The following is a 281916-nucleotide window of genomic DNA, read 5'->3' as shown; positions in this document are numbered from 1 at the left end:
CCCCGTCTTTTTGTTTTCGTGTATAATCTGTCCCATGCTTGATGAATTACGCGCTATGGGTGGAGCCGATCGTGGCGTACGTTTAATAAAGGGTACGCTTCGTCTTTAATTCCCCGAGGTCCCCGCGGAGGTATCGCATCACGGCCGTGCACCGCGGTACAGTCACTCCGGGAAGTTCCAAGACAGCGTGCGTCATAAGTGAGGTTAGAAAACGGGCTGGAGTACTTGAAACGATTTCGGATATCGGGTCGTGATTTGGAGAGCGGCCCGTTCTTGCGGTCTTTCGCACCTCATCGGCGAGCGTCTCTGTGTGTGTGTGTGTGTGTGTGTGTGTGTGTGTGTGTGTGTGTGTGTGTGTGTGTGTGAGCGTGCGTGTCTGGTGGAGGAGGCGCTCCCCTCGCCGGGCCGGCCGTGCACGGGCCTCTGCACCCTATCATCAACACGGGGACGGGGAAGCCGGGGGTGCCCGCGCGTTCGTGCCCGTACATGTAATGTCTACCTATATCGGCGCGCGGGCCGCGCGGGCATGCCGAAGATGCCTTGCGTCTGGGACTGTACGGGAAAGGCGGCCTTGTGACGCATGGCGCCGGTTTGAATGGGGCACCCCTTCGCCAGGTGACGGCAGGGGCCGGACTCGCTGGCAAGCTTGCAAGCTCCGCTTTTCTGCAAGCGCGCTGGAATGCCATGGCTGCTGTCCACCCGGTCACTCTGTCTCTGTCGCACTCACGGGGCGTGGCGTCTGAGTGGGAGGGAGACGGGAAACGGCGAGACGCTCGACTGCCGCTCAAACAGAACCGCCGAGATGAACCACTACACGTGTGCGTCGCCGTCCGGGCCGTCCGGGCCGTCCGGGCGTCCCGCAGGAGGCACTACTTTACGTGGGAACGGGCGCTGCTGGCCTGCTGGCCGACCAGACGCGCGGCCCGGCAAGAGCGCCGTAACTGCAGGCCGTGCCGCCGCAAGTTGCGTGGCCGCCGAAGGCCGGCGCCGGTAGCGAGCGGAGCAAGCGGCGACGACCGAAACATGTCTTGGAAACACGATATCAGCTGGCGGGCCGAGGGCGGGGCGAGGGGCCAATCTAGGGGCCGCTAGAAGAGGGTCTTTGGCGGCGTGGCGCGGCATGGCGGCGCCGGGGCGACCTGCGGGGTGGCTGCCGGCCGACCGCCGCCGGGGTGTGCTTCTGGACGCCATCATTTGTCGCCACCAATTTCTATACGGCCTCCCAGCACGACACGCCGAAGATGACGGCCCGCCCTTCACCCCGACTCGGGACGGGCAAGGACAGCCCGCGTGGGTCCTTTCACTTTCGGCTTGATTACACTCATCACCGCCAGTCACACGCTTCCCCGCTCTGCGGTTCCTGCTGCTTTTCGAGAAAACGGCCATTTGTTTTCACTTTCGTGCCGGGATTTGTGTGACCGCGTTTGCTCCGTCGAGTGTGGCAGTCGCGGTGACGCCAGACCGCGGCGACGCGTAGGCCCGCTGGCTCTCCGACCTCTCCGACGAGCGCGTCGCCCGCCAAATGAAAAGAAAAACAATAAAAATCGATACGGAAAATGATCATGGCGGAGTGATGAATAATCACAATGCACACGCACGCACACACAGACGAGCGCACGCCGCGCCGTGTTTTGTTTTTGTTTTGTTTTTGTTTTTGACCCGAGGCGCCACCCGGCGTAATGACGCTGTTGTGTCGCGCGACGCGACAAGTGCGCAAAAGAGACGAACACGGAATTTGAAGGGAGACCAACTCGGCGAGCCTGGTGTTCAGCCAGCCAGCCAGCCTGCCATTGTCACGTGACTCAGCCATTATACGTGTCAGTCAGTCCGTACGTGTAGCCTTTTTTTTTGCGTTTCGTCGTCTAGTTCTTTTTCCGCGTGCGATGCAGATATGGCCGACTGATCGATGCGCACGTGTCGACACGACACCGGAAGGTCGTTGCGGCGGCGTGCTCTCAAACAAAAACAAAAACTTTTTCGAAATGCGGCGGCGCGGCCTTGGCGGCGGACGGTTCCCTCGCGGATGCCATGCCTTGACGCGGCGTGTGACAGTGTCAATTTAATTAGTCCTTACTGCTTCCTGCTGCCGCTTCCTGGACTATTACCCCGCCATTGCGCTTGACGAGGCTGACCGGGTCCATCACGACGGACTCCAGGACGTCTGCCGGGGCAGCACATGCTTTTCGGCGGCCGGGAGCGCGGGTTAGGTTAGGTTAGGTTAGGTTAGGTTAGGTTAGGTTACACTTGGCGGGCCATGGCCGCCCCGTCGTCGTCGGCCGCCTCGCCACCTCGGCAGGTGCGCAGTGTAACAAGGCCTGCAAAAGCAGAGCAGTCGGGTAATTACAACATGTCTCGCACTCTAATCGGTCAGGCGGCCCGCCGTGCCACGCCGTGCCACGCCCCGCTGTGCGCGCTGTGCGAGCCTGTCTGGCCGCGCGTCTCGAATGGCAAACACGCAGTGTACGTACGTACGTGCCTTCCAGTGCCTCCCAGGGCCTTCCAGGGCCTTACCAGCGGCACGGTAGCGACGGCCATAGCGTCACGGCACAGCGAAAGGGCGTGGTGCGGCGCGCGGGGTATGACAAATCCACCTGCTGCTGCTTTTATTTTTGAATCGGACCAATCGGCGGCGTCCTTGTCGTCGGCGACGTCGGCCGCGGCTATGTTGTTGTTGTTGTTGCTGGTTCTGCTTCTTCTGGGTTCAAACCCGCCGCCGCCACTGCCGTGCGCGCTCGGTCTGTCAGTGAGCGCCGCGCGAGTGTGTTTGTGTGTGAATGTGTGTGTGTGTGCGTGTGTGTGTGTGTGTGTGTGTGTGTGTTTACGGCCGTAAAGAACGATTAGCGCACGCCTCGATCGAGATCCAACCGATAGAGGTTTGCTTGCTTAGACCCCTAGAAAGTGCGGCAGGATGTGTTTAACAACAACAACAACAACAACAACAGCAACTGGGCCGCCCCATTTTGTCGATCCGCGGTGCATTCCTCATGACGGCCCGGCCGGCCGGCCGCAGCGAGGGCCGCCATTGCATTTCGACCGTCTGCGGGTGGTCACGCAAACTGCATCATATCCTGTGGAGATGGACACAGTTTAGCCCACTTAACCCTTTCGCTGCGCACACACGCACATACACGCACACACACACGGTGCCCGAACCGCCCTCATCGTAATAAACATCCCAATGAGCAGAGGCAACCGCCTCCTCCATTCGGCAGTGGTTGTGTCGCGCGCAAGATTTAGAGGAGAAAGAGGGGCATTCCTGCGCCAATATCAATCTATCGCGAAACATTGTTGAACCACACACACGCCGCGCGCGCCGCGCCGTGATGCGGGGGCCATCTGTCTCTCTTGCACGCCCCATGACAAGCAGCTCGCGCTTCGCGAGTCCCCCCTCCCCGTCTCTCTCTCTTCTCCGCGCACTTAATTAGTCCCTCTTGCGACACATAAATTCATCACCTCCTCCTTCATTTTCTATTTCAGGGCCGTAAATAAGGCTAAAGCTCCGGGAGCTGGAGTGGGGGGAGGGGGCGCCACCGGCGTCGCGGCCACTCGGCAGGTCTGGCGGCTGTTTCTGTCGAAAACGCGTGTATCGGCGTGGAGAGCGCGGCGAAGATGGACGGGTTTTTGGCGCCAGTTTTCGCAGTCCAATTTTCCGCCGTGGAATTAGGTGTGTAAATTGGCGGCTTCCGATGCAAGCGGACGATCCAGCCGGCCTACTCCAACCCGCCGCCGCCGCGCCGCCGCGCAACGGACCTGCGCGGCTCAAAAAAGTTTCAGACGCGTCCCTTCTTGCACAGACAAAATAGTCCCGAGTAGGTAATTTTAATCAACACGTCGTTGATTTAAATTTAGATGATTCCGGCCGCCTTGCTTCCTTTCTCAGGGAGGGACAGGGAAGGGGGGCGTCCGAAAAGGGCGTGTGTGCACACCGTGGCCGCGTCCGTCCGCACGCAGTCCGCGGGGGGCAGCCACGCAATTAAGCCTTAAATTACAAGATGACTGATTACCCCCTGCACGGCCACACTGCCGTGCCACACGGCCCGGGTCACGAGGCGTCGCGAGGCGTGGTGGCGTGGCGTCCACACGGCGACGCCATTCCGAGCACTGCAATCGGCGAGCGAGTCCAAACACTCGGTCCGCACCGCAGACAGCGGACGCGTGCAAAGCAAGCCACCCGGCCAGCAGCGCCCCAGACACTTTTTACCCGGACTGTACCGCAGGCAATCCATCATGGCCGCCATTACTCGGCTGTCGGTCTGTAAGCCTGCGCCTCTGCCGCCCGCCCGCCCGTCCGTGTGAGCCTGTGCGTGTGTGTGTGTGAGTGCGTAGGGCCAGGCCGCCGCCTCACCCGGACCGGTCGCTGCGCCTCGGGCAAACTCCAGTTCCTATTGGCCCCGACCGCGTCTCGCGCGCAGCAGCGCTCCCAGCATGCATTGCGCGGGACACGTCTCGGCCCGAAAAATATTCCAGGCCAGGCTGAGGAAAAAATGACGTAACGGGCAAATTTTACGCTGGAAAAAAAATAATTAAAACGCAGCTGTCCTTGTGTCGAGTGTCCTTGTGAGTGCAGCGGCCAAGGTGTCAGAATCACTGCACTGCATTTCGGTTCAATGGCAGCGCGATGGGCCCAGAATGCGAGTGAACCCCGTCCCACATTATGTCTGTCTGTCTCCCTCCCTCTCCCGTCCCACATTATGTCTGTCTCCCTCCCTCCCTGATATGGTCTCCGACAAAGCGGGCGGTGTAATTCCAGGTGAGAATGGGCTGACGACAAGGTGCAGCAGCGCTTCAGGAAATTCTTACGGTGCGACAGAGAGAGCGCGAGAGAGGTGCACACATGGGAAAGGGGGAGGGAGAAAGAGATCTATGGCTGTTCCTCAAAGCTACCTGCTCGGACACCGTCGGCCAGCCTGTCTGGGCCGATCAGTCGAACGCAAGGCGACTGGGCATGGCGTAATCGGCTGAAAATCAGGTCGTTTCGGCCACCTCGATCGACGGTCTGACAACACGGTCACCGGGGGCGGCGGCGGCGCGCTCCGGATCCAGTTTCTGTTTCGGAAACGGCCAAGCGAATTCCACAACCTAGGTCAAGGTCTCTGGAAAGTGGTCGGCAGGGCTTGGAGCCGCGCTGGCGTCGCTTCGGAGGCGCGTTTTCGCCCTAGCGTCGAAAATGGGTGTGCGTACAGGTAGTTTCGTTGGCCTAGACGCGCGAGGCCGGGAGGCCAGGACAGGTCAGCCCGGCCGGCTGGTCAGACAGGGGCAGGGGGGATCCCTGGTGGTCAGGCACGTTAGAGGCTCTACACCTTCAAAACAACACGCGCGCCGTTGCTCGGATATTTGATTCTTATTTTTCCAGTTGTGGAATTTCGGGATGAAGCCATTGCGGCCGGCCGCGGCGTCCGGTAGCGGGTGGGCCGACACTGCAAAGATATCGGCCGGCCGGGCGGCGGTTCTAGCGTCGCGGCGGGGACCCACATCGTTTAGACGAGCGTCACGTGGTCGCCGCCAAGAACGGCGTACGTCGCATCGCGGCCCCAACAAGATACGCGCCCTGGAGGGAACATGGCCGCGGCAGCATTTCACGCACGTGACAAAATTACGCTTTTAATGGCTTCATTATGCCTCCCCGGGGACCCACATGCCGTACCGGCCAGGCCGGCCTGGTCAGCCTGGCAGCCCGCACGCGAAAGGACCTTTCCGTTTGACTTTTGGAGGCCGGGGATTGAGCTGCAGTCTGCGCCCCGGCGGGTGCCGCCCCCAAGGGGGCTGCGTAGGCCCCGCCCCGCCCCGCCTCGCCCCGCATTAGGTCTTCATCAACTACTATAACGCATTCCGTTTAGATTAACCTGGACCTTTCTATTTCGTTTTTTATTTCGGCCCCCAAACGTGAGGGGCACTTTTTTAACGTTCGCGTTGGGATGAGTTATGGCGGCCGAGCGGTCCGAATAGAGATGTATGGCAGCGGAAGGAGTGGCGGTGCCGGACAGGATGACCGTAATGCGCAGACGGGCGGCCGGACAGACGGACGGACAGGCGGACAGACCGACGGACGCGGCCGGCGGTTCGAGAAAACACACACAACCCTTGTGTCGGTTTCTTGGCGGGGTCGTCTCCGCTGCTCCGGGGTGGCGACTGGCCCCGCATTACATGCGTCCGAGGCGCGTTCTGATTTATGTCTCGATGAGTCGCGACGCCGATTCGGCACAGTCCTCGTGCACCTTCGGCTCCGGTCTCGGCTTGCCTCCCCGGAGGAGCCTCTCCTCCGGCTGGAGCCGGGAAAGGTGACCACCGGATTGTTTGCCTTGGCTGCGGTTTGCTGCCCTCCGCGGCCGCGAGGAGCAAGCAGCGAGCAGCCATGGCGTGGAATCGGTCACAGACCTTTATTTAGCGATCCCCGCTTTACTTCACCGGCTGGCTGGGAGGCTGGCTGCTTCTCTTGACCTTGTGCACCGCGCACAAAAAATCAATAAATAAATACGAGTCTTCAATCTGAACTTAAAATTACCGTTTGTTGTTTTTGTTTGCAGGTAAGCGGCAGTTGGTTGTCTCCCGGATGCATATCATCGATTGGTTCGTATTGAAAACGGTGCCGCCGCTCGGACGTCGGCGTCGTCGGCGACGTCGGTGACCCCGCCGGGCCGGGCGAGCTGGCCGCCGCGGCTGGGCCACCCAGCTGACCACTCCACGCCACCATTCCTCCTCCCTGCAGACTCACTCAACCCGTCTCTGTCGCACTCATGGGCCGCCTTATGGACGTGCAAGAGAGACAGAGCGACGAAAGCGCCTTTCGAAAACGGCCCCTCGACGCCGTCCATAAATAAGCCGCGTGTGGCTCCGGAAGCCGGGCCAGCGTCGCTGCACTCCTCGCCGGAATGCCGGCACCGTTTTCTGCAGTGTGCTGGCTGGCTGGGCCAGTGGCTCTGCCGGTGGAGGCGGTGGCCGGCGCGGTCGACGGCCACCCGACGCAATAGCGCACACAACGGCCGCGGCCTTGGCCTTGCCTCCGGGAGGACCGGGACGGACCGAAAGTCCCCAAGGACGCCGCCGTTGTGCTCCAGCTGTTTTCGGGTCATTCACAGAAAGCAGCGAGGGGTGGCCGACTCCAGAAATTTCCGTACGAGGAACATGTTCCGGACGGAACATGTTGGAACATGTTCCAATTTTGGGAACATTTCAGAACATCTTGGAATAGAGGGAACATCGGAAACATCAGGAACATCGGAAACATTTGGAATTATCTGGAAATATGTTGGAACATTTGGGAACATTCGGGAACATTAAGGAACATCTTGGAACATCTGGCAACATCTGAGAATATTTAGGGAACATCTCCAGATTACCTCCATTGCTGTCGAATGCAAGCGTGAACTAGTCGTCTCACACTTGCAAGCTGGTATGGTTGTCCCTGGTACAAATGCTACGGGTCATACGCTTGGCTTGCAAGTGTGAGGAGGAGACATCGGTGTCTCGCACTTGCAAGCGTGACACAAACGTGAGTCACTTTTGGAGCTGCTTAAAAAATTTTGGTTGCATTTGACTCTACTGGGGAACCCAAAACTCGGTCTGAGGTCAAAAATGATGTCATTTTCGTTGTCAGCGGACCCGAAAACATGTGAAACACTATGAAATTCAAATTAAGATCACATTTTCATCGATTTTGACCCCGCCGACTCGAACCTAGGTCTGCGGTAAAAAGAGATGTGATTTTCATCATCAGACCACCTCTCAAAGTACTTGTTCAATAAATTTAATGCTTTTGTCGTATTTGGCCCCACACTGTTAAAAATGTTATGAATTTTCATTACAAATATGCATTGAAAATTCATGAACGCAATTAAATTTCATAGCGGCCATAAAATTTCATAAATATAATGAAATGTCAGAACACATTCCATGAAACGTTATAATATCTCCTTGAAAAATCAAGTCTGCAATGAAACGTCAAGAGATTTGATGAAAAGTCAAAACGTGAAACTACAAATTTAGTGTGGTTCTGAAAATTTATAACCAAGATATAAAATTTCATGTCGGTCTTTGACTTGTGATGGGCAGGTTTTAATGGCTCTTACACTGATAAAAATTTTGTCATAACTTAGCGACACATTTATTGCTAACTTTTTTAGCGACAAGATTTGTTGTGGAACAAATAGCTTGTTAAACCGTAGTCGTATTGGAACTAAGGGATAATTTCACAACGACTAAATTGTAATAACGCACCAACAATAACACATCAACGACAAGTATTGAAAGTCCAAAAGGTATTTTGTAATGTCTGCGACAACATTCATAGAGTACTTTTGTCGCTAAATTTATTTAGCATGGTTTTTTTAAACATTAGTAATTTCCCTATGACTTAGAAGAACAAAATAGATGATTATTCATAATTTGCTTTAATTGAGCAGATAATTGCAAAAGATGTTGTTTCCACACAAATTGTATCGTAAAGAGTGATAACAAGAATTTTGTCCTTCAACGACAAAATGTCGCTTACCAGACTCAACGACATTTGTTTCGCTTTGGTTTATGATGAAATTCTATGTTTTGGAACGACTAAATTTTCACTCATCTGATTATTTCTGTACAACCAATTTTTAACAGTGCACATTGCCCGGGTGGAAGGAACTTCAGGTTTGACTGAGTTTGAAGCTAATCGTGATTCGGAATATTCCTATGCTCTTCCCTGAGTAAATGTAGCGTGATAATATGAGTATAGTAAATCAAACGTCGCACCAAAAAAGAATTTTAGTATCATTTAACGCAAAGTGTGGTCAATCCACTGCTCACATGGTGCGGCCTGTCAGCCACCTGGGCTCAAAGTCAGGTTTCAAGAAGCTGCCGCTAGGTGGCGCTCGGAGTGCCGTGTTCGTTCACTTGTAAGTTTTGCCTATTCATTTAAGTAGAATCAATATTTTTTTCAAAAGTTTATCCTTGGTTACCTAAGTGAATATCTACTCTAGACGTATGCTTAAAGTGTTAAACAAAATATTACTCTGAAGTCGAGAAAAACGCAGAACCATGTTGCGACTCGCTGGCGCCTACAGTCGGCCATTGGGTTAGGTCCAGCGAGAGCCTCCTCGTGATTGTGGTACATCTTGCCACCAACTCATGTCACTGAGTTACGCTCCGGTTTAAGATCTATGTCTAAGGTGGATGTAGCCCGCTTGCAAGTTTTAGAACTGGTGTTGAACTAAGGGTCAAGATACCGGTCGAGATTACATCACCCATTTATGAAATACAATACCACAATTGGAAATAAAATGTCAAAACTTGCATATGAATTTTCATTAACAATTTAATGAAGTTTCACAACACTTTGCTATGAAATTTCATGGTGATTTTCTGCAATGAAATTTATTTCATTGCAGAAAATCGCCATGAAATTTCATAACAGAAAAGTGATAATAATTACATTAACATGTTATGAAATTTCAATCCGAATTTTTTAACAGTGCACCTAAAGTCGAACCTGGGCCCAAACTTCTTCGATTGACTCAAAATGGACCGGTTGACCTTGCCCCGTCGCCCCGTTTCCAAAAACACGCCTCTTTTCTATTCTAGTTCTGTAACTGGATCCTACTTTGCCCCGTGGCACCTGCACTGTGGCAAAAAGGTACGGAAAATTCTGTTAATTTTTTTGCCAGGATTCTCCGTAGCCCTCTTATCAATATTCTCCGTAGGCTCTTACAGTATTCTCCGTAGGGCCGTACAGTATTCCCTGTAAGTCCGCACAGTCTTCTCCGTAGGACCTGGAAGACTGTATAGTCCTACGGAGATCACTGTAAGGTCCTACGGAGAATACTGTGCTGTCCTACGGAAAATACTGTAAGAGCCTACGGAGAATATTGATAAGGGGGCTACGGAGAATTACCACAAGCTGTTTACAGAATTTTCCGTAGCTTTTTGCCGCAGTGTGCAGCAGTGCCCCTGGGCCTCGCATCGAAAAGCCGTCTCAGGATATAGTTCATTTGGTCCTCCACACACACCAAATTTGGAGTAGATCGGACCGCGGCAATTCCCCTCGTCCCCCTTATACGTTTACACACGCACACGCGCGCGCGCGCACACACACACACACACAAACACATTCATTCATTCATTCATTCATTCCAAGTACGTGACATCACGTTGAAACGAAAGTGACAAAATGTGGCATTGTCACATTCGTTTGAATGTGAACGTGCTAAATTTTGGCCGATTCACATCTAAACGAATGTGACTCAATGCTCAAACGAACGTGACATCGTTTCAACCTGATGTCTCGTACTACGAATGAGAGTGTGCATCCGACCATCCTGACACGGGACAGGCTAAAAAAGATATAATAAACCGGAGGAACACAAGGAACATTTTGGAACATTAAGGAACATTTGGGAACATCTGGGAACATTGAGGAATACTGGGAACATTTACACATGGGAACATTGGGAACATCTGGGAACATTTTTCGGAACATTTGACCGATGTACGAGGAACATCGAAGTCGGCCACCCCTCGGAAAGCAGCATCGGCCTGGTCGCATCCCGGACTCGGTTCCTTGAGAGAGAGTTTTTGCAGTGCAGCCACGGTGACGTTTCGTTGGCCGCGCTACACGGGCTGCTTCTGGGGCTGCATCGGCATGGCGCGGAGCGCGGAGCGGAGCAACCCCTTCGCTAAGCTGTTGTCGCAAGCCGCGCAAGCTGCGGCCCCCGGCCCTCTCTCTCGCACTCGCTCTCGCCGCGAGGACCCGAGCGCCGCCTCGCCGCTTCGGCAGTCCGGCCGAACGTTGCCGAGCGGCGAGCCGAGCGAGCGCCGCTCCGCCGCTCCCGAGTTGCGTTTTATGGTTTGTTTATATTGCCGGCGGCCCGGGCCGGCCCGCGCGCCGTAGCGTGGTTGTGCCCTTGAAGAGGGAGGGCAGGGCCCCGGCGAGCGGGAGAGGGGCACGCCGAGTGCAAGGGCACGTCCGCGGGGAGCGCGACGCCATCGGCGACCTGGCGCCGCGACGGTGACGCCACGCGACTTTCCCCGGTGGTCCCGATGAGTTTCTCGAGTCGATCCTGGAGGAGGCGAAGGTGTCTGCGCGGCAGTAGCAGTGATGGCCTGGCAAATCGAGTGGCGCACGCGACCGCGGCCCCGACCGAGCCACGCCGATGCCGCCTCGTCGCTGTGTCTCTCTCGCACCCCTCCGAGACGCCCCTCGGAACCAGTGTGGGCCCCCGCGCCCCGCGCCACATCGACCCGAACCTTGTTATCCGAGGAGATGAGTAAAGTTGCCTTCCTTGTTCCACGGCCAGGAAGAAGGGACGCAAATCGGATGCACCGCCACCTGGCCGGGAGAGGGGGGGGGAGGGGCGCGGTTCCGCCAGGACCTTTCGTTTTTGCAACTTTTCATAATCGATGGCTTCACATTGTTTTCCGGGACCGGCTCGTGGGGTGGGAGGGGAAGCCTTGGCCGACACTTGGCTCGGGGGAGGCGGCCCCACCCCTTGCCCACCCCTTCCCCCCACCCCCGCGCCATACTTTCCTCCATTGTTGGAACAGTGCGGTACGCCTTGTTTGCGAGCAAGTTTACCTATTCATCATTACTGCGGTATAGTTCGTTCCCGCTTTATGTAACCGAGCCTCGAACGGAGCGCACCTCGCGGCCTCGGTCGTCCCCCCGGCCACGGCGAGCCAGCTGATCCGGCCAACTTGGAAGGGTTTCCTCGTCGAAGGTCCAATTTCCGGTGGAGGAGCGCTCTCATTCAAACAAAGTTGCCGTCGGCGCCACTAGAATTTGGACCAATTAGAAGCCGCGTTGCTGTTGTTCGAACGGCTAGACGTTTCTTTCTCGTGTCTTCTCCTCTCGAACCAAAGTCTCGATGTTTATCGCCGGCTCATTACACCGCACTGTACTGTATTGTTGCTGGCGCGCGTAGGAGGGAAGACCAGGGAAGGCCGTGGAGGGAATCCGAGGAGATGGGGCCGATGGTCGCGTCCGAGGCGGTTCGATTCGCGTCCCGTTTCGGACGCCGCGTGCTCCACGAGGTGATAGCGAGTATCTCAGGGCCAAGGACCGAGCGGACTGAGCCGTGTTGACGTCCGACTTGTTGTTCGACAAGTGGAGCACTTTTCATTTATTTTGCGTGACGGGATTGTGGGTGCACTGGAAGGAGGGGGCACTGTAAGCCGTCCTGGCGGCCGAGGCTTGCGCAGGTGGCAGCATCTCTCCGCAGACAGTGTCTTGCGTCCACCTGCCGCTTCGTACCATGCCAGCAGCCATGTCGTTGGTGGCGGTAAAGAAGGATTGAAACGAACAGCAAAAAAGATTTTTTTCCCCTCCCAGGCCGGATTTACACAAAGTAAACGCTTTTGCGCGGGAATTTAAGTGAGTGATGGATGTTATAGCGGGGCCGCTTCGCCTGGTATCGATCGCCATCAATTCCGGGCTAAGTTATGTTCATGTCTCAGTCGCACCCCTTGCCCATAGCGGTGCGCTGCCACGGCGAAAATACCGGCAGAGTTCGCGATTGAAAACCATACCTGCCCGATGCTAATGAGTGCGACAGAGAGGCTCCCCGGTTCCCCCGCGAGTGCGACAGAGACGGAGACGGGGCACGCTCCCAATAAAGTCACACAGCTAATGCCCCATCCGACTAATTTGGCGTTAAAACGCGTCAGGCTCGAGCAGGTGACAAATTCTAATCCCGGAGCCTTACCACCACTATGCTGGGCTGCGTGCGGACGACTGTCTCTCTCTCTCTAACCTGAGCGTTGCTACGCGGTCTCTCTCTCTCTCGCTCGAGCGTTATCAAGCGGCGGACACTGATGAGAAATTCGTAGGCAGCTGCACTACTCCGGCCGGGAGCCAGCGCCTGTCCCGAGTCGGGCCGGCACGTCGTCAGAGAGAGTATTTAACGACCCGACTGTCTCGGCGGAACAAGAAACAAAAGAGGCAAAACGAAATCAATAATCGGACTGATAGTCCAGTGTGCGCGGCACTCCGCGCGGCACAGAAACAGGAATTAAAATGTCGAAGAGATAATGGTGACCGCGAAAAAATCCGCCCGCAGTCGTTTGTCGAATGTGAAGGAGACACCACAACGACCACGACTCTTGGGAATCAGGCTTCTAGCCTCCCATTCATCGATAATCCAGCGTGCACAAGCCCAGCAAGCCCAGCAAGCCGCGGAGATCCACTTTTGGCCTTTCCCGCGAGGCAACGGGAGGCAATACGCGAGGCAACCATGGGGCGGCGACAGCAATATAGTAGCCATCTTATTGACTGCCAACTTTTTTATTCTCTTTAATCGTTTTCTGTCCTGACCTTGTGACCTGGCTAGCGACCCACCGTCTCTCTCTCTCTCTCTCTCTCTCTCTCTCTCTCTCTCTCTCTCTCTCTCTCTCTAGCCGCCTCATAGAGTAGCCGCACCCGTTGGGCCAGTCGTCGTCTTGCCGGCCGGCCGTTTGGAGCCACGCGGCCATGGGAAGGCAGCCATGGACTGGGCAGCGACGGGAGGAGATTCCATTGTGGGTCAAAGTGCAAACGGCCCTTTGAGGAGCGAGCCCTGTGTCCCCATCCACGTCTGGTGCTACTAGCCCGCGTCTAGTGCTCCTTACCCGCTTCTAGTGCCCCTAACCACCGCCTTGCCCCGCCGGCTGCAACGGGTGCCCGCCTGTTTGGTGGCGCAGACGCCATGACACTCCACGCCGCGCGACGCCGCGCGTCACAGATCCGGCGGAGATAGCCTCGCGCCGGTGCGCCGCGGTGACAAATTAAAACTGGCCCTCTCGCGCGCCATTTTGGCGGCGCTTCCGGTGGGGGCGGCTCGAACGCGACAAAATGGACTCGGCACGGCCGGAAGCGGCGGACGTGGGATCTGAAACGAAAAGGAAGGCAGTGTCCGCTGTCGGGGCGCTGCAGCTGACCCGACCCGAGTGTGACCCGATCGGTCCCGATCGCTTTCGGCGGCGCGTTCTCAGCTATCGCGCCCGGCTTGACCCCACACTGATAGCGAGTGTGCAATTATTAACCAATTCCCTTGCTCGCGTTCCGCCACCTTCCGGAGGAGTGGCAGCGGACGCGTTCGTGGAATGGCATTCCGATCTCGTCAGCCATCTTAGCACTTAATTAACGCGTCTTAGACCACACTTTACAATGGCGGCCCCCATTTTCATAATGTTTGTTTCATTTTCTCGGACGCGCCGCGCGTTCCCACGAATATTCATCCTGCACTCTCCCCCCGCCGCCGTGCCCGCGACCTAGGCCAACGCCAGTGGAGCGCGGCGCCGAAATGCAGAAAGACAAAGGCACGTGTGTGGCCACGGAGAGAGTGAGACGGACAGAGAGAGGCGTACAGAGAGTCGTATCCTCATCTTGGATTCGTCATTTGCATAGAGCGTCGCATAATGACAGAGCCATAAACAAGGCGGGCGTGTGCCTTCGTTCATTCCACATCCAGTCGTCCCGCTCGTCCCGCGGCACAGCCGTGGCACAGCGCTGACCAGCCCGTCTACTCGCCACAAAATCGGCGAGAAGGTGCCGCGAAGGTCCCCCGGCAGTCCCTGGCGCCCGCTGCGACGGCCACGTCGCGTGCCAGGACCCACCGGGACAGCCGGGACAGCCAAGACAGCCAGGACATCGCGCGTGGCTTTATTGGAAGTGCACCTGACACACTGGGCCCCGGCCACCGGGAAACGTCCTGACCACGATTTTATGGCGCGGTCAGCAGGCGATGCGATAGTGGCCGAGGTGGGAATGAGGAGGACAGGAATACGACACGGGAGGTTCGTCGGGCTGCTGGTGCTGCTGCTGGTGGTGCTGGCGGGCATGGTGGGAGGTAATAACCTCATTGAGCGCACCGTCGGCGCACCGTCCCGACCGACATTGGGTTGGCGGTCTCGGCGTTGCCGCGCTTCTCCGCCCGAGTATGACGTTACTCCGGCACGGCCAAGGTAAAGACGGACGGACGGACAGACAGACGGACAGACCGACAGGCGGGCATCATTTTTCCCGTTGAATGAGGGCAGTGATCTGATGCCACGATCGAGGAAGAGACTCATTACAGTATAAGTCTGGTTTACAAGAACCACAATAATTTTTCTCCCAAAGAATAATGCAGTGAGTTTTGGACTGTTGTTTGCGCAGAAGGAGTGGCTGTCTTCACACGCTCGCGGCGGGCGACCTTTGGACCTAGTTCCGACCTTTGCCACTGACGATTACCGAAATTTCGGTCCAAACGAGAGCCTTAATTGTAATGAATGAGTTGATACGCTAATGGCACGACGAGCCGAGATGAAAAATAAGAGGGAGAACGGAGCCGCGGTCCCCTTATCAGTCTCGGGTGTCGTGTCGAAATTTTGTCGTGTAATCTGCCAGTGATTACCACCGGAGCTGTAGTCACAGGTAATGGCGCGGCGAGTATTTTTCCTCTGAGAAATTGAATAATATATCACACCTGGCTGCGCCCTGGCCGGTCCCGGTAGGCAGTCGCAGGGGACTACGCCAGGCCAGCAGGCCGACAAACGTATCCGAGATGTCTCTGTTGGGATGATTCATGTAAGGCAGGCCCATCATCCCGATGATTTAGCAGCAAACGGCCTTAAAAAGTCATCCCAACAGGTGACCCGCAGGCCAGCCACAGGCACAGGCCAGCCGGCCGGCCGTTTAGCCGGGGCCCGCTAATACTTTCGGCCAGGCCACTACAAGACGCCCGTTTCATTTGCATAATATGGATTCCGACGGCCGTGCGGATATCGGTGTGGGGTTTGTCCATTATTTCGGCGACACGCGCGTTCAGTGTCCGGTCCTTACTGCTGTCCTCGCCACCGACAAGGCGGCCGAGGCGGTGGTCGCCACATGATAAATTCCTGCCGGCGTTCTTTAAATGTTTAAATGTTTGATTGCCCCTCGTAATAAAGACGCGAGGCTGACCGCCCGTAAATCACAGAGTCACTGCCTTCTCGCATTCCAGTATGAAAAATCCGGAGAGGCGCCGCCCTTGCGCGCCACTGGCCTCGCCTTGCTGTTGTTGCTTTCTCGCTAACACCTTGTTGTTGTTGTTGCAGGTACGTTGCAGTGAACTCGAACCTGAACCCGGCGGCTTGCACAACCTGCGTAAGTGTTGTCGATACATGACGCTGATGACCTTTCCCTGGCCGACTCAATGAGTGGAGGCGCCGGCCAAACCCCGTGACCCACTTGCGGAGCCTGGCGCTCAACACTTCTCGCGCGGGATTTGGGGATTTGACGGCTGAGGAGCGGGTGGCGAACCTGGCAGCAAGTAATGCTTATGTTTTCATTGGACCGAGCCATTCTTCAACCCCGGCAGCGCCAGGCCGGCCGGGGCCCCGTGTCCAGCTAGGGCCTGCCGTGGGGCTGCGGGCCTCCCCCATAACTCAGCCGTGGCAGAGCGGGGCGGGGCGGGGTGGGGCGGGGCGGGGCGGCCTGACTTGGCGGGGCGCGCGGGGCGGTGGCGGCGCGCTACCCTCCAGCATGCCCAGCATGGCCAACACACACAACCTCCCCTTCGGCGGCCGGCCAAACAAAAGACGGATGTGGTAGCCGGAGTGGAGCGCGGCGCGGCCGGTAGATAGGCCCCTGCCACGCTTAGCACTTGCGGGCCGAGGGGGGCGGGGTAGAATTCCGCAGGGATTTTCCGGCAGCCTCCGAACTTAGTGGCGGTCCCCGACAGCGGCGCCAGATGAAGTTGTTGCAGCCGAGTGTTGCGCCGCGCTTGTTCGGAATGCACCGAGAGAGACGGAGAGCCACGGGGCAGGCGGAGCGAGAGAGAAAGCCTCTTTTTTTTGGCAAGGTGAAGGAACGCACCCGCGCGCGCGCGGGTGCGAAGGTGGGGGAACGAGGAACCTTTTTTTTCGCAAGGTCACAGTCACACAGTATTGTCTGTTGCGCGAGAGATGCCTGCTGCTTTGGGTATTGTATGGCCGCGACCTTGGCCGACGTCACGTCGCCGTCTACAGTCGGATCGCGCCACGCTCAGCGAAGTGGAGTCGAGTCGAGGCAAGCTGAGCCAAGCCGCGCGGTGCGTGACTGCCGAAGTGGATTACGACTCTCATGCCGGCCGCCCGTTGGATGGTTGCGGCTCCCGGAGACCGGGAGGCCCGGAGGCCCGGATTCCCACATCCATCAGCTCCGGGGCCCGGCCGGGCCCGGCGCCCCGAACCCGGAAATGATTGGTCCGGGCGCCGCGGCCTGTAGGTGGCGAAGCCCTTGTCCGCGCGCACGCGAACTATCGCCGCCATGCCGTGGCGTGCCATGGCGGCCCGGTCGGAGGGTGCGCCGTCGAGGAGCTGCAGGCCCAAGCCCGGCGCAGCAAGCTGCAGCGGGGCAGCGGCTGCCGGCGCGGCGGGCCGCCCTGGCCGTGGCGAGCAGCGTCCTCGCCGCGACCAACGTCACGTGAACAAGTTCCCACACTTTGTTTGGCCGCTTCTGCGCCCACCCCACCGTAAAGTATCGGCCCCACGGATTTAAGTTCTAGTTTATTTTCATTTTGAAAATTTTTACCAGTGTCTCGTTCTCGGTTCGTTGCGTCGATCGGTGGTGGTGGCGGCAGGGCAGAAGGCGGCCGCAATGAAGACAAGCCAAGCATTGCGACGAGTGAGACGCTACCTGCTCGACCAATCTTGATAATAAAGACTCAAGGAGGGTGCTTTTTCGCTCGGCTGGCTCCGGATGACCAGGGTGTGCTATCGCAAGCCTCCAAACAGGGGGGGCCAATATGGTGGTTTTGAAAACGGAAAACAAAGAGGATCTAGCGATTTGAGAGTCACAAAGTTTTGTAGTGTAATGTAAGAAAAAAGGAAGGTCTGCAGCACGGGCCGTCGCTGTAGCGGAAAAGGGGGAGAGGGGAGAGGGGGGCTATGATTATGATGACGGAGTACTCCGGTACTGCCAACCGCACCGTGTGTGAGTGCGCGGTGTTGCCAACCTCGCGGCACGCGCTGCGCACCCGATTCGTCAAACGACGTCCGACCACAGGGAAGGGGGTACCGGAGCCACTTTGCCAAGGCAGGGAGTCGCCACGTTGTCGATATAAAATAATTTGCCTTGAATTCGCTGCGAGGGCCCCACCGTGTGCAACACGAGTGGCGACGGGGGCGGCGCGGGGGGCGGCCCGGGGGCGGCGCGGGGTTGCGCCGGAGGGGGCGGGGGCCAGGGGGAGGGGTCTTCGGGGAGGTCGCCCTGGCCGCGCGGCGCGGGGTGCGGTTCCGCCGCGGCCGTATATCACGGGCAGAGGCTTTTGGGAGCCGCGGGTGACAACGCCCCGCCGCGGTTATTTATTTACTTATTTGTTTATTCTCCTTTTCATTTTCGCGTGTGTGGCAAGGCCAGCCGCGCGCGGAACGGTTAGGTGCGTCCGACTATATACCCAGCGGCGCGGCCACCGGGTACAGTCGGACGCACCTAACCCGGCGGCCGAGCGCGGCGCGTGAGGGTCCGGCTGGTGCACGCCGCGTCTGGCCGCGCTCAAACATGAGGCACGGCCTGCAGTTAGGACTGCCGCCGTCCTTCTCTGACACACATAGCGGAGGGTGGCGAGGGCGGAAAAAAAAGAGAGAGAAAAGATTCGCCGGAAACAAGCAGGGCCCCTCCCACCGCCATTAAAACGCAAGCATCGACCAACCCTTTGCTGTCCACCCCTTTCGCCTGAAATGAGCCCGCTGTCCCCGGGCGCGGAATCTGGCTACAAGTGGACCGTGTTTTCCCTTTTTCTGGCTCAGAAAGAGAACCGAAAATTGGGGCATTTTCCCACCGCCCGATTTGCCCCCTCCAGCGCCAATTTCGTTCGGCCCAGGCCGCCCATCCCGACGCCCCGGTGACGTGGTCGCTACGACGCCGAGTCACGGAATGTAAACAGAGCGACATAATATGAGGCATTAACCCCCACGAGGCGCGATATGTTGTTGCGATAGGGCCTAAGTGCGCCGCCCGCGCTGGCGATGGCCCTGCAGGTTGGACGCCATGTGCGGACAAATAATTGATTTCGCCGGGCGATGGTTTGACGCCGCCATTTTGAAACGCATTATCACCGTGAGGAAACATTACTTTATCTGAAATCAGTGTCCACTTTGCCGCCTCTCGCGTGCCCAGCGCGTGTTTGGTTTCGTCTGCCGCACTGGTATTGTTTCGCCCACACCTGCCGGGGACATTAGAAAAGCGCCGCCTGTTGCAGTTAAATTTTATTTCACTCATTTTCACGGCTGTTTTTATCTTGTTTTCACTTTTCGTTTTCGGAATGAATCAACCTTCCGGCTGCGCGGTGCATCGCCGTGGTTTGTCTGCCTGTCTGTCTGCCTGTCTGTCTGCCCGCCTGCCTGCCGTCTGTCCGTCTGCCTGCCCCTGCCTACCTGTCCGGCCGTCCCGCCTACTTCCTCTCCCGGCGGGCCGCCTCCGGAGTGCGCCGCGCTGCCCCGTCGCTGCCCCGTCGCTGCCGCGGACGCGGCCGCGTGGAAGAAGTCTGTAATTGGCCCCGTGGGGACCACTCGATAGGAGAGCCGGCGGCCGGGAGCCCCGCGTCACTGCGACACCCACGCACGCCGCGCCGCCGCGCCGTCCGGACTGGACGGACCGCATTCATCATTTTTCGGACCAAAATTGGCCTAATTAATATTCCGAATCGGAACATTAACCGTTTAATTACAATCTGTGGCGGTTATCAGGCAGCCTGCATCGCGATAGCCGGGTCGGTGTGCGCTACACAGCCCCCCCGCAGGGTACCCCCTCCCCCGCCTTGTGTGTGTGTGTGTGTGCGTCGCGCTGCGTCGCCATGGTGACGGGGCGACGCCTTGCTCACGCACGTTGGCACGCACAGTACGAAGGTGCTACCCTCGGACAAGGCGGTGATGTGGCGCGGCCAGTGATTTACGCCCTACAAGGCTCCGTGTGTGTGTGTGCGTCTGTGTGTGGCGCGTGGCGCGCGGCCGCGCCAATTCGACTCCATCCATCAATTCGCGCACACACATACACACACACACTCTGGTGTTTTCAGGGGTTCATTGCCGCTCCTGGCGGACGCGCTTTGAGCCCCCAGTGCGCAAGAAGGCCACATGGCGGTACCAATGGGTTTCTCACACAAGGAGCAACCCATTGGTACCACTTATTGCTTGATTCTAGGTAGAGTAAGAAACATTTTGAAATTTATTTTTTTTGTCAAGATTGGGTAAAGAAGCAGTATACAGCCGCGTTTGGCCGGGGCCGCTGGCAGTCCCACCTGTACACCGTCCTCCCCCTCCCCCACCCCCTTTGCGCAATAAATTCGCTTTGTCCGGCGGAGTCGGCATGAAACAAAAGGGATGTACAGAATTCAATGAAAGGGCCGCGCTAGCCGCGCTACCCCACTGTCCTTTACCCCCACCCCCGCACGCCCTTTCCCTCAAGGGGGTGGCCACATGGTAATGAGTGTGGCTGTGAAAAGCAAAGGAAAAGTATCGTTCATAAATACCTGCACCATATTTTCTCCATTAAAAATAGTTTTTGTAGTGTACAGGTTATTTTATTTTCATAGAGAGAGAGAGAGGGAGAGAGACAGGGCGATAAGACTGGTGGAAAACGGAACCTCAGTCTAGCGTGAGCGGGGCCGGCCAGCAGTCCACGAATAATGAATGTGGAAAAAAGAAGGATTACTCTCCAGTGAGTAATTACTCCGCATATAGCTATAGGTTAATGCGCCCTGTGTCACAACGCCGTCCCTCAAACCGCCATCCCGCCCACCGCCAATTTAATTTGAACGGCCAAAAAAAGTTATTGGACCGACGCTGTTCACTTTGTTGTTTTCCGGATTGTTGGCAGTGTGTGTCGAACTCGTTTCAGTCCTGTCCATAAGCGGGGCCTCTTTCTAATTAATCCGAGTCCTGCTAATCTGAAGGTGGGCCGTGCTTCGGAAAGCCTAGTCCCCGTTTGTGTTTTGGCGGTTCGAAGTCTGGCCCGGGCCGGGCGCAGGCTTAGGCAGGCGGAGCTACCCGGGCCGGCCAATCAGAACGCACGCATGGGGGCACCGCGCCTGCCTGCCGCCGTACACCCTCGTTTATCTTCGTCAAGTGCGCCGCCTGGCGCACCGCCCGGCTCGGCTCGGCTCGGCACGGCACGGCTGGCTCGGCACGGCACGGCCCGACTGGCTCCGCTCGCACCGCCGCCGCCACCGCCTTCCAGATCGCGCGTTATCACTCGCATTGTGGGAATAACTAGATGCGGCCCAAAGCATAGCGCCGGTTAGACTAAATCGAGTGAGCACCGCAGTTTACACGAGCGAGCGAGATAAAAAAAGAAGAGAGAGAAAGAGGGAGGGAGAGAGAGAAAGAAATTAGCTCCACCTTCGCTTTTCTTGGCGGTCGTTATTCATGGCGCGAGGTATCAACTCGTTGCCCCGTATCTGCCCCCCCCCCCCCTCCCCCGGCCCAGTCCCGGCGCCTCTCTTCGATACCTCACCGCGGGTCCCTCTCGGAAAACCTGTCGGCTGTCAATACAGGCTGCATAAATCGAAGCCTTGGCGGAGTTTCAAGTATGCATCGGGCCGAGGAAACGAAATGATCAATTACCCGCTATTACGTGGCGGAGCGACGGAGAGCGAGTTGGCAGAGTGGCACTGCGCGCCGAGGTGTCGCGGCCCGCGGACGCGCACACTGCCAACGACGATCTGGAAAGGTTTTCCGAAGCGTCTGTCACCCTGCGCTGCAACAGGTTGGTTGGTACGCGGCAACTTGGCCGGCTATCACAGTCACACACTCGCACAGTCACACACTCACACACACAGAGCGCGTTGTCGAGTACCGCCGAAAGTGAAAAGCACACACACATGCTAGAAATTGGATACGGCTGTGCGGTAATAGACTCGTCGACGTTCGCGTCCAGGGATGCTGCCGCTACTGGCGACGACGCCGTCCTCCAGGTGCGGCAAAAAAAGCAGAGGGTCGCCGCCGCCGACGGGGTGGGGGTCGGGCCACGTCCCTCTGCAACCCTGGCTGCCTGCCTGCCTGGCCGCCTGGCTGCCGGCTGGCCGGCCGGGCGGACGGACGGGCGGGCGGGCAGCGCCTCGGACCGACAACTCGTCCCCCAGTACGGCCACCGGGGCGCTCTATCTCATCTACATGCCCTGACGCTTCCCTGCCGGTTCAAATAATCTTTGTATAATTAACAATGTAATATTCCGCGGACTAGCGCACAGCTCCCTCCCTTCAAAAATAAAATGAAAAGAAACGTCTTTCATAGAAACCAACAGCCGGTGCCGTTTTCACGGCAACAAAACGATCATCATCGACGAGCGGGTGGCAGGCCAGTTTATGGCCGGCGGCTCATTTGCATATCGGCTGTCCTTTTCGCACCTGCGTGCGGTGCCGCTGGGCCGGGCCGTGGGACAAGGAGCGCAAGCTGAGCGCAAGCCTCACTCGCCGATTTACGGCCGCTCTGCTCAGCGATCAATGTTGCCGCGTTCGTTCCCTGATTCCGGCGGCTCTCGGTTCACACGTCGATCGAAACACCAACCCTTCCCCGCGCTCGCACTCACACACAGCGAGGCGTTTATAATTAGGGCACACCGAAACTGAATATAAATCCAATTACTAGAGTACTGTCGTCGCGGTGGGGGTGGCGGTCGAGGTCGGGGAGCGGCGGCCGCCCAGCGGGGGGGGGTGGGGGTGAGTTTTTACACCTGGTCGCCAAGCGCTTCCGGTGGCACGCATGCGAGGCTGTCCGTGGTTGGTCGACGCGCTGGTCGCAGTGCGGCTATGGTCACCACTGCTCGAAAGTCTGACTTTGCTCGTTTTTGACTCGGGAAGCGTCTGACTCGTCTCCCTGCGGCCGGCTGACGGCGTGGCTGGCTGTTCTTGCCACGGTGCCGGCGGGTCGGCGTCCCGCGCTATTTTGCGTGCGCGTGGTGAGTGGGCGGCGGGGCGGTGGGGCGGCATCCAACGCCGGCGGCGGCCGAGACGCCAGGAGGGGGGAGCCAGGTCAGGTTGATCTGATGACGCGTTATCGGACTCGACGATCTGTGCCGTCATAGCTTGCCCAGTGCTTGCCCACCCCCGGTGTACTCCCCCCTCCCCCCTCCCTTTCTCTTCCGTCCGCGGCGGCCACAGTGTCCCAGGAGTCTACTCATTACTAACGTGTCAAACAGTTGCTTCACGGTGACACACACACACGCACACACACTCACACACACAGACATTCGCAGCGCTTGGAATCAATTAATGGCCATTTCAATCATTTCGCCAACACGCCCAGTGCGTCGACTGAGTTGAATGAGAAAGGTGTGGGAAGGAGCAGTCACTTCTACTTGGTTAAACTGAGTTTATTCGATAACTTGTGTTTATTAGTAGTAATTTATCGATGCGAGGGAAGAGGTGATGCGCTTCTTGCGATGATCTTGTCGGTCGATCTGGTTTCTGCGTCCTCCTGCAACAGACAAGTACCACAGTTATTAAGAAAGGGCGTTTGGATCCAGGCTTCGGGGCCACCTCGGCCGTGTGGTGGGACACGCCGTCGGGGTCGAGAAGTGGGGTTAAGTGCAGTAATAGGCAAGCTGCCCGCATGGCAGGCCACCAAGCAAAGCTGGGTATTCAAAGCACACTGTGAAAAATGCCCAGTGGAATTGAGGCAGGCGAGCTGCAGGAGACAAGGCCGGTCGGAAATTATTCAAAGCGTGCGCGCTTTGGAGTGGCCCGGGCCTACGCCTGGGCCTGGGAGGGGCGGAAGGGTGGCTAACCGCGATCTTAGCATCTTACGCCTAGGCCGGGCCGGCGCCCCGCTCTCAGCGCCTGCCACCCCCCGGCCCACCCCCTACACCTCCCAACTTGGGCGCGGGGACCGTTGTTGCTGCTGAGGCAGAGCCAATCCATGTATAAATAATCCGTGAATTATGGGGCACTGCTTCCGTGATGAATTATAGCCCTGCTTTTCTTCGGTGAAAAAAAAAATCGATACGCCCCCTTGTCCCCACGAACGCCCTCATTTCGCCCTCATTTCGACCTTTGGTCCCTCGGTCCGGCATTCCCAACGTCCAGTGCGAGACGAGTCCGTGGACCCGCGGCAGCGCAGCCGGGCGGGCCCAGCCGATCTGTTTATGTTTCGCTTCCTCGCCCGCCAATGCCAAGACCAACAGTCGGGAGCGCGTTGCAAGGCGTCATGATTCGGCTGGCCGCGACGCGGTGGCGGCAATAGGAACCGTCTGGTCTGAATCGACCACGTGCCGCGCACGTGTGGCACGGCACGCCACGGCACGGCCAGACCGGAATCAGCTGATCGAGCGGGCCGTGGCGCTGCCTGCCGAGGCGCCGTCCCCACCCTCCACCGCCGAGCCGAGCAGACGCAAAACATAACCTCAAACAACACGCGTGCGGCCGCCGAGCCGCTCCAGCGACGGAGCAGCGCGCTCTGCCAGGCCGCCGGCCGGACGCTTTCCCGCGCCGCCGCCAGGGTGTTTGACAGCGCCACCGTCGCCGGGCGGCTGGAGCGCGACGGTGGCACCATCTAGCGGCGGCCGGGCGAACCCTCTGGCGGCGGCCGAAAGTAGTTCCAGCCGCGCGCTAGCGCAGCGGGCCCAGCGCCGGCGGAGGGGAAGTGCGGCGCGCTGCCCCCTCCTCCGCCACCGCCGCCGCCGCGCACCATGGCTGCGGCGCAGGCACGTCCCGCACGCCTGCCTCGCCCTGCCTCGCCCTGCCTCGCCCTGCCCCCTCCAGACACTTGCCGGGATGGCGCTCGAATTTTAAAGCAGTTTGTGTCCCGCACTTACATATGTGCCACATTTTGAGGATTTATTGCCTGTATTTACACTTCGAGATTTGTTCCTGGCCAGCCTCAGAGCAAACACCCCGTCGGCGTCAACCACGCCGTACTCACAGCGACGGTAAAAATGAAACGTTTCGAGGCAGGTGCTTTAATGTGATTAAAACAATGAAGAGCCGTGCGGAAATTCGAAGGGGCGTAATTTTTCTCGAACTACCAATTAGTCCCCTCCCCTCCTTTTTTCAGGGGTCGAACGAAGAGAGCAGCAAATCGTTAATTGAAAATGGGAGTTGATGGTGTCTGATTAGCCACCTACTTATCACAACAAGGAAAACCACACTCCTCAAATTGAAAATAAAACAGTCCCTTTCTTCGAGGAGCCGTAAATCTCGGGACCGCCTTCCAAAGTCGCCTTATGGCTCATTATAAAAGAATTGACGTATTGTTGTTCTGCGGGCAGCGCCGGCCAGGGCACCTTCGAGCTCGTAGTTCATTATGTTTTGACCCCGGCCAATTATTTACCGCTCACAATGCCGAAGGGTGGTCCAGGGACCCTGGACACCCTGGTCCGGTGCGGGGGTTGCTCGAGTACCGGGAGCCGCCAGCGAGCCAGCCAAGCCCTGCAGGGTCCCAACCTGGACGGCATTCGCCATAAATCACACATTTCGGTTCTGCTCCAGCACCTTACCTGGCCAGACCGAGGAGGAAAAAAGAAAGGCAAGACAACCATGTTCTTTTCCCCCAAACTTCCCTTCTCTCTGTGAGGCAGGGCGACGCAGGGCGAGGCGGGGTGTGGGGATGATTTATACGTATTTCGTTCTTACATTATTTTTTTCTTCTCCCCGCGCGGAGTGCGAGAAGGAGACCTGACACAGGAATATAATGGCTGCTTGACGCCGAGGCCCCGGGCGGCCCGGGGGCGGCGCGAGGGCGGTGCGGAGGCGGTGCGGGGGCGGCGCAGGGGCGGCGAAGGGCGTGAGGGCGGCTCTGGCGCGAGGGGCGGCAGGGGCGGCGCTCCCGACTTGGACTCAGTGACGGCATCCACGTCCAGAGCCAGCAGGCCTACAGGTGCAAACCTCGACGTCCTCGGTCGCCGTTCACAAAACAAAACCAGCTCGCTAATGATGGAAAACTCAAAAGCAGCGGCATGGATTCGCGATCGAGGAGTAATGAGAAACGGTCGCAGCATTTAAAGCGAGCAGGAGAGGCAACCTTTTTTTTTCTTTCGTCCAGCCTTGTTCTTTTTTCAACTTTTGCGGAAAGACGCGTGTGTTTCGATGCGGAATGTTGATTAACGAAGCGTCTGCTGGCTTGCTGGCCGTGCTGGCCGTGCTGGCCGTGCCCGCCGTGCCCGGCTGGCCTGCCCATACCTAGCCAGCTGTGCCGAGGGGCCGCCGTGCCGCCGCCTTCCTCCGCGCCGCGCGGCGCTGCGGCATTCTAGCAGGCGTCTAATGGCCGCTTCGTTTTAAATGGAAGCGCCATGCACAATCGTGTGTATTCCAGGGAAATTCCTTCCCGCCCCGCCCGCCCCGCGCACCCCGCCTTTGCGTATTGTTTATCGTGGGTATTATGGCGTCAGTCGCCTTGACCATTTCCTTTCAATTTGCTTTATTTTTTCCAAACAGAAATTTTCATGAAGAAACAAAAAGTTCATCACGCATTGAGACTTTGTCTCTGATACATTACGGGCGTAGCTTTGTCCCCCACTTTAAAACCCCATACGGCCCCGCTGGACAGGGTAAGCGTGCCTCGTGAAACAACGTCGGCAAGAGAGAAAACAAGCGGGATGCTTTCAATATCATAAGCGCGCCCCCGAGCCAGCAAATTTTTACGATTTCCATTCCGTGTCGTCCGAATTATTGTGCGTATTGAGGCACGCCCCCGGCCCGGAATGAATAGACGCCAAGCATGACGTATGTGCAAGGAGAAGGAGGAGGATTGGATTGGGGAGGGGGCAAGCCGGGCAAGGCGGGCAGGCCGGGCAAGCCCAAACGAGATCCAATCAAGACGCGCTGCCCGTTTTACCACCAGAGAGTTCACTGACGCGAACACCACATTTTCCTCCGACTTCCAGACACTTTTTTTTCCCTCTTCTCGTTTTTGCCGCTTGTTTTATTATCCTTTTCCATCTTTCGCGGGGCAATTTCCAATTTGGCATGCAGCGCCCTCGTCTTTGGGCTGCCGCCCTCTGTAATGAATCGCTCAATCTATCTGGCGGGACGCACCGCCTGGCTGCATGGTGGAAGCCACCGGGAAGGCCCCCCGGGAAAACAAGTCCGTGCATTTGGCGGGGCTCCCTCGGCCCCTCGGCCGGCGTGCCGTGTCCCCCCGGCTGGCGACGTCCGGCGCGCGGTTCGAACGCCACCCTCGAGGACGCGGACGGCCAGGACGGCCAGATTAGCAAGTCATTAACGCGCCTAATGTATGCAGTCGTGCAAGCCCCTCTGTATTGTTTTTCGCCGGCCCTGCTGAAATAAACAAAAACTTTAGTTTATTTGTTTCCAGTAGGGAGGCGGAAGCGTTTTCTTTCGTACAGTTGTGCACGTTTCTTGCATTGCTTCCGTGCACGGCCGGTTCCCGTTGCTTCGGTCCCCACGGCGTGGCGGGGCGGAGCGTGTGGGCCGCGACCACGCCACCGCGCCGAGGTAGGCGAGGACATGAACCTCACGGGTACACTCCCGGGCAAAAGGGGCTACCGGCGCGCCGTGCAAGGCGAGGACGTGCACCTCGCGGGTACACTCCGGGGCAAAAGACGCGGCCGTGCCCCGCCACCCCGCGAGCCACGCTGCGACCCCACATGACGCGTGTGCCAGAGGGGAGCGCGCGGTCCAGCCGGGAGGCGCGCGCGGTAACAGGCGGGCACGGCTTTTGGCGCGCAGTGTACCTCGGGGGTCCAGGAGCCGGCGCGCCTCCGCAGCAGCGAGGCTCACTCCCCGGCATGGCCAGGCCAGGCAGCCTCCTCGGCCACTAAAGCGATCATCATGCGGCGTTATAGCGTGCGAAAACCATTTGCCAGCGCGTAGATCACGCCAATAGAGTCGCTGGCCGCGAGAGCAGCGATAGCGCATCGCCCGGCTACCTGCTGCCGCCTTGCAGAACGATACCATCGAAAAATATCGATATCATCTCGGAATGAAATTCGTTTTTATTTTCGACTTGAATGTTGTGTTTCTCTGCGCGTTTTGTCGCAGCCTCTCTTTATCGCAAGAGATTTGGGGTGGCGGCCACGTTTGCACGTCGTTGTTGGCAGTGTACCGTGCTCCCGTGGATTCCCTCGCCACTTCGTGGCCCGAGGCGTCCGATCGAGGCGAGGCGGAGGCCGGGGCGGGAGGAGGAGACGAGGGGGCAAAGGAGCGAAAGAAAAAAATCGTTTAAAAAGGCGTTTTGCTGGATTCCCTAAAATTAGAGACCTATTTATCGGTCGAAAGGCAAAAAAGAAGTCTTTTGGTCGATATTTTAACGCTAGTCAAGCTGAAAATTCAGCCAGTTTTCCTTTCTCCCTTCACGCGGCAGCCTCCCTTTCTCCCTTCCCAATCCCCTTCCTTTCCCCCTTATCTCCAAATTTTTCACCGCTACAAACTTTAACCTGTCTCTATCTACCGCCCAATCTCCCTCATCATTCTCCTCTCCCCATTCCACTATCCGCCTTTCCAATTTTCTTGATTCGTGATTGCGATTTCCCAAACGGCACTTTCTTATCCGGAAGCCTGCCTCAAGGGAAAACAGGGGCAAAAAGATGCCTGGCAAAGAAGGTCCATGCCCTGATTTTCCTCCCCCTTTCTTTGTCTGTTTGGTGTTTTACACGTCGTAATTTTACTGCCGCTTCATTTTTTTCTGTGTGAAACCTCCTTGGCGCGCCGGGTCTACGCAGGTGGCAGTGACCAAATGTCGCTCGATTCTTGCTTTCCTCGCCCACAATTTTATTTATGGATTAAGTTAAAGTAGCCTGGAAAATACGGAAATTTTATGTATGAAAATAGAATATGGGAGGGGAAATATGGCGCAGCCTTTTCTCTCTCTCTCTCTCACTCCCTGCAGCTGCTGCAGGGCTTACTTTGGGGGAAAGGAAGATAGATCGCCAAAGTTGGCCGCTCCGTTATTTGTTTGTAGCTCTAATGTATGCCGCTGCCGTCCGCCTGTTTTATGCAACGAGCCGGACTGCTAAGGGTTTGGAGAGAGGGCCGTCCCGACAGTTTCTGGTCTTAACCGGACTCGATTATCTAGATTCGGCTTGGGATTAATGTAGGAAAAGCTCAAAGAGGACAATTTTCTCTGGTCAAAGACCTGGGGTGAAAGGTCGTTTTTCACTCAAATAGGGAGTAAACAATCAAATTTGGATTGACTTATGAGTTTATTTGGTTTCCCTTGTAACTTAACATTTATATACGTTAGCGTGAGTTGCTTTGACCAGTTTTTCGAACGCAGAGCCAATATTTTTTATGTGCGTTTGACGACAGAAATGGTCATGTGAAGCATTTCTGGCGGGGACGATTGGGTTTGGTCAAAAGATCAGCAAGGGATTAACCAAGAGACATCTGTCAAGTGCTCTGTTTATTTTTTCTTAATACAAGGAATTCAAACCCCATCAAAATCCAGAATTAAGTGGTCTGTTTCTGAGGCATTACAACCCGTCCAATGAGAGTGCAGCATTGCTATGTCCCGCCCCCCACCCACCAGGTGCCTGATTGGACCGCAGACAGATTCTGTCTTAGTCTTAAAGGAACGCTTGATTACTTTTCCTTTTGCCTTGAAAACAAACGAGAACGTCCGTCTGCTGCACCCCGGGTACTGTTCATTTCCAAAATGCGTTCAAAACTCGAACCGTAGCGCGCGCGGTTCAGGCAGCATGGCTGCCATCGAGCGTGGCGCGCTCTGTAGGCGGAGCGGTGAACTGCGTGGAGGGGGAAGCGGGCCGCGCCGCGCCTGCGCGCCGGCCATGTTTCCCGCGCGCTCGGCCGGGAGTGGGGAGCACCCAGCTGGCCCAGCGCGACTAGACTTTGGCTTTATTTAACGCGTTAAAGGTACTCATATCCATGGTTTTCAACTAGCGGTTAGCTCTGTATCAATACTAAGCTTAATTTTTTTTAATAAATTGTTTTTTAAGAATTAGAGCAATGAATATTTTCAAATTTAATGTTTTCAACGTGCGTATCTGAGCCAATTATTTCCTACAATTACGGATGATTTTCCAGGATCGCGTGAAATTTCAAAATTGTCGAAACTTAAAAACCAACTAACCTAACTTGTCAAATAGATTATTATTGCCAAACTTTTCATGCTGCTTCTAGTCAGATGTGTTTCTCGTGCATTCTTATATAACAGTTTCAAACACAGTGCATCTCCAGTGCAGGCGATACGAGCCGTTTGGCTTTATATCTCTTTCTTTCGTGATTTCTCTCAACGCTTTCTCAATTCGTGAAATGTATGACTCTCGTGGCAGCGAGCAATCGCGTTGGGGCGGGACGATCTCATGACACGGAGCCTTCTCGGGCTGGGAAAAAGAAACAGCGCGCTCTTGATTGCCTTTTTCATGTGTGAGGATGTTGTTTGAATTCAAATCGACAATGAACTGTTCACTCTAGTTATTGTGTTGTTATTTTCCCCCGACTTTTTTTCTACCCTCGTTCCATTTTCTTCGAATTCAATCATACACTGATTTTAATTATTTTTCTTTGGATAAAGTGAAGTGTCTTGTGATGCTTGTCGCGTGTCTGTGTGTGCGTGTGTGAGTGCGAGAGGGGGGGGGGGACGCACACTCATCCGCGTGCTTGTGTGTGCGCGCGAGAGGTTTGTCGCAACGTAAAATGCGGTTTGAAATGCAGCTCCGAGCGACGGTCGAGCAATGCGGCTGCAGCACTTAAAGTGCTCATTTCAGAGAGTCTAGAAAAAAACCTTCTGTTGCGAAAAAATTCCATCGCCGACTCTTCTAAAAATACACACACACACACACACACCACACATATCCTCTCTGCCCCCCACTGAAAATTCTGAGTGCAATTTCTGACAGCAATTAAAAATCTAACCTCTCGTTTTCTTTCTGTTTGCCTTCAGGTAAGGAACCGAGTCTGCGATCATCGCTGCAGAATGCGAGTGGTGGGGGGAAAGGTGGGCGGCACCTGAGCGTGAGTACCAAGCCGACACGACCGCTCTGCAAATAGGCATGGAACCTGTCTGCCAATAGTGATGCATGCAGAGTCCTTGCCTCCCTGACACCGTGCTGCACCCCGACACGCTCATTGCCTATGCCACGCCGCGGGCCTGCCGGGCCTGCCGGGCCTGCCGGGCCTGCCGGGTCGAGCCACGAGTCAGCAACGGTCGGGTGCACAAGGATGCAATCGTTTTGTCGCAAAACGGAACCATGCACAGCAAAAATTTTGAGCTATTTGCTTTTTTAACAAACCTAGAGACTTACAGTTTGACTCGCGCTTTACCAAACCGGTTAAGAGTGACCAAGTTGATCGACCTTTTTTTTGTCTTTTCACGCCGTGAGAAATACTAGGTGTGTTGCGAAAGAGTAGGGCCGATAGGGCGTGCACGGTCCGCGCTGCATGGCGGCTTGAGTTACCGGCCCGCAGTGACTTCATTAGCTCTCTCGGTTCGCGAGATCACGACGTGGTTGGTCCGTGTGTCCGTCCGGCCCGCCCGTCCGCCCGTCCGTCTGTCCGGCCAGGCCCGAGGAGGGTCGCGGCGCACGCGGTGTTGGTGCACGGCGTGATAGCTGGAGGGGGAGGGGGAGGGGAGGCCGAGATAAGACGCACACACCTGCTACCGAAGCGCCACCCGGAGAGTTACTGCCGCTATGTACGAGCCTTTACTGCAAATCTGGGGCGGGAAGGCGGTGCGGCGCGCGTCTTTCACTAATTCGCCCACCTTTTCTCATCGTCGCGCACAAGTCTGCCTTAATGATTGCATTACACTTAGCTGTTGAATAATAAAGGGTTGGCCCAGTCCATTTGAGGGAAGAAAACTTGAGGGGAGGGGTGGCCAGCAGCGCCGGGGGCTGCCAGGGGCCCCGCCGCGTCGCAGCGCGCTCGGAGCGGGAGGAAAAAAAGCAGACTTATGGACTTTAGGGAAGACGAATGCGGGGAGGAAGGAGGAGAATACGGAGGGACTCGGAAAGGGCGGGAAAAGCGGGGAAAAACAGGAGGAAGAAGAGAGCAGAAGCTAAATGCAATTTACGTGGTTCTTAATTAGGCAAAATGGATGAACCGTATGTCTTGGCGATGCCGCTGTGCAGCCTCCACTTCGGTTGCGCTACTGTGAAGACATAATTTCCACAGTCGGTAAAGGCTGGGCTCATTTTTCATGTTTTAAAGATGAAATACTAGTTGCAGTTCTTTTATTTTATCTGCTAAATAAGCCAACCTGGTGAGAAAGTGGGCCAAGGATCCGAGCTCTTCGTCTTCTTCGCCACTCCGTTCGATCCAGGACTACGGGCTCGGCCTGAAAAACGCAAAGAAAACTCATTAAATTCCGATCTGCGCGGCCCGATGGTGGGGCGCGGGGCGCGGCGCGGCGTGGGGTGGCTGCGCGAGGGTAGCCGCCTCCAACTGGCCCGCAGGCCTACACGGCAATGTTTTATCTCGGAGAGGAATTTTGTGGCACAAGAAAAGGCCGGGGCCCGGCCCGGGGTGGAGGCAGTGTTCCTTACCCCTTTCCAGATGGGACTCTAATGCGAAACCGGATGGCCAAGAATTGCGCCGCGTAATGGCGCCCAGTGCCGGCCATGGTCGCGGCCCTGCCTCGCCAACACACGACGCCCCGCCTCACTGGAGGCAAAGTCACTCCGTTTTTAGGGCCGACGGCGCGACGCAAGGTGCGTGCATGTCCTCGCAGGGTAGCCACCGGTAATGTTAATTTGCGACGCCTTTGGTGTGGCCTCGGACTCCGGGTGGAGGGTGGCGGTGGGGCCCGAGGGTGGGGCAAGACAGGGTAAGGCTGGGCCTTCCAGTAATAAACCAGGACACAGGGCGGAGGGAGAGAGAGGGAGATGCAGAGGGAGCCTCGGTATTAATTAAAACAGAATCAGACTCCTAAGACACACGACTTGGGCTCAACCCTTTCCTAGACCAAGACTGTAAATTCACGACATGAGTTTCATAGTGGATATAGTGTGCGTACAGTGGGGTCGCCTCGCGCCTCCTCGAGATATACGGCGCGAGACAAATCGGACCCCCTAAAGTGCTCCACTGTTGCACTCCTTTGGAGAGCTAAATTGGAATTTGCGATTTCGCGCGCGAGGCGCCCCGCTCGTGCGGTTGTCTAATTCCCGCCCACGCAGGCATGGCGAACACGGCGCGGTTTCCCGCTTTCCGCGGAGGAAAACGCACCGCGAACACAGGAAAAATATACGTTAAATCGACTATACTTTGTTTTCTTTCCTTATCAATGGGTCTTAGAGACTGCCCTTTGAATTCTGCTCTAATATTGACTCCGATGAAGTAAAACTACAGTGAGCGGAACTGTAAAAGAGCGCGGAAAGGAGCGAAAAAGAGAGAAAGATTCCTTTTGTCGTCGGTTTGATACGGTAATTGGGGCTCGGGCCGGTAATCTCTCTCTCTCTCTCCGAAATATTCCGCCTCTTATTTCCATGCTTTGCGGCCTGATTGCGCTTATCTGCGCCCGTTGATCGCTTTTGCCGCGGCTGCCCTCGAAAATCGACTCGGAAAAGGTGGAAAGACCTGGCGGGGTCCTGGCGGTATCGGCCGGGGTCACGGCGGAGGCAAGGCCTGTAGGCTGGCCGGGGTCGAGTCCTTTCGAGGCATTTCCTGCCCTTCTCGCCAAAGATGCCCAGAGATTGCAAGTGTCAGAATGGCATTCGGCGCGATCATGTTTTGTTTTGACTCCCAATAATGCAGATCACGGCGGTGACCCTCGTCGTCCTCGTCCCCGGGGGCCGCCTCCGCGAGCACCGCGCCGAGCAGCACGCCGAGCCCCTCCAGAGCGAGAGGGCCGGGCGCTGCCGCCGCCAGAGCGAGACAGAAGCAGTCCCTCCTGGGACGCGATCCGACCGTAAATCACACCGAGCAGCACCATCGGACTGGAACGGAAACTTTGATAAACTGGCCGGGCGAGTCTGGGGCCCGGCCGGCCAGCTGACTCTCAAGAGCTGACTCAAGGAGTGGCCAATCCACTCTGCTGCCCTCTTGTTCCACGAAATCCCGAAAAAATGCGGGCCCGATGCATCCTGGTGGTCCCTGCACCTGTGTCACCTAGGCCGCCTAGTCCGGCTGGGCCCGCCTGCCCGGCCGGTAGTGGCGGTGCAATCTGTCCACCGTCGGCGACGTCGAGACAGTGCCTTGCCGTTCCTCCCACTCAGCAGGACGGCCGCCAACGGGCGCGAAGTGCGCGAGTGGCCTGGACCGCGCTAGTCCGTGATATGAGCCTCCGAGGCGGGCCCCGGGCCGGCCGGCCCCACCCCGCGCCGGCTTTTAGGCTGAGTAGGGTAGGGCCGACACCCTAAGACACTGGCACCACACTGGCACCTTCCCGGAGACCGCCTCGAGATTTATCACCTTTTCGTGGTGATATTATGGACTGGACCGGCCGCCATCTTGGAGCTACATCGCGCGTACGTACGGAGTGGATGTAGGGACGCATAACTCATGGGCTCAGACGTTCCCGAAGTCGAGGCACGGCCGGGGAGCGGCTCGCCACGGCCCGGCACGCCACGCCACGGCCGCCGCCGGGGTCAGGCTCCGGTTTAGAAAAGGGTTGCGTGTCGTTTGGACAGAACCACACAAAACCATCGTGTCGTCTTCGTCATCCGTGACGCAACGCACCGATTTGGAGGACCCTACGCGGCGTGTGGTGTGTAGGTCCCCGCCGGTCCCCGCGGGACACTGTCGCCCACCTCGGAAGACGAACTGGGGCCACAGTAAGTGCACACTGGAAAAAGTTTCGAATCAAATCGACACGTGAAAAAAGTTTCCATCGCGCAGGGTAAAATTGCAGATTCTGTCTCCCAACGAACGGAGAAGAAAACCAAGTGAATTTGGGTCGATTGTACAACGTCGAGCTCCGAAAATTACAAATGTCCGCTTCAACACCCACAAAAAAAAAAGTTTCGAAGTTTATGTGCCTTGATTCTACAATATTGTCCTTAATCAAGCAGGCAGTTTTGGATTATTTTTCTTTCCAAAAAGCAAGCAAATGAAGAAATGAGTTAATTTTTCTGGCCAGGGGCATTTAATTGTTTAATTTCGTTTGAAACAGAGTGCTGCCAGGCGGCCTGCGTGTCGCGAGGTGCTTTATCGATTGGATAGGTGTGTTTCCGGCGGGCCACAGGCAAGCCACAGGCTCGCCGCAGGCCGGCCGGCCAGGCCCAATGTCGTGTCACCAAAATGTTGAATTTCCCCCGAGAGTCTCCGCGCCGGGCGCGCCGGCCGCGCCGCGGGGGCGGGGTCATGTGCACGCGCGGCAGTAAAGCGATGCGGACAGGCTGCCATTGAGTACATAAATTAGCCACTATCTCTCGGCCACAGCTGTGTCCTGGCCCTTCATTCGTCACTCGGGCCGAGCCGAGCCGAGCCGGTCCGCGCGTGCCAAGCCGAGTCGGCGGACAGGGCCGAGGCCGGGTGCGAAGCGGCAGGCAGCGCGCGGCCGCGGGGACCGACGTGTGCTCCTGCACTGCACCGGGATTGAACGCGGCGCAATTAGTTTTCCCGGCCCCCTTCCGGCTTTGAGGTTAGTTCGGCCGAAAGCCGCCGGGAACGGCGGCCCGGCGCGTGTGGCGATCTGATGTCTGGTGGAGCAGGGAAGCGGGGGAGGGGACGGCTCGTCCGTCTTATAGGTCCGTGGCAATCACTTAGCACCGCATGTGTGTGTGCGTCTGTGTGCGTGCGCGCAACCACACCAGGCAGCCGTCAGCGCAGTGTGGATATGCTAACGATATTAGAGTAACGAGCCGGAACAGAGCCGCCGGGGGTTCGAATCCGAAGGAGCAGCCCCATCCAAAGGGCTGCACCGCGGGCCGCGCTGCGCCCTCTCGCGCTTATCGGCTGCCGGCCACTGCCTCTCCGAATGGATTAGAAGGAGCTCGCCCGGCTCGGCCGAGTAGCGACGACTTTCGGCGCCCTCTGGCCAGCGCTGCGGGGCCGTGTGAACAGAGGTACGGGCTTGAGGGCGGACTGCTAGCCCACCGCGGGCTGCCAGCACATGTATGGCAGGCGGCCAATTTGTCAGAGACATTAGTCAGCCCTTCACCGACGATGGCTTTCAGGTCCGCCGGCCGGACGTCCTGCCCTGTGCTGCGCTGTGCTGTGCTGTGCTGCCTGCGCTATCGGACGAATGGCCCACCCGGCCCACGAATAAACAACTAGCATCGATCACAACTACGAAGCGACGCGAGAAAAAAAAAGGGAGGGAAAAGAGTTTGGCGCCCTGTGTGGGCGGCCGCCATCTTGGTCAAGGGGCTGCCAACGTAACGCGTTCAAAAAATTAATTGAAAAATTAGTTTTAGGTGCTTGTGAAGGGTGAGCGTCACGTTGCGACTTGCTTCGGATGAAAAACTTGAGAAATCAGATTTCAAAAAAAAAAATGATTTGGAATTTCTTTAAGTTGGCACTCATGCCTAAAGAGACGTAGTCGGTTGGCGGAAGGGCACACGGACCTTTTCCGGGCCGACGAGTCGGATGGGGTAGGGGTCCGCGCAGGACCTAAGGTCGCGGACGGTACTCGGGCGTATTGGCCTTGGCGAGGGCCCGGGGCCCGGGGGTTTTCCCTCCCCGGCGCAGGGCCCTTTGGCGTGGCGTGCCCGGCACTGCTAGCGCCTGCCGACGGCGGGGTAGCCTGCCCGGCCGGCGCGCCTCCGCGGCGGGGTGCCTGCCCTGCCGGCTCTCCTCCGCGGCGGGTGGGCCTACCCGCTTGACGGCGCGGCGGGCGGGGCGGCGCGGGGCGGCGCGGGGCGGCGCAGCGACAGAGTATAATGTGATAAGCACGCCCGGGAGAGTCGTGGCGGTGAGCGGGCCGCGGCCGCCTTCCAGTGTAGGGGGCGAGCGGAGTGGGGGTGCACAAATATACGCGTGTTAGGGGGGATATAAAAGTGCATTAACATAGCGCTGCTGCACAGTCGCTGCACGCAGCGGGGCGGCCAGAAGAGCACCCCGCGAGTGTGTGAGCCGCGTCTTGCAGCGCGCATGCTGCGCGGTGGAATGCAGCAGCGACAAAAAAAAAAAAAAACAACTCACGCAGTGTGTGACCCACATGCGAGGCCTCCGAAAATAAACGAAAATGAGAATCAAAGATACACTTCTTTCGGGGAGTGTGTATGGCAGCACTTTAGACGACGCTTGCCACAGCCAGTGCGGAGGCTCTACTACACTGCATTCCGATCGCGCTCCCCAATTTTCCGGTCGGGGAAAGGATATTGTGCGAATCACTGGCCGAACCGTCTCCCCTCTCTCCTTCCTGGCGAGCGTGCGTGCCCGTCTGCCTGTCTGTCTGTCTGTCTGTCTGCTGGAGTTGCGTCTGCGGTCCGGGGGATCAGGACATGCCGGTGTGTAGGGTGGACAATGGGCTGCGTTCAGAGGTAATCAACGGAGAGGCTGAAGGAGGAGAAAGAGGAAGAAGAAGAAGGGGTTGGCAGGGAGGAAGAGGGAGATTAATCAAAGAAGCGAGGACCCTCGAGGAGGCACACACGTGCCGTGGACTGGCCGGCCGGCAGGTAGTTTCAGCCACCTCTCGTTACCTTTACTCGGTGCCGGGCGCGTGTGTGTGAGTGAGAGAGCGTCAGTGTGTGTGAGCGCCCCAGCCGGCGCGTCTCTGCCTCCCCCATCGCCTCCCCGCCTTTACACGCGGCTTATCAACCGGGGGTTGCATGTACTTCGGAATTGCGTCTCACCGCCTTCCCAATCTTTAAAAGACGCTGAATCAGTCCCCCCGCTCCTCTTTCTCCCCCAGGCTGCGCTCTTCCCCCCCCCCCCTCTCCCATTCATTCCCTCTCTCTCCCGCCTTTTTCTTGTCTTTCCCTACTACTGGCGCGCGGCGCCGTGCCGCCGCTGTGGTTTACGAGTGCCTCCCTCTATTTTTCGGCAGGTACATTTCCGACAGATATTAAATTAAACGCGTCCCGATTTACGACCCGCATCGTAATTCGAGGAATAAAATACGGCCGGGCAGTGCGCCTCGCGTGGTCAGTCGCCATGTTGGATTGCCACGACACGACCGCAAAAACAAAAGAATAACAGTGAGGGCGCGGAGAATTTTTCTTTAATTTGAATCGCGTCAAATAATAAAAGGGAGGCCGTGGTGGCGGCGTCGTGTATCGCAGATCGGCGGCGAGGTCCGAAATAAAGTCATAAAGAATAACGTGGCGATGGTGGCGGCGATAGCGTTTTCGCAAGACGCATGGCGGCTTCTCGGTGGCCTGCAGTGCTCGGCCTGGCCCGGCGACACCCCGGGGTGGTCTGGCGACGCGGCGACGTGGCGACGCCATGTCGAGTTTTGCCGCCAATAATTAGAGGGCTTTTTTCCAGTCCGCCAGAGCGCGACGGCGGCGGGGCGTGGCGAGTGTCGCAACGGCCTACCGCCACCGTGGTGGCCCTGCTTGCCCTGGGTGCCGTGGGTGCCCTGGGTGCCGCACCGCCCGCATGCTGGACAACGACACCGCCTTCGCTGTCGCGTCGTCCCGTCCGCGTGTCCCCCTGGGGGGATCCCACCGTACCGTGCGAAGCGCCGCGCACAAGACAGCCATCAAAAACAGGCTCTCCAGACGACGGACGTTACAAAAAGCAAATGCTCTCTGAAACGGTGTATGGGTTTCTCCCCACGTGCAGCCATAATTGCCAAGTCTCCTGGCAGCAATTATGACGAGTCTATGACACGCTGCCGCTGCAGCGCGGAACATGGACGAAGCGCCGCGTGACGTGCTCGGTTCCAAAGTGCGACTTCACTAATGACGGGGTGCTTGGCTGCCACCGCCGCGCACATACGCCCACTAAATGTCTTCATCCACACAACACACAGACACACACACACACACTGGCAGTGTGGCGGTCACTTTTGCGGCCGGAATCCCTCTTTTAGGCACTGTCGCAATAATTATTGCTGTTATCTGTGTCTTGGCGGCCCGGCAGCGCCATGGCGGCGGCAGGGCCATGGGCAGGGCCTGTGCCAGAGTCCCGGGGGGCTGGCCGCTCCGCCCCGCCCCGCCACGCTGCACTGGCTGGCGGATTTTGGCCGCTGCAGCATTGTACCCGCACTAAATCACAAACTACAATGCAGTGATATAGCGGCCAACTACTACTGCATTAAGTCTGGCTGGGGCGGCCCACCCCCACCACCTACCGCCTCGCGGTCAACCCCTTCAAATCTGCCTCGCTACTCTTCGAACCAACTTCCGAACTCAGGTGTGTTGTTTTTAGGCCGAAGACCGTGGTTTTTAATTGTGTGCGCATCCACTACCCTGTTCGCTACTGACCCGACGGGTGCCCTTTGGAGACCCCTTCCCACGCATGGGGTAGCGCCGCTCTGATTGTTTAGGTAGAAGTACCCACATTGCACGGCAGCAGCGGGGTGTGGAGGATGGGAAGAAGAAGAAGAAGAAGAAGAAGAAGAAGAAGAAGAAGAAGAAGAAGAAGGAAAGAAGAAGAAGAAGAAGAAGAAGAAGAAGAAAAGGAAGAAGACGAGGCAGAAGTTGTTGGAAAAGGAGTTACGGGAAACGGAACGCCTATTTTCGGTTTCTTTCAGCAGTGAGTAATAAATGGTTCGCGAACGGACGACGGATTTGGTATAGCCCGTACTACGTCCCCCAATTCATGGGCCTAACTTACAAGGACGGCGGCGCCGTTTCTCATGGGGCGATAGCGGCGCGATCCCCGCCGGCCCCCTCCCCCTTTCCACCCCCCCTCCCCCCGCATCGCCAGACGAAGCCCCACCCCTTTCGGGAGCGAACATCGCCCTCCTATAGCGCCTTTCATCCAGCCATGAAATGGTCTCAAGCAACATACAGCTGTCTTCAGTGCCAAAGCGTTGTGATTTTCACCCCCCTCCCCCCTCTCTCTCTCCAGAGATTTGCAAACGAAATCGAGTCGAGTTGACATAATGGCTGCCCCGGCATTGACTCCGTTCTATTTTCCAACCCGACCTCCGTATTTTTTTGATTTCATCGTCACCAGTGCTTGTTGTTAGCTTTTTTTGTAATTTTTTTTCCGTCTCAGACCGGAGCGAGAAACGGAACGTTCGCGCGCGACAATATCAACAACAACAACAACACCAACGAAAAGCAAGAGCAACAAAAACAATAACAGCGCGGCAGCAGCGGCGGAGCGTTGTTATTCAGGCCGGGACACTTGTTTACTCGCGTGAACGTATTCAGGTGCACACACACACACAGACTCGCACACACACGCACGCACACAAACACACACACGGAGGGGGTTGTGTCCACGGGCAGCCCCGGCAGCCCCGCCCCGCCGCCGGCCTCGCGGCACAGACTTACTTCTGCGGCGCCGTGGTGCCGTTTCCGAACCATCGGCTCCCAATTTATGTCTGTAAGTTTGCGCGGCGCGCGTGAGAAGGAAAGGAAAAGAGGGGCGGGAGGGGGAAAGGGGGGGGGCGTTTTCAACTGTCCTCTTCTGCCGTTTCTCTCCCCATTTTCGGGAGCCGCCGCTTTGTCATATGTGTGTCCGCCGTACGAGCGAGTGAGTGTGTGTTTGTGCGTGTGTGTGTTTTCCAGCAGTGAGCAGTGCGATGGTGTTCGTGTCACATTTCACGTCATCTCGGGCTCTTGCACCCACACAGCTCAACGAATCGTTCGAATTTGTCGCACTCAGAGTCCAGATAAAGTTCAAACATTGGTTATAACCACACGAACGTTGGCGGACCTCGCATGTGCAGGATGTTTGAATCTCTTCACCGCTTTTCGACGGTGTAGGACTCCTTCCAGTAGTTTTCATGAGCTGGCCGGCCCGGCCGCACCGCTTGCCAGCACTGCGGCTGCCTACCGCCAAGGGGTCGCTGGATGTATGGCCGGGCGGCCCAGCCCAGCCCGGGGAACAGGGAACAGCGGAAGGGATGGTGTTAGTTATAAAACATGGCCGGAATTTACTGCGGGCGGCGTGTGGAAGGCCGGCAAGGCGGGCCGCAGCCTTGCCGCTCGCTGCGGAGAGCAGCAGAGCAACGCAGAGCAACGCAGAGCTGCAGAATGCGCCAAGAGCAATAATTAAGGCCAGCAGCGCGTTTTCTGGAATATCATTCTGCATGTGATGCACGGTGGCCGGCCGGCCCTCCCCCACTCGATGCCGCTGCTGCCGCTGCTCCCCCGAGGCGCGATTGGACATAGGTTCATTATTACGGTGAGGCGACTAATCATACGTTATGTTCCCCTCGCCCCGCGCGCCGCCGCGGCGGTATACATACATGTACACGATTTTCGCCACCCTCTTGCGCCTTTTTATTCATCCTTGTTTTATTTTTTAAAGTGCCGCGCGCGCGATGCGTACGCGGCAGGCAGTGCCACTGTAATTCCGAATTCACGCGGAAGGGAGTAAAGGAACGGGCGGTAACTCGCTCACTTTGGTGCGCCATTCGAGACGCGATGCGCGGTGCACTTTTGAACCGCGCGGGTGGGGAGGACTTTGCGCGGACCGTGGGACAGGAGGGGGACGCGACAACTGGGGCGTCGCAAGGAGGGGGGGGGGGGGATCGCCTAGGGAAGGCGGAGGCACAGGTGACATTTTTTCCTCGTTTTTTTCCCACTCGCGCGCTCCGTAAACACAGTAATTGCTCAGCCAATGGTGGATAAATGCAGCCACGTCTGCTGCGAAACCTCCCCCCTCCCACTCCTCCCTGGCTGCGACCTGCGACCGCGCGGATAAGCGGCGTGACGTAGCTACTCCGCAAAAAAAGGGAAATAAAAACAAAAACCGGGCTCGTTTTTTCTCTAATTTTTCACGATAACGCGGGCGACGCGGTGCGCCGCTTGCTGGATGAGCACGGGCCACCTTCCGCCGGTGCTTTTACTTTTTTATTTTTTTCCCGCTTCCTCTTTCTTCCCAACAAAGCGCTGCCGCGCTGTAAACAAGGGCGGCCCGTGATTTACCTTGATGTGTAATTACCGAGCTTTGTGCTGCAAATAAAGTGCATATTCTTCCCGCTCATCGCGCGCCACTTTTGAACTCACTTTTGTTTCTGCACGTGACAGAGAGCATTATTTTTTTGTCTCCGTTTGTTGCAGGTGAGTGAACGAGTCGGTGTGCGAGTGAGACAGTCCGGTTACGAGCTCCCGTTGAAACTGGGGGAGGTGAGTTGCCGCGTTTGCCACACAGGGGACTCGAAAACGTGGAGTACTCTCGGTGCAATGGGTGAATTTCCGGGCCGGCTATAGAGAGAGTTATTTAGCGTTCGGTTACATCTTGTTTCGCGAGGAAAGCGGTGGTCGTCAGTTATTGCTGGGCAGCAGGTTGTGGCTCGGCGGGGCGGGGCGGGGCGCGGTGGGGCGGGGCGGCCCGCGGCGCGCCTTCCTTTGAAGCGACCCGCCGACGGCTCGCCACGGCTTGCCACGGCCTGCCGACGCGCCGCGGCAGGATTCGAACACGCAAGGCCTTCGTGGGGCCTTCGTCAAGCCCTTGCAGTCCTGCGAGGCATGCAGACCGCGCGCGGCAAGGAATCGCTGTGAATCATCTCGAGCGGGCGAGCGAGAGAGAGGGGAAGAGGAAGACAGAGAGACAGAGAAAAACGTGCTTCGTTTCCACAGTTTGCCTCGAAATACGTAAACGCGCGCTTTGGAGCAGCAACCGTCGATCACCGATTTGGCTCTTGGTCGCTCATCGCAAGCGGGCCGGCTGAACCGTGAACAACGAATGGACTCGATGCAAAACGCCGCTGAAATTATTCCACGCGACACACAATGGCTTTATTGTTTCTGCCCGAGCCGTGATTGGACCTGGGCCCGTAGGTGCGTCAGCCAGAGGCAGCCACTACACCGGCAGCGGAACGGGAAGGCAGCGCGCGAAACGCGACGCCGGGGTGCGCCGAGGTGGGCCGCCAAGTGTTTACGCGGGAAACCGGAGCCCGGCCGCGTAGAGCCTCACCTCGTGCATCTTACAGTGTGGCTAACGACCCTCCAAATTAATGTCACAAAATTAGCAACGCGCATTGCCGATTTATCGCACTGCGGAGAGAGAGCCCCGCGGCGGCGAGGCGGTGGAGAGGCGGCGGGGATGTAGGTGGCGCGAGATTTAGAGGGTCAGGCCGGAAAGCAGGCGGAGGGGCGGGGTGGGGTGGGGGAAAAGGAGGGGGGAGGGGGCAGCGGCACCGCAGCACGCACTCAAATGTCGCCACCTGACATTTTGCGGCATGTATACACGGCATGAATAGTGCAAATTTTATTTTCGGAATTAGTCATCCACGACCGGAGCCACGCGCCGCGGGTATTTTTACGAGGCGGCAGCGCGCCCCGCCTCCGGGCCCAGGCCAGAGCCCAGGCCAGCCACTCTTTTGTTTTGCAGTGTCAAGTCGGCCGTTGTTCACATATCGTACGTATCGTGCCGCGGAGGAAAGGGAGGGGGAGGGGGCGGAGGGGTGGAAGCGGCTCACAGAGGCCCTTCCCCCACTCCCTCGGACCTGTGTGCATGCAATGTCTTAGTTTATACAGTACACGGGCATTGCGAGTCACAATGAAGTTGTACCGAGTTCTGCCCCCACCCCCTCCCCCTGTGCCGCCGCTTCGTGTACTACACCGGCCGCGGCTCTTCGTGCCAACCATGAATCTTTCGCTATTTCTCCTGAAAGTCGCCCCGTTGTGCAGACCGCGCCGCCGCCGCCGGCCCCGCGCCAGCGGCTCAGAAGGCTGCTTGTTCATTTAGCTTCGTTTCCGAAAAGTAAGCCGGATTTACTTTTTTTCCGGCCCAGCCAGATCCAGGATGGGCGTCCGGTGGCTTTGACGCGGTGGCGTCGGCAGCTGGAGACGGCAAGGCCTCCTGGGCCGCGCCCCTGCCCGCGTCAGCGTGCGACACTTTTTCCCCCACCCTTCTCCCGAAAAAGACGGAAAACAGGAAACTTTTTTTGGCAGTGGGATTACCGCACTGAAGAATCCAGCCAATAATAGACGGGGCGGGGCGAGCCCAGGGCCTGTTTACAGTGGGGACTCGGAGGCGCTAACCCGTTGCCCCGCCAGGCCCAGGCCCCGCCCGGGCCCCTCCACTTTTGGTAGTGATTTGGATACCAATAAGGGGGAGCTGGCCCAGATCCGGCTGCCCCGGGAATATTTTCTGTTTCACTGAGTGGAGAGGAGGCAGGGACTCGCCAAAACAACACGTGGCCTTGGCGGGGCCCGAAGGGCTCGCAGCGCCAATCCGGGCGAAGGGCGGCCGAATCGCGACAACCTCGCTGCCCTTTTTTCCCTCAGCGTGTTTGGTTGCGGCTCTACTGCTCTTCTTCTGTTTACTCCGAGTTCTCATCTCTCCGGCCCGCCAAATTGGATGAAGCCGTTTGTCAAAGCCCCGCCTGGCCCCGCCCCGCCCCGGGAGGAACTTCCCTTGTGGGCACAACCGCTGTGCAAACGAAAGTAGAACGGCCCGCCCCGCCCCGCCCCGCCCTATCTGGCCGAATAGGAAGACGGAACCAAAACCAGATAAAATTGGCGGCGCTATCGGCGTCCATATTTCCCCCGCAGACGAGGCGGCCGCCTTCCTCCTTGTTTTCGCGGACTTTTCGCTGCGTTTCGCTGCCTCGCCGGCGATATTAATCAGCCGCATTCAGAGTGACGCGGAAAAACGGCCCTCGGAAATTCCGGGAATCGAAGCAGGGGTTCCTGGTCGCCGAAAACGGCGGCAGGGGCCGGCACGGGTAGCGCGACGTGGATCGCGAGACACGGGGACGGTCCGCACCGGTACAGCCCGCTCACGCACCGGCAGCCCGGCGTGCTCGCGTGTTCCGCACGGCTATCGCCGACACGCGGACTGTACACGCTGACACGCGGACTGTACACGCGGCCGAGGGCGGCGCACGCAGTGTCTCAGATAAAGGACCCCGGATTCCTCCGGACTCCTCCTTTTATCGACACTCCTACACGGAACTCTTCTTCTTTCCCTTTCTGTCGGAGATGTGTTTTTAATCCCGACGGGCCGAGTGGGGGATCGGGATGCCTTGTATGACACATGCGGTCGTGCCAGCCACTCTGTTAAAAACACGCCGTCACCGAAGGAAAAATCGTGGTCGGAAACAAACAACATTTTTTCCATTCCGGCGTACTGCGTGTTTGTGGAGGTGTACCAATTCGAACGGCGGGAAGGGGGAGGGGGCACGGCCTGGTTCCCCTGTCACCTGTAATCTCTCATCTGCATGCGAATCCGGGCTGGGTGGAGCGGAGCTGCGGACGGGTCGGCAGTCTTAGCTTCCCCTTCCACTTCCACACGCTGCCTCGAATTCCGTACCCAGTTTGTCACGCGAAGCCGAGTCAAAATACTCATAAGTATTTTTTTTTGTACCGCGAGTCAAAACCGTCGGCAATGCACGCGGCTGACTCCACTGAAAAAAAACTTACAGCATGAGAAATCCAGATTGCCTCAGGTTTGCGATCACATTGCTTATTCGGATTGCGTCGTTAGACTTGCGTCGGCTTGCCTTTATTTTCCCCCTTTTTTTCCGCCGTTCTCGTCTTCCCCTCGAACAATCGACTATCGGCAGCCTTATTTGCAAATGGACCAGCAATCAGCTGAGTGGCTGCACCGGCCGAAACCCAACCACTCGTCCGTCACGACGGCCAGCCGTCCGGTCTCTCAGGGAATGGCGGCGGAGAGGGTTGCAGGTGGGCGTTCAAAAAAGCGCGCATCGCGAAGCATCGCGAAGCACCGCGAGGGGCGGCTTTTTTGGGGGCCGTTGGCGCCGCGCGGGCCGTCCACCGCCACCCCGCCGCCCCGCAGCCCCTTGGAGACGAATGGGCCTACAACACAATCGTGCGCACGGCACGCCGTAGCACGCCGTAGGCACACTGCCGCACACTGCGAGCAATGGGCCCGTATTTGCATGCGTAGCCGTACAGCCCCTTTTACCCCATTTCGGGGCCTTCTCCTCTTTTTTTTTTCGGGCCGTCTGTTGTGGCGGAGATCTCTCCCCCGCCCCTCCCCGGCCGATAGACTCCCAGCAAGGACTAGTCTTCGTGATGAAAAGTGCTTTTAGCAGCGGGTAAAGGCAGCTGCAGTGTCTCGCGAGCGGTTTCTCATTTCGAAGCGATTTTTATTTCCCCCTCTTTTGTCTTTTATTCGCCAGGTGAGGACGGGAAATATCTCGGCGGAAATCGCGCGTCGCGGAGCAATCTCTGCCCGGATATCTTTGTTTTGGCGCGCTTTTCCCGCAAGCGGCGCGTTAGTTAGCCACCGCCATCGAGATGCACGCACAGTACGCAGCGGGCAAATTAGACCTAGAAGTCAATGCGAAACGCACACCCACAGATAAGCGGCTCGGTCAAGCGGCCACCGTCAATATAATTTGCCTCTTTTCCTGCTTCCTCGAAGCGCGCAGGGCGGAGCAGGGAGAGCCTGCTTGAATCGTAATTAAGGGCGTACCTACAGTGGCGGGGTAATTACACCACCTGTTTTCAATTTTGCCGCCAACGCCGATTCGGTGGCGCCAGCTAGGTGGGCGTCGTCGACCTCTGAGTGCGTGTGTGTATGTGTGTGAGTGTGTATGTGTGTGAGTGAGGAGGCAGAAGGGTCGGACGGATGATTTTGATGGATGAGAGATTGAAATTAGTCCCTATATTCGGCGGGACCCGTTATAAACCGAACGGGGCGCCACAAGCCGGCCTGGCTCTCGGAGCTATGCCGTTCGGCAACCTGTCCCTTCACACACACACACACACACACTAGCGGAGGCACGCACTCACACGCACGCACGAGCGCACTCACGGACTTCCCGAAAGCGTCACCTGACTGCACGAGGGGAGGGCGGGCACGGAAAACATGTCTAGAAAGGGAACGGAAGGGACGTTCAATCGAAAAAGGGAAGGAGAAAGAGGAGGGAGAAAAAAGAAGAAGGTGCGCGGAGGTGGGGAAGCAGGAAGGAGGAGGGGACAGCGAGAAGATGGATTGCCGGTGTAAAGAAGGCTCCCCTTTCTCTCTTCCCCTCTCTCCCTCTCTCTCTCTCTCTCCCTCTCTCTCCTTACAATCCTGGCCCAGCCGTCCTCCGGGATGTAAACACCAAGTTATTCCGGGAGGTACTACTCGCCTGGAGTCGAAACCACCACCGGAGTTTCCGGCCGCGTTTTGGCGCGAACCTCGCGACACAGTCCCACACAATCCCGGTAAGCGACGCGCGGCGCCGCGGCAGCGAAGGAGAGAAAGAGAGAGACAGAAAAAAAGAGAGTACGTGATAGATTTAAAGCATGTGGCTGAGTTATGGCGTGTGCGTGGCACTAAACAAGCCCAAGAATGTGGAGGGGGTCGCGGTTCCTCCGGGGAAGTGGTTTTATAATAGAAAGAGGGGGTGGCAGGGGGTGGGGGGTCAGCGCGGGCCTCCGTGCCCATGGAACAAAGATAAGCCCTTAATTGAACATAAGATGCAATTCCAGCAGAGGGCCAGAGGGCTGCGGACCGGAGGCCGGGGGTGGTTCTCGAGTAGGGTGCTAAGGGCGGCCGGAGGCAAGCCGGAGGCGAAGCCCCGCGCACGCAATGAACTCGTGTACGGAGTACGGACTGGCGGGGAAAACGGCGTGATTCTAGCGCGTACTTACACTCGACAGAGTAGCCGCCTGGCGCCGCCCCGCCGATGCTGATGACCGCCTCCAGCACACTGCCAAGAGAAACAGACGGTCAGAGGAAAGGAAACAAAGAGACACGCGCTGGAAAAAAAGACGACCAATCATTCATTTGTTAGGATTGTGTTTTCCTTTATTTATATTTCAATTTTGGCGTGGGAAGCTGGTTTATTCGGTGCGGACGCACTGCCCCGTTGAGGTACTGAGAGGTCGCGAGGGTCCAAACAAATCCGGGGGGGTTGATCGAGTGTTTTTCGGTCGGGTTGCCGCCGGGTGTCACCGCGACTATAAAGTGTCCGAGCTTTATGCATGCATGCATGCTCGGGGTGCACATACAGCCCCCGCCACATAGCGGCAGCGGCAGTGGCAGCAGCGCAGCCCGGCGCAGCGCCCGGCCAAACCTGCTGGCGCTGCAATTATGCAAAGCCATTTTCATTGGAACGGGCCACGCCTTATACCACACGCATCGGTCCCACCAAGAAAAATTTGCAACTTACTTTGACTCGCTCGGCGCGAGCGCACTCTGGCAGCCCTGCCCGCCTGCCCTGCCTGCCTGCCAGCCCCGGCGGTCCGGTAAATTAATACATGACACAGATTACTCACGCGCGCCCACACGCAGTGGCCGACACCCATGCACTCATAGCGGGCTGGAATGTGATTGGCCGAAAGCGAATTACGAGTTCACCGTTTGTGTGAGTGTGCGTGTGTGTGTGTGTCGCGGTGAAAATTACATTGCGAGGCGCTCTCTGATTAAATAGTCGCTCTGTGTTTACCTTGGCGGCGCGCTGCAGCGAGGCAAGATGGCGGTGGATGAAGTGGTTATGGAGTGACTGGGATGACGGCGCTCTTCGCCTCGCAGTGTGCTTGACGACGACCTCTCGAAATAATTTGACCGTAAATCCAGAGGGGAGACGAAAGAGGTAGCCGCCCGGTATACATGTCTTCATTTTCTCTCTTTTCTTTGGAAAATGAATAATTTGAGTGTATTTTAATTGATGTAAATGACACGTTGGTTTTGCCGGGATCAGGCACCCACAACGCAGAGGGGGGGAATTAGAAAGAGAGAGAGGGAGAGAGGCTCCTGGCAACACGTACGCGGGACTGTGTACCTAGCGCGCAGGTAATCATCTCGTGCTCTAGTGCGGCTCCAAGGTAAACAACAAAAACTTTTTTTAAACACTTTATAACTCTTTCAAAATCGTGATCGGAGCTTGGGTTGCGCATGCATGGACTGAAAGAAGCCGAGACAGCAATTTTTCCTTCCTGCCTTCCCGCTTGCTTCGCATTTCTTTTGTTTCATTTTCATATTTTCTTACTTTTTTTTGCGAATCAGAACGCAAAATCACTGCGATGAGCAGGACGCATGCCACGAAAGGCCTGATCAGATGGTGGCAACCAATCATTTCGGAGCGGGGCGGAGGGGGACCTGCAAGGTCACTCCGGCGGACGGGCGGACAGACAGACAGACGGACGGACGGTCAACAGACGGACAGACGGACAGACGCCGGATGCAGGAAAGGGTGGACAGGGAAGCGCCTCCTAGACGCACGAATTAGTAGTGACGCTAATAGCACCCCAGTCATTTTCCCTGCTGGCCGCCCGGCCGGTGCACCACTTACTTTCTCCTACTTACATGCCCATAGGGGTCAGAGATTTTTATGATTATTTTTACACTCCACGGTAACAGCCTTGAAGTCTATGACCGAACCGGTCGAAGCCGAGGGGTGGGGGGCCGGCCGGGATCAACTGGTTGGCTGCAGGCGCCTGGGCGGCATGGCGGCGGGCGGCGCGGCGCGCGGAGGGGAGGGGAGGGGGATACCGGACCGACCCGAACCGAACCCGCGCGCGCCCCGCCATCACCAGGCCACGGAAAAAGAATATACACAGTAGTAATGAGAATTTTCCAGTGGCAAATCGAGTTGAGTTTTTGGTGCGTTGCCGCCGCCTCGTTTCGCGCGCGGTGCTGCGGGCGGCGGGCCGCCTCCGGAGGGCGTCCCTCTGCCCCGCACGGCCCCCGCTCGGCCCCCGGCCCTTCATGGCCCTAAAGGAGCGCCGCGACGCTCGAGGCCGCCGCTTGACGGCTGTAAAAGGGACGCGGGGAAGCCCCACCAGCGCCGTCGCCCTGATTCGGTGCGATCGACTCCAACGCTTGGCTCGCCGTTGACCCCACCGACTCTCTCGCACCCTTCCGGGACGGCCGCCGAGTGCGAGAGAGGCGCAGCGACGAACTTGGCCCACGCGTTCTAACGAGCCGCATGTGTGAACAGCCGCGATTGAGACGGGCGGCACGGCACCGCGGCTCCGCGGCCTCGAATTCATTAACCTGCGTAATTCCTCATTTGCATTGGCTGTTACTCGGGCGTGTAACCGGCGCGTCGGCGTTGATGTTTTAATTTAGAGCGACGAAGAGACGCGCGGCGGTGCGTTGTGCGCGCGCAACTCTGGAAATTATACACTTTGCAGTCGGTCATAAAGTCGTTAAGGTTGGCAATTAAAAATAAAAATGGAGAAAAAAAAATGAGAAAAGAACCCAGCTGCAGCCAGGAAAGCTCGGGAAATGGCGGCCAGCATTTTCGATTCCACGCGATTTAATTACGGCTGTAATTTCAACTCTTTGCTGTCGTTTTCTTTTTAATATTAATAATTTTAAACGCTCAGGAATAATACAACGCACGCATGACAACAATGTCGGCGGTGTGGGAGGCTGTTGCAACTTTTTATTGTTGCTGTTGTTGTTGTTTTTTTTTGTCGGTTTCGCAAATGAAAATTACCGACTGCAACAACGCGCTGGGTGCGGGTGCTCCGCAGCGGGTAGCTCGCGGTGGAGGGCAACGCGAGCACCAGCCCGGCCGGGGAAAGAACCCTCACTCTCGGAGTAACCCTAGGGTGTTACGGTCTTTTTCTCGAGTTGGTCCTCACACACACTCACACGCGCGCTGCGGTTCGAGGCGGCAAAAAAGCTAGGCGGCCTACGCCGATCACGACGTGCACGCCGCCACGCTTTACTGCACATTCTGCTGTCGCCGCGCTGCACCGCGCCACTGATAACACTCACCTGGGTCCGCGAGGGTCCGCGGGGTGGTGCCGCCAGGATCCCGTCAAGATGCCGTATCGGGCTGCAGCCGCCGGGCCGCGCCGCTGCCGCCGCCACCGCGCGTCGTCTGCTTCTTCTCACGCGTCAACAACCACCCCTGCTTCTTGTTGGCGGGCTGCAACAGGCGCGTTCCAGATCACCGCGCCACTGCTGTGGCGGCAACTATCGCACACGCACCGTGACGTCACACAAGCACTCGCGCGGACCACGCCGTCGAGACGCGCACCTCGGCGACGCACTCCCCCGCGAGGCCCCGGAGCGCGCAGCACGCGCTCGCCGTCGAGAGGCCCGTCCGCTCCGAGGCGGGCGACAGACTGAGGCCTCGGGGTTGGCAGGTCCGTCGCCGTGAGCTACGGCAGACGACTCGCAGAGGAAGTCAGCCGAAAATCTTTGTGTGCCACAATACGGTAATGACCGAGTGTCCGCCTCCAACAACAAAAAGCGAAACAATACGGCCGGCATAATAGCAGCTTCCCGAAGTCAAGCCGGAGGAGCACATGGGCCGCCCGCCTGCCTGCCTGCCGGGAAGGCGGCAAAAAAAAGTGCCGTTGCCTTCCATTGAAATCTTGTCCAGCATGACTTTCACCCGCGCTGTGACGCGCACCCTTGGTGCGTTTTAGCGTTTGCCTTAAAAAAAAGCTGCAATCGCGACTTTCACTTTATTGTCCGCCTAGGTGTTTTGGCAGGCAGGTACGACTCCCCCAGGACCCGAGGCGGCTGACTCCAAAACGGTGCCCTGTCGCGGCGTCTCTCTCGCACTCCTGCAGCGACCCGCAGGGGTCCGAGAGAGACAAAGCGAAGACGCGCCGCTCCGGAATCGGCCTGCGGGGTGTCCCGTTAGCGGTCCGGCTTGCGCAACACAAAGAATTAGGGCAACGGGACCGTGTCGCCGACGCACCGACGACGGCCCGGACGCAGCGGGGGTCAAGGTGAAGCACCGCGAGGGTCGTCAGCTGCATCGGGAAATGTGAGGGAAAGCCCCGCCAAATCGGTACCACGTGTATGGTTACTCACCGCCGTGCTAATACAGTCGTGGAGGCCCCCCCCCCCCCCCCTTCCCCCAGGCCTGCCCGCGGCCGCCGCCCCACGGCATCCCGCAGCCCATGCCGGGGCCGAGCCGGGGCCTAGCAGCCCTCCATTTTCACGTAATACCATAAAATATTGAATGCGGTTCGGAGCGCCACGCCGCCAGGCCAGCAGGCCGGCCGAGAAGAAATTCATTCCGGATCCTATAATAGCATTGTCAAGTGCGCGGCGGGGCCGGCGGGGCCGGCGGGGCAGGTGAGATACGCGGGCCACCGCGCCACGCCGCGCCACGCCGCGCCACACCGCCCCCGGCACTAAATCACGCGTGAAATAAAAAGACGGCCGAGTGTGAATTTATACGGCGCCATTTTCCCTTCTGCTCCTTCTTCGCATGTATAATAAAGCCCTTTCTGCATATTCAGTGTTTGGTGTTTAGGGGGATTTGCTCCTCGCGCTACATTCCGGCGCTGTCCCGCCACCGCCGGTAGCGCCGCGCCGAGTGTCCGCGGCCGCGGGAAGCACCTCGCCGACGACAACAAGGCCCTTCCACCACCGCGCGGGCTGGTGGCGCTGCCGCCGTGCATCCGCGGCCGCGGGGAGCACCTCCCCGACGACAAGAAGGCCCTCCCGACACGGCCGCGTTCAATTCGTGCCATGACGCCAAGCAAAGGCGGAAGAAGACCCGGCGCTTTCGCACCGTCGCGAGTGAGCGCGCGCGCCGCGCTGCCACTCGGGCGGAACGGATTACCCGGATGGCAAAATAAAGGCTTTTCTCGCGGCCATCAGCAGCCAGCTCGCCAGCGGAGGGCTCACGCCACCATTTATCCGAGCCGCGAAAAGCGCGCGCGAATTCGCGAATGTTTATCCGGCGGGGCTTAAGCCCGGCCCCAAATCACCCCCCTCCCTCTTGCTTCCCTTTGGAAAGGAAAATTGCTATTTAGACTGGACCCGATTCCGCAGGCACCGGACTGGCGGGCGGGAGGGGCTTTTAGCGGGAACGGCCGCGGCGATGAGCGCTGCCAGCGCTGCCGGTGAAAAACGCGGCCGAATTTACGCGGAACGCGTCGGCGGGCGTTTTCAAACGCCTCGCGTAGCCTCGCCCGCCTTCCAGACGGCTTTTTCTCGCGGCGTTGCTGCGCGGCGTTCAGGCAATTTCACACCTAATTACGCCCGGCGCGTCAAAGAGAAGCCGTTACCTGTCTCCTCGTTATTTCCCCTTTTTCACAAACCGCGGGCGCGTTCCGCCGCGCCTTATCCGCCGGTGCGCCGTCTCGCTCGCACTCGCCGCGCGGCCCGCTGGCGGTCCGGCGCGGCCCGGCCGAGCGACCAGGACGGCCTCACTTTTTGCGCGGCGTGAGCGAGGACGCCATTAGCGCGAGTTATCGCCGCGCATGCGCCGCGGATGCGCCAAATGCGCAAAACGGCAAATGTGATTTTAGTGGCGCCATTACTTAGAAATTAGCAGCATTACCAGGTAATGATGTTAGTTTTCCAATTAGTGCCCTGGTTATGGCGGCCGCGCTCGCCCCATCCCAGCACTCCGCACCTCCGTCTGGCGGTTCTTGCGAAAAAAAAAAGCGTCTGGGTACCCGCACTCAACCCATTCCAAGTCTCGCACTCGGGTCAGTCAATGGTCTGATAACTGGGACAAGGATGAAAACTCCCCAAGCAAAAGTTTTGGTTATGAATTTCACTGGATTGTCCAGTACGATCAACAACCACGTCCATGCAATGGAACAAACTCCTCGCAAAGCGACAATGGACCACGCATGCCTTTCATTCAATGTTTGTACCGCCAGTGACGCGTCTTTGACGGAAAAGAAACGTCAGCTTAAAAATAACATCTGACACCAACATGGCGGCGGCGCGTCGGCCGGGGCCGCCAAGCCGCGCCGAGCCACAACAAAAACAAACCTCCGTGTCGCTCGGCCACCGCGCCGCGGTTCAATGTTGAACGCTCCGCGGGTCGCGGCCATGTTCCGCCGCCGCCCGCTTACCTCCACGGCCGCCGCCTGCACCTGCGCGACGCGGAAACGGCTGAAAAACAGGTCAAAAGTGAAGAGGTTATGACGTCCTGGACGCGTCGACGCTCGACTTGGCGTCGGCGGTGCGTGGCGGCAGTGGAGGCATCAGTGGCGGCGCTGTGGCCAGCCTGGAGCTCCACCAAGATGGCGGCGGAAAAGGGGTCCACCGCGCCTGCCGCACGGACTGGGTGGGTGTCTGGCTGGGCCGGGCCGTGCCGAGCCGAGCCGCCCGACCCGTCGGCCGCCGCCGCGTCGTGCGGAGCCGAGCCGAGCGCGTCGCTTCGGGGCCAAGCCGAGCCGAGCCGAACACCCAACCACGCGGCCGGCGCGCCGGTCGATGGCAGTGGAGCAGGACCGGCGCGGCGGACGGAGTCCGGGAGGGAGGGAGGGCGGTGGTGGGGGGCGGGCGGGGTCCCTGCTGGTCAGCGGCATTTGACTGGAAGGGAATTTGAACGGCGCGCGGTCCGGGCCGCGGCTTGAGGCGCTGCACTTGTGACCCTCACGTCCTGACCTTGGCTGCCGGCGGCCTGCCGCTTCGAAGCGCAGCCGGCGCGGAGCTCTTAGCAGGAAGCCTCTCGCGTCCACGGCAAAAAAAAAACGTTATGAAAGGCATAACTGAAATGTGGCAAAAAAGGGCGCGTCGATACGTCTCGCTTTCCTGGAAATGGCGGCAAGGTTGCTTCCCGGACAAATTAATTAAGCGCCGTCACAAAATAATTGACGTGAAAGCCTGGGGCATGAATGTGAGCAATGCGAGCGTGGCCGGCAGCCTGCCTCGCAGCCTGCCCGTCCTGCCCGGCCGACCGGCACCAGGAATTTCACGTCGACCGAGTCAAGGCGGCGGCGCGGCGGCCGATGTCGTGTTTCCAGGCGTTGTTCACCAGAGGGCAGCACGGCGTGTTGGTATTACGACCGACTGGCCGCGGGGCCGGCGGCGGCCCTCGGCGGCCCTCGGCTCTGGCTGGCTGGGGCCGCTGAAGCGCATTCATTATAACTGCCATCAAAAAGAAACGAAACATGTGCGCGCCGAATCGCGCCATGCATAACTAACAAACGCCCCGCAAATGAAGAGGATAACTCTTTCTGCCGCCACGCCTCCGCGTCATGGCGGCGCGGTACAGCGCACTCCGCGATCAGCACTGTAAACAAGGTGCGAAGGTCAACGGCAGCCCGCCGCCCCTCCGGCCGGGGAGGGTGTCTGGACAACAGCTGGAGGAGGCCTTATTGTGACGCGGTGCTCCTCTGCCCCACGAGCCCCCTCCGCGAGGACGGGGCGAGGACGACGCCCCCGAAGTCCCCTCCTCGCAATCACACCCTGCAGCGTTGTCAGCGCGACATCCCGCACTGCGCCAGCCTGTACATTTTGGGGCCGTCCTTTTTACTCAATGCCATGTGTTAGGTTGGGAAGAAATGAATGCAATGAAATTAACTGGCAAGATAATGCCGTTTTGTGTATTTTGTTTCAAAATTTTTGTAAGCCCTGTAAAAGCCTCTTTCAAGGCATTTATTTTTGCAGAGCATTGCGTAAAGAATTCACGACCCTTTTTTAACATTTCCAGTTTCAGTCTCTGTGATGTATACACATTTTTGAAAGGGTGGTATTCAAAAGGTGAACTCTTCGCAGCACGTCCTCTTTTTCGAAATTTTTGCGGGCGGTGTGTTGTGGGGCGGCCCATGTGCCAACCCCCTGCTTTATCAGCGCGGCCGGGCCCTGCGGGGTGGCGTGGCGTGGCGGGGCGGGGTGGGGCGGGGGATGAGGGAGTGCCCGGGCGTGCTTTATCGCCACACCCGCATTTGTCTCAGGTGCCGCTCCTAATATTGCGCGTCCCCGCACAGATTGCCTTATTAGAAGAGCCGATCGCAGGGGATATCGGCACCGTAAGTGCAGGCTTGCGGTAAACACGCCAAAAACAATCTTGGTTTCGTGGCTGAAAAGAAAAGATTGTTGTTTCCGCTGGATTTTTCGGTGTCGCGGACGCTGCAGCCCTAGCGCCCCTCCTGCTGATGACTGCCGGATCGTCTTCCTTCTATGACGCGGGAATTGGGTCATCGGCGACGTTGCCGAATGGTGCATAGGTGAGGCCTGCTTCTTTGTGCTCGTCCAGCCACTGGGGTGCGGGCTCCTCGCAAGGGGGAGGGCCGGTCGGCCGCCACCAGGTAGACGGCGGGCAGGTGAGGACGGCACTCCGTCGCCATTCCTCCTCCCCTCGGAGCTCCCCTTGGAGCAGGCCGACGACGCCTTGCCTTCAGTTTCCCGCCGGTCGCCGACAGACACCGTCAGACGACGCGCCAGTCCGCCGCGTAGCTTCACTTTTTCAGTGCGCCAAGCGGGAAATCGCGGTGCTGTTGTCTTTCTGGGTGAGTCACGTACGCGGGTGGCACTTATAAGCCACACTTTGTTGTGCTTGAGGCGCGCCCGGGGCCCCACTGCACGCGTGAGTGTGAGTGTGTGTGTGTGTGCGTGTGTTGTCGAAGCGTGCGTCGTCGCGTCGTCGCCGGGCCGTACGGCCAAATTATGTGTGGAGGGCGGCATTGGTCGCTGCTCGGCCTGCTCAGCTGTTCCGCGGCGTCACCCACAGTCCGCCCGAAAGCCTCCGTCGACACCTCGCGGCTGATTGGCAGTGGCCTGGGAGGCTCTCTGAGGCGAACCGGGGCCGCGCGGGGACCGACGGAACCGTGCAGCGGAGCAGAGCAGCGCGCAGCGATATAAATTGTCAACGGGAGAGAGAGCTGAAGAAGTATTTATTTTAAAACGTCGCGGGCGCGGTGCGGTGCGGCGCGCGCGAGGTGGAGGCGGCGATGAGTGATGTCGATAGGGCGTGCGGCACGGCTTGGCGCGGCACGGCGTGGCACGGCACGGCACGCCATTCCGCGCCCCCCGCCTCCTCCTTGGCGTGCTCGCGATCATGATCGGCCCGTGATGGCTTCATAGTCTCACCGGCTTGAGGGGGGAGGGGGAGGGGGCACGGTCCGGCCGCGGTCACGCCAAGACGCGACGCGGCTCGTTCACTTTTGCCTCGGCGAATTATTTGCTGCCTGTGCTGTGGTATTAATTTTCGTTCGCGTTTTTAACACGATTGTTTGTTTCTGTTGTTTCCAGGTAAGCTCACACACTGTCGGACACACATGAGACGTTGGCTGTGCCTTGGAGTAGTGTACGTATAAACGCCATTGCTTCTGCCTTTCACGCCGGGTGGGGTAGCGGGTACCATCGGCGCCCTACTCGGTATCCGTTTTGGGCGGCGGCCATATCGCGTCATCCTCGCGATATCGTCCGCGGCTCATCGGCCGGTGCATCCCGGCCACTGGCGCGGCCCCGCGAGATCCTATTATCGGAAGTCGATACTATCGACGTCTTTGCGCGGCCCGTGTTACGTCGGCCGGGGCGTGCGACTTGCTGCCCGATTTATGCCCCTCGGCGGCGACATCAACTCCATCCGGCGCACACGAGAAAACCGTTGAAAAAAAAAAGCAAAAATTCAATTTATTTCTTACCAATTACATTTTACTCGTTTTTCAAAAACATAATTTTTTGAAATTTTTTCTTGCGGTGCAGACCATTGATAATTAAAATAAATTTTGTCGAGAGAGTGCAACTTGTCGGCAATCCGTCTGGCAAGTGGTGACGGGGACGATCCACCGCTACACAAACTGTTGTCGCCTGTTTGATACACGCACTTCGCGCCCGAAGCGATTCATCAGGAACGCTTAATTTGAGCGCCATCCTCCCAACGGCCCCCTCGCCCCTCTCCCCTTCCCCTCTCCTCCCCTCCCCGTCCCTCGCGGCCGCCACCGGTAGCAGCAGACGACATTTCGGACGGCCGGGTCGGGCCGGGACGGGACGGGCTGCCCATTCGTTATTCACTTGTTTCATTTCGCGCCCGAGCGAATCGTATCCGTCTCGCAAAGCAGCATGGCGCCCACCGCATCTGGATGTGTGAGTGTGTGTGTGAGAGAGAGAGACAGAGCGAGCGAGTGTCAGTGTGTGTGTGTTTGCTCACTGTATCATTCAAGGAGATTCCACAGCCCCCATCTGCGACACCGTCCTCGCGTTCAGTTTCAACTTCTTCGTTCTGGCGAATTGACAAACCTGCGACCGCACACAACAGTGTTCCGATCCGGCCCGCTCTGCGAAAGCGCTTCTCTTCCGCGCCGTCCCGCGCTCTGGGCTTTCAGTGAGCGCGTCGCTCAGCCTTTTTATACGCCGACAGCGCGCCCTGTCGGCGGAGGTTGTCCCGACGAAAATACGGCGCGGGCCGGCAGCCATCTGAGCCTCGTCGAGTCGACTTGTCGACGACGGGGACCTCGCGGGCTTGGCCCGGCTTGGCCCGGCCGGGCCGCCCCCGGTGACCGATGGCGGGTACCCTCCGTGGTAGTACCACCACTCGGACGAGGCTGTTCGGGGGCGTGGCGCGGCGTGGCGCGGCGGCCAGCAGAATCCCATGCCAGGGAGGGGGTGGTGGCGCTGCACTGGCCGCGAGGGCTCTAATCCCCCGGGCTTAGGAAGATAGCGTGTGTTCATGCCAGAACATCGTGACTGCCGCCATCCTACGCCACCCCCTCCGCAGCCCGCCGGCCCGCCAGCGCGCCGGGGAGGAGGGGGTGCGAGGTCGCGGCCGATTTTCATGATGAGGACACGAGCCGCCGAATCCACCACAGCGTCAAAATACGCGGTCTTCGCTCAAGTCTTGCGTAACGTTCACGACGGTCCGCGCGCATTGCCGCCAGGACGGCCCCCGAGCCCCGGAGCCCCCGAGCCCCTCCAATGGACCCGCCGCCATTCTATGTACGCGGACCCCTCCGCCGCAGCGCCTCGCCCGCTTCGCCGCGAAGCTTTACCCACAATGCAACATCCGACCCCTGCGAGAGCCGCAGCCCGCACAGTCCTAAATCAGACCAGGAACCGCTAAATACAACAAAGGGGTGTGTGTGAGAGTGAATGTGTGTCTGTGTGTGTGTAGCCCGCAGGACTAAAATGTGAGAGGTAGTGGCGCTTCTCTTGGCAGGCCAAAGAGCTGCCTGTTTCTGTGTGAGTGCGGAGGAGGCGGGGCGCGGGGAGGGGGTTTCGGCTACAACAAGCGTGTATATTGTGCTGCATTAGCTAAGCGAGAATGCAGCGAGACGCGGCAGGAAACGACATGTTTTGGAAGTGTGTAGGTAAACTTTTACCCGAGTTTCATGAGGGGGCAGGCCGAGGCGGAGGCAGCGTGTGCCTCTCCCGGCCTTCCTCGGGGCTCTCCGCGCTGCTTTTCGACTGTTCCTTACCTGTTCGTCGTACCTGTACCTCCACACGCGATGAGAGATGGGAGCGGGGCACTCGATTGAGGTGCGGTGTTGCCAGGTCGCCACCCTTTTTATCCGGCCTCATGCCTGCAGCGGGGAAACTCGGAGAGGAAACCCGGAGGAAAATCGGAGGAAAGCGAGAAACCGCTCAGTTCGACGTTTCTTATTCTTGCTCTGATCAAAATGAGGGGACCAATGAATTTCTCGTTCAAAGGGCAGTCCATTGGTTCACTTATTTGTTTGATTTGAGTCGTATTCGGCGACGTTTCCAGCCGAAAACGTGTCCGGAGTTTTACGGTCCCGAACTGTTTTTCCAGCCAGACTCCGTGCCGTTTTATCCGCCAGTGCACGAGAGAGTAGCACACGAGCGAGTGCCACACACCTCATTAAGGGGACAATGCAAGGCTGCAGCAGCTGCATGCCCGTCTTGTCCAGGATGCAGCTGCAGCAGCTGTGGCCGGCCGCGCGGCCCGGCCTCCCGATTGGCCCTCGATACCCTGCCGCCGCCACCGCCACTGCCGCGATACAGAAGCCACATGCTGCTTGTTGCTAAGCCCTTTTACTCCTTTTCTCCTCGGCTTGCTCGCGTCGTCGTCGTCGTCGTCTGGCCGGGAATATGAAAGAGAGAGAGAAGAGGGGGGATTTCGGGAAAGAGAAAGAGAGTGAGAGAGTGGTGGAATCCTGTCGAGTTCTTCTATCCCCTATAATCATTATAATGCCCTCACCGCGTTTACTTCTATCCACACTGGTGTAAACTCGGGGTGTAATTACCGGGGGGCCCCACAGCAGCATTCCCGACCAGCGTTCAATATTCGCGGCGGCGGTCCGCGCCACGTCGGCAGCAGCGCAGCAGCGCGCTCTGGCGGCCCGGAAGTGGACCAAGACAAAAGTTGCGCCGCGGAAAATCTTGATGCCGGCCACTGGCCTCTCCCCAGAGGACAGCAATCGTAGAGAATGAAGGGAGGGCCGCCAGGGAATCGTCATTTCGGTGGAGAGAGAGAGAGAGGGAGAGGAGAGGAGAGATCAAGCTAGGGTAAACAAAGCCGATTGCTTGGAAAAGAGTGATGACCCGCGGGGCAGTTCTCTCGCTCTCTGCTGTGTGTGTGTGTGTGTGTGTGTGTGTTTATTTGCGCCGAATCCGACTGCCCAATTCGCCATGGATAAAACCAGGCGACCTCATGGTTTATTGTAGCCGTTGTTTATGTGCCGATGGCCGCATTTGCGTCGGTACAATGTGCAAAGTGTCTCACCTCGGCCGGCCCAGGCCCCGCGCGCATCATCTCTGATTGCCCACCCGAACTGGAATTGTTCTCAATTCCTCTGGGGCCTCGGCGGTCTGCGGAGAGCCAGAGGGGCGGTGGCGGTAGGGTCCGGGGGGGGGGGGGAGGGGGACTCGCCGCGGGGCGCGTCCGACAGCGCTCGAGGCCGCCGGGCTGGGTCCCCGCCGTCCCCGCGCCGTCCCCGCGAGTTCGAAGCCCTAAGGGGTAGCGGCAGAGGCGCGGCGGCGCGGCAGTCCCCGCGAGAACGCTTTCGGAACGCTTGCCCAGGCTTGCCACACTCGCGCCATAAATCTTGCTTTTGCCGGACAGTCGGGCACCCAGTGCTGCCATGGCCGGGCATGCCAGCACGGGCTGGGCCGGCACCATGGCCACGGCCCGGCCAGCGACGGCCAGAGCACTGTCATGGCCGCCGTTCGCATTTATTGCGATAAACCCGTGCGTCTCGCGCGCCTTTGCCCTTTACAGTGTCGGCTCATTGTTTTCGCGTCGATAACGCGGCGGTGCGGCTTTAGTTACTGCGAAAACTTTTGAGCGGACGGTCGAATTTAGCGGTCCAAAAATTTATCCCCCACCTTTTGTCTAATGAGTGCGACAAGGAGGACGAGTCACCTTGGCGCATTCCAATTAAGGGCCGCCATCCCTCATCCGTATGGAGGCCGTCCCTTCGCAGCCACCCTCTCCCTCTCGCGACCGCCGCGCCACCCCTACACCGCCCCAACTGACCGGAACCAAATGAAGATCCATACGTTTCCGCCCAAGCCCCCCTACAGACTCGTGGCGACTCGTTATTGGCGGAACTCAAATCCGTTTAAATATCGACGGGCCGTTTGAAAAGTCCCGCCAGTCGGTGGGAGCCGAGCAGGGCGAGTCGGCACGACAACAATCGACTATCGGCGGCGCGTCGCGGCGGCGGGCCGCTTTGACGCCGCGAACCGCTTTTCTCACGACAAAGTCTTTATTGCTTCCGCGGTCCGCTGCGTCTGTGTGAGTGCGAGTGTGTGTGTGTGAGTGTGAGTGCAAAGCGCACGCAAGCAGAGTACACCTCAAGTGGTGTCGCAGTCATCATCAGCGTGTTGTTGCATGAATCAAGGGGGAAGAGGGGTTTCTGGGGGAAAGACTTCTTGCGTCTCCATTCTCTCCCTAGACGCGACGGTTTCCTGGCGTTCTTCTTTTACACCACACACACACACACACACACACACACACACACGCACACAGCTAGGAGGGACGTGCGCCGCCGTTTTTTCCCTGCACTCCTTTCCAAAGCTATCCTCTACGTGTTCCATCTTGGCCAGGAAGGGGTGGCGGCAGGGCAGGGCAAGGGCGGGGCACGGCGCGGCGGCGGGGGCGGCTCGCGATACGCGGCGAGGCTGGGACTTGTGAAGCTCCGGTGTCTTATTGGATTTTAGGAAGAAGAATGTGGCGGACGTGACCCGCCTGATAGATGGACAAAGTACACAAAAGGGGCTGCCGGGCTGCCTCCATGGAGGCCTCCAGCGCGCCGCTGTGGACACCGATTCCGTCTCTCTGTCTCGCTCGCGGCCCCGGACGACCCGCGAGTGCGGGAGGGACAGAGCCGGAGCGACACTGTTGAGAACGTGTAGCAGCCCCGATGAGTCAGTGCCGCCAACCGCGGCATAAAACACCGGGTTATCATCACCGCGAGGTCGACAGTTCCGATTGCTTCCGCCGGGCCGGGGGCGCCGTGCGCTGGGGCGGCCCCGGGCCCCAGCGGGGGCAGCGGGGGACCCAAAACACCCTTGATCCCCAGAAGGGGCTGCTGCGGCCATGCGGGCACAAGGGTTAAGTGCGTCATCGGCGACCCGCATCGCCCCGCCCGCCGGCCGGCCAGTGTGCCAGAGGCTCGGCCAAAGGGCGGGCTTGACAAAGTCCGCGCACGCGTGACGCGCGCGTCGACGCCGTGATGAATATTAACGCGGCGCCGCCCACGCCGATTACCCGCAGTGCCGGGCCGGACTGCAAATCAAACAGTGTGCACGCACGCGCCCACGTGCGGCGGCGCGGGCAGCGCGCGAAAACGGGGAAGAAAGTTGACGTGCTATGGCAGTGTAGACGCGCGCGGCGAGGTAACACCGCGAGCCCCCCGACCCACGGCCGCGTCCGAGGCGACGGCGTGATGCAGCCAGCCAGGCTTGTTGTTTCTCTGACGCACTCCGCAGACGGCGACGACCAGCGCAGCGTCAGTGTAATTGGCTGTGTGTGACCAAAACGGGAGCAGGACTGTGAGAGTGTGTGTGTGTGTGTCCGGCCACCATTGAGAATCGCGACACGCCGCTCATCATACAGTAGGCCCCTTTTTCAGGCAGCACCGCCCTTGCGCTCCTTATAAGGGCTTTAGCGAGAGGCGGCCGCGCTGCCCACACAGCGACACACCCGGGACACACCGTCGCCGCGGGCAGGGCAGCACGGCGGCCACAGGAAGAGAGCATTATTTTGGGGAGTTTTATTGACTTTGCATAAATCGTCGGGGCCTTTTGTGTCCCGGGGCCCTGGACGCGAAATGGCACAGCCTGACATTCGCGCTGATGGTCAAGCCAGCCCGCGTCCCGGGCCCCGCGGCCTGGGCCCCTCCCCCTGACCCGGCCAGTCAAACAGTCTCCTGCGGCTCGCTACCCGAAGTGAAGCCTGTAATCCCCATCCAGATTGCAGGTTGTCACTCGCCTCGGGGCAACAGCGGGGAGAATATTATAAAGCCATCAAGGATATGTCATTCCATCGGGGGGCCTCGCTACACTGTGGACGCGTGTCGCGTGTGTGGCCCCGCCAGTGTAGCCCGGCCTTGCAGTGGTGGCCGGCTGGCGATTTCACTTCGGGGGTCTCTAACGACGACATCAACTTGGCGTGTCTGGCAGATGAGAGCCGGTCAGACTGGAAAGCGTTGACCCCTGATCGGGACCACCCCCACCACACCACCCCGCCCCACCCCGCCCGACCAGCACGGCATGGCCTACTGCAGGGGCCGCAACGGGGTTGGGGTTGGCGTCGCCCGCCCAATATAAATCGCACGTGGCTGCCGTGCCGGGGGTGGGGGCGGCAGGGGGTGGCAGGGAGGGGGCTGCGGTCGCCCCTCCCGTGCTTTAAGCCCCAGGGTGACGAACACGGCGTCCTAACTCAGGCGCCCCCCGACGGCCACCCCGACGGCCACCCCGATGTACCGGCACCGCGGCACAGCCAGCACAGCCAGCGGCGCGGAGTTAGTTATGGCGCTAGTTCCAGTTGAACAGTGGCGGAGGCCAGCCGGCCAGCAGCGAGCAGGCCCACCAACGGATGCTTTGTTTTATCCGCGACGAAAAATTGGAGCTGGGCGTTCTCGAGGGGGCTGGGAGGGGGAGGGGGTGGGTACGCCCCTTTTGGCACGCCCCCCCGACACCTCGGAACACACGCGAGCCCACCGCGGCGGCGGGCCAGCCAGCCCCCATTCAACATGGCGGGCCCGGATTAAAGTATGGCCGGCCGGCAGATTTATCTGCAGCCACCTTGTGTCTCGTTGTCATTGTTGACAACAATGGTCCGCGGGGCGCAAGCTGGGCAAGCAGAACAATACGGCCGGATTAATCGGCAGAGATGGCCGCGGGAAAAGGCATCAGGGTGCATGAACTCATCACCGCGAGGACCGCCGCCATCACCACCACCAGCGCGACGATCGGAGCGCCCTCTGTGGCGGCTTGTCTCGGTGGCGGTAATCCACACAAACGCGTTTTGAGGTGGAGCAGAAAGGGGGTCTGATTATAAGCGCGCGGATCATCGCGGCCCAGCGCAACAATGGGCGTGATCTATTATGGCCCTCGTTACTCACGCCGTTCCAAACACCGCAGCTCTGCCTCTCCTTCCTCTTCTTCCTCTTCTTCTTCTTCTTCCTACTTGCGCGGCAATGAATGGCGGCCCATCGGAAGCTCATTACCCGACATTCTTCCGATGGTGGCGAGGTGGCGGCGGCACTGCAACTCGTGCTCCGAATTAATTCCCCCCGCCGCGCGCACCCCTTCGTCATCTGCTTCTGGCCGGAAATTTATCGCTTATCCGCTTACGAATTTCGGGGGTCGCGCGCTGCGCCACCGGAAGCAATCGCGCGACATTGTGCGTCGCTTCCGGTGGCCGGCGGGCGGGGGGATGGACCGGCTGACCTAGATGGCGCTTGGTCGTCGTCCTCGCGGGCATCAGGTGCACTTCGCCGTCGCTGGCGGACTGCCCCGCCGAGTCGCAGTGGAAAGGCTAGACAAAAAGTGGCGCTGGCAGTGCGTCTCTGTCTGAAAGCCCCCCGGCACTGCCGTGCCCCCGCCCCCCGCGGCCACCCCAGTCTGGCAGGGTGTCTACCCGCAGTGCCCCTTCTGCTGCAGGGCTGCCGCGCAGTCTGGCGGCCGTCCAGGGGCCCGCATGGCAGGGCGGGGCGGGGCGGGGCGGGGGGGGGGCGGGGCGGGGGGGGGGGGCGGGGCGGGGCGGGGCGGGGCCTGGTTCGCTGCGGGGCCGGGGTGGCCGGTCACCCGGACCGACTGCGACGCACCGCGGGGCCGTAACTCTGAAGCCTCGGCCCCGATAATGTGGACCGGGAGACGACGGGCACCCCGACGGGGCGCTGCAGTCGTCGGCAATTAGGTGATCCGCGTCTTGGCAGAACTGCATGCCAACCTGAACCCACTCGGAGCGCTGGAGGGCGGACACTGCAAAGCACGGCACAGAAATCGGCACTGATGATTTCCGGCCAACCTTGAGCCGCGTGAACCTTCCGCTATCATGAAGCAAGAGCTTTCTCAGTGGGTGCCCCTGGTTACGTAACTCCTGCACGAGACCCTTGAGCCTCCCTCGCCCCCTTCCGAACGCTTTTCCGCTCGGTAGGCCCTTCCCTCTCCACCCCTGCCGCTTTTTGCCGGCCGCAGTGAAGCGCTCCGCTGCTTTATCTCGTACCATTCGCAGGTGCCATTGTATTGCCGCGCCCTGGCGCGCCCTGCCGCGCCACCACGATACCCGGGTCCTATCCCTGCCCGTGAATCACCGCCCGGCCGGAGGGGAGGAGGAGGGGGAGGGAGGGGTGATCGAATCATGACGATACATATCACTCCTTCATTATAAATCCGCCATTATTCTTCTGCCGCGCGCGCCCTAGGTGACAGCTTTGCGTATTGGGAGACACTCCTCCCCCATCCTTAATGTCATTCTTTTCTATCTTTCTTCCTTCTCTCTCTTTCTGTCTTTTTCTATATATATCTCTCTCGCGGTTTTTTTTTTCGCGATTTATTTTTCAACCCCCGCGAGCGCGGCGGGCGGATCCACCCCGGTAAAAGTCGTGTCCTTGTCCCCCGCAAATTGACCATTGTATTGGGAGCGAGCGAGAGCGAGAGAGAGAGAGAGGGAGACTGCGACTTACTTTACGGTTTTGAACGCGCCATGCGACCCTCCCCCGCAGCGCGGTCTGTTATCTGTAGCATCTAGCAGGCGCCGAGGCTGAAAACCGCGCGCCTGCCGGGCCTGGCGGCCTGGCGGCCTGGCGCGAGGCTAGCGGCCATTTTGAATCCCCATCGTAATCAACTCCCTCTGCATGATGGATAGTCCTCCACCCCACCGCGCCGCACTGCGCGGGCCGCGGCGGGCAGCGCGCCGGGCCCAGCCCGGGCCACGCACCCTGTCGCACCTCGTTCGCTCCCCCTCCGCGGCCTCGCCGGGGCTCGCGGTTCGCAGCCCTACAACACGTGTCCGTCGACACTGCACTACAAGCGCGTACGTGTTCGGGCTGTGCGGCCCCATAGGGCTGTCCGTGGCGCCGCCTCCCCGCGAGCACTGCCCTACGCGCCACTCCAGTCTAGTTTCGGCGGCCGCTCTCTTTGTTTCTCTCGCGATGGAGTTGTGTCGCCAGGAAATGGCAAGGAAGGGGCGCAGAAGGGCGTGATGCTGAACATGTCGCGTCTCTCTCTCGCGCTCCGCGAGGCAATAATGTAAAGCCACCCACCGACACAGCCTTCCGGGATGAGTTCCAGCGAGACATAAAATGAAAAAAAATGACTCCATCATACACACCACACACATACACACACGCGATAGAGAGAGGGGGATGAGGGCGATTTTAATGGCAATCGACAGGGTGGTTGAGGCTTCCCCCACTTGGCAATGCGAAGGCCCGGCGGGGCAAAAATTATTCAAACGGGTAGTTGAACCCCAGCCCTCATCGCCGAGCAGGTGGCTGGAGAGGCACAACACGCAGGGCTCGTTCCTCACTCCCTCTTGTAGCAGTGCCCCGAACAACAATGCGTCTACTCCGAGTTGGGCCCCGAGTGTGCGTCCTGCCTTGCCTCCCCCGCCGCGCCACTGCTAATGAAGAGAACCGCAGCGTGTTCGTCTGTTGGTGTTCGTCTGCTGGGCGTGCAGTGTAGGTACACGTTCGCGCTCAAAGTCGCCGCCAGAGGGGTCGCCCAGCCCGCCGCACTATTAATTTGCACCACAGAAAAACTGCAGGCGCGCCTCTCTCGCTCGCACTGCTACGGGCCGCACCGTGAGTGCGACGGAGACGGATCGACGGGTGGTGGAGGCCTCACTCCCACGACTATGGTGATGATATTCTAATCCGCGTGTAATCGACGTGGCGATGAAAGCCCTTGGACGGCGCGACGACGCCCGGGACGCGGTAAGACGGACGGCAGCTTCGGATACCACTCGGGGCTGCGTCCGCGAGGTGGCGGCCGGGGCGGCGGCGGGGCAGCGCTCCCCCCGGGGACGACGCGCCGAGGCGAGCTCGCCAATTCCGGACGCCGCCCTCCGCGAGACTCCCTCGAGTGAGTCGTAACACGCCTCTTGTGCATACATACTTTCCTTCTTATTGTGCGCATGCATATGCATCGTACAAGCCGTGCCGGCCGGGCCGTGCCGGCCGGGCCGCGCCGTCGCCGTCCTCTGGCGGCGCGGGGCGGCCCCGGTGGTTGCGGCGGTCGAGTGGGCGCGTCCGTCCGTAGATTATTTCAAACACGCACACATGCACGCGCAGCGAGGCGCAGGGCGGAGGAACTGCGGGCGGGGCGTTGTGGCTGTTGTGTGTGACTGACCGAAAAGTCCCGCGGCTGCTAAGTCCGCGGATGCGAAAAAACGGTGCGAAATGACGGAGTTGCTGAAGCGGAGTGTGAACCAGCGCGCCGCCCTGGCCACGCCATCTCGCCACTGTTTCTGCCGCACGTAGCCCAGCAGCCCAGGCAGCCCGAGCGGTGCGCAAGCCCCCATGATTCATAGGCCCTGCTTTTTGCAAGTTAGTTTAGGCCTGCTTGCCCCTAGCACCCTCTCCCCCTCTCCCCTCCCCGGTCCGTCTCGCCGACTTCGCAAAGCCCCGGCCTGCCCTCCCCGCCTCCCGGCCCGCCACCCTGAGCCCCATTCTGCAACCCCCACCCCTCCTACTTTTTAGACACGCACTCTAACCGCGCCCTTTCTTTTGTTCGCAGGTAACTACCAAGGCACGATCGAACGTTCCACTGTTGTTCACTAGTTGTGTGAGTAGCAAACCGCCGCTCGGTGGACCAGAAGGCATTTTTGGAAGACTCTAGACACTTTCGGAGCCCCACACAAGCCATCAAGCTGACTCGATTCGCTCTCATGAGAGTGCCAATGGATTCCTCGTTGAAAGGGCAGTCCGCTAGCTTGATTCGAGTTCTATTTGACGACAGTGCGGCTCAACACGTGTCCAGAGTTGTGCCCCAACTTGCGTTCTGGCCGCTGCTCGCCACGGCCTCCGAATTTGAACCAAGTCGCCCAGCCCCTCGGCCTCGGCACCCAGGGCCCCGGTTCAAGGCCTGGGTCGCATTAGGAAGGAAAGGCTCTCCTTGAGCCGGCGGGAGGCGGAAGGGGCTGCCCACCCTCAAGCAGGCCGACGAGCAGTCAAGGCGTCTCTCTCGCACCCCTGCTGGACTCACAGTGGGTGCGACAGAGACGGGGTGACGAAACGGCTCCTCGGCCTGCAGGCCAAGCAGGGCGCGAGCCACGTCGTTAGGGTCCTAACTGATAGCTCTGCCGGCCCACTAACCTCAAATTACCCCCAGTAATGCGTGTTTCATCCCGCCAATAGAGGCCGCAAATGCAGTCGTTTTGATCAGGAAGGAAGCTGCCCTTCATGCGGGAGGCGAGGCGACCCGGACGGGCCGAAGACTTCCCGAAGGCTCCCCGAAGGCGTCCCGAAGCGTTCCGAGGCCGTCGGCCGAGCGCCAAGGGTTGAGGAGGAATTAGAAAATCCCCGGGCAATAAACAACCCGCGTATGCCTTTAGGTGGCTCGCGTGTCGCTCTGTCTCTCTCCGGCGGCCACACCGGCCGTCCAGGTTCTGGGTTTGTTCTCTTCTCACGCACAAAAGCACGTAGTGCGTACGATACGAGCACAGATTGGGAGATATGAGACGAGCAACAAGAAGAGATATTGTAACAGGAGCGAGGGATAAGTTATGGCCCGGGCCAAGTTGAGCAGTTCCAAACCGACCGGCCGGCCACGGCCATGGCCACGCCAACCCGGTTGGTTCCCCCAATCGCCACGCCGCGGCGGCCTCGACATGCAAGTCTTGGATTCCGGCTGCCGCTTTTGGCCGCGCCTGTACTTTTGTCAGCGTAATCTATCCCCGGGCGATGAATCAACTTCCCGCGCCGCAGCGCGCCGCAGCCCGCGCATCCGACGGGGCCGACATACCAAAACCGTGTACAGCCGGGATAAAAAAGAAGACAGGACGAACACGCCGATGTCCTTGAACGGTTCGAAGCAATCTGAAATTTGAGCCGTTTGCCGCCTTTTTCTTTCCTCCTGCTTGCCGCCCCGCCAGGGCCGCCAGCGCCGCCACGCATTCTCGCCTTCCCTCCGAACGCGGCGCGGCCTGGCCAAGGCCTGGCGCAGCGCAGCCCAGCGCGGCCAATGAGCTTCGCGCCGTAAATCAAATCGGGAACACACCTCCGCCGGGAGAGGAGGCGCTGCCCCCTCTCCTTCTCCAGCCTCTTTTCTTTTCTTTGCGTAAAATATTATTTCTGAAATCCGGAATAAAGCTCCGCTGCTGACCCTCGTTTATCTCTGTCGGCGGCTCGGCTCGGCTCGACTCGGCGGCTCGGCTCGGCTCGGCTCGGCTCGGCTCGGCTCGGCTCGGCTCGGCTCGGCTGGTGGTGGGTGCCTGGCGTGGATTGGGATTGGGATAAAGAGGCAGCCAGCGGAGCGGGGAGAGAGAGGGGGGGAGGGGGGAGCGCCATGGCGAGAATACTTGATCAGGTGGTGTGCATGAACAGGTGGCTTTCATGACACACGCTCATGAGGAAGGCTCGCAGATGATAGATCGCGGTAAAGAAAGGACGCGCGGACCAGCTGCGCCAAATGCCCGCAACCGCAACGTCCTCGGAAATTTCTCATAATGATTCCACGTACTGCCAGGGGCGGAACCGGGCACGGGGGGTGCGGTGAGCCGGGTAGGGCCGGGTGGAGCAGCCACACCCTCGTGGTGTCCAACAAATCTCTTACTCCCGTGTCGCGGCCGCCCCGCCCGCCCCGCCCGCCCCGCCCCGCCCCGCCCCGCCCCCCCCCGCCACGCCGGCAGCGCTCGCGCGCGCAGCTCGCACCACCGCGTTAGAGGTTTATATACCCTGTCGCTTTGTCGCGTCGGTTCTTTTGAGGGCGGAGGGCCTACCCCGTGATGGAGCGTTCTAAAAGGTTTCGGTGTGCCGCGGGGGCGGGGCGAGGAGGGGGGAGGGGGAAAGGGGGGGGGGGCACAGGATGCGCGGGCAAGTGCTCCTTTCCGATTTGCATGTGCCATTAAAACGCGACTGGGTCGACGCATGCCGAGCATTGTGACAGGGCCTGTCGAAACACTCTCCGGGGTGGATGACCGACGGCCTGCCGCGCCGTGCCGTGCCGTGCCGTGCCACGCCGTCCGGAGGGCCGTGAAAAATTGGAGCGGCGCGCGCCCTTATTATTATGCAAAGCGACAAAAAGAGGCGAAAACAGGGAAAAGGTGCGCACTGCGGTCGGCAGCCGGGCCAAAACACTGAAACAAGAGCGAGACCGATATCAAGGGCCGCGCAGGCGGGGCTGGCAGGCAGGGCTGGCGGGGCTGGCGGGGCTGGCAGCCAGACGCCGGTATCGGCCGAGGTGGCGCGAAAGCGGGTATCTGGCCTCAGTGGCTGCAGTTACGATCCAACCGATTTTGCAGCCACGGCGCCGTGCAAAGGGGGAGGGGGGACCCAAACATCGCTCGTTCTGCCAAGGTTCACTGACCCCCCTCAGTGCTGGGCGCCCCCATTGCTCATGTTATAACCTCCTGCATTTGATGAATTAAAATTTTAGCATCACAGTAAATCATACTTTGTCAATGTGTCTCATGTTTTCCTAGAAATCATATGCAGCACGGCAAATTTTAAAATCAACAGGAAGAGAAGCGTTCACCCCCCTCCAATTTCTGTATTTAGTTCTTAGTTGCCCTCGTTCAGTCGACGGTGTCCAGGTGAGGTGCAGCCGTGTCCCGCGGAGCGAACGCAGCTAAAAAGCGTGGCAAAAGCCCCGTTGCTCCGCGTGACATTCGCCAAGGCTTCCTGCCTCTTTTGTCCGTGCAACGGTGCCCTGTTTGACCAAAACACTGACCGTGTGGGCTTTGTTACGCAAAACGACTGGCGGAAACTTTCTCTCGTCGTCACGGGGTGTTAGTGGTCTGTTTTGGCTGAATAACGGTTTCAGTGCCGATGGGAGTCCCGGCAGTGTCGTCTTGCATTGCGCAAGGAACGCGCGTCTGCCGCCGCTTTTGCCGCTTTTGCAGTGTCGGGGTCGTTGGCTCTTCCCAGGTATTATTGTGTATTGACTCGGGTTCGCAGGGAGACTTTCACCCGCACTATAAAGAAAAGGACAGCTAAAAAAACAGCGGTCCTTAGAGCGCGGTCTTTTTATCCATTTTTTTTCGGAATGCAGCGGTAATGACATGCGCGTCCCTGCGAATTTCTCATCCTCTTTATGGCGGATCGACGCGACGCTCCCGCCCTTTCCACAAACTAGCCAAACGCGCGCTTTTTCCCTCCTTTTTTGCTCTTTTTCCCTTTTCCCGCGCACATCCATTTTTTTACGATTCGCGCGCGTTTCCGCGCGCGATATATTTCAGGAATATTTCCAGTTCGCTCAGTCGCGACGCTGGCGGGGCGGGGCACGGCGCGGCGGGTCCTATTTGCCGTATACACATTCCGGGCTGCAGTTATGTTTCAGCTTTCGCCATTATCACACTGCCTGGCCGCCACCCATCACTCAGCGGACCGTGCGCGAGGCCGTATTGCCGCGGCCCTGGAGATGAAAAATTTGGGCGCCCTCTCTCCCAGTGTGCGTCTTCTTCTTCCCGTGCTTCTGGAGGGGGTAGCGTCCCCCCGCGGTCCCCCCGCGCGACAGGGGTCTGCACTCGCTCCGCTGCTTCCGCTGCCTCGGCCCCGTCGCGGAAGTCGTTGCGGGATACGTCTCTCGGATGCCGCGACGCCGTCGCCCGCCCGCCCGCTGCATGCATGCACACTGCATGCGCCGAATAATACATGCCATGGTGCAACGTCGCCAATCGGCGCGAGTCTAATTGCCTTATCACGGCCGCCCTTTTTCGAGCGGTAAATCGGCGGGCCTGCAGCGGTTGCAGCAGTCGCATGCACTGGGCCTGGTCATCAAATGCCCCTCTGGGGTCCCATCAACATGTCCCCCACCGCCTCCCCCGCCGTGCACTTGCCCCCTTTCCGTGCTCTAATAAAACAAGCACGGTGCGCCCGCGCGAGTGTGCGCGTGCGCGAGGGCGGTAGTGTGTGTTTATTTGATGGGCCGCGATGCGCGTTCCTATTGGACCAGGCAGCGAACGTAATTTTGATAATGATGCGAGACAACGGGAGTGTGGGTGGGTGCGTGTGTGTGAGGGTGGGCCTGGGGCGGCCAGATAGAGTGGTCAACCGTGTCGGTATCGGGCGTGACCTCGCGGCGTGTCGCAGCCCCTGCCCGCCCTGCCTGCCCGGGCGCTCCGCCGGCGGGCGCGCCGCAGGCACCCCTGAGGGACGCTGGCCAGGGTCCGGCCCGGGGGTCGTTCCAGTCGTTCCCCACACCATCAGGCCAATTTGCTCGATTGACCGACCAGCCCCTTGTACTCAGGCCCTCGCTCCTCGGCCGGCCACCGCAGGTGTCGCAGCGCGGTGTGTGGCTTGGCCGCTTTACTTCCAAGTGACTCGGATCTCGGACTGGCCGATCCACACCGCCGCCACCGCAGCCCCCTGCAGGGCTCCCACTCTTCACACATTTCAACCCCCTGGCCGACCCCCCCTGACCCTCACTGACCCCCGCTCGTCGCTGATCCACTTGGAGTTAGTCATGACCCTTTCTTGTCCGTCTGTTGCAGGTACGGAAGTCCAGAGGTGCCTCGGCAGCCCGGCGGGGGGCGCCCCCACCCCCACGCCTCGCAGTGAGCGGTCGGTAAGCCCCAGAAGGGCGCCAGCTAAGGCCTTCGCCTCGCCCGCTCCGCTTTCCTACACGGGACGGTGCTTTGGCGGAATCCAGCCCGTTGTGCGCGGCACGGCGCGGCACGGCACGCTATGGCTGTTGCCGCCCAGCAGCGCGGTCACTGAAGGGCTCTGTAGTGTTGGAGAAAGGGTCGCCCATTCTGCCAATCCATCTTCTTTCCTCCACTTTTAGGCGGGGCCCCACAACTTTTCGCAAACTCCGGCGCGCGCACGACGTCCGGGGGGCGCGCGGAGAATGGCGGCGGGCCGAAGGGAGCCGAAGGGAGCCGAAGGGAACTTGGCGGTGGAAGGGGGCGCGCGGCCCCTCCGGCCCCTCCGAGCCCCGCCCTTTTGTCCCACTTCTGTACCGCGGCACTTCGCGGCACTTCGCTCTTCTTTGACTTGAAAATGAACTCGCGCGCGAGCAGCCGATTCTTTCGGGGGGCGATTTCTCATTCTCACCGTCTCAGCCATTTTTTTTTTCGGATTTTCTTTTTGGAAAGAGAATTTTTTTGCAGTGCAGCGACGCCCTCCGGCGCCATCCCTCTCTCTCGCTCCCTGCAGCATGGCAGCATGACGGACGACCCTCCGCGCCTGGACCGCCCCACCTGCCCCGACCCGCCCCGCCCGCCCGCCCCACCCCCCGCCCGCCCCGCCCCGCCCGCCCCGCCCGACCCGCCCCGCCCCGCCCCCGCGTCGCGTCCGCCCCTCACAAAAACCCGCGCACCCTCTTAAGCCCCTCGGGACTTGGAGTACTGTGCAGCACGTTCTCGCTTTTTCTGCCGGCCTATCCTCCCACTTCCTGTCTTGCCCACATTCCCGCCACCTCCTCAACTCCGTGGTTTTCCCGAGCAGCCTCCGGTTTTTTTTTCGCTTCCACGTTCAGCTGGCCGGGCTTCTCGCGCACCGCCACACTTTGACCTGCTTTGACCCATCTCGTTCCACAAACAACCGAAAAGAACCACGTGTTTTCGGAATGCCACTGGCGTGTTCCAAAGAATGTTCCGGGGCTTGTTGTGGTCACTGTGTGAGCGCGGCCCTTTTGTGACGTACAAAGCGCGTTAGAAGTGGCGCCAAAGACAGGGGATAGATCCCCCCCCCTTTTCCCCTGCGGGACTGCAGGCCTGGCTGCTTTATGGGGAAAAGTGTGACACTCTGGAGATAAATGTGGGACTGCGCGCTCGCGCTAGCGCGGCTAGCGGGGCTTCGGCCCAAGATACACTGCATTCTTTATCCTCTTCATGTTTTATGCCTTTATTTTTTCCTCCCTCTGCTTTTTCCATCCCTTTTACACTCCCTTGTAGCCGCGCCCTTTTTTTTTCGGATTTCGATAGGTATTGGCTAGGGGGTGTGTCGCCGTGGGTGGCGCCGATGCAGCCTAATGGAACGTACCCCGCGGTGCCCCGCGGTGACGACCGCGACGACGGCGAGGGTACGTTCAGTTGCGCGTGGCTTTCGCATTGGAATGGTAACGAACGCTGCGCAGCGGAGTGACTCCGTTCACAGTGGTCCTGTCTCTCTCGCCCCGCGAGGCGGTTCGTGCAGGTGCGAGAGAGACAGGCCCGGCGTGCGCGCTCTATGGCCAGGCGATTGATTCAGGAGGCCTCCGCCAGGGGGCGCTTCGGGTCGCTCCGGCTGCAGCTTCAGCCACCGGGTGCCCCTTGAGCTTCATGAATAAGTCCGACATTAATTACGGCAGACGGACGCTTCCGTTGGAGTAACGATGTATGCCTTATGCAGCCGGGTGAACTCTTTAGCCTGATTGGCGGTGCCTTGTCTATCGCGGACGCGGATCCGCGGCCCGCGGTGTAGTGATGCGTGGCCGCGGCCGTAACGACGCCGCTGTTGTTTTTGTTTTTGCAGTGCCCCTAACGAAGCGGGCCGATGGGGTGGGCGGGCCGCGGCGGGGTTATCACGGCGGCATCCCCCGGCCCGGGCCGACCTGGGCCGACCCCGGTGGCACGGACATGGTCTGCATGACGAGCGTCGTGAGAACCTCGGCCGCCCCACGGCCCCGTGCCGCGGTCTCGCGCCTTGGCTGCCGCGCCGCCGCCAGATCGGGGACTTCCGCCCGAACCTGGTCCCCGCGTCCCCGTCGTCGTGCAGCTGCCGGGGCGCGTCACTGGCGCCGCCGCGGAACCCACAACAAACGCCCAAATTCTATTTTAACGTCGGGGCGTGTTTTCGTTTTGTCCAGTGGCGCGGTTGGCTCCGCCCCGCCCCGCACCGCACCGCCCCCACCCGGCCCTAACCACTCCGCGGGGCGTGCTCAGGCCGGGGGAGAATAAAACATGAAGAACGTGGTCCCCGACTTGGGCCTGGCGGGGCTGGCGGGGCTGGCGGCCGCGCTGCCCGACAGCGTGACGGCTTTACGGCGATCACGATAGTAACGGTGCCCGGCTAGATCACGTTCGCCGTGAGTCCGCGTCATCGGCAAGGGTATCACGTCGCCGATGACGCCGTCCGCGCCGTCCGCGCCGTCCTTGCAGACAGTCGTGTTTGCATATCGTAATGGTGCATCCCGATCGTTTGATTAGTGCGAAGGGGCCCCCGGCAGGCCCCGCCGGCCCCCGCAGCCCCCGGCCGGCCCGCGCTGCACGGAAGCGGCCTCCCGTTAGGAACACGGGCGACATGGCGGCGAGGCGGCCGCTGCGGCGACGGCACTCCATGGCTCTCCATGGCGGCGCTGCGGACGAAGAAGCGTTTTGTTGATAAACGACCCTGGACCACTGCTAGAGCGTCTGCAATAAGAATTGGAAATGTGCCCCGCGCTGCCGGGCTGCCGGCGCTGCCGCTACCCCTGCTGCAGGCTGCAGGGGGCGCGAGCGGCGGGGCTGGCGGCGGGGCGGCCGGCCTGGCGGGGCTGGCGGGGCTGGCAGCCCCGCCGGCGACTGAACCGCCGGGGAGTCTGTGGCGGAAAGCTCCCTCGGAAGGCTTGCTAGGCTCACTGGCACCCAGTAAATATCTGGCAATGTCCGCACATGAATATCACATACAGGCCGTATATGAGGGAATTCCGCTGTGCCCCTCCCCTCTCCTCCTCCGCCGCTGATGCCCGGCCTACTATCCTTCGGATTCTTTTGTCGGGGACGCGAAGCAGCACGCGGCCGCGCTTCGTCTCCTACGACTCGCCCTGATGGATCGCCGCAATATCCGAGGAGAGCGACTCGGCTCTCCCGGCCACCCACAATAAAAGTGATGAAATATCGAGAGAACTGCGCCTCTCCACGGCCTCTCCACGGCCTCTCCACGGCCCGGCGGCCCCTAAATCACGTGGCGCCCCCCTGTCCCTTCATTCGCTGTCTTTGTCACACCGCCCGCTCGAAAAAGACGAATGCGTGTCGGGGGAAAGTTGGGAAATAAGTTTCTGGGGGGCGATGACTTCGGCAAGGTCACTCAGGCGCACACACTCGGAGTCATTGTTCCTTTTCTATGGAAAATAGCGGATTCCGCCTCCACCGAATTCCAAGGTTGGCGGCACCAAATTTCTCGCGCGTCGGTCCGCCCCGCTTTCGGAAAGCCCTCCAGGGGAGCCTCCAGGCAAGCCTCCAGGATCCAGGCGAGGATTTCAGGGGGCTCTGCCGGCCGTAACTCTGGCGCCCCGACTCACCGACTCCACGATGACTTTGCAATTGACTTGGCGGCCGCAGCGCAGAGGTATTTATACTACTTTTCTAAAAGGCCGCCAGAGTAAGTCTCCTTCGCCCCTTCTCCCCCAATATCACGCCCGAGCACGCCCGGCTCGGGCCGTCTAGGCCGTCGGGGTGGCGGGGCTGTCCGAACAGCGCGCGCGTCGCTCTGTCTCCCTCGCACCCGCTCGCGACGGTTCGTAGTGCGAGAGAGAGAGCGACGTGGTGGCCGCGAGGGGCGGCAACAAAGGCAACTCTACGGCGCCAAGCTCCTGCTCTGGTTTTCCTCCAGGGTTGGCCGCGCAGCCTCGCACCTCCAGAGGTTGTTACATTGACTCCGCGGCCACTCCAGCCGCCATCAAGACGGTCACGGCGCGCGCCTCCGGCACACTCACTCATTCTGTCTCTCTCGCACTCCCCGGGCGTCCCGTGAAGGTGCGAGAGAGACAGAGTGGCGAAAACTGCTCTCGGGATCAGTCTGCCGGAGCCTGATGGACTCCATCCGTAATGAAACGTGCGTTCCGAGTCGAAGTTGCTGGCGCGGCCGGACCCGCGTGTCTTTCGGATTCCGGAGTCCGACGGCAGTGTCTTGTTGACGCGCAGGGCGGCCGGGCGGGGCGACTGGGCGGCCCCACACTGGAATGCAGCGCCACCCTCGCAGCCTGCAGTGCACCACCCCTGCCTTAATTCAGTGCCACGCATTTGCACGTTGTCCGCCCGGGGCGACGCGGGGCGACGCGGGGTCACCAATGCGGCGACACCAACCAGGCCGTCGGTGCGGACGGAATGCCTGAAGCGTGGCGGATTGGGGTGGCGGTGGCGGTGCAGGCCGTGTTCCAGGAAGGCGTCGTCGCGCACCTCTTCCCCGCACCGCCACACTGCACATGTGCGCGCCGCGGGGGGGCGGCCCTGGAAGGCACTGGCCGGGCGGCAGCTTACAGCGTAGCGCCGTAGACAAAGGGGCGGAAAAGCCTCTTCATATTACAACTTGCGTCGACGCGTCGCCTTCCACGAAGTGATTGGCATTTTCCCCGCCGCTCTTCCGGCCCTTCCGGAGGGAGGGACAGAGAGAGAGAGAGTGAGAGTTCATTGACGAGACAAAGAGCCGTTTATGACCGGTCCATTCAGCGTCGGCCGGTCATTGTGTAACTCCTTTTCATTGAGGCTTCTGGAAACAAAAAGCGGCTCATTTTCCAACCGCTTTCGCGTGTGTAACGGCGCCCTCGGCGACGCAGGGCGGCGCGGCGGCACGGCACGGCCTGGAGGTCGTCAACAACCCCCTGGCGGGCGTCGACCTCGCCGGCCGAGTGAAGGACCTTTCTGCCGTCATCTTAATTTTCATTTACTTGGCCGCGCGTGAACCCTGATTGTCCACAGGGCAGGTCGAGTCCTTTTTCGGCCGGCTTGCTCTGCGCCACTATTATCTATCTCTGAAACTTGAAGCGGCTCCGGTCCGCCACCGCCCTGAGGTGCCCCGGGGCCCCCGAGGCACGGCCCGTAAATCGCAACTCCTCTATTACTGCATAATGACTTCATCCAAAGCGAGCCAATGCGCCGCCACGCCCCGCCCGCCACGCCCCGCCACGCCCCGCCACGCCCTGTCCAGGGGTACCACTACCACTACAGTGCGGCTCCGACATTTCTGCCCGCTTTTTCCTCCTTTCCCCCGGCAGCCCTTTTCGACTTGTCTTCCCTCCCTTTTGTGGGCGCGCCGCGATATTTTTTACGCTTTTTGCGCTGTTTTGTTTGGCGCTAGCAGCACTGGTCGCTATGCCAGCTCGTTGTTGGCAGCCCTGCTCCGCTCGCTCCACTCGCTCGGGGCGCGTTGGCAGTTCGTGCTGCTGCTCCACCCCCACTCCTTCCCCTTCTTCTTGTTCGGCACGGCAATTGACACCGCCCGATCACTGTCATCAGCCGTCGAGGTATTTTGCATATTTGCTCGGCGGCTGCCGCGCCGCGCGTTCTGCGGTCCGCGTGAACCGCCGGGGCAACAGTGCCAACCCAGCGCCTCGCGAGGCAAAGCCAGTGAAGCGCTTTTTCGAAAACTACTAATAATCCTTTTTCCTTCCCCCACGCGTGCGCGCCGTGCGCGGAATGTAGAGATGATTGGCCATCCATCATGGGCGGAGCGGCGGAGCGGTGAATTCGGACGTCCCCCTAAATCACGGTGGGCCACCGCGACGCGGCCGGCCGGGCAGTGCCAGTGCCAGGGCTGCGGCAGGGCAGCCAACGCACCTGGCCGTAATGTCCCATCTCCCTCATGGAGCCGTCAGTGCTACCAACACCATCAATTTGCCGCGAAATACGGGCGCGCAGATAATGGGTCATGCGCCATTTGTCAGTAATGATCAGTGTGTGATAATCGACCCCCTGTGACCCTGCAGTGCTGCCAGTGGTGTGTTTTTGAGCGCAAACTGCCGATTTGGCTCAGGTGAGCACTCTGGAACACATTTCCATGTTTTTTCAAAGCTTTTAGTCTAAAACGGTTTTCGCGTTAAAGTTATTTGAACGGGACCCAAGGAAAGAGTTGGCCGGGCTTTTACAGAGGCCTAGCGAGCGGTTCGGCGGCGTCCCATTGGCTGCCTGCAGGCCCTGCAGGGGCGTCGGGCGCGTCGGAGCGTCGGCCGCCATGCCATGAGCCCCATGAGCCCCGTCCGGTCGGCCGGTCGGCCCAACAGAGATGTCAGGACACGGCGTCCGGCTACACCGGACCGAGCAATAAATCTTTTGTCGAGGCAAGGATAAGAGAACCGGTCCAGGGCTCCTCCAGCCATCGCTCGGGAGGCTCCATGGAGGATCCAGCACTGCTCGCCGAGGCTCGGCTCGGCCGCGGCCAGGATGCTGTTACACTGGAACGGAAGGCAGGGCGATCTCTTTGGCCAGCCGGCCGGCCGGCCAGCCCGAAAGCAGCGGCCATATTCCCTCGGGGGGCTTTGGAGGCATCTAGGCCCCGAATGGAAATGAGCATGGCAAAAAACGATGTCGGGGAAACTGGAGCGCGTGGCGCGGCGCGGCGTGGCGCGGCGGGCTCGGGGACAAGGGAGTCGAGGCCAGCCGCGATCATTCTCCGACCAGCCCATCCGCGAGCCGCGAAAATGTCTTCATCTCTAACGCGCCACGCCCCGCCACGCCCCGCCACGCCCCCGGCTCCACCCACTGTGCATCAAGCCGGGCATTACTCACTCCAAAAAGAAACAAAATGGAAAAATCGAGGGAAAAAAAGGCAACAATAAATGCAACAAAATGTATTCATATTATGCAAAACGGGCCGGCGGGGAATTTCGGGTTTGCGTGCTGTCGGCGCTGCGGCGCGGCCGGCCGATCCAGTTTTGACACAATGTTGCTCGAAATGGCGGTCCTCTCCGCGTGTTTGACCAGCCGATTATTATTGCGACGATGGTATCGGCAGCGCTTACGGTGTGGTGAATGCGATGGCTCAATCAGCGCGGCGGCCGGCCTCACAGACTTACAGCGCCGCGGCGAGGCAGCAAGGCGAAGACAAACACGATGGCCACGCGATTGTTGCGCTTAAATATGATCTTATGAGGCGGTGTACCGCACGCACACACACGCGCAGGGCGGAGGGAAGACCGCGCGTCAGCCATTGAGGCTGCTAACCCGTTCCGTTCGACTGCGCGCTACTCCAGGCACGCACCCCCACCCCGCCGCCGCCGCTCCGCCGCGCCGCGCCACGCCGCCGTCGCCGCCGCCCGCCGCCGGCCCGAGCGAGCGAGAACTTATGACGGAGAGGCGTTTAAAAGTGCATGAAGGGGTCTGGACGCACACAGATAAGATCGTGTGCCGCCGCCACGCTGCCGCGCAGCGCCCCACCCAAAGCCCCCCCCCCCCCCGCGACCCCCTCGGGGCGTAACACGCAAATACGGCGCACGCAACGGCCGTGATTACCCCGATTTCTAGATTCCTTCGGTCGAGGCGACGCCCCGTTCCCGGAGTGCCTTTTGCTCCCTTTCTGTTTGCCTTCGTTTCGCTTTTGATTAGTTCGGCGTGGCTTTTTGGGCGTCCTCTGCCTTCGAACGGACGCCGGGTCGGCCACACGACGGATCGTCTGAGAACAGGGAAGCCATTGGTACTATCGTGTGTCCGATTCGAGTCTCATTCGAGGGCATTAGGAGCTCCAAAAGTGTCTGGAATCGTGTCCGCCCGAAGGCTGATCCCGCTTTGAGCACTCAAAGGGGTGCGAGAGAGACAGAGAGAGAGAGATCCGTCTCCGGGCCCACTTGCCCCCATTAGCGTCGTCTGCTGCCAGGCCTCCGGGACGCGCATGAGACATTGTTTCAATCAGCCCGATTCCTAACAGCGCTTTCGTCGCTCCGTCTCTCCCGCACCTGCGGAATGTCCCTCGAGTGCGAGAGAGACGCAGCGATGAAAGCGCCCCCGCGACGCATGCTACCCGCGCCGCGTTTGACTTGCTAATGTTTACCTCGTTCCGCCGCAAACATCCTTATGAAATGCTTTCGTCGTCGTCGACATGCCTCTGGCCCGACTGTCTTCCACTTCCGGCGCGATGACGGGGTGCTTGCGGTGCAGCAGACTGATTCCGAGGGTCTTCGCTCTCTCTCGCTCTCCCTCTCGGTCCTGCTGGTGCGAGAGAGACAGACGACTGAGTCTGCAGGCGGGTACGGCAATTAACGCAGTGTGGCCGCCATAAAGGAAAGGCCAGCCGGCCGTCCAGCCGCAGCACGCCGCGGCACGCCGAGGAGGCGGATCCGCGATCATCCGTTGTCATTCTCGTCGCCCCGCCCCGCCCCGCCCCGCCCCGCCCCGCCCCGCCGGCTCGCCCGTGTCGATCTGCTTACTTATTTTTATTCGTTATTTGTTTGATCCGGCCGTCTTGGGAGGTCCGCCGGCCGAACAAGATGGCGTCGGGGATGGCCTGAAGCCGCCGCCCGCCGCCGCGCCGCCGCGGACGTGTAAGCGTGCGTGTGCGAGTGCAAGGACACTGCAGGTTATTGTTTTCCGCGTTTTTATCGTTTTTTTCGTCGGTGCGTCACTTTCCCGCTTATTCTATTACATTTAATTAAGCGGCGGGGCGTCCACAATGTTGCACTCGTAATTGAATTGTTGGCGCCGCGTTCATTCCGACGCGGGGACCGCTCGCGAAACGCGCTTCCGTCTCTCTCGCGCCGCAAAGGAGACGCGCCACGCGTGCGAGAGGGACGGAGTGACGTGTCCGGACCCAGTCTGTCTGCGGCCAGCCTTATGTATTCAAAACTTTGGCGCGCTCATTGTAAAACGTTTATTCGGGTAATTACTCCGCCGAATGCAGAAAACGTTTGAATATGAATGGGAGCATTGCACAGTGCGGTCAACTTGTGGGCGGCAGGGCGGTGGGGCGTGGCGCGGCGGGGCGGGGCGCGGCGGAGCGGCGTTGCCAAGACGGCCGCGACGACGCGCAGGTCGCCATGGAACCCGTTCATTAGGATCCACCTACAGCAAGCCTACACTGGGGGAACTCGCCGCGCATGCACCGCGATTCCAAGCCATAGATAAACTGACGAATTTCACGCTGGCATTTTGCTTTTTGTTTCGGACTTGTGTAGTGCCGCGCCGGCGGATGCCCCCACCCCTCTCTCACCTCAGCCTTGAAACATAATAACTTCATCGTAGAGAGAGGAAGTGGAGGCACCGCGCCGCACCGCGCCGGCGAGCGGTCTGCTTGTGGTCGGCGCCGCTGTGACTCTGCATCACTCTGTCTGCCAACATTCTCATCCGCCGAACCGTGGCGGCAGACGGGCCGACGGCGCGCGGCATGGCGGCGGCGCGGCGGCGCCCCGCCATGGCGGCCTAGGCCAAGGCGGCGCGCGTTGGGACGCCGGGCCACCACCTGCCCGTCAACGGCATCCCGGACGTGTCCGTTACGATCTTGAGCATACCTCCTCCTGGTTTCATGAATGGACCACCAGCCCGGCTCGCGAGGCTCGCCGCCGAAGTCTCGCTCCCCGCCGCCATGTCCGCCAGTAATTGCGTTCCTCGTACGAGCGAGGACGGCGGGGACGGCGAGGACGCCGAGGACGCTGCGGAACGCGGCCGCCAGCCACCTGTGCGTACAGTCCGCCTCAAAACGAGCGACGCACTTTTTCATCCGCATTGCTGTCGAGCGGCTGTCGAGCGGCTGTCGAGCGGCTGTCGAGCGGCTGGCGGTGGCTGGCGGTGACTGCCGGTGACTGCCGGCGACTGGCGGTGACTGCCAGCGACTGGCGGTGACTGGCGGTGTCTGACGGTGACTGTCAGTTGCTGGCGGTGGCGGTCGACAGCGGTTCGACGACGTCGCGGCTGGCCGGGTCGTGCGTCCTTAGCGGCGCGCGCCTCAAATCGCATGGATATTTATGTGCATATCGTGGAGCAGTGCTGCATTAGGGATTCAAAACTGATTCAGTGGGTTGCAGCTTTCGTGTCCCATGGCGGCAGCCGGCCAGCCAACCGGCCCGCCGGCCGGCCCAGGTAGGCCAATGAGTGCGACAAGGAGAGCCTCCTCTCGATGTTGGCTTAGGTTAGGGTTGGTTCGCGACTAACGAACTGTCGTCTCCCTCTCCTCCTACTCCTTCTCCTCCTCCTTCCACTCGGTCGGTCTTTGTCTCTCGGGGCCTTCTGTATGGCCGTACCGGGTACGAGACTCCGCTCCACAGGAAGAGCACACCAATTAGAAGTGGGGTAGCCTTGTCTCTTGCCCCCTCCCCCCTCCCATGCCAGGCACCACGAAGCACAATTGCAAATACTCTGCAAGGGTAGCCACCCTGAACCAAAAATACAGAAAGTGCCGATTTGAACCCCCACCCTGCGTTGTTGAGAAGATGCTTGGGATCGGTCTTTCGTATCTTGCTCGACAAGGGGTACCGCAGCCCGAGGTATGCACAGCTGCTGCCGCGCAGTGCAGTGACCTCCGAACCGCCACCGCCACCGTCTCCCTCCCGGCAGCAGCGGCTGCAGACTCCGCCGCCGACGTGCGGTCGGACGGCCGGCAAGGGTTTCCGGCGTCTCGACGGACGGATTTTCATTCATGCGGACGGTTGCTGTCTCTCTCGCACTCCGACGGGACGGCCAACGAGAGCGAGAGAGACCTGCTTTTGGCAGCTCTGCTTCGCCTCGCAGTGCTTGGCAGTGCTCGGCGCGCTTCGCACCTCGAGCTCCGGTCGGCCTGACCGCCGGGAATTATGATGTCTCTGTCCCGGTGCCGGTGTGAGTGCGAGGGAGACAGCAACACCGGGGCCCGCGCGAGTGCGAGAGAGACGGCAACACGCGCGGCCTTTCCGGCGTACGCCCCAATTAGGCCCTCCGGGCGCGAACAAGGCGAAACGCGAAACCCGCCCGGGAAATATAAATACGTCACGATATTTCCTTTTTGCCACCCACACTGTGGAAGGGGGTCACCTTCGGGCCAAATTTGAATATCAATTGTGCGGATTCAATATAACGAACAAGGAGCGTGTAAAGGCAAAACACGTCTCTAGTCGTTTCAACGATTCTGTAGCACTGTATTGGTGGGCCGAATGGCCTGTTGTATCGCTCCCCCTTCCGTCGAATTAACACGCAACGTCGTCAGGGGCGCAAGCGCGCGCACACACACACACTTACTTACACACACACACATACACACACGCATTGTTGAAGCGCCAACGGCCTCATCGACCGCAGCTACCCCTTTACCTTTTCCGGGCAAAAACAGAGAGGACCGCGGGGTGGGGTGGGTGGGCTGCGGCGGGCCGGGGTGGGGTGGGGCCCCGGCGGGGGTGCGGCCGCGAGTACCTGTCCGAGAGGGAACGCCCCGCCACGCCCCGGCCGCGCTATGTACGACCTGCCCCCCAAATTGCATGCATGCCCTTTTCCGGGCGACGACAAAGCATGGCCCCGCCCCGCCCCGCCCCGTCAGACGCTACCGTGCCGTGCCGGTGGCGTGCCGGTGCCGCGCCGTCCGTCCGTCCCCCCGAGGGGCCCTCCGGGGGCGTGTCCGCGGAAGGGGTGGGGCCGGTCGGGGGCGGCGCGACATCGAACACAGCTCAGCGTTTTGGCAAACTTGGCTCGTATGTCATTATCTGGGGCGTGTCGCCACACCTTACCGTCCAGCGCTGGGCCGCCCCGCCATGTCCATGCTCGGCCCGCCCCGCCCCGCCCCGCCCCGCCCCGCCCCGCCCCGCCACGCCCCGCAGGCACACCCCTCGCACCACCCACATCGCGCACGCACACACTCACACACGCGGGCAGATATTAAACTTTTCTCTTTTTTCCCGCGCGGTCTGCTTTTCGGCCCTCGCGGCTTTTTCCTTTGTCTTTTTCTTCTTTTTTTTTGGAACACGGCGTTATGTTGAGGCCGAATGTATAAATAAAACATTATCCCACGGCGACGTGTGCTCTGGCCGCGCATTCGCCATTTGCTATTTCGGTTGGCAGCAGTGCTTCTTGAAGTGTGTTTGTTGAGAAACGGTGTTGCACTCAGAAAGTGGTGGCCGGGTTAAAAAGCCCGGGAAGTTGGTTGACACAGTCGCTGCTGCTGCAGGCGGACTTGGCCGACGTGCAGGGTAGCCACCGTGAATGGTGTATGCCTTCTGCTGTTTTTGTTGCGAGCTACGCCCTCTCTCTTCCCCCTCTCTCCTCCCTCCCTCCCCCCCCCCCTCCCCTCCTCTCTCTAGCCCAGTCTTCCTCCCCCCGTGGTCACGGTCCGCCCCGAGGCCTTCCCGGTGTAAATAATATTGCTAATAATGCCCACCGATAACCAATGTTCATTTCATCTCCATGTGTGCTTGCTGGACGCCGCGTGAAAAAAAAAAAAAAAAGAAGAGAGACGCACACCCCTGGCTCAACCCCCGAAACCGGTCATTTACAATTTGCACACGAAATGAGAAAGCGCACGTGTTGCAGTGGGGGAGAAGAAGGACGACTGTCCCCCGAAGGTCAGCTGTCCGCCCAGAAAAAAGAAGCGGCAGGCCGTCCTTGGCGGTTTCAAGAAGTGGCGGAACGACGGAGCCAAGTAGAGCCTCTTCTTCCCGCAAGCGGACCCCACGCGCGCGTGACTTGACTCGCACTTTACTTGACTTGACTCGGTCTTGACTTTGACTTGACTCGGTCCCGGACTTGACTTCGGCAGTCGCGAGGCTCCGATCCCAGTTGGCGGTAATCGCGGCAACCCTTTGCTGCCACCCTCACTGCGCGATCTTGTTTCCGCAGGATCTCGCGTCACTTCCTCGTCTAATTAGAAACAAGCCATTAGTGGATCGATAATTTAACCCTTTTGTTAGGGCAATGAGGCACTCCAAAAAAAAAAAACTTCAACAGCTTAACCTCTCAGTTATATTTGAAAAAAATTAAAAAATACTTATACATGTCACGTGAACGAAGCGATGATGTAAAAATCAACTAAATTTTGGCTCGGTAATTTTACGAGTGCCGGCTGTTAAATTAAACAGCAGTTCCAGTCCCCTCTTCGGGCATGAGAAAAAAATTGGCGCAAGTTTCCAACGGTGGAGGCACGCCGAAGGCTATCGCCGCATCTCGCGGCGGAGGCGACACTCGCCCGGTATCGATTCATCGCTAGAGACTCTCTAACGACTCTCGTTAGACATTCGTTAGACATTCGTTAGCGCGGCGGGCCGGTCGCTGATGCGTCGCTTCGCTCGTCACACGTCGCTCTTTGTCGGAGACGAAGCGCCTTTTTTTTTGTAAAAATAAAAATAACTCCGTTTGGCAGTGTACTAAGTGGAGCGAGGCCGCCATCTTGGATCGCGGCAAGCAGAGCGCGGGCAGTGCGCGCTGTCGGGCAAAACGGGGAAAAAGAGTAAAAATGCGGGAACATGTTGCCGATGGGAAATAAGAAGAGAACGCGGCAGTGCGTCAAACAGACGACGGCGGCGGCGGTGTGCGTACCGTTCGCGCCGGCGCGGTCGCGGCACTGGAAATTTATGCACGCCGCCAACAATTTGTACTTTTTATCCGTTGTAGCGGCGCAACGCGGCCCGCTAATTTACGGCCAGGCTAATGCGATATTTTGGGCAGCACCCCCGCTAGCCCCACCTGCCCCGCCAGCCCCGCCAGCCTTGGCCCTATGCAGCTGATAACAGCTGGCGCATAATAGCCTGAAGGGGAGATGAACGGGCGTGCTTTATGGGCCGTGCGGTGGCGCCTGGTGACAGACGCACAGGTGCGAACGGAAATCACCATGGTGACGCGCGTTCATCATCACCATGGACCGACCATGTCGGTCATGAGGTCGGTGAGTGACGCGGGGCCCGTGGTCGTCGCCAAGACCATGGAGGTCGTTGTGACCAAGGTCGGACCCTAAATGACCATGCGCTATCAGTGTGTGAGGGCTTTTTGGCGGTGTGGGCACCGTCCGCGACTGCGTGAGTGCGCGGCAGTACGCGGTGATTCTCGCATTTCCATCCGTCATCCTTTTTTCCCCGAGTCCGTCCGGCGGACTCCGTCGCTCTCCGCACTCCGCCCCGCCGCGCGCCGCGCCTCCTGGAGTCCTTGCAGTCGTCGCAGCCCTTGTGCCCGCCGGTCTGGCGGTCGTGATCCGAGCCGAGCGGCCGACGGCCTGGCCGAGCCACGCCATGCCCCGCCACGCCACGCCCCGCCCCGCCTTGCCACGCCACGCCACGCCGCGCCACGCCCGGACGCGACGCTCCATTCTCGGTATTCCGCCGTGTGGGATAAAAATATGGGAAATATTTGCTTCTAATTGGCGCAGCCGCCGGCGGGAAGTGTCCTTCGGTGTGAGAAAGCCACAGGCCGCCGCCCCCCGCCCCGCCCCGCCCCACCGCGCCGACGGCGCCGTTTTTGCCGGCGCACTAGATCTTCTTCTACACTGCCATGCACTGCCATGCGATCGCGACGTGGCCTCGGCCATCTTTCTTTTCGACGCACCGAGACGCCGAAAGAAACGCGTGCACATATACATCGCGATGGCGGGGCCTCGGCGTGGCGGGCACACAGAAGTTTGATTTAAATTCCGCGCGGCCCGTCATTCAGTCATTCTCGGAGGAGGAGGAGGAGGAGACGCACGAGAGGGACGACGTGCAGAAAAGTGTCCCCCTTCTGTTCGGCCCTTTGATGGAGGGGCCGAAAAAAGGAGCGAGCCGATCCAAACATGGCGAGGGGGAGCGAGACGGCGAGCCGCGGCGAGCTGCGTCGGGGCGAGCGTGTCTCGCAGCTCATTAGGTTGACAGCCCAAATTTAAAATGCGCCGCCGCTCGCCATCTTGTGTGTGTGTGTGTGTGTGTGTGTGTGTGTGTGTGTGTGTGTGTGTGTGTGTGTGTGTGTGTGTCCGTGTACCGCTGGGCGTCCAGGGACAGGGGAAGCGCCCCCGTTCCCTACAGGGTGTTGAGGACTTTTCGAGTTCTCTCGCTCGCGGCGGCTCGGCTCCCTCCCTCCCCGGTCAGAAGCAACAAACACGCATTCTACTGCGTGCACGTGCTCTGTACCTCGTCCCCGGCCGGCGTCACAACAAGCGGGGCCTCATTTAGAACGCCCCTCATGCCGTGCCGCGGTTGGCGCGCAGCTCGGCCGCCTCGGGTTCGTCGCGCACCGCGTCGTCTAGCTAGCGCTCCAGCACGGCCGGCACGGCCCCACTCCACTGCACTGCGCCCCTCCGAACACTCGCTGGTCTTATTTCGGGAAGCGAGATTGCTCGGCGAGCGGGGAGCTAGACCATGTCACACTTTCCACGAACCGTGGCTGGCGGCCCCGGCGGCCCCGGCGGCCCCGACGGGGTCCTCGACGACGGGCACCTCGGCGAGCCCGAGGTGCCGCTGAGGATTATATCTGGGTGCTGACACGCTGCACCACCCTTTGCATCAATTTACATGCAAACGAGGTGCTGCAAGTCCGACTGTTGTTGCTGCTGCTGCTGTTGCTGCTGCTGCGGCGGCCAGTGCTTGTGTTGACAGATGGGATAGGGTGCTTTATTGCGCGTAATAACGTGTAGATTGCTCGCTGGACCCGAGTACTACCCATTTTCAGGGGGAAAAGGTTTTCGTTTTTGTGTGCGGGTGCTTTGTAAGTGGTAGCTTGCGGGTAGCAGGGAGGGGATCGGGGCCCACAGTGGACGCCGCCGGCACCCGCCGGCTCAGCTCGAGAGCTTGTCAGAAACACCTGTTTTCCGTCAGGAGTAGCAGACGCAGCGCAGCCTCCGTCGGCCCCTTGGCGATATCCTTGGGCCCTCGGCGCCCTCGGCAGCCCTCGGCCCGGCCGCACACATGCCGCTCGCTTGTCGCCGAGCTTCGCCGAGCTTCTATCGCCTTGCTGGTCGGCTTCGGCTCCTCCAGATGCGCGCCACATTGACGGCCATCTGGAAAACGCTTTCCCCACGCCCCGCCACGCCCCGCCACGCCCCGCCACGCCCTGCCCGTGTCCCTGAGATGTCCGAGCCGAGGCGGCCTTGGGCCGAAAGAGGGATCGCATAGCGGACCGCAAGGACACCGGAAAAAAGCGGGTCTCGCTCACACGAGAGGGTCTGTGCAAATCACGCTGCAGTGCGCGTCGCGACTTCTGGGCCAGCGCCACGGCCACGGAGCCATGCTTCAAATTTTCCGGACCCTGACTGCACCGCGCCGGACCGCCCCGCCCCCGCCCCGCCCGCCGATGCGATGGGGATGAAACTTTGATGAGCCTGTTTTATTCAGGCGAATGGACGGGAAATTATCTTGGTAGTGGTGCTTCTTTTGATTCCACGGCCATCAAAGTGAGGCAAGGCGAGGGTTGGCTGCCTTTGGCTTGGCTGGCTGCGATGCAAGTGGTGCGCGATGCGACGCGGCGCCCGGAATGGCGACCGGCGATACTCCCTGCGGGCCTTGCCAGGCCTTGCCAGGCCCTGCCGACTCGCCCCTCCCTCCAGTTTGGCGCCAGCGCGACACTCTGTCTCAATCCTTCCGGCCGGCGGCGCGCCCGGCGCCCAGCGCGCCCAGCGGCCATGGACGGCGGGAAGCAACGGGCGGTGAAAGGGAGCGAGAGAGAAAGAGGCAGTGGAGGGGCGAGCGGCCGAGAATTTTACGATCCGCCATAAAATTGTCGGGTCCGGCCAGCCGGCAATGCGCACAACACGTCGTAAGACGCGCGCCGCCGCACGCGCACGCCTCCCGTTGGGGCAGGTCGCGCGGTGACGTCACTTTACGAGGTGACGTCACGCGCGTGTCTGTGTGTGTGCGCGTGTTTTATGCGTGTTTACACGGTGGGTAACGTCCACTCGTAAAAGCGACATTTAGTGTGTAATCTGCGCTCGCGCTTCACCGGCGCCGCCCGTCTCGCGCACCTCCACCGACGCGGCCGACGCGCCCGGTGGTTTGGCCGTCTGTTTGCCCGGCCGGGCGGCCCGGTTGGGCGGCCGCACAGTGGGCCAGAAGACCGGTGCAGGCGGACAAAACTCCAGACGCGTTTTGACCTCCAGAGTCACTAAAAAGGCCTCGAACCGGACGTATGACCCCACCAATGGATTGCTCTCCGAACGAGGAATCCATTGGTGGGGTCTTACACGCTCGGTTGGAGGCCTGTTCAGCGACCCTGGAGCTCAAAACGCTCCTTGAGTTTTGTCCGCCTTCCGCCGGTCTTCTGGCCCACTGTGCGGCTGGGCTGCCGGGCGGGGCGGCCAGGTCGCAGATTTCCGCGACTCCTTCCTCTTCACGTACTTCAGGACCACCGCCAGGAGGACAGCGCGCAATCATCGGCAGGATAATACAGCCGGGAGCATGTAGTATGAAATTATTTAATGCCGGAAAGGCGCCAGCCCGTGTGTGTATACGTGTGTGTGTGTGTGTGTGTGTGCGGCCCCGCTACGCACCCCGGCTGCCGGTGGCCACACACGACGACGCAAGGGGCGCAGTGGTATGCAGAAGCGGCCACCTTGCATTAGCACGAGTTCTTCTCTCTTCCCCTTTAGGGAACCTCGTCATAGTCCATCTCACGGCACCACCAACCGCGGAGCCTGACGACAAAAAAAAATAAAAAGTCAATTACACTGCACTACAGTACTACACTGTTCAGCAAACGCTTAGAGAAATTAATCTTCCTCGCCGCTTCCTGCCGGGGAAAATAGAGTGAAGAAAATAAAATAAAAATGGCAGGGAGGCCCACCGCGAGTCTTATCAAGGCGCTGCAGGCGAGCACGGCGTTATCACTAATGCGTGCGCACGCGCCAAGCTCCGCCAGTCTGCGGCCTTTTGCACGAATTGGCCGCAGAAGCAGCAGTTTGTCTCCGGGAGCCGAGTGAATTATGTTTGCACACACACACACACACACACACACACACACACACGATGCGGCATTATTTGAGCTACGCGGGGGGAGTGTGGTGGTGGTGGGGGCCGTGGGGCAGCGTGATCGGGAGGCTACGATAACGGCAAAACTAGTCCTTTTACCTCTCCTGACCTTTTGTTGCGATGAGCGCTGCAAGCGGGCGCATCCGTTAATTATTTTGCACTTAGTTGAAGCTGCTTGCAGAGACCTGAGCAAGCGATTTCCTCGATGGCGCCCGCGTCTCCGTGTTTGAGTCGTGGTGCCGCGCGCTGCCTGGAGATTAGCGGGGGCCGGCCGTCATGGAGGCCGAGAAAAAGGGCGTCGGATTCGGACTGCCCCCGCGCGGGGCGGTGTGGTGGGCACACTGTGGGGACGCGTCCCGCGGCCGGGAAAAGGGTTTGCATTTCCCAGCCCGCAAACGCCCACCAAAACGCCGCCTCGGCTAATTAATGGCAGAAAAGGGGTGTAAGTTTTACAAGGCGGATTTATAGGCCTCTCCCCCTCGGTATACGGCCTGGCTTGAAACAAAAGCGGCAAACTGAGTCTTCTGGCCGCCCCGCCCCGCCCCGCCCCGCCCCGGGGACGCACTGGGACGCTGCGGCAATTATTAGTACATCGGGGCGGGCTGCTGCCATGTTGCTGCTGCTGCAGAAATCAGTCACGGGGCGGGGCGGGGCGGGGCGGGGTGGGCCGGCCAATTTTCCGTCGGATTAAACGGGAAGGAACACAGGACCCGTCCATGACTTATACTCCGCCCTTCCCTCTCCTGGGGCCGCGGGGCTGCGGGGCTGCAGGCCGGAGGGCGGTCACCCTGGGGTCGCGCGCGGCGGCAGCCACGACAAGACAAACTATCTCTCTTCTTTCTGCCTTCTTCTCCTTCCCTTCTGCTCCGCCACCCCGCAATACCCACTCAGTTTTATCAGGTTACGCCACCCCATCAATGCGGTGCCTCTCTCTCTCTCTCTCTCTCTCTCTCTCTCTCTCTCTCTCTCTCTCTCTCTCTCTCTCTCTCTCTCTCTCTCTCTCTCTCTCTTTTGCTCGCTCTCGCTGAGAAACGATTTGCTTCTGACAACTTCATTCTCGCCCGGAATGACTCGGATTATTGTATCCGGCAGTGATTCAGGGGCCGAGCAATCGCGGTCCGAGCGTGTTGCCGTCGATTTCTCACACAACACGCGCCCCGCGGCGGACCAACCTGCCAGCCCTCCCCAAGAAACACAAAACGCTCACGAAGCAGTCAAAGGATGTCAACGAGGCGTCAGAAAGACGATATTTTTCGTCAAAATATTGACTAAAATTAGTCAAATTGACATCAAATGACGTCACCGTGAGCGTTTCGTGTTCTTGGGGTCGCGCCTTCCGCTGTTCCGGCCACTTTTTCGTCCTTTCCCCGCCGAGCGCCGCCAAGCCTCTCTAAATACTTCCCCCGTCCCATTCCACCCGCAAGTCAGCCGGTCGTCCGTTTTTTAATGACTCAACGACCCTCCGGCAGCCAATTCTTGAGGGATTTGGAGAGCTCTCGCCTGCTCGTCCTTGTTGTTTATTCTCCTTCGGCTCGTCTTCCACCCTCTCGAAAAAAAACGTTTCGCGGCGCCATTAGAAGGCCGGAATGGCCGCGGCGGCGGGGCGGCGCCGCCAAAGGCCATTACAGTGTGTTAAATTCGAGCTAAAAATTATAATTCTTGATTGCTGTCTTTTTATCGTAATATTGTTAGCGTGTTGTTTTCAGAATCCCCCGGAAAAAGGTATTTCCCGTCCCGCGGTGCCGCGCTGGACCGCTACCACTGTACCGCCGTGGACACGTTTTCGAAAGCCGCGCGATAGAGGCGAGCCGCGTTCAGTAAATCCCAATTAAAATTCCAGTACTTTATCGGCAGGCAGCACGGTACACGCACCGCCCGCGAAAAAGTGACAAAGGGAAATCGGAAAGGAAACCGGGAAAGAGGAGAGAGAAAGAGAGAGAGAGAGAGATAGCGGAAAAAAGGAATGGATTTGGATTAATTAGTTCGGCTGCTTCATGAATAATCATTATACACACTTGGAGATAAACTGGCTAGGTAGAAGAAATCGCGGAGGGTCCAGGCAGATAAACGAAATCTGCTGCGACGCGACGCAATTCCTTTCCAGGTCTTTTTTTTCGTCTCCCTCTTTTCTCCGTCGGTCTCTATCTCTCTCTTTTCTCTCATTCTGTCTATGTAGCATGTATATTTAAATTGCGTGCGAATTCATTCCGGGCTTGCAGCGCGACGGCGGCGCGCGGAAGGCGAGGGGGAGGGGGGGAGGGAGGGGCAAAGACAAAAACGGAGGAAGTTCGCGCGCTAAAAGGGCCCGCGCCAATCAAGCGAGGAAAAGGGGGGGGGGACTCCCTGGCCAATCAGACGACACGCCGACTGCATACTAAATGTTGCATTAATGGTCGCCAATTTGACGCCACAAGAATATGGCTGCGGTCCGCAGGTGGCGACGAAAATTCAGAGTCCCTCTCTGGCACCGCGTTTTTGGCTCGACTGTCCCTTGGAAGGGACTTGCGTTGAACACGCAATGGAACCAGAACACTACTCTTGCGATGCGCAATCCACTCACGTGTTTGATTCGAGCCCCATGGCAGGATTGTAGAGCACGGAACGCTGGGCCTAACAGTGTCAAGGAGAGTGCCGTGTTGGGGTAGGTCATCGTTTTGAGATGGCGCGTGGGTCACGAGGAGAAAGGCAACCTTTTCTCACGTCACGAGTGGCGTGGCGTCAGCACCAGGGCACAGTGTGGAGTACCGACATCGCTGCACGAAAACGCCGCGATCACACTGCCAAAAAAAACGAAAATGCGGGAGGAAAAAGAGAAGGGGAAATTCAAATTTTCGAAATGGCAGCGCGCGGCACCTCAAAGAGCGAGCTGCATGGCGCACGTCTGCGCCGTAAACATCCCCCTCCCCCCCTCCCCCTCTCCCCTCTCTCTACCTCTCTCCCTCCCTCTCTCCCTCCCTCTCTCCTGCACTCCCACCTTTCGAACGCATGCGCCTGCAGTAATCTCTTCATCATGTTTCGACCGAACCATGAATCCCAACACAGCCTCCGGGGTCCTAGAGGTCCTCCACGGGTCGGCACGCCAGGCAGCCAGCCAGCCAGCCAGCCAGCGGGCGAGGCGGGCGGCCGGTCGGACCGAGCAGGCAGCCTTGCGCCGCCTTCTCGCACTCCATGTTGCTCTCGCGCGGCGGCCATGGCCGCTCGGGCCGCTCGGGTCAACTCTGAGAGAAAAGGACTCGGCGGGGCTGGGTTTCGTTCATCGGGTCGCTCCTTTTACGCCAGTAGCTCGCGCATCGAGGTCCCCGTGGCGACGCTCTTTCGGCAGTGTACCTGTCAATTTATACCGGCGGCCGTCATCGTCCTGGCCGCGCTCCAGGCCTCGCGTTGGCGGTGTTGGCGTGCGCGACACGTGGCCGGCCATTGTTATGACGATTGTGGCACACTGTGGCGCAGTCCGCAACAGTCGTCGCGGACCCCACTAATAAGAACCACATAATCACGTCCTTTGTCAACATTGCCTCCCCGCGCTGCGGCCCCTAATGAATGAATGGGCCAGCGGATGAGGTGCATTGAATCAATTGAACCAATCGCGACCGATTCACTTATCGACTGTCTCTCTCTCTGTCTGTTCCAGGTGGGTGCTTTGGTGAGTCACATCTTAGCGGAGACCGAGTTTCGCCAGACAAAAGCGAGCCAGGACCGTTTTACGCATGGATGTGGTGACGTTGGTTTTGAATCTAACCTTTCTCTATATTTTTCTATCCTAACAACAAATCAATTATTTCAAAAAAAATTTTAAGATGTGGTCTCGAATTATTTTTTTTAACCTGTACTTCTAGTGATGCGCCTCGTGCAATGCGCCTTAAGTGATTTACATACGTGATTGCCGGGAAGGCGCGACGCTCAGCAACAACAACAACAACACCAAGGAGGCGTGTTGTTGTTGCTGCCGCGAGGCGCCTCCCCCAAACGGAAAGGCCTCGATGAAGGCATCAAAGTGCAACCGCTTCTAACAGCATCGCTTGGTGCGGGTGGTACGGGGTCCGGCTTGAGGTGTAGGAAGTAGGCAATCGGCGTTACCGCAAGAGGGCCAAGGATTCAGTCACTTCATTGGCGCTCCCCTCCACATCACGCTATCACGCTCGCACCTAGGGGAGGACGGGGCTAACTTGGTTTTCGATCTGAACCGTCGTAAAGACAATTAGCTCACAATTAGCGGAGCGGGGCCGCGGGGGCTCACCCCCACCACACACACGCACACACAGACACGTGCGCTCACACACACACACAGTCAGGTAGCGAGCTCTTGCAATCACATCGTTTGAGGGAAAGGGGGTATAGCAAAATCGTTCAAGTTTGTTCGTCGTCGCCTGTCTTTTTTTTCTTTCCTGGGCAAGAAACGGGGCCTGAAGTGACAAAGGGGCTGTCCTTTGGGTTCGTTAATCTCCGTGCAAAGTCTCGGTTCAACTAAGTCCCTCAGAGACAAGGGGCGTGCGGGGCGCGCGGGGCTCGCGAGACTGGAGTACGTGTCTGCTGTTAGATTAAGCCCTGGCTGGATTAGGGATGCGTTATTCAAGACCGCCAGGGGTGTGTGTGTGTGTATGTGTGTGTCTGCCTGTGTGTGTGTGTGTGTGTGCGGGACTGTACGTTTTGTGTTGTGGTCTTTGAGGGCGCGGGAGGGGCAAGTTTCGGGAGGGGCTTGTGCGCTGCTACGTGCACTGTGGTGGGGTGTCTCCAGCAGTGAAAAGTGGCCACCACGAGTTGCTCTACTTAGAAAAAAAAAGAAGCTCGAAAAAAAAAAGAGAAAAGATTACACCATCAGTAACAAAATTAGCCTATTATACCAATAATACCTGTCGCTTCGTTGTTTTGTCGAGGTTAGGTCTAATGGTGGCGTTTTCATTTCCTTCTTCAGTTTTTTCTGTCTCTGCTCCTTCTCCTCCGGTTGAGTAGTTTGGTCGCCTGCACTATCTCAAGTCATTTTTTGGTGGCTGCGTCTCCCCTTCTTGTCCCTCCGCGGCGATTTATGGCCCCAGTTTAATTGGCTGGAGTAGTGTACGATTCGCGCAGGCCCCGGCCGCCCTGCAGCGGCCACCCTCCCCTTCGCGACACATGGCCGCCGACTCCTTTCCAATCCGATCCCCGCCTCTGTCAAGGTGACGCGCGTCCCGACAGCGTCTTCTGCAGAGTGCGCTGCATCTTCTGCGCTGCATCCGCTCGCGAAGCCGGCGTGGGTGAAAGTTTGCTGCCTTTTGTCGTTGCAGTTTTTTTTTCTCTTGCGAGGGACAAAAATTGACCGCACACCGTGCACTGCGCGCTTTTTGGTGGCAACAAAAGTGACTGGCCCACAGTGTGCTCCAGATTGCGCAACAAGCGGGACGGGCCGGGCGAGCTGCGGGGAGCCCTTTCAAGGTGCGGCCGAGGCTCAATAAAACAATAAAAGGGCCCACAAAGAGCAGAGAAAGGGCCGGCAAAACGCCGCGGGCCGTTGGAAGGTCCTGGAAGGTCCCCGACGACGCGCAGGTGACCGCACACGACAGCATAATGGGAGCACCCAGCACCCCGTACCGTTATAGCGAGGCTCTCTCCCTCGCACTCACGGCGCGGCCCGTGGCGGTGCGAGAGAGACAGAGGATGGCGGCGGGCTGGGCGGCTGAATCCGCACCTTTCCGGGAAGCACCCCTCATCGGCCAGGCCGGCCGGCCGGGCCGCTCTGTGTCGTTTTCACAGATAACTGTGGGCCTCAGCAAGTGCTTCCTTATTCTCGCTCGATCGGTGCAAGCGCTTTTCCCGTATCGTTTCCAGGCCGCCCGCCTGTGTGTGCGTGTGTGTGTGCGCGCGCGTGTGTGCGGACGTCGCGCAACGTGTTTACCGAAGGCAATTGAAGGGAAATATTTGCCCGTGCGAAACACACGGGCGAGACGCGCAAGGGGAAGGGGTTTGTTTTAGTGTTTTAGATGTGTGCCAGTGCGCGGGACCGCCGCCCCCGTCCTTGAAGACACGCACACAGACGCAAAAATTACGCACATGCGCGCGTGCCGTGCAAATGGAGGGGGTTGGCCGTCCGTAAATTGCGGAGCCTCCCTTTTTGTTCCTTTCTCTACCTGCCCCTTCCCTCTCTCTCTCTCTCTCTCTCTCTCTCTCTCTCTCTCTCTCTCTCTCTCTCTCTCTCTCTCTCTCTCTCTCTCCCTCTCTCTGCCACATTCATTCCAAGAACGTGCTCCGGACTACATATGCCAGCGCGCGCCACCAGACGTGGCACACCGGCGTAGTATAGTTTGCTGCGTTCGAAAGCACAACCGAAAAAAACTAAAACTCGTTTTTCAGACTGCGGTCTCGTTCCTCTGGCCGGCGCCAGTCGCTGCTCCGTCCGTCCAGTTCGTCCGTCCGCTCGCGCTGACTTACGAGTTCGACCCGCTTGATGCTCCATTACTTATTTACCCCTCAAATTCGTCGTCCGGCGCCCACTTCCTCTTCCCCCCCTCCCCCTTCCTCTCCCCCGGCCTGGCACTTGGAAATGTATATAGTTAGCGCGCACGGGGCTTTCTTGGCCCCCTGCCGACCACACCGCACAGCGCGAGGCACAGCGCGGCGCCGCGGCGGTCGGTCGTGGTTCGAGGTTCGCCCGTTGCGCAGCGCTGCGATCAAAGCCGATTTATGGCTTAATATGCTCTCGATGCCGAGGGATGGCGAAGGACGCCGAAGGATGCCGACCGAGCGGCCTGTCGCGGTGTGCCGGCACGCGAGGCTCGGTCCGAAGGGCCGCGGCCACGCCGCCCTTTGGAACAAGGGCCCGCCATGGCGGCTACACTAATTCCCCCTCGACGATCCTCGTTTTTTCCGCGGTTCGCCAAACGGAGGTCGCGCCGCGCCGGATCGGACGTCGGGGGTAGGTGGAGGCTTAGTGCTTCGCAAGCCACGCAAGCTGCGCAAGCCCCAGGGGCGTGCGCGCTCACTCTAAGCGCTCACTTGCCAAGCCAAGTGGAACTCTGAGCCGATAAGAAGTTCCTTGCATGTACTCCGCCCCCTCCGCCCCCTCCACCTACCGAAAATCCCGCGCGGCAACCCCTTGGGCCTCGTTTGTACCCAATTCGAAGGGCGTTCCCTCCCCTCCCCCCCCCCGTCCCGCCCCTAATCAGTGCAATTATTCGGCGACCAAAAAGGCGGGACTTTTGGGCCTGGATAATGAGGCCTGGATGAGGGCGCCAGTGGCGTAGGCAGGGCGTGGCAGGGCGTGGCAGGGCGTGGCGTGACAGGGCGGCCAGGGCGCAGGCAGAGCGTGGCGCCGAGAGTTTCAATTGGCCGGCCACATGGCACGAGACGAACATGTGGGAGCCGAGGTGTGACCCGGAACGGCTTCAGCCCCACGCCGCGCCGGGCCGCCACGCCGCGCGGAACTAGGTGGAACTACGCCCCCTTCATGTCCAGAGCCAGTCGACCTTGCAGGGCCCCAGGCCCCAGGCAGGCCCCGGGGCGGCCGGCACCCCTCCTCCCCTCCTCGCACCTCCGGGATACACTCCCCTGCGCGGCGCGGAAGTTTGGGGCAACGAGCGCCACTGCCCGAAAAAATGGAGCAAAAATGAGCGAGCGGGTATGGCCGCTTGTTTTCGCGTGCACGTATCGGTTGGAGCGGTTCGATTTCCAGTGCGGGCTGCTGCCAAAGCCTCGGGCCGCGCCGCCGCGCCGCTGCAGTGTTCGTGAGTCGGACCATTGACCCGAGCCGCGTTGGCATGGGCGCCGTAATAGCTTAATCTGACAGGAGGGGCGCAGGGGTGGGGGCTCAGGTGAGCTACACGGTCGCAAACCATTATTTTCGCACGCCCGAAACGGTTCGGGAAAGGAGTCGGTGCATCGGCCGCCTCGCCTTCAAAGTCAGGGGGAGGGGGAGGGCAGGGCAGGGGAAGCAGCGAAGCCATCACGGCTCTGCGGCCGCCTTGTCCGCAGCCTTATCGGCCCCGAAATCACGGAGAAGCTTCGAAAACGGGGAACGGCCCATCAGGGGTGCTGCCGCCGCGCTGCCGCCGCGCTGCAGAGCATGATGCATCTCTGGAAAGCGGCTCTATACATCACACGGCGCCCTTCCATTTTTCCCGCTCTCTATCGATATTCAAGCCGGTCCCCCCTGCTGCTTTCAATTAAAAAAAACTTTTCTAGTTGTTATTCAATACACTGTTTAGAGGCCCTCTTTGTTGTTAGTTTTGTTTCCACAAAACAAAATGTCACCCAGCTGGTTTGCCCCGCCGCCGCCGCGCGCGCATGTCCTTACGCGAACATAGGCTTGTTTTTCTTGTTAACTTTGCAATAGGCAACGTTTACCCCGCGCTTTGGTCCGGCCGGGCCCCCTCCCCCCGGTGCTCCATGTTTGTCTGAGGCGAATGCAGAGGCTGAGCTAATGCAGGCGGCCAGATTGCGCCCAGCTGATAAAGGCCCGGCTCGGCCTCCGGCTGCAGCGGCCGCCCCGCCTCGGCCGCGCTCGGCGGCCCGCTCGGCTCGGCACGGCCAGGGTCGCCTCCTCGCGGTGTAGGAAGCAGGGCAGCCAATCACGGAATCACTCATCGCCCGCGGCGGCCGGGTCTGGACGGCCCGGACCAGGACGGACGGTCGGAAGGGCTCCGTTCCACGCCGTGTCTCGATAAATCAGGCGAAAACTGGAAACGAATGAGTGATGCGCAGAAGTGTGGCCCGCCGCCCCGCCACGCCGAACCTCACCACGCCGCCATGCCGGTGAACGGGCTATACATCACTGTCGCGGGCTCAGCCAATCAGGACACTCGGAGATGAGAAACGGAATATATCGTCTCGAGCCGGCTCGCCTGCGCCCCGCCCCGCCCGGCCCCTGGAGCCGGGCCGGCTTGCAACCACGCAAATGATGTACACGCCACGCATACAGACTGGGCTTCAAATTAAGCGATATTTCTTCATCAGTCGGCACGGCACGGCGGGGCGGCCAGCGTGCGCCAAAGTGCGTTCATCACAGAGCGCTGACGGCCGCGCAGCTGCTAGGGAAATCCTCGGCGGTCCGATGGGCGCGAAGGGCCCAAGTGTGGAGGGCGTCCCACGCAGTTAGCGCCCTCCGTGACGGCCACCTCGTTATTACGCTCCGAAAGTGGGCCAAAACGACGCCATGTGTTTCTCACGCATGGCCCTGTTGGCAGGACCATTGGCGGGGCCTCTGGCTTGCCTTTGGCAGGGCCTTGGCGTTGTCAGGCCGTCGGGCCGGCGGCCCCTCCGGGTCCCTCGGCCGGGAGGGCCGGCTGCGGGGCCATTGGACGTTTGACCGACAGGCGGCCATCACTTTGATTCATGGGCGCGACGTGTGCGGACCACTACACTGCAGACCCACACGCTGGTGCGGCAGTCGCTCGACCCTGCCAGGCTGGCCAGGCCGGGCAGGCAGGCCGTGCCTTTCCCTTCCCGCACAAAATCTCCGTACGCGCTTCGCTCGGCCGTTGCAACACCGAGGCGACAGGGGGAGGGGAGGGGGAAGTCCCAGGGCGACCACACCCACCGCTGCAAGCCGAAAAGAGCCCCAGCGGTGCCGGCGGCCCCACTTACGGCCACAAGGCCCCGCTCCGAAATTATGGGCTAAATAAAGCCATCCCTCCAACTATTCTCTTTCTTTTTACGTTATTTACGTCCGAAACTCTAAATGAAGTCATTATCTTGTTTATGAAGCGAGCCTCCCCGCCGCGGCGCAGAATATATGATCGCACCGTGAAATGGCGGCAGGCGCGGCGGGCGCGGCTGCACGGCTGCGCGGCAGCGCGGCGGGGCCGAAGTGCACGGCGCGGGTACACTGTGCGGAATGCTAATCTAACCCGCCACCCCCACGTGTTGCAGGTGCCAACGGACTGCGGCGGAGAGGACGGCAAACGTACACCCGCTACCAGACCCTGGAGCTGGAGAAGGAGTTCCACACCAACCACTACCTGACGCGGAGACGGCGCATCGAGATGGCCCACGCCCTGTGCCTCACCGAGAGACAGATCAAGATCTGGTTCCAGAATCGGCGGATGAAGCTCAAGAAGGAGATCCAGGCCATCAAGGAGCTCAACGAGCAGGAGAAGCAGGCCCAGGCGCAGAAGGCGGCAGCGGCGGCGGCGGCGGCGCAGCAAGACCAGAACTAGGGTCTGCTGCTCCGGAGGCACCCGAGCCACGGCTCGGACAGCTTCCAGAGCAACCCGGCAACCCCCTGGTCGTAGCCGACCGCCCCCTCCGAGGGCCCCCTCGCGACCCGCGCCGCGGTGTCCCCTGTGACGAACTCTCTGAGCCCGCGGCGTGCCTGCGTGGCGTGTGACTGTGTGACTGTATGTGTGCGTGTGAGTGTGTGTGAGAGCGTGTGTATTACACACGAGGACAGAAGCTGTGATGGCCTTCATCATAGACTAAGTCGAACCGAAACCAATGAACCAAATGTTTTCGAGTGTTAATATATAAAGTATAATGATTGAAGGGTTTATTTAGTGAGTAGAGTTAAATTTATTATAGTTAAAATTTAATATTGTAAACAGTGTACCGTTCCAAATACGTTTTACAGCTGGGCTATTTGTTTGTTTTTTTGGGTGTTTGTTTTTGTTAATGTTTGAATTTCGTTTAAAATTTTTGCTTTTATCGTCGATTTGCGTCTTGAATAGACCGGGTCTGTCTGGCTACAAATTCTTTTTTATTGATCTGAACTTACGAACAGTGTGAGTTCGTTTACCTAGCCATAAAAAAAGTTACCGAGAGAGAAGAAAACTCGGTGCGAAATTCATATTTAGTTTTAATTTTAACATAAGCTGTTACAAAGTTCCTTCATGAACGAGTCTGATTTAGTTGTTTTTTTTTCTGTATACGCAGTGTATCGCCATAATTTCCATAACCAAATGATGCCGACAGAAATTTTCATTGAAATAAGTCTTAGCACATACATATCACACCTTTGACAGAAAATGCACTTTTTTAAAGTTGCGTTTCCCACCGTTATTTTTTCTTTCTTCAAAATTTGTTTTTGTTTGGTTTTCACGCAAAAAGAAATTAAGCTTTTATAGGATGCCACAAGTGGCTCGAACAAGGCGTCCATTTGGAATGGTCAAAGGTATTTGAACAACTACTATACACCATACTGAATGAACTGAAATCATTTAGATCTGATCATTTTTGATCATTATTTATTAGCATCGTTTCAATCAAAATATTGCGTTGTTTTTATAACAAATAAATTTTGCATTATACATTCTTAACAATTTCATTGAAAATAGGCATGTTTCAGAAAAAATCAACCTTTTTGTAGTTATTGCCTTAGCGGAGTGCTGTTGTATTTTGTCAAAGAGTCTTTTCACCCTCTAAGGCATATACTGGCCCTGTAAACTTTTCCAGCTTAGTCTAATGTATACGAGATGTTTTCAAAGTGGACGTAAGATGTAGAATGTTTATTTTTCAGCTCAAACCAAAGCGGAAATTATAGCAGAGCTGTTAGGCTTTCCCAAATATAGCTTTAAATAAATGGATGAGTGCAATATGTTTTGTTGGACAGATGAGCGAAATGTTACGTCGGAGGACGGAATGCACACAGACAGTGGAATAGATAAGTAATGCATCACAGCTCTGAATGGAAGTCATTGAAGTAAAAAAAAAACCTTAAAAAGGGTGACAGAGTACTGCAAAAGTGTGGTGATTGCGATGTGGCCATACTGTGTTATTAGACATCAAATTTATTATTTAAACAAAATAAAATGTGGAATGAACGGCAAAGTGTCATTCGATCACCTCTGAGCGTTGGTGCAGTGATTTTACCCAAAAGTGTTGTGCATTTTGTGAAAGATACATGTTTCAGTATTTTTAGCAGTTTACATAACATTGATCTTTTTTCATTTTAATTATATATGCCGTGAAAATTTTTGAACACTGCATCTTCGCAAACATTATGATCATCTAGTCTTCAACTTTTAAAGTATCATTTTTATAGATTTCTGAGTGCGTAATTTTATTCTATTCGGTTTCTGCACACCTTAGGAACGTGCGCTACGCACTCAATGTTATTTGTTTCTGTAGTCTTGTTTCTGTTTTGTAAAATTTTATTTGAGTATTGTTACTCGGCACGTGTGCCCTCTGTAAAATGCGGTGCAACTATGCAATATTAGAGATAACTTTCAGCGGTTTCCTTGTTGCTTTCTTATGGGAGAAATTGTGTCGCTTAGACTTGCAAACACTCGAGTGTCCAAGAGTTTATATTTGTAGTGTACAGTATTTCTTGTTCTTTGTGCGTCTTAAATATCAGTCATTTTACCAATTAAAATAAATTATTGAAAACGGTTAATACCATTTTGTACATATGCGGTATATTTTGACATTGGCTATTGAAGTAAATATAGAGCGTATTGTATGTATTTCTTGAATACCGTGAGAAACATTTTTGGCTGCTGGGGGCTGCGGTTATGACCCGGGGTGCAGACAAGTCAGCGCCCATGCCGGAATGCCTGTTTGGCCGGGCTGGAAAGCGCGCTGGATTGAGACTTCATTGTGTTGATATGAAACAAAGGGACGCGGAATACAGATGAAGAACACATTCCGTAACTTGGAATCCGAACCGTCCCAAAAGCCGCTCCCTCACAATAAAGACTTCAAAATGTCTAGGTCTTGTCTGCACGCTGTGCTCGGTCGCTCTCACCCCGCATCGCAAGCGTGACCCCCGGCACGGACAAAAAAAGGAAATTTAAAGGTTCTCACTTGTGATTGTGTTGAGTATTGAGGAATAATTATTCTGTGTAACCCGAGTGTCTTGAAGGCTTACGGTCTGCAAGCGTCTCACCTCGTCTGGTCGTCCTGTATGTGTATATTTTGTATTATAAATATATACATATAACGTAGAATGTGTGACGTGAACGCTTTTCATGAGAATATATGATATATATTTATACCCTTGAATGAAATATTTTGTACTTTCATTTCAGGTTTTTTGAGACTTGCAAAAAATTGACCTCCTTAATGTGAGCAATCGAGACTTAGTCGTTGCTGTTCGTATACGGTACACATACCTCACAATGCAAAGATTTCCAATGTCCTTGCTACGTGTTTACAATAAAACAAATACGTAATTACACTCCCAATAGAATTGTAATTTGAAAACGAGTTTATGTAGTCTAGGCCTAATTTTCACTCTTATGTCGTAGCTGGTCTCTCGAAAAAATGAAGATTGCTGACCTTTCTTGTTTTAATTAGATTTAATTGTGTATGCTAGAGTTTTCCAGTGAAAGGTATGAAATTATTCACTCTTTTGAAAGATTGGCTATGTTTCTAGTTGGCAGTGCTTGTTTTATGAACTGTTCTTAGTCTCGTAATTTGCTCATTGTTTACTATTAGGCAGATTCATTTGACGGTCCTGGAAATGAATGTGCAATTTAAACGCAATGTTTACTTAAAGTTTGGCTGTGTCTGTTGTTTGTTTTACTTTCTTCTTTTGTTTGTAGCCTTAGCTATAGCATAGCTATGGACAGTAGTTTTAATTTCGATGATAACAAGTTATTTAATTGTATCTGTATCATTCAATGTATAAAGTACCGTACTATAGGCCACCCAGTGTTTATTGACATGAAGCAGTGTGAAAATGACGGTGTGCAACTCGCATTTCATTTGTATACGATAACTTGGATAGTACAAGTTAATTTATAAGAGGAAAAATAAAAGAAATGTCGTCAGGAAAAGAAACTTCTTTTTTACCTTATTTTATTGATGCACTTCCAAAAACGACGTACAGCCGACATTTACAAAAGCAACGAGTTTGGATGAAATTGGGGGCGCAAAGCATAGGCGATGTACATTTATCGGAGAGCCCAGTGGACCATGCGACGGCATGCGACGCGGCCCGACGGCCTGAGGGCCACTGCCCTCCCCCCACCACGGCACCCCTTCGGACCGCCTCCCCGCACACCTGTCCACCGGAGATGTATCGCTCCGGCTGGTCGCCCTGAGCGCCTGGCCGCCCGGCCGCCCGGCCCAGCAGCCACTCGGCCTCTATTCAAACGTTCATCATAGAGAAGGGAGCAAAGTACGAGAAAGGCTGAACGCGCCGCTAACAGGCATCGCGTCCCTGGAGCAGCCCAGCGGGACGGGGCCCTCGACAAACCCCTCTACCCTGCGCAAACAAGGAAATGAAGCGTCGCGGTGCAAATTTGCCGCTTCACATTTCAGGCATTGAAGAAAATTAAAGATTTTGCCATCAGGAGCCGCACAGGGCTTAGCGACTGTGCCTTGCGTGACAGAAAGTTGTCTAGATCAGAGCAAGGGCATAACAGAGTTTGGGACGACAGCTCTATTTTCAGTCAGACTGATATACTATAGTTATTGGTTCCCGTTGGGCCTCAAGTATTTATTGTCGTTTTGCTTTATATGGGCTCCCGTGTAGACACCCATGGCGCCCAGGAAAACGATTCTCTTTCGAACATGATTTGAAAAACATGAGAACCCTACATCTAAGAATTAGCATCAAGGCGATATGCCATCGCCTTCTAAAAGATTCATGCGAATAGGAGTGTAGCACAACATTCACAGAGGGCATACGCCCTTTTTTATTATTTGCGTTTGCAATCCCATAAGGGTCATGTTTCTTCCTCTATCCCCTTTCAAAATCCCACCGCGTCCGAAACAGAGCAATCTATTTTTTCTTTTTTTTTGTTTCGCACGACAGTTGGGATTTTGGGTGGGCAAGGACGTGGGGGAAGAAAGGGGGTGGGGTTTAAAGGGAAAGTGCATTCTTGCACGAAATTCGCGTAGCGTCCGTATGAGGGTGTCTACTGCACTGTGTGTGTGTGTGTGCGCGCGCGCGCCACAGTGCGTTTGTGTGCGCGCACGGTTGTCTTTCCCTCGCATCTGTCGACCCGATGTAGCGCCTCCCTCCTCCCCTCCCCCCACTCCCACTCCACAAAAAGCAACACCACCACTGCCGAATGGGGCTCGGCGGACGCCAACAATTACATTGACAACGACAATAGAGGGCGGCCATGATTGTGCGGGGCCCATAAGCGTCGCTCACCTTTACCTGGCACACCTTCACAAACAGAAACAGATGTCCAGTGGCCTAATTTCTTTTTTTTTGAAGAGGGTGGGGGTGGCACTGCGTGATTTCTCATCATTTACTTTTTAACGTGTTTTCCCGGGTGAAAAATTAACCGCCCTAATCGTCCTTTTAGCAAGGCCGTTTCCCACCTCGGCGCCAAAAGCAGGAGGAGACACTCCGGGCGGCCGGCGGGCCGAGTGTCTCTCTCTCTGAGTGGGCAGTAATGACATCGTTGCCCGCAGCCGCCACGACATTATTTACTTTATCGGTCCTAATGGACGCAAATAACAAGTCGGAAGTAGCCGAAACGCCTCACTCGGACTGCGCGGCGCAGCGCGGCGTGCCAGACCGGTGGCGGAGATAACGAGTAAAAACGCCAAAAGACAATCGGCGCCGCGGGGCACACCGGCAGAGTGGTCCACGAGAACGGACCCCGGCGTGTCGTCCCCCCGGCGCCGCCCCGCCCCACCCCGCCCCGCCCCGTACCGGACTGGTCCCGTGCGGTCAGATCGTCGAGATTATGACCACGGCTCCCGGTGACGGCCTGACGGCCTCACGGCGAACCAGCCGTTTGGAACGCACTCTCGAGCCGTTTACGGCGCTATAAAGTTGCGGCGACTCCTTTACGAGTTGATCCGTGTGTTACGCGGCCGGCAACGGCCTGCTAATGTGTCTCGTGTCAATGTTCAACCAATCAGCTGATCAATCAATTAGTTTTGTGACGAACACCCCCGGCGGTCGTCGCTGTGATTTATTTCCCTATTTTTGTGGGCGTTTTCGCCTAGTTTTGCTCAGTGCTGGGCAAATGGGACGGCCTGCGGTGTCGGAAGAGGGCGGGACTGAAAAGTTTGAAACAGCCGTCAGTTTTTACATCATTTAGAATTTTACCTGAAGAGTTCCTGATTAGCAAAGTTGGGTTTCAATCTTAAGGTTGAAAGGATTTTATTTTTCGAAATTTGTTTTGGTACTTCAAAACGTTTTTAACTGTGAATGTCTGCTGCCGATGAACGGGGAAATGGACCTAGCTCGGCGCGACTTCCATTGTTTGCTGAAAAAGAGAGCGCCGAGGGCCGCGGCAGGCCGAGAGCAAGAGACCGAGGGCGGTGACACGCGGTCGTTGTCCGCCTCGGCGCGGCCACGCGGAGCCACGCGGCCAGGGCCGCAAAATAATTGCAGCTACCGCATTCCGAAGAAGAAGAAACCTCGCGACGCGCGACGTGAACCAACGCCTGCGGCGTAGAGACGCGCTGCGGCGTTCCTATCCAAGTGCTGCGCCCCTAAAGCTGCCGCAAAAAAAAAAGGACAGGAGAGAGAAGAAATAAAGCAGCGCGCGGTGGGGGCCCAGCCCGTGGGCCCGTGGGCCCGTGGGGGTTGGGAAGCTCTTGCGATGGATGTGGGTGGAGGAGTCGATACTAGTACAACGCGGGGGCGAGCAAGCCCAGGCCTGGCCCACGGCTGGCCCACGGCGGGAGGGGCAAGTCAGACTGCACCCCGCCGCGCCATCCCCAGCGCGCCAGCGCCACGCACCCTCCGGCCCTCACTCGGCGTCGGGACTCTGTCGGGGGCTGAGCCCGCGCGCCATGCGCCGCCGCCACCAAGCTCCAGGCCAGGGACTCCGGGAGGTCATCGGCGAGCCCGCGCAGCCGAGCCGTGCCGTGCCGAGCCGCAGCGAGTCGAGGTGAGCGCGTCTCCTTCGCCCTTCTGTATTCCTCCGCCAGCCCGCCAGCGGCGCTCTGCTAGAGCTTGGGCCGCGCGCCGCCAGGGCGCGCCACCGCCAGCGACGCCGGCGACGCTGGCGCCCTCCCTCGGCGGAGGCGCGAACCGCGCCGCGCCAGCGCTGCCAACGCGCGGCGGCAGCGTCGTAAACTAGCATCAGGCAAGAGGTAGTTACGGGAGTTGCCGAAAGAGCGCGCCACGATCGCCGCTCCACCAAATAGACATATAAAGGACGTTGAAGGGATTTAGGTAATGGCCGGCGGCGGCGGCGGAGTGGGGAGGGAGTGGGGGAGGGTCTTTTTACGGTTTGTTTTGACGGCACGCGTTCTCTCTTGCTCCCACGTTGACCTAGTGAAGTAGAGTCAGTGCGAGTGCGCGCACTGCGCGACGAGGAAGACGTCTCCTGCGGTAAGTACGTAGCCAACCCAGTGTAGTGTTGCTACTTATTTTAACTGCATGCAGTGTACTGCCGTGTGTGGGATTGATTGAGCAAAGAGGAAAAGGGGATGCTTCTTCTTTCGATTCTTCTGGAACTAAGTCTGTTGTTGAACGGGGTGACTTCTCAGTCAGTTTAAAATTTATTGCAATATCATTATCGATGAGTACTGTTTTCTTAAATCAATCAAACAATATTTGCCCATTAATAGAATTATAATTAATATAATACAAATGGATTCGTATCATTAGTCAAGAGTAGACAAGATTGAAAGGCCACGTTCTAACACCCGCTGCCCGGTGTCTGGTGTCCCCGACCTTCGCACGGCCGCAGCCGCAGCCACAGCCACGCGCCGCCCCCAGCGGCCACGCGCCGCGATGGTCCCCCAACTCTCAGTGGCTTCATAAAACTTAAGTGTATGGCCATTTTATGTCGGCTCCCTCCCTGCCCGCCCCACCCCTCCCCCGCGCCGGCCACCGCGCCCGGCCGCCCCCCTCCCCACCCCTTTCCCAAGGCCGTCGCGCCGGTCGGGCTGGCACCGCGCTCACCCATTCATGCCGTCTTCGCTTCCTGTCTTTGTTTCGGGTTGACGCCTCGCCAAGCTGAGCTGAGCCTGATTCTGTGATCGATCTGTTCCAATGCAAGTTTGATGGATGGGCAGGCAAAGGACGAACGCTAGGCCTTGCGTGAAGCGGGGCAGAGAGATGCAAGTTCAATTGGTTCGCACTCTTAGTGAGTGTTTGCAAACGAGAGTTGCGAGCCGAGCAGGCCCACACTGGCCCGAGCCGAGCCGAGCCGATCGGGGGTGCTCCGAACTGAGCCGAGTGGACGGCCTGCGTCGAGCCGAGCGCAGCCGAGTCGGCCCGAGTGGGGTCGGGCGCAGCGGTGCCCGCTCGGTGTGACCGCAGCGGGGGAGTCAAATGGGATGCCTACCTCCACGGCGCTCGCCGGCCCGCTCCAGCCGCTGCGCTGGCCAGTCGCCATGCGCTGCAGGGTCAGGATGGAAACTGATTTCTGTTCGTTGATTTCAACGGTCCGTTCGCTTTTGAATCGTCGTCACATCAAAAGGTTATTTTTGGGGTTTGACTGAAACACTAAAGCCATCTTGGGTGATGTTGCTCTAAAAATTTTCAAAAGAGTCGGTGCGGCGGCAGCTTTGAATGGGGCAAGCAAGGTTTTCTCCTGTGTGGGTCCGTTCGAATGTGGCGCGCTTTCGAGAGCGCGACGCCGAGCGAGTTGGCCGTTTCCCCGAGAGATGCCGCTGCCTGCGACGACCAGGGCTCTCCACTGCTGCCACCCGAGCGGCACGCACAACCCGCCGAGCGGGGAAATGTCTCAGGGAGCGAAATTCCCGTCACGAATTTGAATGAATGAAAAGAGACGGTTAGACGAGTCAAACAGTGTAGGAGTGCAGGGTTGCGCAGCTGGACGATGTTCTCGAAAGGGATGAATCTGTTCAAAACGGGAAATGGTGCAGTACGGGTCCAGAAAAATATTTTTCATTAGCACGGGAAATACCCGAGTAATACCTGATTCGATAAATTATTGGCAGGTCAGAGACGCATCGGAGACTTAAATGCGCGGTTCGTCCATGAAACTGTCATCCCCAGCAAAGGTGGTCTTTTCCGTTGAGACTGGCCGTTGACCTCAATGTCAGACTCATTCAACCGCCTCCCCTCAGCATCCTCCCTTGTACCCCTGCCCCTGCGACGGCGCACCCTCCCCCTCCCTCGCTCCCCCGGCCGGGCCTCCCCCCACCCCTGCCCCGAGGGAGGGAGAACAGAAGCGGCAGGGGTCGCCGCTGGCAACCATCATCGATTTAGGAGCTGCCCGGCGGACGCACGGACAGTAGGTACATCACGCTGGCCGTAACCGTGTCTTCGGCCCGTTTTCGACTCCGTTTTGACGCCTCGTCAGTGCCGCCAGTTGGACGAGACGAGCTCCAGAGTGACGGGCTGCGAGTCGGCCTCTCCGCAGTCCTCCAGGCCGGGACTGCGGCGACAGACTATACAGAGCGGCCGGGGCGGCGCGGGGCGGCGCGGGGCACTGTCGCAGCTAATGGGCTATAATGTCAGACGGACGGACGCCCCGACAGAGTTACGAGCTCTGCCCCCAGGCCGCGCTGCGGTCGCCGCCACAGCCCGTCTCTCGTAAGCTGAGCCGGCCGTTGTAGTTGGCCCTCTCGCCGAGAGGGGGCAGCACCTGTTCGGTCCCTCGCGGAGGGCCTCGGTGGCATCGCGTCGTTAGTCTTCATTCATTCATTTTTTTGGGGGCGCCTCGCGATGATGCGTTTGGAGTACTTGTATCCTTGTCGCACTTGGAGCGAGCACAGTTTGCTCCATTTTGCGGTGTGGCGGTGCTTCATGTTGAGAGGCTCTCGCCGATGATGCGTTCATGAAAGGGCGCTTCGCACTCATCTGCCTGACTTCACTCGCTCGCAAAGTCCAACACGGCAGCGATATTTCACTTCACTGTTCATTACAACTGCTTAATCAGAGGCGAAGAAGGCGGGAAAATGGGGCGAAGGGGTCGGCGAAGCGGGCGGAAAAGCCGCGCGGACTTCGGCCAAAATGTTTTGTATTTTAATGGCGGCGTGTGCGGCCGCAGAACGCCTTTTAGTGGCGCCGCTCATCTCGCCGGCCGCGTTTTAAAAACCGCTGCCCTTCTATGCCATATTCCGTGAGCAATGGCCCTCTTAGCGCGCGCCCGCTTGTTTCGCTCAAATTGCAGCACTTTGCCGTAATTAAGAAATCGGCTCAGTCTTGAGAGGAGTGAAGCTTCGTTAGCCGCTAAAAGATGCTGAAAGAGATTTTTTTTTGCACTTTTCTCCATTTTTGAATCTTTTGCGGGGGGAGCGATGAGGTGGCGTATGTGTGTGAAGCAGAGACAGAGAGAGAGAGAGAGAGAGAGAGAGAGAGAGAGAGAGAGAGAGAGAGAGAGAGAGAGAGAGAGAGAGAGAGAGAGAGAGAGAGAGAGACAGAGACACGCCGTTATCGGACCGCCAGTTTGCCCTGGTATTTTGTGACTAAAATTGTATCGGGTATCGGCTGGCAACAGCATTGCATGGGCCACCCTGGCTGGGGCACGTACCCGCGGGGAATACTCCGTGGCGGCCCCGTGCCTGCGGGATGCGTCTCGGACTCCTTGGAGTGCTCCAGAGCAGCCCGCAAGCTTGTCAGGCCTTGCCGCGCTGCCGCGCTCCATGGCCTGGAAGGCACCGATAGCGGTAGCGAGCACGGGGCGGCAGCGGTGGCGCTCAGCGTCAACTTAAAAAATAATTGCATTCATTGATCATTTACTCCCCGCAGTACTACGAAAGTCAGTCAGCCGCACAGCACTGCAATCTGCAACTTCACGCGGGTTTCTAAACGATTTTTTTTTCGCCTCCATTTTCCGTGACGCTTGGGTGCTTGCTGTGGGAACGCTTCGGGGAAGGCACCTTTTTGTCTCTCTCACCTTTTTTTATGTTGCGAATTGGCTTTCGCAGTCCCTCCGAGTGACCTTGAGACAGACCCTCCACCTGCGATCGTCATAGTGATGCAGCACCCGAGGGCGACTTTTGGGTGCGCATCCCCGCCGCGCCCGCCTTCCGGGAATCGAGCCAAACTACTCCGAGTTCAACGTTCTCGTGGCAACCATGGAGGAAGAACGGCGACCACCGTTTGTGTCTCGTAAAATTTCCGCTTGCCTAGAATTTAAAAAAAAATGAAAACATGCGCTGGTGTATCTCGGCAGTGGAGAGGCTGGGAGAGCAGGTGAGGAAAGGTGTGCCGAGGGGACACAGCATTCCATCCCTAGCCCGCCCCCACCCCCGCCCGGCGGCCACCGTGGCGCGGGAGGGGGCGTAAAAGATTTGTGCCGCCTTTGAAAACGCTTCTTTCGGGGTCAAAAGGACTCGTATTGGAATCGAAATTGCCGTTCTTGTGTTGCGTTCACCTTCTCCGGGTCCCGGCCGCCGCTCCAGGCCGCGCCCTCCTCCCCGGCGACGGCCGCGATGGCACAGCGTGGCATGTGTCTATAGAATATCTGGCGTGTTTTTCATTTCGGGAGTATCGCACCCTCGACACCCGTAAACCCATTACCGTGACCGCCCCAGACCCTCCGCGACGCTGGGTCGTCGCCGTCCTCGCCGTCGTCACCGCCCTCGCCGTCCTTCGCGTCTCCTCGCCGTCCTCACCGTCCTTGTCCTCCTCGCCGTCCTCACTTGTCCCTCTTCCCCTTCTGATCGGCACCCCGCGGCCGCGGCTAGGCTGTCCCGGCGCGCGGCCCGCCGGCCAAGGCACCCCGGAATTCGCGGCACTTTGCCTCATCCTCTCGGAAGGCGGCGGCAAGCCTGGCAAGCCTGGTGAGCCTGGCAACAGGCAGCGCCCCGGTGATTGCGTTATTTGCACGCGACACGAACAGGGCCTTGCTTCTAGGGGAGGCGGAGAGAGGCGCCGCTCCCCGAGGGCGGGACGCGGCCGGGCAGGCACCAAGGCAGGCGCACTCGGCCTCCACGGGAGGGGCAAACGGGTCCTAACCGCAGTGGCCTGTCGAAAAGCGAAAAGATGAGTTGGAATTCAGGGCGGAATGGTATGATCTCACATCACACACACGCCACTGCCCACCGCGACAGCTGACGGTGAAAGGACACGCGGGACGACTGGCCCGAGCCACGCCACGGCACCACCACACCCGGCGAGCGCCTCTCTTCTTGTTTTTTGAGGGCCAATGTAAATTCAGTTTATTGTGGATGCAAATTTATGGAAGAGCGTCCGCCCGCCCCCGCGACGCTGGAATAGAAGTCGCAACGACTTTGCTACTATTACGGCCCTCTTTTCGGCAAGCAGGGCCCCTCCGGCAGACAAATACACTCACTCGGTTTTTGTTTTGTTTTAGCCGTGTTGTTTTTTTTTTTCGGAGGGGAGGTTGAGGGTACTTCGGCACCCATAAACGCCACCGAAAATCCGTGTCTGCTTTCACGAGGTTTCGGGAGGGGCCCTCGCTCTCGGACAAGACGCTGCTCTGGAGGCGCACTACCCTCTCTCGGTATCCATTTGTGGTTTGGGACTTCGTTAATTCCTCAGCGGCTTCCCTCCCCTCCCCCTCCCCTCCCCCCTCTCCTCTCCCCTCCCCTGCCTGCCGCGGCCCAATGATAATTTCTACCCCCAGACGGCCGGCGCACGTGGACCCAGCAACAAACCCCTCGTCTCATCTGGACGAGGCGGCGACCTTTTTTAATGAGTTGCCATACTGTTCACGATATTTTTCTTTTTCATTGGAGATCCCTTCCCGCAAAAAGAAACACCGAGAAACTTTATGAATTTAAATTCTTATTGAGGATTGCCGTGGGCCTAGCAGCGCTATGATGTTTCGGTATGAAAAATCTGTGGTGCAGTGCAGACCCCGTCGCGGTTACGACACGGAGCAGCGATCGGAAAGACAAAACCAGTCGTAGACAGCTTTCCGACTGCAACTCGGGGAGCGGTTTAGGACGACCAAGGGTGCAATCATGAAGGGGGTTGGGGGCTTGTTTCGGATGGGGGTGAGCCGAGCCGACCGGCAGGACAGGCGGGGTGGGGCGGGGCGGGGCGGGGCGGGGCAGGGCCTGCAGGGCCGGTGGGCGGCTGCCAGGGGGTGGGTGCCGTGCTGGGGTGGTCGAGGCTGCGGGGCCTGCTAGCCTACCCGATTCCGAGGGAACGCTTCATCGCTCCGTCTCTCTCGCACCCCTACTTGCCGGCCTGATGAGTGCGAGAGAGACAGAGCGACGAACGGGTCCTTCGGAGTCAAAGGCGGCTGGCTGGCATCGGATGCGCGCAGGCCGCGCCGGCCGCGCAGACACGGGGGTGGGCTGCGCCGCGCCGCGCCGCGTTCGGGGCGTGATGCCATCCACCCCAGTAAGACACGCCGGCCGCGGCCAGGGGCGGGGCGAGGCGGGGCGGGGCGGGGCGGGGCGGGGCGGGGCGGGGCGGGGCGGCTAATTCATATGCATTGAATGTGTGCTGCAGGTTGCGGTCTGATAGATTGCCTGCTGGATGCGCCGCGAGGGGCGGGGCGGGGCGGGGGTGGCTCGGAAAGAGAACGGATGGCGTCGTCCGCACGCTGTCGCCTCCACGGGGGCTACTCCGTAAAAAAATCTAAAAAGAAACGCAAAAAAATGTATTGATGATTCGCCTAAACCCGAGGAGAAACTAATTTCGACGAATTGCGCAAAATTGATTGAATTTTGAAAGGGTGTCACTGTAAACACTCTCGAAAAACTTTATACTCCCACCAAAATTGTAGAGCCCCTATGAAATTTACCGCTTGTTTTAGCGCATCGCTCTGGACGTAGCTGTCCGTTTTCAGTTATTGGTCCGTTGTTGGCTCGATCGGAAAGTCCTCCAGGCAAGTCCGCCATGCACTTCTTAAATCAAGTCGGCCCATAACGAAGTCGCACTGTCCCGCAGGGCCCTGGGCAGCAAACAACGTCAAAGTTTTGTATCGCCCTGAAGGACGCAGGACGAAGGACGCGCGCGAAAGACGCACGACTTGGGCCTTTCTTCGCGACGGAATGAGGGCGGGAAAAAAAGTTTTGGAACTCCTGAATCGGAGTCTGGAAGTTGGAGCCAGGCCGCGTATTGACAGCCTCGCGACCTTCCACTAATTCGGAGCGACCACAGCGCCCTGCGAATAGCGACTACAGCGCCCTGCGAATAGCGACCCCGAGGCCGGCGGGGCTGGTTGGCGCAGCGACTAGACGCCGAAAGGCCCGGCCGGCCGGGCGCGGCAGAGCGGAGCGCAGCCTAGCCGCCCGCCCCGCGGCCGCACAAAGTAGACAAGACAAATAAAACACCAACAGATACAAAAAGTGCTACACATACAGTTTGAGGGAGAAAAAGAAGAAGCATGGAGAGCGAAAACGACAAAAAAGAAGTAAAAGGGGGAGGAAAAAAGTTGAAGATGAATGTCCCGAACGGGCGCTGGAGAAAGGCCGGGGTGGGGGGCGGAAGACGGAGGAAGAAGATGAAGAAAAGGAACAAGTGACGTAAATATAAAACGGCCGCCCTCCTGCGTTGTACAACTCTTGGAGCGTTTATCTTGCCAGGCCGGGGGTGGGGGCGGGGGGCGGGGGTGGCACCGCGGAGCTGCGGCAGCGGACCAAAGGCATCTAATTATTGTGTCGCCGGGTCGTTGAACTACTGGCCAGCCGTCGCCCGTTTTCTAGTGCAGTTCTGTTTTGTTTTCCTGCAAATTTCCAAAATTTTCCCCGCGGCCCTGTGCTGGCTTGACGCCGCCGGCGGCAGGCTCGTCGCTACACTGTGCTTGTTGTCGTTGGACCGCTATCTGCTCGCTGCATGCTGCGCGCTGCGCCGGGGCTGCGCCCGCATGCACTTGGCTGCCAATATCAGCGCGGCCCCGCGGCGGCCCGCGGCAGGCTGGAGGCGGCGGGCGGCCTGCCACCCCGAGGCCGAGGGCGCCGGGCCGCGGGGCCGCGGGGCCGCAGGGCCGGGGTGCGAGTCCGATAGCGAGGAGGGGTGGGGCGGTGGGGGAATGCGCAGCTGGGATATAGAAGATAAGGACTGGTGGAGGAAGAACGATGTGTTGCCGCGGCAGCCTGCGAGGCAGCCTCGAAGCACATTCTTCATTTCTTTTCGTTTCGGCCCCGCTGCTGCTGCCGCGCCGCCGCACTGCCGCCAGCGCCCTCCTTGCGACACCCTCGCGAACCAGAGGGCGCGAGATCGACCCGCGCGGTGAGGGGACTCGAACCCGCGGGTCCAGCGGCGTCGCACCTAACAGGAAGTACACTACTTTCTCGTCGATGAGCGCCGCGTTGTTTACGACGTGCTAGCAGACGACGCGCCGGGCGACGTGTTCCTGGGCGCCCCGGCCAACCGGCGGTCAGAACACTGTAAGTGCGCGGGCGGCGCGTGGAAGCTGCGGCCCCTCGGCGTGCCGCCTGCGATGCATGCCCCGCGGTCCTCGCTCCGTCTCTCTCGCACCGCCGAGTCCGCCACGCGAGTGCGAGAGAGACAGAGCGGCCCGCGGGGCCACGCCCCCCGATTAGAGCGCCTAATCGGCGGCGGGATCTCACGTCGAGTCCGGCGGGCCGGGCCTGGCGGGCCGGGTGGCCGACGCGGCGCGGTCACGGCCCGTCAGAGCGCCGCGAGCTGCCGTGCGCTGCACGTCGATTACGTGTCGGCCTAAGTGATTTCGCTCTTAAATCTCGAATAAAAGGGCGGGGATCTGGGCCCTGCTGCTGATGAGTGTAGGCCACACAGGACCTGTTCCGGAGGACGCCACCCGGGATACGTCCCACGGGAGGGACTCAAGTCAAGCACACGAGACGGTAAATGGACGATCTTCGAACGAAGAATCCACCTTGGTGAAGCTAAAGAAGGGCGTCACGCTTCGTTCAAGCGTCACCTTACGCTTGAAGACCTATAGCTGTTTTTCTTTGCGAACGTTGTTGGTGCTTTTTGGTGCCTTTTTATGATGGGGTGTTGTACACTTTTGAAACACAATGTGTTTGATCTGAGCCGTACCTGGACAAAATGACTGGTTCCTTGGCAGTGACCCCCGATTGGCGAAGGTCGTCTCCTCGGAGGGTTCGGCGTTCCCCGTTTTCGGAGGCACCTGCTGGCGGACGTGGGGGCGCTCGCTGCGTTGCTTCGCTTGCTTCGCTTGCTTGGCTCTCACGCGGGGCGCGGGGCGGCGCAAGTAAGTCATAATTTCGGACGGATTTATGGGACTGCGCGCCGAATCTTCTCTTCCCCCTTCCAGCCGTCCGGCCTCGCGCTGCCTCGCGCGCAGCGCCTCCAGGGCCGAAGTGTGATTTACGGCAGCGACAATGAGCGCGCGGGACTTGTTATACTGCACACATCTGGATTGATTCGTCGGCGAATTCACTAACTAGCCGTGTGATAATGGATATCCGGCCCGGCCCGCGTCCCGCCGCCGGCCAGCTCGAGCAGCCAGCAGCCAGCCAGCCCCAGCCAGCTCGGCGCGTTCGTTTCGCTCCCAACGGATCGCAATATTTTATTTGGGCAAAGCGCGCGCGTCGACGTGGCGCCATCGCTCATCGCAACACTGCTCGCGGCCTCGCGGCGCCGGCCGGCCAGGAATTGATGTCTCAATCCGTCTGCCGCCCCGCATGACCAGCATGACCACGGCGAGCATGACCTCGGCGAGCATGACCACGGCGAGCATGACCTCGGCGAGCATGACCACGGCGAGCATGACCTCCAGCAGCACGTCAGGCGTGAGGCGCCCGGAAACGCGCGCGGCGTGTTGACTCGCCCCGCGGGGCCCGCTGTGGGGCGCGGCCGGGCGGGCGGGGCTGCAGGCAACTTTAACGAACATGTGAGACTTAATTGTGGAACATCTCCGCCCCGTTCCTGTCCCTCCCCTCGAGCACCCCGTCGTGGACCTCCCCCGCCAAATTAGCGGGCCACCTGTTACCTGTCGCCGCCAGTTTTAACGCGCCTGGATGCCGCCACCCTTCGGCCCTCCGCGCTCCGCCCGCAGCGCGACCGATCGACGACCCTGACGGCCGGCCCTTCCCCAGGGCGCGGCCAGGCCCGGCCCAGCCCGGCCTAGCTCGACGGCGTGCCCTGCGCATGAGGGATGGCGGCGCCAAGTTTGAAACTCAAGTTTGGCCACGATAATAAGATTGCAGACAAGCCGGGCGGGGGAAAGGGGGGAGGGGGGAGGCGGCTGCAGGTGGCACTGGGGCAGCCCGAGCGGCAACTAAAGTTGGAAGTTGGTCTGCAGCCTTTTGATGGATGGCCCGGATGAGTTTGTTTCTCTTCGGCTGCACTTTTGCAGCGCGCTGGTCGGCGCTGGTCGCGCGGGGCGCACAGCAGGTGAGGCAGGCCTCTGCTCCGCATCTTGTTGGCTGCCGTCGACGCCGCCCGCGGGGGGCGCCACGACCTGCCAGCGCCCCGCAGTTTGTCTCCCGCGGGAAATACCAAGTGGAACCTGAAAATTACCAAGGGCTACTAAAAAATGTATCAAGTGGTCAATGTGGTTATTGAAAATTTATCCACACCACCCATTCTTTTTTTTCTAAGAAGACCTCCTTCGCGTGTAATTTTTTCAACTCTTTTCTTTTCGAATGACCATGTCCTGTGTGGCGTGATCCAAACAGCAGAGTGTCGGTCAGCTCGCGGAGATTTATTTCGTGTCACTTTGGGGGCTTGGGGAGGGGGGGGGGACGGAGGGCATGGAAGATGAGCTTGTAAGCAGAGTGGGCACAAAGAAGAAGGAGGAGGAGGGGAATCAAGAATTGGGGAGGGGCTGAGCGGGTGACAAACCCGGGTGGTCGCGGTGCCGACGCGTGACGCCTACAAGGCCGCCGTCGTCGTGGTGGTGTCGCGGTGCGGACGACGCGGTGCCGGAACACGCACAGATTTATGTGGAGAAAGAAGCGGAGCAAGGACGCGCTTCATCCCCGGCACGGCGCCCCATCATGGCGCTAAGACGCGGCGGGCCGTCCTCGGCGAGAAGCGGGGCCTGCACTGCAAGGGGCGCTACCGGAGGGCGCGCCACTGCAAGCCCCGCCACTGCAAGCCCCGCCACTGCAAGCCCCGCCACTGCAAGCCCCGCCACTGCAAGTCCCTGAACTCTGATTCGACTCCAGCGCGGCCTTCCAACGTCACGCGGCCGAGCCGATTTATGGCGGCGCGGGGCGTCGGAAGAGAAGGCTTAGTGGCGGGGGAGGACGCCCAAACACCACCCGTTTATTTCTCCATTTTTAAAATCGTAAAAAAAATTTAAAAAAATTAAAAACTTTTATGATTGAGAGGGAAGACTCAACTGAAAAAGTTGCTTGCTGGTCACCTATCTAAACGTCCTTGATCAGCCATCTTGGAAACTTATTGAAACCAAAATGGGTTCGCTGGTGTCAGGTTCGTCGCGGGGTATTCACGCCGAAAAACGGGCCTAAAGAACCCCCACCGCTTTGGGTTTCCTGCCTTCCTTTGCAACAGTGTAGCCGGCTCGCTGTCCGGCGGGCGCGGTCTGGCGCGGGCTTACTCCGCGTCTTCGGTATCAGCCGTGCCCGGCGCGCCACACAGCGTGTCAGGCGACGCGAAAAAAATCAAGACGTATTATCCGGGCGGGCCGCGAGCATAAATTACGGCAGCGGGAAATTTCTTGATACCTACCGAAATAAATTAGTCAGGCTTGCTGTACCGACGGCACGACGGCACCGGCGCAGTGGTGAGGCCCCCCGGGCTGCTGGGGCGGCCGGGGCTGCTGGCTGGAGCCGGGGAGGGGGGAGGGGAGGGGGAAGGGGGCAACACGTGCACGGGATTGGCTGCCAGCGCAGCGCGCCGCGGCTAGGCAAGTTGAGATGAATAGCCGTTTAAAAAGACTTTGAAACCGAATCGCAATAAGCCGGCCAGCAGACGGCCAGCAGCCGGCCAGACCGAGCGGCCGGGCAGCGCGCGCGAATTTTAAAGCAGCCGGCCGCACTGATGAATTGAGATCGATCACCTGGCCGGAACTTAACGAGTTGGACGGAGGAAATGAGAAGGGAGAAGGAGGAGGAGACGCAGAAGACGAAGGGCAGAGCACGGCCGGGCGATCAATCAGGATTTGCCGCCAGTGCTGACTACTTAAGCCGCACTAAATTCAGCGCCTGCAGGCTCCAGGCCGCTCCAGGCTCCAGGGCGAGGCCGAGCGGAGGCAGCGCCGCGCGATATCGCCCTCGGCAGACGCGGTGACACCTGCGAAGCGGCCGGGGCACTGTGGCATCGGCTCTTGCGCACACCGGAAGGGGGCACCTCTTTGAACACCTCCTTCTTTGCTGTACATCTCTGTCGACTTCGAAGTATACCTCCTGAAGAACGTATTTCTTATGAAGTTCTTGGTAAAAGACGTTCAGGAGGGTCTCTGAAATTCCTCTCGATCTAGTACCCTTGATTGCAGCACCTCCCGGTGCACTTCTTGGAGTACTGGCGTCTACCGCTCGCTGCTGCCTCCACCCCCACCCTGACGGATGGAGGTCCGCGGCCAGCCGCCACCGCGGAGTGAAATATCTCGGGCCGCGCGCCGCAGCGCCGCAATGCGCCGCACACGAGAATCATTTCAATTGTTATCAAAAGGCGCGGTTACGTCGCTGAAGGGGGCCGCTGCCCGGCCGCCTGCTTTGCTGCTTGGCCGTGGAAGGGGTACCGCTTTTGTCATTTAAATACCGCGCCCCGGTCGCGCCGCGCCCCCACCCCCACCCCCGGCAGCCGAATCGGCTCCGAACCTATTTCCCGGGTCATCGCGCACGGCCCGCGCGGCCCGGCCTCGGGGCCGGCGGCGACGCGTTAGGGGCCACTAGAATGCGCGCAGCGCCGCCGAGCCGCTCCTTTCATTTCTCACCCCGGGGGCGCGGGTTCAAAACTCGCCGCAGCGAATGGTGAAAACGAAAACAACAAGTTTCTTTCGCACGCTTCTACACACACACGCACGCGCCAGCTGGTGTCTCCCACGCCGGCACGGATTTTGCCGCCCCTCACTGTGATTTCTTCCGCCCCTGAAGGCGGGTCGCCCCACGGCGGAAGCCGCAAGCTGTTTGTCTCGTTTTTGAACTTGCAGTGGACTTGCCGCCGCGGACGCCGCCTGGCGAATGCAATCTGAGGCCATTTGCCCATAAATTGGGCGAGCCTTTTTTATTCGCGACTGGAGGCAACGCCCCCGCCTCCATCCCTCTCCGACGACGTCGACGACCTGCACACTCTGCATAGCCTCGGACCGTTTCGTCGCAGCGTAGTGGATAGCGCGCTCAACTACGAAGGGCAGAAGCGCGGGTTCAAAACTCGGCCCAAAATTTTCTTTTTGGGCCGTATAGGGCTTGTGGCTAAGGCAGAAAAAGTTGCCGACTTCTCACACCATTTTGCAGCGTAGCGGATAGAGCCGTAAGCGCTGAGTGGCAGGGCCCGGGTTCAAATCCCGCCGCAACTTGTCTAATTTTTACGAGCCCTCAGGGGCTGCAACTTGGCTGGTGGCAACAAAAGGCGCGGAGTGCTGCTCCAGCTTCCCCGCTTCCCGCGTCCAGCAGACGCGCGTCGTTAGGGAAATTATTTGGCGGGCGATTTTTGCGAAGCTCCTTACCACTGCAAATGAAGCAAGTGTTTTACGAGGTAATGAGAGCCGCGCACAAAGGCCGAAAACAAGAAACAAAAAGCGGTCCATTGTGCGGTGAAAGTGCGCGTCATTTCGCGCATTTCGCCAGAGTGAATAACGCGCTTGTTATGCAAAGCGCTTGACGGGGCCTGTCCGCGCCGCGACCGTTGCTTTCCGGGAAAGCGCTCCCCGATACTCGGAAACTTCCGGCCGGCACCGCTAGCTCTTCCCGTGTCGCCGTTCTCATGCAGATCGTCCTTTCTTCTTGAGAAAAACGCCACGCCCCGGAGAAAAAAAAATCCATTTTGTTTTTAAATTTTAGTGACGTCATTTGAATCAGGCGGTGCTATGAACCTATCGCCGAAGGTCTCATCCTTCGTCGAGAACCTCGAGCGAGCCGAAACCGACTCCAAGCTGTGTAAGCGCGCCATGGCGCGGGGGCGTGGCCGGCGGCGCGCTCTGCCGGCGCCGAGATGAACAACATGTTTACCGGCGCTGACCGGTGGAGCGCGGCGCAATGTTTTGTGACAAATCAGCGGCCAGCAGGTTAAATGTGCTGAGCATAAGTTAGTGCGCGCCGCCCGGGGCCCTCCCTCCGGCTGACGCCCTCCTCCTTCTCGCGGCCCGGAGCGACGGAGACGGAGAGAGGGGGAGAGAGAGGGGGAGTGGGCGTGGTCCGCGACGCTCATCAGTCATGACGTGCCAAACCGTCATAAAATGTTAATGTTTTCTCCATTCTGAGAGGTCCTCTTTTCTTGCCGGACGGGGGGCCTTGGGAGAAATGGCGGAGAAGTAGGAGCTACCCTTGCGGCCTGCTTGCCTCCCGCTTGCCCCGGCCCGAAAGAGGTTCTGCCATTGTGATGCACAGAGGCCCCGCCCCCTCAAACTTCCGAGGCCATTCGTCACCGAAGTGCAGTGCCGACGGTCCGACGGTCGCAAGACCACTCAATCGCGTCGCAAAGAACGCGAGGTCCGCGGTGTAGTGGTCGCACTGGAGCGCAGAGATGCTGATTGCTGATGAAGCATGGAGAGAGGGAGAGAGAGGGCCACTGAGCACGCAGATGGACAGGATGGAGGGGGCGGCGCTGAACCTATACCCGGCGGCGGCGTCCTCGCGGCGTCTCCCGCTGAAATACAGCGAAATAATTTATTGGCCAAACTTTTCGCCGGGAAAAGAAGACGGCAAAGAAAAGGAGAGAGAGGAATGGGCAAGGAAAACAGACGACGAGGTTGGCGTGGCTGGGCCGGCCGGGCTGGCAACTTGGATAGATGCCTGGGAACAGCCAGGGGATGCGGCTAGGCGGCCGGGGCGCGGCACGGCGCGGCACACCACGGCACGCCACGGCACGCCACGGCCAGGTGGGGCGGCGGGGGCGCAGCGAGGCACGCACGAACTTTGGCCCCGGTCGATATCCCATTATCAACGTATCGGCCAACGAGTCGCATCCTCCGGTCTACTACACTGTCACTGCCTCGTCAACCACACACGCACTCAAAAAATGAAAAAAAAAGAGGATGACAAACAAAAATAAATCATGGGGGAGTTCACCTGGAAAAATCAGGACGAAACGATTTCTGGCGCGCGAAACGAGGAATTTGAGGTGCGAACAGAGCGGCGGGCGACGACGCGCCTCCACTGATTTACCGCCCGGCTAATGAGGCGACAATCAATTAAGCCGCGATCTGATAGGCGCGGTGCGCTGATGTGTTGATTCGCGCTATGACCGCCGTCACGCCCCCCTCCCCCTCCCCACGCCTCTTTTCAGCTGGTGTGCCCTAGCACGGTTTTTGTTCTTTCGCGCGCAGTTTGTCTGCCCGGACAGTGGACACGGTGTGGTCACGCGCGGTGTGTGTATGTGTGTGTGTGTGCGTGCGTGTACCTGAGGCCCGCGCGGCCGATGCCGATGAAAAACGGGGTTTCGCTTTTTGGCTCGCGATCGCACACGCGCGCGGCTCGCGAGCGTGGAGCCGCAGTGTAACTCTCTATTAGCGCCTACACTCTTCCAGGCTCGCCATAACTCGGCGTTATTCGCCGTGAAAGCCTGTCGCGCTCCGTTATTGCGGGCCGCACTTACGTGCGACAAATTAAAATTACTACTATGCGGCATAGAATTCGCGTGTCGCGATGTATGGTCGGATGCACTCATGGCGCTAGCCGCGGGTGTACAGCCCGTCGCAAAAAGTTGTCACCGATTTGCTTTTCTCGAAATTTTTCTGCAGCGCGAACTGAACAAACCCCACAACAGCGCGTCATGCCCTTCCCTCCGGCTCCTTCTATCGGGAATCGCCCGGCGGTGTCGGGTTGCTAGAGGGATTCCAGTTACACGCGTGAAATGAGCGTGTGGCCTTTCGAACCGGCCGGTAGTATTTTGTGGCTGAAGGCTCGAGACGCAGCGCGTAGCGCTTTCGGGTGGAGTCGCGCCATCTAGCCGCGGATCGCGCGGGTCTGATAGGCGCCAGGCTCGCGGGGCGATATGCCGCATAAATTCAGCAGGTGCGGACGACGCCGCGGGCAGGGCGGCTGCAGGGCGGCTGCAGGGCGGCTGCAGGGCAGGGATTCATGGCGACTCGCGGGGACAGGCGCGCGCTCCAAGCGTTGACCTTAGACCAGCGGTTCTCAACCTTTTTCGGCTCGCTATACCCTAAATTTGCAGCCAAATATTTCCGCGACCCCCAGGAAAAATTTTGCAAGCCCACGGGACCCTTCCTTTAGCATGCCTTTGTTACGGAGTTCGATCATATGCCTTTGTTTGGGAGCAGTATTGTCTCAAAGTTGATCGAAACGGTCAAAAATGCCTTTGAAAAATCGTGTTTTGGGCCGACTTTGAACAGCCTCTGCGTCTGATCCGAGGCGGTATCTCGTCCTCCCTCAACGGGCAATTGGTCTTTGGACCTTCCTTTAGCATGCCTTTGATACGGAGTGCGATTATCTGCCTTAATTTGGGAGCAGTATTGGCGCAAAGTTGATCAAAACGGTCAAAAATGCCTTTGAAAAATCGTGTTTTGGGCCGACTTTAAACAGCCTCTGCGTCTGATCCGAGGCGGTATCTCGTCCTCCCTCAACGGGCAATTGGTCTTTGGACCTTCCTTTAGCATGCCTTTGTTACGGAGTGCGATTATGCGCCTTAGTTTGGGAGCAGTATTGGCTCAAAGTTGATCAAATCAGTCAAAAATTCCTTTAAAGTCGGTTTTTATCAACTTTGAGACAGTACTGCTCCCAAACTAAGGCCGATAATCGCACTCCGTAACAAAGGCATACTAGAAGAAGGTCCAAAGACCAAATGCCCGTTGAGAAAGTACGAAGGCCCGCCTCGGATCAGACGCAGCGGCTGCTTAAAGTCGGTCCAAAACACGATTTTTTAAGCAGTTTCCGCGAATTTATGTTAGGCCAGCCGGGAAACCACCGCGACCCCAGGCGACCCCAGCCACCTCGCCGCGACCCCTCAAAATTTTTTCGGGACCCCAAGGTTGAGAACCACTGCCTTAGACGCTGCCACTCTCGCGGGGCCCCCTTCCCTTCTCCCTGGCCACGAAAATTCAATCACTTGCTCGCCGATTAAGTCTTTCCCGCACTCATTAGACAAGGCATTAGCGCCGCCACCATTCTAACGCCGAGCGTCCCCGGCGCGGGGCTTTTCAAGTGACCGGTCCGCCATGATGTATCGGCTGTAGTCCGATCCGCCGACAGCGCGCCGAACGAGTTCCACCGCCGCGTCAACCATTTATGATTTAGGTGGAAATTGACCAGAAAACAAGCAAGGAGAAAAAAAAATTACAACAAATACATACATCAGCAGTCACAGGGGAGGCAGGCAGTACCTTGCCCCTAGGATACGTGCTCCATGCACGTGTGTGTGTGTGTGTATGAGCGCCTCGTCACCTCGCGGCCCTCTTCCGTAATTAAGAAATCAAACTGTCCTAAATCATGCACGTTGTTAAGGCTGTGCCCGGCGGCGCACGCGGCGTGCAATATACATGCATGAGGCTCCGACGCACCGCGAAAGCACTGCGAAGTCGCATTGCGTTGCGCCCCGAATGTCAATATGGAAGCCCGGAGCCGCTTTTCGGAGGGAAGTTATGTGCGCGAGGCTTATTTGTCGAAAGTTGCGACCTTGCAGCTGCATCATAGTATCATATTCACCGCTGCAACAATTATTGTGGCTGCTCAGGTACCACCGCGCATGATTTATGGGCAAATCTGGCCCGCAGCAGCGCGCGGCTAGAGATCCCCGTTCATACGCGCGGCTGTGTCTCTCTCGCACTCACACACGCGCAAGGGGGCTCATCTGCAGCAAAAGTTGCACCTTGTTGCGTCCGATGCATTATGGCCCCCGCTGGGGACGAGGGAAGATAAATGACCGTCTTGCAGTTCTTTATTCACTAACTACACTCTCCAGGGTAAAAAGTTAAGCGCGCCAAAACCAATGATGGGACGGCGGGTAAGCCAGTGTGTGGTCCCGAGTAGCTTACAGCGAGCTTTTCGGTCGGGAGCAAAAGCGAAGACTGCAACGTGGAAGTGGCAGCGTCCACGGTGGCGCCCTTCTAGACGAAAAGGCCCCAACTGCGGGGGACTTCCCCAGTGGCTTGCAGTGCGCCATGCAAATAACTGCATCGATCCGTAATTGGCGGGCTTTACGGAGCGCGTCGGCGCCGACTTGACGGATGGCGCCTCGTGTCGTCTCTCTCGCACCCCTGCGGCCCCTGCGGCCCGGCCCGCGAGTGCGACGGAGACAGAGCGAGGCGACGTTTGGCGGCGCCCTTCCTGACCCCTTCTGACCAGGGCGCGCGCACTGTAGGGCGGCGCCGCAGACGCCGGACGACGCCATGGCGCATTCGGCGATGGGTTCCTTCCGCCGTGCGAGGCACGCCGAGTACACTGCGAAGCGCGTTTCTCGCCACGACAGTGTAGGCACGGCGATTATCCTTATTAATGCGTGACGCCCCAGCTGCTGCTGAAATGGTGCCACTGGACGTCGTGGGAAACGCTTTGGCAGATACCGTGTTGTGTTCGAGGTGGAAAATGATTTCGCGAGGACGAAATTAAATCCGCCGGCGTGTGCCAAGGCCTCGCGACGCGAGTGATGGAGTGCCTGGAAGACTCACAGTGTAAGTGCAAAACGATGACCGCGTTTCTCGTTTGTTTCAGGATCGTGTGGATTAACCTCAGACGCGCCGTTTTGGATACCTTTTATTGGATTACCTTCAGCTTCGCATCTTGGGCAGATGACCTGGACAGGTGAGTGTACGATGTGGCAGCCAAAGAGGATCGGAGAGCATGCTAAATCAGCAGCGAAAGTTTAGAGAAGGTGAACTTGCTCTGGAAAGAGGTTCAAATTATGTGAACTTGGTCAGGAAAAATTGTTCAGATATGGTAGCCTAGATTCAAACGCGCAAGGTAGGTCAGGTTTCGGAAGAGGCAGAAAAGTGTGCCAAAATCTGCTGGAAGGTCCCAGCGAACTAGAGCACCCGAGCTGGTCGCACACTATTTGGAGGGAATTTTGAATTTCTCCGGCCCCGGACAGCCCCCCCCCCCCTTTTGCGTTCCGCCAAGATCTTGCACGGGGACCTGGAGGCGTCCAAGGCGTGACGATTTACTGCCTGCAAGACCTGGTTAACTACTCCAGTATTCAGGTATGCAGCCGAGCGATAAATTTGTTCTTAGCTTTTAGATCCCCTCTCCACGGAGCTCCTCTTCCTTCCTTCCTCCTCCTCCCACTCCCTTTCCATATTGTCCGCCGTATGTTTTTTTTTTTCTTTTCTCTTTCCGACTACAAGTACAGTGGCAAGCTGCCATGCGTTAAACATCCAAAAGAAGAGACAGATCAATTTTTCGGAGGCGTTTTCGTCTTCATCCCCGCGTTTTGGCGAAAGGGGCGGGGGTGGCGGGGGCGTTGATGGGACGTGCTTCCGATTGTTTGAAATGTCAAGTGCACGGCGCGGCGCGCGGCGCGGCTCGGCTGGTACTACAAGTACATCAAGGTGGCGGTACACACGTTATGCGTTATGGGCCATAAACCGCCAGAGCGACTTCCGTGCGATATACGCCACCGTGTACATCGAGACGATAGGGGCGGGGCGGGGCGGGCCGCACTTTACGGCCGCGGCGGATAAATACGCTAAACAGTGGTGCCGCCCGGCAGGCAGGCAAGCGGGCGACACGGTGGCGCGACGGGAGTGCCTACCCGCCATTACCATTACCATTAAGGGCTAGACGGCGTCCCGCCTCACAGCCAAAGCCAATCGCACCAACCCAACCTTCGCAGGAATCCCTGCAAGGCCCCGGCCGAAACCGAAACTTTTCCCAGGGCCGCGACGCCTCACTCCCCATCTCTCTTCTACCTCTCCGCATCCCTCCACCCCTAACCCCCCTTTTTTTGCACTCCTGTTTGGGTTTTCAACTTGCTTTCCTATATTTTTATTTTCCCATTATATGTTTTATCGAATATATAAATTTCCCCCCGCGGACTTGAATGAGAAAGTTTGGTCGGAACGCTTCGCTCTTTCTTCCCGCACGTGAAAGACGACTGGAGCCATTTATTTTTATCTGGGCAAGTCACATCTAGAGGAGCGCCGTGTATATAAGGGGCGGTTCGAAGCGGGGACGGGGGTGGGGGGGTCGGGGTGTGGGGAAGCCTTTTGCGGTGGTGGTGGTGGTGGTGAGGGGGCGGCTGCGGGGGCGGCTACTCACCGAGGTTCTTTTTCTGCTGTTACTTTAACATTTGGCGGCCTATGTTCCCGCTATTCGCTGTTGTGGCTGAGCTCTCTGCCTCCGCACCCCCGCTGCACCTTGGTGAATACACGTTTAAATTTTCAAGGCGACAGCAGAGGTGCGGGTCCGGTGAAGAGGTCCAGCGGCTCCATTCTCCCCTGGGAATTATTAATAGCCAGGGGGTGTTGTTGCCCGGGTGGGTGTAATACACCTGTACCAGCCTGCACTCCCTCTCGCCGCCCCCATTGTATTACGTCGGTGATTATTCACCTAGGCCCCACCAGTCTGCCGGACCAAAAAAGAAGAAAAAAACTGCAACGAGTTGTGCCCTTCTATTGTTTGCACTTTAGACAAAAATAATTATGAATTTAGGACCCTTTAGATCATTTTTCTGCGCCATCCTTGGTCCATGGACTCGAGATATCGATTTATCTGCTCCACAATTAATACATATGCAAGGTTATTGTCAGGGCCCCCTCCCCTCTCGCTGTGCGTGTGTGTGAGAGAAAGGGGGGAAGAACAGTGCGAGCGGCCAGGGGATGTGTGCCAAATTCAACTGGAACCAGTTTTGTACACGGTCGGGGCGGCGATATTTCAGCCAAAGGGCATTCACTTTTCACGCAATAGTACAATAGGGGGCGCCACAACTCACTGCACTATGAACCGCCCCCCGCCCCTCCGGCCCCTCCCCTCTCACTTGCAGACGCTTCTGCTTTTGTCATTCCGTCTGACCGCTTGCCCAGCGACCTGTCTGTCTGTCTGCCTGTCTGTCCGTCTGCCTGTCTGACTGTCTGTCCACCTACCCTGTCCGTCCACCCGGCAGCAGGGTTGGAATCTGGCGAAACTATGTCGGAGTGTGCACCCACCAACCTCCTCCGAAGCACTGCTGCTGGTTCAATCGGGGACGCCTACTTTAACCACCATCGTACACAATAGTCTATGTTTTCCGATTTTCTTTTAGTTGTAAGTAAAGAGTGGACTGGAACCCTTTAGAAGCGCTGCTGCGGAGCGAGCAGCTAAGCCTGCCCGTGCCGGGGCTCCAGCCTCGACTCCAGCCCGACTGCAGTCTTGACGTCCTCGCCGCTGCCGCTGCCGCTACTGCTGCCGCGCGCCCCGGCCGGCTTTGGCATGGGCTGAATGCACGTACCGATATTTGGGCGTGTTCCATACAAACTCTTGATTTACCGCCGGACCGGGGGGCTGGCTGGCGGGGCTGGCGGGGCTGGCGGGGCTGGCGGGGCTGGCGGGGTGGCTGCCGGGGGCTCGGCCGGCCTTGCCAAGTAGACCGACTGCCGGCCGCCCCTCCGGCTTCGACTCCGTGCGCCGAGCAAGGTTCTCGCCGGCAACCGTTTTCAAACTCGGTGTACGAAGAAGTAAAACCATTCGATTAAATATGGCAACCCAGGCAGCAGTTCAGTCCAAGAGCATCTTCAGTCCAAGAGCATTTCTTCAGAGCACAAACATTTCTTCAGGCCAAGTAGCATTTCTTACTGGTGTTTGTGCTGAGGGGCACGCTGACACCGCAGGGCGTCGCGGTCCACGCCGCGTCTCCGCCACGTCTTCGCCCTGCCCGGCGCCAGCGTCCCCGGCTCCTCGCCGCGCCTCGCCGCGCCGGTGCGCAGATATTTCCCGTCCAGACGCGCGGCAAGACCGGCAAGACGGATGCCCTGTATATATCGTGCTGCCTATTTCGTTTTAAATTAAAATGTCTGGAGGAAGCCGCAGCGTGGCGATACGTCTTGAGTCTGTGATTTAGGACGCGAAACCTCTCTCTCCCTCTCTCTCTCTCCCACCCCCGCAGCCGGCCAGCGCCGCCGCCCCCGCCGCGCTCGCCTTTCTCCCTCTCTCTCTCTCTGTCTCATCCACCCCCTTCTTTCTTTTCTTTCTTGGAAAAGTCCTGGACAGAGACGAATGCCGCCCGCAGATCTGGCGCTGCCGGTCGCTGCGCTGCTGCGTTGCTGCATGCGCGGAAAATGCAACAAAAGAAAATTGGCGGTGGTGGAGGCGGCAGTCGCCTAGTCCGCCATTCCACCGCCTTCCGCACCTGCTCTGCTTTGCGTGGCTGCCCCACGGCTGCCTCGCTGGGGGGTCCTGGATATTTATCGGACCGCCCCGATTTTTCTGCCCGTCGAATCAAGGCGCCCGAAAGGCACCCCGAGTCGAGTCGCCCCGAGGTGCACCCTCTTCCTCTTCGTTCCGGCGTTTTCGGAAGAGCCGCGAGCAGCGCAGGGCACGGCACGGCACGCCAAGGGCGCCGGCCAAAAGGAGCTTCAAAAACCTAAGCGCCTCCATCTCTCCGGGGCTGATAGACCAGGAGCGATAAGGAATAATTGCTCCAATAAATCACGATCGCCTGTCCACACACCACCACACGCACACACACACACACACGCACACGCTCGGACACGCACACGCACGCGCGCACTCGCGTCTCGTCGTCTGCTGCGCGCGAAACTTGGCCGGCGCGCTCCGGTGATTTACGAATCCGCGTATGAAGACAGATTTGAGCGCCTTTTCTTTTGCTGCTGCTCCCGGGGAGCCTCCGCCTTGTGAGTGTGTGCGTGCGTGTGTGAGTGTGTGTGTGTTTTTGCGGGGCATTTTGATATATTTTTGCAGCGAGGAATCTCATTTCTGGCCAATCCCATTGGCTGTCGATGACGTCACGACACGGACCAAATTTTTAGGACCTTTTCCCGGAGGAAACACTTCTGCCGCGGCTCGCCGCGTGGCTGGCCCAACACCACGCTCACATGTTGTTGTTTTTTTTGTGCGCGTGTTTCTGTCTCCCTCGCGCCCTCTTCCTCTCTCTCTCTCAACGGCGCGGCTAATGTGAATATAATTGAGTATCTGATACTCTCTCGGGCGTGGTGTTCAATGCGGCTGTCCTTCTTTCTCTTATTCTTCCGCTCCGTGCACTGATTTACCGAAAAACTGAGGAAACCAAAGATTGGTCCGTAGTTTACGACCACACACACACACAGACACACCGAGGCAAACCAACACACCTACCGCACACACACACGCACGCACAAGGGCCTAAGTGGTACCTTGGAGCGTCGGTGGGCCGAACCATCTCTGATTCGGTCCTCCGCGGCGCGTACAGTCCCCGCCAAGAGGCCTCCTGCTCTGGACCGCTGCCCCGTGTAAACACGGCGGACGTTTCGGAGCGGACTGTAACGCCCTGGATGTGAAATTGATTTTGATTCGTCCCGCGCGGTGGTCGAACCTCGTTCTCCTCCTCCTCCGGTAAATTATTTCTTACTTAGGAATATCCAGCACGAATTATGGGGCCCCGGTCTTATAATGTATTTTACGAGGTGCAGAAGAGGCCTAGTTTGGAACTAGTAGCGGCGAGGCGCGATGGCAGGCCTGCGCGGATATTGGCCGGATCGCTGACGTCAACTTTTCCAGTGACACCCAGCGCTACTGCACCGCGAAGCTTTTCTCGCTCCGTGATACCCATCTGCACGGCACGGTAATCAGCTCGCGCCGATGTTGTTAAGGCATCGCACCTACACCACTAATATGCTGCTGCCCTGCAAAAAAAATTAAATGATAATGGTTTATTTTTGTGCACGTTATATGAAAAGCTGCATGGCTCGCGAAATGCAGCGGCGCGGCGGCGCTGTGGGGCAGGTCAGACTCTTGTACGGAGGGGGAGCTGCGGGTATTTCGTGAGGTCGTGCCTCACGCTCGCGGGGGAGGGGCCCGGGGGGCTGGAGGTGAGAGGGCACCGGGGAGGCCCGTACCTGGCGCCTCTCGCTCGCTCTCGCTCTGTCTCTCTCGCTCTCGCTCGCTCGCCCCTGCTACACCGCGTGCTGCTGGCAGCCTGCTGGCAGCCCGCTGGCCGGCCCTGATAAAGCGATGATATCTCGCTTTGGCCGAATTGAAATTTTGAGATCCCCCGCGCCGATTAGTCGCCGGTACCGCACCGTGGTATCGCTACTGGGGAGGAGAGAAACAACAGAACGTGGTCTCAGCTTTTCTTTAACACCATCATCATCGTCATCATCATTGTCACTCTCATTATCATCATCATCATCATCATCTTTCACAAAAACAAAATTTGTTTCAGCAAATGCTTGTGATTTTTTTCCAGGCTTGACGATTTGCAATGCGCGTTTGTCCGCTAAAAGTATTTTTCATTCACGTTTTTTTTCTTTCATTATTTGTGTTTTCGCGCGGAAAAACAGCGTCGATACAAACGAGCGGGACGTCGTGTCGTGCCGCGAGACAGTGTGCCGAATGACTCAGTGGTTCTCGTTACTCCGCGCGACGCGCCGCGACGCGAGACACGGCCATCGGCCCGGCCCGCCCGCCCCCAAGTTTTTCAGCGAGCTCGTCCGTCACCGCCGCGACACTGTTTACCGTGAAATAATCGAAAACACGCCGCGCTGCCGCCCCGCTCCTTGTTGGTCTTCGCCTTTCCATTCGGGGCGGCGCTACGGCGCCCCGGGGACGGCCGCCGCGCCGTACCGCCGCCGCTCTCCGTCTTTAAAATGGCTTTCTTTTATTCCCGCCACGGCTTCAATTTGATGCCGCTGGCATATGGCGCGCCGCTGCCGTGCTGGTGTGTGACACGCATCGCAAAAGGGGCGCGCCGAAATCGCCGAAATGGCTGACGGAGGGGTTCCAATCGAACGACCAGGTTCGCGAAAGGGTTGTTTGCTCTGCGATGTTTGCCGCGCAAGCCGCGGCCTGCGGGGTGCCGTACAGATGTCAGTGTCCCGGAAGAGACAACGGTTCGCGTCCCGTTCGACACGTGTCGACCGTGAAACACTCATGTGGTGCTCTCGTTTCGCGAAAGTCATTTGTTTACCCTCCGGCCTTTGTCCCCTCCTTTTTACTTCCGCGCTGCCAGGTTCCGTTTCGGGGGGGGGGGGGGCGGAGTGTAGGTCCTCCCTCGACCTTCCCGTTAGACGCGTCGCTGACCCACTTCCGTGGCTTTCCAGGAAGCAGCCGGGCCCTCACACGTGCTTTGTGCAGTTTTTCGCGCGAAACGATTGCGAAACAGTATCGACGTTGTCGAGACACTGGCCGATTTGTGGATGGCCGAAGACGGGCCTTCCGAATGGCTTCTCCAGCGGGCCAACTGCAAGCGTGCCTGGAGTCTCCAGGGGGTAGCGCCGCGCGGTCGGGGTGGAAGGGGTGGGGCGGTCCGCAGCCAGCATGGCGTTGGAGAGGACCCTCTGCAGCCCGTCCCGCTGCGCTGCACCGGGTGTTGTCCGGGCCGGGGGCTGCCGGGGCTGCCGAGGGCAGAGGAAGGGGCAGCCGGAGAGTTTAGCTGAGGTCGCTGAGACGGAAAATTGATGGTCGTATATCGTTTCCTCTGCACTCCTCTGGCAGGCAGCGCCAGCCTAGCACGTGTGTAATCCAATGCACATAAATTAAACGCCGCCATTCGAACGCTTTCACTCCGTGATGAGCACTTGTGCGTCATTGTCTCGCTGCGGCAGGTCACCCGCTCAGGTCACCACGACGACGACGCGGCCCCGAAAACGCCCCGGCTACTTGTTACGCCCCTTTCTTGAGCATTTTCGAAGGGCGTAAATCAAACTTAGCGTCGAGTCAGCAACACAGACATCTCAACAATGGCGGCCGCTACTGGGCGCGCCTGTGCTCTAACTAGCGCCCGTAACTCATTCGGAACCACGAAAAGTCGTCGCGGGAAAGGGAGAAAAATAAAACCGACTTAATGCGACATGGCGGACGCGCGGAACAGGCAACTAGCGAGGAATTTGAATTTCCAAGTCGCGCGGCGTGCGTGTTAGTTTGTTTCAGTCCCCCGACTTTGCGTCTCTAGTCGAAGTGTCGGCCAGTGGGCACTGCCTAGGCACTGCCCAGGCACCGCCCGCCCCGTTCCTTTGACCCGCCCACGCGCCGCCGGACCGCGTCGTCCTCCGCTGGCCTCGGCGATCCACCCGAAAAAGCAGCCCAACTTCATGGCATTCCCCACACAGTTAGGGTCCTTTTCGGGTCGCTGGACCGCGACAGGCTGCGTTGCCATGGCGATCAATCTCTCCGCGTCTAATTGGCTGGCGGAGCAACGGCCCTTCGGTCTCGCCTCTAGTCTCTCGGTTTTCTAGAGTCTTCCACAAACTTGGTTCGCGCGTCAAATCTGGCGCGGTTCGTCCCGACCCACGGCGGATGCTGCGTGGCCATAACTCGGCTCAGGAGCAACGCGTGGCTGCCATCTCGATCTCAGAAATAATTTACTCGGCAAAGTGCAGCCTGGCCGCGCGCGCCGCAGAAAGCTTGCTTCGTATCGCCCGCGTTTTCCTTTTGCTCCTTTTCCTTCCTTTTTCCCTTTTTCTTTTCCCACCGCGGGGCTGATCGCAGGGCGAGATGAAAAGCGTTTAGAGGCGTGCAGGTAAACGCCGTGTGCCCTGGGCGGCCACGACGGGGGAGGGGGAAGAGGGGGGACCCACACAAGCTTTTTCTAATAAAGCGATAAATTATACTAGCGCTGAAGACGCGGCCCGCCAGGCCCCGCAGCCCGGCTGACTCCCGCCGTCACCGTCTGCCGTGTTTTCAGGAATCCATTTTTATTTTCCACACTGTTTCTTTTATTTTTGAGAGAATCCCAATATGGCGGCCCATTCCTCACGTCTTAATTAATCACACCTCCGGAACTGCAATGTGCGTTTTCTCGCCCGGCCGCCTGACGGAGCACCGGCTAATAGAAAGACCGGTGTGTTTTCCTCTCGAGCCGCGACGCGTGCGAGAGGGACGCGGCGACGCGGGCCGGCCGGGTGCGAGCGAGACGGACGACCTGTGCATGAGCAGCGCCCATTTGAACACCCGCCGAGCTTCGCGCGAGCCGAGCCGACCGAGCGCAGCCGGGACGGCGGGGCGGAGCGCAGCGCGCGCAGCGTGAGCCGGGGCAGTTATGTAGTTGTTGGCGTATGTGCTGTGTTAATTTGAGTGCCGATGTTGCGCCTAGTTAATTGTTGAATTGCGTGGCAACACTCGGCCAGCCACGCGCCCTATCGCGGTGTCGTATCTCCACTTCTTTAAGTTTACGATTTCCCACGCCGGGAGTCATTCCATAATTCTGGCTGATGATTAAATTACAGTGTCGTTGTCCAGCGGCCAAGTGTCTCGCTCACTGCTGGCTCACGCCCCGTCGGTGCGAGAGAGACGGACTGCATCGGCAGGTGCTCGGCGGCGCCGGGGCGGCGGGTCACGGTCCAACTGGGTCACTCTCTTCGGTCACGGTGGAGGACACCGCCGCGTCGCTGCATTCTCGGCGTTGACCCAATTTTGCGCGATTCAGGTGTGCCCGGTGTTGTCGCGCCGATTGTATGGGGCAGTCGCATTTCGCGTTTCGGGGTCTTTGTGGGCAAACAAGCATTGGTCACGGGGTAGGGTGCAGACCCCGCCCGGGGGGCTCTCCCGGGGCCTGGGGAAGCCCTTTCCCTAAAGGTCCCGGACCGCCGCACCCCGGGGGAAAGGGGGCCCAAACGGCAAGGCGGTGGGCCGGCGGCGATCTGGGTGGCGGCCGGCCTAGTTTTCGGTAACCCCAAAAAATTTTCCCAAATTTTTCTTTGTGAATTTTATAATGGAGGGGAAATATAGGTTTTAGGCAAATGGAAATGGTTTTTTATTCCAATTAAAGGAGGGGAAGGGGCGTGGACGGTGGCGGGGCATGGAGGGGAGGGAACAATCCCCGCTTGTAATGGCACAGGGGGTGCCTGATACGGGCAGATTGTCCTCGGACGAAAACACCCCTCCAACGGTTCCCCCGGCTTTGAAGGTTTTTTTTTTTTTTTTTTTCCTCCACTTCTCTCCTTCCTCCCCTGGCGTCCGCAGAATCGCTTGTGGCGCACGGGGGGAAGACTTGACAGAAGGGAGAACAGCCGATTATGATTTTTTGGTGCGGAAAAGCGCCCTTTTTCCAACTCGAAATTTTCACCTTTTGGGACCCTCCGACTGCCCTTTTTCACCGCGCTGCCCCCGGGCGGCCGCAAAACGAACGCCGGGCGCGCACGAGTCACGTACCCCTCGTACGTAAAGGTGGGGTCCCCCCGGGCGCCGAATTGGATTTAACTCCACCCCCCACCCTCCACCCCCCCCCCCCCCCCCACACACCCCCCACCACCCACCACCGCCGCTGTCTTGTTTTTTGTGGGGAAGTGTGTGTGTTGGAGGGGAATTTGGTTAATCCCCCCCCCCAAAAAACCCCCCCCAACACCAGGCCGGGGTCCCGAGGTTTGGTTGGTTTGTGTGTAGGTTTTGGGGGGTTTGTTGGGGGGGGTTTTGTATTTTTATTTTGTTTTGGTTTCCGTTGGGGAGGGGTATTTTACCGGCTCCCCGGGAACACGGGCAAGGAACACGGTGCCCATGTCTGCGCGCGAAACAGCGCGCCTAGCAGCAACAAGCAGCACAAGCGGCACCTTGCAGGTCCGCGGCGGCGGAGCTGAGGAGGGTGCATTGCATGGGGTGTTCCATCTCGCCGCGCGGTCGGACCTTCTGTTTTTGTTCCTGCTTTTCGTTCCCTTTATCGCGAGATGTTTATAACAACGTTTTAATTAATGGCGTGTGCGTGCGGGGCGACGGTTTGATCGAATGTGCGCGCACGCCCTAAGCAGGTGTCGCGCTCATGACAAGTCCGGTCCACTATAAAACATAAACCCGGCCGTGCGAAAAAGGGGGAGTGAGCCCTTTCCGCGAGCGGTTCGCCCTTTTTCTTCCAAACAGTGTACTACATCGCGCTGCACCGCTCTGCTCGCGCACCAGCTCACCTCGGTCCAGTCGTGTAACGCTGTGTGTTCCGAACGGACGACGTCTCTATCCACGCCGTCTGCGTGTGTGTGTGTGCGTGCGTGTGTGCACTCTCTGCGTGTGTGTGCGTGGAGGTCAAGACATTATTCACCGCACTCCGGTGCCCCATGCATCATTGGCGCGTAGACTCGGCGGGCCCGGCCTGGGCTCGCGGGGAGTACCACTAACACACACCTCTCGGTGCGAGCGACGTCCCGATTGGCCGATGGACGGGGGCAGTCAGTCCGTCACCCACTTCCCAGTGCGGTGGCCCTTTGCAGTGGGGTGGGCGCAGGGCCACGCAGGGCGCAGGGCCAGACCGTATTCATATGGCGTTAAATGTCCCGTGTGAGGCCGGGCGACGTGCCGGCAGCCCGCCAGCCATGCCTCACCGTGGAAATCCCTAACGAACAGGAACAAACGAACGCCAGGCTGCGGGTGGCCCGAAAAAATCACAACTAGGACGCTGGCGGGGTGCGGGGGTGAATAGGCTTTCCGGCGGGTGAACCCACGACCCCGCCATTTTGGAAAGTTCACTTACTTGACAGTTCAATTGTAATTTATTTTTGTCTCTGTCTGATTCCAGGTGTCGTCCCTGTCCGAGTCATCTGCCGCAAGCAAAGAAAAAGATGGATGCTTTCTTTTTCAGCAACTTTGAATAAAGGTGTAGTATTGATTAGTACCTTATTCATCACACACATTACACTACAGAGACAAGTACTCTGTTTTCTTTTTAAAAAAATCGGCACAGTAAAATCCCGCATTGGTATCATTGAACGTAATGGTCAAAATTAATAATCCAGCCGTATAAAATTCATCGGGCGCGAGCCCCGCGGGGGCAAAAACGACCAGAAACACATGCTCTATCTCTCTCCCTCTCGGTATTTAAGCAGTGAGTAATGCCCCGGATGAAAAGTAAGCCGAAAAGGATGGCCAATAATTCATCACACATTTAAATGTTTCGGCCATAAATTCAGCACACAATGCCCACTACTAGGGACTTCGCGGACCCTCCACTCGGTAAATATTTGCCTAGCAGAAGGAGCTCCCGGTGCTTTTTTTCCCTGCAGCGTCTTTTTTTTTCCTCGGTGTGCTGGCCGACCTGAGGCGTACGACCCCGCAGCCGCGGCTTAGCAATGATGAAATCGTCATGCAGGCAAACAAGATTTGCGCGGACAAATGAGCAAATGAAGCCAGCGCGGTATTGCCCCTTAAATTCACCTCGGCGTATCTGCGGTAAATCAACCGCTATCAAGACAGATGACGCTTTTTGATAATTCTAATTTATGGCCCGCCATGCCTCAGCCGCCGGATCGACTCCCGATATCTGCTTTTCTTTTCGCTCCAAGAAGACGACGACCACGACGGCGGTGGCGACCCTCGCGCGCCGGCGCGCCGCCTCGCCGCCTGTGAGCCAATAGTTCCCTTCACCAGCCTCCCCGTCCCCGTCGGGGCCCGTCCTGCCCGTGCGCCATCGCGCTCCGCTTCTCCTCCTCCGCGGCCTCGAGCCTGCCTCTGCGGCCACGAAATCCGCCAATTGGAGGCTTCATACATCAGCCATGATTTACGGCCGCAAGTTTTCGTGTTCTTATAAACCTTGGCTGCTCCGGTCAGCCTCCTGCGGGTCGCCTCCGGGAGGCGCGGCGCGCGGCGTCTCCGTCGCTCCCGCGGCGCGGACGGCCGCGGTCGGTGCCCCGCGGACGCGGCGCCGCGGCCGGCTGGTCCGAATCATTAATTCCGGAGGAGGATCCCACCAAAACACACAAATAGAAACGATTAAGGCCTCTTTGCAAACAGCTGTTGCCTGAAATATGTTCCAGAGGGCGCCAGCGGCGGCGCGGCCACTGCCGTTCTTCAGGAACAAAAGAAAGCGCTCGCGGGGGAAAAGCGGGAAAAGCGCGCCAAAATGAAAAACGGTGTGGGAACGGCTGAAACGGGCTGGTGAAACACTCGTGCAGGTAGGGCCGGGGGTAAACAGTGGCGGAGAGAGGGAGAGAAGGGGAGAGAGGGGTGGGGGGATGAACTGGGGAGGCCGCTCCTCTATGTATAATGAACTGGCCTGATGGAATTTGTAATATGAAAAGTGCGGGCGATAAATTGCATCCGTGGCGCAAGCCGAGCAGGCCGAGCCCGCGTGGGGAGGCCGACACCGCCGACGCCGCGCGGCGCAACGACGGGGCGACAGACAAAGCAGCGTCTTCGTCCTGCCCGCGATCTTGCCCGACGGCGAGTCCCGCGACCACCCCTTTCTTTTCTCCGCGCCCCGGGGGCCGTCCCGCGGCAAGCGCCGGAAATATTTGCACGCGGCAGTGTCCTCCTCGGAGAGTCCCTTCCCATAATGAGTTCTTTAATTTCTTTCTGCGGAATGCCAGTTATTCCCTCTGGCGGCCCCCGAACTAGAAGAGTCCCGCCCCTTTCCCGCAGCGACAGCCTGGCTATGAGGAACGCCGCCCGGGTAACAATCGCCGGGGAAATTAATTACTTGGCGAGGGGATGGAAAGCACACACGGACGCCGAGATACGCCTGCAGTCGCCACTACACCCCGCTGCAGTGTGTCTCGCCGGCCGTCTCTCTCGCACTCACGGAGAGAGAGGGACTCACGGTGCGAGAGAGACGGGCACACTGTTCGGCGCGCTGCATTTGTCTAGCAACACGCGGGAAGCAATTTGCCGCGCCCCTTGCAGCACGCACGGAACACGGGCAACACGGCCTTCATCACCTTCGCCTCGCCTTCGCCGCCCCGCCAAAGTTTGGCCGCGCGGCGCCACACAACGCAGCGCCACAACACGCAGCGCGCGCCGCGGCACTACTCCGCGCGCAGCCGCCAAACTTCCTCGCGGGGTATCTGCGATTTGAAATTAGTTTTAATTTTTTTTCCCGGTTTGGTGGTTCTAGATGGGCCGGGCCGTGCCTTTCGCGGGCCAGCGAGGTCGCTGCGGGTCAGGCCGACATGGCGTGGCAGGGCATGGCGTGGCGGGGCCAGGCAGCCCCTGGCGAGGGCCCCACGCGGGGCTCCGCGCCACCCCCAACAGGGCCCCAAAAGGGCCCCGCCCTCGCCATTCTTCCCTTTTGGTTCATGTTGTACGAACGCGATGCTTGCAGCCCTAGCGCCCCTAGCTTTGGCCGCACACACACACACTCACACACACATGCAAATGAGCGGCGAGGCGTAGCTTTTCCGGTGTGCATTGCTGGCTGCCTATTGTTCGGGCGCATCACGGGGACACAATGCCGCATAAACAAAACGCTGTAGTCGCTGCAGCGGGGGCCCGCCCTGCCTGGCGGCGCGGCCGGTACCTTCAACGGGGTGCCGAAACACTCGCTAGTTTGAATTTCCGCGCGGAAACGGGATGGCGAAATAGGTGAAGCGTCGTGTCAACGGGGTGAGAAAGGGGCGGTGGAAGAAAGGGGCTCCGGAATGGGGGCTTGCGCGGCTTGCTGCGTGAGCCGGGGCGTGGTGAAGCTAGCGCAGTGCCGGGCTCAAGGCTGCCGCATTGTCCGCCGGAGATCAAGAGGAACAACACCAGACTCATTCCGGATAGTCTGTCTCCGTCGCACCCGCGGGAAGCACCGGGAGCGCGAGAGAGACGGCAGCAGCGCGTGCTCCAGGACCGCGGGGGCGTGATGGCGCCACACTCATTGGAACAGAATCGAATTGGATCGGCAAAAGCACGGCGCGGGGTAGCGCCGCCTCGCCTCGCCTCTCCGGGCCTCGGTCCTCGCGTGTCCCCGAGCCGTTTGGCCAAACAATTACACGCTCGTGCACGCGGGCCGCGGGGCTGCCGCGGGACTGCCGCGTCCCGGGACTGCACCTGTGTAGCCCGTGGCCCGGCAGCCCGGCAGAGCGGCGGAGCGGAGCTTGGGACAGCTCCCCCAGGCGCCACTACTCGCTGTCAGCGAATTTCTTTGATAAGGCGACGCCCCGCGCTCATCCCCTGAAGCTGCTCAGCGCGGCGGCCATGGGGGCCGGCTCGGCTCGGCTCGGCTCGGCTCGGCTCGGCTCGGCTCGGCTCGGCTCGGCTCGGCTCGGCTCGGCTCGGCTCGGCTCGGCTCGGCACAGCCCGGCAGCCCAGCCGCGCGAGGAAAGAAGAGGGTGAAGGGAAATGTGTCAGTAAAAATTTCAGGCACAATCTCACCATTTGTCTTAAAGTGTGTGCTATAAATCGCGCAGGCTTAGGACGGCCGGGCAATACCTCACCCCGTTACACAGATCCCTGCCTCCTCTTATCCCCTTCTTCCTCCTCTTCCCAAATCCGGCGTCGGATCCAATCCCATCCCGGACGCCAATATCGCCGCGGTATTTTCGCCGCGTGCCTCACATTTCATCCCATTTGCGAACAACAGCCTGATTCCTGACAGTGTGCTTCCGTCGCTTTGTCTCTCTCGCACTCTTGCGGGACGTCACGTGAGTACGACGGAGACAAAGGGACGAATCGGCTCTCCGGAATCGCTCCGCAATGCGCGCCAAAGTTCGAACGCGCGGCACCCGCGAGTTCTGTTCCCCATCGCGTCCTCCGCTTGCATCGTCTGCTGGCGTCGTCTGCTGGCGTCGTCTGCTGGCGTCGTCTGCTGGCGTCGTCTGCTGGCGTCGTCTGCTGGAGTCCTCTGCTCGCGTCGTCTGCTCGCTGCGTCTGCTCGCGTCGTCTGCTGGAGTCCTCTGCTCGCGTCGTCTGCTCGCTGCGTCTTTATCTCTCATCAACAATATTGCAGTACACACGCTATCGGGACAATTGCAGACGAGGCGGGCGGTGCGGGCGGTGCGGGCGGTGCGGGCGTCGCGGGGCGGAGGGAGGATTCCGCCAGTGACACACGACCAGACCGTAAATCTGGAGCTGTGTTTTCGTCGTGTGCGTCGTCGTCGTCGTCGTGCCACTGGTCTAGGCTGGACCTCTTTGCCGTAGTACCTTGCGGACAAAGAAGAAGAAGAAGAAGAAGAAGAAGAAGAAGAAGAAGAAGAAGAAGAAGAAGAAGAAGAAGAAGAAGAAGAAGAAGAAGAAGAAGAAGAAGAGTGCAGCAGCAGCAGCAGGACGCTCCAAAATTCCTTCATCCCGAATGAAGTAGTGTTGACTTACGCCCACCGCCCAATTCTTCCCTTGCGAGATTGAGGACGCGGCGATAAGTCATGGCTTTATGGCCCCGCGGCCTCATGGTGCCTCATGGTGCCTCATGGCCGCTGTGTGCACTCCTGCCGTCGCGGCCCGAGTAGTTTGAACCGAATAGTTTCTGGAGACGGCGCAGCGCTCCGTTTCGCCAATCCAGCACGGGGTGTACGTACCAACATCAAAAAGCAGCCGCGCCCGGGCGCCATTTTCTTTTTCCCGCGGCGCCCTCGGGTCTCGAGGTTCAGGAAGGCATCTCACTGGCAGGCATTCTCTAGCATTCTCGCCCCCCACGCACGCACACACACGCCTCAACCTCAGCGCGGCCGCTACTGCCGCTCCCGCCGCGGTGGCGCGCGGCCGAATAAGACGTAAGATGAATATGGCGGCAAGACACGTTTCGTTTGGCCCTGCTTAAAATTTGATATTTATGGCCGCCACGGCATGACGAATGTGTAGTCCAGGGGCGCCTCCGATGCCGGCAATGCCGGCGCGTTGCGTTCCGGCGAGTTCCAGTGCCCCAGCGTTCGGCACCACGCGGCCACGCCGAGCACGGCGCGAGGCTCGCTGATTAGTGCGTGAATAATTCCGCGAGTTGCTTTTCGGTGCGCTGGAGCACCGTATGTACTTCCGTGTATGTATGGCCGGCCTCCGTGTCGGCGTGCCTGGCACGCGCGTGCGGCGGCCGTGGCGGCCGTCACGCGCGGCAATGACACGCTGACACACTGTCGTGCCGTACGAGGTAGCCGCGCGCGCGCGCGGGTCGGTCAATGGGTGACGAGGAACGGACACTGTGAAAGGCGGACAGAGCGGATAATGCCTTGCGGATATGCCACAGCGGTTCGATGATCAGCGCATCACTTTCCGTTCATAAAACTCTGGATGTGATCCAGACCTGCCATCACCAGATAGCAACATCTACCGACCACGAGTACCATTCCACAAGTCAGACAGTCAAGAAGCCAAAATCTGCATGGGACATGGGGGTGTCGGACACGAGGTAGCCGGCCCCTTCCTGGCTGCCCGGCTCCGCTCGGCTCCACTCCGCTTTGATGATAATGAGGGCCTGCAAGGGCTGCAGTGGGGCGGCGCTGCTATTTGTCGCCACGTCTTGGAGGAAATGCGCGACATACGCTCCACGCCCCGCCCCGCCCCGCCTTGCCCACTACAGTGGCCGCGTCCCATTCCAGCGGCGCATTCTTACTCCTTCCTGAAATTACTCTTCCGAGTCCGAAATCTCATGACTCACAAACAGGGCCCGTGCCGCGGCCCCGTATAGATGGGCCCCCGCCTCCGAGAGGACCCCGCAAGGGGCCCGCGAGGGTGGTCGCCGCTGCAGCCCCGCATTTTTCTTCCAGCCTCCCCCTCCCCTTCCCCCTCCCCTTCCTCCGACGTCGTATTTCCATTTTTGGCGTCCGTCGCAAACGGAAGGCGGCGTGGCGGCGCGCGGAGGAGGGCTACAACGAGCCACACAACACGTTAGAATTTTTATTCGCCTTCTATCCTTCTATCCGCCGCCGTCTCCCTCTATCCTCGGCGCCCGCAGCCCGCAGCCTGGATGTCGGGGCGGTCACAGGCAGGATAGATGCGCCCTCCGGCTGGCGTGGCGCTTCGGGTACCTCCGGGCCCGACCACCAGGGTGCGCCGCCGAGCCAGCAGAGCCAGCAGAGCTCGTTGCGCCCCAAAACCACGCGAGGCCCTGGGCTGGGCCGCGCAGACCGGGTTGGGCCCCGCAACGCAGCGGCAACGCAGCGGCCCCGCCCCAGCACAAGACGCCATAAGTCTCGCCACTGTCTCGGCCCGACACAAGATGGATTAGGCAACTTGTAAAGCACAGCAAGCCTGTAGGGCCTGTAGGGCCTGTAGGGCCTGTAGGGGAGACGGCAGGCCAGTGTAGGGCACTGCAGCGGCTCCTCGGGGATTCGCAGCGGTTCGCGGCCCTTCGCAGCCCTTCGCCCTCCCTCGACTTCGCCCAGAGCACTGCCGTGGTGGCTGACCTGAGCCACCCGCAGGTACACCGCGACGCAGTGGCGCCTGCAACAGGGCATCAATGCGACTCATTATCACACTGCTAACGTACAGTGGTCCGAGGAACCACCAAGACAGACCTGTCGCAGCTCTAAGTTCCACGCTCCCGGCCCGCAGGTTGAAGGCCGTGTGAAGGTCGACTCTAGTGTCTACATGGTGGCCTCGCGCGTGGGGAGCCCTGCCTGTCTAAAATATCACACCGCACGGTAACTAAGCTCGTAACGAGAGCCACACGCCACCCACTGCGGCAGGCCTCGGCTGGCAAAAACACCTGTGAGGGACAATCTGCACCAAATTTTACTGGCGCACTCGTTTGTGGGAGAACAGAACTGCTTCCAGTCCTTCCCGATTTCATTGTTTATCCGCCACAGTTTTCACATGCGCACCTTCAAGCGCTCTCTCTCTCTCTCTCTCTCTCTCTCTCTCTCTCTCTCTCTCTCTCTCACACACACACACACGCCACTGGCCCATGCTTCATTATGTACGGGGGGTTGGTTAGCGGTTGTGAAACTTGCCGGGCAAGGTGGGAGGGAGAGGTTCTTGCTCGGCCCGAAAGTTGAGCCCGCAGCCCCCCCACTCTCTTTCGCCCCCTTTCGGCCTTTGGGGGCGGCGCGGGCTTCCTGAATCTGCGAATTCGGACTTTGCTGCATTATTAGGGGCGAGGCACTGCGAAGGAAACAAAACGACAGAGATTAATTCGTTTCATTTCACGTTGGGGGCAAATCCTCCATAAGCTGGCCGGACCTCTCTCCTCCTCCTCCTCCTCCTCCTCTCTCTGTCTCTCTCCCTCCGGCCGCACCCGCCTCTCTCCCTTTCTCTTTAATCCACCTTCACAGCCCGGCTCAGCAGCGGCAACCCCTTCACGCCCCTTACCTCCCCCTGGTTTTCGCGGATCCACTGTTACCGAGCAATGATTTAGAGCCTGTCCCGCGGTACATTCCCTGATTTATAGAAACCCGGGATGTCTGGTTTCGGAGGGGTGGGGGGCGGTCCCTCGTGTGCGGCGGTGGCAGTGGGGGCGGCGGGGGCGGCGCGGGGTTTTTGGAGAAGGGTGCTGCGCTATGCTGCTCACGGAAAACTTGTTCAGGCACCTTTCGGCCGTGCTTGTTGCTACGCGGTGCTTCGCGGTGCTCCGCGCGGCGTTCGCAGAAAAACAAGCGAATTGGCGCGCCAAGTGCGACTCGGCTGGACGTAGCCAATCGCAGAGCAGCGAGGCGGGGCGGGGCGGGGCGAGGCAAGCCGCGAGCTCACACCTGTGGCCGGGGAATAAATCTGCGGCCCGCGAGAGGAATGTTCGGCTCAAGAAATATGTTTTATCCGCTTTTAATGGAAGCCAAATGAAACAAACGCGCCAGCGGCAGCTAGCGGCAGCACCGCCAGAGGCGCCAGGGTGGCGCGGGCAGCGCGACTTGGCGTTCCCTGCGCCGCGCCGCGAGCACCCCGTCATGCACCGCGGCGGATGGCGGGCCACCGGAAGCCGCTGCACTGTAACTCCATCTCCCGCCGCCAGGGGGCGCCAGCAGCGCAGCCAGCGCAGCCACGCTGATTCCCCACAGCGCGGCCGTCTGTCTGTCTCTCTCGCACCGGTACGGAGCGCCCCATGAGTGCACTGTAAAAAAAATTTGTAGTCAAATTCCTATACATGTGTATGAAACAATTCACATATACATGTATAGGAATATTACCACACACTTGTATGGCAATTTTCCTATACATCGGTATGGCATTATGACCATACGTGTATAGGCGTTGTCCTATCGGTTGTACAGGATTTTTCCTATACATCGGTATAGCAAAATTGCAATGCATGTATAGAATTTCTCCGATTGGGGGAAAAAAAATGGAAATTTGCAGCTGAAAGACTAAATCGTGGCAGATATTGTACGCGAAGGTAAAAGTTCTCGCCGGTTAGTCGTAATGCCTGTCGCCCGGGTGAACCGGTTCACCAATGTGGCGAAGTCCGGCGCCTCCAACTGTCCTCTTAAAAAGAGTGAGGACTATCTGGGTCAAAATTGGGGGTTAAGTCGGAACGGTGTCCGACTTCCTTCCATATCGGGAGAGCGCCTGCCTCGTCACCCAACGAAATTCCCAACCGCAGCACCCACCGAAAAGTAAGTCCGTGAAAACGACACTAGCGCCATCTAGCGGATAATCCGGATTATGGGCAAAGAAGCAGCTTCGCGACTTTTGTCACAAGTAAATTAATACTCGCACTGATTACCAATTTTTGTACAGGTCACAAGGATTTCAATCGTAGTTTTAACTGTTTCTAACAAAGCTCCCCTGATCAGTTCGACGGGTCCTATTAAAAAGATCTTATCTGTGCGTTCCCCCCAAGACAATCTTATCTTAAACTCAGGTGAATTTCACTCGTTTGACCATTTGGGATGGGTACAAGAGTAAGGGGAATATATTTCTGCATGCACTATTGGTTTCTTTGAGCTTTAATCTTTACGTTTCAGTGAATTATATTACAGATTATATTGATTTGTAGCAGTATCAAAAGATCAAACTGTGTGAAATTTGCCTGCGTTTAAGATAAAATTGTCTTGGGGGAACGCGCAGATAAGATCTTTTGAATAGGACCCATCGAGTTGGCCCTACTGCTATACACGTATTGCAAAATTCCTATACATGAATAGGACTTATGGCAGTTGCTATACATGTATAGGAATTTTCCTATACATTTTCGGTCCGTATAGCAAAAAACCTATACAAATCGGAAAATTCCTTTGCATGTATCGGAATATCGGTATTTCCTATACATGAATAGGAATTTTGCTAGACCACTGTATGGTAAAATTCCGATCTCTTTTTACAGTGTGAGAGAGAGAAGCCTCCCACTCAGTCCACGCGGCGCCAGCGGTGTCGGAAGCGGTGGCGGCGCGCCGACAGCTGTGTGATTGGTTGCCTACCCGCGGCACGCACGGGGCGCGGGGACGCTGCGGGGACGCGGGCTGCGTGCCGCGACGTGCCGCTGCCGCGGTGACAACGGCGACGAGTCAATCAGTCGGGGGGAAATTGGGCCAAGACACGATACGCATCCCCCCTCACGAAGCGCTGGGTCAGGGAATAGAAATATGCATGAGTTAACAGTGAGGTGGATCGACTGTTGTGTGCGCCCCTCGCACGCCTACCGGCCGCACCACGAGGGCGACACAGCGACGAATCTTCAGCCTGCCATCAGCCAAGGGGCGCCATTTCGGTGTCAGTGGAGTGTCCGTCAAGGCCGCGGGAAACAACGGGGAATGACCCGGACAGGGAAACCCTGTTAGTTGCCGACAAGGGATATGGGGCGGTGGGGAAAATACGTCGAAATTTGATTTATATTTATTCATGGGCCGCTTTCTGCTTTGACTCGCGCGGGGGTGCGCCTCACATGTGTATTCCATTTGCTGCCGGTGGAGCCTAATGCGCCGCTTGTTCGTCCGCCCCGAAATGGCGCGAATCCATCACGGCGCGCTTTTGGCGACAGTTCGCGGGGAGCGCGGCGCATATAGACAACGAACATGATTCGGCCATAAAGTGTGCACCTTGCGCCTACTTCTCCCCCGCCTGCCTGTCGGTCTGTCCGTCTGCCTGTCCTCGTCCCACCCACGCCGGTCGCGGATGGAGTTGAGGCATGGCTGCTATGCCTGTCTCTGGGAGGCTGCCGTTTCTGATCTGTTTTTTGCCGCTCACATGCAGCGCTCCGCGGTCACAGGAAACTGTTCGCGAAGCGCCACATCATGTCCCATTTCAGGGACAAAAGCCAAAAATGGGTATGATTTGATGATATGTTGAGGTGAGCAACAACCTGCAAGTGACTGGTGCGTGGAAACCACCCCGTAGCAGGTCCCCCGCGCCCTGACCGCGCTGATTCTGCCGGATTCTGCCGTTAATGTAGTTTTCCAGTCCGGCAGCACAGGGCAGCGCGGCGGGAGGCCAATAAATATTCCATTTCCTGGTGCCTTCAGTCAGTGGCGCTGATGAAGATTCATTGGCCGCTGCTTCCGCCTGATAAGAAGGCCTGCGGGGTGGTGATTTATCAGCAGCCTGGCCGGCCGAGGCTCGCAGTGGCCTGCAGAGGCTCGCGGAGGTGGGGAGGACAGGTCAAGAAAGGCTGACCCCTCCGGGCCCCTCCGGACCCCCTTTGGGCCCTCGGGGCATTCGGCCGGGCGCGAAGAGGTGCACCAATCGAGGAGGCGCCAAGGTGTACAGTACCCCCAGCGCCGGCTCGTGGGGCACGCCATCAGGCACAAGAGGAGACATCTGACCGCAGACTTTTGCTTACCCCAGCACGACCAGCAAGCGCAGGGAGAACGGACGCAGCGCAACAAAAACGCGCCCGCCGGCTGGCGGTTCCGGCGGCACGTTGATTTGGACGAGGGCCCGCGCGTCTCCCGGCCGGCCGCCCTTCCTGCGGGGAGGCCCCGCGGGGGGCGCGAGGCTGCTGATTGGTCGGAGTGCCCCGCGGGGGGCGCGGTGAGGAATCGAACGCTGCCACATCGCTCATCACCGCCGCTGTATTTCTTCCCTCCCATTGAGAGCCGCGTCCCTTTTCCAGGCGTTGCGTCCTAATTGTGAAGCCCCGCGCCGTGCGTGTCCGCCCGTCTGGGGCTCCGCTGGCCATATTGTTCGGGTTTCCTCCATGCTGCGTCGCCAGTCCCCGCCCCCGTAACCCGATATGCAGTGCTGCTGCGGCCGCCTCGCGTGCGAGGCGCCACCTGGAAGGTCCTGGAAGGCCCTGGAGGACGGGGCGGGCCGCGCGGACGGCGCCAAACGAGAGAATTGCGATGAATTATTTTCCAGAGGAAACTTTCTCACAATGGCGGCCACTCTGGAGCCCACCACTACACCGCACACACTCAGCCTGGCCGCCCCGGTGGTGCCGAAGGGACGTTTACTTTAGCCGTTCCCACTCTCGACCCTCTCGGCCTCTCGGTCTCGGTGGAGTGATTTGATTGGCTGGGGCGTGCTGGGCCGTACCGCGCAGCAGCGCCGGGGGTTGTGTGCGTAAGGTGAAAATCTTTTTCGCTGAGAACGGGAGAGCCTTTTTCAAAACCGTTTCCGGATTCGCTCTGAAAGGGCCGTTTTGTTTCCTCAGCGCGAGAAAGGCACTTTCCACGCTTTTTCGCGAGACTCCCTGTTTGCTCGCGCAGACACACTGCAACGTAATGAATCTCTGCGCCGCGATATTTGTTTATATTTTGCATGAACTGCGGAAGTAAGTTATGGGCATTTGTTGTTTTCTTATCAGTGCGTTTTACCCCGAGCATGGACGTCTCGAGGCGGGCCACCCGCCCGGCGTCCCTGTTCTATCCGTGGGTGAAGACGCGGCAGCACGCGCGCGCGTGTGTGTGTGTCTGTGTGTCTGTCTGTGTGACTTTTGCACGATAAAGTACTGGAGATATACACCCTTCTTGAATGTGTTCCAAACGCCACAGAGGGGCGCATCCAGTCTAGACGTATCCCCGGTCACGAATTTCAAGAGAGGGAAGCTGCTGGTGCTGTTTGCTCCATGAAATACGGCCGAATAATAATTTCAAGCTCCAGTGAGAGAGGGGGAGAGGGAGAGGGGGGATGAGAGGGAAGGAGAGAGAGCCACACACAGCTACTGCAAAATAGGAGCGTGTTAGATTTGCGTTTTCAAAAAGGTGGACGACTTACGTATTTTTGTGTGTGTTGGGATGTAAGCTCGGAAGCAGCAGAAACTCGCCCAGTGTTGTCCGTCTGCCTTCCTCGTCTTGCCGAGTTGGGCCCATGCATCACACCATTATTGCGCCAAGTTTTCATTCGAGGCAGAGTTTCCCACACGGATATTGCGCGGAAAGAACCTGTCTCTCTCACTCTTCCTTGCGGGAACGTGTGTTGGTGTGTGTGTGAGTGTCCTGGTGTATTATGTGTGTGCGTGTGTGTGTGCTGGTGTGTGTGTGTGTGTGTGTGTGCTGGTGTGTGTGTGTGTGTGTGGGTTTGTGTGTCGTGGTGTGTGCATAATAAATATTTATACGAAATCGATCCTCGTCGGGGCACAAGCACACACAGAAAATGAAAAGTAATTTTAGTACCACGGAGGGTACTGCCACAACGCTCCGCCACGCTCTACCACGCTCCGCCACGCCCAGCGCCCCCCGTCACCCCGTCCAGGTTGGGGTTGGTGATGAATTGCCAGCGCGTTCCGCCCCCTGCCACCCCCTGCCGCCCCCTGCCGGCCCCACGGAGAGCCCCTCGCTCCGCCACTGCCGTGCCCCCCTTTCGGAAAACCCCGGCCAAGGCCCGAGGGCGTTTAATTACCGACAAATTATTCGCGGATTCACTGTTTTCGCGCTCTGTTCAAAATTAACAAAAGTTTCCTCGCAAAAAAATGAGAGAAAAACACATGCGAAATTGACCCAAATCGAGCGGGAATTCGATATAAACGCGAACTTCCCGTTGCGTAACCGCGGCGCGTGTCGGCGGCGCGTCGCCAGGAATGAATTACCCGGTCATTAGCAAGGCGGAGCATGGCGCAATCTCGACAATTAAAGTACAAATAAGCGCCTCGCCACGCCACTCGCCGAAAGACGCGTCCTGGAGGAGGAATACGGGCTGACCAGGCAGCGAGCGCCCCCAGTTCCTGCGTCCCTACCCGCACGGCTGTGATTGACATTATCGCCACCTCCCAACGCCCCCGCCCCGCCCCGCCACGCCACGCCCCTCAGCGGATTGCTTGCTCCATCATTGATAAGAGACGAAGATTGCGATGCCGATGGGACGTCCCCAGCCCCGCAGGCCGCCGAGGCCCACCCGGAGCAGGGCGTCGTGGACCGCCGCCCCCGGCCGCCCCCGGCCGCCCCCTCCGGCACCCCGAGGTCCCCCGATACAAAGCCAAAGCCGCCCCCACAGGCCGCACTGCGCGTTTGGCGGTTCCGGCGCCCGGAGGACCCAGGGCGTGGTGGCTGGCGGGCTGGGGTGGGAAGGGGTGTTGTTGCCGCGGAGGGTTGTTTTTGCGCGATGGCGAGTCCCGCATCGACGACAAAAACATCGTACAGTGTCATCCCATCTGTACAGTCATTACAGCGTTTTGAAAAGTCACTTCACAGCGGAGTTCGCGCTGTCTTTAGAGGAAATAATGAATCATGCAAGGGTTACGAAGTGAACGCGTCTCGGCGGGCCACGTTCTGGTCGTTCTGGTCCCTTCCAACGAACGAAAACGAGCGACGTAGGTGCGAAATCCGAAACCGGAACGGGCGGGCGGCCCCAAAGTGAGGAACGGGAGAGAGAGAGAGAGAGAGAGAGAGAGAGAGAGAGAGAGAGAGAGAGAGAGAGAGAGAGAGAGAGAGAGAGAGAGAGAGAGAGAGAGAGAAGCGAGCGAGGCGAGCGGAGCAAGAAAGGTACTTACTGGCGTCATTAGCATAAAGCTGGGAGTCATATCACCCGGCCTGCACCGTACAGCGAGGCGCTGAGGCGGCGAGGCGCGCAACAGGCTGTAGTACCGTCAGCGCTGACAGGGTGCCGGCGGTGCCCGGCAGTGCCTGGGGTTGGGCCGCCCGTTCGGGGAGTGTTCGGGGGCCCGACCCAGGCAGGCTGGGCCCAGGCAGAGCGCCACCAAGTGTTTTGAAACTAAACGACTAATAAAATGTTACGGTATAGGCAACTTGTTGCCACTCGCAGTCGCGGCGTCTCGCTCGCACCCTCGTCCCCTCCGGCCCCGGGGGCGGCGGGCGCGGGCCTCTCCGTCGCACGCGTGGCTCGCGTCCGCCGGCTCACCTTGGCTGGCTGCTTCATTTGTTTATGACGCACTGTCGCATTCCCACGGTGATGATGGCGCGAGGCGCTAGCACACTCATTCACACACACACACACACTCACACATACGAGCACGCACCGGACTGGTCCCGAACACGGCACGCAGTCTAACGGATCGAGTGTGTCGAATTACCCGCGAGTGTTCGCCTCGGGTATCATTTCGTACCGGTGCCACGGAAACAAGAAATAACCAGGGGATAATCGGCGGTACGACCGAAGACGAAAAACGGACAGTCGCGGAAAGCAGCGCGGAGGATCACACCAGTCTTCCTCTGCGACGAGCAGCGCAATCAGACGCTGGGCTTTTTAATTGCCCGTCCGCGCTAATTTCTCATCCAACGACACAACACGTATGACAAATTGCGGCCATCCTTTTTCTCGCGCTGCTCCGCGTCGTCGCTGATGACTCAGTCAATAACTCCTCGAATATGCAAGTGCGTGCGTGCGTGTAAGAGAGAGATCAGACAACGAATCAATTTATAATCCGCCAATCTGAATCCCGAGGTTCGGGCCCGCGGATCCGTAAGTGAATGAGAAGCTAATAAAAACGTCGTGGCGGTGTCGCGGCAGCTCGCGGCATGCGCGGTAGCGAGTACAAGAGTAATTGATATCATTGGCATGGCCAAGTACCCATTGTTGTCCTTATTGAGTCCTCCAGCTCCTACACCCTACAGGGCCTGCTCGCTGCGGCGCTGCGCCCGGCATCGTGATTATCGCTGAGGACCACGTAACTGCCGCCGCCGGCCAGCCAGTTGCCTTGTTTTTCACCGGCACGGTTTGGCACCGCGACCCGAAAAGCATCGAACACGGTCTTGCCGGATGATCGGAGAGGACCCACTGCAAATGAGGAGGACAAAAATTTACCCTACGGTTTCCAACCGGACTTCCGCAAGAAAACCCAAAACTGAGTTAACAAAGAGTGGGAAACAAACTGCAATTATTAGTTGGTTATTTGTTTATTTGGTGACGCTGATGATGATTATTAATGTTACTTTATCGTACACCTTCCTCGCATCGCATCTCGCCCCTTGCTCTCGGATCGCTTGTGTTCGGTCGTAAATTTTCACCGCAGTGACAAGAGTCGGGTTACTCCGTATACCACTACATATATCAATCCGTCTCTTCGGCCAGGGAGAGAGCACGGCGGTGGGAGAGAGGGAGAGGGAGCGAGAGGGAGAGAGGGAGAGAAGGAGAGAGAGGGACGAGTCTTCCAGCCACACAGCACGCTGGCGCATTTAGCAAGGTGAATGAGGAAAAAGCCATTCCAACCCTGTAAGAAATGTCGTGTGGTGCCAGTGATGTCACACGCACGCACACACGCACTCACACACGCACGCGCGCGCACACACACACACGAGGCGCTGGAACGTCGCGCCAAAGGCTGGCACCCACAACGACAAGACGCAGGGGTCGCTCCTATGGCAGGTGGTGCTCTGTCCTCGTAGAAACAGAACAAAATTCAAAACAGAACCACGGAAACGACCACAGCCCAGCAACCAAGAATTTTACTTAAGTTACTTACTTTTTGGCAGTCTTCCGCGAGATGCTGACGCGTGGAGCCCTCACACCTGAGCAAACCTCGGGTGTGGAGGAAGAAATAACCACGCCGTTAATGGAATACAACAATTGCGCTCGCGCGATCTCGCTCATCTTTTTGTGGCGTTCGCGCCGCGTCGCCGCGACCCGTGCTGTTTGTTCGACACCCCTCCCACCCCCGTGCTTTATCTCTCTCTCTCTTTCAGGCCCGTGGCCCCACCCCGCTGTTGTTGCTTCTCTCTCGCGCGCGGCCCGCCATTGGCCAGTCTAGTCACGTGGGTGGTGACGTCACAGGGCGCGCTGCTGGCCGGGCTGGGCGGCGCGCAGCCCCGCCGCGAGCGGCCAGGAAGGTGGCGGCTGCGCTGGCTGCGCTGGCGGTGCTGACCCGGCCCGAGGAAGATGGATTATGTGTGGAATAATGTGCGAGGGAGGGAGACGGCGCTAGCTGGAGTCCGGGCCGGGCCGGGCTTGCGCAAGAGAGCGCCGGGGAGCGAGAGGGAGCGAGAGCGAGTGAGGCGGTGCGAGGGAGCGAGACGGGGCTCGGCCGGCCAATGGGCGGGAGCGAGAGCGAGAGCGGCCGCGCGCCCCCTGGCGCTGTCTCTGTCTGCCCTCTCACCGCGGCCGCCCCCCTCCACGGCCCCGCGGCCCCCGCGGCCCCCCGCCCCATAAACCAGTCTCTCTCCGTCGCGCGGCCGCCCCGCTAATCCGTCTCTCTCGCGCCGCGCCGCCCCACCGCGCCCCGCCGCGCTGCCCCCGCCCCCTTCGGGGCGCCCCCCCACTCCGGCCCGGCGGCAGGGTGGGGCGAGAGAGAGGGCTCCACGGCCGTAAAGCATCGGAACGATAACACTTTAACTTACGTATCTCGTACGACGCGACGCTACGCGACGCTACGCCACGGTCGACTCCAGCAGGTCCGCGTGTTGTGCGCCCCTCCGCCCCCGCGAAGCGCGAAGCGAAGCAGCCGACGTGCCGTCGCGTTGTCGCGGAGGGCCCTCCGCCTATTTTTAATTTCCCTTGTCCCACGTGCGAGTGGCCTGGGGCGCCGCGCCGTGCACCGTAGTGTGTCTTCGGCGTCCCCGGCGTCGTCGCGCCGGCCTCCACATCGCGGACCTCGCGTGGCGTGCGCGCGCGTGCCTCCAGTGTGTGTGTCAGTGTCTCCGGCAGTGCCGCGTCCGCCAGAGAGAACCAGGTAAGGCGACGACGGCGTCCTCGCCTGTGCACCGAGTAGAGTGTAGTGCTGCAATATAGTGTGCGAAGTGCCTCATGCAAGCCGGGACTGCCAGCCCCGCCGCCAACCGCCGCCAACCGGCGAGGACCCCCGTGTTGACGAACCGGGGGCGTGTGTGTGCCCTGTGTGCCCCGTGCGCCCTGCCCGCCGAAGCAAGCTCCTCTTGAGAGCGATCCCCGCAGCGGCGGTCGTATTGAGGAAGACACCAGTGTCACCGACACAGGGCTCTGCCTGGCCCTGCCGTACCAAGTCACCCGATCCGCAGCCTCGCCTCATCGATGCTTGCACTCCACTGGTAAAACGGGAAAGCGTGCCGCCAGGGCTTTCTTCAAGCGTACTGCCATTTCGATTCTTTTGCATGCCGGAAGCACCCCAATCCTTTCTTTCTAAATGCACGGATTAATTTCAAGAAGTGTGGTGAGTCTTCGGCTATGCAATGAAAAGAAGTTTTGCGCGATAGAGGACCTCTTTTGAGAGGCGGAGAGCAGTATGGCGACGAGGTTTTGTCGCACGCTCTGTACCTCTCGGCGTCTTTTCGGAAAGTGAATTGCCGCCTCGTCGTGTTAGTTGTGTCGCCGAAAAATACTTTGCGCCGCGCTATCGGCAGCCGAATTGTTTTATCACTCATTAGCGCGCTGACCCGCGGCATCGCGTCAACCCCAATTTCGGCATAATGCTCGATACGCACTCCGAAAAAAAATTAATGAAAAATACCAAAAAAGAGAAGAAGAGGCGGGTCAAAAGTGGATGCGACTGGACCAGCTATCTGCCGGCCCAAAATTGGAAACCGAATCGCCGGCCAACGTGCAGAAATGCGCGGCCCGCGGCGGCGCGCCTGCAGTAAGTCACGCACGAGGAGCAGGCGGAGCAGGCCGTCGAGATGAGGAGGACCTTTTAGGCAGCGGGAGGTGTGGCCAAAAGGCAAGGGCCCGGTTCGGCCCGCCGCAAAGTACCCCAAAAGGCCGGTAATCGCCCATGCCGGCTGCCAGTCGGCTCCGTCTCCCTCGGACTCGTGGGCCGTTCCGTGAGGGTGCGAGAGAGGCAGAGCGATCTGCTCGGAATCAGACTACAGGCGATTGGCTGCCCCGGTCCGGTGCCGGTCCGGTGCGGCCGGCCGGTGCGTACCGAATCCCCTTCCCGTTGGACGTGCGGCGACGTGGCCCGCGGACCGCCATTCGAACCGCAAACCGCGAGCCCAGAAGGGTTGGCCGGCCGGTCACGGGCACGGCGATTTGGAAGCGTGTCATCCTCGGACAGGGAGGGAGGGTCCAGTTCCCGCCGGACCCGTTTAGGGGGCTGCTCACTCCCGGGCACTCTTTCAGCTCTAAAAGGTCTCGAATGGAACGCATCATGGCACCAATGGTTTCTTCGTCCAAAAACCAGTTCGTTGGTTCCCTCTTGATCGGATGCCTGTTCGATATGCATGTTCGAAGTTCAAAAGATCTCATCTCGGCGCTACCCCAAGAGAATCTTCTCTTAGACGCGTGCGAATTTCACTCAGTTTGATCATTTGGGATGGATACGAGAGTAGGCGGAATATACTGTATTTCTACATGCACTATTGTTTTTTGGTTTTTTTTTTAACTTTCATCTTCGTTTAAGTGAATTAAATCACAAATTATATTGATTGTGGCTGCACCAAATGATCAAACTAAGTAAAATTCGCCTGCATTCATAGTAAGATTGTCTTTGGGGGAACGCCCACATAAGATCTTTGGAATAGGACCCCTCGATATGACACTGTGGCTGAAGTGTCAAATTCTATTCCACGACTGTAGCTGGCCTCCGGGGAAGCCGAGCAAAGCGTCTTGCCTACAGCGCTGTTACAGACAGGCCCACAGGGAGACGGGCGCCCCGTCCGTCCGACAAGTCCGACACTTCGCGGGCCGCGGGTCATAAATTGCCCGCCCTTTGCTGTAATTGTGCCCTGTCCGAGTATGTGTTTTCCCCTGTTTTTTGCACGCGCGTGATGGATCGCTCGAATTATACACCTTCCTCTTTACTTTCCCCCTTTCGGCCTTTCGGTCCGACAGGGTGGCGTACAAGAACAACGATCACGGGTTTGACCATATTTTTTGTTGTTGTTTCGTTCTTTTTTTGCTCTTTCTGCAATGGCTGTTAACATTCCTAGAAGTTCCCAAATTCCGCGTGCTGCGTTTTGCCTCTGACGGTGGACGAACCCGGGACCACCGCAGGGGCGCTAGGTGTGCGTGCACGCAGGGGTACGTACTCCAACCCGAACGGCAGCGAGCGACAGATGGTGTCAGATGGTGGCGCTATCTGTCTGCTCAACTATGAACTATGAATAATGCAGCATCAGCACGTCAGCGGCGAGGACCGGGCCGGGACGCCACGGGACGGGCCGGCAGAGCAGCGCGCCGTTTGACGCGGCCAACAGAAATATGGCGACACCGATACCATCGGCGAGGTGTCAGCGAGTCAGCGCCATGTTCAAACGACACAGCAGAGCGCGCCGCGGAGGTTTCAAGGAAGGCAAAGATAACGCCGCACTGATAAATCGCGCCGGTGCGGCACGCATCTGAGTCACAGCCGCCGCGCTCGGCCGGACGGCACAGCTAATTGTCGCGACCAGGCGCAAGGAGGAGGGCGTGGCTGAGAAGGAGGGCCGAACTGGAGGTGGCTGAAATGGAGGTGGCCGAACTGGAGGTGGCCGAACTAGAGGTGGCAGAGCAGAAGGTGGCTGAGCAGAAGGTGGCTGAGCAGAAGGTGGCTGAGCAGAAGGTGGCTGAGCAGAAGGTGGCAGAGCAGAAGGTGGCAGAGCAGAAGGTGGCTGAGCAGAAGGTGGCTGAGCAGAAGGTGGCAGAGCAGAAGGTGGCAGAGCAGAAGGTGGCTGAGCAGAAGGTGGCTGAGCAGAAGGTGGCAGAGCAGAAGGTGGCAGAGCAGAAGGTGGCTGAGCAGAAGGTGGCTGAGCAGAAGGTGGCTGAGCAGAAGGTGGCTGAGCAGAAGCTGGCAGAGCAGAAGGTGGCGAGCAGAAGGTGGCTGAGCAGAAGGTGGCTGAGCAGAAGGTGGCTGAGCAGAAGGTGGCTGAGCAGAAGGTGGCTGAGCAGAAGGTGGCTGAGCAGAAGGTGGCTGAGCAGAAGGTGGCTGAGCAGAAGGTGGCTGAGCAGAAGGTGGCTGAGCAGAAGGTGGCTGAGCAGAAGGTGGCTGAGCAGAAGGTGGCTGAGCAGAAGGTGGCTGAGCAGAAGGTGGCTGAGCAGAAGGTGGCTGAGCAGAAGGTGGCCGAACTGGAGGTGCCCGAACTGGAGGTGGCCGAACTGGAGGTGTCCGCGCGTTTGATAAGGTGCGGCGGATTGCGGCGGCGGTGCCCGCTGGACCGCGACGTGGGGCGCCCAAGCCCACCGAGCTGGAGGTAACGATGAAAAAGGGCGGCGGGGAAAAAATAGTGGCCACTGTCGGCCCCAATTTAGTGGCAGCGTCTTTACATCTTCGCGAAGAAGAGGAAGAAGAAGAAGAAGGAGCAGCCCCTCAAGAAGGCGTGCGTGTAATTGCGGTCCTCGCGGTGACAGACGGGGTGGCTCTCGATCGCGGCGCCCAGCGGGGAGACAATAATGACGGCACGGCAGGGCGAGGCAGGGCGAGGCAGGCAAGGCGCAATTGGTTGTCTTGCTGCCTGCAGGGCGCGCCGCCCGGGGGCCGGGCTGCCGGGCTGTAATGGAACAAACCGCCCCAATTTGTAAGGAGGCTGCCTGCTTGCCTGCTTCTCCTGCCTCGCTCGCAGTCTGCACCTCCTTGTGCGTGGGATGTGTCCCATCGGTACAAGGAAAGGCCAATTTTTGCCATGAGAGTTTGAATGATTTGCCTCACTTGGAGTGCGAAAGAGACTTGTGCAAAGTCAGCAATGGTGACTTGGTCCACCGATCTCCGTAATTTGACATCCAAGATGGTATGACCCTTGTCGGTGAATAGTTCTGTGAGTGCACCTCCGCCGAGAGGGCTGGCGACGCTGGCGACGGTCGACCGAGACTTGCCAGCGCGCGGTCGACGCGTTTGCTCGCCTGTCAGGCAGTATTGGCAGCCGCGGCGTCTCCCAGCGCGCGAGAGAGGGAAGCTGCGAATAGCCGCGGCGTCTCCGAGTGCGATAGAGAGGGAAACTGCGAATAGAGAGGAGCACGGTGAGGTGCACGCGGTGATTTGCGACGTGACAACCACATAAATCATGTTCGCCGCGTCGGCTAGCCTAGATCCGCCGCATTCGCTGCCTCACCCCTTTGCCACCCCAAAGTGACCCCCCCCCTCCCGCTCTCTCCCCCCACCCGGCGAGTCGCACTGGTCGCACCAGAGCGGAACTTTGGACCAGATCCTGCCAACTTCCAGAAACAAAAACATTTTCACTGATCCTTTTTTTGGTGTGTTGGCCGAAGCTTCACGTAGACCCGCATTATATTCCGGCGTGAAGCTCTCCTCGAGATTCGTTCTTTCACTGCGAAAACAGAACGAGAGAGAGAAAGAGAGAAACAGAGATAGGAGAGAGAGGGGACGTGACCTAACCTCACCGCGGGGATAATGAGAGCACAGCAATCGATTTCACAGTGTCGCTGCCTCGGTCGCCGCGCGCCAACAAAGGAGCCAAAATATTTGGCCCGCATGCAAAACAAGGGCAGCGTTTTACAGCGAAGGGAAAAACAAAACGAGCGGGACCGCGGTCGGTTTTAGCTATTCCTCGCCGTTAATGAATGCGGAGCATTGACACCTTCGGTTCGGCGGCATGCGGTGCAGAACCGTTGCGTTTCGACGTATTCATGAAATTCAGAGCGACGCGACTCTGTCGAACGGATCAGCTGAGACGCCGCGAGCGAAACAGTTGGTAGTTTTTACAGCGGAGGCTGCAGCCATCGCGCCGCCACCCTCCATGCTTGATTCGGCGCGCAGGGAGGAAGGGGTGGGGGGCGGCGGCCGGTCGGGAGAGGGGTGGGGGAGGCAGCCGCTGGCCCCGCTACTCCTTCCCTACAGAGTTTTTATTTTCCGTTCAAATCCTACCACTTCGACCAAAGGCAGACCAAAATCTTTTTTCCGGGTGTTTCCCCGCCGGCCTCTTCGACCTGACCGGACAATGGCGTATTTTGACCCGGTATCACCTCACCCCGTGGCATTCTGTGTGTCCGTCCCCCCGCTGCCTCGGCCGCTTTGCCTCGTCCCTTGTACCTGTTATGAAAAGGCATTCTTCATCGGGCTGCCAGTGTCCGCCTGGACGGCGTCGCCAGCGTCGCCAGCGTCCGCCAGGATGGCGACGGCCGATGAGGCAACGCAAGTTCAAGGCTGGTCGTGGCTTTCTTCGTGGCGGCCAGGCCCGGCCAGGTGGCAGCGATGACCTTGGCCGTGCCACCTTTGTACCTGGAGGGGCCTGCACTGCGAAGGGTCCGAGCCACCCCACAGACATGGCGTCACGGGGACGACGCGGACTATGAAAAAGTGGTCGATGCGTATACCGCGGCGCGTACGCGGTGGCGGCTGAGGCATCGCCCTCCTTCCCACGTGGCGTCGGAGGAGCCGAGAACGGAAGATTAAGAAATAAAACACCAAAGTCACGTACGCTCCGGAGGAGGAAAAGGAGATAAAAAAAGAGAGGCCCAACTATGTATTGAGGAGGTCCGCCTCAAGGAGGGGAGAGGCGAATCACTGCGTTTGGGTTCGGTGGGGCCGGGCCGGGGCCCTGGAGCTGCCGGAGCTGCCAGGGCCTGCAGCACGCTGAGGTAAAGACTCGAGAAAAACAACTCGAGAATGTACTTCTTTTCTTTCCCTCTCGTTTTTTTTTTTTTTTTTTGCAAGGTCGTGCTATAACAATAAGCGCACTAATCCATACATCGACGTGAATGCGATCGGACGATTACGTCTAGTGCAAAACTCCTTTAGCGTCGTGGTCAAAGTCTCGCCCGCACACACACCATGACCACAACCTCACATACACCCATACACACACACACACACACACACACACGCGCGCGCGCAGACCGTGCATACATAAATATGGTATATATTCAGTCGCACGGCAATGATGTATTGCTCTGGTCCCGCTGTCAGACGGCTCTGCCCGTTAGGCCTTCCAGCCCCCCTTCCCCCTCCCCCCTGCCCCTCCCCAGTCCGGACTCCCATTGGTCCATACGCTTCTTCTTCGCCTTTGAGACCGCTTCGCAGCGTGGATCTTCCTATATACTACACTGCCCGATGAAATTTCACTGCACCAAGCCTTATATTTTTTTTTTACGGTTTTGTTTTATCGGTGCAGTGCTTGGCTTTGCGCTTAGCGCGGGTACCACCGACGGCCAAAGAAGCGCGCGGCCCGGCGCGGCCCGGCGTGGCGTGGAGGGGGCGGTGCCGGTTCCGGGGAGTGTTTCCGGGGAGGCGCTTCCGGGGGCCCGGACCGCGTCGCTGTGCCGCCGGGCCTCCGGGCCGCCGTGCCGTCGGCGGGGTGTCGCAGTGGCGGTGCGGCCGCCCCGGCCAGAGCCCCCATTGTACCGCACAATGCGCGCATGCGAGCGAGTCGCGGCTGCGCCCGTGTGTGTGTGTGTGTGTGTGTGTGTGTGTGTGTGTGTGTGTGTGTGTGTGTGTGTGTGTGTGTGTGTGTGTGTGTGTGTGTGGGCGCATCCCTTTCTCTCCCCGCTCCCCGACCCTCACATATCCATCCCCATGACGATAGAGTGGCCGGAGGAAGAAATTCACCGAAAGGGCGCCAAAATTTGCCGCGCCAATGTTTCCGCACTGTGTAAGTGTGTGTGTGCCGCTGGGTTGACATACCAATGCATCGAGGGGGGGGGGGGGGCACCCGGCGCCCCGCCAGGTCACATACCGGTCCCGCTGACGCCAAGTCCGGCCGGAGCCCTCAGCTCGGGGGCCTTCTTCTTCATCTCGGCGCCGGCGCGGTGCGTGTTTGTTTGTTCTGGTCAGTTTTAACGGCCTGTTTACGCGGGCCGGGCTGCGTATCGTCCCACGGCGCAGACGCCCCCGCCGCCCCGGCCGTGCGGAGTGCGTGGCGCCCTCCAAGGATAATCTGTGTATCCGCGCCGTTTAATTTATTCGCGTCATCAGCCCGGCCCCGGTCACCACAACAACTTGGCCCGAACTTTTTCCGCGCCTAAATGCGTGACTTTACGAAAAGTCATAACGGAAGGCCGTGGCTGTGGGATGCCCAGCCCCTGGCCGCGCCGCAGCCTCCGCCTCGGCCTCGCCGCGGACGCCTTGTGTAGCGACGCCGGAACAAGCACAGTGGTCCGCAGAACAAAACACGCCCCCTACAAACCGAGTGCCGGGGCTCGGCGGGCTTGGCGGGATCAGCGGCACCCACACTCACACACTCTCACGTACAAAGTCGCCGGGCGCTGTACAGGCTGGATGTCTGTTCTGGGAACCGCCTCACCTTTTCCTTTCCTCCAACGCCCCCCTCCCCCTTGTCTTTGGGCCCTCGTCATCCTCGCGCGTGGAAGGGGGCGCATTCCGAATCCAGAGGTAGGCGTCGAGGAGAAGAAGAAGAAGGAGCAGGAGAGGCTCGCTTACAGGTGGCGATTAGGTCCGTGGCGGCGCGAAGCGCGATAGCGCGTAACGGCTAGACGAACGCAAAAAGCGCGGCTTGCATCGCCAACTTGGGCGCCCACCACGCCCACCAGGCCGGGGCCGAGCGCGGCCACCCCCAGGCAGTGCCCAGGCACATCCCTGCGGACACTCCCCCCCCCCCTCCCTCTCTCTCTCACTCTCACACACGCACACCACCCCAGGAGGCCAAATGAAGCATGAATCAGGACAACGCCCAACCCTAATGAAGTATGAATTAATTTTTGGGGCCCGAGATAGGGGGTGGGCCGTGCCCCCGTTGTTGTGATGAACTGTTTGCACTTGCGCGCGCCATGCTCTCCCCCATGTTTATTTTTTTTCCTACCCCCACTTTTAAATTTATAGTACACGTGTTACCCCCATGGATTGTCCCAAGTCCGATTCTTCTTCTTTTTTTTTGCACTGCGTCGCGTGGCTGCCAACCCTGCAACACATTGTGAGCGGCCCGGCACCCCGGCTGGACCCTTTGGGAGCGCCCCGCCCTTGCGACCCTCTTCCCATTTTCCGGCATATCATCACTTCCCATGGCCTTGCATGGGCAGGGTCGCAAGAACAGCGTATGGTCGGTCCATGCCGGTGACGCTCTTGTCGGGTGGCGAAGTTGTTGTTGTTGTTGTTCCGCCACGGTCGAGACGCAAACGAAGCGCAGCGCGTGCCTTTCTTCGGCGACCTGACGGTTCGTGATTAGCGACGCCAGCAGCAGCTCGGCCGCCGATCCGTGGGTTCTCCGCGCCGCTGCAACTTCTTCTCCGCCATGAACAGTGCAGCCCTCAACTAGGGCCCGGGCGGGCGGCTACAGTTTCGACCAGTTTCGGCCGTTCTTGCGCTGTCTTGGTTAGGGTTGGCCGCAGCGCCGTGCGCGCCGGGCCCGCAGCTGTCGGTCGCGCCGCTTCTTCTGCTCGCCGCAAGCGGCGGTCTGATTCCGAAGAAAGGTCTCTTCGCTCTGTCTCTGTCGCGCACATTGACCATCCCGCGGGAGAGCGAGAGAGACAGAGCGACGGACACCATCCTCTCGGAATCTGCGGTGGCCGGACCCGGTTCATTCAGTGATAATTTGGGAGCCACCGCGCGGCCCGGCATGGCAAGTCGATACACTGGAGGGGGAGGGGGGGGGGGGGCGTATTGGAGTGTTTCCATCGACGCGATAAGAAGACCGTCGTCGGGTAGCTTCGGGCCGTGTGAACACGAGCGCCACCGTCCCCGCGCGAAAGAGGATGGAGATGTAGTGACTGTATCGACTTGTGCGCGGCGCGTACGTGAGGGTCCCTATGTGTGTGTATGTGTCTGTCTGCGTGTGTGAGTGTGTGTGCAAGGCGGCCCCGGCATAAGACACCACGCCCCTCTTTACGCACACAGACTTGGCAGCTAGAGGAGCGACTCGTCTCGACAAACGGTGACACGGCCGTGTGCTGATTTGCATGTTCCAGTCCGGTCGGTCGGACGGACAGACAGACAGACAGACAGACAGACAGCCGGCCGTAGTGTCTAATTGACATATCGCTTGATTCGCCTCCTTGCGGTCGCGGCGTGTTCTGCACGTCGGTCTGTGGCTCCGCGCGGTGCGCCGCTGCGGCCGGCCGCTGGATGTCTCACTTTGACTTCAATTAGTCCACTTCCGTCACGTCTGCGCGCCTTGACGCTCCTGACGTCAGCCGCGCGCCCGGGATGGACCGCGGGACCGCGGCCGGCGGCGGCGGCATCGGGCAACGCGCAGCGATTTCTCATGGCGGCCGAGCGGAGGAATGAGACCGCCGTGTTGTTAAAAGTACATCACTTTTAGTGGTGCCGCTCGGCGGCGCGCAGTACCTCAGCGCGGTCGCCACAACGTCGCCGCCCCCGCGCTTCGGGATGACGACACCCTCCGCGTCGGCGAGGCGGCCTCCCCCGGCTCGTAAAGTGGCAGCCAATCCGGGTCGCGGACGTCCGACGATTTGTTAAGTAAGCGTCGCCACTTTATTGAAAACGGTTGACGACGTCGGGGACTCCGACCGCGGAGGCTGAGGAGCCGCGCGGCAGTCCCCCTTCGCCCTCACGGCCCGCTCGGCCTGCTCGTTGGCGCAAGACGGAGGACCGAGGGCGGCGCGACGGATGTGACACGGCCCCCATACACAAACAAAAAAAAAAGTTATTCCACGCCACCGCGAAATCCCCGAAACTCACCCGGCGATTTCGCCTGGCAGTGTGCTGTTCCCACACTTGTCCATATCGCGTTGCCGGCCGTGATTACCCACTCGATTGGGTGTAAACGGCGGCGATTACAGACGGCAGCTTTGCCGCGCGTTACTTTACGACGCCGAGGAGGAGTTCTCGCCGAGCAAGATCGTAAAGTACGCGACCAAGAAGAGGGGCCCCTCCGCCGCCACGCGTGTGGCTGCGGGGGGAGGGGGCGCCACAGCCGCCGCTGTGTGTGTGTATGTGTGTGTGTGTCGCGTGTGGCGGTCGTATAGCAGGCTGAGCTTTGTGGATGTTCATTCAGAGCATATCAACGCGATTCAATTATTGGTGTGGGAGTGCCGGAGCGGCAGGGCATGGCATGGCATGGCATGGCAGGGCAGGGCGGGTGGACGGGATGATGGAGTCCTAGGTGCATCCGTCCGCCCGTCCCGCCTGCCGCGTTGTTTATGACGTGCGTCGGCATGGCGTCGCGTCGCGTCGCCGACCCCCGGCGTCGAATTCCCTCCTATGCGAAATAATAGTGCGGTGGCTGAGGGTGACGGATGGCCGGCCTGGCCGGTGGGTGAGGCGGGCCAGGACAGGGCGTTTCGGAAAATCCGCGCTCGAGGGAAGTCCCCAAATCAAGTCTACCTAGTCAGCGGCATTTTCTTAATAAACCAGAAACTCGACAACATTTGACTAATTTTTCTTTTCAGAAAAGTTCAAATAAATCTTCCCAACTTAAGAAAAACCTGTCCCGCGAAATGAAGCCTACCCGGAAAAGGGTTGCCCTTTTTTTGTCTTCTGCTGAGCCCCTCAGTGCGCCCTCCGGCGTGTCACTGGCCCGCTCGGGCAGAGCGCGGCTCGGCACGGCCCGGCCGCGTCCCCAAAGGCCCAAAGCCCCAAAGGCCCCTAAGGCCCAAAGGTCATCGAGTATAAAGGTCGGCCACCGGCATTCATCGCCACTGCTTTTGTCGTCTGGCGGCGCGCACCTCGCCGCGCTGATTAATTTTCGGCCCGAACAAATTCAAATGAAGTTTAGCATTGGCGCGCCGCACGGCGTTTCGCGCACGTGTTACGCAAGCGCGTCGTTTTGGCAGCACTGCTCGCGGCACTTTCAAGGCGCAACCTGCAATTTTCTTCCGTCTCTGTCTTCCTCATTAGCCGGTGGCGCCGGCGGGCCGGCACGCCCTGCGGGTGCGAGCGAGACGGCCTGCTATCCGCGCGTGGATCTTCTCGGAGCCAATACGGTTTCACGCCCGTTTTCCCCATAGGCAAATGCCCGCACTTCCCTCTCCTTCCTATTGGCCGCCTCGCCAGTAGTGCAGTGCAACGCCCCGCCACGCCACGCCCCGCCCCGCCCCGCCCGTCTGACCGGCGCGGGTTTATTTTAAGCTATGGGAGGAGTTAGAGCATGTTTATAATGAGATACCGCCCTCCCCCACGCGCCCCGCTCCACCCTTCCACTTCTTCTCCTTCTTCTCCTTTCGGCCAGAGAATCACAATATTTGTCCACCAGCTAGGCAGACACATTACCGCCTGTCTGCGCCCTGGAGCAGCTGGTGTAGTGCTTGGCTGCGATGGCTTGGCCACGTTCCGTGTTTACAGTGGCCCTGCCCTTCCGAGCCCTCGATGCGCTCCGCAGATGACGGGCCGCATGGATGGGTGTTGAACCCGAGGCGTTTTCGCGCGCACCAACAGGTGCCATTTGCGCCCCAACGCTTTGTGTGCCGCCGCGGTGCCGCCGCGGTGCCGCCGTGCTGTGACTGGTGTGGGTGCCGCGGGGCAGTTTGTCAGGAGGCGGCCGCCGGCTCAAATCGTCCTGCGCACTCGACTTGCGCCCCTTGCGCCACCCTCAGCCGTGCTCCGAAGAAGTCCCTGGCTTTTCGGTTTGTTGTGCACCGAAGCACGTTCGGTAGGGTGTTTCGTCATATCGAATTTTGGGTCCGTCAGGGTTTTTCTGAAAGGCCTTGGTCTGAAACGAACCTCTGCCAAGTTTGAGCCGATCCGATAACGGAAGTGGAGGCGCATCGAGCCTAAAGTTTTTGGGGTCATCGGCGGATCGCGCGCACTGTCACACAAAAACACGCCCCGTGCACGCCGGACGCGATGCAAACCCACGGGAACCATGCAGGTACGTTCACAAGGGCCATGGTGAGGTTTATCTACTCGGCAGATCGACCGCGACCACCCCGCCGAAGGGTAGTGAAGCAAAGTCGAATTTTCAGTCGCGCTAACCGTACGTCCAAACGGCCTGAGGCAGCGGCTTCTATTTCACGTGCGTCGACTAGACTGGACCAGGAACCGATCTGATAAATAGCGGTCACGTTAGCGCACCGCGTTCCTCGCGAAAACGCGACGCGAATGTCGCGACGGCCAGCGCGCGCGGCCGAGCTTTGAATTTGCCCGCAGTGACCGTGCCGTGCCGTGCCGCTCCGGGCCGGCTCCAGCAGCGCGCTGGTTCGGCCAGCCGGCGGACGGCACGGCACGGTCACTGCCGGGCAGAATTCAAACGCTCGGCCGCGCGCGCTGGCGCGTCGCGACATCGCGTCGCGTTTTCGCGAGGAACGCGGTGCGCTAACGTGACCGCTATTTATCAGATCGGTCCTGGTCCAGTCTAGTCGGCGCGGGTTATTTTAAGCTATGGGAGGAGTTAGAGCATGTTTATAATGAGATACCGCCCTCCCCCACGCGCCCCGCTCCACCCTTCCACTTCTTCTCCTTCTTCTCCTTTCGGCCAGAGAATCACAATATTTGTCCACCAGCTAGGCAGACACATTACCGCCTGTCTGCGCCCTGGAGCAGCTGGTGTAGTGCTTGGCTGCGATGGCTTGGCCACGTTCCGTGTTTACAGTGGCCCTGCCCTTCCGATGCCTCGATGCGCTCCGCAGATGACGGGCCGCATGGATGGGTGTTGAACCCGAGGCGTTGTCGCGCGCACCAACAGGTGCCAATTTGCGCCCCAGACGCTTTGTGTGCCGCCGCGGTGCCGCCGCGGTGCCGCCGTGCTGTGACTGGTGTGGTGTGCCGCGGGGCAGTTTGTCAAGGAGGCGGCCGCCGGCTCAAAATCGTCCCTGCGCTCACTCGACTTGCGCCCCTTGCGCCACCCTCAGCCGTGGCTCCGAAAGAAGTCCCTGGCTTTTCGGTTTGTTGTGCACCGAAGCACGTTCGGGCGTAACTCCGGCATCGGTCAGCGCGGCACGCAAACGCCCGCCGCCGCTCCACTACACTCGAAACTTGAAAGCGTTGAGATTAATCACGGAAGCGGTACATCAACGCGCACACACACAGAGGCACGAGGGGGTCGCCGCTGTACATGCAGTGCATGCACCTGCTGCTATTCGCGACGCCAACTATCACACTGCGGCCCACAAATCAAGCCGGGCCGCGCCAAGGCCTGACCTTTGTACCGCCGTGCCGTCGGCTGCAGTTCGGCAGGCGGCAATCGCATTCACATTCGCATTGCGAACAGCGTTTCCATCATTTCCTACAAAAGTTGATCACAAATTATTTTTTTGCCGTATAGCAGCTGTCTTGTAGTTTCGGAACATAGAGTAATTGCAGGAATTTTATTGTATTCCCCCACATTTTTTTTTTCAAATTTTGGAAGGAAACCACGTTTTTTTTAAAAATTACAATTTTTCTCTCTGGAGCCGCCATGGCGCCAGTTCGGTCACTTATGCGGTCTCACACTCGGCCTCACGCACGCACTGCTGTCATTCAAATTTAAATTCCCGCCGCCACCCCTTTCCGAGAGGGAGAGAGAGGGGTAGGGCCCTCCGAGAGAGTGCGTGTGAGGGCGGCAAGGGCGGTGGCAGGGGACAGGGCGTGGGGCGTGGCCCTCGAACTTAGACATTAGCCGGCCGCAAGACTGGACCCGCTCCACCAGTCCAGTGTCCAGCCTGCCTGCCTGCCTGCCTGCCTGCCTGCCTGCCTGCACCCTTTCCCTATCGTGGCCACCACAGCCACAGGCCCAGCTGGTTGGCTATGCGCCGCTCACTCCCGAGGAATATGCGTGAAAATCCCTGGGCCTGCTTAGCCCACGTGTGTGCGTGCGCGCGCGTGTGAGCGTGTGTGTGTGTGTGTGCGTGTGTGTGTGGTTCGTGCCTCGGCATAGCCCTTCGTAATGAGTGCCTGCTTGCCCTCCGCGGAGGTGACCCCCCGCGAACCAAACCAGAGAGAGAGAGAGAGAGAGAGAGAGAGAGAGAGAGAGAGAGAGAGAGAGAGAGAGAGAGAGAGAGAGAAGGGAGAGGGGGAGGGGAACGCTTTAGGTGATCAGCCACTCCCAAAGCCCCCCTTCCACTTGGCATCGGAATGCCGTGCGGTGGATTCCAGGGGAACAGCCTGTAGGTGGTGGTGGTGCTGTGTGGTGTGTGTGTGTGTGTGTGTGTGTGTGTGTGTGGTGTGTGTGTGTGTGTGAGGCTGCTGGATGTCCAGATCCAGTTCCTGGAGCGGATCCAGGAGGCACTGCTGGGGGCTGGAGCCTTGCTGGAGCCATGCTGGAGCCGTGGCCGTGTCGGGGGTCAGCGGTAATCCACCGGCACCCCCCGCTGCCAGGGGTGGCCCCCGCCCCGGCCGAGCCCCGGCCGAGCCCCGGCCGGTCCAGGGAACGCATCACCGCCTCGAATGGCGCATCCATTTTTCATCGAGGTGTGCCAGTGGAGGTGCCAGTGGAGGGGTTTGACGGGTATGGCGGTGGCGGCGGCGGTCAGCGCTGAGGTCGCCGACGACGGGGCAGATCAGTGGCGGTGGATCTGGGAAACAATCAGACCAGTGCGCAGTGGCACTGTGAGTGTGTGTGTGCGTGGAGCTCCTTCACACACACATACATACACACACACACACACACATACATACACATTGCTGTTTGCCATGCGCATGGGCCGCGACACGTGTGCCACGTGACGGGCCGACACGCGCGTGACTGCGGTGCACGCCGGGCGAATCCCGACGAGCAGTAGTGTAAGTGGTTCGATGTTTGAAGCACTGCCGCTTTAAAATCTTTTTCGTCTATTATCTGGCGCCCCGTGAGTGGGGTTGGGAAAACGACAGAGTGAGGGAGAGAGAGAGAGAGAGAGAGAGAGAGAGAGAGAGAGAGAGAGAGAGAGAGAGAGAGAGAGAAGGGCGCGGCACGCTGGCAGCGGCCCATTCTTCAGCCGCGGGCCCCGACTTCACATGGCTGCATTAGCTACCACGTGCCCGCGTTGCGGCGCGGCTCGGCACGGCACGGCACGGCGGGGACCTTCCCGCTTCTAGCGCGTTAGCGCAGAACTGCACCGGCCGGAGACTTGAACGCCAGGGAATGCGTTCCCCGCCTCCATCTGGGCCGCGGTCCGTCTCCACTTGTGCCGATGGTGACGGGTTGCACTGCACCCGGGTCGCAATCGTCGGGCCTTCCTGAGAGGGTGGCTCTACCAGCTCAGCCCCGCAGCGCGCATTATCTGCGAATACCAACCACCAAGGCGTGAGCCGAGCCCAGCCAGTCCGGTCGGCTCGGTTTCCTAACTTAACGCGGGCTGCGCTGTTTCTTGTCGCCTGTTCGCGGGGTTATTACGCTCGATTAATCTCGAGCCGAGCCGAGCGCCGAGCCGAGCCGAGCGAGCCGAGGGCCCCGGAGCAGTCAGTGGTGCGGTGGTCGCGCGCGCGATCTGCGAGGCGGCGGGGGGTTTACAGTGTAACCACCGCCGGCCCCGGGCAACTAAACTGTTGCAAGAAATTTCTCATACTGCTCTCTGGCTTGTTGACGTTTTGCCCGGGAGGCGCGCGGGGGAAAGAAGCCGCGTGTGTGCGCCCTCAGTGTGCAGCGGCCCGCGAGCAACGCACCCTCCCCCCCTCCCCCCCTCCCCCCCTCTCTACCCTTCCAGGTCTCGCAGCACTTTATTCACCGCATTTCTTCTTCATTAGCTCGCTGTTTGTGTGTGAGTGACGGTATGTGTGTGTGTGCGTGTGTGTATGTGCGTGTCTGCTGCCCGACTTGAGGGACCGTTGACGCGCGTCGCGCGGGAAACGGGTCAATTAAAAGTGTTGCCTTGAATCCACGCGACTGTTTTCGCTCGGGTAAGTGTCCGTGCACGCGCGCTTCAAATGAGCCCTTTAATTAGAGCGCTCTAGAGCGCTTAAAATACCCGCCGCCACTGCGGGGGTGGGCGGCTAGGGGAGGGGGCAGCCCCACTGCACTGCACTATACCTGACCGGCCACACCAGCCCCGCGCACGCCGGTTGTTGCGTGTTGCTTGTGCAATTCGCACTCGCGTCTGGTTTTTCTCGGTGGAGTCGCCTTCTGTTGGGTAGAAAAAAGCTGGTGTACTCACTCAACCCCCGCAGTCCGGCCCAGGCAGACCCCTCTGCCGATCAGGCCTGGGTGACGCGCGGGGTGACACCGCTGCAACACCCCACCGGGTGCCACGAAGCCTCTCGGGCTGTCCATGCGTGTAAAAGTTATAGCCCGGCGCCGCGTGCAGTGGCACCTCATCCCCCCGAAATAGGAGTTGTACTCCCAAAAAAGAAATGTCAATGACTACCAAAAATTATCCGTGGCGAATCGCGTATGGAAAGGCGCGTCTCGCGCTGCAAGTGTAATGCAGGCTGGGTTTTCATATTTTGAACGGACGCCAAGATTAATGAAACAAAAATGAGGCGTGATTTTCTTTTCGGCGCGCTGGGCTTTGCAGTTATAAGTCATTGGGCGGCGTGTTTTGTTGTTGTTGTTGTTGACTTTGGGGGCTCAAGTCTTGACGCCAAACGCCCCGCCGCCGCGGCGCGCTTTCATGTTGTTGTTTGTTCTTGTTGGCCGCCCTGTCGCGGTGCCACGCCGCGCGAAAAAATGAGTGCGGATTTCTCGAGTTTTGACCGACGGCCGGCCGGCGGCCCGAGGGCGGCCCTCCCCCGAAAGCAGCTGCCTGCTGCAGGCGGGCTCCGAAACGGTGTCCCGTCTCCCTCGCACTCTTGGAGCGTCCCGAAGTGGGAGAGAGACGCCGCGACAGAGGAAGGACTTTTTCTGAAACAACCTGCGGCGACGTCGCGTGAATGAAAGAGCAGAGCCTCCGCCGCGAGCAAGCCGCGCCGCCAAAATCCGAAACTTGCTGAACTTTTGCGATTGGCATGCGGCTAAAAATGTTTTATTCCGTTTGGAGCGAGGGAGTGGCACGCGTGGAGCCGTCACGTCGTGCACGTGAGCGTGCCGTCGATGTGCGTGCGTGTGTGTGTGTGTGTGTGTGTGTGTGTGTGTGTGTCTGTGTGTGTGTGTCTGTGTGTGTGCGTGCCTTGGCCGAGCGGCCGGACGGTTGGTATTCCGTGAGCGAGGCCGTCTTTAGCCAAAGTTAGCAGGACAATGCCGTGTTCCCAAATGTACTCAGGCAGCATGCGCTCTGCGGTGGTACGGACATATTGCCTACATTTTGCCAATTTGACAGCAGATTCACAGAAAAATATTCTCGACCGATTTACCATTATTCATGTTAAGAGAAATTTCCTTTCATCAAGATCAAATAAATCAAGGTACCATTTTCGTTTGGGTGTGAAAATAGAAAAAATCAGGTTAATGGCAAAATGAGTTCCTGGAACTTGTGTACGGTATGGAACTGACTAAGACCCCTGGAGAAGGAAATGCACCACTTTGGCTACTACTGGTCAAACCCTGCGGGGTTTTCCAATTAGGGTCACCGGGCTGGTCCTCCCAGGCTAGTGATGGTGTCTCTCCATTAATTGTTCGAGGTGCTAGGCGCGCTGCGCAGGAAGTAGGCGGTCTTTGTCGCCCGGGAGGTATTTCGGGAGAAAAAGAAGCAAGATAAGTTGGAGGGAAAGAACAGACGGAAAACAGGATCGCGACAACCTGCCTGGGCCCCTTGGCCTACGATGCTGTCAACTGATAACGAAAAATAAACTTTTTCTCTTGTTTTTTTTGTTTGTGGCGTTCGAGAACGGACACAAGCCTGCGCCCAGTTCGAGAGCGACGCACACAAACACACACTCAGACAAACACACTATCTCTCTCTCTCGCACACACACAAACACCCGCCCTCTCTCTCTCTCACACACACACACACACACACACATACATACACACACGCACGCAGGCCGCTCTAACAAAATGGTGGCGGCTCTGCTTCCACGACATTTCTCAGGCCTCTCGGGGAAGTACTACCGGATACGCCGCAGGCTGCTGAAAGCTTTTCGAGCAGGAGAGTGGCGCGCGAAGGTTGCGCCATGCATGCCTCGCGAGCCCCCGCGGTCCATGTACGAATAGTCGTATTTTGGAGTCTCTTATTGAGTCCCCTCTCCAGCGGCCGGGCTGGCTGGCTGGCGGGCCCGCGCCCACTCACGTCTCCTTGAGCCACCCACCCCTCCTCTATACACAGTAGGGCTAGGACCTTTCCAACAAAGATAGATTACTCCGCCCCATTCTTGCAATTTCGCTGTCGTAGAGGAGCCCGTAAATCTCCGGTGAGTTACGGCCGCAGGGGTGAACGCAGTTTCAGGCTGCGCGGAGCGGCCGGGGCGGGGGAGGGAGGGGGGGAGGGCGATCTGGAGGGGAGGCCGTGGGGGTGGAAGGGGTAGTGTCGTCTCTGCTGCCTCCTTCGGAAAGAAGATGGAGGAAGAGGAGAGAATAAGCAGCAGCGGCTACTGAAGAAGGACGGAGTAATGAGGAATGGGCCCAATCATGAGGGGAACAAATGCGAATAAACGTGAAAATGAGCAAAGGGATCTCGTGGCCGTTATCTTGATTTCTTTGGCCGTGTTTCGTGTGCGTCGCGCAGGCGCCGGGCCCTTTTGAGTTATGGTCCGATGGCGCAGAAAGTTCCCGCCAAAAACCCACCCAGGAGGCGCTGATTTTTTTGCCTGCCCTGTGAGCGAAGGATGGGACTGAACTGAAGTTTTGGGAGGTGGACTGCGCCCTACATGAGGCGGTTGTAGCGTCCGTCAGCCTCACCAAAAAAAGGGGGGAAAGAAGGAAAAAAGACGGGTGAAAGGGGAAGGGGGCGGCAGGGGGTGCGAGATTAATACTAGTACTGGGCGTATATAAAAATACGTAGCCCTCCGCACAATTTCGCGAAAGAAAGGGAAAGGGAGAGGGGAACAGGAAGGGACACGGGGAATCCGGGATATATTGCCCGGGAATGTGAATAGAGTGCGAGATGAAATAAGTTTGGTGGGGGCGTGGCGGGGCGGGCGGGGCGGGGCGGTGCGGGTTGGGGCCGCAGCTTGAGGGGCTGGCGCAATTTCTCGGACGTGTACACCGCCCCTCGTGTGTACACTGTGTACAACCCCACGTCGGTACAGTTTTGCGCACATTGTGTACCAGGGGCCGCTGCTGCTGCTGCTATGCTGCCGCCGTCGCCGCCTAGGGGCCGGCCCACTGTCAAAAATGACCAAATTAATGGAAGGCGGAGAAGCCTGGGAGATGAGCGAGTGAGGGGTGGGGCATTCATTCGGCATTGCGCAATACACTCCATACAGCGGCGCCCTCGCCTTGCCCGCCCTGGCGCCCTGCAAGGCCTCAGCCTGGCCCGGCCTGGCCCCTCCGGAAGGAAGCACGACTCATCTCTGCGCCAATCAGCTTTTATTTTCTTTTTTCCTTCTCGCTCTCGCCCATGATTTGTAATGAAAATGAGACGGCCATGTCCGCCAGGGGGTGGCTCTCTCTCTCTCTCTCTCTCTCTCTCTCTCTCTCTCTCTCTCTCTCTCTCTCTCTCTCTCTCTCTTTCTCTGGCATCGTGCGAGCAGCGTATGTGCGGCTAGGCTACGCCCCTTACTTATACATTGTTTGGCGGCCCCTTATCGTATTCTTGTTCACTCCACCCCTTCCTTCTCTTCTCCCCCGCGCGGCGTATCTCCGTTTCTTACCGGATCCTCCCCCATCTCCCTCGGGCTTTATCTCTTTCCTCTTCGCACACAATAAGGACGACGATTAACTCGCGCGTAACAGTGGCCGCCCCAATGAGCATAACAAGCCGCGGCGACACTTTTTAATTTTTGGCTCCCCGGCCGACGGCAGTGGGGTGACATGTGCGGCGATTTTTCAGTGACCCTCCTGCCGCCTGCCGCCGCCCTTGGCCGCTCTCTTATCTCTCTCCCTCTCTCTCTCTCTCTCTCTCTCTCTCTCTCTCTCTCTCTCGTGGTGCATGCGGGATGGGGTGCACAATTGTTGACTAATTGACCTGCGGGGGTGGAGGCGTGGCGTGTGTTACTCATATGTCTGCCTCTCTCTCTCCCTCTCTCTGCCTCTCTCCCTCCCTCTCTCTCTCTCCCTCTCTGTAGGTCTTTGAAATTGCGCCTCCCAATTAAACCGGATTTATTGCAGTTCCGGTGCCGACCGGCGGCGCGTATTTCGGTAGGACGCCGTTGACCCCTCGCCGCGGTGTAGGTAATAATAATGTGTGTAGCGTCCGCCGTTACACAGTTGTTTGGAGTGCTCAGACATCTCTTTGAAACATTTTTTTAAAAACATTTTTTTCCCTTCGAATTCTTGGCGTGTTTACACTCGGTTATAACGCGCGTTTGACCGCGACGTTCCAACCACTGTGTGGTGGGCGTGCTTGCCCCACAATATGCCGCACGCCCAGTTACGCAACCCTCCGATACATCAATACCAATAAGTTGCGGATTTTTTTTTCGCGCGGTCTCATATTTCACATGTTTTGAGCAAACATAGCGCGAGCGAGCAGTGAAATGAAACATTACGCGGGTGGGCTGCGATGCCGTGTCGGGCTGCCACGTCGACATGGAGCAGGCCGCGTCGGCCGCGTCTGCGAGGATGAGAAAAAGATAAGACAGTGTGGGGCTCGTAACGAGTCGTGTGTGGTTTCGGCCGCGCGAGGCACGGCTTCCGGACCGCTAATTGTTTGGTACTTGAATGTCTCCGCGGCACGAAGCCCTCATTCCCGAAACAGGTGGATCGCCCCCACCCCTTTTCTGGCGTCGCCCCTGGGCCCCTGGGCCCCTGACCTAGCGCCAAGTGGCTGCTGATGGCTGACAGACAATCACTGCAGCCGTGCCACGCCACGCCACGCCCCCCGACGGCTCTCTTACCCTCGTGCGCCAGTGCCTCTACTTTACGATTATGGGAGCATATAACCCCTTGTGGGGCGCCGGAGTGGGGGCTGGGAGGGGGTGCGGTGTGGAGATCAGCGGCACGCGCCCGCCGGCGGCGATACCCCGCGCGCCGCCAGGCCCGCCCGGCCCGGCTGGAGGCGAAGGCTGCCGTTTTTCTGGCGCGGGGTATGTCCATCGCCCTTCCGCCCTTCACCGCCAGGCCGACCAACTCGCCATCCTGCGACCGCCGTGCCCTCCGCGTGCTGGCGGTGCCTCCGACCCAATTTGAACGCCTCCCTTCTCTCCCTCTCTCTGCTGGCTCGTGCCCCCTTCCTCTCTCTCCACCCCGCCGCCGGCGCGCTTCTTTCTAACCCCAGAGGATCATTTTATCACGTGACTGGAAACGAAATAGCGTTTTATAAAAGTTTGGGAGCCGCAATAAAATAACGTCAACCGCCCCTTTTTTTCCCGCCGTCTCCGCGGCCGCTCTCCTCCTTCCTACTTCTTGAACTGCTCTCTTTGTTCTTCGTTCTCACTTTCTCGCCTCTCTCTCTCTCTCTCTCTCTCTCTCTCTCTCTCTCTCTCTCTCTCTCTCTCTCTCTCTTTCCGCGGAGCTCATTGGGCCCCGATCGTGCGACGGAGACGGAACTATGCGGCCGCATTTCGGCCCTCCGGAGTCATGAATGTGCATGGCGCGTCAAAAGGCTCATTCGCATAGCGGGGCGGTGAGTGACGATCGCCTAATTGAGATTTTATGAAGATAAGATGCGCCGAGTTGATAAGGGATGGGCGGCGTTACGTCTAATTTATGCCGCGGCTTTAAGATGACTCATTTACGTACTCGTTCCTTTTTTTCGCTTCTTCTTTCAAATGTTTGCATAAACGACAAAAAAAAATTGTCGATACGAAAAAAAATCAATCGGATCAGTCGCTGGGGAAAAAAATGCTAAAAAATGACTTGCACCCTTTGAGCCGGAACAGCTGGAATAATAACAATAATGGAAAGGGGTGGCAAGCACTCACTCGGGCAGGTTGGCCCGACCGGCAGCAGCCGAAGGGACGGCGGGGCCCGCGATTTATTTGCCGTGGGTGATGCATTTGCAATTTGCTGGGGCGGGGCGGGGTGTGGTGGGGTCAAGGCACTGCAGCGCCATGTTGACTGACGGATCGCCGCCGCGTGGTCACCCTCCGAATTGGATACCCCACCACCCCAGCAGACCGATCCGCGAGGACGTTCTCTCTCTGTCTCACTCGCACTCGCGGGGCGACCCGAGTGGGTGCGAGGGAGACAGGCCGACGGGAGCGTACAGTGGCTATGCTGCTGCCCGCCACTCGGCCCTGACCGACCGGGGTGAGGGGTTGGAGGTTGGAGGGGTGACCGCAGGGGCGGCCTGGGGGGTGGCGCTCCGAAAGACGAGTCAGGTTGGACCCAAAACACCTGAGACTTTTTGTTTTTGCATTTCTTTTTCGTAAACCAGTTTTTATCCATTATTTATGAGAGATTACCAAGAATAAAATGCGGGGGTGTTTGCTGATACGCTGTTTTTTCCTCTCGCTGGTTTGGAAGGCTGTTTTAAAATAATATGATAATTATTGCAAATCCTACGCCGCTGCAGCGGCGCCGTTCTGAGATTCAAAAAGTTGTTCCAGTGTTTTAGATGTTTTTCTTTTTTGTTCTGCCAGGTGAGTCCGCGCCACGGCGTTCCGCCAAGTTCTGCGTTGCCACTGCACTGCCGAGGGGACCGCCGAGGTAAAGCATTTAGCTGATGACCGAGACCGCTTCCCCGAATGACGAATCTCCTGTTTCGCCACTTGAATCGCATGGCCCTCCCGGCCCAAACCCTTGCAGATAAAATTGCCATCTTTCTCCCCTCCCTGCCTGGGCCTGCCTCGCCCGCCTGCCTCTCTCGCCTCAAGTGGCCGGGAGGGGATGGGGTGTGAGTTTGACAGGGAGGGTGGGGATGGGTGAAATCTGCTCCGTCTGGGGTGGCTCCCCGCCCCCGCCCCGCCCCGCCTCGCCCCGCCTCGCCCCGCCTCGCGCTGCCGCGACCACGGCCCGTTCATCATTGGCGACTTCTCATTTCCAAGTCCGGAGCTGATTGGATAACCAATCATTAGACGCTCTGCGGTGTGCTGGTGGGGAGGTCGCTCTGGAGGTGCAGATGGGGTTCGTGCCACTGCCCTGGACAGAGCGTCGTCTCTCTGCGAGGTGAGTCGCTCGGTCTTGCTCTCGTTTGGAGGAGTCAGCGCGGGGGCGGCTGGAAAAATAAAGGAGGGGGAGACATTCCCAATCCAATTTATCTTTGTATCACGTCGTAATCCCCGATTACCTCTCTCACCTGCGCCGGGCTGGCCGGCTGGCGGGGCTGGCGGGCTGGCGGGGCTGGCGGGGCTGGCGGGGCTGGCGGGGCTGGCGGCTGAGGGTGGATTCACAGGGGACGTACCTTGGTATCCGCGGGGGGTGCCCCTGGCCAGCACAGGGAAGAGTTTGAGTAATGGAGTACACAGCTCATATATCACAATGCCCCGTACCTGTTGGGAGAAGCAAGGGCGGCCATGGCGCAACCCGCCGGCCAGCCACGCCCCGCCACGCCACGCCCCGCCACGCCCCGCCATGCTCCACAACGCCCCGCCACGCCGCTGTGTGCACCCCAGGGTCCTCCAGAACTTGAATCCTCAGCAAGTTTCCTCGGGAGGGGAGTTTAGACAATTTATCAGTTTTCAGCAACCTCACGCGTGCATCGGGCCGCGGGATTTTCCGCGCCTAAACGTTTTGTAGAAATGGAACAAAAAACTCTGCTACAGCCTGCCATCCCCAATTTTCCTCTTCCTTCCTGTTCTCTCCTTGTCCTCCCGGGGGTGTCCAGCGCCCAGCGCCCCCTGTTGTCACACCGGGCAAGACATTTGAAATGCAAAGTTTGCGTCGGCCGTGGGTCCCCAACCAACCTGATAACGTACTAGCTCATTCAGTTGATTAAACACTCTCCTGGTTTCCCTTCCACCGCCTCTCTCCGCCGAGGCCCGCCTCCAGTCCCACATGAGACTGACCGACCACCCCCAGGCCGGGCTCAGCCCCAGGGCCGCCCCCGCCGTGCCGCCCCCGCCGCGCCGCCCCCTGCTGCCCCCTGGTGGCGGGGACCGGCAATAATTAATTTTTTCATCAGCATCCGATCCGTTTGCAATGATGATTATGACGCCGCGTCGAGTGGGATTCCCCTTTCTGTCCGAAAAAAACAAAAAACGGCCCCGCTGTTTCTGTTTGCAGTCTCCCGAGCCCCGTCGTGATCGCTTTTCGTAATTTCCATTTTATTTTTTAGCTCGTAGGAGGCGTCGTGAAGTCGTGGAGGGTCGTGGCTCTCCTGATAGCACACCTAGGCCACTGTTATCGGCTCCATAAGTCACGGCCAGCAACAGCCTGGACACTCGGGGCGCGCCGGGCTCACGCGTCCGGGCTGCGAGACGGACTACAGCACGGCCTGCTCGGCCTGCACGCCGAAGCGGCGAGCCGAAGGGCAGAGTCGAGTCGTAATAACCCTGGAAAGTGAAAAAGACTCTTTTCAGTTGGACCGCGAGCCGAAGATTTTTTTTGCGCGCCGCGACGGCGATATCTTTCCACCCCAGAGAGACATTGGTATCTTCGGAAGCAGGCGAAGCAGGCGCGGCCAGGGGAGGGGTGACTGTACTCACTCGCGGACGCCATTTGTAAAGATAAGCAATAAATTCCGGGTCGTCCTTTTAAATATTCACAGCTTCCTGGACGTGCTGGTAACGTATAGCCTTCCTCGCCCACCACGCGACCCCTATTCTTATTTTCCCGCGCGTTTCTCCGCTTATTTTTCCCCAAGTTTCCCGACGCCGCCGTCGCAGACTTTCCTCTCTATTCAGCATTTTCGTATTTTCCTCCCGCCCCCCACCTTTCACCCTACCCTCGCGTGTACGTTAATTTTCATGTGTGTGTGTGTGTGTGTGTGTGTAGGGGATGTGTTGTGAGATTTCGGCCGGACACGGTCATAAGTACGCCGCCATCGCGAAGCACGGATACGGCACCGTGAATAAAGGTCAAAATGTATGAATTCGAATCCTTCCACCGCGACCCCGCGCACGCTTTCTTTTATCTGAGATCCTTTTTATACATTCTTTTCCTATTTATCTTTCATTTTTTCGCACGCGCTGGGCGGCGGCGTCGGAGTGCGGAGGGGGTTTTCGGGGGCACAGTCTTCCCTTGCTCGGCGCGCGTATTAAAATTATCTTGCCGCGCGTCATTTTTGTAATGTATTTCTGTGATTTATGTGGAGCATCGCTTCGTTTGAGCGGCCGCGATAAAGATGTTGCCGGAGAACGAAAAGAGAAGAAGAGAAGGAAAGTCCGTGTATGTGTGTGTGTGTTCGACTGTCCGCGTGTGAGTGTGTGCGAGGGGCATAAATACTGTAAGCGGCCAGCGCGGCCGAACCCTAACCCCACCTGAGCAGCCAAACCGACTGCCCGAACCTGAATGACTTACCTCTGCTAATGAAAGGCGTGTTTGTTTGAACTTCCCGCCCGGCGTTATTCGAAACTTCGAATTTTTTTTCAATTGCATTGATGGCAATCGGATCGCATCGCCCCCAAAGTCCCCGCGAAACGTCAAGTGGCGTCCGATGCAGCGCGTCGTGGGGTATCGCCGCCTACCTGGCCGCCCTGCCGGCCGCCGCGCTCGATGGCCGATAGTGGTGTGCCAATGACGCCTATCTGATGGCCGGAGTGTGACTGGCCGCCCATTGAAATGTCACTCGCACTGCCACGCCGCCGCCAGGCCGCCGCGCCAGCCGCCGCCGCGGTGCCGGTGCCGAGCCCCTGCCGGCCATTTGCTAAGCTGGTGTCCGCGATCTGTTCAGCAACCCGCTCTCGAGGCTCGAGGCCCTTCGAGGCCGAGGCCTTCGAGTCCGAGGCCATGCAGGCCGGCCCGCAGGCCCAGGAATTCGCCGGGCATAAATCATTGCGGGTCCGCGAAAGCGAGGCGCGCCGCCGCCCTCGTCGCGGAGGTGCAGCGTCAAACGCCCAAGGGCTCGGCCAGCGCGGCTAGCCTCGGCGTCCCGGAGGACGGTATGAATGGACTCTCCGCCCGAAAGGCAAACAAGATGTCTAAAAACTGGAGTAACGCCTTGCGTTGTGTGTGTCCGGTGGGCCCGGTCGCCCTCGAGCGGTTTCGAAGGTGTCACCCTCTGGCTGGCCTAGGAAAGGGTGGTCCGCGACCCCCCGCCCCCTCCTCTCCTCCTCTCTCTCCTCACACACACACGCACACGCACACAAACACGCACACAGGGCGAAAGGGTGGAGAAAGAAAGTGGGGGCTCGCCACAGTGGTTGGGCCCTGCAGGCCAAGGCGGGCCCAGGGCCCAGAGGGCCCCGCCAGGCAGGCAGGACTCGCGGCCCTGCATAAAACGCCCGTAAATCATTCACAGCCCGCGTATTCGAAACGTATTAAGTAAAGTTGCGGCGGGAAAAAAGGTGGACGATAGCGCGGCCTTATCAGCGCGTGCTCTGCTGGAGGAGGAGCAGCGCGAGCAGAAGGAGGAGGAGAAAGAGAAGAAGAAGGAGGAGGGAAGTTCCTGACAGTCGCTTCCTCCCCGCCCAGCAGGCGTACAAGCCACCCCTTTGGAATACTTCAAACATCGTAAATTTGTGGCGGCTTCTGGAGCGCCGCGCCGCGCCACGCCGCGCGCAGGAAGTAGCGGTATCCATCACCATCTCGCTCCAGCCGCTGACAAACTCAATCCCGCGGCCGTGAGTTAGGGCGCCTCTAACGGCGGCGCGGAAAAACTTGAGAGGTCAACGTTTTCCCTTCTTTTCGGAAAAGAAGCGCTTGTTAATTAAACGCGACTATAAATCAGGCCGAATTTATTTCCGCGAGCCGAAGCAAGCCGAAGCGAATTCCTAGTGCGTCGCAGCCTCCGGCCGAGCGCCCCGGGCATTTGAAATTTAAATAGGGCTATTTATAACTTTTCTAGCGCGCTTCCTCTTTTTTTCGGGGATGGCGGAGTATAGCAGTCTGAGTGAGTGGACGATGCTTCAGTACATTACGGGGTTGCTCGACTTGGTTACGTTCCACTCGGCACGACAGAGGAAGATTCTTACCACTCTAGGGTAAACCCCTTTTCGTGCATATTGCGCTTCAAATATTGCTCCTTTATTCCCTTCTTTTTCTTTCTAAGTTTGTTTGGTGGCAGGCTGGATGAGACCATAAATCGTGGACTTACTTTTACCAAGTAGACGGCGCGGAGAGCAGGGAGAGAAGCCATGCATCATCTCAGACCTTTACACTTCTTTTTCTCTCCGCCCCTTCCCCTTTCGCCTCCATGTTTGCTCGGCACATACTCTGTCGTTATGCGTATCGCCCGCCCTTGGACGTCTCAACTACTGCGCCTGTTTTTCCAGGGCCTTCCAGGGAATTAATTTCGGACATCGGCCTGATTTATCGCGTATTTTCCGTATTTGCTTCGGACTTGGCGGAAAACAGAGTCTATCGGGCGCCCCGTCTCCCTCCCCTCCCCCTAAGCCGCTCCGGAAGCGAAGGACTCCTCTAGCTTTCGACACGGCGCGTTTTTTATGTCCCGCGACTTAATTTGTTTTTGTTCGGCCCCCCGCCGCCCCGTCGGCCCCGTCGGCGCCTTCGCGACGGATGGACCGGGTTAAATCAGAGTCCCGCGTCCATAGAGCGCCTCGCCGGGGATTTCACTCAATGTTATTTTGTCTCGGTCGGGCTTACGCCGTAAAAACAGTGCGGGGGAAAAAAGGGCAGTTTAAAATGAAGTCGTACGTGCTAATGGCTCGGGAAAAGGACAGCGATTGGAAGGGCCGCCTGATGTTTAAATTTGTCCATTAGGCGCCTCCTTCTGTCCGCGCCTATCTCTCTGTCTCTCCCTCTCGCTCCCCCTCCCTCCCGTCCCCGCTCTCCTCTCCCCCTCTCCCTCCCTCCCGCTATGAATATGCATTCCCCGCTGTCCCGGCCCACGTACTGCGTGCACGTACCGCGAGCCCCCCGTAACCACCAACACTCTGTATGCGGAATTTTCGTTTATACCGTTGTGCCAAAAAGAGAGACAAAGGAAGAAGGAAAGGCAGCGACCACAAGCGTTTAAGACCACAGCTAAAATTCAAAGATTTTTTTCCTCCTTTTGAAAAAGCACCTTGAACGCGGGCTTTTCCGAGTCTTTTTGTCCGCGAAGTGCGACGGCTCGCCAACCGACTTCGCCCTCCTGTCAGGGCGAGTATTGGCGGAACAAGCCGACGACACCGTCGCCAAGTGGAGTGGGTGACAGTGCCGCCCCCTTCCACCGGGAGGCCGTCAGCCCGCCTAGAGTGTGGCGGCCACCGCCGCGACCGCCGCGACCGCCGCGCGGGCAGGATCGCGAGGAATCCGCGCGCCACAAGTTGGCGGTTTGGTTTTGGAATGCGTGCTCGCGAGCTGCGCGCGCTGCATGGGCCAGCGGGGCGGGGCGGGGCGGGGCGGCGGGGGGCGGGGGCGGGGGGGCGGGGCGGGGCGGGGCGGGCGGCGCTGTGCGGCGGTGCCTGCTGGCGGTGACCCCACGACGGCGACCTGGCAGCGGCTGCAGACGCCGCCGCGCCGCCGCATGGCGACCGACCGTCCCGGCGACGGCCGCTCTGCGTGGACGCGCCCCGCCGCGCCGGGTTTGTCAGTTCGATGACGGCCGCTATCGGCCATCGCGACCAAGCCGACCAAGTGGACGAAGTGGACGAAGTGCCCCGGCCGCGGCTTGTCACCTGCCGGGTCACATACCCTACTTGTCGGTTCCCGCGCATGCCGACCCGGGGGGCGCGGTGGGGCGGGGGGGGGCGGGGGGGGGGGCGCGGCGGGCAGGCGACCGACATCTCGTGACATCCCTGGCGTGCGGCACAGCGCCAGCGGTGCGCCAGTGGTGCGCCAGCCCGGCGAGATATCTTCGGGACATCCATCAAGCAGAGGCCAGCGACACCTCTCTCTCTCTCTCTCTCTCTCTCTCTCTCTCTCTCTCTCTCTCTCTCTCTCTCTCTCTCTCTCTCTCTCATGATACGCCGCCATCAGCGCTGAGAGCTCCCCGTCCAGGAATGCGTGCGCGCGCGCCTGGTATCGCCATCCAGTTAGCCTCACCTGCGGACAAAAAAGTACAAAGAGAAAAACAAAACGCGTTATTCCAGCCCGCCGCCGCAGAAGTATAAACGCAGTGTGAAGCTGCAGGGATGACATTGAAAATTGGTGATTACCATTTCTTTTTTTGTTATCCCTTTTGAAGAGGATGCGTTTGACACGAGGGAGGGTTCTGCGTGCAGTGCGTGCTCAGGGCGCGCCACGGCGTAGGGGTAGCGCCCTGCCTTTTCGGCACCGCGCTGCGTAAAAATATGGGGTTGCGTGCCAGCGGCAGGATTAGTGCGTGATTTAGGATGGCCGTGACGAAATTAAGTTATTTCGAACGCGGCCGACGCGGGGCGCCGGCGCGCCTTGCCTTCATGGACCGCGTGGCCGTGGGCGTGATGCGGCCCCAAATTTATGCCCCCTCCAATATTTTCCCCGGCCTAGCGAGCATTCTCATATTTTTTTTTCCGGCCGGGCGGTGATGCGGCCGACGGCCAGCAGGGAAACTTTGTGGAAACACTACTTTGAAAGGATGAAGCGCCGCGGAGGAACGGACCCGGCACCCCGCAATGAGGGCGACTAATTTTTCATAATGTTTCCCCTTTTTGGCGCGTCGGCGGGAAATATGAGAACGGGGCGGTGCTTTGGCTCGCGCGGCGTGCGTCGGCGCTGCCGGACGCCGATAGACTGGCCGCGTCAGTCAGTCACTCGGCCGGCGGCCAGTGGCCTGCCCCGCCCCGCCACCACGGCGCGCACCTCCGCCGACGGCCGGCTGCTTCACTTTTCGCGCCAACAGTCACGTTCCAGCTGACGGCGGTCGACGGCGGCCTCGCCGAGCACCCCGCCGATCTGCCCTCTGGGCGCGCCGCGCCGCCGCGTCCAATGCGGGCCATTGTCCGCCGCACCTTGGGTGACGTGGCCTTGAGTTTTTGCGCAAGAGCGCTGCGGGCGACGACGCACAATGCGGACGCGCTTTTTGGGGACACTGCACTGCCAAGGCCCGCCAAGGCCGCAGCGCCCCGCGGAGAAAGCACCAGGTAGCGAACCGGGTGCCGCGCGAGGGATAGGCGAAGGAACGCGAAAATGGTGCACAGCCAAAAGGCAGACGCAAATAAAAACGGCTTGGGTTGATCTGCGCTGGCTCGGCTGGCTCGGCGGCAAGGAAGCGAAAAGCCTCCGCCTTCATGGAGCCGATCTTCACGCTGACATTGAATACTTGCCAAGTCTCCGGCCAAACTAGTCCAAGTCCTTCGGGCTCTGCGCTCTGCGCACAGCCGGAGTGGCGAAAGAAGGGAAAATCGAACGGAAGCGGCAACGTCATTTCCCGATACTACACTGGGAGGGCCGCTGGGAGGGGGCTTGTTGCTACTCCACTGTAACGGCGGCCATTGCATGCACACACACGGACGCACACTCACACACACAGACGCTTAATGGTTTGTTTTGGCGCTCAGCTGACGGCAAGGACGCGTGCCACGCCTGGCGGGGCGATGACGACCCGTCATGTTTATGAGACCTGCCGTCGATTACGGCAGCCGGGCAGACGACGCCAGGCAGCCAGTCAGCCAGCCAGTCAGCCAGCCGGGCAGACGCCAGCCTGCCAGCCAGCCAGCGGGCCACGGCGCGAACGGCTTGATAATGCTATTCTTCTTTTTGCAAGAAAGTTGACCTGCTTGCGCGCGCTGCCGCCACCGCCGCCGCCGCCGTCGTGGTCGTGTTATAGATAGATCTCATTGTCTCGGCAAGTGTCTCGCTGTCTCGCTCCCTCTCGAACACGTTTTCGTTTTGCAGTATGACGACATTGTGTTGGTTGTCGATGCATCGATTTCATGTTGTACGCCGAGGCGGCCGCGGCGGCGCGGCTGAGCGGCACCTGGTGCTTGCTGCGGGGTGCTGCAGCTGGATGGGACCGATGGGGCTCGCGGCTGTTTCATATTCCGGCCGTTAGGGGCGCTGAAGACCTCGAGGCCGGGATTCGCGGGTCGTAACCCCGCCGCTTTCCATCGACGCCAAAAGACTCCGGGCCGCTGCGGGGCCGCTGCGGGGCCACTGCGGGGCCATCTTGTGGGCGCGCGTGATCCCCGTGGCGGCCGGCCCCGCTGCCAAGCCCTTGTGGGTAAATAGGGGTCGCCGAAGGGCTTTGCAGGGCGAGCATGAGCAAGATGTTCAGCCCTTCGGCGAGCCCTGCCAGCCCTGCCAGCCCTCTCGGCCTTTCGGACGGCACTGACTTGAGGAATGGATGTACTACTGGCCCGACGCCAGGGCACTGCAGCGACCGCCCCGAAAGGGTTGAGCCAACCAGCGGGGCACTCACACACACACTCGCAGACACACAGACAGACAGACACACGCACACACGGTCGGCCTTTCGGCTCGGCGGGGCCTTGTTACACGACTCGGCCTGGGCTCGGCTCGCATAGGATTCGTTTCTGGTTTTCTCTGCTGCCCTGCCGGCCCCGCTGGCCCTGCCGCCCGGATGGACCGACCCAGGTTTTGTACGCAGCGATTGAAAGACGCTTCCTGCCAGGCGTTGCTCGTTTCAGAAGCGATCCATCATCTCGAGAGGCATACTCTTTACCTCCCGCTGAAAAGCCCGAAAGGAGAGGAAATGTTTTGGGGAACGGAGTGATGCGCCCCGGGGCCTTCGCGTCGCCGCGCCGCACCGCGCCGACCGAAACCAATTTATGTCTTCATCGAGCATTGCCGCGCCTCTTTGAACGGCACCGCGCACTCGGTACTCGATCACGTGGAGAAACGTGGAGCCGGCCGGGCCGGCCAGCCAAGCATCAAAAAAACTTTGCTTTTAACACAAAGTTTTAACACAATTTTAGAATATTCCGTTTTCAACAGTAAGCGCAACTGTTTCAAGAAAATTTAAAAATATATTTTTCAATCATTTATTTTTAAACTTGTACAATAGGGAGTGAAAACTCCAGCTTGGCAGCGCAGCCTGCTGCTTCTAATGCTGGGATGAATCATGGCTCATTGGAACCCTCGCTGCAGAGCGCAGAGCATGCACAGCGGTCGCGCCATCAAAACTTGGAAACTGACCACAGCTGGGAGAGGCGTGGATATTAATGAACCGATACCATCCGACTGCACGCGGGCCTGTGAGTGTGAGTGTATGTGTGTGTGTGCGTGGAGAAGGGGATTTACCGCGCGGGTTTAAGGGATGTCTGGGCGAGCCGATCAAGCCTAGGTGGAACCATTGTCCACTTGCGGCCGGCATGGCCCGGCACGGCCCGGCGAGGCCGGCCACGCCACTGTATCTCTCGTAATCCGGCTTTAATGTGGCCGGAAAGAGGGACAGCGCCGCTGGCTTTTAATCCCGCCGCTGCCCAGTTTGTCGCGAATTTTCATTGAAATTCGAACAGCAAAACCAAGACCGAGATTCATTAGTTTATCTCGAAAATGTTCCCCCTCGTCCCAGGCGCGTTTCCACACACGGCCACTTGGCAACACCGCCACCTGCGCCAGACGGAGAGGAGAGGTGTCGCCGTCCTCGTCATTGTGCCCAGCTTTTAGGAGCTGAGTTAGTCTTTTGTTGGTCGATCCGCCGCCTGGTTGGCTGGCCACCAACCCCCTTCCCCCTCCCGGCGCGACCCTGCCCCGGGCGGCCTCCCCCTCCCCCCGCACCCAGTCTGACCCTCACCACAGCCTGCAGCGTCTCCCAGCTGCGTTGCAGCGAAGTCAGGCAGTGGGCCGACCATAATTGCTCTCTTTTTCAACTCTCGCGCCCCTCGTCACATGATCGCGCCATCGCTCATCGCGGTCCGCGTTTCCCTAAACGGGGAAGCCCGTCGACCCGGAAGGTTTTTGTGCGCGAGTCGCTATTCAAGTGTCGCAAGAAAACGTCTCTGTTGCCTCGGCGACAATTAATGGCAATAAACAAACACGCCGGGCTGCCGAGGCTGAGCCTCCGCCTCCAAAGTCCGGGCACGTGTGAGACGGGAAGCCGTCTCCGGGCCAGTGGGTCCGATTCATGTACATCAGGTGCCTGCCTGCCCTGCGCATCGAGTGCACCTTCTTCAATGACCGCACGGCTGCGGAAAAGCGAGCGGAATGTGATGCAAATCGGATTGAGCAATTACACCGAACGGCGTCTTGGTCAAGGCACCGCTTGGCGAGGCTTGGCCGCTCCCCGCCGAGCCTTGCCGCCCCGCGCATGCCGGCCGCGCGGTATTGCCCCGAAGAGGGCGTGCGGCTAGCCGGGTAATTTGTCCTGCGAGCCATTTCAATTAAATCCAAATAATTACAAGCCTCGGAAAGCAGTAGTGGCCGCTCGCTGTTCACCGCACGAGCCGCAAGAGCCGGCCCGCCACACGCGGCTCACCCCTTCGCTGCCAACCTGGCGGCACCGAATTTTCCGTCACTCTGCGCCTTTTCCGACCTGTTTCTGACCCAGTTTCCCGCGCGCGTGTTATCGCGGGTGTTGGCGGCCTGGCGACTCCCGCCGGCCGAACTGGGTACTTGGACGGGCTTAAAGTTTGCCGCTCATTTCACGCCGCTGGGTTGGCAGCGCCCGCCGGCCGCCCCGCCCTCCCCTTGCTGCCGCGCTGCCGCCCTGCGCGCGGCGTGCCGAGGCGGGACAGACCATGCCGCCAGCACGCCCGGCCCAGCCCCCTCCCTGAGTTACGAGTCAGCCATCAAAATCTGGAGCCTCCCCTCCCCTCCACGCCAGGCCTGCCGCCGGCCTGCCAGCCAGCTCCCCTCCCCAGTGGGTCGCGCCCCTCCCCCTGCCTCTCCCCTCCCCCTCGCCTCCCTCTCCCGCTCCCTCTCCCGCTCGCAGCGCGCTCTGTCGCCGGGATACGGCCTGATTACGCGTTAGGCTTAGTCCGGCAGCCGGTTTTCATACATGCACATGCAAAATATGGAACAAGAACAAGGGAACAATTGACGCTGCGCTGCGAGAGTGGCGGCCGTCGGCGTGCTGTGTTGTTGTTGTGCCGTGTCCGTCCGGGCAGCGCGTCTGGCGCGTCGTGTCGTCCGGACGTCGTTTGGCGCGCTCGCGCGGTGCGGCCAGCGCGAGTGACAGTGCGGAAAGTGACAGTGACAGTGTCAGTGACAACCCAGTGCGTCAGTGTGGTCGTCGGATAGATTCACTGTGAGGATTGATACTTTTCACGACCGTGTGTGTGTTTTTAGTGTGTAGCCATAGTTGTGCGCCAGGACGCGTTCGTAGTGTACCCGTTTTTATTTTCTTCAAAATTTGACCCAGTGCTGCTTATTTCTCTTAGAGTTTTGTTTTGATTAGTGTTTTGCTGTTTTGTTCTGTGCTATCATTTCTCGGCTCGTTCGCGGCCTCGAGTTTCCGATTTGTTGCTTTGCGCGCTGTTAGTGTGTGACCGTTTGGATTTATTGTTGTGGCTTCTGAGGCTCCGAGCTCGCTCACCCGGCGCATAGGATAACTGTTCATGTAAGTACTCCTGCAGTGTAGTCGCACGCATTCGCGGCTTCTAGCGTCATAGAGGACTGTAGTGTTTTGGTTTATTGTAGAGATAAATTTAGTCACGCGCAGCGGAGCATACGAAAACTCCTGTGGTTCACAGTAACTGCCAAAGGCATAGTGTTGATTCTTTTCATGGCATGTGTGTGTGTGTTCCAATAGATGATGGTTTTCTAGAAAATCTAACCTGTTTCAGAGCTGAGGTCGTCAAAGAGAAACAATTTCGAATGCAAAAAGTAAGAAAAAGTGTCTGCCCGTGATTAGTCACGGCACAGGATCAAATTTAAGCTACTTTTATTTTTGTTACATTGTTTCATGTTTTAACGGACAAGTGGTCCCTCAAATTTTTCGACGCGCATGTTGATCAGAATGACGCGGAGACAGTATCTCGACTCGCGAATCCAAGTGCAGACGGCGGCACCCGCCCGCCGTTTACACGTCGTAAGACACAGCCTTGACGGGGTGCCGGCTTCTCCCCTGGGCCTTTTCGCCGGCAAACACCCATTTAGGCAGGAATAAAATAGAGCATCATCGCGGCGCGGGCCGCGGGAGGGGGCAGCGCGGGGCGGTGGGTGGTGGCGGGGGCGGGGCGGGGCGGTGCGTGTGGGTGGCGCCCGCGCGATGCTTTATGAACTCTTGAGAGTGCCGCGAGTGCGCCGCGCTTCGCGACGTGTCCGACACGACAGTGTGGCGTCACGCGAGTGCCTTGCCGCGTGCCACGGCGTGCCACGGCGTGCGGCACGGCGTGCCGCAGGGGGGACTCGTCCTCCTCGACGGCCGAAAATGAAATTGTTATCGATCTCGAGCTGCATGGCCTGCATGGCCGTGTCGCTGTGTTTATCTTTCTCCGCCCACACCCCACCGGCTATCGCCCCACGCACTTTTTTTCATTTTATATATATACCGTATCTGTTTTTTTCGTCCCTCTCGCTCGCCCTTTTCTTAGTCTCCCACATTTTTTCTGTCCTCTGGCTGGCTGGAGTATCTCGAGGGTCATTCTTTGAGGGGCGCGCTTTGCTATTGATAAGAGGAATGAGGTGTTTGCTGGCAATTCGGCAAGAAATATGGCGGTCTGTATGAATTAAAGATCGCATATAGCTGCAACCGGGCTATTCCAATATTTTGTTGCGTGCTTTTTTTTCTGAACGCACCCCCGCGCGCTCCTTGGCGGGTGTCGGTGTCTCTTCCTGCACTTCCTGTGATGAACGGGCGTCATTCCGGAACTGGAATTATTTTTCTTGCTCGGTGATCGCGCTGCCACTGCGGAGACCGAGGAAGACATTACCTCGGGGGGAAAAAAAGACAAAACTGAATGAATATCGCATTTCTCCTCTCTGCACTTGTCGGTCGTGGACTTGGGTGGCGGTCCCCACTTTGATACGGTGGGTTCTCTGTAAATCGCCACCGGACACGACGGAAAAAACAACACAGCGGCTGATCTTTCGCCGCTAGCAGACTAAACACGGGGCTAAGTAATGAGTCAAACACGGTTTTTACAGCCGCGCCGCACCGGGCAGGAGTAATGAGTTTTGCTTTGCTTTGGTACCTGTGTAGGAAATAATGCATAGCCGGCGATGCGTCACTCGGCGTCGCTCTAAGTGCGCGCGGCGCCCCGGCAGGCTGAGGGATCGTTTCGCTGTCTCTGTCGCGCACTCGGCACGGACAGCGGTGGAGCGAGAGAGACAGACGCGGTCCTTCGGCATGGGGCGGCCGTCGGGGTGGCCCAGCGCCGCACAGGCCCGCCGCTTGGACCGCGACCAAACGCATATTTTATTAGTCGCAGTCCCAACCTGAGCGGCCCGGCGTCGCGACGCGGCCATGTAAAGCGACCCCTTGTTGCCGCGGGGCGCCGCCCGCCTCGCCTTGGACAGCCCAGCCTCGCCGAAGAACACTTCGTGTAGAAACAGGGAAACGCCGTCCATGCGACAAGGGAAAAAGAATCTGAAACTGTCGCCTCTCCTTCCGACCGCCCTCTTAGTGGATAATTATGGCTCGGCGACGGTTGCTGCACGTAGGTGCGGCGGTGTCCGCGTGCCACCAGCTACCGCCCCGTGAAGTGGCTGGCCGCCTCAAAGTGTAGGAAACGTATTAATAATTACCCTCGGTGACAGCCTGGCAGCGCGCGCACCGACACCTGCAGTTTAGATACACTTTGGGGGGCCGCCAAGAAGCGCGCTTATGAAAAATGCGCCTTGTTCAAGCGCGTGGCGTGGCGTGGCGGGGCGGGGCGTGTGGAGGCCGCTAGAGAAGCTCGCGCTCCCTGTTAGTCGCTCTCACAACAACTGCTCAATCGCATGTACTGGGACTTGGCAGCCGCCACCCCTTCTCACAGAAAAGAGGTATTTTCCTTCGAGCAGTACGCACGCTTATTCCTGTTTGTTTGACTTTCTTTCTCATTTCCATTTGGCGTGTGGGTGCGGATGGGAGGGGGGGGGGGCGCACGACCTCCCCCTGATAAGCGGCAGCCGGCGGTGTGGAGGTGCCGGCGCGACGTGCCGCGGACACTCGGACACGTTTTGTCGTTATTTCCACGGAACGAGCTGGAATTTTCGCCGCCGAGAAGGCGAGGCGGTGCCGTACTCGTCGTCGACAAGTCCCTGCACGAGGTGGCCGAGGTGGTCGAGGTGGCCGTCGTCACCGAGGTGACTGGGGCGCGTGCGTGCGGAGGCCTGATAAGGCCCGTAGTCTAATTCGCGGGGCGGGGAACGCAGTGGAACGCACCTTTAAGCGGACAGCTGCGTGTTTTATTGGCGCACATAGTGTACTGCCTCGCCCCGCCCCGCCAAGGATTAGTGTAAATTATTGATGCTGCAAATGGCGCTCCTCCGCCACCACGGCCGCCACGCCGCTGCCGCTTGCTCTGGACGGAGAGGGAGGGAGAGAAGGTGTCTGCAAACTTTTAAGCTGTCGCCACCAGTTGTAGTACACATTTCTGCTTCACGGTGTGTACAGGCGTGCATGACACCCTTTCGGCCGGAGACAAAAGTCGCCGCGTTTGGCCAACTTCTCCCTCTTCTTCTTCTCCTCCTGCTTCTTTTTCACCCTCCGCCTCCCCCTCCCCTCCGTCAAAGCCCGGCGTCGCGTTTCCGCCGTACACCCGCATTATTCTTCATCACGGTAAATTCCCTCAATCCCCGGCAATTCCTCTTGCCCCTCCCCATTCTTCTTCTCCGGTGTGCCTCCCTGCCTCTCTGGCTCCTCAGTCGCTCTCTTCTAATTTAAATTCAAATCCCGATGTTTGCAGGGCGCGGCCCGGCCAGCGGCGCCGCATCTGGGGCGGTAATGGAAGTGTCTTCGACGCCCCGCGAGTCCCTGACGCGCGCGTTATGGACGGCGGGACGGCGTTACGTGGTTTCTGGACGCGTCGTTTAGTCAACTTGCACCGCACGGGGCGGGGCGGGGCGCGGTGGGTGAGGTGGTCGAGGCGGGGCGGCGGGGCCGTGCGGGCCTCTCTTCTCGCTCCGGGCATAAATCATTTGGGCGGCACGGCAGTTCGCTGAAACGTGTTGCCTTCGCCCTACCGCCATTGGCCGTGGCGTGGCGTGGCGCGGCGTGGCCCGTTGGTGTCGCCGGCAAGGGTGGGGCGGGGTTGCCACGTACTCGGCCTGCCCCTGCACGAGGCCTGCCGAGGTCCGGCAACCCCGCCGGGGTGAGAAGTAGACAACGAGTGATTGCAATAATTGCACCGCCTCGGCTGGACGGCCTGCCTCCCCCGCCCCGCCGCCTCGCCGCCGCGCCGCCTCAGTGGCCGCTCCATATTTCATGTTCGAGCGCGCGTTGCCGGACAACCGGCCCGATATTGCGTGCCGGAGTGAGACGTCCGTGTTCGCGTTGCTTTGCCAGGGAAATCAGCATTTTCCTTTCCCCCAGGCCGTGCGCGTTTTTACTCCACGCCGGCCGGCGGAAACTGGCCGCCAGGTGCTCGCCTGCGCGCGTCCCACAAATCCAGAGTTTTCGTTTTGTTTCGCCTGTTTTTGTCCCTGCTGGACCCGGCCGGGCCGTGCCGGGCCGTGGTCACTCTGTTCGTCCCTGCGCGCCATATCGCGGCCCGTGTGATCAGAAAACGTACAACAGGTTATTTCTCATATCGTCTGGCAGTCTCGCACCGGAAGTCGCCGGCCGGTCAGCGCGATGCGCGCGATAAGCTTATTCGACAAGTCATGCCGGCCGGCCGGGCGGCTTATTCAACAATAACGGGCGATATCCTCCCTCGCATACGGTGTTTGTTTTGGTGCCCGCACTGTATGCCTTTCCGATATCTTTACCTTTTGCCACAGCGTGTCATGTCGGCCGGGTAAAAAGGAGAAAAAGCGCACGCCCCCCTCGCAAAACTTGGTTTCGAAATCGACAAACGCGTTGTGCAGGCGGCCACGCTCGCGCATCAACACACGACTTGAAATTCCGATCTATTTTTCCCGGTGACTGCGAGGCAGCAGCCTCTTGCGTAACCACTGCCGCACTGTCCGGTGCGACGTCCAGCGGCGTCCGCCCGGGCAAGGTCAACAACAATAATAGAGGAACCTAACGGGACTCGTAGAAAGGGACGGTTTTTTAAAAAGAAGGTCGCCGCCCGTCTGGCTTCGGCAAAGTCGGCATTGTCTGCCGCAGGCCACACTCTGCGCGAAACCGGAACAATGATGGGGAGGATCAACACCTTTCCCGCTTTCGTTCCACTTGGCTTTTTGTCACAAAAGCCGCGGCCCGTCCTTGGAGTGGCGGGCCGGATCACGCGATTCGCGGGAAACGGTGACCTGCTGTGGCCGGGGAGTGCCAACCAAACGAAAAGTAAAGTAAGCTCGTTTTCAGCGTTGAGATCTCAAAACGGCGAGAGTTCCAAACATCGCGCATCAAATGACACAGTCATAACTCAAAATTCAAAGTTGATTTATCTCAAGTACAACGGACAGGAAAAATTTAAATTTTGAATTTTTGGACAAGTATGCTCTGCGTGGCTTTTCTGAAGATGCTGACCTTACGGTGCCCTCCGCTGTTTCCGATTCGCCGTGTGGCACGGCACGGCCCGGCGCGGCTCGGCACGGCACGGCACGGCACGGCCCCACCCCCTGGAGGCCGTGTCGCTGTCAGCCCGTCTGGGCAAAGCCTCTCCGCCGTCTCGTGTCCGCGGCCCACGATTTATCGGGGCGCCTCGACCCGGGACGGCCGGGACGACGGCTGGCCGGACTGGCTGGTGTAAAGGCAACATAAAGGCCGTGTAAACAGGGCGGACACGGCCGCGTTTTTTGAGACGCGGCACCGAAATCTTCATCCGCAGCGGCAGCGCTGCAGCAAGGCTCATATTGGCGGCACTGCGGGGCCAGATGGCGCCGCTGCCCGACTCAGCGCGGTGGACACTTCGGTGCACCCTCAGCGCTTCCGGCCGGCCCGCCCAATCCTTTTTCCCGTGAAAATTGCGCACATTTCATTCTCCCAGTCATATTTTATTCCGCACCGATTCATCGCACACCCGCCGCGCGCCGCTTTTTGCTCGTCTGTATCAGCACGGACCACTGTGTGCGTGTGTGTGTGTGTGTGTGTGTGTGCTGCTTTGCGGGCTGCCTACCAATCTGCAGAGACCCCCCCCCCCCCCGCGACAAAGCGAGTGGCATGCAGTCAGCAGTGGCGGCCTGGCGGCGCGATTTATTGTAAGTTCTTCTTCCGCATACTGGGCTGGAAAGCGCAAAGGGGCCTTACTGGCGGCGGTGGAAAATATTTCGGGCGGCGCAGGAAACTCTGAGGCGCGCTGCAGCGACGGAACACGGCGGAGCGTGCTGTGGGGGGGGATTCTCTTTTTTTCTGCGTCACAGCGGCGCGAGCGGCGCGGCCTGGCGAAATAAAGCTCCCTCGCGCGGTCCGCGCACACACCTGCTGTGTCGGTGCGCGGCGCGCGCGGCGGTGGAGAAGCATCCATGCCAAAGAAACGGCTTCGGCGGCACAGTATTTCAGTCCTCATCTAGCCCCGTCTTTGCAATTTTCGCGCTGAAAAAAGGGACCGCAAAAGAAATTTTCTTATTCACAAAAATGTCGTTCCTTTTTTTGGAGGAAGCAGCAAGGCCCGCTTTGGGCGCTCGCACGCAAGGTCGTGATGACTCGGGCCGGCGTTGGCGTTCGCGTTCCTGGAGGTCCTCTGGAGAATCCGGGGCTCCTGGAGCTTGTCCGGGACGCAGGCTGCCTACTGGTTCTGCCGGTTCGGACGGCCGGGCCGCCGCTTGGGTCCCACGCAGCCACCGCCGGCACGCCGCAGTCGCCGCTCAGCAACACCGTCGCCAAAATGCCTCCGCCGTGGTCGTCGTGGTCGTCGCGGCGGTGGAGAAGTCCCTCTCGCATTGTGCTCCACGGGCGGTGAGGTGCCTTTGACTCATCCAGCCTCTATTCAAGGAGGCTCCCCTCGCATTGGCTGGCTAGAGAACCGGATCGAGGGGTCGGCCCGGCCGTGGCGTGGCGCGGCGTGGTTACCATTAATCACCGTCAAACTGAGTTTCAACCAATTTTTCTTTCCCGGCAGACAGCTTAGCCGTGCCGTCGGAGCCGCGCCGGGCCCCTCGGTTGGTGGGGCAGCAGGCGGGCAGGCAGGCAGGCAGGCCAGACGAACAGAAATAGAGGAGGAGCCTCGGCGGCGCATGGAGGCAAGGGTTCACCAGTGGCGTAGCTCGAATCAAGGCCGCCGATTTTGTTCGAATCTGTCCCTTACACTGCTGTGTCGGGTTGCCGTCCGTGCTGTGCGAGGCGCCCAGCGTGCCTGGGGCAGCCTGAGCCTGCCGCGTTGGACCTCTTCGACGGCTGGCCGTCCGTCATGGCGTCGCGACGCCCGACATCCATTACTCGCTATTTTTATGCGTTGTTTTGGTTGGTCCGCCGGATCCCCTCGTAGATCCCCGACTTTGCACTTTACGCCGGCCTCTATTACGGCCGTCTAGGAAAACAAGCTGCTTCTGGTCGCTTTTCTTTTCTCCTCCGCCGCACTTAACGCCGCGGTGGCCGTCGCGGCGGATTTCCAGCATTCTTTCGGAAGCAAAGTGCTCGTGCTCACTGTTTTATCGCCCGGACTAAACGCTCGAACGATTTGGGGAGTTTTGGCTGCCCGGCCCCACCCCCGCGGCCTCGCGGAGACTTATGCAAGAATAACCTTCATCGAGAGGGAAAGGGAAGAACCTTCGTGACGAACAACTTCCTCAAAAAAAGTTTATAAAAATCCAGAAACAATTTTTTGTAGTAAGTTTTTTTTTCACTGATTTTATATAAAAAGAATCGGGCGCGTCTGGGGTGCAATGGCAGTCCAGCTGGCGGCCCGTTGACTGGGTCAGGGGCCGCCCATTCAGAGCAAACGTAAAACGGGCAAGGAACTCGCAAGGTGGGAGGGCGTGACGGCGGAGCGGCGGCCTGAAGGCCCACTGTGTGCAGAACGGCCGGGGTAGGTCAGTGCTGAGCACACTGCGGGACACTTTATGAGCTAACGACACGACGAGGACAGTTATTGTCCATTCAGACTGTCTCACTCACACCCTCCTTCCGCGCGCGGCGGCGAGGGTCGGCCCTCGCTCCGTCTCTCTCGCTCTCCCTCGCGCCGGCGCCTCTCTTATTTCGTTTTGATGACCTCTTTGACGCGCGCGCCTCTCCTCCTTTTTGCCGGCGCGGAATGAGTTTGTAATTATCTCATTCATTCGTTTGTTGCCGAGAGTTTCGCGCGGATCTTCCATTGATGCCTTCCTGCCGGCTGTTCCTTCTGCCACTGCGACGGTGAAGTGGAGATGGGTTTCCCTAAAGGGTCCTCGAAAGGGTTTTCGTCCATTTTGAGCCGCGGTGAGTCTAGGGCCGCTACCGCTAGAGCTACCGCTAGGGCTACCGCTAGGCGAGTGCCGGCTACGAGGCCCTTCGAAGCCAGATGGCCGTCTCACGGCGGTGGGCCGCTCTAATATAGCCATAAAATTACGCCCCTCACCTACTACGTGCTGTACTGCACCTCCGCCGCTCCACCGCGTCCGACGCGCGGCCTGGCGGCGAGACTATGAATCAATCAAAGTGCAATCCACCCGGCGGCCGGGTGAAGCCCTAGGCACAGCCAGACACGTTTTTGAACTCGAAAGTTGAGAAGAAATCGAATCAAACTTATGACGGTGCCAATCGACTGCCCTTAACCGAGAAATCGAACGGTACTCTATTATTCGAGTCCCCCTTTCGAGAACTTCAGAGCACCGAAAGTGCTGGTTGTGTCTGCGTGAACAGGTCCCCGGGCCGCTGCGGGCGACGGCAGCCGGCAGTCCGGCAACGCCGCCGGCGCCCAAATCGTGTCCTTGCTTTCGGTTTCGAGGAGTCGAGGGATCGAACCCGGGACCCTCGAGGTCGTTAGTCACAGCGGGCATCGCGGTAATGAAAGCAAGCGAAAACAAAAGTCGAAATGAAATGAAATCGTCATTCGATACCGGGCAGTTGCCTTCGACACGCAAGTTTATTCACGGCTGTTTATTGCCCGGTACGTCCCATAAACAGTCCGGCGAGGAGCAGCTCTTTTTTCCGTTCCCTGCTGGAGGCAGATATGGGCCAGTTCGTCGAGTACTACATCAATTAATGTTTGTTCGCCAGACAGCATGACACTTTAATCTCGCGCGGAGATGTTTGCGAGTTTCCTATCCCTTCCTTGGTGGCGGAATTCAGCTCCAGCTTGCCGCTTCCATCACACAATCGAGTGTGTTGGTCCGGCGCGTTCGGCCTGCTTGGGCCGCAAATGCCTTGGCGTCGTCTGAACTCAACACCGACCCCAAACATGGTTCACTTTGTTTCCCTTTTGTTTCACTCTTTCTGCCCCGGCAGTGGCGGGCCGCGCAGCACCGCGCAGCTGCCGCCACGACTCAGCTGTTCCTCTTGCCCGGGGCCGTCCGTAAAGCGGCTTATGCAAATTGGAACGGCCGTGCATTAGGCCAAAGCCAAAGGTGGCGGACGGGGCGGCGGGCGAGGCGGCGCACTTTGCAAGTACGAGGAGGCGATCTTAACGACAAATCGATGGCGGCTGTTACACTGTTAGGCCCCCATCGGTCACGTCGCCGTCCGGGAGCCGTCCGGGAGCCAGTCACGGTCCTCGTAGACGGGCTGCTCACTCGGCCCGCCTCAACTTTGTTCTGGTCCAACGTGCAGGCCTCTCGTGTTGGTTTTTATCGCATCAACACCGCCACCCCAGCGCCCATGCCAGCGCCCGAAGCGGCGGACCGGCGAGTAGGCGTGGCGTGGCACGGCGTGGCCGGCTCACTGATCAGAAACGCGGCGGGGGACTGGCCGTAATTAATGTGGCCGGACCCTGGAGAGAAACAACAACCTTTACAACAATTTTTGTTCACAAGTGAACCTTCAGTGCAACTGTTTTTCTTCTTAAAGTTTTTCTTTTTTTATTTCTTAACCCCGAGTTTTGATGATTTTCAAAACCCTGACCTCAGAATGTGTTTCCTCTGTTCCAGGTAAGCCCCAGATGATTCCACGACGTGGTGGTGAGTGGAAGAAACTACCCCCTTTGACCCCTCGGTGCCCCGGCGTGCCCCGGCGTGCCCCGGTGCGGTGCGCCATGCAGCAGCCAACTCCCCCTCCCTCGGCCGGGCCCTAAATCAATGGTGGCGGGCAGGCGCAGTAAATAGCGGGGCGCCGAGTTCGGAAACGGACTATGCCGGCCTTGTGAATGCGTGGGGCCGTGGGGGCGAGGGGCGAGACAGAGTCCGTTTCCGAAAAAGCGTGCCCCGTAGTGCAGGCAGGCCCGGCCGCGCGGCTGCAGCCTCCCCGACCGTCCCCGACGGCGCGGCTAGTTCCGCCCTCCGCCTCCAGGGTGCAGCACGGCGCGGCGGCGCGGGGAGGAGCGGCCACCTCACGCCGGGGGTATGGCGGGCCGGCCGGGCTCCGGACTCCGGACCCCGGACCGCAATTCCGACACTTTTTTGTCGCCTGCCTTCCGGGGGCTCGGTCATGAACGCTGGACGCGCGTACAGTCCGCGCAAAAAGGCGATGACGGCGTGGCGCGGCTGGGCCGCCCTTGGCGCGGACACGAAAGGCGCTGGTGGACGTGACTGTACCCCTCATTCCGTGCATGCTGCTTTGCCCTTGCAGGAATTTGGGCGCCGGGCGCGCGGAGGGGCCGGGGCAAGAAGCCGCGGGGGTCCACAGAGGCTATAGCCACGCAGTCATAAATAAAGGGAGAGACGGAGAATGGAATGAAATGGAGTTGGAAAGACGCGACAAATGCCCCGAATAACACGATGAGCTGCGCAGTGCCGCGGCCGAACGGCACAGAGCGCGCGAGGAGGGGTCCTATCTGTCCGCCCTTGTCCGACCATTCATTTATCTCTCGTTGGCTTTCTCTTGCAGCACTCCATTTCACTAGCCGTCTTGATCATGACAGAAATGGAGACAGAAAATTTGGAAATCAGGTTGGATCGGAAATCGATCATTTGTTAACAGTCAATATTAAAGATTCCCAATTGTAATGCCATGGTATATTTATTGTCATCAGATTGCAAAAATGTACAAGCTTCCTGAAATTTGTTCCCAGAAAATTCCGATGTAGGTTTTTGGCTCCCCTTTACCCGCGCCACTTTGTTCTAATTACACCGCCGCGACACGGCGGGAGTCTGCGCGACACCGCATCGGCAAGTCCTCTCCGGCGAGGGCAGAGGCGTTCAGAGCCAGAGAGAGAAAGAGGCATGGGGCGGCGCGCGCGGCCGAGAGAGACGGAGCGAGGCGCGGGGCGGCGCGGGATGGCGGCCATGATTGATGGTGGTCACGTGGCGCGAGCCGACCAATGAGGAACGACCGCCAGCCGGCAGGATGCAGAGTTATTGAACGAGCAAGAAAAGAAGGACGACCAGTGGGTGGCGGGACCGGCTTCCCCCCTCCCCCTCCGCTTCGGCTGGCTTCGGCTCGCTTCGGGCCGGGCCGGCGCGCCGCTCGGCTCGCTTCGGCCGCCGCCGCGGGCGTCTCGGCTCGGCAGCGCGCGCTTCGGCTCGGCTCGGCGTCGCTGCTCGGCTCGGCGCGACGCCGGCATGGGGCCGGGCTGCGTGGCCGGGCTGCGTGGCTGCTTGGCAGCGCGCGGTGACGTCGGCGGCGGCGTGCCATGCGTCCCAGCGTCCCCGCTGCAGCCATGTGCGGCTTGGGGAACACGCACCCGGCGTGGCACTCCCCATCAGACCATGATCAGACTTTGCATCAACGTCTGCACGACGGCGAGGCGGCGACCAACCGGGGTGCCGGGCCAGCCTCGAACAGGGCCCACGGGGCTACCGGACCGGGGCACAGCTACCGCTGCTCGGCAGGTGCACCGACGGAGGTTCAGCCGGGGTTCCTGGGCGGGGGGCGCCGCGGGCACTCCATGCTTCTTCACGGCCTCAACGACGATCAGCACGGTCCACGCGAGAGCGAAAGTCTGTCTGCAGGGGTATGCGGCCCACGCCTCCCTCTGCGACCACAAAATGCATTTTCCCGGTCCTTGGCTGGCCTGGCTGGGCTAGCCTCGCGCGGGGGAGGCGGAGACTTAATTAAACCGCAGGGACTCCCTTTGGACGCGGAGAGCTTCCTTGTTCTCGTCCTGACAGGAGCGGCCCGGCCAAGGGCCCGGCCCTGCTCAGCCCTCAGCCCTGGCGGAGGCTCCCTCCCCTCGTTTCTTTGATGGCGTAACCAGCGCCACCTCATAATGGCCGCTTCAGATGTTCGCGGCGGCCTCGGCGGCCTCCCCGCCGCAGCCCAAGGCGAAGGGCCAGAAGGGCCAGAAGGGCCAGAACCATCTCCTTCCTGCAACGCCGCCAGCATGGCCAGCATTCCTATGCCGGCGTGTCGAGGCGCCCGCGGACAACCCCAAATTACCACTGGACCTCCAATTTCTCCGAATGAATTTTTCTCCTGGCGGACAAGGTGCACATATTTGATGACCATTTGAAGACATTGTATGAGCTGCCCCCCTGACGAAAAATAGTCATCATTTTAAAATGATGTCATCTTCTATTTTGCCATAAGTGTGACTCCGAGTTTTCGCAGCGCAGGGAGACACTTTTCTTGTTTTCAAGTTTGCTTTGTGTCGTGATGCTCGCCGATTCTTATGTGTGCGGCTCGTTTAGTCCGGGCGGACGGTGTAAGCAAGGCCTTGGTTAGACGGACTGCAGTTTTCAAGTCTAATCCGGGCGGACATGCGGGAACGCGCTGCGAACTCGACAACGGCCGGGGAGCAACTTACGTCCTGCGGCTAGCGCGGCCAGCGCGGCCAGCGAAAGGCTGGCCCGGAACCTCTCCAGCTCGGCCACAAGTCATGGCGCCCCGCCTTATGGTGGCCTAGCGTGCCTAGCGTGTTGGCCAAGTTGGACGGGCTGCCGCCGCGGCACGCCGGCCGCAGTGGTGCGCAGTGGTCGCCCGGCCGGCCGCCCCGAGCGGCGCCCAGCCACAGCCATGTTCACGACTTCTTGTAGTTGCAGCCGTTTGCGTCGCGTCTTCGCAGCGCCCCTTCTTCGCGAACGCCAAAGCCTCCGGGCCGCGTCGTCGCACACCAGCGCAATTGCCCACGAAAGACTCGCTGTTCTGTTCCTGCGACGCGATTGATATAAAGTAACGACGTGGCTGTCCTGTAAACGCGGCGTCATATTATCGCCGGGACACGTGACGCTAGGTGGGCCGCGTATTATGCGACGCACGCGTGCAAATTGGTGGGGATGCCGTGATTTAGAGCTCCCCACTCCCCTCCCGCCCCGCTTCTTCGCCACCGCTTCTGCTGGAGCCCCCAATTAGGGCCCAACGACGTGATAAACACATGAGCACCCCAGCGGCGGCATTGGACGCCTACATGTTGCGCGTCACGGCGGTCGAGGATGACGCTGCGAGGAGGACGCCGAGGACAACGCCGAGGACGACGTCGAGGACGACGCTGAGGACGACGCCGAGGACGACGCCGACGACGCAGAGCAGGGTGGCTGGCCGTATTAAGGCGGCGTTACTTTGGCGACGCACATAAATTAAAGAGGCGGCCCCGCCGCGCCCTGCAGCCCGCGGGGGCAGGGCCCTGGCCGGCCCAGTCAGGGCCCAGCCCGGGGAGGGTTAGGGCAGCGAAATGCAGAGTGGAAAGAAAAGTTGGGGCCCGCTTCTCCGCCTGTATAGGCTTAGAGGACGCAGATGTAAATGTAAATGCGGCCGGACTCGGCGCCCCGCGGCCGTGATGAAGGTGCCGGGGGAAGGTCCGGGGAAGCTCACGGGGCATTCGTGAGCAATTCGCGGCCAGCCACGGAGCTTTAACTTGTAATGCCGGCCAAGGCGGGCCGAGGCAGGGCAAGGCCGCGGCGCGCCAACAAACTACTGCCCCTAGGCGGCTGATTCCGAGTAGTGCTGCTTGTCGCGCGGTCTCTCTCGCCCCGCTATACGGAATGCCCCACGGGTGCGAGGGAGACGGGGCGACGAAGGCTCTTTTTCGGAGTAAGCCTGCAGACACCGGTCTGCAGACGCAATGCATCGCCGGCGTGCCGCCACCGCCGCCAGATGAACCGGAAGGAATCTCGAGCGGGCGGGCCGCCCCGCCGCCACGCCGCCACCAAGACGCATTGGCGGTGCCGGCGGCGTGTTCGGTGGGCGTGGCGCGGCGCGGCGGAGGCGCGAGCAGCGCGTCGAGTGAAATAAACTCCTCCCTAAATTATGTTACGGTGGCGCGGTGCAACTTTTTGTCGCGATATTTATTAAGTGTGAACATGACGGCTGCTGCTCCGCCCGCTCCGCCCCGTCCGTCGGCCTCCAGGACGGGGAGCGACGCGCGCAGTGTCACTGGCAGGGTACGCAATGCAAGTCTTGTGTGATCCCGGAGGACCGCGGCGGGGCGGGGCCGGCCGCGCCGCCGTGCGCCGCCCACCTCGGGGACGCAAAGTTTGCGGCGCTAATGGAAGTATATTATAAGGCGAGCAGGCACTCCGGCACGAGGTTCCAGCAGGCTGATTCCGAACACCGCTCTCGTCACGCTGTCTCTCTCGCACTCGTGGGGTGACTTGGAGTCAGCAGGGGCCGTCATGTCAGCATCGAAAGCGCAGTGAGCTCACCAGTGCCTCAGAAGAATTGAGGGTTCTGGGTCCGCAGCGCCTGGTGTGCTTGCTCCAGCGTACATACACCCTCCGTGCCAGGGACCGGGGTAGCGCCCTTCCGGCGATACCCCTTGCCGCGCAACCCGCGGCGGAAATGGAACTGAAATTCCCTCATTTTTCCTGGCGCTGCGCTGGAATGAAGTTGTTGACGTTATTGGCGGCTCGCGTGCGATTAGCGTGTCACCGCGGCAGCCAGTCTCAGCCACGCGCGCGGCCAGGGGCGTTCCCGCCGCAATAATTTCCCGCCGATCGGCGAGACCGATTGTGTGACATGGACTAGAATCGCACCGTTGTTCCAAAAACATAGACGAGGGGCGATCTGGTCGTGGGATCTCCTATTTCCAGGCACTTTAATTGGGCAGGTGATGGAGGAACCTGCTGCTGGCCGCGGGGACAGCCTGGACGGCCTGGACGGCCACCAGCTGGACTGTTCGACGTCCCCGGGTGGCACCGGTCCCCGCTACCGTTACGGCCTATCTAATTAAAAGTCTGGACGCTATGGGCCTTTTAATTGGTGAGTGCGAAACGTTTTGGGGCTGCGTCGTCATACCGCCCGCCATTCCACGCGGTCCTCGCGGGCCGCTCATGCCGGCGAGACACCTGGAGTATCAGATATTTTTATGTCCCTCATTATCTTATTCAGCGAAAACAATTAACACACACGGCGAAGCACACCCTTTTTTCGATTTTTTTTTTCTGTGGTGCGAGGACTTTTTTTTTTGTTTCCAGAAAGCTTTTTAAGGTTTCGTAAAGGGCAGTGGACAGGGCGGAGTGTTTATAAGTCATGCGCCGCGCGGACACTTAACGTGACAAGCGATTGCGTGGACGGAATCACGACGCACGATCAGAGTGTGTGAGTGCGCGTGCGTGAGTCGAGGTGTGAGTGTGTGAGTGCGGGGGGCAAGGCAGGCGAGTGGGTACTTGTCGCGCCTCCGTTTGGAGCTCGGTGGGCTAAAAGGGCCGTCGTCGGGAAGGGGGACTGCGAGTCCCTGCCTCATCTGCGTTGGCGGGGTCGTTTCGGCGCCCGTTCCGCTGCCGTCTGCGCATCGAGCGTGGAGAGCGCCCTCGCGTGGCCGGCACGCGGCTCTAGGACCTACCTGTTGAGGTGATGCGACAATTATCGTAAAACAGTAATTTAGTGGACACCAGTCGCTTGCAAGCCCCAGCCGGCTGGCCGGGCGGGGCGCCCTCTCGCGGCGGCCGTCCGAAGCGCGCTAGTTCGCCGGCCCGCCGCTGGGTGGCGCCGCCTGCCGCCCCGCCTCCCAACCCGTGCGGCGAGGCGGCAACCCTACCGCCCGCCGCCGCGCGGTCGTCGCCTCAGTCGGGTCCGGGCGGTGGCAGGCGCTGGTGCCCTCTCGCGGGCGCTCTCGGAACTCGCTGCAGCTCGGCGCGCCTCTAGCGCGCACGCGTCCGCGGCGGCGATACCCTGCGCGCGCCGTGCCGGAGAGACGCCGCGTCCACGAGGCGTTAGGGAGGGCCAGGCCGGTGGACTTCCCGCCAAAGCAGGCCTTCCGCAGCCGCTCAGTGCGGCGTGTGGAGCGAAGGAGTCGAGATGAGCGGCCGGGGCCGTCCAAGCCACCGCGTTCCAAGCACACGTGCGCAGCCCCGCGACTCCACGTGCAGTGACGTGCAGTGACGTGCAGTGACGTGCAGTGACGTGACAGTGACGTTAGCAGCTCGAGTTCGGACTCGGACCAAGAGCAGTCTGTGGTGTAGAACAGTCCACTTGAAAACTATTGTTCAGTGAAATTGCAGAAAGTGAAAAAGTGACGATCGTTATCCTTTTCCACGGTGGATTACCGCACCTCCTCTGAAGGAAACTCGGCTTTCAGGATTTTTCGACCGAGTGGTTCATCCTGTTTTCCACCCGTTGCCCTTTCGGTGAGTCCGCCAACTGAAAGGGGGAAAATACTGTAGAAAAAGCAGAAGGGTGACCTATTCCTTCCCGAAGAACACCAAACGAAGGAGTCGAAGAAAGCCAAAATAACGTTATAATGGTCTTGTTTTTCCGTTGAAATTTTGTCTAAAATTTGCCATATTGACATCACAATGACGTCGCTGTGAGCGTTTCGTGTTCTTTCGGTTGGTCTTTCCTTTTCACTCACTAAACTAGTAAATGGACACTTTGATCTTGTCTTTTGCTGCCGTATTTGCCCAGACTGTTCAAATAATGGTGAAGAAGACTCAGCTAGTGACTTAAAGTAAAAGCAGGAGAAAATTGTTTGCACTTGATTGTGCAGTTTGGCTTTCGGCAATCTCTGGCCGGCTTGGCGCAGCTTGGAAAAAATGACGCGAGCTGAATCAAACGCGCCGCGTGCGGGATTAAAAGAAGCGGCCAGATACAAAAGCAGCAAATTGCGCGAGCGGAGAATTACAAGTCGAGAAATGCCTGTCCTTTTTTGTGTCGAACTTATTGTGCATGGCCCGATTACGGCCGTAATTGACGTGAGACCGGGCCGTGCCGAGCCGCGCCGCCGCGACGCGCTTTTTGCGCCGACAAGTTGTTAACGCGCATTCTAACGCCGCGCGCCGTCGCCGCCCACCGAGTCTTGCCCGCCGCCTCGCTTTTTATTTCCGGTTTCTCGGCTCTTTTTTCGCGTTCGAGAAATAATCATGCGCGGGCCGCAGCAGGGCAGCAAGCAAGGCGATGCAAGCAGATAAGGGTGGAAGTGCGCGTCACGCGTGGGAGCCGCCGTGGTGTGATTCCAGCGATGCTTTTTGCCGGATGGAAATTAACGAGGGAGTAGCGCCTGCGGGTCCTGATTAAAAGTAAACACGGCTTGTAAATGCATGTGAAGGGAGCAGCCACCCCGGTGCTGGTGTGTTAAACTACGTGGAAACAGGAAAAGACGTTTCAGCTGCACCGCGTCGTCTGCTGGCCGTCGTCTGCTTGAAGCCTCCGCTGGGGATGGCACCTCAGCACGCAGCAGGGGGTTGGAGCCGTCGCTACCCCGCGCCTGCAGGTTCCCTTGGTCCTTGGTGCAGGAGTATCTTCAGCGCGCGCAGCATCCCAGTCACGCATCCCGAAAGTGAAACTTTATCACTTATCTGAAAATGTACAGTACAGCACTGTCGTATAGCCGACGAATAATTCACAGACGGTTTCAACTAGACCGGCTGTTAGCGTCACGAATTTGCCAACTTCCACGGCCCCGGGGCGTCACCTGCCGGCCGCGGCGTGCCTCTTGTCGGCCCCCTAAGTGAGGCCTGGCCGTGCAGAGTTACCTGCTTGTGAGCGCGCCGCGTCGTGTCTGGCCGTCCGGCCGTCGGAGCGCGCGAAGGCCCTGTCCGGCGTTTCCAAGTCCCTCGCCGTCATCCAGGGCTCCAGGCTCCAGGCCCCAGTGGGCCCCACATGCAACCAGCCATTAGCGTATAAATCACCCCATCGTATGAGTGATTTACGGGCCGGCTGCCTCGCGGTGAGTGAGAAAGAGAAATTAAAAAACCTTGAGAAGGAGGAGGAGAAGAAAAGGAGGATGAACCTGTCCCCGTCGTATCACTACCGAGACTAATACCTCCCCCAGGTAATTATTGGCCTCGCTTTGTGTGGGCACGGCGGCACGGCACTGTATCGGCCCTTCGATATCTCGAACGGCTGCTCCCGAACCGCAAATGCATTCCGCGTGGCGCTGAGAGGGGCGCCGCCACCGTGTTCCTTCGCACCTGCCGCTACCTCTCTCGCACCCCAGCCCCGCGAGTGCAAGAGAGACAGCTAGCGCGGCGAAAGCACAGCCCGGAGTCAGCCCACTGCTGATCCTCTGAATGAAGCCGGCCTAATAGGTCACCAGGGCTCGCGGTGCTCGCGCTGGCCACGCTGCGTCTCGCTCTGCGTCGCTTTGTTTTATGGCTCGCCACTTGTCGCGTTATCGTGATGGACGGCGGCACCTAGCGCACGCGGCGCACGCACGCCGCGTGATGCAGTCACGGAAGGCCTTCCGGACCTAACTTTGCGCTGCCGATGATAGCACCGATGCAGGCGTCACGGCGTTTTCGGCGGCCCGACGCCATACCCGCCATGCCTGCCGCGCAGCCACCACGGAACCGATCCGGTCTATTTTAATGGAATTGGACGGTCGTAAATCAGTGTCGGGTTTTGATACCGGCCATGCCTCTTCGTCAAGGTGTGCCTGTTGGGGCGCCCTTGATAGTGGGGCCGGCACAGCCGGGCACAGCCGGGCACGGCCGGGCATAGCGCACCTTCGAGAAATCGATCAGAGCGCTGGGAGGGAGACTTGAACGCGCTGCAGCACTCCGTGTCTCAGGTTTGGCTGATTTCACTGTGGCTGTGGTGATCGTGTTGATCAATGTAGGTCTAGGGATGGGACTCAATCTATCTATCTATAGCCAAATCGAGCAAACGTTGAGAACATCGTCGTGGAGAATGTTGGATCATCGCCCGAAATGGATTAGTATTGTGAATGGTCCTGCTGGGCTTTTGGGCGCTTTGCTTTGCCTGGCTGAGCTTCTAATGTGTCCACCGCTTTGAAATCCTGTTGTTCTCTTCTTTGTACGGGCATTGTCTTGTCACTTAGGCCGGGGCCGGTCTGTCTGCTGGCGGAGCACACACGCACTGTGAGTGTGTGTGTGTGTGCGCGCAGAGAGATACACCGAAAAATTTCTTTCTTTAGCGTTTTATTGGTTTTTACTTTGTTTATTGTCGTTCCGACGGCTTTTCGTGATGTCCGATGTGAATTCCTTTTGCGGCTGGGCCCAGGACGGGCGGTGTTTGGTCGAGGCAAAGAGTTTGACGTGAGCGTGGATTTGGGCCGGGGCGTGCTAGACAAGGAGGACAGGCCTACCCGTCTCTCTTCCCGGCGGCTACCTTGCACCTCGCCGCCATCACGCGCCGCCTCGCTCGCGGCAAAACTGCGTTTAAATACAATAGCACTAGTTGCCAGCCCGCGATGTCATGTCCGAAACAGGTGCGCGTGTGTGTGAAACCACGCATTTGCATTTCAAGCCCGCGGCGACGGACAGCAGCGCAACACTGTAGCTCTAGGTGCACACTTCGCCAACCTGAGAAAAATGACGCCAATGCGTGCGGTGGTTCGGCGCGCGCGAGCGGTAGGCAGGGGCACCAACTGCGATACACAGCGCGCGACGCGTCCTGCCGTAATTGGCCGAGCCGTTGTGTTGGTACCGCCGTTTTCACACCGTGGGGAATCTCTGCTGGGCGCGTCCAGCTTCTGCTGCAGTTCCACACACGGCGGCCCATAAATCGTCCATTCCATCCCACTTCCCACACACCCTGAATTGTCTCTCTAAACCGTCTCGCGCCTCTATCGCGCCTCGCTAACCCCCCGCCGGCCCGGTCCGGCCGTGCCGTGTGCCCTTTCGGCTTTCCCACAGAAAAAGGCGCGACTCACGTGGACATTGCTGCCGGAATATCGGTCACGACATCCTCCTTGAGTGTGTGTGTGCGTGTGTCGCTAATCTCGCGGAGGTGTCCTCTGGACCGCGGCCAAGCACGTGGATGGGCGGGAAAGACGCACACAAGCGCTGCATTCTCTCAATTTTTTTCTTTTCCTTTTCCAAAGCCTTGATATACGTTGGATTTTTTTGCGATTCATTATAAAGCCTTGAAGTACCACCGCGCGCGGTGCAGGTGCGGCAGCGCGGCGGTCTGTGTGTTTGTGTGTGTCTGTGTGAGCGCGTAACGCGATGACACCGTTACATTCCAACGAGAGCGCCGCTCATGACACATCCTGCGCTAAAGGCCTCCCGGTGCGCTGCTCCGCTGCACCGTAAGTGGGTGGGTGCCTTATTGAGGTGGGCGGGCACCCCGACGACGGATGTTCCCGCAGTCAGCACACTGGTAATGACGACCAAGGCAGAACAAAAAAGTAGGAGCCCTTTTCGAAATGGAATGGATGTCGATCTCGATCGAAAATGTTTTCCCGTGACTCGCGGCTCGGATCGGTGTGTCTGACTGAATGAGCGCTAGACCATCTACGGATAATTTCGCGCCGGTGACAACACACTGCACTATCGTCCCGATCAATCACACGACGTCTCTCTCTCTCTCTCTCTCTCTCTCTCTCTCTCTCTCCTCTCTCTCTCTCTCTAATCGTGTCAAGTGGAGCTGGCGGTGCTGCTGGTGTGAAGCGATGGCGTCGCGCCGATAGCCGGCCCCGCGGCCAAGGGTATGAAAGGACACACGATCGTGTGGTGTGTTGCCTTCGCAGCGCTTGTGTGCATAACATCGAAAACACACGCGACCCACAAAAAGAAATTCTCGACGGCCCGAGCGAGTTTTGCGCCTCGAAAGGGGGGAAATCACGCTTTGAATCGGTGCGATGATTTTGATCGAAGTCCCTGGACCAAGTGGTGCTGGCAGACTTGGGGCTGCAGGTGCGTCGGTTGGTCCGGCCTGCCTGGGGCTGCCTGGGCCGCTCTGCCCGGCGAGGCACCTAGCCGGCCGTCCAATGGGAGCGCGCGCCGCGCGGCCGGTGACAGTTGATGGATGGGAGCAGTCATGGCGGGCGAATGGGTTGGTCGAAACGCTACGCTGTCGCCTCCACACTGGAAACCCCACGCACCCTTCGACTCACTCGATGAAGGCCAACTATTTTCCCGTCTGCTGGCGACGCAGTTTCGACGCAAGGGAGGGGCCGGCGCAAGGCGGAGGAAGGAAGGAAGTGGAGAAAATTAGAGGCACCTTGCGCGGAGGGAGGGAGGGGGCGAACATCTGCCTAAACGGCCATATGTTCCCTTGGCGTAATATCATTTTGGGGAAGGAAAAAAAGTTTAATAGAGATGTCGCTGCGTCAGGAGGGACCGGCGACAGACGGACGGACCTGATTGCGTGGACTGCAGCAGTGGACGCGCATAGCGACGGAAGCACGCGGCAAGGCACGCCTGGCCGGGGATACCCCGCGCTGCGCGCATCCTGAACACGGCGCTACACGCGCGGGGTATCGCCGGCGCATCTCGGTGCACGCGTGCGCGGTGCGTGCGCACGCAGCGGCTAATTGGACTTCTCGCGTATTAGTGTGCCGTGTTTGTTCTTCTGGCCGCATTAATGCGGCATTATGCGTGCGAAGACCGTCTCGCTCCAGTGGCGAGCGCGACCGGGTTCGCCGCGTTTCTGTCTCCCTCGCAGAGGTCGGGGCTCCCGGGGTTTCTCTGCCCCGCGCCAGGCCCGGCCCGCGGTGCGGCGGCCCGGTGGTCGTTCACTGATCGGCAGGTGCGCGGTTTATTGAAATTACCGCCACCGGGAGGGATTCCCGGATCACCGTTATTACACTGGTAATCGCCCGCGTTGTTTACGACGTGCGAAAGGCGACGGGGTAAACGCGGTAAGCGCAGGCGGGGCTCGCTCAGTGTCCAGCGCGTCCTGCGACTCCGGCCAGGACAGCGGAAAGTGAGTCTCCGGGCCCGGCGTTTTTGCTGTTGTTGTTTTCGGGGGACCGTGTGTTGTTGTTGCTTTTTTCTGGTGCGAGGTCACTGCCTCCTTCCTGTCCAGCTGTCTCCCTCCAGGAGCAGCCAGGGCGGGGCGGCCGATGTGACGGTTGCGATTTTTTTTTGTCGCTCGCCAAACCATTTTTGTCCGTGGGAGCGCGGGGCAGGTGTGACGCCGGTGTCACGCCAGTGTGACGACAGCGTTATTTGTGAGCGCAGCAGGTCGAAGTCCCGCGTGCCGCCCCGGGGCGCGGCCCTGCAGGGTGGGCAGGGGTTGAGGGTCGGAGGGCGGGGCCGCGGAGGGGCCGCGAGGGTGGGGCGTCTTTAGGGCGGAGAGGGCCCCGCCAGATATATTGCCACAAATCACGCAAATCAAGCCGCCACCGCCGCGGCGCTGCCTGCCAGCATGGCCTGCCCGGCCTGACTGGCAGCACTGGCAGGGGCTGGCGGCGCCCCCACCGGGGCCGGCCGTAAGCGCGGTGACTTGAGGGGTGGCGACGCACTGCGACGCACCGCGACGCGCGGCCTCGGCCGACATTACCTCCACACCATTGCCCCGCCTGATTCGCCCCGGATATGTTGTCGGCGGCGGCTCTTTATCGGCGCCAAAAATCGACAGACTCGCTGTTCACAAGGTGTTCTCTGGTCTCATCGCGCGGCCCGGCGGCTCGGGCGGGGCGGCGCACAGCGGCGCGGCACGGCGCGGGGCCCGCCGTGCGTGTCTTGCGCAGGAAGCTAATTTTGATGGCGGTTGGTAATCGGGCGCAGGCAAACAGACCGCCCAGGCGGCCGGGCGGGCGGACGGCGGGGCGGACGGAAGGGTGGAGCGGCAGGGAGGGCCGCGTGGATGATACGCGAGTCGAAACTGTTCGAGCGTTTCGCCGCCTCGCTGGCCAGCCCGGCCAGCCAGGCCGCGGCTCGCAATGGACAAGACTAATTGTCGCCTTGCCTCTTCATTGCGCTTTAATTACCCGGTCGCCTTCAAGTAGTGCGGGTGCCAGCGTCGCGAGGGATGACTTCTGCCTCCCGCAGTTTGCGATTTTATAAACCATCCTGAACCATTCCTCATTTTCATCCGGGACGGTTCATCAAATTCTCAAACTAAGCAGGGGCTTTTACAAAGTGCTCAGGCAGATGAGATTCTTATCCCCCTCCACTTCCTCCCCAGCATGCGTGACTCCTATAATACCCGTGTGCGAATGGGAGCGGGCAAGCGTGACGGACGGACGGGCGGACGCCTGGGCGTTACCTCCACGTCACTCCCATCCGCCATTGTACACTGTTAGAAGCGGGCTGGCTGGCGCTGCCCTGCGTCTCCCCTTTCCAGATTATCATGCCGTGGTGTTTTGCAAACGACATCACTGAATAAACTTAGTCTTCCTTCATGAACGTGATGCGCAGGTTTCAAGTACCGGTTGACCAAGTGGAACATTTCGTTCAGATACTGCGAGCACTTCAATTTGACAACTGAGACCTGATGGAATGAGACGCCACGAAGAGAATTGATTTCCAATACTGTGCTTTCAGTTGTTCGCCATTATAGAAGCCTCTAGGCTGTGACGCAAGCCCAGCCAGACCTATGTTCCTGGCGAAAATGGCTCCTGCCTTGGTTCTCATTATGGGCTGACTCGGCCGGACAGCCCGACTGGCAGCCCTCGGCTGACAAGCAGCAGTTGCTTGGTTGGTCGGCCTGGAAGGCTGGAAGGCCTGGAAGGTGCTGCCGCTGTCTCTCTCGCACCGCAGCGACCGCTGCCAGCCCTGCTGCCAGCCCTGCTGCCGGCTATCTGGCGGGATCAAATTATTATTCCAGGGCTGCGTTGCAGTTCGGCCTTCTGCCCCTCCTCCTCATTCTCTGTCTCTCTCTCTCTGTCTCGCACCCTCGGAGGCGGCCCGGCCGGCGGGTCAACTCACAGGACACGCGGACATGTCAAGGAGTGGCAGCCCAGCATTTCGGTGGGCCGAGGGGTTGTTGAGGCCGCCGCGCCACCATCTTGATCGGCCTTCTAGTGTTCGTCGGGAACCTGAACACGCGCTCTCTTCGAGACCCAAATTGACCCAAAACTGGAGTTGCAATTGATCGTTTTCCTAACCTTTTCCCTCTTCTTTCTGTGTTTCAGGTGAGTTTACCTGACGTGTACCTACACGGTCCGCGCGGATTTGTCGGTGTGGTGTGTGGGTGAGTCACGGGAGTAGAACTTCAAGGTGGAGTCAACTTCCTGCAGCGGATTCCAGACCGGGGATCGGCTGCCGCGGCCGGTGCGGCGCTGGACAACACACACACTCACACACAGCGTCCCTAATAACATAATCTTACAGACTTGCAAATTAGGCGACCGGCTATTGGGATAATTTATTGCCGCACAGGTGTGTCGCAGCCCATGAAGCCCAAAACGGTCGTTTGCCTGTCGATTCAATTGCGTTATTTATCGGCGCGGATCAACAGGCGTTGTGACACTTATCTGGCAAAAAAGGTGGGAAATAGAATCAATGGACATTAGGACGCGCCAAAGAACCAAGTTGGTGTTCCGAAAAGTCATTAGCGCGACTGGAAAAAGAAGCTCGCCGACCGGTCAGCGCGTCGTCTGCTGGCTTATTCCAGTCACGGCGCGCGCCTGATGATTTGTCGCGCCGCGTGGTGGCGCCACCGTCGCAGGTGTGAGGAATAATCGCAGACGTTCCACTTTTTCTTGTGTGTGTGGTGTGTGTGTGTGTGTGTGTGCGTGTGTGCGTGTGTGTGTGTGTGTGTGTGATAATAAGCGGTTCGTTTCTTCCGATGGAGGGGATGGCTGGGGTGGAAGCGGCGCCGCCCGAGGGTGGCAGAGGGTGGCACGGAGGCGTGGTCCAATTCGGCCTACATGTAGTGGGGGAGGAAGCCGGGCAGCGAGACGCAGCGAGACACAGGGAGGCTTCTAGAAGCGTCGAGTCCGCGCGGCAACCTCTGGGTTGGCTGGGTGAGTCCGTGTGCGCCGCTCCCGCTCATCGCCTCCAAACAAACAAAAACAAAAAAAAGACAAGAAAAACAACGCCACGCCCTGTCCGATCCATCCCGTTGGGTCGCTTGTCAAACTGGCGTGCGGTGGCCGGCGTGGCCGGCGTGGCCGGCGTGGCGTGCCCGGCGGTGCCATGAGGCCACGCAACGCCACGCCGTAACGTTTGGCCTTGTAGCGTGACAGCCAGCACAGCCAGCACGGCCAGCACAGCAGCCAGCCAGCCAACCTGCAGCGGCGGCGCTGTCGGCTACAAACGGTCAGCTGTTGCCGCTGCCTCGCCGACATGCTGACGGCCGACTGACAACTCTGCGGCCGGGGAGAGGCTGCGAAAGGGACCGAGAGGGACCACCCCTAAACGGTATGCCGCGACATTCTTATCGTAGATGGAGACGTCGTGCATGTTGGCTAGAGACACCGGTCGTCGTGATCCTGACGGACGGACGGGCGGACGGACAGGCGACGGATCGTTCCCCCATCGGCCGTCCCATTGGCGCTGACGTCTGGCTGCGCGGACTCCAGTCTTCCAGAATTCTTGCGTCGCCGCCGTGACCTTTTCCCTTTTGTAGTGTGTGACGGCGTGGACGGCGTCCTGGCCAGGCCGCCTGGCGGCAGCGGAGAGCAGCCCGGTTTGTGGTTGCACCCTGCCCCCCTCTCCTTTCTGGTGCGGTCGGCTGCTGTCGTAATTTATAGAGAGACACGCGTTGCGGCTTGTCTCAATTTGAGCAGAAAGATGGATTTGATCGGGTTGTGTGCTCGTTGATGTCTCACTCAATGCACTTTGGTCGGTGCGCGCGCTGCGCGCTGCCCGCCGCCGCGGTCCCGATTCATGAGGTGCAGGCTGCCTTTGCCGGAGACTGACGTCCCGGCCTCCTTGCCATGAATGGCTAAGGAGAAGGCTGCCTCATTTGGCGCATTTGGCGGACGAGTTCGAAACGAAACAACGTGAAGGGGGAGGTTTCTGCGCCCGAGAAGGTGTCATCCTGTCCCTTCGGATGCTCTTGATGAGAGCCAGAAAGTCCCATAGCCACTATGAAAATGCGCCAGGCTCAAGACCGCTGCTGAGAGCCACGCGAAGGACGACTTGCTTGGAGTGTCGGGGCACGGCTGCGCCAGCAGTGTGTTCGTTCATTACCATTCAAGTAATGAGGTGTTGTTACACACAGCTCCTGGAGAGACTCCAGTCGCATTTAAAAAGGGGCGCAACGTCCGCGTCGGCCGAAACGCTCCAAAACAAAAGCGTAGCGATTTCAGAATTTGGCCTGCAGCCTTTTTGCCGCTGTCGCGCTGTCGTATTATGCGGCAGGGCAGGGCTCCGGCAATCCGACCGCGACACAGAAAACGCGTATCGATGGAGCCGCTTTTCATCATCATACTTTATAATGCGGGAATAATGTCCAACAAAATGTCGTCGTCGTCGTCGTCCAGGCCGCGCGGAGCCGCGCAGAGCGACGCAGAGAGTGACATCAACCGGCGGACGTCACGTCATTTGTAGGGCGAGGCGAGGGCGGAGTGACTCCAACAGCTCCATGCGGCCGACTTTGTGGGAAAGGGGATCCTTTTATTGGAAAAGGGGGAATCTCTGCTTTCGGCCGGCCCCAGCCGCCCCCTTTGCGGCCTGCGGCCTGAGCCCTGGGCTGGGGCTTATCTGTCCACGCATGGTGCCCGGCTGTGTCACCCCACAAAGAGCTGATGCTGTGAAAGTCGCTCGCTCGAACCAATTGATGCCATGCTGGCCAGTGCGCAAGCCACGTTGCTGCTTAGCTCAGGCTGCTGTGTGTTGGCGTCGTGTGTGTGTGTGTGTGTGAGTGAGTGCGTTTCAGAGCGTGTGCTGCTGTGTACGCAGCAAACGACGAACGGAGAACAACAACAGCAAAATGTGGAGTTTTGACCGCAAATGAATTAACCCCTTTCTCTTTCTTTAGCCGTGGATCTTGTTTTGATAGAGGGGAGACCTTTCAAAACCGCAACACACTGATTTCAGAAAAGGAAAAGAACCTTGCGAGAAGAAAACATTTTTTCGTTCATCGCCGAAGAGCGCGCTGTTCGGTGGTATGAAAATATATGCGGTCTGCCACACACTTGCGGCTGCGGCCCCACCCTCATATGCAGGGTGCAGCCTGCCGCCGGTAGGTGCGGTGGTGTGTGTGTGTGTGTGTGTGTGTGTGTGTGTGTGTGTGCTGCGATCGCCACGGCCGACACGACACGCCACGCTCAGCCAAATAAGAATAATTGCCCGGCCAGTCAGAAACGCATAGATAAAGCATTAGCGGCCTGTAAATCAGAGCGGGGCCGCAGCGTGGTAGGGGTGGACGGGGCGTGGCTGGATCGCGTCGGGGTGGCTACGTAGCACGTATAGTGGCACACACATGCCTGCAGTTTCTTACGCTCCTGTTTGTTCAATAAACGTTTCGTTTTTTTCTTGACTGCAGTATCATAGCGTTTCTGATGTAGTTTCTGTATTTCCGGTTTCATTCATTCATTCATTCATTCATTCATTCATTCATTCATTCATTCATTCATTCATTCATTCATTCATTCATTCATTCATTCATTCATTCATTCATTCATTCGCCGCTTTGTTTATTCATTAATGCACTCATTCACTGTTTATTTTAATTCATGCTACCATTTATTCGTCCATTTGTTGACTCCTTCCTCGCACCTCGGCTCCTCGTCAGTCACACCGGCTGCTCGTCACCGCCACTCCATAAATCGGCCGGCGGCGCGTGCTTCGGGCCCCGTTCCCGTCTTGGTGAAGTACTTTGTGGGTCCAGCGCGTAGTTTATGTCCCGGCTCCCGCTCGGCGGCCCGGCTGCCGGTCTGCCCGGCCGGCTCGTGCCGGCAGCCGGGGCTGGCAACACGCTGGCGGGGAGTAGCGGCACGTGGGGCAGGTCAGTGGCAATCAGGCGGAATGCTCGTAATGACGGCCATTACCGCCCGCGGGCCTTACTGCCCGGGGTAACGCGACGGGGGGTAGCGCCGGCCAGCGCCGCGGGGGTAGCGCCAGCGCGGGGTAGCGCCGCGGCGGGGGATGCTCCGCAACGCACAGCCGGCAGGGGTGGTGCCGGCGGCCGCGCGCCGGACATACCCCTCGCCCTCGGGGAGACCCAGCGGCGCTGGCGCGCGGCGTAGTTGCAGCGCCGGCCGCTAGGCGTCGCACCCGCGCGCGCGCGGCATGGCTGCCGGGGGGAGGGGCGGCGGCAGACGGAGGCGACGGACGGAGGGGTGGGGGGCAAGGTGTCACTCCGGCTGCGCTGCTGCGCTGCGCTCACACGGCTTCGACAACACTAATTCGGATACAGCCATCAGAGTCGACTCCAGCGTCGGCGGCCGGGAAGGAGCCACTCGCATTTCGCTCGCGCACTGCCCTACGGCAACAGCGGCCAAATTATGTCGAGGGTCTTACCCGTTATGCACTTTAATTGATTTGCTTTTGTTTTTGTTGGAGGTAAGTTGCTGTACACCTGACACTCGCGCCTCAACCTTTTCAATCTGACCGGTGAGGGAATGCCCCGACAGTCTTTCTTGATTCGGCCCCCCTGAATCGCGTCCGACGTCCTCGCGCCGTCACGCCTGCCACGCCTGCTACGCAAGAGTTGCCGAAAACGCCGCAGTGGCTAAAACTTGTGGGTGGGACGACTCGGCACGACAAGCTGTGTATAGCTTAGCAAATTATTAGGGGGTCACGCGAACACGCAATTTCCTGCGCACTGACTTTAATTGGTCGGTCCTCCGTCACGGGGACCGAGGCGGGGCGGGGCGGGGCGGCGACGCCGCCTTCTCCTTATTCTTCTACTTCCGACTCGAATCTAATTCCAGAGTTTGAGACGCGGCCACGCGGCGCGGGGGGGCGGGGGAAGCAGGGGCTCCAAACTTACTTCGCAAGTTCTCAAGTCTGCGGGGAATCCGTCCTGTTTTCTCCTGGCCGTGAGCCGCGTGCGACTGTTGTTGCCCGTCTCCGTCTGTCGCGCTGGAGCCCGCCGCAAGTCGGAGGGAGAGAGAGGCCACCCCCTCTGGAGGCCCGCCATCCCTTTGGCCTTCCAAGAAAAAGTGGTGGTTTTCCCTCGGCTGATTCACATGATCCAAACATGGTGTTCCAAGTGACGCAGCCCGCCGCTGGGCGCTGCCGGCTCTTGAGTCTGGGTGTGACTGTGAAGTCTTCATCGGCCGCCTCGCTCGGCCACTTTGCTGCTCCGCCCCCTGTCGGCCCAACGAGAAGCAGTCTTATTGTAATGAACCTTTCCAGTCATTCTCGGCCCGTCCTTTTCGTCCTTGCTTCGCCCGGCCGTCCTTCCTGAACCCCCTACGCAGCGCTCTGCGGATGATTCCATTACCGCGATTTGCCGACGCGGCATCGCTCTCCGACGGCCGAATCACGTCCCTATGCTCTGCACACGCTACAAAACGTGTTCACGAGCCCGAGAAAAAGGCGGCAAAAGACATAGCGTCTTGGGAAATTATTTTTCTTTTCGGTACCCACTTTTTATCTCCAGAGCGAGGACCACGTCGAAACGGAATAACAGAAAAACAGAGGGAAAAAGTTGTGTGTGCGCTTTTGCGACTGCGCCCGCACGAAGATGTTCCGGTGACCTTGAGCAGACGCACACACGCTTGTCTTTCCCGCGCGGTGCTGCTGCCCCCACCCCCTTTCCGCTCCGGCTGCAAAAAGGGCCGCATGAAACACGAAAAGTGACCCTCTTGGCTCCCGAACCGGGGCGGCCGCCAAGCAAGGGCAGCCGGACGGCCGAGCAGACAGCCGGCGGCCAGACCGAGCAGCCAGCCCAGACGATAACGTTGCCGTGCTGTCAGCCACCCCCGGGCCCGGCCGCCCCGGCCGGCTCCAAGTCGGGGGAATATGGGCAATGATGGCCCGGCGCACCCACTCGGCTGCGTCGCTGGCGTGGCTGGCTTGGCGTGGCCTGGCGTGGCCTGGCTTCGCTGAAGCCGACTGGAAAGCGATTAGTGGAAGGTGTCCAGGGAGGCGTCCCTGCGGCCTGCGCTCGCATTCTTGGGTGAAAGTAGGCCGCTGCATTGTGCAGCAAGTCACCTGCCGTGCCACTGCACCCACTGCACCCCGCGGTGCTGCCTGGCCGGCCACTGCGTAGTTTGCAGCCACGCAAAACGACTTTTATTTTTTCCTGCCAGGAAATTGAGCAATCGATTCGTTCTTTGGAAAATTTAGGCGTCGTCTCCGGCAGTGCAGGGCGGGCCAGGGTGGGGCGCACGGCTTTTTGTGGCCGTCAAGGTAGGCTGCGTGTCGGGATGACTCCGCGCTGTGTCGCTCTGTCTCCGTCACTCTCATGGGACCCTGTGCTTTGGTGCGAGAGAGACGAAGTGACTCTTGGCTCGGCAGCGTGCCACGCGGACATCCGCGTGACGCTCGGCGTGACGAGAGCTGCTGTCGGGCCGTGACAGCGGCCTTACCCCCTTCACTGTTTGTGTACCTTCCTCTCGCCCCATCCCTCTCCCCCCTGTCCGCTCTCTTCTCCCTCAGTCCTGGTGCTCATTGTCGTTTTGCTATCTTTTGCAAGCGGAGCCCCCACCGCCGCCTTCTCTCTCTCTCTCTCTCTCTCTCTCTCTCCTCTCTCTCTCCTCTCTCTCTCTCTCTCTCTCTTTCTCTCTCTCTGCGATGAGTAATACTATTGGTGGTGAGTGAACCGAAAAGCCATAAATCAATTAGCAGAAAACTTTAACTGCTTTGCTAGAGAAAAGGAGACGCTGATAGGGGAGCGAACGTAAAAGAGAGAGAGAGAGAGAAAGAGAGAATATTGGGGGGTGGGGTGGCTCTCGACACGAGCTGCCAGATTTTTTTCCACCGTACCTTTTACAGTGCCTGCGTCGGCGGTATGCACTTTTCATTCAATTCCTTCCGTCAAAATATTAATTTCCTCCTCCGGGCCGAGAGGGCAGTGGTTGGTCCTAATCTGATAAAAAGTGTGTTCGGTGCTCGTTCGGAGTTGGGGAATGGGGATCAACTACCCTCTGCAGAATCTTAATTCCACCATTTCCTACGCCCCGGCTATGTCAGCCCTGTCGGTGGTGGGTTCGTTGTGGCCGTCAGCGCTAAGGCCCGTCGTATACCTGTGGTGATGTCTCTATAATGCACCCCATCGGACCATATCGTCGGCCCCTTTACCAGGATTCAACATCTTTGCCCTTTCGGTAATTTATGACTAGGGCGTTGCAAAGGCGGCTGGTTCTTTTGAGGCACGTAGAAAAACCGAATAACGTTTACTCTTCTGTACTTTTTTACCGTTTTTTTTTGTCGATGCTTATCGATTGTGGTTCCGCAGACCACACGTTTTCATGTCATTTGGTATAATGTGTGTTCCCCGAGTACGTGCGTAATTGGAATATTGGTACCCCGTTTAATTAAAGACCCTAGTCCACCTCGCGCCGTTGCCCGTGTCTGAAACAAAAGAAAACACAAACATGCGCGCCGGCAGCTTTGCGAATAGGAGCAATTTTTCACCCGAGAGGACGGCTGGCATATGATCCCTTCTCTCAAAGATTTTTCTAATTAATTATTGTAGGCTAGCTTGCTGCTTCCTTCCCTCTCCGTCCTTTGTTATTATGCCGCTCTTTTTTCTTCTCCGCGTCCCCCTCCCGCTCTGCCGAGCCAGCCTGCCCTTCTAATCTCCTTGATTTCTCATCTTCCGGGATCTGCCTCATCTCTGCTTGCCAAATCAGAGCAGGGGAGGCGTAACTCTCTCTGTCGCTGAGATAGCCCGAAATTTGGCCTGCCGTGAAAGGTGCGAAAATTGAATGCAAGCGCGCCGCCGAAGAACCGCCGAAGACGCGGCGACAAGCCATAAATCTGGGGGCCAATCAATTGCGGCGACAAGGCGGGCGTCCTGCGCATACGCCCCCCCCCCCCACCGCGACGCCGTGCCCCGCTACGACACGGCGACGTCGCCAGCGACGCTGCTGTGCACGCGCGCTCGCACACACACACACACACACACACACACACACACAGAGGAGGACGACGCCGACGCCCACCGTATCGTGTTATTTTTCCGGTCGACTGCATCAAGGCCAGGCTAGCCCTGAGCTATGGTGGCCGCTCGCTCCGGCAGCCAACCCCCGTCCGGGCCGCCGCGTCGTCGGCGTCGTCCCCTTGCCGCTGCCCGCTGCGGCGGCGTCGGCGCCGTGCTCCAACGGTCGCCGATGTCGCCTCGCACACTGCCATTAACTCGCGAGCGGCAATGGGCCTTCCCCAATCATTATTGCGGCGTTCGCTAAGAGATTATGATTGTTATTGCCATTAGGCGCTAAGAGGCTCGGCGGTGATGCAGGAGGGAAGGTTTGGCGGGCCGTGCGGTGTATCTGCCGCCTGCATCTCGCCGCCGTGTCGGCCGTGTCGGGCCTGTCGGGCCCCGCGGTGCGGTGGAGGGGGAACAGCTGTCCAGTGTACCGGAAGCGGACGGGGCGGCGGACGGGGCGGTGCTGGGGTTGCTGAACACCGCCACTGTCCGGCACCGCAGGCCGCAGGGCTCCGCGGCTCCGCGGCACCGCAGGGGTGGCTGCGTGGCCCGACGGCCTCGGCGACCTTCTGGCAGTGGCGTGGCAGCACCACGAGGCGCAGTGGCGATGGCGGGGCGAGGCGAGTTTGATGCATCGCTTCCGGGCCGCTTCAAAGACTCCCTATCACCAAATCGGCGTCCCTTAACCGCTCCCACGCACCCGGCCGGCCGGCAGCCCTTTCGCTTGGACCGCCCCCGCCGACCCCACGGCCGCGGCCCTTCGCGCCCTTCGCCCTCGCTCGGAAAAACGGGCTTCTGTTATTTTCTTTATTTGATTTTCGTTGTGCAGGTGGCACCCGGTACGGCACAAACAAGCAAACAAGATTAGGGGCCGCGGCGGCACATGACGGGATTAGCTTGATAAGCCGCTCAGGGCGGGGCGGGGCGTTCCGAGGGCGTTCCGAGGGCGTTCCGAGGGCGTTCCCGGGGCGTTCCGGTCTATCCCGAGACCCCGCGCGCCAGCGCCACCAATTTTACAATTATTTCTCCCCATTTGCACAGCCTTTACTTTCAATCCAACGCGGACCGCGCACGCCACGCAGTGCGATGCCGCGCAGAGATTGGCAAGCAGTTCCCCAGCCCTGACCTTATCACTGGAAAAGGGCCGAAAAGTTCAGCATGGCATTTCAATGAAATGCACCGCCAAGACGGCGACGCAGGGCGACGCACGCGGCGTAACCTTCAAGACGCTCTCTCTGGCCCATCCTCCCGCTCCCTTTTCCAGCCCTCCTGCCTCTCTAGCGCTGTGTAAGCTCGGCCGGCCTTTTCTACCACCTCATCCGAGAGATTTCCCTAGATTAAAACCCTCGCAGAGCGCTTTACGTTTTATTTTTCATCTCTTCAGCTTACTCGGCCCGTATTGTGCGCGCGCGCGTATAAAAGGCGCACTCGTGATAAGAAATTCTCTCTGTCATAACCTCTAAAGTCTTCCTTTCCACGCCCGTGCGCGGTCTTTCTTACCTTGGTAATTTATTTTTGCCGGTCGCCAACATTCAATCCGCGTGCTGCACCTGCAATCAAGCAATCGCGGACGTGCCAGCTGCTGCTGCAGGGCCGCTGCAGGACCGCTGCAGGTGTGCTATTGGACTCGGGTGCCGCGCCGATCGCTCGAATTAGGCTCCGCTCGATGGAAACCGGTTGGGAACAGGTTGCCGGGTACTGGGCCAGGGCCTGGACTGGCGCTGGAATGCCAAACCGCTCAAATTGTTTCCAAATGCTCATTACGTCCGGTATCGGCCGATCTCCCGACTGCCGCCGTTTCAATGTCGTTCGTGTCGACTTCACACGTGCCCGGTGTCGGCCTCACGAATCACATAAATTGTCTTCTCCTTCTCCCTATCCTTCTCCTCCTCTTCCTTCTTCTTCTTCTTCTTCTTCTTCTTCTTCTTCTTCTTCTTCTTCTTCTTCTTCTTCTTCTTCTTCTTCTTCTTCTGCCTCGCGTGATGCTACATACGTTGGGGATCGACCAGACCAGACCATAGCAGCGTACCGATATACACCAATGCTGAACCACTGAGCGCAAGCCGCGCGACCAAAAGTTTTATGATAAACATGAAATATTCGAGAGCGCGACGTGTTACGTTGGCAACACTGGTCGCGATAAGCGCCACAGTAGTGGCGGCACTGGCCGGCCGCAGGATATCCGCGGCCCCTTCCCTCGGACACGCCGCAACCCCCTTTTCGCCGGGCGCGATAGAATCTGGCGCGCCAAAAATGACGCGGATCGGGATAATTACATTCTTTTTTTTTTTTTTGAGCCGTTTTATTTTCAAAGTTTTGTGACAGAAAGGGCATGAAGGTAAGGCACCAAAATGAATATTTGATGTTTGTTTGCGGGCGGGTAGGCCCTCCCTTCCGCCGGGCCGCGGCGCCGGGCCACCCGAGGCCACCCTCCAGACGCGTCGCGGCGTCGTGGGAGCCTCCCCGGAGCCTACCCCCGCCGAGATGGATCCTATTCGTCCACGTCGCCGAGCGCAGAATCCCGACCGGCGTTGCTCTGTCTCTCTCGCACCCACGGGGCGCCCCGCAGAGTCTGAGAGAGAGACGGGGCGAGCGACAGTCGCACTCGCAGGACGTCGTGCAGTGCGGTGCCACCCACGCGCGCGCGTGCGCCTTCGGTGTCCCCGCGGCAGAATTACGCAAGTAGTTAAGAAACCGGTCGGGTACCAGTCCGGCGTGCATGCCGCGCCGCCCCGCGCCGCCCCGCCTCCTCTGCAGTCACGTACGACGGACACCTGAGAGGAGGGTCCCCTTGACCAACCGCCGCCGCCACCTGCCTGCAAAATGCACTGGAAATTCGAAAAACAACGTTCAGAAAAATAAAGTGGCTGCCGAAGAGTGCATCTGCTGTTGCCAATTTTTGACGTTACGCCATGGAAAATGAAAGAGAAAAAAACAAGTGTCATTTTATCGTGTGGATTTTTTTTTGCGAGGGTTGGTGAGGGGTTGGACGGTGTCCACGGCTGCCGTCCGGAGCGGTGTCGCCCGCCTCTATCGCATGTAGCGGACTGTACAACACAGCAGGCCATGTAATTTCCTTGAAACAACACACGGCTCAAATTACAGCCCGGCCGGTCGGCGCGCCACCCCTCCCCTCCTATTGACAGGTGGGGCCTCTATTAACCATCTCGGATACACCTCGCCTTTATAATATAATTCCTTTTTACATTTTCCATCTTTACTGATTCCGCTTTACTTCTGGAATTTTTTTTTCAAGCACTGACGTGCAACTTTTCATTAAGATAATTTTTTTTCACTTGCGAACACACGAATGCTGCTCTGACACAGTCATTTTTTTCTTTTCTTTTTTCGGCAAGTTGTGCAGCATCGCGTGTCTGGCCTGCAATTGGCCGTGATGACGCCGGCCACGATGGCGGCCGCGTGATAGACAGGCCGGCTTTTGTTTGTGTAGCGGCGGCACGGCGGCGGCACGACGGCGCGGGCGGGGCTGGGTCACGCAACGGAAAGAGCAGCTTGATTGGCTCGGCGTCCGCGGCCGCGAGGCGCCCTTCCGCGTCGAAATTCGAACGCCCCGAAGCCGAAGCGCAGCCAGCAGCCCGACCGCCACCGCGCACTATTTGTCCTCCGCGTCCACTCCGCCAATTAGCATGCAGCGTGCCGCGGATGCCGCTGGGCCCTCTTTGTGCGGGACGTCTCTCTCTCTCGCACTCATTGGAGCGTCCCTTTGGGGTGTGAGAGAGACGGAGTGGTGAAACGACCTTTCGGAATCTGGGCCGCCGTGGCCCCACGGACGGCGACGTTGCATTTCTCGCATTTCTGGAGGCGAAAGCAAGCGGTGACCTCCTCGCCGTTCGGTTCAAGGTGGTGCGGTGACGCCGCTCTTGCCGAAGCAGGACGGCGACGAGGATCTCACCAAGGACCGCGACGAAGACGATGAGGAGGACCACGACGAGGACGCGCGCACCAATTTATTCGATCCGGTGACTTGACGCCTCGGAATGCACGGCGCGGTGCCGCCGGGCTTCCTGCTCCTCGCGGGGCATTTCCTCCTGTCTGGCGACGGGTGGAGAGCCGGGGCCTCGACGGGGACGTGCCGCTGGCGGTGGGGGCCGCGGAAAAAACGCGCTGGTGCATGGTGGCCTTTTTGGTGGCGGAGGGCCTCGATATACCGACTGGCGCCAACAATGCTGCGGGGGCGGCGGGGCTGCGGGGGCGGCTCGTGCCAACAATGACGATACCGCTTCCGCCGCGTTGAGCCGCCCCCGCCGCACCCCCACCCCCATGGCCCTGGCCGCCCCCGGCCGCCCCCGGGCCGCCCCTGGCGTCACGAGCGGCTGAAGACGTCCGCTGCCATTGTCGGGTCATTGTTGTTCCGACCCCTGCACAGTGTAGGCGGCGCCCTCCCTTAATTTCCTTTGTAGACGTCGTGCTGCGCCGCCCCGCCCCGCCCCGTCCCGCACCGCCCCGCCCCGCCCCGCACCCCCAGCGCCCCTTTCTTTGTGGCTCCACCCTCTTTTCCACCCTCTACCCTATGGTCCCGAGTTCCCCGGGGAACCCATACCGTGACGGCGCGACGCCGTTTGATTTGCTGCGATATTATTATGTGGTCGTATCGACCTGATTGCGGACGCCTCTGAACTCGAAACCGCGCTTCCTCGCCGTGTAACAGACTCTCCAGGAGGGGTGGCTGGGACCGCGCGCTGAGTGGAGGTGGTGGTTTAACGCGGGTTTGTCGAAACGCGGATTATCGGTGGCGAAAGTCCCGCGGAAAGCGCTCTGTCCCTCTCACGCACATGGGGCGTCCGGCGGGAGTGAGAGAGACGGGTGGTGTGACAAGGGCAAGGGCGGCGCCGCAATAACTCTGAGTGCTCCTCTGGCGCCGAGGCGAGCGGCATACAGCGCTAATCACCATTACAGGAAGTGTCAACCACTTCTATTTTTGCAGCGCCACTGCTATTGCGGGCGCCGCGTCACGCCACGCGGAACAACGACGTAACTCCGCGGTCGGGCCGCGCGGGATACGGCGTTATCGGGCCGGCTGGCTGCTGCACTGCAAGGGCCGCGCGGTAATTCATGACCTTGAAAAGCGGCGCCGCGACCGCAGGCCGCAGAGGGCGCAGGGCCTGGCCGGTCGCAGTGGGCTGCCTATGGGCTGGGGCTGGGCTGGGCGCGCACCCCGCCGGCCATTTCTGTCGCAACGCTTGAAGGAGCAGGCGGAGGCGCTTTAGGGAGTGATAACGACGAACAGAGCGCGGAGCACGGCGCGCGCCCCGAGGTCGCTGGTTCGACGCCCAGGCGGCACTGCCGTTTTGGCGGGATCACGCGGTTGATCGCCGGCACCTTGTGTACAGTATCCGAATCCGAATCCCCCTTGCTTTTCCATCGGCAGCAGCCGCCGCCACAAAGCCCCAGTGTGCCGGTGAGGCGTGCGGTGCGGCCCCAGGGGGCCTTTCTCCAGATTGAGGGCTCGGACGGGGCGAGGGTCAAAGGGTGGAACGCGGTGGAACACTGTGGAACACACACAAACAGCAGCCGCGGAGAGTTACGCTACGCCCGGTCGGCGCGGCGATCCGAAAGCCCTGAAAACGCAGCCCAACTTTCCTGCCGAGTGAAGCCGTCGGCGGCGCGGGTTTGTTTGCGACCGACGAATCGGAGAGGGACGGCCCGGGGGTCTCGAGGCCGCCGCCTTGGCCGCCGCAGCAGCAGCTTCTGCTCGTACGCCCTCCTCCAGTGCGGCGCGGCGGGCGGGGCCGAGGATTTGGCCCCTGAATTAAGAGATCTATCCATGACTCGAATTCGTAACGCGTCTGCATGTAAATGAACCCCCCGGCCCCTGGCTGGGGTGAAGCGGCAGTGGTGGGGGTGTCTGGAGGGCAGTCCTGCTTGTACGTTCGCACTCACACTTACACACACGCGCGTCCCTCCCGGCGGGGCGCGGGACAGGCGCGAAAAGTTTTCCCCATCAGCCTAATGCACGGAGGAGAGCAGGGCCCGCTCCCCCCACCCCACCCCCAATTTGGCGGCCCGGCCCGCCACTGTAAGGTCCAACGAACGCGCCTGACCGGACAGCGCCTCGCTGTGCCTCGCTGCAGCGGCGCGGTACACGCTCAACTTCGCAACCTCTTTATAGCGATATAAGTTTGTCGCCCTCCAGCGTGCCGGCCTGCAGGCCGAGGAGAAGAAGGCTCGGCCGGCTTTGTGCGAGGCCAGCCCGGCCAGCCTCTTCTCAACCCCAAACTCAATATCCACGGAGATCCTTGTCCCTCACGACGCGACTAACTCCTCTCCGGCTTTGAACGTGGGCGGGCGGCGAGGGGAAGGGCCGGGGAGGGGGGAGGCTCAGGCCGGGGCCTTGCTGCTGCGCCCGGTGAAACAATGGCGCCCACCACCCCCGCTAGACGCGTCACAATGCTCCTCACTCCGGTGCTAAATCAATATTGCTCCCCCCTCCCCACGTCCCCTCACCCCCGCGGCCTCCCCACCCCCTTTCCTTGCCGCTTGAAGGGCTTCCGTCGACACCGGGCAAGTCTTGGCGGCGCGGCGGGGGAGGCAGGGTGGCAGGCAGGGGCGGAACCAGATGAGGTCCCGGCGCTTCCCTCGGGGCGGGCCAGTGCCAGGCAGTGCCCACCCTGCAGGCTGCCGCCGAGCAGAGTGTTGTCTGTCTCTGTCGCACCCGCACGGCGCACCCCACGAGTCCGAGAGAGAGGGCCCCCCTTTCGGAATCAGACTACCGGCTCCGTCCGCCGCGTCGGCTCCGTCGGCCTCGAGCTTGGGGGTCGTGGCGGTGCGCGGCGACTCGGAGTGGCGACACCGGTGGCGGCCAAGACGACCCTAACTCTCATAGAAACCACTTACAGTTACGGCCTTTTCCTCAGTTCGAATCGCCGCTCGTCGCTCTGTCCCTCTCGCCGCCTCGGCCGAGTAGTGCGAGTGAGACGGGAACGGAGCCGCCGGTCGTGACGCAAGCCTAGGCGGCGTGGGTGCAGCGCAATGTCACACATTGTCATGATGATTAGCGAACGAGCGGCAGTCCAGTCGCCGCCCGGCAGATTTATGCGCCCAGTCCACCGTGATGTGTTGATCTTGTTCTGGAAGTAGTTGCTGCTGGCGGGGAGGTGTGGCGGTCAAGCGGCTGCTGCCTGCCTGCCTGCCTGGCTGCGCGGCGGAAGGTGGCGGAGGGCTGGGCGCCATGGCGGCTCGGCTGACGGCTCTGTGATTGGCAGGCGTCCGGGGAGCGAGGCAGGGGAGTGGAGGGGCGCCCGGCCAGCCAGCGCGGCCAGCCAGCGCGGCATTGGGGCCGAGGTCGTAAAGCAGGCGCCTTTCTCGCATGGAGGACGCGGCAACGCCATGGCAACACCAACCGCCATGGCTACCCCTCTCGGACACATTTCTCCAAAGCAAAACACAGGGCGGACTGTCGCCCCTCGCTCGTGCCGCGCTCGAAGCATTCCACTGGCGTCGTCATTTGCATGTTTAAGCGTTCTCTCCAATCCGTTCGCCCGCCGGCGGTGCGCGCGGTATTACAGCCCCGTTGGCTTGACAGGTGACAAGTCGCCGTCAAGACGCGGCAATCATGACGTCGATGGTCTCCGCCGGCCGTGCAGCATTTTTCAGCTCCATTAACGACAAGGTGCCCTCGGGGCACCACGAGCGCTGTACTCCAGCTCGGCACTGTCCAGCGGGCTGATTATAGACGCAGCCATGATGAGACGTCCAAACAATGTCCGCTCGCTGGAGAAACTAACTGAAAAGCTGCCTGCGTCGGGGCGGGCTCGAACCCGCGGCGCGCACTTCCTCCAGATAACTGGGCGGCGCGAAGCTCGGCGCGCGATGCTTGCCGATGGGTCCCACCGATACTGCGATTATGTCCGTTTTCTCTGTCTCTCCGCCTGGCACGCCCCCATAAATCCCTGTCTCATTTGCACCGTTTTCTATTACGACAAGAGGCGCGCCGTGGGACGTCGTGGGATCGGCGGGGAGGTGAGTGCGGCGGCGTTCGGCGCGCACATCGCGGCCTCGCTGCGAAACGGTACTAGAGTCAACAACAACAACAACAGCCTCCTACCGGCCGAACTGGCAATATGTGTCGCCGCATTTGACGGCACTGCAGCCCCGCGCGAGCCCCGCTATCTCGCTTTCACCCCCACCCCCGCCACCACCACCGGCCCAGAGGCCCAGCGGCCCGACGCACTCCTTTTGGCGCCGAATCTTTTCGCATGTAAATTATCTTGAGCCAGAAAATAATGCCCGGAGACGTCCCTACTTCTTGCGCCCCTTCGCTGTCCTTCCTCTTTTCGTATTCCCCGCTGTCCTTCGCGCGCACTTTCTTTGTGTTTTTTAGTTGCGCTCTGCGCCACGCCTCAGCGCTCCAGAGGATTATTATGATTGTTTCGGAACTTTTTTTTCTGCCGCCCCCTTTCCTGCTAATGTGTGTGTCTCGATTGGGCCGCCAGCGCGTGCCCGCCGTGTTGGCACATCGGCCGATAGCGATTGGTTCGCGGCGGCCGACCTTCTGTCGACCGGTATAGTGTAGTTGTTGGCTGCACATAAATTACGCGGCGAGCGGTGGCAGGCACACTGGCAGCGCCCCTCGCGGCGTTTAGCCCTAAAAGGATCAAGAAAAATAGAAGACGGGAAGGAAAAGTTTGCGGATCAGGAAACGCTTGGCTTAGCGCGGCTTGTACAAGCCGGCCAGACCGGCACGCCGGCACGCCGGGACTTGGAGGGGCGGATAGAGTTAGGTGTCTGGGGTCAGAGGAGAGGGTCGCATGTTAGGGTGCTTCCTTTTATTTTTTTTGCAGCGCAAACACTGCAATCTGGGCTGAAGTGAGGCCCAACGGGAGAGAGAGAGAAGCCCTAGGTGAATGGAGCTAAAGGGAAGTGCTCTTTAGGAATTAAATTTTTGATGCTCTCTCATTAGGGGGTGGAAGTAGTGACGTGTTTTTGTGTCTGGGGACACGTCAGCTCGAGTTTGCGCTGCGGAGGGGAGGCGCGCGGCGCGGCCCCGTCCCCAGGCTCCCCCACCCCTTTTGGCCTCCGTGTCTCTCAGCGAAACAGCCAGAAATTTGGGAGCGGAGCGAAGGCGGCCGAGGGGGTATAGGTTGGCGCGCGGAACTTTGGTGGGAGTTGCTGCTGGAGGCCCTTGAAGGCGGAGCGGCGGAGCGGGGCTGGCGGGGCTGGCGGGGCTGGCGGTCACAACAGCAACTTTGGATTCCCGCATGACGCTGGCTTCGCCGTCTGGCTGCGCTAGGCTGGCACGCTAATGCGCCACTGTTTGTGTGTGGCTGGCTGGCCGCGGTGTTTGACAAGGCGAGAGGAATGCCCGGCGCGGCGGCTCGGCCACTCATCATGGCGTCGTCAGCGTCGCCCTGCTTTCGAGCGAGGAGCAGAAACGCGGCAGCGCTGCTAAAAAATTAAATAAATATTCCGAATTCGATGATTTTCTCCCTGTCATGCCCCGCCCGCCCCCACCCCGCCGCCCGGAGTCCCCCGCCCCTCCCCTGCTTCCGTCCTCCGCCCGTTTCCGGTTGATATCCGGACCTGTGATTCGTCCATCGCGTCGGAGCGTGGCGCGGCGTGGCGCGGCGTGGCGTGGCGGGGAAGAGGGTTGAACAGGGAGAGGGAGATATTTTCGGGGGTTGTTTGGCCGGGCTAGGCCTTGCCTTGCTGGGGCGTGCTGGGCCGTGCCGGCCCGGGCCTGCGAGATTGAAATTTGGGGTCGGAAATGGTGCCTGGATGACTGCCAATGCGGCAGCGCGACCTGCGACCGAATTATTCGTCTATGTCTGCTTTTGGGCAGCCTAGCGGCAGCGCCGGTCTACTGTTTCGAACTGTTGCGGGGGCCATCGAACTGATTTTTAACTCTTGCCTTTTTCCCGCTTGTTTCAGGTGAGTTCAGGTGTGACGTCGAACCCGCGGAACGGATACACTCTCTTCTGTAAGTACTGCGCGGCCTCGCTGCACTTTTGGAACAGGCGGTGGAATTGGTTTTGCGTGCTTCCTGATTTCGCCTTCCGCCCCACGACAGCCCGGCGGGGCTATTTGTGGCTGGGAAACAACACACTGCTCCGCGGCACCGCCAAGGCACCGCGGCTTGGCTCTGCGTGCAGGCGGTCGGGGGCCGCGTCCGGGACGGCGCGCCTCCCGGAGGCAGCCCTGCAGGCCCTGCATGTCGACCTGTGCGTGCGGGCCACGGCGGCGGCCTCGGGGCGAGCGGACGGGAGGAGCAGGCAGACGGTCGCGCACGCCGCCAGGCAACGCCAGGCAGGCAGGCAGGCCGGCCGTCACGTCAGGGAAGATCAATCAACTGTCACTCTTTATAATCGCTCCCTCGTATGGCGGGGCACGGCGCAGCCAATGGGGACGCAGGGTCGGGCCCGGCCAGCCAGCCCCGGGCCGCGGGGCGACGCCGCCCACTGGCTCAGTCCCTCGCCCTCAGACGGCCCTAAGCGCCGAATCAATTTTAATTAAAAACGAACCACGCCTGGCGTGTGTGCCGCCACCGACCGGCTTTGTGTTTGCTGTTCAACGCAAAAAAAAATTCAGAAAGTTGAATATTTAGAAGTTGGTTCGATTTTTCCTTGTATTTCTTCTAAGCTGCAGCAAATGTGGGTTTCCAAGATGTAAATTTAAGTTTTCAAAATGTGAATTAAATTCATTGAAATACAAATTGAAATTTTCTAAAAAGTAAATGGCAATTTTAAAAGGAACACTAAAGTTAACTGGAAGATATTTCAGGTTTTTGGAAAGTTACAGGCAACTGAAGCCTGCTAAAGGTGAAAAAATAAAAGTATATCTCCTTTTGAAAAATAATAAGGGATTTCCTGTCCGGAATGCAACAGCCACTGGTTATGGCGTTGTCACCACCGGACTGTCGAACCCCCGGCGACTCGCGAAGCAATTTCCTACCTTGTTACAAGACGATAGCGATCTTCGCCCCAACTAGATAGGGCTGCTCGCTCGGCAAGGTCGGCATATGGCCGCCGCTTTCTAATTGGTCCGAGTGGCAGCTGTCAGTGTGGGAGCAACACTGACGCGACTCGGCAAATGGAGAAAAATGACGCGAGGACTTCGTTGCACCGCCACCTAGACCCTCATTTTACACCGCGGCAATTACGGCGACGACAAGTGGGGCAGATAAATCGAAATTTGTTCCAGCAAAAGGAGGATGTGGGCACCGTCACGGTCGCCGGGTGAGGAAGTCAGCAGACGGACGCTGCGACGCCACTGTAGCGCACATCCTCTCGAAACGCAGCCAGCTCGGCCGGCATGATTTGATTCGTTTTTAAAACCCGCTGCGTTTCGCCCCCATGAGATTGTTTCGAGTACTTGGCTGCTGGCCCTGCTGGCCCTGCTGGCCCTCTGGCCGTGCTCGGGGCACGATAGCGGTCGGCGGGGTCCTCGCTTCCTCCTGCCGGCCCGTCAGCCTGTCGGGGCTGTCGGCCCCTGTCGGACCCTGCGGGCTCCCTGGCCAATCCGGATGAGGTCGGAAATGGCGTCTGTAAAATATGAAGCGTCGTTGACGTCTCGCCGGGCCATTCCTTACCATGCAACCCTTTCGGAGGGTCGCCCGGTCGCCGCTCGGGGGTTGGTCTGGCTGCGGCCAACGCGATGGGAATCTGGAAGACTCCAGGTTCGGATTTCAAGTTGGTAAATTATTGAAAAAGACTTTATTGGAAGGTTTGCGTCTTGCGGGCAGGGTAACTTTGTACTGACGGCACGATACAGAGGGGCGACGAGCGACGGGAGCGAGAGAGGGGGAGATCAAACTGGGCCCGCCGTCCGTGGTTCGTGTCGGGGGTGGCGATGGAGTTGGAACACGGTGTTGTTGTAGCGGCAACGGTGATCTGAAAAAAAGAAGAGAACAAACTTGGATTAATTTTAGCATTTTAGAGTTTTTAATAAACGCCGCGAGCTATTTTTATTTGTGTTTTCTGCCGTTGCAGGTGAGCGGGGACGCGGGTCGAGCTGTCGTTGTCGTCTTCAACTTTTTGGGTAAGGACAACATGAGCAAACTCTCGAATTTCTCGCCCTTGGCTATATACTCGCTCCGCCACCAGGAACACAAAGCCTTCATTAGGTACCGTACCCCTCGTGTTCGATACGTTTGTCAAGGCAGCGCGCGACTACTACTGTGGGAGTTCGCAGCCCTGCTTTCCTAATCCCCGCCTCGCCCTCTCTGTCGCTCCTGTTGGCCGGGGTGGCGGGTGCGAGGGAGAGAGGCGAGGGCCGCGGACGCAGCGCGGGGCCGTCGAGTGGAGTGGCGCGCCATTGGTCGGCGCGAGGGGCCGAGAGCGAGACGGGACGGGCGTGGGAGACGGAGAGAAAGAGGAGGAGAAGGGAGAAAGAGAGAGAGAGAGGAGCCCGCCGGGGCGGTCGCGGCGCGCACCGCCGGGGCCCGGCAGTGCGGCGGGCGATTCTGTAGGCTGAGGTTGGCAACGCTGGGCGCGACGCAGCGCGACCCGACGCGACGCTACGCTACGCGGCGACGCACCGCACGTTTACGCGAGGACGCGGCGCACACGGTACGCCACACGCGGTACGCCCGGACGCGGTACGCCACTCGCGGTACGCCCGACGCGGTACGCCACGCTACGTCACCATGCCGCGAGAGACACCGTCCTGATGGCTGACGTCACAGACGACGCCGCAGACGACGTGGCCATGCCGTCCTTGTCGTCGTGTTGTGTGCCGGACCGGTAGTGACATGTGACTTGGCTGACGACCACGGTGTGTGTATGTGTGCGTGTGAAAGTTCATTAGGCTAAATAATCATTTATTTTCTGTGCCTGGTGCGGGACTTGCCCCCGACCAGGAGAGAGTGCGAGAAAAAAATTTGAGGAGAGCGTGAGCAGAAAAGTGCACTACGCGACGCGGGTCTCGCGGGACTATAATTAAAAGCGGCAGCACCAGTAAGGGCAGCAGAACGAAAAAAAAAAGAATACGAAAATAACAAAAAGCCTCCGAGGGGTGGTGTGGTGGTCCGTTGGACGGCTGTCGGGGTGTCTAAATGCTAAGCGGGGAGACCGGGCGGCAGGGTCCGGGGTCTTCTTCTCCTGACCCGCAGACCCCCAGACCTGGAGCACAACCAGTCCGCCATACAGGTTGGCGGGCCCTGCACCGCCGCATGCAGCATGCAGCCCAATGATTAACACAGACATCAAGGTTGACGGCTGCCTCGGCCCCAGCCGGCCCCTTGGCCGCCGCACGCCGGAGGCGGACCAGAGGCACCCGAAGGACGCACCCCCTCCCCCTGCAGCCGCCCTGCAGGCCGCCCTGCAGCCCGCGCGGCCCCCACCACCGCCGCCCGCCCATAGACCACTCCTCCCGGCGAGCGGCGAGGCGCGCAGTGCACCTAACCGGCGGCCGGCGAGCGGACGGACGGACGCGGAGCGCGGACGGAGTGCGACGCGAAGCGGCGAAGCGCGCGGGACGATATATGCAAATCGGGGCAAGGGTGCGGCGATGGAGACATCAGTGAAGTGGCAGTGCGGCGCGGCGCGGTGACCTAAACGCAGTGCAGTCGTCGGCGCGTCGTCGGCCAGGTGCAGCACGACGTTCCCGATCGGACCGGCGTCCCCGTCCACGGCTGGCCGCGTCCTCGCGACGCCCACCAGCCCAGGACGACGGCCGCTGGACGCCTGCCTCGCGGTGCCGTCCTCGGTGGAGCCCAAGGCCCTGCTCAAGGCCCCCGACACGGAGCACACCCGCCCGGCACCGGCACCACCGCAGCGGCCCCGCCTCGGGCCGCGCCGCAAGAAGAGACGGAAGAAGGAGGTACGTCAGCGACGCTGCAGCAGTGACAGTCCGCTTGTCGGTGGTGGTGACACTGGAAGGGTCACCGCCGCCGGCGCGCGCCGCCCGGCCCGGGTGTTCGATAAGGCATCTTCGGCTTCCGAACTAATCGCCCTGTGTCGCGCCGCGTCGGATGCGCGGTGGCATTGTCCTTTTGTATCGACGGCGGTTGTTGTCCTCACGCGCGTTGCGCTTTGCCTCACAGATGCAATCGGCGGACGAAGAGGCAGCGAAGTAATGTGAAAACGAACGCGTCCGTGCTGCAATCAAACCACGGACGATGCTTCTTAATTTATTCGCAATGAAAAGTATTTCATTAGTGACGCTGATGGCACGCTTACGTGCGCGGATTCGTCGCCAGTCGAACGGGCGATGTGAGCGAGCACGTGCGCGGGCCCTTGAAATCTCCGTGCGGGCAGCATTAAATATTTGGAATATGGCGACAAGGCCCTGGCGGTGCCGGGCGCTGCGCGAGCGGGCAGGGGGTGAGGGAGAGAGTGTGTGAGTTATCGATTGCTTGGGTCGTGCTGGGCGTCGTGGGGTTGAGCGTGGCGGGCCGGGCGGGGCGGGGTTGCGGCGCGGAGCTCCGAGCCTCGGTGATGTACGAGCTGGGTCGAGCCAGCACTTGTGGAGCGCGCTGTAGGTGTGCGCATGTCCAGGGTTCGAATCCCGCGCGGCGGGCCGCCGTTTTCGCGTCGTCGCCGCGCCTTCTTCGCGTCGCGTCGCCGGCGTCGGCTTAGGCTCGGTGGCGACGCGGCCTTCTACAAATGGCCCTTGTCGTCGCGGACGTCCTGGACGGCCTGGACGGCCCCACAAATGGCCCGGTCGGTAATAACGCATTCATCAGCGAGCGGCCCGTCGGCGGCCCAGGCGGCCCGGTGGCGGCCGGTGGCGGGCGGCGCGCCCGACAGGCAGATGAAGTGAAGGTGAATTGGTAGCGTTTCGTCGGCCGGCCGGCGCGGGGACCACCTGCAAGCGGCTTATGTCGACCACTCAGCCCGAAACCGTCGTCCTCAATGGTCTGCACTTTGGATCACTAAAGCCAAAAATGCACAGAAAAAAAATTTTGTTCACGGTCTCACTCAATGTGTCCATTGTACAATGTTTCGTACAGACTTTTACGCCGAACTGCACAAATTCCTACGAAGTTTCGTACAAATGAGGCACACATGCGTGCAACTGTGTGAGGCCATGTTCAAAAATTGTTGACTGGAAAGGAGAGTGTCTCTACTCTTCTAAGACATTTATTATTTTTGGAAACACCACCAAACGTTGGCTGTGATTGAATTGGAAAAGGCTCCGCCTGCTAATAGAGTCCCGGTATCCTTATCATATCCTTGACACCGTCATTTGTTGTAAATACGTGCGACATTCCTTTGAGACACTTCATTGCCTTGCAGGGGCTGGCCAGGTCGGGCGGCTGTCAGGCAGAGAGACAGAGAGAGAGCGAGCGAGTGAGCCCGGGGGGTTGATCTTTTATTTTTCCTTCTCTATTTTTATTGTTCTTGTTTTGTGGGGGTGGGGGCAGCGGCGGCGGGTCAGAAAGTGAGGTCGATCTACTTTGATCCCCCGCGGCGATAGCGACCTGCCGCACTCGATGAACACGTCAACGGGGGCTTCTATCAAGTCGTACCTCCAGCAGGTACCCCTCCTGCAGGTACCTTCGGAGGGCACCGGAGCTACTCGCACTGGTGTAGAAAAGTCCCACGAAAGCGGAGGAAATTCAGCGTGCTCCTTTTGATCGTGTCATCACGATGGCGAAATCGCACGCACACACACACACACACACACTCACAACGACACTCACTGGGGGTGGGAGGCCACGGTGTGATGCTGTAGTGAGGTCCCGGTCGCGGTGAGAGCAGCAGAAGTGCATTCTCCGTCGGAGAAGGAAGTGCGGACCGCCGACGATAATCCAGAGCCTTTTCGCTGACGCCAAATAAATCAGAGCGAGGGGGAGTGCGGGGCGGGCCGGGCGTGTCTACTTTCTGAGCCGTCGCTCCCCCGATAGCGGGCGGACAGGGCATGGCTGGAGCCTGGCTGGAGCCCGGTTGGGGTGGACGGCAGAAAACTGGGCGAATCCGCCCCGCCTCCTCCCTTGTCCGAGCCGAGAGGCCCGAGTGCCCCCCCCCCCTTTCCCCCGAGCCTCGGCTCGCATGGTTCGGCTGGAGTGCGCCTAATTCGTGATTATGAAGACGTCCCGAAGGCCCCGACCACCAACCCGCAGCCTTCGGACAGTTTCTTGGCGTCGCTGGGCGGCCCTGCGCGTGTTGTGCCCCCGACCTGGCCTCCTGGACGCGGCCCAGAATGCCCCACTCGCCTTTATCGTGGCCGGCGTCCATTTTAGCGCATTTCCTGCCAGACTTCGCCTCCAATTCAATTCTTATTTTTGTCTTTCACATTTTCCTCCCGCATTGGCAGTTATATTTTTGTTTTCCATATTTCTGCGCCCCTGCTTCTCTCGCCTCGCCCCGTACTTTCCTCCCTGGTGTATCGGTGGTTTTCGCTGATCCACCCCAGAGGTCCTTCCAGCGCGCAGCGGGTGTGCCCTTGATTGCCTCCCACGCAAACGGAATTAACCTCCAGGGTGTGTGTGTGTGTGTGTGTGTGTGTGTGTGTGCAGGGCAGGATTTTGGGATTTGGACGACGTGGGTCTCGAGTGGGGCTGGCCGCCCGGCGTGGGTGAAGGGCTGGTGTGACGGGGGCCTTGGCGTGGCGGGGCGTGGCGGGGCGTAGCAGTGGTGCCGTGGGACCCGTAAAACTGAAGCCCCTCCAACGTTGCCCTAAACTGTTGCAGAAGGGAAGGAGGCCCTTGGAATCTGTGCTGTAGCACCAGGGCGCACAGAGGGTATGTTGTACGGAGCATCGCGAATAAAATTTTTTATCGCTATTGTTTTACACACTCTTTCGAAAGAACGCGTCTGGCGTTTAAGGAGGTTCTAGAAAGAGAGAGAAAAGGGGTGGGGGAGAGACAGAGCGAGATGCCGTCGGAATGTTAGGCGGGCATGATAATTGGTGGCGCCACCCAGTGCAGTCCGATCCCGTCTCTCTCGCACCCTGACGGAGCGCGCCGCGAGTGCGAGGGAGTCGGCGCGCCGACATTCCGACTCATCACCGCCCCGAAATTGGCCAATTTTCCGCGGGGCGGGAAAGCGCGCGAAGAAAAGCGCGGCGCGGCGGGAATGCGAGTGGAGCACGTCCCGAAAGCCCGGTGAGATTATGAAGGACTTCATTTAAATATTGAGGGAGGGCTCATTCAAATTACCCCGCGCTCCGGGGCCGGCGCAGGGCCGCTCAAGGGCTGCCCAAGGGCTGCCGCTTGAGATTGAATTTGGCGCCGCGGGCAGCGCCTTCGAAACAAAAGGCTGTTTCCTCGGAGCCTCGCGCGTCGCGGAGCTTCGCGGAGCCCCTTAATGCGCGGGGGCAATATGCATATAGAAGAGGAGATGAAAAGGCGTTTGTACATGCAGATGAGTTCGCGCGCTCGGCCGGCCGTGCCGTGCGCCTTGCCGTGCGCGTGGGAGGGAGACGGCCGACTGACACCTCGCCGGCCTCAAGTCAGACTCGCGGTGGTGACGTCACTCGCACGTCGGTGACGTCACGGGGGCGCCCGGGGCGGCCTAGGGCCCCACGAGGGGCACTGCGCCACGCCGCGCGGCCGCACGCGGCCCCACCCTCTCAACAGCTCCTCGCTTCCAATAACTCACAACATGGCGGCCGCGCTGCGTTGCCCGCCAGCCCCGCCAGCCGGTGTTGCGCGGTGGGGGAGGCGGGCGACGCGGCAACGCCGCCGCGGAGGGGAGGGGGAGGGGAGCCGCCCTGGCAGCGCGCGACGCCGCACCCGAATTTCTCATATTCTGGACAAGGCTGTCCGCACCTTCTGATTGCAGCGTTGAGTGCCTCGGACGCCGCTGAAAGCGGAGCCATCCTGATAAGGCGGTTAAAATTTAAATGCGCTAAAAATGAAGCGAGGCGATCTTGATTGTGCCGCCTGGCGCGCTGCCTGCGCGGCCTGCGCTCCGAGTAGAGGGGTAGCTGCCCGGTAGCCGGCTGGGTCAGGGAGGCCGAGGAGGGGCGAGGCTGAGCTGAGCTAAGCGGCCGGAAATTGGAGTGGCTGCATAGAATGAACGATCAAACACAAGTTAATTTCAACGGCGTCACGACGGTAGAGGGCAGCATAGGGTGCACAGGGGTCACGCTGCTCATGCTACTTGCTTTAATTTTTCTCCCATTACATACCGAACTTTTCATTTCTGCTGTGGACGAAGCAGTTGAGTCAATGTGTGACATGCTGGTTTTAGGCCTCAACATCAAATTATTCATCTTATCAGATCACTCGCCTAGAAAAGAATTTTATAACTTAAATCCTCCAAGTTCCTGAATAACGTTGCTTTGTACTATCGTTTAAAAACCAGTGTCGAATCTCACTAACACAAAAATACGGAACATTTACACCTGCATTTTTTTAAAGCTAGTCGCATTGTTATAACAAACCCAAAAACTGTTCTTTTCGTCCTTGGTTTCGCATTATTTTATTTTATCATGGCATCCGAACCAACAGTGTGTGTTTGATTCGTCCTCTGTCTCCGCCCCCCTGCCCTGCTTGCCCCGCTCGGCGCCAGACAAAGTTCGGGAGGGCTGCGAACTTTTCATCCCGAAGGGAGCGACCCGGCGCGGCCAGGCACGGCAAGGTAAACAGAAAGCGGCGCGCATTTCAAATGAGGATGAAATATTTTTGTGTAGCGATGAGCAGCAAGGTGCCAGTGACCTTTTCCGCGGAATAAAATGAAATAAAACACAAAACGACGGGATGACACGAAATACAATGCGAACAAAAGGCAGGCCCCTAGGCCTATGCAAATAAGAGCGAAATGTCGAAAAATGCGTAACACGCGTGCGGGCCGTGCGAGCTGGGCGGGCAGGGACCTCGAGGTCGCGCGGCCGTTGTCGCACTCCGGTGTCGCGCTCCGGCGTTCCACGAAGGACGTCGCCGTCGACCTTGAAATGTTTCCGGCGTGCGAGGCGAGTTCAACGGCTGCATTATTATTCTGATATTTCTTTATGTAGTTTCTTGCCCAGTAGTTTTTCTTGGGCAATTAGTTGATGGCTTTTGCTGCGGGTGTGCCGTACTCGTGTACCCGCGCGTGGCACCGCGCGGCCGTGTACTCCCCGAAGGCTGGACTCCCCTCTCCACGGCCGCCCCCGCGCCCCGCTGGCCAGCTGTTGGGGTCCTCACGGTATCACACCTACCGTCTCTCTCTCTCTCTCTCTCTCTCTCTCTCTCTCTCTCTCTCTCTCTCTCTTCTCTCAGGCAGGCACTGCTGGTTCACGAACGCCGACTTTCTCTCGATCTATTGTGTCATCTACATGCTATACCTGGATGCGCGCTCTATATTTATTCGGGGGATTCTTCCTCTTCTTCTGCTTCTGGTGGACACAATGTAACAAACACGAGAAAAAAATTGTCGATTTTCAATTTCGGAGAGCCCCTTTTTGCTTTATCGTGTCTCTTCTCTCTCTCTCTCTCTCTCTCTCTCTCTCTCTCTCTCTCTCTCTCTCTCTCTCTCTCTGGACACCGGATATGCGTTGTCAAGCAAAACTCGCAACGGGGCCTTTTTTTTTTTCAATTTTATTTTTGTCATCATTTCACAAAAAGAGTGGCTCTTTCTATTTGCGTGATTTTAGCATCCTATCTCTGTTTCCTTTATTTTCAGTATCTCGCACTCCGCCCTGACGTGTCCCCCCCCCCTCTTCCCTTTCCTCTCTCCGGCTGTCTAACCGTCTCCTCTCATCCTTTCTAACATGTCTGCTGGCAGCCGAGCGGCCGAGCGGCCCACGAGGGGAGAGAGAGACGGAGGGAGAGAGAGGTCAGAGGCAGAGGAAGCACCGTGGCAGCCATCCCAGGGCATGCCCGTTTGATTTATAGCGATGGAAAATGCGAGAAATGAAGGGCAGGCGAGGCAGGAGGAGGATGACGGGCGAAGAGAGGAGTAAAGAGGCGAGGAAAGAGGAGGGGAAGCAGGAGGAGGGAAGAGAGGAGGAAGGAGAGGAGGAAGCGGAGGAGGATTCCGGGGTGTCTTCACGCGCGGCACACACACACACGCACACACAAGCGTGGAGATAGGTCCTGTCGTGTTCGGACAGATTAGTCGTGATTACACTCGTCGCGCTTTCGGGCTGATGACGTCATCAGTGGAAGGGGTTTCGAATTTTCGCCTGGCGAGGCACCGCGGCCTGGCCGTGCCGTGGCTGTGCCGCTCGGGGCCTCAACTTTTTCTCCGGCGTGCCAACGGCCAGCGAGTCTCGGCGAGTCTCGGCGAGTCGGACACTTGAAATCCCGCCGGCTGGGCCTGGGCCGCGGCAGGGCCCGGCGGGGCCCCGTCCCGGCGCGGACTGGCGTTGGTCAGGCTGTAACGTACCCCGCTGGAAAGCGCGGGCTCTGATACACGCCAAAAAAATAATAAATGCACGGAAGGGGGGAAAAAATGGCCGCAAGTGTTTTGCATGGCTTGTAATCCCACCGCACATCGTCTTGATTATTCATGCAAAGTGCCTCCTCGCCGCTCGGCGCTGCTCGGCGCGGATCGCAATGTGACGCTCATGTGGGCCATAAATTGCCCGGCCAACAGTGTCGGGTGTCAATATTCACAAGTGTAAGGAGCGAGCGGCACCCGGCTGCTGTGTGCTCCCAAGCCGCCCCGCCGCCCACGACGGGGCGAGGCCGTGCCACGCCGCGCGCCACGCCGCGCGAGCGTGATCGGGACCATTCAAATTAACGCGAGGAACAATTCTCGATCGGTGTGCACAGCACTGTGCGAGGCGCTGCCGAGGGGGGGGGGGCAAGCGTTGTCTCATCGCGCACCTCATACATCACATCGTGTTTCATTAGCGGTATTCCCGATCACAACAACACGACAACGGGGAGGACGACGCGACGCGGCGCGACGCGACGCTTGAAGGGGCTGCGGCAGTATCACACCAGGAGCCCGGCCAGGCCCAGGGCCATAAGTCACCCTCCGTCGAAAAGCGGCAGCGACAGTCAGCGTATATACACCCCGATACACCCCTTCACCCCGCCAATGTCGCCCGCCGCGCCGAAATCCAGGCGATATATGGCGCGGTATGCGTGCCCCGCCTCGCCCCGCCGCCGCGCCAGAGAAAAGAGCACTATTAAATTCGCAAATTGCACCTAGGAACGAGGCCGCGGGGGGTGTCGAATGCCGTCGAATGCTGTGTCGATCGCGGCCCGGAGATTTATCGCATTTTTGCAGTGGCCGTGCGGCCCGGCCGGCAGCCGATAGCGGTGTAATGGAGGACGCGACGCGGCACGCGACGAAACAGACGCGCTGTCTCTCTCGCACTCGCGGGCCGGGCCTGGGCTGTGCGAGAGAGACAGAGAGAGCGGCAGGGCAGAGCGCAGGTTGGCCGTCCGTTCGTTCGGTTCCGGTCGCGACGCCGCGACGCTGCCGTGACGCCGGCGTGACGCAGCTGCAGCGGGCCGCGCCGGGCGTTACAGTGGCGAGATGATTTATGGCCGGCCAATCACTGGAGTGGGGGAATGAGAGTGCAACTGGATTGGGCGGGACTCGCTTTTGGCGCGTCTCCCTCGCACTCCCGGGGCGTTGGGCGCAGAGAGAGAGAGAGAGAGAGAGAGAGAGAGAGAGAGAGAGAGAGAGAGAGAGAGAGAGAGAGAGAGAGAGAGAGAGAGAGAGAGAGAGAGAGAGAGAGAGAGAGAGAGAGAGACGGCCCCAGTTTGGAGTCGGTCGGCAGCGCGGCGTCACCCGGGCTGTCGGGCGCGACGCGGTGCGACGCCACAACAGGGTGCTCGGCAAGCGGCAGCGCCGTGCTCGGCCATTGTTATTTCTTTTCAAACGCTCCAGCCCTGCGATTTTGATCGCGTCGGACGCGCGCCTCGCTGAAGGCCTAGAGGGGTGGCGATGAAATCGGCCGGCCGTAAATTCGGCCATGGTGCTATAGTAAAAGTGAGTCAACAAAAATAAAAACTCGTTTCTTTCTTTTAAATTTTTATTGAATTTTGTCGTGAATTTACTGCCAGTTCCTTAACAGTGTCGTATTTTTAATAGACGAGCCTGCATCATTGTTTTGGCTTTTGATTAGGGTCCACCCATTATCGGTCTCTAGATTGAGTCTCTGCCGCCGGCCCCGCCGGCCCCGCCAGCCACCCAGCGCGGCCGGCCTCCTACCGTATACATGGATACACACCGAAATCGATCTTTCTGTCACTCGCCGGGAGACGTGTCGGAGAGAGAGGGCGCTCCGGCGGCGGCGGTCCGGCGAGAGCAACAGAGACGGACAGAGAGAGTATCGGAGGAGGGCGGGCCCGAGGGGCGAGGGGTCGCAAGGCCAGGGGAGGGGGACAGTCGAAGGAGAAACGCAGAGGGACTGGAATGTAACAGCCCGACTTATTGGGGGCTCAAATTAAAATAGGACGCCGCGGTATCGGGATGTGGCCGTACGTGCGCGCGTTCACGATCAAACGATAACGCAATCCATTTTTGGAAAGCGCGCAATCATTCCCTCGTTGATTCAAAGAGGGCGTCCGCTAAGCGAGGGGGTGTGCGCGGCCCCCCAGGCCGAGGGGCCTCGGAGGGGGTGGGGGAGGAAGCGCTGCTCGTAATTGAAACGAACACGGATTAATGAAATTACATTTTTGTTTCACCCGTCGACGGCCCTGGGCCGAGCCATGCAGCAGCAGTAAAGATCGCCCTGGATTGTGAAGCCCTCAACCCCCTCCCCTCCCCTGCCCCCACCACAACCCACAGCGCCACCCCCTCGCCGAGGCCGCGCGCCGCCAGGGCCGCCTTGTTTTTGCGCCACCTCGTCGAGGCCCCCGTCGAGGCCCTGGTCGAGGACGCCGTCGTCGCGTCGGAATGAGGACGTGATAGGCGCGGCCGCCCCCGCGGCCCTCCGCGGCCTACAGTGTAGGCACGCTCGGCGCGTTGAATTTCGCGATTTATGTTCCCGGCCGGGATGACTTATATTTTGTTGGCCTTCCTGTTACAGGTACGTATGTCGCGCCGAGACATCTCTCTGCGGTCGCAGCGGCTTGGCCGCCCTCCACGTGTGTGAGTTCAAGTTTTAAATAACAAAACGGACATAAATTTAGAACGGGCATAAATTTCATCGGCTGGCGGGCGTCGTGGCGTCGCGACGCTGCTGTTTGACAGCAGGGGGAGGGGAGGGGGGGGGGGAGGTATTTTCATCGGGGCGCCGGGGCCCTTTGTCTGCCACTCATACGCCGAATTCCCGCCAAAATTTCAAACCCACTCATTTCCCGCCTAGTTTTTTCAACCTTTTCTCGTTTGTTTTTATTTTATCTTTTTCGTTGGCGAAATTCAGCCTTGCTGCAGATTACGGCGCTCGAAGCAGCGAACAGGAAAGCGGATTATAAGGCCAAACAGTAAACAAACAAAAGATATTTCATAGCGAGGCGTCCTGGCGGGGCCGGCGGGGCTGGCGGGCCGGGCCAGGGCCAGTCAGCTGAAGAGAATCCCACGGGCGGAGAGCTTGACAGCGCGGCGGCCGAGGCGGGCGAGGCGGGCCAAGGGGGAGGGAGGCGAGGCGGCCATATTGGAAAAGCGGCGTGTTCTTCTTGCGCGCGACGCGTCGACTGACAGTGGGCGTCGCTGCGCCTCTCTCTCTCCCTCTTTCTTTTCGCCGCCGCCGTCTCGTCCTCCGTCTCGCTCGCGCTGCTATTTCTGCTTGGAACAAACACGTGTACGGCCCTACGGCCTGCGGCCCGCGGCTCAGCCCGCCTCTTTCGGTGCCGCACTAATTGTCAGGAGCGGGCCGTCTGCCTACCGTCTGCCTAGTGTCGGGTAGCCGCGCACGGCCGCGCCGGGGAAGTGTTACCCTGGGGAAGGGGCATGACTTCCAACGCCCAACTTTGTTCCAAGGCCTCCTAAACGAAGCTCCTGGGCCTTTGACAAAATTATTCAAATTGCCGAATTTTATTTTAACCATTATCAAGGGCCACTGTTTATTGTTTTGAATAATGCGTTCAAAAATTATGTAAAATTCACTTGCCCACTTTACTAAATTCCGGAGTCATTTTCCCTAGACAAAACGAACCACCCTCCAAATTTACACTCCAAGGCATCGCGGCGTCAGTGACGACGAGACACGTCAAAAAACGCGGTGCGTTTTCCATTCATCCTTGACCGAAAGGGCGAAGTCCCATTCACCGCGACTGCAGCGGGGCTTGAATGGAGGCGCCGTGCTGTAGTACTACTACGCTTACGATGGCCGTATATCGTCGGCGGCTGCGGCGGTGGCTGCGGCGGAGGCGAGGCGGCCACAGCCCATAAAATACGGCTGCAGTGGCGCGGCGGGTGTAACTGCGGGGGCCGCCCGTAAGCGCGGTGGAGGGGATCTTGGGCCAGTCCCCCCTCTTTTTCTGCCCCAGCCGGGCACCTGTCCGGGGCGCGAGCAGAAACAGATTGCAAACCGGGACAGTTTATGACGCGTAGGTGGCGCTGCCGCACGCACTGGCTGACAGTGGTGGGGGGACGGCACAGCCTGGCGCAGCCGCTGCGGGACGGGCCCCCATCTGGGCGGGCCAGCGGGGCGCTACCACCACGCGATACGCTGGCAGATAACTTTTATTACCGTGTTGAACACTTTATTTTAACGGCCGGCCCCCGCGGCCCGTTTTGGGGCAGGTCGGGCGCTGTTTATGTCCCACTTGTTGTGTGGGGCGTGGCGGCGCGGCGTGGCGGGGGAAGCTGGTGCCGCGGGCCGCCGAGATTGACCGTCACGCTAAACGTCGCCGCGTCGCCGGCCGGGTGGATGCTTCTCTGAAACGGGAAACGGGACACGAAAAAATAAAGCGGCCCGGCCGAGGTCCTGGAGGCGGAATAACATTTGGGCCGGTCAAGTCACTGCCCCGACGGCCTTGCACGCATGTGTGCCGCACTCGGTGCCGCCAGCCCCGCACTTCGCAGAAGACTCCGCTCCTCGGACGGCGGCGACGCAACACTGGATGAGTTCGGCCTTGAACTTGGGCCGCCGCCCCGCCTTCGCGAAACTCGCCCGCTCCTGCGGACGGCGATGGCGCGCACACTGCGAGCCAGCTTCGGCCTTGAACTTGGGCCGCCGCCTCGTCGAGCGGCCAGCTTGTGCGGCGACTCGTCGACGGCCAGCTTGTTGTCGGCCACCTCGTCGACGGCCAGCTTGTTGTCGGCCACCTCGTCGACGGCCAGCTTGTTGTCGGCCACCTCGTCGACGGCCAGCTTGTTGTCGGCCACCTCGTCGACGGCCAGCTTGTTGTCGGCCACCTCCTCGGCGGCTCGGTTCTCGCGATGCAGGCGATGCAACGAGGCGGACAAAGGCGTCACCTTGCTGCTGCCGCTGCTGCAGCGGTCCGGGAAGTGAAAGCCGGGCGAGCATTGTGACTCGATGCGGGAGGCCGTCCCTCCGCGTCCCGCCGTCACGGCCAAGCAGTGCACTGGCGGCCAGTGCGTCAGCGCGTCGCAGGGTCATCGCTCCACCGCCTTTTGTTGCGCGTGAAAGTTGCGCTCCGTCTCGCCTCATTTTTATTCGGGACAGTCAAAGCAGGCCCTTGCGAAGGTCACTACAACATCCATCTGGCGACCCTGACCGCGCTGCTGCCTGCTCATCCTGCGCGCACCGAGGGCACAATTTTTAATTTGGCCGACGCCGTCGACGCCCTCCGCGCACCGCGTCGGCCCCGGTCGTCGCCAAGGTCGTCCCGCTGGACCGGGGCCGGCCGCGCGGTGGCGGCGTGGTGGAAGGGCCGATCGCAGATTTACGAGCCAAGTCCGCCTCTCGTCGGCCAACACGGCCGTCTTCGGGTCCCCGAGAATTGGCCGGGCCAGCCGCGCGTTACAGCATCGGGGCGACTTGGCAACGCCGCCGCTCCGTTCGGGGCTGGCTGCCCTGGCTGGCTGCCTGGCTGCCTCCCCCTGCGAGGAGGCGGCGTGGCGGCGCGGCGGCGCTACAGGACCACCGCGGGGTCGGCGTCGACGCCGCGCCCCGCCGCCATGGAGTATTTACGAGGTAATGTGCCCTCGAGGCCGCCTGCCCCGCCTGCCCTAGGTCAGCACCCCGCGTGCCGCGTTCGCCGCGTTCGCGAGTGTGTGGGTCACGGGCAGGTGGCGTGGCGGTGGCGGCGCCGCGCCCAAGTTCAAATTTCGAGCGCGCGGGCAATTTTCGCGCCTTCCGCGGCCGCCTCCCGCGCTTCACGGCGGCGCGGCGGCCTTGGCGGCGAAACACTCCGCCGCGGCGCGACGTGTTCTCTCATTGTTGTTATATTTATCCGTGAGATTTATCGTAATTTTATGCGCGCGGCCCGTCTCTCCGGGCGCCGCGGCGGGGAGGGGGAGGGGGTGCCACTCTTGCCACCCGCTACGTCATATAGAGCGCCCGCACGGCCCGCACGCGCGTGCCAGTGCGTGCGATCGTCTTGGTGCGCGAGGGTGCGCGATGTTTCCATTGTGTTTGTGCACACGGGAATCGGGAATGAGGGAGCGGCGAAATAAAGGGGAAAACGGTTTCTTTCCCGAAAAGAGAATAAGTCAGTGATGGTGTTGTGGGGGCTGCGACGTTACCGGACACGCATTCGCAACATCCTTTTCGGCGACTTTGTTGCTCCTTGCAGGTGGCAGTGCGTGTCGCGGCCGTCGCGGCCGTGAGGGGGCTTTGCTGTCACGCTGTCGCCGCTATGCCGGGCGCACCCTTCCCCTCGCACACCATTTTTGTATTTTGATTTATGCGCACTGATGATTTTGCTTTTGAATCGAGGAAAGACACCGCGCTGTGTGTGTGCACGTGGGGCGCGGGTTTTTGCCTCGGCGTATTTGAGCAGACTTGTTTCCTTTTGTGTGTTTGTGAGTCCGTGTGTGTGTGTGTGTGTGTGTGTGTGTGTGTGTGTGTGTGTGTTAGCGCGCGCACGGGGCGACGCTTGTATGCGTGTGACGTTCCATTTGAATTTTTGTCGCCATAATGAACGTATTTTAGCAGCTCAGACAGACAGGAGGACGCCATACATATTCATAACGGAGCCGTGTCCAAATTAATAAAATAATAAAAAGCGAAGGGGGTGGCACGATTGTGTCCAGTCCCCGCACTGTTGCCGTGCACGGCAGGCCAGGCCATCCCGTCCGATTGAGCACTCCAAAGTCTTTCGGCTCTTTTTCGCTCGAGGCCTCTCGCTACCGGCCGTGTCAAATCTACCATTGTCCGCCGCTTCGCTATCAAGCCGATCTGAGTGTCGCCCCGCACGCCACAGGGTCCACGCTCTGGACATGCTCGTGTAAAAGGCTCTGGCCGAAATGTCGCATTTGTTCCCAAATGCAACTCCTTCCATTTTGTTTTCCTGCTGCGCCGCGGTCTGCTGCACCCAGCCCGGCATAATGGCCATTGAATTTTGTTGTTAGCAGTGTATTCCCATCTCTCGGACTGGATCTGCACTGGACCGCGACACGGATGCTGCTGCCGCTGCCTGGCTGCTCGGTCTGCCCGGCCATTGTGGTGTCCTCCGAGAGGCTGTCCGGCTCTTTGTGTGTGTGTGTGTGTGTGTGTGTGTGTGTGTGTGTGTGTGTGTGTGTGTGTGTGTGTGTTGTCGGCCCCTGCAGGGTAGGCAAGTGCACCCGCACCCTCCCTATCACTTGGAGAGTGGATTTTATTTTCATTCCAACCGGCCAGAGCACGCACCACCCTTCATGGGCAGCCGGTTTTAATTTTGTTTTTCTCCTCTGTCGGGTCGGAATTTCAAAGGTCACTTACCAGGCTTGCACCACAAGCCGAACAGCGAATTCTACTGCAGCCATGCTCGGCATGGCACAATTCGATCTTGGGGTATTTTCAATAAACCGCCCTCGAGAGTCGCAGTAAATATCGTTTGACTGTCGTTGGCACGGCGGCCACGGCGGCCGCGGCCCGGGCCACCCCCTCAGAGATGTATAGGCCAAGCCCGCAGCAGACAGCTTCAATTAGAAGCCGCCAATGTGGAAGTAACGCGCGCAGGGCGGCGCGGGGTGGAGTGGCGTTAGAGGGAAAATTGAATTAAAATGTGTGCCATCGGCGAAAAGAATTGCGCGCGTGGTGGCCGCCCGGAATCGAATCCAAGGCGGAGAGAGAGAAAAAATACTACGGCAAGACGCGGAAGGGGAGGAAGAAATCGGGGGAGGGAAAACACAATACAATTAAATGACAGCACAAGTCGACAAAGAAGAATGTGGTGAAGGGATCGCTTGCTGCTGTTTTGTTTGTATTTTGCTTCGCTTGGCCTTTTATTTCCCTCCTCTTTCTCTCTCCTTCGCTCGCTTTCATTCATTTCCTTCTGCGAAACAAGGGCGGCCAGGCTTTGGGGGTTGCACCGGGGCGGCCCCGCCAGGGGGTGGGACGCAGAGCAAGCGACTGTTGAGTTCTGGATTTATTTACGTTTTCGGCCATCGGGCGACTGTCGAATTCTTCGGGGGTTGGCGCGGAGCGGCGGGCCAATATCGGACAGCATTCCAGTCCATCCCTTTTGTTTCAGCGGCTGGAACCTCGGGAACCTTCGGCCAACCCGGGAACCTTGTATCCGTTTTCCGTTTTAGCCGCTCCAGAAACCCATAAAGTGCGCTGCACTGACGTGGAGGCTGTCCCGTCCCGGTGCGGCCTGCTTTCCCACACGTCTCGCTCGTCTCGCCGGGCGCGTTGCGAGTGAAAAATGAAGGTTGCTGATTGACGGGGTGCTGTCCTCCCCTCGCCGCGCCACGCCGCGCCACGCCGCGCTGTGATTGGCTGGCCGGGGTTGTCCGTCTCGGCGGCTCGGGGCGGCTGGGCTCGGGGCGGCTCCCCCCGACAGCTCGCCGTCGACCCGGTGACTGATGACCCTCATCTGGGGAGCGTCGCAGCGTCGCCTAACATGGCGGGCCAAGCGTTTTCGGGTTGAACCGCGCGCCGCTCGAAGCGACCAAGGAAAGGCAGTCGTTTTTTCGGGCGTTCCCATTCGGGGCCGCGTGTTCCCACTCCCGAAACGCCATGTCCAACAAGGCCTTATCGTTGTGGCTTCTGGGAGAAGCGGAGCAGACGGGCCGACGGGCCTGGCTTCTGTCGTCGTCGCGTCCAAGGCTGCGACAGCCAGCCCAGCCAGTCAGTCCCGGCGCACACAAGAGGAACAGAGGCAGGAAAAGAAACCGTCCAATTTTGAGTGTACCCGGCTCGCTTTTCGTAGGAGGTTCCGTGTCTGTAACTGTATCTAGCCGAGGCGGCCTGGCCCGGCCTGGCCGAGGGGGTTGGGCGGCTGGAAGGAAGCAGGGGTCCTCTTTCTCGGAAACGGCGAGTGAGACTTCAGCGCAACCCGCTCAAAAATGTTTCTTCCGGAGCGCGACACTTCTCCCTCGTTCCCAGGTCGGCGTCGATCGCTTCTCCCCCGTCGGCAGAGTCGGCGTAATGCATTTCGAATGAGGCGAGACCCTCTGTCGCCAAAACCGCGGCCCGCGATCGACCCCCTCGTCAAGGCGCGCTAACCCGACGGTCTTCTTGACGTTCCCGACGACGCCGGCCGACGCCACCATGTTGTCCGCCATGCAGCAGTAGATCAATCAATCAAGGCGTCGGGGCTCGACGGCGGGGAGGGGGAGGGTGCCGGGTGGGGGAGGAGGTTGAGAAAGCACATGTCAGCAGTGGCACACGGGGTGGCTCGTCCGCCCGGACTAGACAACAGCGGGGCGGATGTCCTGCTCCTTCCACCCTCCTCCCCCGGCCGCCGCTCCGGCCCCAGCAGGAGTTCGCACAGGATGCGTCCCCGCAGGAGGTGCAGGGGGAATAACGCAGATTTATTCAGAACGAAGGCGCTCATCTCCTCGCGTCGCGGCGCTCGCGGGCGCGGCGAGGCCCGAGGACGGCGTCGTCGGGGACGGCGTCGTCGGGGACCTGTCCGCGTGAGGCCGCGTCATGAATACGAAACCGCTGCAGGGGTGGCAACTGCAGCGCAAAAGTCCGTCGAAAATTCTCACACCAAGGAACACATTTCCCTCTCCGTCCGTCCGTCTCTGGCCTTTTCTCCCGCCTCCCGTCGTCGACCCTCGCGCTGCGCTTTTTTGCCCCGCCGGGGCAAAATGTGAGGAATTCTCGAACGAAGCAACGAACCCCTGACGGACGCCTCTTTCTTCGAGACTTGACGTCATCGGAAACACAGGGTGCCCCACCGGGTCGGTCCGTACCGGCTCGCCGTCCCACTGCCTTTCTGCTGACAATTCCCTCAAATTGTGTCCGACCTCCCGCCGGCTTCTGGCTGCGCCGTGCACTGTGGTGCGGGACTGGCTGGGGACCGGCTGGGGGAGAGAGAGAGAGAAAGTGTCCAGCCGGCTGGCCGGGCCGCGCGGCGGGGTGCGCTGACCGACCGGCTGCCCGGCCGGCGGCACAGGTACGTTTGTAGGTCATGATGAGGTGGTTTGTGGACCAGAGCGCGCCGAATCGTCCTAATGAGCATCGCCGCATATCAACGGCGCGACCCTGCTTGCGCAACGCAGAGAAAAGCGAGAGTGCTTTTCCGGCGCGGCGTTTTCCGCGTCGTCGCGCCGCTTTTCCACGAAGCGACAGCGCAAACGTCACGCCGCTGCACGCGCGTGCACGCACGCTGGCGTGTCGGCCATACTCCCCACAATCACATTTTCATCCCCCTCCACACACACACGCACGCACGCACACGCACCCCTCCATTGCGAGCGTGTCCTCCCTCAACCCCCTCCCCTCCCCCATTTTGACAGCTGGTTAGACAGTGCGGGCTGCGGGCCGGGCGGCCGGCCCGAGCTGGCAGCCACCCTGACAAGCCCAGCCTCCCTCCAGCTGCGCTGCGTCGCGCTGCGTCGCGCTGCAGTTGCAGTCCTCCGTCAGCCCAGTCAGTCATCCACACTCCGCCGACGCGCGCGGGCCCTGCTCGCCTCAGCACCGCCGGCCCGGCTCGGCTCGTCCCCTCCCGCTCGCGCCGCGTGTCCCGGCTTGGCCCCGCCGCCCCGCCCGGCTCGACTCGAACGCCTGTTTGCGGGGCTCGCCGTTGATTCGCCCAATCGTGCCCATCAAGGCGTCTGAGGCCCCGATGACGGCCCGCGCCGTGGGGCCCTGGCCGTGGTGACCGACCATGCCCGCGAGTGTTGTGCCGTGCCTCGCCCAGCGCCTCGCCCAGTGGATACAGTGTGTTTCAGGTGCGCCAGGACACTGAGAGGAAAATGGTAAGGGCCCGAAGGAGTGTGGATCCACGGCAGGTGTGTGTGTGCGTGCGTGTGTGTGTGGCAGATGTTACGTCGCCGCACCTGGTGATTTGCGGGCGTAGCCTGGCGAGGCGCTGCGTTGCCGTTTCGGCCCCGAGGCTGGCCCAGCCCTGCCCTGCCCTGGCCGCCCTGCCTACGATGAAATTATTGCCTTTTATCCCCGACACATCTCCAGACCAGTTCGATGATAATTGCCGACCGAGGCACAGTGACCCAGACTGCCCTGTAGTCCGGCCCGTTCCGCTCCAGAGGCGAACGCGCCGCGCTCAAATTGTTTCATCGAACGGCGAAGCGCGAATCAAACCCGCTGCGGAGAAAGGCCCTGGAAACCCTTTCCAGCAGAGCAGGCCGCCCTTTTTCCGTGCTTCTGTAATTTGTTTTTAATACAATTTCGGCGGGCGGGGCGGGCCAGTAGGGCGCGCCGCAGGGAGCGGGGCGTGCCGGGCCCTTGGCGTGCCAGCGGCCAGTAACGCGGGTAATTCGTGTGGCGTCCGAAACGGGGCCCTTCACCGGGGCGGGGCGGGGTGGGGTGGCCCCCAACCCCCGCCACCAAATTGACCTCTGGAAATTGCCTTTGAAAATTGCGCGCGCTCGCCGGGCGGGCTCCGCGGCCTCCGCCGTGGAGCAGGTGTTGACACTTCCTGCCTCATGCAAATTGCCGCATGACCCCACGTGCCGCGAGCCGGCAGCCAGCCGGCAGCCAGCCGGCAGCCAGCCCGAGCTGGCAGGCAGCAGGGCGAAAGGCAGGCGGAGGGGAGCGTGCCGCGGGGACCGCGGGGACGGCGGGGACACCTCAGGAAGGAACCGGGAATGGAGTGATAGAGATCGGGCGGCGATACGGCGAGATGGCGAGGTGGGTGGCGGCGTGCAGCAGCTCCTCCGTGCGTGTGTGTGTGTGTGTGTGTGTGTGTGTGTGTGTGTGTGTGTGTGTGTGGTGTGTCGAGGAGACGCCCGGCCCAGTTTGGTGGCTTTTTCCGCGCAGTCCACGCGGCAAAGAGGGTTCGCCTCGCGCTAGGAATCCATCCCGATCGGGTTTGGCGGCAGCGACAGTGATTCCCCCTTTATATTCGGACCGGCCGCTCCTTGTGTCAGTGTGTGTGTGTGTGTGTGTGTGGCATTGTGCTCTAGCCGCCGCCCACTCACCCGTCAGCGCGATTGTCCGGCCCTGTCCGCCCCGCCCCGCCCCGCTTCACCGCGTCGCGGCCATGACGGCTCACACATGTGAGGGCATATGCCACATATGTGTCCCCGCGTCATACATGGAAAGCCACTCGCGAGGTGGGGTCCCTTCACCTCGCGCGGCCCACCCACACACACACACACACACGCACAGACAGGCTGTCCGCGTCCGGCGTGGTGCCGCGCGCCCGACCCGCTGGGAGCAGGAAGGTGATGAGGTCGCGGAACACACACAGTCGCACTCACACACACACACACGGTTGCCACAGTGAACGCAAGACCCACCGGTTCAGAATGGCATAGGGCGTCGCTCCAAGACACAGCCACACGCCGCAACAACATTTTCCAGCGGCTTTTGAGTGTGTCCGCCGTTGTTCGCGGAACCCCCTTGCGGCTCGGCCAACACGCCAAGTCTCCCCCTCCCCCTTTTTGCCGCTGGAATTCGGCAGCCCTGGAATTATTCTCGCTGTGCCGGGCGGCCTGCGCTAACAACCCCTTGCGAGGCACGCGCGGAATGGCGCGCGGGTTGCCTAACCGGGCGTCACATTCCAGCGCGGCGAGTGGCCGGCAGTTGTCACCGAGAGGGTCCGAGAGAGAGAGAGAGAGAGAGAGAGAGAGAGAGAGAGAGAGAGAGAGAGAGAGAGAGAGAGAGAGAGAGACTACCCGGCGAAAAAATGATTCGCTAATGGTGATGCACGGCGGTGCTTGCTTGTTGTTGTTGTTCGACTGTCCGGTGTAGGGGACGCATTAGCCCGAAGTGATTTATCATGCAATGAGAATTGTTGTTGTTGTTGTTGTTTTTGCAGTGAGAAGTGTCAAGATCTGTTATTTTTGATATATTTTTTTCTGCTGTAAAACTATTTTGTTTTGAAAAAAATCTCAAGTAAATCAGAGCCGACTGGAAGGACGAAACAAGTGGCCGTTTCGAGGCGGCGGTGGTTTTGGAGGCCGCCCAGCCGATTGTGGCCGAGCAGAAGGCGGCGGTGGCGGCGGCGGGGAGCGCGGCGAAGGGTTGAAATGATATTATTGGTCGGGGGTGCGTCCCGTCTATTTCTATTACGCCTCGCCGATATTTATGGCAGCGGTTCGCAAACCGACCGGCAAAAGATACAGAGATGGGGCGTCAGATATCGCGCGGCAGCGGGGCAGAACCCACCGCCCCCTTGTGTCCCCCACCCCCGGCCTCCTTCCACGGTCCGCTACCTTCGGCCCTTCGCCCTGCGGCGCGCCGACTTGACTCGCACCTCTGCCCGTTTTGGCGCGCTTTTTTCAAACTTTCCCGAACTTGTCGCACACATTAGCACGTGGGCACTGTACTCACTCGGTGTCGCGTAATTTGATTTACTGCTGGCGCCGCTGCGCTTCTTTTTTTTTTGGCTCTTGTCTTTTGTTCTCTCTTTCTCTCTCGCTCTCGCGGGCGCGGCTATCTCTGGTGTTTATTGGCGATAACGCGCGGAAGGAAGGATATGACGGTGCCAATGGAAAGCGCGCGCGATATTTACGACCAGCGCTGTGTCATTTTACTTTCGTTGGCTGGCGCGCCCGCGCCGCGCGTTCGATCCCCGCCGCCGCCGGATTTTTTTCCCGTCGCATTCCACTGGAAAAGCCAGTTATTGAAAGCGAGGTGTCGTCCAGACTGTTCCGCGCGACCTTGGCGCTATCGCGAACCCATTGTCCGGCGCGCTGGTCCACGCGGTGCGCAGTGGCGTGGACACGACGTCGGCCAGCGCAGCCAGCGAAACGCCTTTGAGGAGAACGCCTGTCAAGATGATTTAGAGCTTTGTAATGGCAGACTGGCTGCGTCCAGCCCGTCCAGCCGGACATTTTCGGGGTACCAACTAACGGCAATTAAAATAATTGGAGCTGAGCGTTACTGTCCGAACGCAGTCCTACCAACCCTCCGCAACGCCGGCCCGGCCGGACCCTTCCGAGTTGCCAACGCAACAAATCATCTCTGGCAGGCCGACCTGGTGCCACGGCGCCATCATCGTCGCGGCTCGGAAAAGAGTCAATTTCGGGTGATTACGGCGTCGGTCTACTTTTTAGCGGGCCATAAATTAGGCCGGTATCGTCGCGGGCGCCAAGTGTTTGCGCTGCGTGACCGCGCCCCGTGATGGGTGGTGTTTTCTCGGAAAACGTTTTCGCGCCCAGCTAACACAGTTTTCCTCTTGTTGCAGGTAATTGATGCGATGCAGGCGGTGGCCGGCGACGGTAAGACATCAGGGGCGCACAGGGGGTCCGATCTTCACAGGACCCGCGTCAGAAAAAGACGACTCACCGGCCGTATTTTCCGTAAGCGTGTCTTGGGCGTGCTTTGGTTGGCAGAACTGCCCACGTCTCCGCGCCACTGTCCCGCTGCCACTGCTTTCGACGCGCAAATTGAAAGGGACGGATTGGTAAAAAAGTGGTCGATGCGCGAATTCGACTGAGGCCATTCATCACACCGGACGGGCCGCCGCGTCCACAGCCGTCGGCGGCATCACCATAAATCCCTTCGTTTTTCGAGTACAATCGTGTTGTGTAGGAAAATAGGCGGGCCGGGTGAAAGGCCGGCAGAACCGGGACGACACGGGCAGAGCGGAGGAATCACACGCTGGGAAAAAAGGAGAGAGAGACGGACAGGAGCCGCTCTCCTCGTCTAATAGCCCACAACTCAGCCGGGCGGCACTCTCGGACACGGTCATAAACATAATAACAATTTGCTCGACACCACAACACCATCTTGCCCCGCCACCTACTCGGCGGCACGCGCCTCGCCTCGCCGGCAGCCTAGCCCGCTAACGGCCCATAAATGTCTTCATAAAGTGGCGAGCGGCGAGAGGGCGGGGCGGGGCGGGGACCCAACCCGCCGGCGCACCGCTTCATTAAATGACCGTGTTGTTGAGAGGGGCCCTCGACTCCTCCTCGGCTATGAGAAATTCGCATCTCGGAAACGGCGGCGTCTCGCGTCTCCTTGCAGAGAGAGAGAGAGAGAGAGAGAGAGAGAGAGAGAGAGAGAGAGAGAGAGAGAGAGAGAGAGAGTCCTCCGCCCGCCTCCGCCTCCCGCTCAATCACACTGACAGCCGTCGGGCGGCTGCTCCAATCCCCACCCGGCACTGCCCCCTCCCCTCCCCCCGCCGCTTCCCCCACCCTCGCCCCGCCTCGCCCCGGAGCGGGCCGCGCGTAACATGGCTCCTCATGCACCGGGTTCACGCTCCGGCCGACAGGAGCGCTAGTTGATGGCAATTTGGGGAGCATAGTTCGCTCGCCGATACGAGGCCCCGGGACGCCGCCCGGCCGATGCAGAGCTCGTCCGCGGGGGAAGTGCACTGGGAGATAAACGGGGGGTTCCAGCCGCCGATAAGCCGCGACCAGTGTGCCGTTTTTAAAATCGAGTTATTCGGGCCGGGCCGACCACCCGATCGTCATTATACATTGCATTAATGTCCGGTCAACCGAAAATAAATACACACACACACACACACACACGAGATAAAGATGGCGCGGTGCGCGATGGAACGGAACGAATGGCGCGCAGCCCGACCAAACCGAAACCACCCCTTGATGCGTGTAACGCGCCCGGCGATACACGGCCAACTAATTGAAAATGTATTTGCATGGCAATCTGAGTGATTGTTGCGGCGGCCATTTGCATAGTGGAAGGGCGGCCGGCGGCGACACCGCGTGGGAGGGACTACCACTACACTGCCTTGCGGGCGTCGCTCGGCGTCGCTCGGCGTCGCCGGTGCCAGCGACACGGCCAATATGCTGATTCGCGCTGTAGTGCAGTGGCGGCGCTAGTTGGGGCGGAATCGATGAATCTGTAATGAACGGGGAGCAAGTTCCGCTGTTGTGACTGGAGCGGTGGCGGTGCAGCTTCCTCCAGCTTGCTACCGCGCCGCCGCACAGTGGGCCAGAAGACCGGTGAAGGCGGCCAAAACTCTAGACGCGTTTTGAGCTGCAGAGTCGCTAAACAGACCTTGAACCGAACGTGTGACCCCACCAATGGATTGCTCTCCGAACGAGGAATCCATTGGTGGGGTCACACGTTCGGTTCGAGTCCCATTTAGCGACTCTGGAGCTCAAAACGCGTCTAGAGTTTTGGCCGCCTCCACCGGTCTTCTGGCCCACTGTGCGCCGCGCCGCCCGCCCGCCTGGAACGTAGGCCACCCAACGTACGCCGTGCCGGAGTGGTTGCCTGCCTGCCGGCGCGCTCCACCCGCGGGCCGCCGCCCGGGGGCTTCGCTTGCCCTGCTTCGCCACAGCCTCCCCCGGCCAAAATCGATAAATTGGCATTCCAGCAGCACTCGCGATTTCACCCCGGCCGTCAGTCAGATTGCTGTGCCGAAAAACCAATTAAAGGCGACAACGCTGCGACTGTCTCGTCGAGGGGTTGACGGGTCGTGGACAGCACTAGCTGCGCTGGCGATTCGCCGCCCCGCCGGCGTAGTTCATCGTTTTGCCGTCAGAGTTCGCTGCTCCGCGCCGCTACCCCGCCGCGCCGCCGCCACGCCGCCGGGCGGCAGGAAGCTAGGCGGTATGAAAAAACAAGCATGACGTTGACGCGCTGTTTGGTTTCCATGACGACCGCAGAGCCGAAGGCCCGAAGGCCTCACGCAGGCATGGCCGCCAGAGAGCCGGAGTGCAAGGCAGTGCAGGATCGAAACAGAACTCTGGAATGGGAAACTTTGAAGTGGATAGTTACCTTCCGTAGACTCTAGCAGACTTCTGTCGTGACGACGCGGCAAAACTGTCCCCAGAGAGCAGGCGCTTGTTGAGCCCCGCGTAGGCGATGACGATAGACCGACGGCGCGCTCGGCCACCTTGATGCACTTCTCGTGCCGGGGTCGCGACGCGGACTGACTCACGGTGTCGCTCACCTCTCCATGCAAAACGGAGTCCAAGGGAAAGTCGCCCTTGTTGTGGGGCGGCGGGAAGGGCGTGGAAATCGCGCGCCCTTTTGTCCGGCCGACGGGCGTGACGAACCGGCGAACCCGCAGCGTGGCGGGCAGGGCGGCCGCGAACTCTGACCTCACCAGTGTGGTCACGGCGACCGGCTTGCTCTCGATCCTCGCCGCAGCCTCCTCGCTCCTCCTTTGGGCTTCGGCCGGGCCGTCCCGACGCGAAGAAATGCGGCAAAAAAAGAGCCGGGCGGTTGGAATCGGTGTAAAAATAGTCGGGAGGCGTGAGATTAGTCGGGAAAATTAATCAGGAGAAAGGCGGGGACCGTGTCTGCCGACTGGCGGCCCGGTGGCGGCGTGATGCTGGCAAGGCGCTACCTTTGTCTCTGGCCGGAGACAAGGCTGCTCTGTTGCCCAAACAATGACTCGGGGAATAATTCGCGATTTTGAAAAATCGCCCCCGGCTCTCCTCGTGGGTTCCTCTGGGACCCTCTGGCGTGTATTATGGGAGCGGCAAGGTGTGTGGTCCCGGCCGTCCCCGTCCTCGCTTCGGCGGAGGGCCCAGGGCAGCCCAGGGTGGCGTGGGGCACTGTGGGTAGGGCCGCCGGCACACTGGTTCTGAACGTCGCTCTGGCTCTCTCGTCCCTGCGGGTCCGCCCTGCGAGTGCGAGAGAGACAAAGCGGAGTCGCTGCGCTGCGATCCAGGGCTCGTTGCTCCGAGCCATGTGCCCTATCACCCAGCGCAGCGTGTTGACCGGCACGTTGACCCTGCGGCTGCCGACCGATTCAACAAACTGTTTGGTTCCTCCGTCTCTCTCGCACCCACGCCGGACGCCCCACAAGTGCGAGAGAGACGAGCAGCCACAATTTGGAATCGCACGAAGAATGGCACGGCGATCCACTTCCGCGCCGAGGAGGTCACGCCGTCTTTGTTTGCATTTCCAAAGGCCGCAAGAACAAAACAAGCAGCACGGACTGCAGCCGCCACGGCCCGGCCGCGGGCTGTCCATCTCGGGGCGACACTTGTTCGGCTCCAGTCGACGCGAATCTCTGGCCCCGGCCGCACGGGCTCCTCCGGGGCCTCGCCGTCGTGGCTCCGGGGCCGCGCCGCGCCGCGCGCGAGGGGTGTTCGGGGCGGTGTTGCGAAAGTGTTCTAGTTTGGAACCCAGAAACTGACTGTGCGTGTTGCCTGTGTTCCAGGGGCGGATGCGACGAAGCCCCCGCATCCCGGCCGCGCCTCTCCTTCTCGACCCCGGCAGCCCTCCCGGACGGACCGTCATCTGCCTCCCCAGGCCGCCGTCAACGTCGTCAACGCCATCCTCGTGACAGCCATGGAAGTGCGCGAGTGTTCAGTCAAGTGAAATTTTTTTTTAGTGATACAAGCAATCCAGTGATACAAAGCCAAAGTGATAAGTCCGCGGCCGCGATGCCGCAGTGAGTGCCGCGAGTGCAGTGAGTGCGAGTGAGTGCTTTTCCCGTCTCCTCGCCGTGCGACCCCCAGACGGGTCGCGCACCCCTGCCGCCACCATTGCGGAGCTGCAGTACTTCCCCGTGGACGAGCCCCACGGCCACGGCGCCGGCCTCGGCGCCCCCACCAAGATCGAGTCCCAGTCCGTGTGCGACTCGGTGGCGGAGGGCATGAGCTCGTACTTCGCCAACGCCTACATGCCGCCCCACACCGACATGAGGAACGGGGGCGTGAGCTCGGAGCACCCCCACCAGCACCAGCACTACGGCGCGGCCGTGGCGGGGCCGCCCATGGACCCGTGCGGGGTCAACGGCGACATGCGGCAGGGCGTGGTGCCCCCGCACGGGCCGCCGCACCACTACCCCACGACGGGCGGCCACCCCCAGGGCATGCCGTACCCCAGGTTCCCGCCGTACGACCGCGTGGACATCCGGAACGCGGCGTACTACACGGCGCAGGGCGGCATGATGGAGGACACGGGCTACCGGCCCAACTCGCCCTCACCCATGCAGCACATGCAGCACGGCCCCCACGGCCCGCCCAACGGCCACCAGACCGCCGTGGCCCCCGTCGTGTACGCCAGCTGCAAGCTGCAGGCGGCGGCCGTGGGTCCCGGGGGCGTCATCGGCGGCCCCGTCAGCCCGCCGCTGGACGCGGGCATGAACTCCCACAGCCACCACCAACAGCACCACCACATGGTGAACCACCAGCAGCCGCCCCCGCCGCCCCACCAGGCGGTGCAGCAGCCGCCGCCCCAGGCGCAGCACCAGCAGCAGCAACAGCCCCCGCAGCCCCAGCACCACCCCCAGCAGACGCCGCCGCACCACATGATGTACAACAACGTGAACCCGGCGGTGAACGGCGGCGGCATGCCCCCGCACCCCCACCACCAGCAAGTCATGTCCCCTCACCAAGCACCCCCTCAGGGGCCGCCCCCCTCGGCGCAGCAGCAGCAACAGCAGCAGCAGAACAACAACAACAGCTCGCTACCGTCGCCGCTGTACCCGTGGATGCGGAGTCAATTTGGTGAGTGTGGCCTCCGTACTCCGTTAGCCGGAATGGCGCAGCGCAGCGCGCAGCCCCACGCCGTCAAGCCGGACCCATCTCGCCGCGCAGGCTAGGCCGAAGGGGTCCAGTACGTCACCGCGATGAGACCGCGGTGCCCTCTCATCGGTCCAGCCTGCGCGGGGAATCCTTTCCCCTACCCGCCCTTAGGATAATCTAATTCTACTATACTATATACCAATATGCATCTTGCGCTAGCTTGGTTTTGCTTTCACCCTTATTTTTTTGTAAAATTGTCAAGACGTCTCAAAATATCACGTTATCATTAGCAGTATAATTGTACCCTTTGGAGAAATTATAAATACGTGTTGCTTCTTTATATATCGTAATGATTATTCTCCAAAGGGTTACTTCATTATTTTTTTAAATAGCCACTTTATCGCTTTATTTTTTCATTGTGTAACCCACAATGATTCTTTTCAACTAACGAGATGACGATTATTATTTGTTTAAACATTTCTATGTTGATTTCTTTGTTTTTTGGTTTGGAACGATCCGCATTTGCATTGCATGCCAACTTCTGTCTAACCGTGTGAAGTGTTCGCTACTGACCCAGAGGCCAGGCGACGTTCGACTGCAAAGCTGTTATGCCAGAGACGCGCGCTTCGAGCAGGGAGGTCCATAGTCGCGCTGGCTGATGCACTGGCTGCGCTGGCTCGGGTCCAAGCAGACGGTCGCCGCAGCCAGGTGGAGAGGAAAGGAACGGGGAACTATTTTCCGAGACTCCTTCGTTTCGGCCGATTCAAACCGCCGCGCCACGCCCCGCGGCGGAGAGCCTCGACCTGAGCCAATGCGGCGGCGGTGCGCGGGTCCGGGCCTCATCAGTCATGACGTCATGACTGATGGATTCGGCTCGTCAGTCATTTGTCAGTGGCGTATCTTCATCGGCCGCAGCATCTGATTGGTTCGTGCACTCAGCCCGCCCGTCCGGCGTCCGTCCGTCCGGATGCGGGCTGCTTCAATCACCTTGCTGGAATTGGCTGCGACTAGCCGGAAGGGGCACGCACCACTCCCACGCCGCGACCCGTATGAGACAATCCTCACAGATGAGATTTTTATGAGAAATTTCCTCGTCGGCGTCACTCGCGTGTCCGTCCGTCCGCGGGGCGTTTTTCCCAGAAGGCGACTGAAAAATTGTCGAGCACTGCGATGCGGCAATTTGTTACTGCTGGTCGCCCCCCTGGAGTCTTGCCTGGAGGTGAGTCGCAGGTTGCGCGCTGCAGGTGATTTCTCGACCTGTCCATCACAAAGCGGCCCTCGCATTGTGGTATCGCTTCTCCGGGAAACCGAATACAGATGAGACGATCCTGCGGACAGGGCTGTGATGCCATCATCGAGATGCTGATGTCTCATTCGCGGCACTTCTTGGCGGTCGCTAGGCCGCCGTCGGACCGTCACTTGGTCGGACGTCGCGTCAGACATGCAAAATGTCTCCGTGCTCCGCTGTGCCCCGCTTTCCGGGAAGGTTCCTTTCCTCTCACTCGTGGCGGAAACCGTCGGCTTATGTTTATTCAGCCCTCACAGCGGGGGGCGACCTAGTTTCGCGATTTTTCCTGCTTTCTTCCCGACGACACACATGTGCGTGCGTGTGAGTGTGTCACCGCCACCGCCGGAGGGCTGCTTCTCGTTTCGCGTACGAACCGATCGCAAAAAAGAGGGAACAAATTCCTTGGCTTGTAGCTGTGTGCAATTACTGGTGCAGGCGCGTGGCCGGGCCCCACCGCACCCCGCCGGTCAGCCTTGACTTGTCCGTCACCTGGCCGTCGACCTGGGCGCACCAAAGGGTGGCTCATTGTCCACCGCGTCCCGTTAGGCAGCGTTTTCTGGGCCTTGTTTACGTTTAGCACGTGGTGCACATTGCGGTGGTCGCATCCTAACTTGTTGAGCGCGCGCGGCGCCCCCGCCCCCTCCTTGCCGAGTGGCCACGATTTATGGGCAGTTCGGTGCAACCCCCTTCAGGCCCCTTCAGGGCCTTTCCCTGCACCGCGGCCAGCCAGCCACGCACGCCGACGGCCAAAACGCGCCAAGCCGCGGCCGCGCGTCCAGCAGTGCGCCACCGGTCGGCATGGCGTCCGTCCAGGTACTCGCTGGCGGCTACTCGTTTTCGGCGGCCTCTGGCAGTCCAAGCCGCCGAGCATCTTGAGTCTCGAAACAGACAAAGTCGGTCTCGGCCGCCCCAAATGCAGCCAAGACAAGGCCCGCGCTATTTCGGTCGCGCTTTGTGGAGATACGCCCGCGCCGTTCTCGCGGTTCGACGCCACGCCGCGCGGGGCGCTAGTGCGGGCCGCGCGCTTCGATCAGTTCTGCCACCTGCCGGAGGAACGGGGAAGTATGTCCGCGCGTCAAGTCGCGACGCGATTGGTCAGTCAGGCGGGCCGGGCTCGCGGCAAGTTCAAACCCGGGGGAGATTTGTGAGCCGGGCCGGCGGTGCCCGGCCGGTGGCGACATCTGGCGGCCGAGGCTGGAAGCTCGCGGCCGCCTTGACGGAGGATTTCTCGGGGGCCGGCCGCGTCGCGCCGCGCCGTCGTCGTGTTACTTTTCGCGGGATAAAAATAATGGGCGAGTGTCTGTTAAAGGATGGAAATAACGAAGGCAGAGAGGGCTGCAGGCCGGCAGGGCGGAAGGCTGCGGAAGTCGGTCTGCAGGGATGAAAGGAGGGCCGGCCCGGGAAGAAAGGACGAAAATAAGATGAAAATCACTGCGGCAATATTTCATACATTCTATACAATGAGCAGCTAAGTAAGGAGCTCGCCGTTTCCCTCTCTCCGGGAACAGAAATAAAAAGAAGGCTGTCCAAAAGCACAGTTTGAAAGGACCCTCGAAAAATCGCGGACATTTTCAAGAAACGATTGTCTAAAGTGGCTTAGCAGCTTTGCTTGAATGGTTTGCAATGTCAAATGCGCCTCGTTTTGTTCCAAATAATTTTAGGGCAGGTGTTATGTTTGTGGAATTGCACTGCAGCTCGTGTCCATAATACCGACCGTAAAATAAAATAAACGTATCAAAGAATTAAAGACCAAGTGAAATGCCCCCGTTAATTAACTGTTGACGTTTCCAGAATTGTAGACTAAATCTATACAACACGCTTTGCGTTTTCTTGCAGATAAACACAACGGCTCCGGAGACTATGGTAAGCCAAAGAAAATTTTCATTTCAAGTATTCCTGCGCAAAGACTGTCTGAAATTGAAAGTTTCGCACGCTGTGCCAGGGAGATTCGGGCTGAGGTTTCTTTGTATTGTCTTTTGATCTGTTTGGTAAATGTAATGTCTATCTCTGTATCTCCTCCGGTGACATTTCTGCTCCAATGTCTTCCTAATTCTGTCAAACGGCCCGAAAGTCTCCCGCACAGAGGTCTAATCTCGGTTTTGGGGAGTTTGTAGATCCACCTGCGTTGTGCGATTTAGTAGTGTAATTTTAAGTCTCACTTGGTTAAAGGTGTCGGTGTTGGTCAAATAACTCACGTAGAGATATCTCACTCACATTAGTCGTAATTTTCTCCTGATATTTTGAAACCAGCGCTCAGCCACATTCCTTTTGGAAGTCTTTAACGTAACTTTTGCTTCGAGGTAAGTGACTGTGGCTGAGCAGCTCCTTGTCTCACTGTCAGGGCTCCATGGACACGGGCTGCATGAATTAACCATGGGCTACTTTTGCCAATGGATATTTGTTGACTTTTGTTTGTCGTCTTGAGTTTGTTGTGTTTTTCTTTGCTGTGTCTTTTTTTAATTTCTGGCTGTCATGTTTACATTAATTTGCAGAGCGCGAGCTGACAGCTAAGTACTATTTTGTTTCCTGCTTTTTGGTGTGTGGTCATTTAGTTGTGTGTCTGTGTGGTTTTTCTTTTAGTGCGTGAGAGCTTTAGTTAGATTGTTGCATCGCGTCGCGAGCCCTTGGCCCGTGTTACAGTGATGCTGTAGTAATTATCGGGTCCGGCTAAGCGTTGCTAATCGAAAAGTTTTCCCTCCGAGGAGGAGCGAGAGGGAACAACTTTTTGGGGGCGTCAGTTCTCTCTGGAACTGCCGCCGGCACGCCGCGCCTGTCTAGAAGGGCGCCAACGGCGTGGCTGGCGGGGCGGGGGGAGGGGAGGGGAGGGGAGGGGCGTTTGCTTTTGGCAGCTGCTAGACTAGCTCAGACTACAGGGCCTGCAGGCCTGCAGGGTGGGGGTCCAAACAGGGGAGACTCGGTTTGGCGGCGTCATCACAGGGAGGGGGACTTTTTGGCCTGGTCGGGCAGGCGCCCCAGAGAGACTTGGAAAAAATGCCAGTGTGTTCCGGTGGCTGAGCGTCGTGGCGCAGCGCTCTCTGGGGGCTTCAGGGGGAAGGGGGCGAGGAGAGGGGGGGGGGGACACCCGGCCCTCCCCCTCGCAGGCCCAGGGCCCCAGGCAGGCAGCAGCGCCATCGCTGCACAATGGCCGGGAAAGACTCGAATCAATTTGGCGTTGTAAATAGTTTTAAATAGTTTCGGCGGCTTTATTTTGAGCTGCTCGTTCCCGGACGGCCCCCGCGCGTGACGAGCATGGCCCCGCGCTCCCATTCGAGCGGCCAATCCGAGCGGAATCTGGACCGGTCGGACGACACCTCGCCCTGCCTCACACTGGAAAAAACATTCCAGAAAGGTAAACAAAGTAATTGCCGCCACACTGAGCGCACACATGCAGGGACGGGCTCAGGACAACTCCGCAGAAATTTGCCAAAACTGTATTCATGAAGAGTTGGCATTGCTGTGTCACAGTCCGTGTGTGTCTGTGTCAGTGTGGCAACCTCGCAGCAGGCTGCGAACACGTGGGAAGGGTTAGGCGCGCCGTGGCCTGGGTGGTGGCCCGCCTCTGGGGGGAATTTGAGCCTAGGGTGCGCGGCCTGCCGGGAGGGCCAGCACACGCGACACTCAGTTTTTACCCGATAAAACGGAGCCGAAAATGAAGGTTCTGTTTGCATAACTGCTGGACGCGTCCTTCCTTCCCTCCTGGACGCCACCACGCTGCTGGTGCGCTGCGCCACTGCCACCGCCCTCAAGGCCGCGAGGCGCTAGGCCCCGCCGCGAGGCCCCGCCGCGACGCCGACGCTGACAGTTTGGAAATGGAACGTAGTGATGCGAAATCCCGCGGCGACCCCATTCTTATTATTCGGCGCGGACCGGCGAGGCGTTGCCGGGCGTGGCGGGGCGTGGCACGGCGTGGCACGGCGTGGCACGCGTGGCACGGCCTGGCCTCGACGGGGACGCCGGGGACGGCACGTCGCGGGGGTGGCGCGGCGGCAGCGCAGCGGCCTCCCCGGAGGATTGGAGCGCCGCCACGCCCCGCCACGCCCCGCCACGCCCCGCCACGCCCCGCCACGCCGCTTCGGAAAGGAATTATTTTTCACCGGGTTGGCAGGCCTGCGGGCTGCGGGGCGGCCCGGCGGCGCTTCCACAGCGTTTGCTCGCCTTGCTGCCTCGCTCGCCGAGGTGCCGGCCCGCTGCAGCAAGAGCAAGGACGGCTGGCTGGCTCGGCCGGAGCCTCCTGGAGGGCGACGGGCATGACGGAGGGTGACGGGGGCCTCGAGGACCCCGACGGGGGAGGGGAGGGGAGGCGCGTCACGCCCCAAGCTGCACTCTGCCCGCAGTCCTATTTCAGGAGGCCGCCGCAGTGCCGCCCGCCCCGCCCCACCCAGGGCGTTCGTCTGGAGAGGCCGGCCGGTCGGCGTTGCAAAAGACGCGACAAGCGCCACACATCCCTATTGTATTAGCGTTGCACGCCGGCGGCGGTGGCAGGACGCACCGCGACGCGCCGGGCTGGCTGGCGCACTGGCGCACCGTCACGGTGCCGCGGTGCTGCGCGGCTGAGGAAGACAGATAGAGGCAAAGACTCCGAGGAATCTGACCTCGCCGCACTGCGCTGGGCTGCGCTGGGCTGCGCGGGCTGCGCCCGAGGGCGGCGTCCTGGCCGCAGTCCGCGAGAAGGCTGCAGTGCGACGGAGAGGGCCGAGGCCGGGACGCGGCCTCGGTAGGCTGGCGAGGCGGGCGAGGCCCCCGGGGAAGGCACCACGGCGAGGAGGCGCGGAGCAGGGGATGGGTGGCCCCGGGTGGCCCCGGGTAGCCCAGCACGGTCGCGGGGCTGCGGCGGGAGGAGGGGCACCACCGTAATTTAATATGCGATGCACACAAGCTGCTGCCACACACTCACTTATTTTTCAGCCCGGTAGTCTCGAACCGGGCAACAACAACAACAACATGAACAAATCTGTGGCGACCGGTTCGAGCTTCGGGCCCCCTTGATAGTCCAAAAAGTAGTGTAGAAAGTCGACAGCTGCAGGGCTGGCTGGGCGGCCCGGCGGCAGGGCGGACCTACCTGGCGCGAGGCTAGCCTCACACACGGCCAGCCAGCGTCTGACAGAAGCAGCAGCCGCGAGACGGTCGGACCCTAAATCATCATTGGGCCCTCCCCTTCCCCCCTCCCTCTGTCCGTCTCGCTCGCTCCCCCTCATCTAGTCAGCGTGAGGCTCCTTCAAATTAATTGCCTGCTCTGCCGGGCCGGCCGTAGCGCCGCGCCCGACGGCCGCGTCCGAACGCGTGTCTCTGTCGCTCGCCCGGCCTGCCGGCCGCCACGACGGCGACCTGGCCGGCTCGGACGCCTCCGACGTCGTGGGGCTCTAGTCGTGTTGGGGGACCCCGACGAATCGCTCGCCAAGATATCCTTTACATCCCGGCCCTCGGCCCCGCGCGGGGCCCCGCGGCCCCGGCCCTGGCGAGGCCCTGGCGATCGGGAAGAGAGACAAAAGAAAATAAAAAGTGGGGCCTTTCTTACAGAGGAGGAGAGGTTCTGGAGAATTTCAAGGTGCGCAGCGCACACACCGGCCAGTCGGATGGACTCTGTGACGTGGGAAACGGCTTTCCTGGACAGCGCGCTTGTCGCTGGAGTCGCTTGCTGGAGCCTTGCTGGAGCGCGCACCGGGGGACATTTTTCACTCTATCAAAAGGTGGACGAATGGCTGAATGGGAATCCGAAGCGGCAGTCCCATTCTTAGCGGCATTGTGGCAAACCCTTCCCGACCGACCGGCCGGCGGAGGAGGTCTCAATCCGACGTCCCGACGTCAGTGTGCATTCCATCGCCCGGATTAGCATATTTTGAGGTTAGCTCGACACGTCACAGCCCCAGTGCCGCGGTCCTGGCCCTGCCTGGGCCTGCCAGTGCGCGCAGGGAAAAATTACCGCTCCTGACATCGTCGCGGTGCCAGGCTGCCGGCCGGCTGGCTGGCTGTCCCCCTGGTTCGACTCCACTGCGAAATTATCTCCAGTTGACCTGCATCGCCTCGGGGGCCATTTTTAGTCGAGTTGCTTTTGCGTCTGTCGCCGTGCCGTGCTGTGCCGCTGCGTCGGGTCGACGGGGACGCGGAGTGTTTGCCGCTGCCTCCCCGCCTCAGTCACGGGCACAGCGCACCGCCGCGCCCTCGTTCCCGAAACTCGGAGGTAAAAATAATTAAATTAAAACGTTTGGGCTAAAAGCAATGTTCCCGGCTTTTTTCGCTCGGGGGTGGGGACTTGTGGCGTGACCTTTCACATTGAACATGGGAATGGTCATGAAACGCTGGGGGTCTGTACACAAGGGATGATGCGGGGAGAGGTCGTCTATCAAAAGGCGAGAGAGAGAGAAAGAGAGAGGCTTGAGAAGGAGATCATCACGCTGGAAAAAAAAGACGAAAAAGAGAGGGGAAAAGGTTAGGGGCGGGGGTACGAAAAAAAGAGACTAGTCTCTTGCTTCGGGTTGTGTGGGGATAAGGTGGGAGAAAGAGCGGGAGAGCGAGAGAGAGAGAGAGGCGCAGGCGTCGGAAGAGAGAGTGAGAGAGACGGTGACGCGCGGGGATGTGAGGAACGAATAGGGGAGAGCAGGAGGAGCAGATACCGTCATCCATCTTCGTCTCATGTGAAGTGAGCCCGCCTCCCCCTCGCCTCTCTCTCTCTCCTCGCTCTCTCTCGCTCTGTCTCTGGGCACTCCACCTCGCCAGACGGGAGCCACGCCACGCACCGCTGCCCCTCCCCTTGGTGCGTGTGTGTTGAAATCGTACGATAACGTTGGGGTGCTTCTCTAGAACTTGCCAACGAATATCGCCGTGATAACTTCAACCGCAAAACACTTTCCTAAATTTCTACAATTTTTTTTATTTTTTTTCTAGTATTTTTTTTTTTGTTGCCCTCTGTGTCACGTTGACTGTAGGGGCCCTTCCCGATAATTGATGATGTCTCGCGGCCAATGCGCGGCCAATGCGGATCCGCGGAGCGACCATTAGCGCTCATCGTTAGCCCGCCATTTTGAGCCTCGCGTCATTATCATGGCGCCGAGACGCGCGCGGCGCCCGACGTGGGAACGCTGTAATTGCTGTAGTGCTATCTCGCGGCCCTTGCAGGGCCACTTTGACAAAATTCCAGTTCAAACAGCACTAAAAAAAACGGTGAAAAAACAACGGAGTTAACGTTCCACGCGTGCTCTTGTGTTCGCCAACAAAACTAATCATAGGCTCGTCGTCTAACGAGGGAAAAATTGAAGGGTCTGTCTGTCCGTCCGCTCGCGAGCTGTGAGGGCTATCCTCACTGCTTGATGGCCGCGAGCGCGTTTCAAAAGTGCGTTTTGCTATTTTTGTCATTGCGGGCGTTCCCGGGCGTTCCCGGGCGTTCCCGGCGTGTTATTACGCACCGGAAGCCCCCGGTACAATGGCCCGGGTCGGCCGGCTCCACCCCGGCCTCCTTCCGGTGCCTCGCGGTGCCCCCCACCCTCTCTCACCGTTTTGGTGCGATCATTGAAATTGCCGCGTATTATCGGACGTGTGGCCGCAAACAGGCGCACACGCCGCGCGGCGTCGACGGGAACCCCTCGACAGGAATACACCCACCGCCCCCACCGCCTGGGCCGCGCAATCTAGGGGGCGTCTCCAAATCGCTTAAGCTGAAATGTAAACTATACCAGCAAAGAAAAGTTTGAAAATTCAGGGACACAACGGTCAATTTTTATTCAGTTTTTTCTTCGGAAGGGTTGGCTCACCTTTTGCCGTTGTGGCTCTGTGCTCCGAGGAGGCGTCAGCCGTGATCAATTGCTTCCGAAATGAGAATCCAAAGCGTAATTTCCTGAGGGGCGTCCGTCAAGGCATCACCGCGCGCCTCGAGACCTGCCGTGAGCGGCACACTGCACTGCCGGAAAAAAGCATTAAAAGTAAAATATTGTCTGAACCTGACCCGGCTAGGCGGTCGGTCAGGGTCACGCGGCAGAGATGGATTCGTGGGTTAATTACGCTCCAATCGCAGTGCCTGGCCTGCTGGGCGATTAGGGCCGCGACTTGGCAGGCAGGCAACCACTTTGTCCGGGTACAGTACAGTCGCGCAAAGTGCGGACGGATATAACTCAAAACACACGCGGTGCTGCGTCTGCCCGGTGGGCTGGTTGACGCCGTATGAAAGGGGCGTAATTTACATGTTTATAAACAGGGCGACGGTTAGGACCTAAATTATGGCGCTCGCGGCCGCCTGGGACAGTCTCGGACACTCGGCCCGATGGGCTGGCTCTCTCCGCGGCTAGACGCTGCACCAGCCAATTGGACGGCGTGCGAGTCGTCACGGCGGTCACGGTCCCTCCCCGCCGCCCGATTTATAAGCGCTGCGAATTCCTGGCCCGCCAGCTCGCCCTGCATTCCCGTGCAGCTCACAATTTGACGGGGCGGGGGTTCGAGTACCGGTCAACGCATGATTTTTTTCGTCTTTCTTTTTTCCTGGTAGTGGTGGTGGTGGTAGAAGTAGTGTGTGTGAGAGGGAGAGAGAAAAATAAAAATAGTTTGCGGGCTGCCCTTGTGTGATGGGATCAGGTTCATCAGGTTGCTCTGGGAGGAAGAGAACAAAAACGACGAGGAAAATGGCGGCAAATTGAGTGCAGGCCCCCTTTCACGCCTGCTCCTGGGTTGTGCAATTACCTGCACGGGGCGGCTCGATTATCTTCGATTACGCGAAACGAGCTGGCAATTCACGCTCTCGTAAACACTTCGATAGTATCGCCGCGATTGGTGCGCTACCTATCGGACAAGTGGCGCAGTCTGAAATTCTCATCATCCCCGAATTATGGAGGCAAAAAAAGCAATTAATCCGGCGGCCGCAAGACGATGGCGCAAGCATTGCTGCCCCCTCTCGGTGTGACACGTCTCGACCAATTTTTCTCGTCGCTCCTTATTTTTTCGCAGACAGTGTGTATATAATCAAAATATCGTTAGCTCTTCGTAATGCGTGACTACAGCGCCCTGCCCCGGCACTCTAGCATTCTCTCTTCTACTGCCCTCGCCAAGGGCCCCGCCGTCGTGAGCTGCCTGAGCTGCCCCCTCCCCCTTCTCTCCCCCGAGGCGCCGCGCTCGGCCCCAGCCCGCTGCAGCAGCGCGTTTTTCGGACATGTTTTAGCCACAGCGCATCGCTCTGGCCGCGGCCGGCCGCCATATCACCGGCCATGTTTGGAGCCGCGTCATCGCGTTTGATTGATGGCGCACCCCCACCACGGCCCCACGGCCGCACGGCCTCGGCAGGGCTCAGCTTGTGTGCGTGTGGTGTGTGTGCGCTGCATGATGGATGAACGAGTAGTGTTTGCGGGGGTGTTCGGGGCCCTTCGGCGGCCGCGGCACGGCTTTGCCTGCTTTGCTGACGCGTCCCTTCTGTTTTTGTGTTGCAGAGCGGAAGCGGGGTCGACAGACCTACACGCGGTACCAGACGCTGGAGCTGGAGAAGGAGTTCCACTTCAACCGCTACCTGACGCGGCGCCGGCGCATCGAGATCGCGCACGCCCTGTGCCTCACGGAGCGACAGATCAAGATCTGGTTCCAGAACCGGCGCATGAAGTGGAAGAAGGAGAACAAGACCAAGGGCGAGCCCGGTTCCGGGGACGGTGACGGTTCAGGCGAACTAAGCCCACAGACTTCGCCTCAGTGAGATGAGGCCCCGGAAGAGCATACGTTGTTCTTCCACCACTTTTAGTCATTCTTCATGATAGTCACCTTGGCGACACCCGCGGTGTCGGTGTCTGTGTGTGTGTGTATGTGTGTCTGTGTCTCACCCAGTGGCCACAAGGACGGACAAATGCTGCCTTCGGTGGCCGCTATTTTGTGCAGGACGCTTTTCAAGAGGAGCCCGTGAAAGTGAATGTGTGAATGAGAGAATGGGAGCGTGATTCGCTGCGAAACAAAGTGATATTTCTACTTCTTCTCGTTTTTAAGCAGGTCGGGCACGGTCCTAGTGTTTCGGCCGTGCCTGCTAGTGAAATAAATGGATGTGTTCTTTTTTATCCGAGTCGTATGCAGCCCCAGTATTCAATAATGCCAGCTTGCGCGTAAACGAATAGGTTGATTTGGTCAACCGTTAATTTTAACGCACTTCATAGTGTAAATTTGGCGCAAATCACGGGATTTGCAAGAGTCTTCTTTATTTGAATTCCCATTGTTTTCTCTCTTGAATCTCTGTTGGGCTGTCCGGTTCGTAAGGAATCGAAAGAAAAATAAACACTCGAAAAATGAGAACACAATCATTATAAGCGAGTGTCCTCGACTCTCACTCGTTCTTTTCACGCTTCTTGCTCTTGACTACACTCTCCTTCTCTCAAAGAAGGTACCTCAACCAAAGAAATTATTTTACGGTGTAGTTATAGGAGGTGAGCACATTGTGATTAAGGTGGTAATAAAATTGCGGTGTGCTTCTATATCGGTGCAATGAAGCGAGTGATTTCGTGTTCAATTCTTAAAACGGGTGCACTTTATGTAAAAATTGAACAGTTATTTGGAAAACTTCTTCGCTGGCCTGGTTGGTGGTACCCTGGATTAGCCACCTCCAGAGCCCCGGCGTTGGAGTTAGGAATCCAGTGTTGCGTGTGTGTGCTCAAGCTGGACTTCAACCCGCCCCACCCGGCCGGACAACCATGTGAGTATTAAAACCGACTACCTGAAGGAGACTCTTGCAAGTGCCTAGCTGCGTATACGTATCTTACCCCCTCGTTGTTGAGTCCCAAAAATTAGGTGGTAGGATGGCAAGGGTCTTTACGTAGACATTTAAGTCAACAACTCGGGAGCTTTGGCTGTTTCAATAACCTCAAATACGTAATTAAAGTGAGCGCTGAATACGTAATAATTGTCCGCTGTATTGTCGAAAAGAGCAAATATATGTATGTATTTTTTTCAATGCTTTAAATTTTGACGTTTAAGTGTACAAGTAATGTGTTATTTGCGTAAATAAGGATAGTTATTCTATGTGTTGTAGTAAATTTTTAAAAAACGAGAAAATGAATTCGCTATTAAAAGTTAGCAAATTATTTGGTTTTTGCCAGTAACTCAATTGAAAGTGAATTTGGCGCTGCGGTGGGAGAAAAAGAACTCCAGTTCAATGGGAAAATTTCGGTGCTTATAAGTTTTAGAAGTGCAGGGGTAAGTTGCTTGTAAAATTCGTGCATTGCATATCTTAGCTAAAGAAGGAAAATGGTTGCCCTTCTATTCGGTCAAACGCGTGCCAAAAATACATTTCAGTTGAGTTATCTGTGTTTTTGTTAAAGCCCCGGTCACGGTGGCAAACATACCACAGTTCCTAGGACTCGCAAAGTGTCAACATTAAATACTTTATTCGTACATACATTCTTAAAATTATGTTGTCCTGCGCATCCTTTAAAGGGCATGTCTGTTATATTTGTTAAGTGTTGCCTGTTTTCCCTCCACAAATTTGAGAAAGTCCAGTATGGACGATTCCCCCACGGCGTGCGGGGGAGGGTGGCGGTGCCCTCGTGCGAGTGTAGCGCCTGCTGGGTAGGCAGAGGGTGGCGGGCGATTGGCAAGCCTGGGCCGCAGCAGCCGAGCCACCCCCGCACGCCCTGGTCTTACGTACGGAATCGCCCCTTTTAATTGCCTCACGTAAGGATCTTTGCAACACTGATTAATTTAATTGAGTCACTCATTTTCGGCCTACTTGAATGATGAGCCCAAAACCAGAGCCGGAAATAAGTAAAACAAATATCGTTCTTGCGTAAGCTGGAAAGACTGACCTCTATAGTCTAAAGTATGCCATATTAGGGTATATGATGTGTAACACTCGGTACCAGTTAATACATTATACAGAGCCATGTGATATTTTATGTCGTACAAATAGTGTCGGAAGGCGCCCTACCGACGGTTTTCTCCTACTCTATGCACTCTGTACTCTTTGTTCAATCGACAGCACTAGTGGTATGGTTTGAAGTTTTAGGGAACAGTTTGCAGTAACATCCCATGGCGGTTAGTGTGAACTGAGCTCTTTTATTTTCACAATCGTTGTAGAATCAATTTTGTTTCGCTGTCACATTTGTTTGAATTAATATACACAATAATGTGCTTCTAGTCCTTCATTGTACATATGTAGCGTTTATACTTACTTAGATGTAAAAATTGTACCACAGGGTGTACAAAACCTATTGCTGTGTATATGTCCGTTTTTATTTTTTATATTAAATTGAGCTTTTGGAACACCCTGTTCTTGTTTTGTTTTCCGAATGGTACATAGTGCATAGGAGCAGAGGAAACGAGGAAGTCAGGTTCGTTTCCAGTAATGTCACGTCATGTATACGAACGCTTCTGTCGTAATTCTGTAAAAAAATTGCAACTGGTTTGTAGGTATCTTGATTTTAAACTTTATGCTCAATAACTTTTACGCCAGATTGGATATTTTTAAAAGGATTTCGAGTATTACTGACGTGCTACAACCCCCTTTAAATACCTCAATACGATGTACATTAGTTCTATTTATGTTTGTAGTATATAATGAAGGGGTTGTCATACTCTTGGCGTTGAAAAGTGCAAACTTGTTTAAATTGTTTTGTTTTGAACACTCTGATAGAACACACCTATAACTCATTAATTTATTATTGTAGACATGTACATTTAGGATATATCTAGTGTCCGGTTTTAATAAATAAATATATATATAAATATATGCAAATTCTATATATATAGTGACGATGCGTGTATGTAAAGAGAGTATGTCCCGATTCGAAAGCCTCAATCGTGTTTGAGATCAAAGTGAAACAATAAAATATGGTTGAATATGAAACGCATTTCGTAATCTCTGTACGAAAACCACCTGTTTGTCTTTGGAATCCAGGAAAAACGCGGTGGGGGCATTGCAAAAGAAAGCACGATTTTCATGTTGTAGAGAGCAGGGTCGACGGCTGGACGGCCCGATAAGATTAATGGGCTTTCAGGAGGGAGAAGAAGAGGGGAGCAGCGGCGTCAAAAGGATCGCAGCGGTGCTGCTGCTGCGGCGGCGGCGGCCCCGTGAACCACAAGATGCTGGCCCGACTCGCAATGGCTCGGACCTCTGGATCATCCTGCATGTGTGACTCGCCTTGCCTGCCCCTCACCCGCGCGCCCGCCTTGCCCGCCGCGATGGGTGTGGGAAAAGCGTCGATGATTTAAGATTATGGTCCGAGCTTCAGGTGGCACGCGCCTGTTTATAAAATGTAGCACCATTCAATTATGCCCGTTTTATGAGGTGTTTACGGGCTTTATCGTTCGGCCATAAACAAGAGTTATGGGAGTCGGTGAACAAACCATTGAGGTGGCGGGGCAGGTGATTTGTCGTCAAGGTGTTTCTGGTAGCAGACGAGGCGCCTTAGTGGAGTAGAAATGCTGATGAGCTGCTCATCAGTTTCGCGGGGTCTGTTTGGCCATGTTTTGACAGCGACTTCTAAATTTGTAACTGGCAGGTTCATTTATTTAGATCTGTGATGCTTCTTTTTCGATCAGGCTTTCAAATACAGTTGAACAATGCCAACAATGCTTCAACATTTTAGATGCATTTAAATAAGTCGTTATCAAAAAATTGACCCTAAATTTAAATTTAAGAACATTATTTCATTGGTTGGGGCAGTAGTGTCATGTCTTATCTTAGCACAGGGTGCCCAAGCCAACAGCAGCTTTGATCCACAGTGCAGTGTCGCGGGCAGGTAAGTTCAGCAAATACCACTGCAAACCTACGGACCTTCGCTGCTCGGTTTGAATTTTGGCGCCGTTTCCGAGCACGAGACTTGGGCTGGAGGGGAAGTGCATCAGAGTCACAGTGGGGATGAAGTGAGCCGTGGAGGGGGTACGCAGGGTGCGCGGGGCGGGGGGACGGGGGCAGGGGTACCTCGGCGGGGGGCTAGCTCCTCCCTCCTTCGCTTAGTATCTGTCAGTCTCCGGTCCCTCACATTTGTTGGACTGGTGTCGGCCCGCCCACTGAGCCTAGCCGGCTTGAAAGGGGCCCTCTGATTGGCCGCCGCACCCCGCCCACCGACACCTTATAAATTAGGCTCATTTGTTATTTTGGCAAACAACAACAAGCGGCGGGCGCCATATTAGCCTCCGCGCTAGACGGTGCTGCCCTCTATGTGGCGAGATCGGCAAAGTCGAGGCACGGGAAGACGGAAAAAAAGACAAGTCTGGAGGGAAAATGCGATCAATATGTGAGAGAGTGGGCCCGTGGAAGTGCTACATTTCTCGTTCTGAGAAGTCTCTTGGAAACCAAGAATTTTTTTTCGTAAGACGTTGAGTGCTATTTGACCGAAGCTCCTGGCCTACGTAATCTGACCCCTTGACCTACAGTCAAAAAGCAAAAGTTTCGAATTGATTTCAAATTTGTTGAGAGTGCCCTGCCCTAGCAAATTTTGCCGTGGTTTTGATTTCTGTTAATGTCAATTTTCTAGTCGTCATATGTCTTAACCACTCGAGACTAATGGTCATCTGTGGGCGCCTTGACGGCCAACACGCAGGCCTCCGTGTACATAATTCAAGAGATGCGGCCGAGGGTCTCCTGCCCAGGATATTATTCAAATGTTTGAGCCGTGAGTCAGAGTTGGGCCCCCTGTCTGTGGTGTCTGTTCGCCACGCGCATATCCCAACTTCATAATCATCACTGACCGACGCATGCAGAGCAGGCTTTTCAATCAGACTCGGGGAAACGCGTGGAAACTCTTGGCGTCTCACAAAACGGAAGAGTGTTAGTCGCGCGAGTAATCAGGGGTAATGGAACCACAATTACAGCTCCTAGAATGGCGTGGCGTGCTCTAGGCCCACGGTGCCGCGGTCCGCACGTAATTCTACCATCAGCAAGGAAAAGCAAGGGATCTCGTTGGCGCGCCGGACTTCATTTAATGCCCGCTATTTATGACTTTTTAAATATACATTTACATATGAGAGTTGTCGATACGATCTGCCCTAATGATGATGGCCGATGTAAACAGGGGTGTGCGGGTAGTCAAACCGCGATGATACTTAGGGTGCATGTTGGCCGTTGAATAGAATGACCAAACAGTCCCAGACTCAATCCGCACAGCGTTTCGTCCAAGGTGCCTCCAGCGCTGCAGCTAGGCTGTCTGTCGGTGTCGCCGCGTGACGATGAATATTAACGGGCCCGAAGAGCAATGATTGTCATCGCAGTGTCGGAAGGCTGTCGGAAGGCAGCCAGAAGGCGGCCCGAGAACAGGCGAATGAAGGGCTGCAGGGGCCGGAGGGCGCTGGGTGGGAGGTGGGAAGCGCGGCAGCAGCAACCGAGATCTGCGCGGGGCCTCGACGGCCTCGCCGGCCGACAGAAGAAACACAGTGCGTTGCGATAGCCTATTTCCCTCGCATTTAGGAGAAAAATCGGACTTCTCCGTCCCTCTATTTTTTCATACTTTCCCGACCCGCCCGCCTGCACACCGCTCTGTTGCGTTTGGTGCTGCCAAAAATTTTCGCGAGTTTTGTCCCGTGTTTGTTGGGATTGAAGGCGGACACTGGGGCACAGCACTTACCGCGACCAGGCTTGCCGACTGTTTTCACTTGGCCGGCCACAAGAAGAGAAAAACACTAAGCCACGGCGAGGAACAAGTTTGGCGCAAGTTGCCCGCCGTCACACCGCGGGGACTCTCTCCCTCAGAACCGAGTGCTTTTCCGCCTCCAGTCGGGGAAGCGTTGAACCAGAAGAGTGGCTTTTTGCGGGGACGGTGGCGTTTTCAAACTTCCAAAAGCAGCAAGGGGCGAATTTCTTTCGCATTCTGCAGGGGAAAAAAAGCAGTAATTGGGCCGAAAAAAAAATCTCGGCCACCGCAATTAGAAGGGCCCCGCCGTGACGGCTGGTAATTTGGGCGAGACAACGAACCGACCTGAAAACGGGGCAAATTGTCACATTTTTGCTCTCAAGTGACATTGTGTGAACAGCCGCACACACGCACCTCCACTCCCGCGGACACACGCGGGCACTCGCGTACGTGTGTCAGCGCACTGACACACACGCGCACACCCACGCACATACGCACATGCGCTATTTATTTTGCTTGACGTGCTTTTCAGAGGGAGTTTGAAGTCATAAATCTTGCGTTTTTTCATCTTTGTCTCGCGCTCTGCATCAGCCGCTTGTCCGTCTCGCTCCCACTGTATCATCCCCCCTCGCTTCTTTCCCTTTTTTCTATATCCACAAGGCATCAAGCAATGTCATCCAGCGCGGGGGTGGCCCGCGGGGGGTGGGGGGCTGCTGACCCACCCCCGTCTTGAGGCCCACCGGCCCCACCGGCCCCACCCCGGGCCACCTCGCGGGAATACTCTCGACACCAACTTCCTGTCAAAGCAGGGGCCAAAGGAATTCCAGGGGGAAAGGGGGAGGGGGTGCTGTTCCCGATCGATGTCCGCTGAGAAAGGATAGGCCCCAAACTGCTACAAACTCGTTTCGGGATAAATCGCGCAGAGATTCGAACCCGGTATCCGAGGTCTTTAGTCACACGCCGCTAGGCACGCGGCTACCCGAAGTTGGTGCCCAAGACGGGGGGCATGCGTCATTACACCGCACGGCGTGCGCAGTTTCCGTCCTGTGTGTGTGTGTGTGTGTGTGTGTGTGTGTGTGTGTGTGTGTGTGTGACTAAGCTAGCCTGCGCCGGTCACAAACACACGCGCGCAGTAGACACAGCAGCAGAGACGCACACATGTCAACACAGAAGTCATTTGTCCGGCGACAAATTATACCCCGCCATGATGCCTTCCCCCGAAAGCACCAAATGCGCGGCGAAACTGCGTCGCGGGGGTGGTCGCGGAGGAAGACCGGAAGTTGGACGCGCATCGGACGGCGCGGTGCAAGGTGGTCCGCATCACGTGACGTGTGGCATTTGGTGTAGAACTCGAGAGGCGACGCAGGGTTGGCAATTTTGGGTTGTTTTGGTAACGAAACGCTCCTTTGTCACCCTTTCCATCCCGCACGGTGGACGTCGAGGCCCGCCCGCGGCACCTGGACAAGACAGCCGTCTGGAGGCACGGAGCGGCGGGGCCTGGGGCGGCCTGGGGCGCATGCCTGGAGCCACCGAGACATCCTCCGAGGACCTGCCGGCCCACCGGTGAGTTGTCCCAACTCGGACTGGGACTTCCGGCGGGGCTCAGCCCGTCGCACGCCAGCGGTGCACAGCAACGACGGTGTCCATTTTCCAATCCCAAAATGGTTTCACCCACCCACTTGAGACGAAATAAAATTTGTTTAGGGAGGATGTGGAATCCGAGTCGAGAAATTGGCCGAACTCGTGCAATGAAGACGTAGTGGCGGTCGTGCTTTGCGGACGGCCCCTACGAGGAAAAGGGAAAGGCCGGGGGGTGGGGGCGCTGGGGGTGGCGGGACGCAAGGCGGGACGCCAGGCGGACGCAAGGGCGGGCGTGTTTGATTAGTATTCATCGTGTGCAACTGTTCCTGAGGGCGACGGGTATGGTTCAGGCTCTCTGGGGGAAGGGAGGTGGGGGCGAGGCGGGGCGGCCGGCTCGGGGGAAGGGAGCGCTGGAGGGACGGATCAGAAGACCTTCAACCCCTGGCGGCCTGGCGGGCTGACGGGCCGGCCTGGCGGCAGCGTGCAGGCGAAAGTGAGTTTCTGCGCGCAGCTGCAGACGGGGGCGATGAAAAGGGGAAGGAAGGCATAGGCGAGAACATCCCTCCCGCACCCGCAGGGTTCCCCACCCCTTTGGCGCGTCGCGGCGCGTCGCGCGGCCTGCAGGTAGATGTCACATCAGCGGGGCGGCCGTGCGGGCGGCCGTGCGGGCGGGCGGCCTCGGCGGGGTTGTTACGCCTTTAATAAGGCCGGGGAATTCTCGGCGAGCCGAGCCCAGCAGTACCCCGCCCCCTCAAGCCCCTCACCCCGCTCTGCGCGCTATTTACATAGAATAATAGCATCGGTTACATAACGGGCCAAGGGCACATTCGCGCCCAGGGCGTGCCCAGGGCGTGCCCAGGGCGTGCGGCGCGGACGTCCGGGCCCGGAGGGGCTCCGGGGGTTCCAGGTTCCAGTCGAGCGGAGTGTGGTGCTGATTGCGTGGCGTCGAAGCCGCCTCGAAGTTCACAGAGGCATGTATCCCTTCATCAAAGTTTCGACGATTTGGAAAAAAAAAGATTGGAACAATGTGACGAACGTCATACGTAAAAAGTTCTGAATAAATATAAAAAATACTGCGCTCAATTTTCTTATTGATGTGTTTATTTTATTCTTCTATTTTTTTTTTGCCAAGGAAGCAGTATGACTTTATAATATTAAAAAGTGGATTGGCAACGCGAGTTGCCGGGTGTCAAGCCCTGGCCGTGCGGTGGGTCGGGGAATCCCCGCAGGTCCCGCGGGCAAAGCTAACTAGAAAGCGTTTTTCGAAGTTGATGCCTTTGTTGTTGGGTTTCAAACTTGGAGATAGGGATCCGTCTCCTTCTCCTCCCTTCTCACTCCAATCGGGTTTCGGACGAAACTTCCAGCGGCAGCGGCCGCCAACCCCCGCCCGCCTCTCTCTCCCTCTCTCTCTCTCCTTTTTGCTCGCTCCCTTCCTATCTCTGTGTGAGTGCAGCAAAACTGATTGCAGTCATTACTCCTCCGACAACATTGACATTTTTATTAATGCGTGTGTGCTTCGCCCCGCCTAGCCCCGCCTCGCCCCTCGCGCCCCGACCGCTTCCCACCCCCTTCTCGTCTTCAGCTGCAGCAGAAGTGGCAGTGGCCCGCCCCCGCGGCGCGCCACCCCCGCACCGCCGCCCCCGCCTTGCCACCCCCGCCCCCGCCAAGCCGCCCCCGCCTCGCACCAGGTGCCCTTGAACACAACTTTAAACAACGCTTCAGGGATGTTGTTGTTGTTGCCTCTCCACCGCAAGGACTATCACTGCGGTTCATGTCGCCGTCCGAAAACGACAAGACAGTGGCCCACATCGCGCAGTGCATGACCTGCTGCAAGGCCCAGTGCCCCACGCCGTGCCGCGGCGCCGGGGGACAAATCGGCCGCCATTTGGGCGTTTTCAAAAGGAACGGAACCCGCCGCGATACGACTTTGAGCGAAAATGATACCCTTTGTGCAGTGCCGGGGCACTGGCGGGGCACTGCCGGAGCGCAGACACACCCTTTCCTTCCAGGGCGTTTTCATCACCGTCCGCGCCACCTTTCTTCCCAAATGTTTACCAGTCCTTTTCTCCGGCGGCCCTTTTCTTTTCCCTCCAGCGGCTCCAGCCGCGGCTTTTCTCAGCATTTTTTTTTCAGTCCCTTTTTCCTCCTTTCTTTCTTTTCTCCCCCTCTTTTTCCGCGCGCCGAGCCGCTCGCCCGGTCGACGTGAAAAATTTCCTATAGACGTTTGAAAAATTGCGTTTAAGGGATGATTCTATTCCAAGGTTCATTTTTGTCTCCACAAGGCATTTTTCGCAGCGCAGCGGGCCCTTTCTGTTTGCAGAGGGAAAAAACCGGAGATATGGCGCCGCTGATGAAACAATCGTCGCTTTCATAAACTGAGAAGGAACGGCGAGTTCCAGACGGTCGTTCCGGCAGCGATTAGGCTTCTAAGTGCCGCTGGACCGGCAGAACCGCTCCCCTTTTTGAACCGGACTGTATTTGACCACCCAAAGAGAGTCTCGGAAATCGGCAACCTCATGAGAGAGGCTCCGAGTTTGATCCGGAAAATCTTGAGGGTTTCCGGACCTATCCCCAGTAAAAGTTGGGTAACCGTATGATAGTCGAATCGACGTTTCGACTCACCATCAACCCTTATCCTGGCGGGCGAAACAGTGCCATTCGGTCCGCAGAGCTGCAGACAACGTCGCTGGGCTTCTGGAGGTTTCGGAATTTCCAACGCGAACGCCGCGAGCGCGGGGCGAAAAAGTGTGTGCACGCCACATCAGCGCCGGGGGGTTGGGGTTGGGGTTGGGTGTCTCTATGCTTTTATAAATGCGGCCAAATCGATCACAGGCATTGTGTAATGTGGCTTAGCGTGGCGCGGGCCTTAGCAGCGGGCGCCCCCCGGGGCGGGGCGGGGTGGGGCGGGGCGCGGCGGGGCGCGGTGTGGAGCGGTGGGGCGCGGCCGTGTGTCTGAGCCCCCAGGAGCTGACGTGACAACACAACTTCCTCGCAATCAATTCGCCCAGCCCGCGCCGAGCTGGAGCTCCTTGCCGCTCCTTGCCACCGCCGCTACTGTTGCTCTCCCACACTGCCAAAAAACCGAGCCCGAAAACCTCTCCCAAGCATACGCGGCGCATATTTTAGCCGCGCTACCAACACGTTGATGCACACTCGCATGTGACATTCGCCGGCCCCGCGTAATGACGAGGCAACAACAACAAAAACAAGGACAGCGCAGCGCGAGACAGAGAGAGATGGGCTCAGTCAGCATACGTCACTATGCCAAAAACAGTAGTGCCGGCCGACAGGCCCGACTGCGGGTGACCGGAACAAATAGAAGAGCGGGGGCCGCTCGCCGGGCTCGCCGCTCCACCGAGCTGAACCCCACACTGGAAACCCCGGCAACCAGGTTCCTGGTTCGGCCCCTGGGCGTTGGACTACGCGCGTGGCGGCGGGGCCTGGGCGGCCTGGGCTGGCCGGGCCACTTCGACAAAGGTCTGAATGCAATCGCCACCCGGAATGCAGGCATGCAGGCATGCAACACGAGTTATAGTCGCCAACAACGCACCAAACAATGCACACGCTATTGGGAAACGCCAAGGCGGGTGCGAGCCACACTGGGTGCTACCCACTACCGCCCAATCATGCCGGGAGGAGGAGGAGAAGAAGAGAAGAAGAAGAAGAAGAAGAAGAAGAAGAAGAAGAAGAAGAAGAAGAAGAAAGGGAGGGAGGCTGGGAGGCAGCAGCATGGCGGAAGGGGTGGTGAGAGCAGCGCGGCGGTGGGGGTGCAGCGCGGGAGGATTTCGAACGGCGCTTTCGTCGCTCTGTCTCGCTCGCACTCTCGGGGCGCCGCCTGGGGGGCCTGGGCACGGCCTAGGGGTGCGAGGGAGGCCGGGCGACGCGGCCCCGCCGCTCGGAATCAGCCAGCAGGCCGGGCAGGGCGCCATTCCATTATACGTCGACTGCGGCGTCATTCGTCTTGGACAGCGCCATGTCAGCGGCACACACACACACACACGTGCGCGCACCAAAACACACATACATACGCGCACACAGTACAAAAGGATCCGAGCGGCAGCCTTTTCCCGTCCGCGGCGGTCCCCGACGTCAAACATGGTCTCCGCGATCTTCCCCGCGCGCGCGGCTGGCGGCCGGAACTCGCTGGAAAACGTACAGACAGCCTCTCTCTCTCTCTCTCTCGCACGCAGCGCCGTCACCACGGACGGGCCGGACGGGCTGCTCTGACCTCTGTACGGTGTACTGCACGCTGCGGAGGACGAGGTGGCGCGGGGCGAGCACCTTGCTGTGCATTATTCTACATTTCAAATCTAATTAAGACAAAGCCAGTACATGCGCGGCTTGTCGCCGC

The 281916-nt window shown here is 59.1% G+C and overlaps 3 protein-coding genes across 14 annotated transcripts in view; all 3 read left to right on the top strand.

Annotated features, from left to right (window-relative positions):
- LOC117641312 (homeotic protein ultrabithorax) overlaps positions 1-104105 on the top strand; it is a 118612-nt gene extending 14507 nt beyond the window's left edge. The window contains exons 3-4 of one of the 2 annotated variants that reach the window (XM_034378525.1): positions 94064-94075; positions 100270-104105. In XM_034378525.1, the coding sequence (XP_034234416.1) occupies positions 94064-94075; positions 100270-100556 (299 nt within the window). In that variant the 3' untranslated portion in view covers positions 100557-104105. The remainder of the gene's footprint in view (positions 1-94063; positions 94076-100269) is intronic. The other variant, XM_034378526.1, reaches the window with a different exon arrangement.
- Positions 104106-153462: 49357 nt separating this feature from the next.
- On the top strand, positions 153463-273263 carry LOC117641309 (homeotic protein antennapedia-like). Of its 11 annotated transcripts, XM_034378514.1 has the most exons (7): positions 187625-187785; positions 197571-197600; positions 229465-229513; positions 231522-231570; positions 257870-259163; positions 262306-262332; positions 269874-273263. In XM_034378514.1, exons 5-7 carry the CDS (start codon positions 258308-258310, stop codon positions 270128-270130), a joined length of 1140 nt encoding a protein of 379 aa, XP_034234405.1. In that variant the 5' UTR covers positions 187625-187785; positions 197571-197600; positions 229465-229513; positions 231522-231570; positions 257870-258307; the 3' UTR covers positions 270131-273263. The 11 variants fall into 11 exon arrangements, with proteins under 11 accessions (XP_034234404.1, XP_034234408.1, XP_034234409.1 ...); XM_034378513.1 differs by lacking the exons at positions 187625-187785; positions 197571-197600 and adding an exon at positions 153463-153784; XM_034378512.1 differs by lacking the exon at positions 197571-197600 and having other exon boundaries at positions 187625-188097.
- Positions 156470-198664, top strand: LOC117641117 (calponin homology domain-containing protein DDB_G0272472-like). The gene is made up of 4 exons (XM_034378230.1): positions 156470-156805; positions 156847-157114; positions 198466-198527; positions 198611-198664. The coding sequence occupies exons 1-4, from the start codon at positions 156470-156472 to the stop codon at positions 198662-198664; spliced, it is 720 nt and encodes a 239-aa protein (XP_034234121.1).
- Positions 273264-281916: the final 8653 nt, after the last annotated feature.

This window comes from Thrips palmi, unplaced genomic scaffold (genome assembly GCF_012932325.1).
Source record: "Thrips palmi isolate BJ-2018 unplaced genomic scaffold, TpBJ-2018v1 HiC_scaffold_15, whole genome shotgun sequence".
NCBI lineage: Eukaryota > Metazoa > Arthropoda > Insecta > Thysanoptera > Thripidae > Thrips > Thrips palmi.
The sequence above is the reverse complement of the archived record's forward strand: the minus strand, read 5'-3'. Positions and strand labels throughout refer to the sequence as shown.

Excerpts from the sequence above, each read along its gene's own strand:
- LOC117641117 (XM_034378230.1), top strand. The coding sequence starts at position 156,470 with ATGGAGGTGGCCGAACTGGAGGTGGCCGAACTAGAGGTGGCAGAGCAG. Across the intron at positions 157,115-198,465 it reads CGAACTGGAGGTGTCCGCGC|CACTCCATTTCACTAGCCGT; the intron begins GTTTGATAAGGT and ends TTTCTCTTGCAG. Across the intron at positions 198,528-198,610 it reads ACAGAAAATTTGGAAATCAG|ATTGCAAAAATGTACAAGCT; the intron begins GTTGGATCGGAA and ends TATTGTCATCAG.
- LOC117641309 (XM_034378518.1), top strand. The coding sequence starts at position 258,308 with ATGAGCTCGTACTTCGCCAACGCCTACATGCCGCCCCACACCGACATG. Across the intron at positions 259,164-262,305 it reads GTGGATGCGGAGTCAATTTG|ATAAACACAACGGCTCCGGA; the intron begins GTGAGTGTGGCC and ends GTTTTCTTGCAG. Across the intron at positions 262,333-269,873 it reads CAACGGCTCCGGAGACTATG|AGCGGAAGCGGGGTCGACAG; the intron begins GTAAGCCAAAGA and ends TTTGTGTTGCAG.